The sequence below is a fragment of the Ursus americanus genome, chromosome 24 (genome assembly GCF_024610735.1).
Source record: "Ursus americanus isolate L20-20 chromosome 24, mUrsAme1.1.p, whole genome shotgun sequence".
NCBI lineage: Eukaryota > Metazoa > Chordata > Mammalia > Carnivora > Ursidae > Ursus > Ursus americanus.
In genome coordinates, this window is record NC_142150.1 from 36,325,479 (window position 1) to 36,608,589 (window position 283,111).

Sequence of the window (283,111 nt, forward strand, 5' to 3'; positions counted from 1 at the left end):
CACTTTTTGATTACTTGCACACTGAAGCTGTCAAAAGAGTTAATGGACGTATTACAGCCAACCGTTTCTGTCCTTTTAGAGCAGCTCTAAAAGGGTTTAACTGTCTCCCCCTCCCAAGCCAGTGTCAGATTCTACACAGCTCTTCCCTGGTCCCTTCCACCCAAAGTGGGAGAACTGAATGTGCTCAGGCATTTAAAAATCTCAAGCTGAATATTGTGTAATTTTGTTCTGGATGGAAAGTAAGTGTCAGTACAATCTCTCTCTGGTCACTAAATCTTTTCGTCCCCCCCACCCCCGCAACTTCCACCTCGTTGTTTATTTTAAAAGAACTAAAAAGTTGTTTATTTTAAAAGAGCTAAAAGTTTTGCATTTAAGTAGTAACTATGACAAATGATGTCTATTTTTCTTTGCAAGAGTTGTGCCAGGTACTATGAGGATACAAAGAGGAAAAACCAGTGATTCTATTCTTTAGGAATTTATATTTAGGTAGGGACAATATGATGAGCATACAATAGCTAATGTTGAGGCATCAGAAGTATGAATAAAGTGTTGTGAAAATGGTAGGAGGGACGTGAGGTCTTCCTTGGTCCCTAAAAATGATTTTCCTCCTTCCAGTTCTCACAGCTCTTTATTTATTTACACTCCTTTTCTGGTAGTTCCATGGTACTTATTTGTAAGAAACTGATGTTGTGGGATGAAATGTTTTGCCACACAGCTAGTATGATAAAAACCTTGCCGTTCTTACTTTTACTGGAACAGGTTTGCTAAAATCTCCCAGAAGTTGGTCTTCAGACCACCTGCATCAGATGTTACTGAGACCTTCATATAAATGTAAGTATCTGGTCCCTGCTTACTAAGTCAGAAACTCTAAAGGTGGGGTTCAGGAATTCCTATGGTGAACTAAGCCCCGTGGCTGATTGTAATGCCTAAGCCAGTGGAGAACCAGTCCTCTGGGAGCACTTGGAAAATCTAAAAAGCAGAGTATAGCTACCAGGCACTGTTTTTGGATCATCCAGCTCTATATCCACTGGGATTTGTGTATTTGGCCATGGGTATAAAAATTACCTGGCATCTCAGTTTTTAGTCTTTCTTATTTTAAAAATCACGAGATAACAGAAACCTGTAGCCTAGTTGCAGGTGTGGTTGTTGGTGTAAATGGCACCCACACACATGTTGTCTGTGTCCATGTATGCGTATGTGTGCACACCATCTCATTTTAATAAAAATGTTGGGTTTTTGCTTATCAGATTCTCATCATAATATCACAGTGTAATAAATCAGCATGGAACTTCCTCACCCCAGGAAGCTCATAGAACCTTCTCAAAGGGCTAGTTAGTATTAGCTTCTTCATCGGTTTAACTTCCGTATGGTGTATAGCATTTCTAAGAGAGCAATGATGCTGATGTGGTGTTTTCGAGTCCAGGAGCAAACAGTCAAGAAAGATTTCTTGAGATGTTTTCAGTGTTGAAAAGGTGGTTTTTGTTAAAGCACAGGGACAGGACCCATGGACAGAAAGAGCTGTACTGGGGTTGTGAGGAGTGACTTGCAAATTGGGTGAGGGGTTAGGGATAGTGTAAGTCTCTAAGGTTTCCAGGAGCTTGAGGGGTCGTTTACTACTGTCTAGTAAAACCTTAGTCAGGAGACCCTTTAGATGTAGATCAGTGGGCTAATGATGATTGCTAACATATATCTTGGGAGGGGGGTAGAGATAAAGGAAGTTTCCAAAGGGATTGATTTCGCCAACAGTGTATCAGAATGCCTCTCTGTCCACATCCTTGCTGAATTTCCTTGCCCACCTTTGTTTAGAGCTCTGCCAATATGAAAGAAGGGAAACGACATCCAATACTATGTTTATAACAGGCTGTTAAAACAGGATTGTGTCTGACTCAGCTTTGCCTGAGGTCCCAGCGTATGTGGTGATCCCCACATTCCAGAGTGAGATGCTGGGCCTTCTGGACAGGATTTATTTAGTTATTTATTTTAGAGTTTATTTATTTATTTATTTGAAAGAGAGAGAGAGAGAGAGAGAGAGCGAGCGTGAGTGACCAGGGGGAGGTGCAGAGGGGGGAAGGTCTCAAACAGACTCCACGAGCTGAGTGTGATCTTGATCTCAGGACCCTGAGATCGTGACCTGAGCCGCAACCAAGAGTTGGAACCTAACTGACTGAGCCACCCTGGTGCCCCCTGGGCCGGACTTACAAAGGAGGTGGTAGGAACTGGCTTTGTTATTCTTAGCTCTCCACTTTCTTCCAGCCTGTAAAATGCATTGGAAAAACCAAGAAAAGAAGTGGAGACTGGAGATCACATTAAAGATTTCTTTGGACAGATTTGTTGGTATATAGTGAGCCCCACTCTCCCTGTCTAGTGGCAAGGGATCGGGGTGCTCCATCAAGTTTAGTGAGAGTTCAGGACTCACCACTCAGCTTGATAGGGGACCTCCGTTTGAGGGGGACTGGTGTTCGACAAAAGTCTACGTTTGGAGGTTTGATGCCAAGTAGAGGCCTGCCTTTGGGAAGTAGTTAAATTTCCACTGATGGTGGGTCAAAGGTGTGCATACCTTGTTCGCCAGATGTGGACCCCCGTGCAGTGTGCCCGTTTAGGGTTTTCTTACTTCCTGTCTAACAGGACCCCACTGAGGAGCAAGGAGAAAGAAGCTGGAAGAGATGTAATGATGGATGTCCAGGGCCTGAGGGAAGGCTTGTATGCAACCAGCCAGTCATTTAGCAGAGATGAATTTGCATGCATCAAGGTATCCTCAGCAGTTAGGGTAGGGTGTGTGTGTGTGTGTGTGTGTGTGTGTGTGTGTGTTTCTCTGAAGAATCCATAAAGCACCCGTGAGAGAAAGAGTGTATGTTAAACTGTACCGGGAACTGAGTCAACTACTGTTGGCTCTTCTGTCAGTTGGCTAAGGCAGCTGTAACGAGTACCCCAAACCTAATGGCTTAAACAACAAAAGGTTATTGCCTCATAGCTCTGGAGGCCAGAAGTCTGAAATCAAGCTGTCAGCCAGGTTGGTTCCTTCTGAGGGCTGTGGGGAAGGGGCTGTCCCAGGCCTCTGTCCCAGGCTCGTGGATGGCTGTCTTCTCCCTTTCTTTCTTCCCATAGTCTTCCCTTTATGTGTGTCTTTGTGTCCAAATTTCCCCTTTTTAGAAGACAGTAGTCATATTGGATTAGGGCCCACCCTCTTGACCTCATTTTAACTTGATTACCTCTGTAAAGACCCTTTCTCCTAACAGTGTCACATTCTGAGGTACTGTGGATGGGGGGTGGAAGTGGGGAGTAGAGGGGTAAGGGGGTGACTGGGGGTCCAACACATATTGGTTAGTGGAGGGAGGCGGACATACTTCAACCCATATCAGGGGCTATGCCAGTCAGCATCCCAGAGGGGTCAGCAACAGAGGTGAGAGATGAGGAGCAGGAAAGATCCTACATGACTGGTGAAAGTGCAATGTGAGGAAATAGAGACCCCCCCCCCTTCCCATTTTGTTTCCACTGCAGTCATCCTATCCGGAGCAGGACTGAACTGCAGAGGGATGCAGCTTCACCTTTAGATGGAATTCAGAGTTGTGACTATTGCACAGTATTGGACATTTTAGTTACTAAAATCAGAATTTTTCTTTTTTCTTTCTTTTTCTTTTTTTTCTTTTTAAATCAGAGAAGTGAAAAAATGCAGAAAACCCCCAGCCTTACAGAGTTGGTTTGGAGTTTGGGTAAGCAGGAGCAGGGTAAACGAAAGTTGACTTTTTAAAAAAAGATTTTATTTTTAAATAATCTCTACCCCCAATGTAGGACTCGAACACACAACTGTGAGATCCAGGGCCACATGCTCCACCGACTGAGCCCTCCAGGCGCCCCCAAGGCTCATTTCCAGTAGCATTCTCTGAGTCCTACTTCATATAATTTACACACTCGTTATACATTAGTTTGCAGTTTTTCAGTGACTAGTGATGTTGAACTTTTCCTCCTACCTTTGTTCTCATATTTTTGTCTGTTTTTTCGTATGTGTGATTTGCTTGTGTACTTTCTCTATGTTTCAATCGTACTGTTTCTTTTTTTTTATCAATTCTAAATGCTTATTGTATATCAATTATATGAACTCCTGTTTGTGTATGATTCAGTGTTTTTTTACCATGTTCATTATGTCCTTTAATTTTTTTTGAGGTAGGACCATTCATAGTTTTCATGCAGTAAAATCTTTCCGTTATTTTCTTAAGAGTTTTTGACTTTGGTAATATGTTTCTAAGGCCAGAAGTAGGGATGCAATATAATCTTCTTGCCAAGTTGAAAATTCTCATTTAATATGTGGTTTTATGGGGTGCCTGGGTGGCTCCGTCAGTTAAGCGTTGGACTCCTGACTTCAGCAGAGGTCATGGTTTCAGGGTCATGAAATGGATCCCTGCATTGGGCTCCATGCTGAGCGTGGAGTCAGCTTGATTCTCTCTCTCTCCCTCTGCCCCTCCCCGTGCTAATGCGTGCTCTCTATAAATAAATAAATTAATTAATAAATAAATTCTTAAAAAAGATATGTGATTTTATAATACACTAAATACCCACGTAATTATTTTTTAACGTTTTATTCCATTCCCATGTTCTTGATCTGAAACCAGTGCTACACTGTTTTAATTATCATGACTTTGTTACATATTTTTATATGTTTGCTCAAATTCACTTTATTTTCCAAAAAACATCACGGCTGTTTTGCATGTTTGGTCTTCAAGATAAAATTTGGAACTATTTTATTCTATTCTCTCTCCCTTTCTATTTTTGTTTTCTTGGCCAGGATTTTTGTTGTTGTTCCTCTTCTTCTTAGAACTATCTCAATGCCATTTGTGCCTGTGAGCAAGATTCTTTGTCATTTCAAAGAATTATAGGATCTCAGTTGGGGAGGCTAGAGGAAGCTCTCTTTAATTCCACTTCCTTATCAGGGTATGATCTTCAACCGTGAACATGGTATAGGTCATTCATATATCCAGATAAGGAAAAGTGGAAGTGGATTTGGTAGCAATCTTCCCTCCTCTCCCCCACATCTTCACAAAAACAATCAAGAAGAAATTTCCCTAAAGGAAACTTAGGCTTTACCAGCCATGTCCAGTAGAGGTCGCAACAACGCTTATGATAGTCCCTGAAACCATACCCAAACCCATGCTTGGTCATTATACTTGAAGCAATAATGAGCACACGGAGACTCCCTTTTATTACAGCGCTTCCTCAAGGTGGAATTACGACCTGTCACAGATCCATTGTCAGTCTGCTCACCTGTCCCCTACCCTTGCCAATAAAAATGAACACACCCAGTTAATTGCTAAAGTTGGGGGGCAGTGTTCTTTCTCTCTCACACACCCCTTCCTTTCATTGCCCAATTTATTGCTAAATTAAAAAAGTCATCTTTGTTAAAAGTAATTTTCCCCATTTTCCAGTTGCTCAATTATTATATTGAATGGAGAAAATGTAGACAACAGAGAAGCAAACAAACAAAAGCAGTCACCAACAATCCATCACACAGTTAACCACTCTGTACTCTGGCACGGATGGCATCACAGTGCATCACGAATGTCTTTCTATGTCAGCAAGTATTTATCTTCAACACGAATTTTACTGACATAAAAAAAAAAATAAATTTAATAGAGGTACCTGGTTGGCTCAGTCGGTTGAGCATCTGACTCTTGATTTCAGCTCAGGTCATGATGTCAGGGTCATGGGATCAAGCCCCAGGTCCAGCTCTATGCTCAGTGTGGAGTCTGCTTGGGCTTTTGTCCCTCCCCCACTCTAAATAAATAAATAAAACTCTTTAAAAAATTAACTTTTATAGTATATCATACTTTAAAAAAATTAACTTTTAAAATCAAGTATAATTAACATAATACAGTGTTCCATTAGTGTCAGGTGTATAATATAGTGATTGAACACTTCATACATTACTCAGTGCTCATCACCATAAGTGTACCTTTTTTTTTTTAAAAAAGATTTTACTTATTTATTTATAGAGAGAGAGAGACTGAGCACAAGCAGGGGGAACAGCAGACAGAGGGAGAAGCAGGCTCCCTTCTGAGCAATGAGCCCAATGTGGAACTCGGTCCCAGGACCCTGGGATCATGACTTGAGCTGAAGGCAGACACTTAACTGACTGAGCTACCGAGGTGCCCCTCCATGAGTGTACTTTCAGTCCTCTCCACCTATTTCACCCATCCCCTCGCTCCTCTGGCAACACCAGTTTGTTCCCTGTAGTTAAGAGTCTGGTTTTTTGTTTGTCTCTTTTTTCTTTGTTCATCTGTTTGGTTTCCTTTTTTAAAAGATTTTTAAAAATTTGTTTATTTGAGAGAGAAGGAGAGAGCACCAGTGGAGGAGGATCAGAGGGAGATGGAGAAGCAGGCTCCCCACTGAGCAGGGAGGCTGAGGTAAAACCCTGGAATCATGACCTGAGTTGAAAGCAGATGCTTAAATGACTGAGCCACCCAGGCACTCTGTTTTGTTTCTTAAATTCCACATACGAACCAGTAATTCCTCTACTGGGTATTTACCCAAAGAAAATCAAAACACTAATTCGAAAAGCTATATGCACCCCTATGTTTATAGCAGCATTATTTACAATCACCAAAGTCTGGAAGCAGCCCTAGTGTTCATCCACAGATGACGGATAAAGAAGATGTGGCCTATGTATGCAATGGAATATTACCCAGCCATAAAAAGAATGAAATCGTGCCATTTGCATGAATGATCTAGAGGGTGGAATGCTAAGTGACGTCAGTCAGTCAGAGAAAGACGGATACTGTATGATCTCACTCATATGTGGAATTTCAGAATTTCGGTGACTTAACGTATCCCATCCTATGGATCCGCTAGGGTTTACCTATCCATTGCCCTGTTGTGGGACATGTAGTCTGTTTCCGTGTTTTCCGTATTATGGCTCTCAGGGCGTGTTATGAGAGATGCTTACTCACACCCCGGAGGGTGCCTTCCAGCACGGTACCAGCGCTGGCCTTCCTGGGGTACAGCGAGGTACCCAATAGGTATGTTCGGGATGAGAGCTTGGGCTGGTGGTTCACACCTGCTTCTCCCGGGAACCCCTGTTCCCAGAGGGCAGGCTCTTACTCTGAGCAGCTGGGAGGGGAGACGTGTGATGGGGCAGGTGAATCTGTCTGCTTCGGGGTCAGTATTAGGAAGTGTATTGAGGTTGCATCTCTAAGGTTTGCTCTCTAATTGCCTCGGCGCACATTGTGATTCTTGTGTATCTGCCCTATTATGATTCTCTCCTTTGTATAATTTCAGAATTGGGATTTTGGGGGTTGAAGTTGAGTGTATTCTAGGTCTTCTGATACAGTTTCGTTTCCTTCATGAGAAACTTGGTCCCAGTGTTGACTCCTGCCAGCAGAGATTAGAGTGATGATTGTCTTTGAAAGCTTAATTTTTCTTTCAATATATGTGTAGGGTGGGATTATGGATCTATCTATCTATATATTATATATGTGGGATGGGATTTTAAATATACATTTGTATTTAATATATACAATATATTAAATTTTATATTACATGCTATTAGTTTTCTTTATCTATTAAATATGTGTATCTGTAAATTTACATAAAAATATACATTTTAAACTTAATTTTACCCAGAATAAATATTAAAAATGGAAGGGGAGAGTATTAACATCATTTCCCTAGTTCTTTTTTTTTTTTTTTTAAGATTTTATTTATTTATTCGACAGAGATAGAGGCAGCCAGCGAGAGAGGGAACACAAGCAGGGGGAGTGGGAGAGAAAGAAGCAGGCTCATAGCGGAGGAGCCTGATGTGGGGCTCGATCCCAGAACGCCAGGATCATGCCCTGAGCCAAAGGCAGACACTTAACCGCTGTGCCACCCAGGCGCCCCATTTCCCTAGTTCTAAACCATCTGGGAGTCTCATACGAAATAATTTTAGTCATTTCATTAAGTGATTTGAAAAGTAGTACTTGGAATACGAAACAAAAATAGGAGGTTTTTTTTTAAGTTGGAGTTTTTAAAATACTTCATTTGTAGAAATAAAGAAATGTGTTCATTAGTTAAGAAGACTGGAATGAGCCCCAGAGATATCCGCTGGGCTCGCTCTTCTCCCCTCACCCGAGGTCTAAACAATGACCGGCAGTCATTGCCTTGAGAAGCTGGACTTTGTTTCATGGGTCACAGATGTGAAGACTCCAGGGGAGTTTGAATCATTTATTCTACATAGTGGTTTCCATGTTTTACCAGGAATATGGTAGCATTGTAGATATCCACTTTTTTTACATAGACTTGAAACGAAGTGAACAAAAATTCCACCGCCGTTCGGCGATGTTTGAGAGAATCTGAACCCACCTCGCCCTTAGTACCGGGTGAAATTGGCGGTGATGTGCTCATGCTTGTAGGGTTTGTAGTCGGCCACTCCTGGAAACAAGCAGAGAAGAACATGAGGCGACCGTGGTGCGTGTAACCACCCCCAGCTCCCAAAGGACCAGCCCCTTGCTAGAGGAGTAAAGTCATCCCAGGGTGAAATGGGCAGCTAGACTCGTGTGGAGGAGCATGGAACTGAGATGTAGGGGGTCTTTGTTTCCAGGCTCAGGGTTGCATGTGGAGCATGTCTTTGGACAAGGCCCTCAAGTTGTGAGAACCTCCTTTGCCCTATGTCTAAAATCACACTGATAATACTAACCCTGAAAAACGTTTTCAGGATTAAGAATAGTGACTGCCAGGTGCCAATTTAGTACCCGACACATAGTAAGTGTGCAATAAAATGACTTATTTAAGCCAAATTTAGAGCATTCAAGGTAGGAACTCATGTTCACTTTTGAAGATTTTGCAAAAAATAGGGAAGGGCAGCGGGTTGAGAATTCTTGTGTTTTGGGGCAGAAAAGTTAGATGATGGCAGTACTGATGATTAGCTTTCAAGTCACCGGGCAGTGGAAAGGTAATTCCAGGCCCAGATCTTTCTGGATGTCCGAGGCCTTTCTGTTTACCATTCTTTCGCCAGAGAAAAAAGGCAATTGGCAGACATGAGAATAAGCGTGATTTAGGCTCTCAGGCAATTCTTGAGATGAAGGTGGTAGGAGAACTAATAATACTAATATTTAGCATTTGTGAATGCATGCTATGCGGAAGACATTGTACTTATTCATTTTAAACATGTTATTTCCAATTTTCACACTACCCCAAGCAATGGTGTTTACTATTTCCATTTCCTAACACTGGAAACTGGTTCTGAGAAGATTGATGCCTTGCCTAATGCAGCTAGTAAGTAAGAGAAGGGGCTTCTGACTAAGCCTTAGGTAACCTTGAGATCGTTATTATGTGCTTTGCTGCAGTTGAACAAATTCTGACTGGCCAGATTTTGTTAAATACCTGACAGGCTCTGAGAAAACATCTGTCCCATCGTAATCTTGGATAGTGAAGCATCTTATAAAGCTGCAGCCTCAGCTCTGCTGTGACTCTGTGTGGCTTCACATCTCCCTGCACGGTGACAATGAACATCCCCTTGACTAGGGAACATCATCCTTAGATAAAACCTCACACATGACTCTTTACCTTGGAGGGTATTTTAGTATTTGTGCAGAATTTTAAAGAATGTTAAGGTTTTGCTGAAGTCTGAGTTTCATTCTTGCCTCTTTCCCCACACAAACGTGCATACACATTCTTCTCTTTGGAGATTTTGAAGAAACGTTAGAGCAAGAAGGTGAATGAATGTTGAGTGAAGCTGTGGGGGAAGGACAGTCATGCCACAGTTCGGAAGCATGGGCTCGATGATCAGTCCCACTCTAGATGCAGGACTTGTGCAAGTCCCTTTAACACCTCCAAGACTTAGTTTCTTTCTCTGTAGAAAAGAGAATCACCAATACCTACAGAGTTGACATGTGAAATACGATAACATCACTATGTGAAGAGCTATGTTTTCCGTCCCCCATATTTGTTTCCCACTGGCAATGAAATCACTGTGCTTTTGTTTTACACATTGATGTTTAATTTTTTTTAAGATTTCATTCATTTATTTGACAAAGAGAGACAGCCAGCGAGAGAGGGGACACAAGCAGGGGGAGTGGGAGAGGAAGAAGCAGGCTCATAGCGGAGGAGCCTGATGTGGGGCTTGATCCCAGAACGCTGGGATCACGCCCTGAGCCGAAGGCAGACGCTTAACCACTGCGCTACCCAGGCGCCCCGTGATGTTTAATTTTTAAATCCTAAAGTGGTCATCTTCTTAGATCACATACTACTTTTTCTACCTTTTTTTCTTTCTTTCTTTCTTTTTTTTTTTTGGTCTCTCACATTATCTGCTTTTCTCTTTTTCAGCTCTTATTGCTTTAAGTAGGTCAGTCCACTTTTCTTGGTCACTGAATATGTCCCCATTGGCTCAGAGTGGAGTCAAGGTTCTTGATTTTTGAAAAAGCTATTTTAGAAAGCCAGCCACCTGTTCTATCTATCATCCATCTATCTACCCATCATATATGTATCATTCAATTGAATCACTGTATATATATTCATAATATGTATGTGTACATACATATATGTGTCATCGTATGTATTCATACAATCTCACAGTTATTTGATTAAATGAATGAGTGAATGAAATAAGGAAATGAAAGAAAGTAGCCTGCAGACTATGGAAGAAATTCCCAGATTCCTTTCTTTTTCTCACCTTCATTCAAAGGTGTTTTGCCACTAAGGAATTGCCAGTATGTCCGCTCCTGAACATTTTCAGCAACATTGTTGATAGAGGAGACGACAAGGCCCCAGGATGTCATTGTGGTTTCAAATCTGTAAGAATAAAATCATATGTGATTAATGTGATCTAAGTCAGGCAATAAGGGGTTAAGGTGAAGGGGCAGAGACATTGTAAATGCTTTAGAGATCAGATAAAACCACATTCAAAGTATCATGTCATCCACATAAAGTATCCCCAAATTACTAGAACTCATACAGTAATTCAGCAATGTGGCAGGATACAAAATCAATGCACAGGAGTCAGTTGCTTTTCTACACACTAACAATGTAACTGTAGAAGGAGAAATTAAGGAATCAATTCCATTCACAATAGCACCAAAAACCATAAGATACCTAGAAATAAACCTAACCAAAGAGGCAAGGGATCTCTACTGTAGAAACTACAGAACACTTAGGAAAGAAATTGAGGAAGACACAAAAAGATGGAAAAACATTCCATGCTCATGGGTTGGAAGAATAAACATTGTTAAAATGTTTATCCTGCCCAGAACAATTTACACTTTCAATGCCATCCCTATTAAAATGCCATCGGCATTTTTCAAAGAGCTCGAACAAAGAATCCTAAAATTTGTATGGAACCAGAAAAGACCCTGGATCACCAAGGGAATGATAAAATGAAAACAAAGCTAGAGGCATCACATTGCCTGACTTCAAGCTATATTACAAGTGTGATCACCAAGACGGCATGGTATTGGCACAAAAACAGACACATAGACCAATGGAACTGAATAGAGACTCTAGTAATGGACCCTCAATTCTATAGTCCACTAATCTTTGACAAATCAGGAAAAAATATCCAATGGGAAAAAAGACAGTCTCTTCAATAAGTGGTGCTGGGAAAATTGGACAGCTGCATATAGAAGAATGAAACTAGACCATTTCCTTACACCATAGACAAAGATGAACTCAAAATGGATGAAAGACCTCAATGTGAGGCAGGAATCCATTGAAATCCTAGTGGAGAACATAGGCGGTAAACTCTTCGACATTGGCCACAGTAACTTCTTTCAAGACACGTCTCCAAAGGCAAGGGAAACAAAAGCAAAAATGAACTTTTGGGACTTCATCAAGATAAAAAACTTCTGCACAGCCAAGGAAACAGTCAACAAAACTAAGAGGCAGCCCACGGAATAGGAGAAGGTAATTGCAAATGACACTACAGATAAAGGGCTGATATCCAAGATCTATAAAGAACTTCTCAAACTCAACACTCAAAAAACAAATAATCCAGTCAAAAAATGGGCAGAAGACATGAACAGACACTTCTCCAGAGAAGACATACGAATGGCTAACAGACATATGAAAAAATGCTCAACATCATTAGCCATTAGGGAAATCCAAATCAAAACCAGAATGAGATACCACCTTACACCAATTAGAATGACAAAAATTAACAAAACAGGAAACAACAAATGTTGGCGAGGATGTGGAGAAAGGGGAATCCTCTTACGCTGTTGATAAGAATGCAGGCTGGTACAGCCACTCTGGAAAACAGTATGGAGGTTCCTCAAGATGTTAAATATAGAGCTACCCTATGACCCAGCAATTGCACTACTAGGCATTTACCCTGAAGATACAGATGTAGTGAAAAGAAGGGGCACCTGCACCCAGTGTTCATAGCAGCAATGTCCTCAGTAGCCAAACTGTGGAAGGAGCCAAGATGTCCTTCAACAGATGTATGGATAAAGAAGATATGGTCGATATATACAACGGAATATTATTCAGCCATCAGAAAGGATGAATACCCACCATTTGCATCAACTTGGATGGAACTGGAGGGGATAGTGAAGTAAGTCAAGCAGAGAAAGATAATTATCGTATGGTTTCACTTATATGTGGAACATAAGCAATAGCATGGAGGACCATGGGGTAAGGGAGGGAAATCTGAAGGGGGAGAAATCAGAGGAGGAGATGATCCATGAGAGACTATGGATCCTAGGAAACAAACTTAGAGTTTCATAGGAGAGGGGGCTGGGGGGAGGGGGTAACAGGGTGATGGGCATTAAGGAGGGCATGTGTAGTGATGAGCACTGGGTGTTATATGTAGCTAACGAATCACTGAGCACTATATCAAAAACTAACAGTGTACAATACAATGGCTAACTGAACATAATACAAAAATGTCTGCCTTTAGGTAGAAATGAAATTAATACAAATTAAAAATATGTTTATTTAAAGAAAAACATCCTCAAAAGAGAAATTGCAAATGACTAATGGATATGAAATTACTTCCCTTGGAATTAAATGAAATTTAAATGAATGGAGTTTTTAAAAAAACCTATCAGTAAGCAAATTTTTAAAAATGTAAATGCCCAACAATGGGTGAATACTTACATGAGTGATGGGATGAATATCCAAGATTGAATTTTTTTTGCAGTGACGAAATTGTATTTTTCAATAATTTTAAATGACATTAAAAATGCTCGTGCAATAATTGTGAACTGATAATGTGGGACACAAATTTTGCACGAAATAACTATCCCATCCATGTGAGGGATTACAACTATTTATAAGATGCATAGAAAAAAACACCTACAAAATTATAAAGAAATGTCAACAGCGATTATATTGTGGACGTACTGTAGATGCTTTGTTTTGCTCTTTTTAAAAAAATATTTAAATTCAATTAACATACAGTGTATCACTAGTTTCAGAGGTGCTTTGTTTTCTTTCTGTATCACCCCCCAACTGTCTACTGTATGTATTTATGACATTCACAGTCAGAAAAAGAAAAACCAGGCAAAATTAGAGCTAAGCTCAGAGAAGTAGTAAGGTATATTCAGAGGGTATTTGAAAACTAGGTATTCTGGAAATGCAACTTTTATCCTGACCTGTCTGTGGGAGTAGGGAAGTTACGGAGCTGGGCTGCGGACAGCAGGCACAGTGTATGGAACCTAACCCTGTGGAATGGATTCCACATACTACTCAGTTGTCACTTGGGCTTGGTCAGTCTTTCTTTCTGGCATCTCTCTGCAGAATTTGGGTCATGTCATCTTTCCTTTGAAAGGCTCTTCTCTTTTCCTTTCCGGGACTTGGCATTATTCCCTCTGCTCCTCCTGTGAGCTTAGTCTTCTCCATATTTCTCTACTGCTTTCTTTTCTTGCAAACTATAAAGACATCCCAAGGTTTAATTTTATTTCTTGGGATTTATTTCTGTATTCTGCCCTTTCCCAACAGTGCAGTGGAAGGAACGTGAGCTTCACAGTCAAGTCTGGGTTCAGATCTCAACTGTATTAGTTACACATCATGTGATCTCAGGAACGTTACTTAGCCTCTTTGGGCGTATGTGGTGCTATCTGTAAAATGGGCATTTAGATCATGGTGGTTGGTTGGTTTGTTTTTTAAAGTGGGCTCTACGCCCAGCATGGGGCTTGAAGTCACAATCGTGAGATCAAGAGTCGCATGCTCTGCTGACTGAGCCAGCCAGGCACCCTGGACTTGTGGCTTTGTTGGGAGCTTGTCCCTGCTACTTATTCCGCAACTTCAGCCATCACCTCTATCTGAGGACCATCCGACCTCTTTTGCCTGTCCTGACCTCTTTTTCTAGGCCTTCATCTAAACCTCCAAAAGCGCCCTAATGTTTCTGTTTTGAACTCCCACAATTAGACATGTCTAAAGGAATTAAGTCTTTTTCTCTGAAACACATTCTTTCCTCCTGCCAGTCCTATCAAAGTTTGGAAGCTTATCGCTCTTACCCACCCTCCTGCATCCAGTACTCACAGAGCCAAGTGGCATCTTCCTTGGGCTGAATCTGTTTATCCTAGATGGAGTCTTCATCACCTCACAGATTCATTACCTCAGGCAAGCCCCAGATCTCCTCCTTGTCTCCCATTCTCGAATCAATTAACATTTTACAACATGACTTTTCTTACTTAGAAACTTGCAGTGCTTTCTCTAATAGGAAGTCTGATCACCTTAGCCTGGTTTTTCAGACTTTTTCCAATACCACCCAGTCTATTCTTCCACGTTACTCGCTTGATTCAGTCCGGTATTCTCTTCTCTAGTCAAGCTGGCCTACTCACTGACCCTGAAGTCCTTGCTTATTCCTGTCTTGAATGCTTTGTTCTAGCCATTCCCTCTTCCTAGAATGCCCTCTTCTCCTATCTTCCTGACGGCACTTATTCCTCAAATGGGGTCCAAAGCCACAAGCCTTCCCGGACTGCTCTAACCCACGATTGACTCTCTCCCTTTGAATTCCTGTTCGTAAAACTCCATCATACGTTGACTTGTGTGATTGAATTTTTCCTCAGCGCCTTGCTTGTTACTAGATTTCAAGCTTCTCAAGGGGTCATGAGATGAAGATCTGTTAAATTATCAGAAGGGAAAAAAAGTAAGAAAAGGAAGGAGGGAGAGAATGGGAATTCAGGTGGAGCCTGGGGAGAATGGTGGATGCTGCTTGAAGCACGCACTTGAACATGGAGTTTCTGCGCTGTGCTTCCTCTAGGACGACAAGTAGCACGGATCCAGGTTTCACACTCACGTCCATGGTCTCATTGAAGAAGAGCTCCACCCCCCTCAGCTGGTTATTTATGGTGTATATGACGGTGATGTTGGGTGCTGTGGTGGGAACAGGGCTGGGTTGGTTGGGGAGAGTTGGTTGCACTTCATGACCTGTGAAGAGCGAAGAGGCCACATTTGTTAAAGGTTATGGGTTTGTATAACGGCGCAAAAATCTCTGTTATTGGCAACTCATCCTTAAAAACATTTCAAGAAATGGCAATGATTTTCTGTCCTTTGTGGGTTGTGCTGAGGAACTGGTGTGATCTATGAAGTCTCATTTCCATTCTAGAGAATTGTTCATAGCTGAAGAGCTGACGGCTAGTTTTATAGTGAACGTTAGTTTTGTTAAAAGAATTTATAACCAGAAGGGAGGATGGTAGCCCTAAGTCATATTTTACATGATTGAGTTCTGTTCAGGTGTGGGCTTTTTTGGCAACACTATGAATCTGGAAGCAAAGGTAGTGAATTTCAGACCCTTTAAAAAACATCTGGGCAACTGTAGTGTAGAGTCCTAGGAAAGACTCCATGGCCACCTTGTCAAGGTTGGGAAATCACTGGTAAGCAGCCTAAGGAGTTAGGTGAACGTGGCCATGTTTGCGTGGTTGAGATCAGGTTGCTTGTTTGTAGTCTCTATAAACTCTGTACTGAGATAGGCAAGGAGTTTAGTAATCGCTGCTTATCTCAACAAATCCATGCAACATAAGACAAACAGTACTTTATACTAGTATTTGATTAGAAAGAAGAGCTGGAGGTATCTTTGCAAAGACTCGTTATCTCTGGAGTGATAAAATTTTTGTGCAGGACTCCCACTTTCTTCATGCATATTTCTACAAAGTTTGAATTTTAAGTATCTCTGTATTACATTTTTAATTGGATAAAATAGATATATGTAAAATAAAAAGATAATGTGCCATGTTTCCATCCCATTCCTTTCCTGTGCCAGGAGCACCAAGGCTTCCTATTTAGATCTCCGAGTCTGGGCTTACATGCAACTCCGTTCTTCTCATAAGTCTCTCAGACCAGGTCAATGATTGGTCACACTTTCTTTGCTATGCACTACATGTGGCTTCTATTCCTATTTAATACTTATTTCATTCTTCCAAATGTAGTTTTTGTCTGCATATCCATCTCCTGACCTTGTAAAGAGCAGATATCATAAGATAGTGTATAATGTTTGGTGCATTTGTCAAATGAATGAAGGAAGTTATATATCATCTGATTGCTAAGAGGATGGACCTCCCCTCTTCACCAGCATCTCACAAAATGCTATGCCTACAGAAAGTACTCACTTAATGTGTACTGAATGACGTAGACATGGGGGCTGAATTTTGAGGGCAGGCTGCACACAGCACTTGGGGATTGGATATCAGATATGGTTCTGCCTACATAACAACCCTATATGCCACTGAAAATAGATCCACATATAATTACTGGCATAAGTTGCAACTTTATGACATAAGGAAAGGCAGATGGTAAGAGTTCTTACCCGGGCTGCAGGACACATGGGGCACATCCAGGTATGTCTTGCCTTTCAGCGAAGGGAGAATTTGGGCAATGGACATGGGATTGTGGAATTTCCCATGCTCAATCTCCGTAAGTATGGTGTCCATGGTCTTCTGGCAGTTCCACTCCTTGTTAGGTTGCTTAGGTGTCACAGAGAGAGCCTGGGACAGGAGAGAGAATGAGAGATTGATTAGGCATGGCTGGGAGTTGGCCTCTATAAACTTTATAAGAGATATACTTGATCACTGATCTTGGGGATCACCAGAGTCCAAAAGTTTGGGACATTGTCTGTCTTGTTCACTGCTGCACCCCCACCTCTTAGCTCAGGGTCTGTCACATAGCAGTCACACAGCAAGTATCTGTGCACCAATCAGATTTGGGGAACACTATTAGGGCTGCTGTATTTATAGCATGTGTATATAAAACAGTTCTTGGATGTAGAATGAAGGTGAGAGCCAGGCAAAGCAAGTTCAGGGACACTGTTTGTCTGGGCCATCTGGCCATCTGAACATAGCAGTGCTCTTTTGTGTTGTTCTGCACACCCTTTGGTGCACTCCTCCCATACTTTGTGATCATGTCAGGACAGTCAGCCAGAGGCTTCACAACCCTGGACACAGGGGCAGACTCATGGCCTGGGCTGGGCTAATCATAGAGTGCCATCCTTTTGGTGACAGTGATTAGTGGACACACACACTAGCCAGTGTCGTTCCCTGACATACAAACATTCAGAGAGAGAAGCATGTCTTTCTCTCCAGGTAAGCATTGGGCTGCTAATGACCATCTTCCTCAGCCACTTTGAAGCTGTGCGGTAGGAGACAGTGAGGAAACCCAGGGCTGAGCGATGAAAACAGAGTGGTGCCTGAAAGCGCAATTGAGTCCTTTATTCCGGTTAATCCTGAAACTGTTTAATCTAGCCCTGGACATTCTAGTTTATAATGTGAAATAGCAAATCCCCCATTTTTTTCTTAAGCAAAAATGATTTGGGTTTCTGTTATTTGCAAAATGATTCTTGATGGATGCACCAAGCAATTCATTCTACTTTGCTGAGATTTATATCACATGAGTAAAATAGAAATCATAATTTCTGCCTACCTTTGTGGGTTCACTTGAGGTTCAGATGTGGAACAATAAGCAAAAGCATTTTGTAACGTGTGGTATATAAGCTGTCATCACCACCTCCCTCCCTTTAGTGGTGTGCTGACCATGACCTTCATAGTACGTCAGGGGTTTGACATACTGTGAGATAGTATGAGATTGCCGGTGACCGAGTCACCTGAAGCTCGGAATAGGAAATGGGAGAAGAGAGAGTCGAGTCAGAAATGGCTTTGTGAGCCAAAGGCAGCTGATGAGCAACCAGACAGTTTTGACAGGTGTGACCGTCACTATGAGCTTTGGCAATCATGGACCTCGGCTCTTGCCAGAGGTCACCTTACAGGGCAGCTTGGCTGAAGAAGCATCAGGTGGGTACTCCTCAGCAGCCAGATCTTGTTCTCTTGCCATATTCACCTCTCAGATCCCAAAAGCAAGATGTATCCCCTTGGGATAAGACATGACCAATGCCAACACTCTAGAGAGGAATAACACATTACCCTGTGAGAAGTCATTATAACTTTGCATGAAGATGTTTATCAGATCTTTTCCAAGTTAAATCCCCATCAGAGGAATTTTGAAAGCTTTGGAATACTGATGGAGGTAAGAGAAGAAATTCTGCAACAGAGGACGTGCCTCATGAGTGCCTAGGGAAGCCATGTGGGTGGCCCGGGCCACTTGAAGGGCGCTGACATCCTGGAAGAGGGTGAATAAAGGTTGAAGAGGAAGCTTCACACCCCGCTATTCTGCTGGGAGAGATCATGGACAATTACTGAGCACCACATGGTGCTTGTGATTTTTTAAAAAATTCCTTCGTGGGGCGCCTGGGTGGCTCAGTCGTTAAGCGTCTGCCTTCGGCCCAGGGCGTGATCCCAGCGTCCCGGGATCGAGCCCCACATCAGGCTCCTCCGCTGGGAGCCTGCTTCTTCCTCTCCCACTCCCCCTGCTGTGTTCCCTCTCTCGCTGGCTGCCTGTCTCTCTATCAAATAAATAAAATCTTAAAACAAACCTTCGCAACACTGTTTTTATGGGGAAAGTGAAATTCAGAGAAATTCAATATTTGCCCACAATGGTGGCAGATCTGGGATTCAAACTCAAGTTGTGACATCTTGAGAGCCATTTGCTTTTCCACACCAGCACATTTAAAATTAGAAAAAAAGTTGCGTATTAGATATCTGGTGATTTCAGACTTCAGGCTGTTTGGGTAAACTCTAGATATGTGCCATAACTCGAGTAGGGAGAGGTTATGTATCCTAACTGGTTAGAAATCCATATGACCTGTGATATCTGGATAAAGATGAGGTCTTGCCTTTTCATAAATAAAGCTTTAATTCTTAGGTACAGCTTATCAGAGTGTACCCTGTGGGTGATAAAATCCCAAACAGAATTCAAAAACCAAACTAGCAAAAGCAAAAAGCAAACATTTCTCTGGCACTAAGGGGAAGCAAGTTTATTTTAAGTGAGTCATAGATAAAACCCATCTTATATCCCTTCCAGACTGCCTCTGATATTTCACAAAACTTTCTAGACCGGAGCCCTGGGATTGTTCTCGGATGATTCAGCCATGGTAACAGTCTTTTTTTTCCATGGCCAATCTTCATTCACCTTAACGTGACCTGGAAGCTGATGTTGTTCTCATTAGTTGCTCCTATACATGGCACATTGGAGTGGGGATTTTGTATTTACTTTTATGTTTAACATGAGCTAATTTCTAGTCTGTTTATGTCCTTTGCTAATTTCTAATGTGTAGAACATCAGGGTCAGTCTCTGCTCCTCTCCTCAAAGGGTTTTTTTCTACCACCAGTCCGGAGGTATATTAGGTTTAGGGCTGGCATTGTAATTCCATGGTTCTCTGTTTCCTGGGCTTTCTGAGTTGAGAGGGTCGTGATATAGTTTTTCTATGAATTACATTAGGCATTTTGGGACTTTGGAGCACAGACTTCTCAGTTTGGACTAGAGGATTTGGCCACAGATGACCCTTTAATTTCTGAGTCTAGTTGTTATCTGTCCCCACTCTCATGAGTATGTCTTCCATGGGAGGGTGCTGCCCTAATCAACCCTAATCAGTAGGGGTTGGCATGTGGAGATATATCAAGCAGCGTCTTATGGAATCCAAGCCTGGGATCTATACTAGGGAAACATAGGATTGAGTATGGACACGGTACCAGACACACCTGGTTCTGCCATTTAGACCACTGTGTGAGGTTGAAATGAGATCGAGATTATAAAAGAGCTTGACAAGTCAGCTCTAGGTTGGTTTCACTAGTCAGTTTGAACACAAGCCCACATTTTCTGGATCAAGATAAAGGGCTGGAAAAAGCACACTTGACTGGCAAGATGGAATCAGAAAATTCCATTTTTTTGAGGACCTATTTTAATATCCGTATTTTTTATACATCAAATTTTCATCAATCTATAATTATTGTGAACAAACATCATTATCAGTAATAACCTGATATGTTTCTGGGATTTATTTCTTTTTCCAAGGAAGAGAAAAGAATTCATATAGTTTTATTTTCACACTTTACCTATGAGGTAGGGAGGAATTAACACCAGCATTTTTCCAGTAGAGAAACTGGGACAAACACCACAAGGAATGTACCTCAGGTCATACTAGCTGGTCTTTCCCAGAGATATTACAAGAAGCCTGGTCTCTTGATCCTACAATCCAATAATCTTATCCAACACAGCCTAGTATTGGCATGGACCCAACAAAGAGCATGGGTGATATGTTTACCTGCATGGCAAGGCCAGTACTGTAGATGTCTCCAATGATGCCATTATCTTTGATCCTCATGCTGATATTCTTCACGGCTTCCTCTAGTACCTGACTGAACAGGATTCTGTAACCCTCCTCTGAACCTTCTGGGATCTTGTTGTACATACAAGTCAGAGCCAAGGTCGCCATCGCTCCTGTGTCTGTGAAGCACAGTTGGAGGGGGGTGGGTAAGACAACCATCACCACAACAGTGTGAACAACTAACATTTACTGTGTGCTTATTGTCTTCCAGCTACATTAGCTCCTTTATTCTTCAGGACAACCTGTGAAATAGGACCTATAATTAACTCCACTGAAGAGATAAGGAAATGGAGGCTCATAGAGGCCAAGGATGGCCCAAGGCCACACAGCTGGTAAGTAGCAGTGCCAAGACCTGAACCCAGATCTATATGACTCCACAGCTCATGCTTTTAATTTATGTAGGCCAGTGCTTTATTCAATCTCATTTTTCTTGTCCCAGTGTTTCTCTCTAAAAATGTCACCAGTTCTTGAAGGCCCAGCCATCACCACCTCTCAGTGAAGCCTTCTTTGGTCTGCCCAGTGCCACAGGTGCAGTCTCTCTTCTGAACTTTTTTTTTAAAGTAGGCTCCATGCCCAGTGTGGAGCCCAATGTGGGCTTAAACTCACAACCCTGAGATCAAGACCCAAGCTGAGGTCAACAGTCAGACACTTAACTGACTCAGCCACCCAGGCACCCCACTTTTCTGAACGTTTTTAGCCTGTGTTGTTTGGACCTGTTTTGCAGTCTCAGTACTCTCTGCTCTGTTTTGTTGTTACTGTGCTCCATGAGCTCCTGGATGGTGGGAACTTTGCACCCCCCAGACCACCCGGCACAGGGTCATTTTCATTATTTGCATGGGAAAGTGTATGTGGACTGAATGAACAAGCCCTGGCAGGACAAGACAGAACAAATGAAAGACTTGCCAGATGACTTCTTTCTCTGATCTTCTTCTCCCTACTGTAATCTCCACCTGAATTTCTATAAGCTAATTAAGGATGACAGTGTTGTTGAAACCAATGTTGGCCAGGAAGTCAAATCTCCTGAACTGACAGACACCCTAGCAATGCATGAGGTCCCAGATGGAAAACAGAGGCCCGTCTGCCCTTGAGCCACAGGGAGGGTACTAGAGTACTTGACTGTTGGTCTGAAAGAGCTTGAAATGAGAGAGTTTGCCTGAAACGAGAGAGGCTGTAGAGGCAGGGTGGATAATGGGGTGAAAACCTGAGATGCGCTATTGCTTGAGAGTGGTGAAGGAGAAAAGGTGACCATGAGTGAAGGGCACATGATAATGTCCTCAAAGCGGGTGTTATTCAGGGCAGGTTTCGTGGTTTGCCGAAGGGTGGACAGAAAAGGACTTGGTGTTGTAGGGGAAAAAGCTTCTCATCACAAGCAGCCGTAAGGTTGCAGAATGAAGAAATAGCGTGATTCCAGTGTATCCTTGAGGGGAGGAGCATCATGGGTTTAGGGTTCAGAGAGTATCTTTTTACTAGAAAGAGAATATCAGGATGTTACAAGGAGAAACTTCAAGAACAGAGAGTGGAATCATCAGTAGTGATAAAAGAGAGGGTTCAGGGTGCCTGGGTGGCTCAGTCAGTTAAGCATCCGAGTCTTGGTTTCAGCTCAGGTCATGATCTCAGGTCATGAGATGGAGCCCCGTGTCCGGGTTTGCGGTAAGTGTGAAGTCAGCTCGAGATTCTCTTTCTCCCTCTTCTTCTACCCCTCTCCCTGCTCTCTTTCTCTCTCTCTAAAATAAATAAATGAATCTTTAAAAAGGTTTCGGGGTAAGACTGAGTCTAGACATTGATTTAATCATTTAAGAATTTGCCTGGGAATAACCGCTGACTTGGGTGACTTGTTTATTGTTCCCAGTAGACATTCTGTCATTGTCAGACATTTCAAGTATTGTCCTGGTTTGTTTTACTGTCTCCCTTTCATTTATTCCTTAATTCACATGTCCAACAAATATTTGTTAAGTGCCTTCCATCTGCAGACATTTTCATGATCCTCGGCTCCTCCTCCATGGAAAGCTGTGCCCCCCCCCCCCCATTGAGTGCCCTTGATGTTCCCAGCTGAGGGCAGTGTTTGGAAGTGGCAACCAACTTACCCATATTGAAGGGGGAGGAACTGAACCTCAGGATCTTGGCAAAGCGGGCTGCTATGGGTAAGGCCGTCTTTGGGTTCTCCTGGCACAGTGCCAGGACTGCCAGACTGGGCCCATAGAAGGTTGGAGCTGGGGCATCGGGGCCTGGGAAGGGGACAGAGGGTCTCTGTGAGATTAACATTCACCATAATGAGGACATTTGTGAAAAAGGTAAAAGTCAAACATTTTAAGTAAAAATTTCTAGAGAACTTGTCCAAAAAGAAAGACTCCATATTGGCAAAAACTAGCTTTAACATTTCTCAGAATAAGAATGTCACCCAGCAGGACAAGAGAATAAAAGGAATGACTGTCTTCAGGTGGTGGCATAAGTCTGTGTCCCCGGGATAGTGGTCTTCTCTAGTTCATTGGAATAGAAATGAATATCTCACGGCCGGATTATCTGAGGGATCCTGAGTGGAGGTAGCTTCTGTCTCTTCCCTCACTTGCCACACACCCATCTTTTTCTTTCTAGGTTTAATATTCTCAGGAAGGACCATTTGCCTCACTCTCCCCTCCCTTCTGATGAGGTCTTACTTGAAGGTGGCCAGGTTTCCATTTGTCTCTGTAGAATTGATACTTTATTCCCAGGGTCTCGACAGGAGGAGTTGAGGGCCATGATGGTAAGGGCGAGCTGACCAATGGTTAGGTCTGTGGAGGAGAGAACAAGATAGTCACAGAGGTATTCTCAGGGGAGAGTGTGCCAGGGGCCAGGGCTGAGCTCTCTGCTTCTTGTCCAGATCATGTTGATTTTTAATAATGCGATTGGATATTTTTTTTAAAATTTATTTTTAAGTAATCTCTACACCCAGTGTGGGACTCGAGCTCACAACCTGGAGATCAAGAGCCACGTGTTACCCCCACCGAGCCAGCCACGTGCCTCTAGATAGTTTTTTGATCTTGTTTTTCTTAAGCAAAGAAGTATGGAAAAATGCTCAAGGAGTGTTTAACCTGGTGACCACTGTGTGACTTGGCAACTTCATCAGGAATCCCCTGTATCTATTTTAGAAAAGCAGCAAGAGCACCCATACAGATTCATACCTGAAAATAACTTTATTATCTAACTTGATCCTCAAGACAACTCCTGTGAGGTGGGCAGAACTGAGATTTGATTATTATTATCATTGCTATCATTACTGTTGATGTCCTTGTTATTAGAATCATCTGTATTTTGCAGGTGAAGCAGTGAGGTTGGTGCAGCTCTGCTTAGGGTCACAGAGTTAGTAAGTGGCGGGGCCAGAGCTGCAAGCCTGCTCTTTTCACATCTGGTCTAGGGCTTGTTCTGCTTTCCTGTCCAGCTCTACAAATGCTCTGACTTCACACACCTTTCTTTCCAGGTGCATAGGGAAAGGTGTTTGGGTGATTCAGGTACAATCACAGGTGGTATTGGGGTGGGGGCGGGGCTGGGATCTGGGGCAGGAGAATCAGGGAGCACGTGGAGGGGCTCTGACTTCTCACCGGCTGTGTCACTGGCCATGAGCTTGTCAGTCAGGAGCTTCTGGGCCTCCACGTTGTAGGCTCCGGCCAGGTTCATGGCAATCAGGACGCTGGGATTTGGGTGGGCGGAGCTGGTCACAGAGTTCTCCATGAGCACTTGTATGCCATCAACCAAGGACTGCTTTGCCAGGGGAACCGCTGAGAGGAGAAAAGTCATTTAGTAAACCCCTAATCCTCTCTCTCTCATCTCAGAAACATGTTTCCTGAGTGTCTGTCTGTTAGAAGATGGGATTAGTTAGCATTAGTATTCTCAGGGACACCCTCGGTGGGGGTGATTATTATTATTATTTTTGGAGGGGGGTGCTTATTAAAGAGAGATGGAGAAAACGTTGAGATTTTCTTTTGAGGCCAGTTAGACCCAACATCTTCTCAAATAACCCTTATATTTATCAAAATGGTTTCTCACTTAGGAAGTTCAAGCAATATGGCTCATGGCCATTTCATATTATTTCTAGCATATTCCTAGAAATCACTAATTTCCTTGCAGTTTTTTCTCACTCTTTTTTTAAAGTTAATTTTTTTGGGGTGCCTGGGTGGTATAGTTGGTTAAGTGTCCGACTCTTGATTTTGGCTCAGGACCTGAACTTAGGGTCCTGGGATCGAGCCCCATGTCCAGCTCTCTGCTAACCATGGAGTCGGCTTGGGATTCTCTCTCTCCCTCTCCCTCTGCCCTTCCCCACCCTTCTCTCTCTTTCTCTCAAATAAATAAAATCCTGAAAAAATATAAAGTTATTTATTTATTTGAGAGAGAGAGAGAGAGAGAGTGTGTGTGTGTGTGTGTGTGTGTGTGTGTGTGAGCCTGTGGGCCAGCAGGGAGAGGAGCAGAGGAAAAGGGACAAGCTGACTCCTTGCTGAGAGCAGCACCCAATGCAGGGCTCAATCCCACGACCCTAAGGTCATGACCTGAGCTGAAATCAAGAGTTGGACACTCAACTGACTGAGCCTCCCAGGTGACTCCCCCCCTTAAAGATTTTATTTTATTTTATTTTATTTTATTTTATTTTATTTTATTTTATTTATTTTTTTTTTTTAAAGATTTTATTTCTTTATTTGACAGAGACAGCCAGCGAGAGAGGGAACACAAGCAGGGGAAGTGGGAGAGGAAGAAGCAGGCTTCCAGCGGAAGAGCCTGACGTGGGGCTCGATCCCAGAACTCTGGGATCACGCCCTGAGCCGAAGGCAGACGCTTAACGACTGCGCCACCCAGGCGCCCCTAAAGATTTTATTTTTAAGTAATCTCTGCACCCTACATGAGGCTCGAATTTACAACCCTAAGATCAAGAGGTCCATGTTCTTCCAAATGAGCCAGCCAGGCACCCCCTTTTTTTCTCAGTCTTACGTGAAACATACGGAAGACTTGGGATATGACCTGTCCTTGGCGAGTACCAACCCCCCCCCCCCAGCAGTGGCACTTACTCAGAACAGCTCTGAGTGTCTCTCTTTGTGCCACCAGCCATCATTCCTGCACCAGTATGTCCACCTCTTAAGGTCAAATGCATAGACTTGCCTCTCCAAGAACGTAGGCTGTTTGGCCAGGAAAGATGAAGCAGGCACTCACCCTGACTCACCCACTTTGAACTCCTGCAGCGATTGCTGTTTTCAGTCACTTTCTCCTCAGCAGACCTCCATGTGTGAGGTTTCCCCTGTCCCCGGGGGAACTGCTTCCCTGACCTTTCCGGAAGGAACACCATACTCACAGCATGAGCTTCGGGTCCAGGTGCTGGTCCCAGCCGCAGCCCAGAGAAGGGGCAGGATGTGGAGGGTGAACCAGGTCATCCCACTCTCTTGTCCAGTATATGTCCCGTCCACAGATCCCTGTGTTGGAGAGTGGGGTGTTTCTCTACTTTCTCTTATATATGCTGCTTTTTGTAAAACAGTTTGCCGTCCTCCCACTTCTGGCCACTCCTAACCACTTACATTGACCTCTCTTTCTCTGATAGAACTAATTTGCATATGCTTATCTAAGTTCCGTCCTATCAATCCAACAAGGTGTGTGGAAGTGACTTCTAGGTGGCAGAGTCAGAGGAGACACTTGGGGCCACTGAGTTTGCAGTGATGGTGATAATGACAAAATGTCCTTCACTGCAGTCCTAGGTCATTACATCAGGAGCATGGCTGGTGTGTGAGTGAGCAGAAACAGGCCTTCCTCCTGGGCCTTCCTACACCTGCCCGACAACCTCCTGGCTGTTTATCAGCAACCACTTCACTGAAGGTTAGGCTGTTCCTAAGCCACCACCTTACTTACCGTTTGAGGCACTTGTTTCAAAGTGTATCCTTTTATGCCCTCAGTGAGGATCTGCCCAGTGAAGTTGGCCTTTATGCAGTTAATAAGTTGCTGTGACCTGGGTCCCAGCCTAGGCTCTTTAAGGTTGTTTGACTTCAGGCAAGCAATGGACTTGAGTTTCCCAGAAATTGTATGTTCATTTTTTTTTTTTTTCTTAAGTAGGCTTCATGCCCAGCATGGAGCACAATGCAGGGCTCCAACTCATGACCCCGAGATCAAGACCGGAGCTGAGATCAAGAGTCGCGGCTTAACGGACCTGAACCACCCAGGTGCCCCACCAAGAGGTTGTTTCATTTGATTTCTTTTTCCTTATCTGGGGACAAAGCAGTTTCAAACACCCACGGCTTCCGATATTAGCATGTGAAGTAACTAATTAGAAAATGTGGCTCGATGAACTATAGTAAATGTTCTGTGCAGTTCTAGCAAAGCAAAGTATACCTCCTATAACACACAACTAGAAATGGTATCCTGAGATTGTGAAGGGAGGGGCTGATGTGTCGGTAACTACTGGATCTTAAGTGGCTTCTTTTGGGGGGCAATTCTGTAGTGGCTCCCGTCTTAGAATAAAATTCAGAGTTCTTTTTAATGACAAGGCCCTGTCAGTCCTGGCTCCTGGTTGCCTTTTGGGCCTCCCCTCCAACCGCTTTCTCCCTTGCTCCCTCTGCTCCAGTAGCTCTGAGCTTCTTGTTGCTCCCTGAGCCCATCACCCGCCTTTGCATTTGCTGTCTCCACTGCCCAGGACATTCCTCCTCCAAATATTCTGACGGTGGCTCCCGCACTTCCTTCACGTCTTTGCTCAAAGGCCAGTTTTCAGAGGGTCATCCCAGACCATCTCTCTCATGTAGAAGACAGGCTCACCCCCATGGACACCCACTGCACCCCTTACCTGCTATGACTCCTCACCCTGTGTCACACTGTGCTTTGTTTAGTGTCTGTCTCCCTCTCCACTAGAATGTCCACTCCGAGGGGGAAGGGACTTTGTCTCTTGTCCATTGTTCTATCGCCAGCTCTCAAGCCACTACCTAGTTCACGGTAGGAACAGAATAAATACTTTCTGGATGAGCAAATTAATGAACAAATATAAGGCATGGGTTATAAAGCATTTTTTTTTCTTTCTCAGGGGAGTGTTGGTGGTTTTGTGAGGTGAAAGCACAGTATACATATGGGAGTGCATTTGACAGCTTCTAACATGGCTCCATGTTCCCACCTCCTGGTGTTCACACTCTTGTGAAATCCCCTTCTCCAGAGTGTGGGCTGGCCTCACTTCTCATGAATACAATACAGCAAAAGTTATAAGATGAAGTGGCAAAAGTCCAACTTCCCTCTTGCTTGCAGTCTCTCTTTGGCTCTTCTTGCTTCTTGCTCTGAGAAGGCCAGCTGCCAGGCTATGAGCAGCCTGATGGAGAAGCCTGTATGGCAAAGAACTGGGAGCAGCTTCCAGTCAACAGCCAGGGAGGGAGGAATCCAGCCAACAGCCATGTGAATGAGCTCGAAAGCTTATTCTTTCCCAGTTGAGCTTTCAGATGAAGCCTCAGTCAACATCTTGATTGTGGCCTCATTGAGAGACCCTGACCCACAGAAACTGTGAGATAATACATCCTGTTGTGTTAAGCCAATAAGTTTTAGGATGACTTGTATTATTAACTAATATGTGGTGTATGGTGGGAGATGAGGCCAGAAAGACAGTTTGAGGGCTTTGCATGCCATGTGAAGGAGTGGTAGGCACAGTAGTGCCCTCTGTGCTCCCTCCGCCCCAAATATCCACATCCTGATCACTGGAACCTGTGATATGTTAGGTCACATGACAGGGAGGAACTAAGGTTGCTAATGAGCTGATTCTAACATAAGAATATTATTTTGGATGATCTCGGTGAACCCATGTAATCAGAGGTCCTTATAAGTGGAAGAGGGAGGCAGGAGAGTGAGTCAGAGAAGGGGATGTGGTGATGGGAACAGAGGTTGGAGTGATCTAAGCACGGCTTTGAAGGTGGAGAACGCTGACTTCCCCCAGAAGTTGTGAAAGGTGAGGAAACGGAGTCTCCCCTAGAACCTCTAGAAGGAACTCAGCCCTTTCAACACCTTGGTTTTATCCCAGTGAGGTCCATTTCCGACTTCGGAACGCCAGAACCGTACAATGATGTGTTTGTCTTAAGCCAATAAATTAGTGGTAATTTGTTACAGCAGCGATAAGAATCTGATACAGGCTTAGGATCCCAGCATGGCACTGACCTTGGGTTCCAGAGCCTGCTCGTGACCGTCCTGACATGCGCCATGCACCCTTGGTGTGCCTGCTCTTTAAGTGCACATTTCCTTATAAATTGCCACTTACAGCCATGGTTGCTGCAAGACCAGTTATGATACAATCATCGCACTTAGCAAATAACTTCCAGAACAGGAACCACACAGGCCATACATTTCTTAACTCATATATTTCGACAGTCCTTGGCTAACTATTGACTGAACTTTTTTTTTTTCCCCAAGAGACAGCGAGGTGGGAGGGGGAGGGGCAGAGGGAGAGAGAGAGAGAGAGAGAGAGAGGGAGAGAGGATCTCAAGCAGGCTCCATGCTGAGCACAGAGCCTGATATGGGCCTTGATCTCATGACCCTGAGATCATGACCTGAGCCAAAATCAAAAGTCAGATGCTCAGCTGACTGAGCCACCCAGGCATCTCTTGACTGAAACTTATTAATTTATTTGCCTGTTTTCTCCTCTGCCTAATTTTCTGGTATCTACGCACCCAGACTCTCAGTGGACATCTGAGAGGTTTATTTGTGTTGATTATTCTCTGCTGTGGCAGCAGAGGGAAGTGTCTCCCCTCACACTCGGTCTCGGTTCTGTCATAGTGCGAAGCCTTAGAGCTTCTCGTGAGGCAGGTGTGGCCAGAGCTGGGATTCCTTGGGCAATGTCAGTAGAACTCGAAGGGAATGTTACTCCGTTTCTGTGCATGTCTGTCTCTGAGATTAAATGCATTCCTATCAGATGGCAGTGTTACTATATTCTACTGTGGGACCGCTGGTTGGGAGGAACTCAGCTCCGTTAAGAATGGAGGCTTGAGGTGCTACAGGGAAGTGTTAGAAACACAGGGGCAGAAAGTGAGATTTTACGTTTGATCCAACGAGAGGAATTAAATGAGAATTGCGAAGGAAGTGACTTTTTCATGCTGTGATTGCATGTTATTTGATCCGTGTCAGTGTGCCAACTGGAATATCCTTATACCACATTTGGGAGAACAGGTCTAATTCAAATTGTGTGCTTTACTGGTGTTGACTGGTTATTATGAAAGTGAGCTAGAATCATTGAGAGAGAGTCCGCAATCTCAAAGGGACCTATTCCAAATTTGTTATTTTGAGATTCAATTTCATTGGTCCGTCGCAGGGTCAATACTTCCTGTTATTTTTTGCTTGAGCTTACTTATTTTTCCTGATGGACAAAACCAACCATATGTACTGTTTTTTCCAGGGCACTACCAGTTTTTAATCTGTCTTTTTGAGTATAATTACTAATAGTGTTCGCTTTCACTCTTTACAGTTGTGGTTGGATGATAAGTCATGCTGTGTTTGATAGACAGGAATGGCACTTATAACCATTACCCCTCAATTTCCCATTGCTCGTAGAGTCTACAAACAGGTCTGACAGCTGCTGCCCCACGTGAACAGCACCCGGAGGTCTCCTGTCTCTAAATGAGCTTTCAAGATGAGACACAGACCCAAGTGGATAGGATCCATTGCTGTCTAGTTATGAGGGCATCTGTCATATCCAGTTAATGAAGAATCGGGTGGAGTTGACCCTGAGGGTTGAGGACCAGTACCAGAAAGGAATGGTCAAACCCTAATAGTAAAGCAGGGCTGCTGGTGGAGGGGAGGAAGCTAAGAGTATCATGAAGGAAACACAGGAAGAATGAGGGAGACATTGATAAAATAACTAATTCTGCCTGAAGACATCTTCCTTTTGGGGGTTGCTTTATTTAAAGATTTTATTTATTTATTTATTTATTTATTTATTTATTTATTTATTTATTTATTTGAGTGGGGGAGAGAGAGAGGGAGGGAGAGAGAGAGAGGAGAGGTAAGGAGCAGGGGGGGAAGGAGCGGGAGGAGGGGAAAGAATCTCAAGCGGGCTTGGTACTCAGCATGGAGCTCGCCGTGGGGCTCAATCTCACTGAGATCATGACCTGAGCTGAAATCAAGAGTGGGACACTTAACTGAGCCACCCAGGCACCCCTGATTTAATTTTAATTTTTTATTTTGATTGATTTATTTATTTTAGAGAGAGAGAAAAAGAGAGAGTGTGAGCTGGGGGAGGTACACAGGGAGAGGGAATGAGAGAATCTTCAGACTCTCCTCTGAACAGGGAGCCCAACACCACTGATCCCGGGATGCTAAGGTCAATGACCTGAGCCAAAACCAAGAGTCAGCTGCTGAAACGACTGAGACACCCAGGCACCTGTAGGGGCACCCTGATTTAATTTTTTTTTTTAAATGTGAATTCTACCGAAATGAACATCAAAGGTGATTTTTTCTGCATGTATATTTTTGATGATATGAGTATTAGAGTGTTTTTATGGTGAAGTAAAGGGAAAATACATGTGGGAGAGGAACAAATGAACCCAAGGGAGATAGCTGGAGGAGGGGATATTATTCCTGAGACTTTATGGACTGGTCTTTTATGTAGAAATCTCACCTTTCCCTCTTTCTCCAGAGCAGAATTTTTCTCTCTACCCACTGTCTTTCTGAGGTCAATATATCCACTCAGTTTGTCCCTTACATCTGGGCCTCGGAGAGCTGTCTCCCTAGAGATTTTCTACCTGATCTCCTAGGCTGCTGCTTCAACACTCGCTCTAGAACCTTATCTCCATTCCCACCTGCTACCTGAGGTCACCCACACGCTCAGCAGTGGAACTCTGAGTAGAACTCAGCTTAGACATGTGGTCTCATCTCTCTTCCCTTCCCTCTTCCTGTGGTGGTCTTCCCTCTATCAGTAATCCTTTACAATGAAATAATTAGAACATGCTCTTTTTGTATCGCGGTTGATATTTTATTGAAGACACGTAGAAGGGGAGGTTATTGACCCTCCTATTGAAATTGAGATGAGAGAAAAGGAAGGCATAAGGCCAATCTCCGCCTGCAAGTCTACTGCAAAAGGATTTGATCCAGCTGAGGAAGGTTTGAATTTATTAGTATGTGCTCCAGCGAACCGCCAAATCATCTCCTGCGTGGACAACGTAACCACCGGCTCCTGAAAAGGAGGAATGAGAAGTGGATCAAGTGATTTTTTTTTTTTTAAAGATTATTTGTTTCAGAGAGAAGGAGAGCACGAACAGGGGGAGGGGCAGAGGAAGAGGGAGAGATTCTTAAGCAGACTCCCCACTGAGCATGGAGCCCTATACAGGGCTTGATCTCACAACCCTGAGATCACGGCCTGAGCTGAAACCAAGAGTTGGATGCTTAACTGACTGAACCACACAGGCACCCAATTGGTCAAATGATTTCATCACCAAATCACCAAATAATGGATCTCACTTTCCCCATGCCTTGACACATTCCCCACCAAAGCTCACACACTCACATCTGGGTGTTTGGGGCATTGTCACTCTGTGGGGCTTTTTGGCACTCTCTCTCTCTTACCTTGGCTCAGGGGTTTGCCATTGCTCAGGAGCTCCCAGTAGGTCCTGTCATTGGTGTTGGCCTTTATGCCCCGAACACAGGTGATGTAGGGGCCCCATGAGCTCTCCTCTGCTGTGAAACTGTGGGGACAATTAATGGGTTTCAGGAATTTAGAATTTTCAAGGGCAACTTTAATGGGCATTTCTCAAACTTTGACGTACCTAAGCGTCATTTGAAGCCGTTATCGAGAAAAACAGATTTCCTGGCGCTATCCTCAGATGCTTTGATTCTGTAGGTGAGGTGGGGACTAGGAATCTGCATGTGTTGTTAACTCTCCAGGTGATTCTGCTGCAGGCACTCCACAATCTACGCTAAATAGAGGAGTGATGCCTGTTTCTGCCCCTGCCTCCCTTCCTGGTAGACCCTCTGTAGTCAACAACTGCTAACCTTCTACCCCAAGGTAGTAACTGTTGAAGATATATGTATGTATATGGACATATAATTTTCTCTATAGCGTCTTACAGCATGTTACTAGACAAAGTAAATAATTGCTGATTGGATTTAGGGAGTCAAATGAACCATACCTTTCAGAGGCAAAGTCAATATCTTAATTTTAATATTTGGCCTTCTTAGGCCAGGGAACCTTAATCTAGGGGTCCATGAATCTGAAAGAGGGGAGCATGGAGAGACTCAGGGCATTTGTGAAACCTCTGATTTAAGGACGAGTTTCGTGTGTATGTTCACCTGTCTGGGATCAGCAGCCACTGCACTCATCTGATTTTTATTTATTTTTTACTTATTTATTTTGTTTTTTAATTAATTTTTTGTTATGTTCAGTTAGCCAGCATATATAGTACATCATAAGTTCTTGTTGTATGTAGTGTTCGACTGAACACTCATCTGATTTTTAAAGGGGTCAGTGATTCAAAAATAATGACCCAGTGTTCTGAACACCAAATGACTGACCTAAGAGGTTCTATTTGTTGAAGGAATTTTGCAGACAGAGGAGAGATCCCTGGGTCTTATTCACCCATTAAGTGAACATTAATTTAGTACCTACTGTGTGCTAGAAGATGACAAGTATCACCTTTTTTTTTAACCCCTGCCATGAGATGTAGATGGCCAGCAAAGTACTGATGAAGACGTGTTTCAAATGTACTTTGTTCAGGTGCGTATGTATTCTTACTGAGTCTTTCAAAATCACTAAATAGCTTCACCTTAGGTTGCGTACAGACATACCTAAATCGAGTTGCATTTTCTTTCTGAGCTTGTTCCATCACATCTAGGAAGACAGAACCATTTGGCACAGAGACTGTGGTGTTATCTATTTGGTTATTGATTACCACAGAGTAATATACTTCGATTTCAGAGGGTGAGACAGCGGGTGTCACTGATACAGGCTCCTGAGTGGAGATGTTGAAGGAATCTGGCAAAGACAAAAAAGCAGAGAAGAATTACTATTCAGAATAATAAAAAAAGATGTTAGAGTTTACCGACCCATCCAGCCCCTCGCCCATCCCTACTTTCCTTTACCAAGAGAAGGATTTGCTACAAGGAGCAAGAATCATCAGCCAAGGGGCAGATCTCTTGTGTGACTCAACCAGATAGGCACCAGCTGGTAAATGTGATTCGGCTCCACTCCCAGCTGTTTTAGCACTTCAGTTGCTCTATCTCCTTTTCTCACAGAGGCTCCTGAGTTTTCGCAGTTTTGTTGCTGTTGTTTCGTTCTTGTTTTTGTTTTGCTTTGGTACAGCATACAATAATGCTTCCCTTTTTTCTTGGGTGCCTTTTTATTTCTTAACATTTATTGAAAAGACATTAAATGCCATGCACTGTACTGATCATTTTACTTGGCTTATCTTATTCAGTCCTTACAAAAACCAACATTAGATACTATTATCATTTGCATTTTTTATACTAGTAAACTAGAGTTTGATATTAAACATTTTGTCTGAGGTCCCTAAACCTACCTATAAGTGGCTGAACCAGGAATGATCAGAGATAAAAGTCAAGTCTTTCATCCCTTCTTGAAAAATCAGTTGTTTGAATATACGATTCGTGCTCTAATTTTCTTGTAATACTGCCATATTCCTCCCATATTCCTCTGAGCTCCCTGAGGGCTCACTCATTGTGCATAACAGAGAGTCAGGGACACCATAATAGTTTAGAATGGGAATGATGCTCAGAACATCTAACTGGCCATCAGAAAACATCCCTATGGAGATGGACACCATTGAATCAAATCTACCTTGTTGATCAGTGTTTGAACCAAGAACAACATCTACTACCCTGTTAAGAACAAATCCTCAGGTGGTTATAATCACTGGTGACACATGGAGGACTGAGTTCTATCTGGGAACCATTATGCTTTAGTGGTTTATCTGGTCACTTCCGGTCCCTTAGGACACCTTAGTCTCACATTGCTTTGGGTATTATGCTCTTTAGTACCTGAGCCATAGACACAAGAAGAGTCTTTGTTAACATCCAGGTAGGTCTTTCCCATCAGAGCCGGTAAGATTTGAGCTGCAGCAGTTGGCATACGGAATGCTCCTTGAGAAATTTCTGCGAGCACTCTATCCCGTGTTTTTTGGCAGTCCCATTGATTTTTGTTGTAATAGGTTGGTGAAACAAAGAGAGCCTAACGTGTGAGAGAAAGAATGAGAGGGAATGAGAATGAATGAGAGAAACATCAAATAAGGGGAAAGCCTATATCTAACGAATTCAGTAAATATTTGCTAGACATACAGGGGAAGCACCTTGGACAACTAGGATACCTTCCTGTCGCCAAGAAATTTATAAACTAGTTTGGGGGGAGGTGGGAAATTGCTTAATAACAGAACCAGTAATGGCATCAATGAGAACAGACTTTCTCTAATGAGAGAGAAATATTCACTCTTGTATTCATATCCACTCGTGTAGCCTTGACGCTGGAACAGTACCTGTCACATAGGAGACCCTTGATAAATGCTGTTAACAGACAATCATAAAGGAGCCCCTAAGGTGAATGCCTTAAGAGAAGCAGCTAGTGCCATGGCGTTCCAGAAGAGGAAGAGCACATAAACATTTGGTGACCCTGAAGAAAGGCTTGGTGGAGAAGGCAGTACTTGAGGTAGGCCTTGACGGTATGACAGCATTTCATTAGGAGACAGCAGAGGAGCACTGCAGCCAGGGGGACCGCATGAGCAAGGACGCTAGAGTAGTTGCGGCCAGGGCATGGCCTGTCTGTGATGACACTGTCTGCATCTTAGCAAGATCCCCAGGGGATTCCTCCTGGCCTGGCAGGACTGGTGTACAGGGGAGACTCAGGGTGATTGTGGAAGAACAGGCTGGAGAGTGAGGTGGGGGCCACATCGGTGGACCCCTGAGCCTCAGGGTGAGGTGCCTGACGTGATTTCCTTAACAATGGGGAATCCAATAGCTTCTTGAATAGAAACTATCGAAGCAGCAGATGTAAACTGGATCGAGGGGACAGCATGAGGGGGTAGGAAAACTCAGGAAGGTATCAGAGTGAGTAAGACGGGGACCAAAATGGGTTGGTCCTGCAGACATCACTCTGTAGTTTCTCAGGGAAGGACAGTTTCTCTTTTCATTTTCTTCCGAAGACCCTTTAAGTTAACCAAGAAGTCAACAAGCATTTGTGGGATATTAAAAGAAAGGATCATATTTCCTCTTAACAACTGTCTTGTAGGCAAGCAGCTCTCAAGCCTGCTGTGAATGAACATCACCTGTAGGGTTTTAAACCCGCCCAAGGCCCATGCTCCCCCTCTAAGTTTCTGTATTAACTGGCTGGTGTGGAGCCTAAACATGAGTGTTTTCCAGCAGCTCCTGCAGGTGGTTCAGATGTGCAGCCGGAACGGGCAAGCACTGTTTTATCAAGTCCAAACTCAGCAAGGCACACAACAGCCACACCAGCACCAACAGTCAAAATAACCTGTGTGACTGGACACCTGTTACACCCCCAGCTGCTCCTTGTAGTTTTGCCCAAGGACCCTGCCCTGGCCACGTCGAACACCTTGATCTTCCTAAGATACGTTACGTTCTTTCGTTCCTCTGGTCTTTGTCCTTGCTGTCCTCTCTCCCTTGGAAAGCCCTTCTATCCTGGGGTGGCCTGGCAGACCCCTACTCATACCAAAGACCCAGTGACATTTTTTCTGTAAATCTTCCTTCATCTCTTCTTGTATGTACCTGTTAAGGTTGAGTAAATCAGTCAGTGAGTGCAGCAATGAAGCCCCAAACTTCAAGGAACATATACAGGACAGAGTAGGTGCTGAGTGTGAATTTTGAAACCAGCTATTCAGATTCCATCCACGTCTGAATTACTCTTTGGCTTTGTAATGTTAGGCAAGGTACTGATACTCCGTGACTCATGCACTTCTTCTGAGAAATGGAGGTGATAATATTTTCCTCATTGAGTTGTTGTGTGCATCAATGAGCATGGCAATAAAGACTAGCTGGTATTACTGGCACTGCCTCTTATGACTTGGACAACAATAATCTAATCTGGGAGGTAAGCTCCAAACGCTGATATATGGCAAAGGGTGAAATTGCATTTGATAGAACAACATAGTAGGTTGGAGTAGACTCTAGAATGACAAAAAAGTTGTAGTCAAGAAAAGCTTCATGGTCGCATTGGACATGGAAAGATAAGGATCTAAGGTGAAGAGAATACATTTCCATCAGGGGCAAGAATCACGTAAAATCAGTTAGTATAGGAAACAGAATGGGTCATATCTTAGAGGTCCAAGAAGAAAGGCTACAGATATTTCTTTCCTTCATGACTCCCTTCTCTGTCTTCTGTTTTGCCCTGTGACTTACCTGCATAGCTTCTCCTATACTATATATGTTTCCGAGGAGACCATTTTCTGTTTTTTGAGACAGAATCTCATTTACCAGTGACTTCGTATGATTAACAATATTCTTTATAGCCTTTCTATCTGTTTGCTTCTGCCTTCTTGTTATTTTCTCCTTCACACAGGTCAGAGCCAGGACAGCCATCGCACCAGTATCTGCCAGGAAACAAAACAGTGGTGATAGGGTGTCTGACCATTCCTTGGACTGAGGGTCTCCTGGTATGTACAATTTCCATTGCTAAAAGAGGGAGAGATCTAGACAAACTGGGAAGATTGGTCATGCTGGTTGATGATGGAGAGAAGGATTTGAAGACATAGCAATCATCCCTCCAGCTCTCACCACTCAGATATTTCCAGATTTTGAGTAACCCTGTACCTTGTACTCAGTAACTCACCCGTTGGTCATAGAAACACATATGGATTTGCAGGTTCATACACGTGAACAGTCTCTCGCTTCTATATCTTGGTTGTTCTCATTTTTTTCACCTATCAGCCATATTGGCAAAGGAATTGAGAGAATTCATGATGATACCCCAAACAAGATATGTCTTTGCAATGTTTCAATGTTTCCATTAGGCCGATTAGGAAATAGCACTTCAGAGAATTGTTTTCCAAGAAAGCTTCTTAAGGGGGAGGATGAGGCAAGAGTTTGGAAGAAGGGAGGATAAGATCTTTTTTCTGGCTTGTTACTTGGTCCTGCCTGGATCCTTTTTTTTTTTCCTTTCAGTGTCATTTTTTTTATAATAATGTTTTTTTATTATATTATGTTAGTCACCATACAGTACATCCCTAGTTTTTGATGTAAAGTTCCTGCCTGGATTCTTTAGGTGTGGTACCTTCCATCTCCCATTGAAAGAAATCTCACAATCTTCTTACTATCCAGAGATACAGAGTGGTGATTTTCTTTGGGCTTCTTGGCGAAAGATGAGCTTGTGTATCTGGATCCATAGGGGCTGAGCTACAATACTAGCTGTCTACAGGGGGAATCTTTTTGGATGTGTAAGCTGACCTAGGAGAAAATTTCTAGTCCTTCTCTGGTGGATATACAGACCTCATTGTTCAAAATATTGGGCCTTGTCTATGTAGAGGTTGTGTTGTCCACGTAAGCCCACACATCTGAATGGTCCCAATAAATTAGAGAAACAGCCAAAGTTAAGATAAATAAATTCTACTGTTCTCTTTTCTCTAATACTTCCTAAAATGTGTTATATGAAGATTCTCACAATATATCCTTATTTTACAGAGGGGAAAATTAAGGTCAGAGTTAACATCCATTGGTTATGTAATTCAAAGAAGGGGTAGGGTAGGAACTAGATCTTTCTACTGTATTACACATCTGGGAAGATGCTTAAATGCCCCCCAACATCCATTCTTCTCAAAAAGAAAATTCTCTTCCCTGATCACTAGGGTAAAGAGGATTAAAAACATCCAAGTACTTACTGGCAGAAAAACTCAAAGGAAAAGACTTACCAGTGACTGTGTCCTCTATGCCAAGGGAATTGGGTTTAATGACTCACCTACTGAGAACTGTTCATGGAAATAGTAATTTTTATTTCCAGGTTTGAAGATTTCAGCAACTTTACGAATCGAGTACTTCCCTCTGAACAGACACAAGGCCAAAACATCCAGGCTGAGCTGGTAGTAGTTAGTCAGTGGATTACCATCATGTTCTTCTGTCAGAGAGGAAAGAAATACCTTACTCATGGAAATAATACTGGAGTAATAAATTTTCAATCTATTCCTAATCTATCTATTTATTAGAATTTCTTTACATTTAAGGAGAGGTGAATAATAGAGGGGGGAAGATCGCCCATAGAATCAGCAAGCCTGAGAAATGGAAAGGCTGTTAAGAACCACCAAATTCAACTCAACTCCTTTCATTTCTTAACTGTGGAGACTCAGCACTAAAGAGATTAAAATACCATCCTGATACTCAGGTGGTTACAGAACTAGGACCAGAACACAGATTTCCCGCAGCTAAGCCTCTTGCACTTTCAATGCAAATGTGTTCAAACTATAAGTAGAAGTAGAAGTGGGGGCCATCTCAAAATGAGATGGGATCAGAGCAGCTTAACGAATAATAGGATAAGTACTGGGTGGGTGTTGAAATAAAAACAATGCACTTCAGTAACAACCATCATGGTCAGCCTGTTTGTCCCAGTGATAAAGTACTTTGGGCCATCTTTAGCCCTTCTACTAGTATCATATGCCATGGAACTTCTGACATAGTGTCTTGTGTTGCTCAGCTATTTCTGGTGTATTTCATTATTTACCTAAAAGCCAAGCTTCTGGAGAACAAGAGAGCTGTGTTCTATGAGTTTGTGTGTGCGTGTGCGTGTGTGTGTGTGTGCACGTGTGTGTTCATCATCACATGTAAGGTTGACGTACAGTTGATGCGTATTTGAACCTATTTGAAAAGAAAATTGAAGATGCATGTTGAAAGAGGGAAGAAGGAAAAGTGAACTGCAAAGATATGTGGGATGAATAGAATGAAGAGGAGAAAGAAAGATTGAAGGGAAAGTTTGTCAGTTCTGAACCAGTGGAGGAGAAGACAAGGTTGTCCAGGGTCTCTGAAAGTTTGATTCTTACCCATATTTTTAATTTCTGCTTGGAATTTTTTTTGTAGATTTCTGACCAGTTCAGAATAATTTATAGAAATTCCATCAGGCCCTTTACATGCTCCAACAGCCAGGATAGCCAAGGCAAGCTGTCCCGAGGTTAACGATGGCTCTGAAAAGAAAAGTATTCAAGTTTAACAAGGTACATGCTTGTGATTTTTTTGGCCTCCTGTCTTGCTTGTGACTTACATCGCCTGTCAATTCTCTCTTTTTTCCCACTCTATACAAATACTTTACTGTCCTCTTCTTTATTCCCAAAGCAGAAACTTTTCCAGCAGTGCTGTATAAATGCAAGCTACATTTTAGTCTTCCCCATGAAATCATGGGAGGTTTTTGGAATCATGCAATCCTTATAAAAATTTTAAAAGAAGAAAAATAGATAATAAAACCTTGGGATTTACTCTCTTTGTGGGTGCCATCTTGCCAAGATAGTAATAATTGACCTAGTTTTTCTGCCTATAAAATGTCAAAATTCTCAGGCTTCTCATAATTCTTGCAATAATATTGTGAAGTAGGTAGGCGTGGCTTCATTTCCCCATTATCTCAATTAGAAAGCTAAGGCTCAGTATTGACATGAAGGACTCAGGGGGGAGCCTGTACTCAAAGCCAGTCCTCATCTGGGGTGCCTAGGTGGCTCAGTTGGTTAAATGTCTGACTCTTGATTTTGGCTCAGGTCATGGTATCAGGGTTGTGGGATTGAGCCCCGTGTTGGGTTCTGCACTGAGTGCTGAGATACTCTCTCTCTCTCTCCCTCTCCCTCGGTCCCTCCCCATCTCTCTGAAAACAAAAACAAAAACACCTGTCCTCATCTCTATTTCACTGTGGTTCCCTTGCTATTGTCAGCTTCTCATGTGTTTGTTATATCCCTGTCTGGTTGTGAACTCAGCTAGCTTACAGAACGGTATTAGTGGGTAAGAGTCTTTAATTTCTTTTGCTTTTCCTTGTGTCCTTTTGAAGGAAAATGTTTCTCAGGACTGAAAGAAGTCAGGCCTAGCTGTAGAATAAATGGCAGAGATGTGATGATGTGAGGTCCCTTTCTGTCCCCTCAAGTTTTATACAGCTAGGATAGATGTAGCAGGGAGACTTTGGACACAGAATTTTGTCCAAGTTCTGTTGCTGGAGATAATCTTTATGGATAGGTAAGTCTTTTCCTAAATCTTCCAGAGAATATAGGTACTCGCCTGTACTTCTTGTAGCGAGAAGGACTTTTTCAGTCAGCTGTTGATCTTGGCTTTGGCTCAGGAACCCACCAAGTCTGAGGGACAGCAGTACATTGGCGGCTTGGATTCCTTTGTTATATTTTGAATTGATCATTGTGCTTATCAGAGGGTTTAGAGCAGTATAGTTTTCTTTGCTTACCTCTGTGGTAGAGGAGGGAGGAAATAAGAAATACACACTAAGAAAGTATTAAGGAACAAGAACCCTAGGAACATGGTTTGTCTTAAAACGTTCAGTAACGATGTGGCACAGATAGAGAGATCCAGTGGTCACTGGCTATGTTGCTGGAACAGTACGAAGGTGGATCTGGAATCTCTGCTACATCAGGTATTACTCCTTTACCAACCAGCATGGAAGTGTTTCCGTGTTCTAACAGCTATTTCAATCTTACTGTTGTGTACTGGCAGAGTATCAGTCCTGCCTGGGAGATCTAGTATCATTCCCTGATTTTGATGATGAGGCCTGGGTGTCATTGGAGGTTAAAGAAGCCTCCGTAATTGAAGGCTTAATGGAGACTTGAATACATGTCTACCAACTCCCAATCTGTAGTCATTTCTACTTGCTGGATTGAGTTCCTTCCCTTCTCTATTTTCTTCTAACTCAATTAGTTTATTAATACTGAGGGAAAGAAGACAACTCGTCTATGTTATGGTGGAGATTGACCCCAGAGCTGAATTGTCTGGTTGCTCAACTGACCTGGCATCAAGATCATTCTTTGGCAGCATGCACCTTTCAGAAAACCCTCAACTCTTATCCTACAACATGCCCAAATCTCAAGGGACAGGATGGTGGAGTCACATTCTACTGTGGAAGTAAAAAGAGAGTCCAGAGGCCTCAAAAACTGGAGGAAAATAAGAAGAGTTAGTTACCACTTAAAACATTTTTAAATGAACTTTGTTCAGGGGTGTCCGAGTTGCTCCGTTGGTGAAGCAGCCGATTCTTGATTTCTGCTCAGATCATGATCTCACGGTTGTGGGATCGAGCCTCGAGTTGGGCTCCACGCTCAGCTCAGAGTCTGTTTGAGATTCTCTCTCTCCCTTTCCTTCTGCCTTTCCCTCAACTTTCTCTGTCACTCTCTCTCTCTCTCTGTCCGTCTCTAAAATAAATAAATACAATTTTAAAAAAATATACGTGGTTGACACTCCCAAGAAAAATCCCTACCGATCACCAGATTATCTCTTGGGTTAGTGGGATACTGAGAAGAGCATGAGCCCTGTGTTCAGTCAGACCTTAGCTGGATTCTCTGGTCCTTAACTTATGACTACGGGTGACTTACATAACTTTCCTGACCTTCAATTTCTTCATTTTAAAATTGTGGATATTAACCTCTATTTTATAGATATTAGACAAGAAATCACTTAATAAACTGTAAAATACCATACATATTATCACTTTTAGCTCAACTGGACTTTCTTTCCTTTTTTTTAAATAATTTTTTTATTATATTATGTTAGTCGCCATACAGTACATCCCTAGTTTTTGATGTAAAGTTCCATGATTCATTATTTGTGTATAACGTGCCCTCCTTAATACCCGTCACCAGCCTATCCCATTCCCCCACCCCCCTCCCCTCTGAAGCCGGATTTTCTATCACTATTTTTAGAGAACTGAGGCAATGTGATTTCTCTACCCCCAATGTGGGGCTCAGAATCATGACCCCAGGATCAAGAGTTGCAACAGTGGTTTTAGAAAAGTCCTGGTTTGTTACAAGAACAATTGGATCATTGATGAATCATGGCTGAGATTTTGTGGAAATTCCAGTTCAGCAGATTTTCTCGTACTGAACAGAGTTTTCAGTTCCTGGTCAACCACTCATCAGTTTCCTTGACCACTAAAGATGAAGTTAATTATTTTGTACAATGAATTGAACTTCAAAACCTCCACACATACCCCCTACTCTTAGGATACGACAAAATAAATGACAGGCCAGGAAGAAAAACTAGAGTTGGCAGAGTTTGTGTTTTAGCTTGTGTGAACGTAAGACTTTCTGTGGTGTTGACCTCCTCTTGTAGGCTACAGAATACCAGGAGCATGTAGTCACCGATGGCAACATGAGTCATCTTTGGACTGGGTTTAAGTTCAATTTAAGGTTAAAGACATAAAAAAGAGAAATCATGGCCCTGAGAGCTACACCAGGCTTCATGACAGCACTTGCTTCAACACGTTTCCCCAATTATCCTCAATCTATGGATGAAGCTAAAAAAAATTCAGAAACATTGGATCATTCAGCTAGTAAGGGGTCAGACTACACCTGAACCAGTTTTTATTTCTCCTACTTAGTGCTTTTTAATAGAATCACACGATCTTGGGATCCTATACCTGGAGGAGAGATGATGAGCTTGTACCCATATCCTGTGGGGATGAGTTGAGGGAGGGAGATATGTACCTTGGAACATCTAAACTCAATAATGACAAGAGAGAAGTCTTTGTTATTTGAATGGGATTATTAACATTATTTTTTATCTGTCTCGTTATAAGGGGTTAACCTAAAACCCATGGGTTGAACTTCAAAAAAATAGATTACATCTCAAATTCAAAATATAACTTTCTATGATTTTGAAAAATTCCTGGGATCCTGAATATTCTATCATTGAAAAGGAAGAAGAATAGACACTTGCTTGGTAGGGTTGCTATGGTGAAGAAAATCTGAATATAGGAAGAAGAGTTAGGCAAGTTAGCATTGAATCTATGACTGCTCTTAAAAAAATATAAATTATGGAACATTCCTCACCATGGCCTGTCACGTTTTACATTACTCATAGAGTATAATCACATATAGAACTGGAATAGGGTCTTCTCTCAGGTCACTCTACACAAGTCCCCTGCCAGTAGACTTTAGAAGACTATCACACTAGGAGTAATTTTAGCTCAATGCATACTCACCACAGATCTCACATTGTTGCCTTGGAATAAGAGAAAATAATAGGAGCCCCATTAGGGGCAGCTGGTGGGATTGTCTCATCTCTCCAAGTGTTCTGGAATGGTGAGGGCTTGTCTGGCTATATATTGGGTGATGGCAGAGATGAGAGCTCCTCCTTTAGCTTGCCTCAGCCTCTTTCACTTATGCAAATATTGAGCAATGTCATGGGGTGTGGTCAAGTGTATTTGTCCAAGAATTGTGATAAACCAGGAAGAAGACTTGAAAGGTATGGTTAAAGAGGAAGAGGAAATAATGTTCTTTGTTTCCTATCCCAAACTTTAGGATTCCCATTCCTTACTTACCTTCAGCCCAATGAGAATAAATTAAATTGCCCTCTTTTCCATTCCACCTTTGGTTGTGTTTTATTTATTTTTCTTGAAACATTAGATTTGATGGGGCGAGGCCTTAACACATATAAAAACGGAAGTAGAAGTTGTAAGACTGAAATTGAACTAGGCAAGATGGGGGAGCCTGGCATGTGAGGATCTTTGGCATAGTGGTTTTTGATGTATGATTTTCTTCTAAGATAGGTGCCCTTAGGGTTTCATAACCCAGCAGGAACACCACAGAGATATACATCAAATGTGAATTTTTGCTGTGCCAGGAAAGATGCTACAAGCTGCATGTGAGAAGTGTTGTCTATTATAGGTCTTCCAAGAACTATCAGAGAATACTATCAGTTTGGTCTTAAAATGTTTGCTGTGCATCAGCAAGATGGCAGAATAGGAGGTCCCCTGCTCATACTCCCCACAACAGCAATCATTTTTGCAGCCATGTGTGGACACAAGTTTCTATGTGGGAGCTGTGGCTTGGTGGAACCACCACGGAGAGCTTACTGAAAAGGCACACCAAAGAAGAAAGACCTATATTCACAAATGCTAAAGCACAGAATTTGCCAACTCTAATTTTTCTTCTTGGCCTTTTTCCCTGTTGCACCCTGAGGAGCCAGGCTCACTGACCATGATCCTGGATAGAGACCAGAAAAGATCCCCATCCGCTTGTGGACTGGGCTCTTGCCTTCTTTGCCATTGGTCCTGGGAGTAGTACCATCACCTAAGGGACCTGAAAAGAATCATGCCCACCTGAAACTTGGGAATAGGTCTGCTGACTGTGGTTAGGGTTGCAGACCCTGAAGCACCTGTGACCTGGCTTCAACATCAGCCATGGTCTGGGAACGGTCCTGCTCACCCAGGGACCTAGGAGGAGACACACCCATCAGTGCCTAGGAGGCAGGCCAGCTGACCTTGGTCTTACTATAGATCCTGAAGTGGCCCCGTGACCTGGCTCCGTCCCCTCTCAGCTGTGGTTCAGGGACAGTCCTACTAATGCAGAGACCTGTCCAGTGACCCAGCAGGAGCCAGGAACATCATGCAACTGAAGATAGGCTTGTGGTTTGCAGGCCCAACTGAGCACCCAGCAGCAGCCAGGTGACCCAGTTCCAACCTTGCATGACTGTGACTGTGATCCCAGAGGCAATCCCATCAGTCCAGACAGGAAAAGGTCTTTACATGTCAAAAACAGGCTGTAAAGATGGAGAAGAGTTTGCTCCTTGAAACACACAGACACAAATGTAAGGCAGACAGATCACAAAGCAGGCAAACATGATGCCTCTAAAGAAAACTCATAAATAGACCTAACAGACCTGCAGAAAAGGCAAAGCAAAGAAGCTCCTTTTTTTTTTTTTAAAGATTTTATTTATTTATTTGACAGAGACAGTCTGCGGGAGAGGGAACACAGAGGAAGAAGCAGGCTCCCAGCGGACGAGTCTGATGTGGGACTCGATCCCAGGACTCTGGGATCACGCCCTGAGCCAAAGGCAGACGCTTAACGACTGCACCACCCAGGCGCCCCAGCAAAGAAGCTCCTTGACATAGCTCTTGGCAATGATTTGTTTTGGCTCCGACACCAAAGCACAAAAAACAAAAGCAAAAACCAGCCAGTGGGCCTACTTCAAACTGGAAAGCTTTTGCATAGCCAGGAAACAATAAACAGCATGAAGAGGCAACCTGTAGAATGTAAAAAATATATTTCTCAGATACCGTATATTTAATAAGGCATTCATATCGAAAATCTATAAGGAACTCCCACAACTTAATCACAAAAAACCCCCCAAATAATCCCATCGGAAAATGGGCAAAGGACCCAAGTGGACATTTTTCCATGGAAGACACACCAGTGGCCAACAGGTACGTGAAAGGGTGCTCAGCACCACAAATCATCAGGCAAATGCATAGCAAAACCACAGTGAGATATCACCACCCACCTGTTGGAATGGCTGGTATTAAAGCGATAAGTGTTGGCAGGGCTGTGGGGAAAAGGGAACCCTTGTGCAATGTTGGTGGAATGTAAATTGATAGTCATTGTGGAAAACAGTATGGAGGTTCCTCAAAATTAAAAGTGGAACTACCATATGATCCAGTAATCCTGCATATATATCCAAAGAGATAGCTGCACTCTCGTGTTCTCTGCAGCATTATTCCTAATAGCCGAGACATGGAATCGGCCTGCTTGTCAGCTGATGAATGGATAAGGACAATGTGGAATGTGTATGTACAGTGCAATATTATTCAGCCATGAGAAAGAAGGAAATCCTGTCATTTGCAACAGCATGGATGGACCTCGAGGGTGTTTTGCTAAATGAAATAAATCAAAGACAAATACTATATGATATCATTTATATGCATCATCTTAAAAAAGTCAAAGTCATGAAGCAGACGGTAGAATGGTGGTTGCCAGGGGCTACGGGCCGGGGGAATCAGGGAGATGTTGGTCAAAGGGTACAAACTCTGAGCTATAGGATGAATAAATTCTGGGGATCTAATGTACAGTATCATAGTTATGTTTTATATATGTCTCCTGAGAGATTATTTTTGATGGGACAAAGGCTTAAAATATATAAAAATGGAAGTAGAAGTTGTAAGCCTGATATTGGACCCCTCCACTAAAACTAATCTTTTCAGGATCAAAAGCCGCTTCCACACCACTGGTTTCAATGTTGATTTAAAATTCTCATTTATCTCACCTGACATTGTTTATTGTTTTCTCCTTACTTACTTTACTTGGCTAGAAGTTCATCCTTCTCTATGGAGTTTTTTTTTCTCTTTCTTTCTACTGTCCTGTTGGATCCTTTTTGGTATTCTCCTGCTGGTTCCTCCTAAATTTTCTAAAAGTTGTAATATTCTAGGGTTCAATTCCTAAAAATCTTCTTTTTCCTTTAGTAATCTCACTAAATCTCAAGGCTTTAAATGATACCTACATGCTGATGTTTTAAAAATTTCTATCTCCATGATTTGCTTCCCTCTCTGATTTCTTCCCATTCATTTTTCCCTCCCTTCCCCTGTGGTCCTCCATGCTATTGACTCTGGGCTCTGGGAAACAAACTGAGGGTTACAGTAGGGAGGGGGGTGGGGAGATAGGGTAGCTGGGTGGTGGATATTAAGGAGGGCACGTGTTGTGATGAGCACTGGGTGTTATATGCAACTAATGAATCGTTGAACACTACATCAGAAAATTATGATGTACTGTATGTTGGCTAACTGAGCATAATAAAAAAAATTCAGGAGTATATTTAATTTTAGACTCGAATTTGGCCTTGGTCATGTCCTGTACTTGAGTCAATAGGAAGTTACCAAACATGATGGAAGAGGAAGTTTGAAAATTGCTTTTGCTTTGAATTCTGTGGTTTGAATCTTGAGACCCCCTCCCCCTCCATGTGTATGAAGGTGAGCTTGCCTGGTGGAAACACAGAGGAGAACTCAAGCATTCTAGTTGTCAGTCTGCCAACTGCCTGATGTTGTGTGAGGGGATTTTAGATCATTTAGCATTGGTTGAACTACCAGATGAATAAAATAATGTGAATAACCCTGGTCAAGATTAATAGAGTATCTAGCTAAACCTAGCTCAAATTGCTGACCCCAAAATTTGTGAGAAAATGATTGTGTTAAACCACTAGGTATCGGAGTGGTGAGTTCTGCAGCAGTAGATACCGATACGCGATATTTAGAATTTTTTCCAGTAATATAGTTTAGGCAATAGTTTAGTAAGCTGATCACCTATTTCATTCCTAGGTACCTCCTGATTCATTAGCTGATGTCATAGATCTCTGTGGGTTAAAGTACTCCTATTGTTATTCTGGTTCTGTTGCCAACTACAGTAATTGCTCCAACCTTGTCTTGGATGATTAAGTACTGTCATCTAATCTGGATAATTTAGGATGACATACCAACTAATCATTGGAATGGCCAAACCTCTCACAATTATTCCCAACTATTTCCTCTTGCTAATTCATTCCCATGTCATCATGAAGAGAGTATTTTCTGGACTCTCTCCCGAGGAAGAAAGAGTCAAGGTGAATGGGTTGCCCATCATAAAGTCCTCTTCAGAATTGCCATCTCCTTAAGCCTTCGATGGTGCATTTTGGGCATCACATTCCTACTCATGTAGGTCACTACTGAGTCCAGCTTCCATACTATCAACCAAGAAAAACGGTAGAGTCAATTGCTGTTGCTCATGTTCGCACATTTTGTAGTCTCGGATAACTGCATCTATCTTGATAAGTTTGACATCATCCAACATTACACTCTGTTTTCTTTGGTGTAATACATCAAGAATCCAATGCCACACATGTTTTTTAGGTTTCTGCAAATGTTGATTGGGAAGATCTTGTAATTACTTTTGTGTTTAAACTATCGTCTCTTGGGTATAACTTGGCCCCTGTCTTCTTGGGTCACACTGACAACAGTGATGGTTCTTGAGGCAAGATCCCAAGCACAGGCTTTAAGGAGAACAGGCATGTCCTTGCAAGAAAACTGCATCAAGTGAGATTATTACAGGATCTACAAGCAAGGGAAGGCTAGTCCTTTCAGTTGTGATAGGAAAATATAATTCTGTGAAAAAGGAAGTTTCAAAGTGATTCAAGATTTTCAATTCTTTGAAGTATATTCAAAACACTCACCTTGAGTCTCAGAATCCCACCTCTTCCTAGTCAATGGCCACATCTTTACCATGGAGTTTTGGTGGGCTATATGCTAAACTTTCATTCTGCAAGCTGTACAATTAGATTGTAGCTCTAATTCTCCAAGTCCCCTGGCCTGTGGATAGAAGAAATAACTGCATCTTGTCAGGCTCATATAGTAGCTGTCTGGTTTTCTGTCCATAGCTTGAACAGAGAGGGTAAGATCTTAAATTTATAATTTTATTCCTGTAAGCTGACCCGTGCTGTCAGAGCAGCATCTCACCACATATTCCTCTTCATCATGGTTACTGCAATCACAGCCAACTGCAGAAGCTAACTGATCTCCAAGAATCTTGCCTTCAATAGGCTCATCACTCTAAGAAATACTAGATGAAAGATAAACTAGTGTGATGCCACAGGTTATGATTTTTTTTAGAAGATTTTAGTTTTTGAGAGATAGAGCATGAGTGGGGAGTGGCAGGTGGGGAGGGGCAGAGGGAGAGGGAGAAAGCAGACTCCCCGCTGAATAGGGCCTCGATCCCAGGACTCTGGAGTCATGACCTGAGTGGAAGGCAGATGCTTAGCTAACTGAGCCACGCAGGCAGCCCTGCCATAGGTTTTAATGTGTCATTTTCTACTAACAATGAGGTGATACGGCATTCCTACCAAAATAAATAAGCATTCAATTCCAAAATTCTCACTTCAGGCTCTTTTTTGTAAGACTGCTCCTGCTTTGAACTGTGTTGGTCGGGGTCCAGTTAGGAGAGCAGAAAACATACCATGTAATTCAATAGAGTACTTTAATATGGGGGTTTAGTTTCTGAGGTTTGTGGGAACTGGAAGAGGAAGTAGGAGAAGATGGGGCAATTCAGTCTAGCAACTGCAGAGAGACACCATCCCAGCCCTGGAGGGGCTGAGGGTTGCATTGGAACCTGGAAAGTAGGGTGTGTGGCTGGATGTAGACCCACCGCAGATGCTTCAGGAGAAGAGATTCAAGGGAGAAACACCCTAAACCCTCCTCTTCTCCCACCCTCCACTCTCCTGGCAGTGCCTCGGCAATGTCTGCTCTGGTCTTCCAGCAGCAGTGAGGTGGATGCAAATTGACAACCCAACTCATGAGGCAGAACAGGCTTCACCCAGGATCAAGTTTACTTAGCCATAATGAGGCTTCAGGACATGAAACTCCTCAGCGTGCAGGGTATCAACACAGAGGAGATGTTATGACTCCCAGGCACCGCTTCCGATGTTCCAGTCATTCTGCACTTGAGATGGGCATGGCCATGAGACATGAGGCTTGAGCATATGTGGACAACCCTCGCTTAAGGAAACCATCAGTGCTGGGGTCTCTTCACCTTTTATACCTACCTAGTTAGTTACACAGCCCCTCAGGTGTCTGTGACTGGCTCCCCTTCTCTGGGACAGCAGCAACAAAACAGTAAATAGCCTTCTTCTAGATTGTCACTTATTTTGCATCTTCTGTAGGTAAATTCATAACAATTCCCTGAGTTAACGTTAGGAGAGTTAACCAAGGGTCAAATCCCCAGGCGTCCCTGGATGGCACATGACAGGCCATGGAACCAGCTGTAAATCCCTACCACCCAGCTCCCTTCCATTACTCCTACAAAGGAGACAGTAGAGGGCTCTGGGGAAGGCGTTTGCAGGGATCAGTCCTCTGATTCAGAGCTGAGCAGAGGATGGGCAGGGAACAGTCAAATGGCTGGCAGAGTCTTCTGAGCGTCTACTGTTGTCTTCTGTCTCCACTGTTGTATCGAACTCCTCAGCCAACATTGCCAACAAGCTGTTTCCAAATGTAATGTACAGCTTCCGGTTTTTTCCTTCCCTTTTGAAGAAACAGCTTTTGTGAGAAATAATTCACATCCTCTACAATTCAGCCATAGAAAGTCGTTTCAGTGGTTTTTGTTTCAATGGACTTTTGTGTGTCCACAGATATGAGCATTCACAGAGGGGTGCCTGGGTGGCTTAGTTGTTAAGTGTCTGCCTTAGGCTCAGGTCATGATTCCAGGGTCCTGGGATCGAGCCCAGCATCGGGCTCCCTGCCCAGCGGGAAGCCTGCTTCTCCCTCTCCCACTCCCCCTGCTTGTGTTCCCTCTCTCACTGTGTCTCTCTCTGTCAAATAAATAAAATCTTAAAAAAAAAAAAAAAAAAGCATTCACAGGTATGTGCAACCAGCACCACAATCAGTTATGGCACGTTTTCATCACTCCAAAAAGTTGTTTTGGCTGTTTAAACAGGGTCATTTCTCTTTAATTATTGAGTTGTAAGAGTTTTTTTTTTTAATATTCTGCAGTCAACTCCCTTATTAGATACGTGATTTGCATATATCTTCTGCATTCTGTGGGTTGTCTTTTCTACCTCAACTCTTAGGAGCTCTAAGTGTAGTTGACTCACTAATTTGAGACACATTCTTCCCTTCTGTGACAATAGCATCAAACTCCACACCCTGATTACATTCCCAGCTTTATTGACTGCTTCTTTGTACTCATTACCAATATATTTTTTTAAACTTTGAATGTTATATGTCTTCAGGACTTTGTATCAAACTATTGTGTCTTATGCTACACACTCTAGGTGTTCTAACATCCAGTTTGAAGTCTACAAATATACTAATATTTCCCACATTTTTATTTCTATCTTGGATTCCCTTCTGAGTCCCAAATTATAGGGAAATTCTTTCTCTACATTTCTGCTTGGATGTCTCATAGGAATCTCAAAACTAGCATATCCCCAAATCAAAGCTCTTTCTTCACTTGCCAACTTGCTTCTTCATTGGTGATTATTTGCTCATTAAGAGCTGTGTGACCTTAGGCAAGTCACTTAACCTCTCTGAATCTCAGTTTATCAGTAAAATGCTAAGTTTTAGCATTTTAATTTTTAGATGCTAATAATTCTATCCCCTAAGTTTTGTGAGAGTTTGATGAGTCACCACAAGATTCCTTAGAATAGTACCTAGTCCATAATAGGCATCACACAATTGTTAACTCTTATTATCTAATAACCATGAATTTAGCTGTATCTACCTGAAATCTGGTTGTCAAGCGTGATACCCCTGTCTCCTTCCATCACTGAGCTAACCACTCACAGGGTCAAATATTCTACCTTCTGGAACCAGTCTGCTTTTTTTCTGCCTCTACTGCTAGTACTCAGTCTAGATTACAAGGAGTTTTGCACCCCCCCCATAACTTCCAGATTTTTGTCTTAGCCACTTGTACCTCCTCCAAGCCGTTCTCCATCCAACTCCTAGTGCAGCATTTCTCAAGCTTGATTAATACATAATCCCTATTTAAAGAAAAGGAATTCTCAAGGAATAGAGTTTGACTACCTAAGACTAGCCTAGGACTTTTAATCTATGAAAGGGTCAGTTTGCATTTTGCTTGCACTAGGGGTATTTTACTGTTTCGTTGGTAATGTTTTTAAAAAGTTATTGAAATCCTCATAGAATTGAAGCTATGTCTGTGACTCTTTGGGCTCTGAGTATTCAGTTTCACTCCTACAGTGATCTTCAAAAACATGCTTCTGATTATTTGCTTCCTGGTGAGAAACCTGAAGATTTCCATTGTACTTGGAAGGAGACTCCGTATTTTATTTTTATTTTTTTAAAGATTTTATTTATTTATTTGACAGAGAGAGAGACAGCCAGCGAGAGAGGGAACACAAGCAGGGGGAGTGGGAGAGGAAGAAGCAGGCTGCCAGAGGAGGAGCTTGATGTGGGGCTGGATCTCAGAACGCCGGGGTCAAGCTCTGAGCCGAAGGCAGACGCTTAATGACTGCGCCACCCAGGTGCCCTGAGACTCCGTATTTTAAACGTGAATCTCTCAGAACCTGTACCTTCTGACCCTTACCTGTGTGTCCAGCGTTACCTCATTACCTTCTAAGTTATGCTCCAGCCGCACTCATTCCTGTTCTTCCATTGTGCCAGCTTCCTTCCCTTCTCAAGTCTGACTGGCACTTGGTTTTCCTCTTGAAGTCTTGCTTTCGGGTGGTGCCACTTCATGTCCCTCAGCTTAAGTGTTAGCTCCTCAGGGATGCTCTATCTGCACCCCCAGACCCAGTTCTGTTCCCCTGTTATCTACTCTCTTGGCACTTCATACTTTCCTTTGTATCACTTGTGAGAATTCCAATATGTTACTTGCAGAGTTATTTCTTAACTGTGTTTGTTTAATGTGCTTGTCTCCACCAGATTGTGAGTTCCTCAGTGGTAAAGATAAGCCTTTCTTGTTCACTGTTGTATTTCCTGCTGTATCCTGAGGTTTGTCAAATATTTGCTGAAAGGAACCACCTAAGATCCTTAAGGCAAATGATAAATTAGTAACATGTGTTGCTAGACAATCTCAGAATAAATATTAGATGTTTATACAGGAGAAAACTGGAAGCTAAAAGTAAATGATGGGTGAAGAGTCCAAGATAGCAGGGGAGTAGGAGACCTTAGTTTTGTCTGTCCCAGGAACTCAGCTAGATAGCTATCAAATCATGCCGGACATCTGCAAACTTAACTGGCAATCTAAGAAAAGAACAGCTACAATTCTACAACTAGAAAAGCAACCACTTTCTGTAAGGTAGGAGGTGCAGAGAAGGGAATCTGAGGCCATATATGGGAATATAAACCGCGGGGTAGGGAGCCTCCAAAAGCCTGTGCTGGAAAGTGTTACAGCAATGGAGCACAAAGTCAGAACTTTCAGAAGGCTGCTCCAGGGAGGGATGTCCCTGTGTGACAGCTGCTCAGGTGGTGAAGCAGGGTAGAAACCTAGTTGGGACAGTGTGGTCTCAGGAAACCTGGTGTCACAGGAAGACCGGGGGGTGGGGGTGGGGGGGGGTGCCCGAGTGTGGCAGGGTTCCCAGGCATCGGGGCAGGGAAGCCAGCTGCAATCAGCGATCCCAGGGTTGGGCTCTCAGCTTGGGGTTGCCATATACTGCAAACTGCTGTGGGGTGTCAGGTGCTCTCTGAGCAGAGACCCAGCAAGCAGCAGAACCACGGTAAAACCCGCCTTTCTCTCCCAGGAGGAGGGCGCAGATATGTGCCAGAGTGGTTTGCAGGTTCAGGGACTTGAAATCGGGTTGCATGCCTGAGAGAGAAATGCTCAGTCGGAGGCTGGGTGAGCATGGAGTTGGACAGAGGCCGGGGAGACAGGAGTGATGGACAGCTTTCCCCTGAGGTTGTACTAAGGAGCGGGGAGGGGGGGGGGGGCTGCTTTCAGCTCCAGGGCTGAGGACTGGGAGGCTGCCATTCTCATTCTCATCCTCTAAAGTGGCACAGAAAGCCTGCAAGGAACAAAAGCCACGTAGAGCAAACTGGAGCAGCTTACTCAGCCAGGCCCCAGGCAAGGGCAGTGCAACTCCGCCCAGGGCAAAGACACCGGACAATCAGCTTAACAGGCCCCTCCCCCAGAAGATCGGCAGGAACATCTGGCTAAGACCCAGTTTACTGATCACACAGAACTGAGGAATTTCAGCCCTAGGGGAAAATAGCGTATAGAATTCATGATTTTCCCCCGCAATTCTTTTAGTGTTTCAATTTAAAATTTTTTTCTTTCCTTTTTCAACGAATTTCCTATTTTAGCAACTCTTTTTAAAACCTTTTTAATTTTCATTTTTACAGTTACATTCTGTCTTTTCATTGTATTTAATTTTATTTTTGTATATATATATTTTTCTTTCCTTACAATTTTTGGAATGCTGTTTCTTCTAACGAACAGACCAAATTATACCCAGAATCTAGGGTACTGCTCTGTTCTCTTCACCTGTCTGATCATATTCTCCCTCTTTTCTTCTCCTTTTCCTCTTCCTCCTCCTCCTTCCTCTTCAAGTCTTTTTTAATCCTGATGGACTGAGGTTACAGGACATTGATCTCCCAGGAACACTTCATCAGAGGCCATAGGTAAATTGTTATGAAATGCAGTTGGCTTACTCCTGGCTAAGAACAAAGAGGGGCTACATTGTGTATACACTACTGAGAGGTAGAAAAGAAAAATTGTCAGAGAATATAGTGGTACCATGGAACGTCAGGGAAGCTCAGAGCTAGTTAACAATACAAGGCATCCTCCCCCCCCCCCCGCCTTGGTAGGGGAGAATATATTTTAGAGGTGATGTTCATAGTCTTACTTTGCCCCTTGAAACGTAACATGCCCTCCTACCGCCAAGAAGAATCCAGGAGATGGTATCCGTGGATGAAAATTAACCCAAACAAGACGGTAGATGCCCTGTTTTACGGTTCTAAATAGAAGGTCATCTCCACTTTGGCATTTATAATGGTAAATTATGGGCAATAGTCTGCCTACCCTCATTCCCAATTTAAACTTCTGGAAAGCAAAACCTACCTTCTAAGCTTAATATCTATATTTAATCTTGTTATTTTCTTAACCAATACAGTTATTTGACCAAACTGAAACAAAGTTGGTATAGAGATTTAGTGATCATGGCTTAACCTAGTGTACCTTTGCTATACGACTTTTCTCTTACTACTAACTGGACCTAGTAATTATATTCTCTTAAACATTGTTCTTTGTACGAGAATGTAAGGTCCATAAGAATGAAGCTTTGGTCTGTTTTGTTCATTGCTGTTTTTTTTTTTTAGAGCCAAGAAAAGCCCACAATAAATGCTCAATACGTATTTGTTAAAAGAGTACATGAACAATATTACCTATTGCGGAGAAAGAGGGAAACATGTGCAGACTCTCCCTGATCACAAGGGGCTGTTTTTAGGAGAACTAGAATAGAAGTAAAACTTGAGACTTGTGATGAAAAGGGGTCCCTAGGATGAAGCCAATCGAATGTTGCTGATAAAAGATTGGAAAGAGCTGGTGGCTTGAAGAGGTATTATACCCAACCAGCCAAGAGACAACTGAAGCTATAATATTTTTGGTTGAAGCATTCACGGTTGCCAACAGTCAAGAAGTTGGGTGGTGAAATATAAGATCCGGCAGTTAAATCCCAGAATAATTTGACACTGCTGATAATTTAGAAGATGAATTGGAAAATCTGAGAAAGAAATTATCTGCTTTCTTAAGGAGGCAGGTATAGAACAACTGGAAGGTTAACCTCTAGTGGGATTGATTAGCTTTTAGGGGTAAACTGTTCATAGTCTTAAAGCCATTTTTATGGACCCCAGTGTTCATAGCAGCAATGTCCAGAATAGCCAAACTGTGGAAGGAGCCAAAATGTCCTTCAACAGATGAATGGATAAAGAAGATGTGGCTCAGTGGAATACTACTCAGCCGTCAGAAAGGATGAAAACCTACCATTTATATTGACATGGATGGAACTGGAGGGTATTATGTTGAGTGCAATAAGTCAATCAGAGAAACACAATTATCATACGGTTTCACTCATATGTGCAATATAAGGAATACTGCAGAGGACAATAGGGGTAAGGAGGGAAAACTGAATGGGAAGAAATCAGAGAGGGAGACAAACCATATGAGACTCTTGACTCCAGGAAATAAACTGAGTGATGTGGAAAGGGAGGTGGATGGGGCAATGGGGTAACTGGGTAATGGGCATTAAATAGGGCATGTGATATCATGAACACTGGGTGTTATATTGAACTAATGAATCATTGAACATTATATCAAAAACCAATGATATACTATACCTTGGTTAATTGAAATTAAATTTAAAAAAGCCATCTTTTGCTGCTGGCAATTTCCATCTACTGGAGAATCTAGTATCACAATCATTAATGTGAGTTCACGTAAAATGATTGGGCTGTCCACTCTCCCTTTTTGGCTCATGTTCGGTAGGTAGACGAGATATTCTCCCTTTACACAGAGGATGACTCAGGCATTAAGTCACCTGTCATTCTAGGCAGTGAGATTAAGAAATGCAAAGACTCTGGTTGGTGACTTCCAAGAACAGATAGTTCAGTGTAACCACATTCTAACCAGAATGTAATGAACCACAGTGAGCATGATATGGGGTAAGGAGGATCTGATCGATAATTTTAAAATTTCATTCTAGTGGGTAGAAGGAGAGTGGGTTGTTGGCCTGGAGTGGAATCAGGGAGAACACTTACAGGGAAATTCATATAGACAGGACCTGCTGTTGGCAGCTTGGACTTGAGTTTCTGTAGAAGAGATGGAAAGAACCAGTGGGATTCTAGAAACACTTTGGACGCATAGGCATGTGGGGCTGGGGGAGGAAAAGTGATAATTCTAAGGGAATCTGAATTACAAAATTCTAAGGGAATCTGAAGTACAAAATTAACTGAGATGAAGAAAACTGGAAAGAGGCAAGTTTGAGATTTAAGAAAATGCATGCATCTTGTTTTAGACCTAATAGTTTAAAGATACATGTTCTCCATCCAGTTAATATGTTATATAGATAGTTGGAAGAGTTCCAGGATAGTAGTGGTAAGATCTCAGAGAAATTAGCATCCGGAAGATAGTAACATGAACTCATAATGTGGCGGGAAAGAATGGAAAGATCTTGCCAAATTTTCTGAGAGTTAATTTTCTCTACTATGAACATAAGGTGACTTCAAGGGCGCCTGGGTGGCTCAGTTGGTTAAGTGTCTGCCTTCAGCTCAGGTGATGATCTCAGGGTCTTGGGATGGAGCCCATGTTGGGCCCCATGCTGAGGGGGAGTCTGCTTCTCCCTCTGCCTCTCCCCCTGGCTCATGCTCTCTCTCTGTCTCTCAAATAAATAAATAAAATCTTTTTTAAAAAGTGACTTCATGTTGAGCCCCAATTGTGGTTAGAATCAAGAAGTGATAAAGTCACTGGCTCTTTATTAAAATTGTATTGTGGAGTCAACGTTAGTGCTTGTTAAAAATCAAATTCCTTGGCCAAATTCTCAGAATTCCAGTTCTTTTTAAAGATTTTATTTATTTGAGAGAGAGAGGGAGAGATAGAGAGAGAAAGCTCAAGTAGGGGCAGGAGCAGAGGGAGAGGGAAAAGCAGATTCTGAGCTGAGCACAGAGCCCAACGTGGGGCTCGATCCCACAACCCTGAGATCATGAACTGAGTTGAAATCAGGAGTTGGACCTTAACCACCTGAGCCACCCAGGTGATCCTAGAATTCCAATTCCTTGAATGTGGAGTGGGCCCCAGATGTCTACATTCTTATGTCCCCCAGATCTTCCCTATATAAGACATCTTAAAGAAAAAAACCCCGTGGGATATAGGACCTGTGTCTATCAGAATTTTGAGTTGGTCTGTCCAGCTGTAAGAGATCATTTAGCTTTTCTCTAGAAATAGCATTAGGAATCTCCATCCTGAAGTCCTTATGTGTGTATTTCAAATAACTGGATTCTGGAGGTGGACCAGACTCTGTATCTTGAAAATCTATTAGGATATAACTCTCTTGGGCTCATGATTAAAATTTCTGCTACACATAATTCCAGTTACTGGCATCTTGATTTACCAAACTGAAAAAGGAAAGGTCCCTCTGAAATAGCTGAGAATCCAGAGACAAGCATTTGACACATATACAGTGAATGTGTCTTTTCAAGGTTTCTGTCCAGGCCTCATTCTCCACAGCTAAAGCCAAGATAACCCTTGCATCTCAGATATATTGGAAACTTCTATCTAAGTGACCAGCCCCAATTTCCTTCTAGTATGATAAGCTATCCTTAAAGGGGGAAAGGTTATTGCTGGACAAAGGACGCTACCTGTGGTGAAGCCAGGTGGGAAACAAGGCAGGTCACTTAGTGCCGACCCTTAGTTATTAGCAATGTAGCGGCAGATGGAAACATTCTGATTTGGAAAGCCAAAGAAGCAGCCTCATTATTGATCATCAGTTACCCACCATCTCTCCTGTTACCCTGTAAATACCTGGCTGTTCTCCAGAGCAAGTCCAAATCAGAGAAAAAAGGAGGTGCAGACCGCCTACTGCCAGAAAAACCTTCATCTGGCCAGCGTTCAAGGCAACGTGCATTCAGGGAATAGGGTGTTATACGCAGACAATGAATCATGGAACACTACATCAAAGACTAATGAAGTACTGTATGGTGACTAACCTAATAAATTAAAAAAGGAAAATGTGAGAGGATCAACTGCTTGTGTTAGTATAACTGAAGCCTGTCAGTTGTTTGCAATAATCCATCATTTAAGGCAGCTTGAAGAGAGCCTTTATTCATTATAAACAAAACCTCCAAAATTTAGTGTTTTGTTATTACTTAAAGGCAATGGGGTAGGAGGAGTTCCCTCTTAGCCTCTTTTTTCTATTCAGGCTTCAGTTGACTTGGATGAGGCTTACCCACACTAGGCAGGGCGATCTGCTTTATTCATTCTACAGTCAAATATTAATCTCATCCAGAAACACCCTCACAGACATACCCAGAATAGTGTTAAACCAAATATCTTCATATTCTGTGGCCCTGTCAAGATAGAAGTAACCACCACGAGCTGCATGGTACCTTCTCTGAAGGTACCAAAGTGATGATAGGACCCTGAAGGTCCTTCTGAGTCAGGTACCTTTTCTCCAGAACCTGTATGGTCTGCATAAGGTACTGGAGACATATTATGCAAACAGGATTAAAAGGTCCTAGATGTTTTTAGGTCTGAAGTCTTTAGACGAGCCGCTGTTAGATGGGGGTGGGTGTCTTTGGGTGAGGTTGTTGTGGGAGGTAGAATAGAGTTTGAGTCTGTTTCACCAGGATGGCTGTAGGGAAGCTCTGGAATTTTGAAGACAGAATTGAACTAAGGAGTAGCTAAGAAAACTTACCTAGCAGTATTGTGAGAGGAGGAGATACGATCAGATAAGGGACAATAGTTGATAACCTGTTGCAATGTGGTTTCATGTGAAGTTGTAAAAGAACAGCTGGGGTACCCATCTGGAAGAGCAGATGGGCCATATGACTTAATGGGAGGCAGTGAGAGATAAGAGGAAAACCAGTTAACTTGGAGAACCATCAAAGTATACTTTTGAGAGAGAAGATAATGATTCACACAAATTGGGAAAGAAGAAGTCAAACTCTTTGCGTATGACATGATACTTTATGTGGAAAACCCAAAAGACTCACCCCAGAATTGCTAGTACTCATATAGAAATTCAGCAACGAGTCAGGATACAAAATCAATGCACAGAAATCAGTTGCATTTCTATACATTAACAATGAGGCAGAAGAAAAAGAAATTAAGGAATTGATTCCATTTACAATAGCACCAAAAACCATAAGATACCTAGGAATAAACCTAACCGAAGGGGTGAAGAATCTCTACTCTAGAAACTACAGAACACTTACGAAAGAAATTGAGGAAGACACAAAGAGATGGTAAAACTTTCCATGCTCATGGATTGGAAGAATAAATATTGTTAAAGTGTCTATGCTGCCCAGAGCAATCTACACTTTCAATGCAATTCCTATCAAACTACCATCGACATTTTTCAGAGCTGGAACAAACAGTCCTAAAATTTGTATGGAACCAGAAAAGACCCACAGGGGAATGTTGAAAAAGAAAACCAAAGCTAGGGGCATCACAATGCCTGACTTCAAGCTATATTACAAAGCTGTGATCATCAAGACAACATGGTACTGGCACAAAAACAGACACACAGATCAATGGAACAGTATAGAGAACCCAGAAATGGACCCTCAGCTCTATGGCTAACCAAACTTTGACAAAGCAGGAAAGAATGTCTAATGGAAAAAAGACAGTCTTTTCAATAAATGGTGCTGGGAAAATTGGACAGCTACATGAAGAAGAATGAAACTGGACCATTCTTTTACACCATACACAACGATAAATTCAAAATGGGTGAAAGACTTTAATGTGAAATCAAAACAGGAGAACATAGGCAGTAACCTCTTCAACATCAGCCATAGCATCTTCTTTCAAGGTAAGTCCTAAAGGCAAGGGAAACAAAAGCAAAAATGAAATTTTGGGACTTCATCAAGATAAAAAGCTTCTGTGCGGCAAAGAAAACAGTCAGCAAAACTAAAGGCAACCTGCGGAATGGGAGAAGATATTTGCAAATGACATTACAGATAAAGGGCTAATATCCAAGATCTGTAAAGAACTTCTCAAACTCAACACCCAAAAAACAAATAATCAGGTCAAAAAATGGGCAGAAGGCATGAACAGACACTTCTCCAAAGAAGACATACAGATGGCCAACAGACACATGAAAAACTGCTCCACCTCACTTGCCATCAAGGAAGTGCAAATGAAAACCACAATGAGATTCCGCCTTAACACCAGTCAGAATGGCCATAATTAACAAGACAGGAAACAACAAATGTTGGCTAGAATGTGCAGAAAGGGGAACCCTCTTACACTCTTGTTGGGAATGCAAGCTGGTATAGCTACTTTGGAAAACAGTATAGAGGTTCCTCAAGATCTTAAAAATAGAGCTACCCTATGACCCAGCAGTTGCACTACTGGGTATCCCAAAGATACAGATGTAGTGAAAAGAAGGGGCACATGCACCCCAGTGTTCATAGCAACAATGTCCACAATAGCCAAACTGTGGAAGGAGCCGATATGTCCTTCAACAGATGACTGGATAAAGAAGGTGTGGTTCCTGTACACAATGGAATAGTGCTCAGCCATCAGAAAGGATGAATACCCACCATTTGCATCGACATGGATGGAACTGGAGGGGATTATGCTGAGTGAAATAAGTCAAGCAGAGAAAGACAATTATCATATGGTTTCACTCATATGTGGAACAAAAGGAATAGGGCAGGGGACCATAGGGAAAGGGAAGGAAACCTGAATGGGAAGAAATCAGAGAGGGAGACAAACCATGAGAGACTCTTGACTCTGGGAAACAAATAGACGGTTGCAGAAGGGAGGGGGATGCGGGTAAGGGGTAACTGGCGATGGGCACTAAGGAGTGCCTGTGATCTGATGAGCACTGGGTGTTCTGTGCAACTAATGAATCATTCAACACTTTATCAAAAATTAATGTTGTACTATACGTTGGCTAATTGAACTTAATAAAAAAATTTGTTTTGGATGAAAAATAAAGTGTCAATACAATCTCTCTTTGATTGGTCTCTAAGTTTTTTGGTGCCCCCCCCAACTTCCCCCTCATTGTTTATTTTAAAAGAACTAAAAAATAAACGCAGAGTTTTACATTTAAATAGTAACTATGACAAATGATGTCTGTTTTTCTTTGTAAGAGTCGTGCCAGGTACTATGAGGATACAAAGAGGAAAAGCCACTGCTCCTGTTCTTTAGGAATTTATATTTAGGTAGGGACAATATGATGAGCATACAATAGCTAATGTTGAGGTATCAGAAGTATGAATAAAGTGTTGTGAAAATGGTAGGAGGGACGTGAGGTCTTCCTTGGTCCCTAAAAATGATTTTCCTCCTTCCAGTTCTCACAGCTCTTTATTTATTTACACTCCTTTTCTGGTAGTTCCATGGTACTTATTTGTAAGAAACTGATGTTGTGGGATGAAATGTTTTGCCACACAGCTAGTATGATAAAAACCTTGCCATTCTTACTTTTACTGGAACAGGTTTGCTAAAATCTCCCAGAAGTTGGTCTTCAGACCACCTGCATCAGATGTTACTGAGACCTTCGTATAAATGTAAGTATCTGGTCCCTGCTTACTAAGTCAGAAACTCTAAAGGTGGGGTTCAGGAATTCCTATGGTGAACTAAGCCCTGTGGCTGATTGTAATGCCTGAGCCAGTGGAGAACCAGTCCTCTGGGAGCACTTGGAAAATCTAAAAAGCAGAGTATAGCTACCAGGCACTGTTTTTGTATCATCCAGCTCTATATCCACTGGGATTTGTGTATTTTGCCATGGGTATAAAAATTACCTGGCATCTCAGTTTTTAGTCTTCTTATTTTAAAAATCACGAGATAACAGAAACCTGTAGCCTAGTTGCAGGTCTGGGTGTTGGTGTAAATGGCACCCACACACATGTTGTCTGTGTCCGTGTATGCGTATGTGTGCACACCATCTCATTTTAATAAAAATGTTGGGTTTTTGCTTATCAGATTCTCATCATAATATCATAGTGTAATAAATCAGCATGGAACTTCCTCACCCCAGGAAGCTCATAGAACCTTCTCAAAGGGCTAGTTAGTATTAGCTTCTTCATCGGTTTAACTTCCGTATGGTGTATAGCATTTCTAAGAGAGCAATGATGCTGATGTGCTGTTTTCGAGTCTGGGAGCAAACGGTTAAGAAAGAGTTCTTAAGATGTTTTCAGTTCCGAAAAGGTGGTTTTTGTTAAAGCACAGGGACAGGACCCGTGGGCAGAAAGAGCTGTACTGGGGTTGTGAGGAGTGACTGATTATATATACCTGCAAGTTGGGAGGGAGGTGTGGGATAGTGTAAGTCTCTAAGGTTTCCAGGACCTTGAGGGGTCGTTTACCACTGTCTAGTAAAACCTCAGTCAGGAGACCCTTCAGATATAGATCAGTGGGCTGTAGGAGGGTGATTGCTGACATATACCTTGGTGGGGTAGAGATAATGGAAATTTCTGAAGGGATTGATCTTCACCAATAATGTATCAGAGTACCTATTTATCTACATCCTTGCTGAGCTTTCTTGCACACCTTTCATTTTTTTTTTGAAATTTATTTGTTTTTTTATTTAAATTCAATTAATTTACATAGTGTGTGTTATTCGTTCCAGAGGTAGAGTTCAGTGATGCCTCAGTCTTACATAATACCAGTGCTCATTACAACCCGTGCCCTTCTTAATGTCCATCATTCAGTTGCCCCATCCCCCACCGTCTGCCCCTCCTGCAGCCCTCAGTTTGTTTCCTATGAAGTACAAGTGGATTTGGTAGCAATCTTCCTTCCTCTCCCCGGCATCTTCACAAAAACGATCATGCAGAAATTTGACCACTTCCCTAAAGGAAGTTTAGGCTTTACCAGCCATGTCCAGTAGAGGTCGCAACAACGCTTATGATAGTCCCTGAAACCATACCCAAACCCATGCTTGGTCATTCTACTTTAAGCAATAATGAGCACACGGAGACTCCCTTTTATTACAGCACTTCCTCAAAATGCAATTGCAACTTGTCACAGATCCATTGTCAGCCTGCTTGCCTGTGCCCTAGCCTGGCTGGGAGAAAAACAAATGAACACACCCAGTTAATTGCAAAAGTTGGGAGGCAGTATTCTCTCTCTCTCTCTCTCACACACACACACACACACACTCTCTCTCTCTCTCCTTCCTTTTATTGCCCAATTTATTGTAAAATACAAAAGGTCATCTTTGTTAAAAGTAATTTTTCCCATTTTCCAGTTGCTCAATTATTATACTGAATGGAGAAAATGTAGACAACAGAGAAGCAGACAAACAAAAGCAGTCACCAACAATCCATCACACAGGTAACCACTCTGTACTCTGGCACGGATGGCATCACAGTGCATCACGAATGTCTCTATGTCAGCAAGTATTTATCTTCAACACGAATTTTACTGACAGTTAAAAAAATTAATTTAATACAGGTGTTTGGGTGGCTCAGTCGGTTGAGCATCTGACTCTTGATTTCAGCTCAGGTCATGATCTCAGGGTCATAGGATCAAGCCCCGGGTCCAGCTCCATGCTCACTGTGGAGTTTGCTTGGGCTTCTGTCCTTCCCTCTCTCTCTCTCTGCCTCTCACCCCTCTAAATAAATAAATAAAAATCTTTAAAAAACTAATTTTTATAGTATATCATACTTCTTTTTAAAAAATTAATTTTAGGCTGGTGATGGGTAGTAAGGAGGGCACGTATTGCATGGTGTGCTGGGTGTTATACACAACTAATGAATCATTGAACTTTACATCAAAAACCAGGGATGTACTGTATGGTGACTAACATATAATAAAAAATATTATTATAATAAAAAAATAAACAAAAATTAATTAACATTAAAAATCAAGTATAATTCACATATAAGTAATATAATGATATCAGGTATACAATGTAGTGATTCAACACTTCCATACATTATCAGTGCTCATCACCAAAAGTGTACTTTCAATCCTCTCCATCTATTTCACCCATCCCCACCCCCCAGCTCTTCTCTGGCAACACCAGTTTGTTCCCTGTAGTTAAGAGTCTCGTTTTTTGTTTGTCTCTTTTTTCTTTGTTCATCTGTTTGGTTTCCTTTTTTAAAAGATTTTTAAAAATTTGTTTATTTGAGAGAGAAGGAGAGAGCACCGGTGGAGGAGGATCAGAGGGAGATGGAGAAGCAGGCTCCCCACTGAGTAGGGAGGCTGAGGTAAAACCCTGGAATCATGACCTGAGTTGAAAGCAGATGCTTAAATGACTGAGCCACCCAGGCACTCTGTTTTGTTTCTTAAATTCCACATACGAACCAGTAATTCCTCTACTGGGTATTTACCCAAAGAAAATCAAAACACTAATTCAAAAAGCTATATGCACCCCTATGTTTATAGCAGCATTATTTACAATTGCCAAAGTCTGGAAGCAGCCCTAGTGTTCATCCACAGATGACGGATAAAGAAGATGTGGCCTATGTATGCAATGGAATATTACCCAGCCATAAAAAGAATGAAATCGTGCCATTTGCATGAATGATCTAGAGGGTGGAATGCTAAGTGACGTCAGTCAGTCAGAGAAAGACGGATACTGTGTGATCTCACTCATATGTGGAATTTCAGAATTTCGGTGACTTAACGTATCCCATCCTATGGGTCCGCTAGGGTTTACCTATCCATTGCCCTGTTGTGGGACATGTAGTCTGTTTCCGTGTTTTCCGTATTATGGCTCTCAGGGCGTGTTATGAGAGATGCTTACTCACACCCCGGAGGGTGCCTTCCAGCACGGTACCAGCGCTCGCCTTCCTGGGGTACAGCGAAGTACCCAACAGGTATGTTTGGAATGAGGGCTTGGGCTGGTGGTTCACACCTGCTTCTCCCGGGAACCCCTGTTCCCAGAGGGCAGGCTCTTACTCTGAGCAGCTGGGAGGGGAGACGTGTGATGGGGCAGGTGAATCTGTCTGCCTCGGGGTCAGTATTAGGAAGTGTGCTGAGGCTGCATCTCTAAGGTTTGCTCTCTGATCGCCTCGGCGCACATTGTGATTCTTCGTGTATCTGCCCTATTATGATTCTCTCCTTTGTATAATTTCAGAATTGGGATTTTGGGGGTTGAAGTTGAGTGTATTCTAGGTCTTTTGATACAATTTCATATCCTTCATGAGAAACTTGGTCCCAGTGTTGACTCCTGCCAGCAGAGATTAGAGTTAAGATTGTCTTTGAAAGTTTAATTTTTCTTTCATATATATATATAGGGTGTGATTATGGATCTATCTGTATATTATATATGTGGGATGGGATTTTAAATATACATTTATATTTAATATATACAATATATTAAATTTTAAATTACATACTATGAGTTATATTTATCTATTATATATGTGTATCTGTAAAGTATATAAAAATATACTTGGAATAAGAAAAAAATTGGGTTTTTTTAAATATATCATTTCATTTGTAGAAATAAAGGAATGTGTTCATTAACTAATCAAGAAGATCGGGATAAACTCCAAAGATATCAGCTGGGCTCTCTCTTCTCCCCTCACTCGAGGTCTTTTTTTTTTTTAATTTTTATTTTTTATTAATAATAGTATTTTTTATTATATTATGTTAATCACAATACAGTACATCCCTAGTTTTTGATGTAAAGTTCCATGATTCATTACTTGCATATAACACCCAGTGCTCCATGCAATACGTGCCCTCCTTACTACCCATCACCAGCCTATCCCATTCTGCACCCCCTCCCCTCCGAAGCCCTCAGTTTGTTTCCCAGAGTCCATAGTCTCTCATGCTTCATTCCCCCTTCTGATTACCCCCCCTTTCTTTATCGATGACCAGCAGTCATTGCCTTGAGAAGCTGGACTTTGTTTCATGGGTCACAGATGTGAAGACTCCAGGGGAGTTTGAATCATTTATTCTACATAGTGGTTTCCATGTTTTACCAGGAATATGGTAGCATTGTAGATATCCACTTTTTTTTACATAGACTTGAAACGAAGTGAACAAAAATTCCACTGTCGTTCGGTGATGTTGAGAGAACCTGAACCCACCTTGCCCTTAGTACCGGGTGAAATTGGCGGTGATGTGCTCATGGTCGGAGGGTTTGTAATCGGCCACTCCTGGAAACAAGCAGAGAAGAACATGAGGCGACCGTGGTGCGTGTAACGACCCCCAGCTCGCAAAGGACCAGCCCCTTGCTAGAGGAGTAAAGTCATCCCAGGGTGAAATGGGCAGCTAGACTCATGTGGAGGAGCACAGAACTGAGATGTAGGGGGTCTTTGTTTCCAGGCTCAGGGTTGCATGTGGAGCATGTCTTTGGACAAGCCCCTCAAGTTGTGAGAACCTCCTTTGCCCTATGTCTAAAATCACACTGATAATACTAACCCTGAAAAACGTTTTCAGGGTTAAGAATAGTGACTGCCAGATGCCAATATAGTACCCGACACATAGTAAGTGTGCAATAAAATGGCTTATTTAAGCCAAATTTAGAGCATTCAAGGTAGGAACTCATGTTCACTTTTGAAGATTTTGCAAAAAATAGGGAAGGGCAGTGGGTTGAGAATTCTTGTGTTTCGGGGCAGAGAAGTTAGATGATGGCAGTACTGATGATTAGCTTTCAAGTCACCGGGCAGTGGAAAGGTAATTCCAGGCCCAGATCTTTCTGGATGTCCGAGGCCTTTCTGTTTACCATTCTTTCGCCAGAGAAAAAAGGCAATTGGCAGACATGAGAATAAGCATGATTTAGGCTCTCATGCAATTCTTGAAATGAAGGTGGTAGGAAAACTAATAATACTAATATTTAGCATTTGTGAATGCATGCTATGCGGAAGACATTGTACTTATTCATTTTAAACATGTTATTTCCAATTTTCACACTACGCCAAGCAATGGTGTTTACTATTTCCATTTCCTAACACTGGAAACTGGTTCTGAGAAGATTGATGCCTTGCCTAATGCAGCTAGTAAGTAAGAGAAGGGGCTTCTGACCAAGCCTTAGGTAACCTTGAGATCGTTATTATGTGCTTTGCTGCAGTTGAACAAATTCTGACTGGCCAGATTTTGTTAAATACCTGACAGGCTCTGAGAAAACATCTGTCCCATCGTAATCTTGGATAGTGAAGCATCTTATAAAGCTGCAGCCTCAGCTCTGCTGTGACTCTGTGTGGCTTCACATCTCCCTGCACGGTGACAATGAACATCCCCTTGACTAGGGAACATCATCCGTAGATAAAACCTCACACATGGCTCTTTACCTTGGAGGGTATTTTAGTATTTGTGCAGAATTTTAAAGAATGTTAAGGTTTTGCTGAAGTCTGAGTTTCATTCTTGCCTCTTTCCCCACACAAACGTGCATAAACATTCTTCTCTTTGGAGATTTTGAAGAATCGTTAGAGCAAGAAGGTGAATGAATGTTGAGTGAAGCTGTGGGGGAAGGACAGTCATGCCACAGTTCGGAAGCATGGGCTCGATGATCACTCAGTCCCACTCTAGATGCAGGACTTGTGCAAGTCCCTTTAACGCCTCCAAGACTTAGTTTCTTTCTCTGTAGAAAAGAGAATCACCAATACCTACAGAGTTGACGTGTGAAATACGATAACATCACTGTGTGAAGAGCTATGTTTTCCATCCCCCATATTTGTTTCCCTCTGGCGATGAAGTCACTGTGCTTTTGTTTTACACATTGATGTTTAATTTTTAAATCCTAACGTGGTCATCTTCTTAGATCACATACTACTTTTTCTACTTGTTTATTTATTTATTTATCTGTCTCTCACTTTATCTGCTTTTTTCTTTTTTCAGCTCTTATTGCTTTAAGTAGGTCAATTTACTTTTCTTGGTCACTGGATATGTCCCCATTGGCTCAGAGTGGAGTCAGGATTCTTGATTTTTGAAAAAGCTATTGTAGAAAGCCAGCCACCTGTTCTATCTATCATCCATCTATCTACCCATCATTTATGTATCATTCAGTCGAATCACTGTATATATATTCATAATATGTATGTGTACGTACATACACACGTAATATATATGTGTCATCAGTGTATACACGAGTATCGTATGTATTCATACAATCTCATGGTTACTTGATTAAATGAATGAATAAATGAAATAAGGAAATGAAAGAAAGTAGCCTGCAGACTATGGAAGAAATTCCCAGATTCCCTTCTTTTTCTCACCTTCATTCAAAGGTGTTTTGCCACTAAGGAATTGCCAGTATGTCCGCTCCTGAACACTTTCAGTAACATTGTTGATAGAGGATACGACAAGTCCCCAGGATGTCATCGTGGTTTCAAATCTGTAAGAATAAAATCATATGTGATTAACCTGATTTAGGTCAAGCAATAAGGGGTTAAGGTGAAGGGACAGAGACATTCTAAATGCTTTAGAGATCAGATAAAACCATGCTCAAAGTATCATGTCATCCACATAAAGTATCCCCAAATTACTAGAACTCATACAGCAATTCAGCAATGTGGCAGGATACAAAATCAATGCACAGGAATCAGTTGCTTTTCTACACACTAACAATGTAACTGTAGAAAGAGAAATTAAGGAATCAATTCCATTCACAATAGCACCAAAAACCATATACCTAGGAATAAACCTAACCAAAGAGGTGAAGGATCTCTACTGTAGAAACTACAGAACACTTAGAAAAGAAATTGAGGAAGACACAAAAAGATGGAAAAACATTCCATGCTCATGGATCAGAAGAATAAACATTGTTAAAATGTCTATCCTGCCCAGAACAATTTACACTTTCAGTGCCATCCCTATTAAAATGCCATTGGCGTTTTTCAAAGAGCTGGAAAAAACAATACTAAAATTAGTATGGAACCAGAAAAGACCCTGGATTACCAAGGGAATGATGAAAAGAAAACAAAACTGGGGGCATCACGTTGCCTGACTTCAAGCTATATTACAAAGCTGTGATCAAATAATGAATCATGGAACACTACATCAAAAACTAAGGATGTACTGTGTGGTGACTAACATAACATAATAAAAAATTATTATTAAAAAAACAAAACAGGGGCGCCTGGGTGGCACAGCGGTTAAAGCGTCTGCCTTCGGCTCAGGGCGTGATCCCGGCGTTCCGGGATTGAGCCCCACATCAGGCTCCTCCGCTATGAGCCTGCTTCTTCCTCTCCCACTCCCCCTGCTTGTGTTCCCTCTCTCGCTGGCTGTCTCTGTCTCTGTCGAATAAACAAATAAAATCTTTAAAAAAAAAAAAAAAAAAAAAAAAAAAACAAAAAAAAACACCAAAGCTGGCATGGTATTGGCACAAAAACAGACACATGGACCAATGGAACTGAATAGAGACTCCAGTAATGGACCCTCAATTCTATAGTCCACTAATTTTTGACAAATCAGGAAAAAATATCCAATGGGAAAAAAGACAGTCTCTTCAATAAGTGGTGCTGGGAAAATTGGACAGCTGCATGTAGAGTAATGAAACTGGACCATTTCCTTACACCATAGACAAAGATGAACTCAAAATGGATGAAAGACCTCAATGTGAGGCAGGAATCCATCGAAATCCTAGTGGAGAACGTAGGCAGTAACCTCTTTGACATTGGCCACAGTAACTTCCTTCAAGACACGTCTCCAAAGGCAAGGGAAACAAAAGCAAAAATGAACTTTTGGGACTTCATCAAGATAAAAAGCTTCTGCACAGCAAAGGAAACAGTCAACAAAACTAAGAGGCAACCTACAGAATGGGAAAAGATATTTGCAAATGACATTACAGATAAAGGGGTGATATCCAAGATCTATAAAGAACTTATCAAACTCAACATCCAAAAAACAAATAATCCAGTAAAAAAATGGGCAGAAGACATGAACAGACACTTCTCCAAAGAAGAGATATGAATGACTAACAGACACATGAAGAAATGCTCAACATCATTAGCCATCAGGGAAATTGAAATCAAAACCACATTCTGATACCACCTTACACCACTTAGAATGGCAAAAATTGACAAGGCAAGAAACAACAAATGTTGGAGAGGATGTGGAGAAAGGGGATCCCTCTTACACTGTTGGTGGGAATGCACGTTGGTACAGCCACTTTGGAAAACACTATGAAGGTTCCTCAAAAAGTTGAAAATAGAGTTACCCTATGACTGAGCAATTGCTCTACTGGATATTTACCCCAAAGATACAGATGTAGTGAAAAGAAGGGACACATGCACCCCAATTTCCATAGCAGCAATGTCCACAATAGCCAACTGTGGAGGGAGCTGAGATGCTCTTCAATAGACCAATGGATAAAGAAGATGTGGTTCATATATACAATGGAATATTACTCAGCCATCAGAAAGGATGAATACCCACCATTTGCATCGACGTGGATGGAACTAGAGGGGATTATGCTAAATGAAATAAGTCAAGCAGAGAAAGACAATTATCATACAGTTTCACTTATATGTGGAACATAAGGAATAGCATGGAGAACATTAGGAGAAGGTAGGGAAAAATGAAGCAGAGGAAATCAGAGGGAGAGATGAACCATGAGAGACTATGGACTCTGGGAAACAAACTGAGGGTTTCAGAGGGGAGGGGTGTGGGGGAATGGGTTAGCCTGGCAATGGGTATTAAGGAGGGCATATACTGCAATGAGCACTGGGTGTTATATGCAAATAATTAATCATGGAACACTACATCACAATCTAATGAGGTACTGTATGGTGATTAACATAACATTATAAAAAAATATAAAAAAGAAAAATAGGTCTGACAGCTGCTGCCCCATGTGAATAGCACCATGGAGGTCTCCTGTCTCTAAATGAGCTTTCAAGATGAGACACAGACTAAAGGGGATAGGATCCATTGCTGTCTAGTTATGAGGGCATCTGTCATATCCAGTTAATGAAGAATCGGGTGGAGTTGATCCAGAGGTTTGAGGACCAGTACCAGAAAGCAGTGGTCAAATCCTAACTATAAAGCAGGGCTGCCGGTGGAGGGGAGGAAGCTAAGAGTATTATGAAGGAAACAGGAGGAATGAGGGAGACATTGATAAAATAACTAATTCTGCGTGAAGGCATCTTCCTTTTGGGGGTTGCTTTATTTAATGATTTTATTTATTTATTTATTTATTTATTTATTTATTTATTTATTTGAGAGAGAGAGGGAGAGGGAGGTAAGGAGCAGAGTGGGAGGGAGAGGGAGAAGGGGAAAGAATCTCAAGCTGACTTGGTGCTTAGCGTGGAGCTCGCTGTGGGGCTCAATCTCACTGAGATCATGACCTGAGCTGAAATCAAGAGTGGGACACTTAACTGACTGAGCTACCCAGGCACCCCTGATTTGTTTTTATTATTAGATTTATTTATTTTAGAGAGAGAGGGAGAGAGAGAGAGCAAGAGAGCACACGAGCGAGCTGCGGGATGGGCAGAGGGAGAGAGAGAGACAGTCTTCAAACAGACTGCCCTATGAGCAAGGAACCCAACACTGCTGATCCCAGGACCCTAAGGTCAATGACCTGAGCCAAAATGAAGAGTCAGCCACTGAACCGACTGAGCCACCCAGGCATCTGTAGGTGCCCCTGATTTAATTTTTTTTCAAATGTGAATTCTACTGAAATGAACATCAAAAGTGTTGTTTTTTCATGTGTATTTTGATGATATGACTATCAGAGTGATTTTTATGAGGAGGTAAAAGGAAAAAAAATGTGGGAGAAGAACAAATGGGACCCAAGGGAGATAGCTGGAGGAGGGGATGATATTATTCCTGAGACTTTATGGACTGGTCTTTTATGTAGAAGTCTCACCTTTCCTCTTTCTCCAGAGCAGAATTTTTCTCTCTGCCCACTGCCTTTCTGGGGTCCATATGTCCTCTCAGTTTGTCCGTTACAACTGGGCCTCGGAGAGCTGTCTCCCTACAGATTTTCTACATGATCTCATTGGTTTGTGCTTCAACATTAGATCTAGAACCTTATCTGGATTCCCACCCACTGCCCATGGTCCCCAACACAGTTAGCAGTGGAACCTTGAGTAGAACTCAGTGTAGACATGTGGTCTAATCTCTTTTCTCTTTCCTCTTACCGTGGTGGTCTTCCCTCTATCAATAATCCCACTTTAAAATGAAATGATTAGAAAATGCTCTTTTTATATTGCTGTTGATCTTTTATTGAACACACAAAGAAAGAAGGGGAGGTTTTTGACCCTCCTATTGAAATTGAGATGAGTGAAAAGGAAGGCATGAGGCCAATGTCTGCCTGCAAGTCTACTGCAAAAGAATTCGATCCAGCTAAGGAAGGTCTGAATTTATTAGTATGTGCTCCAGCGAACCTCCAAATGATCTTTCTGATGGACAACGTAACTACCAACTCCTGAAAAGGAAGAATGAGAAGTGGATCAATGATTTTATTTTATTTAATTAATTAATTAATTAATTAATTAATTTATTTAAAGTTCAGTTAGCCAACATATAGTACATCATTGGTTTGTGATGTAGTGTTCAATGATTTGTTAGTTGCATATAACACCCAGTGCTCATCACATCACGTGTCCTCCTTAATAACCATTACCCGTTGTTGTTTTTTTTTTTTTTTTGATTTATTTATTTTAGAGAAAAAGAGAGCACAAGCAGGGGGAGGGGCAGAGGGATGGGGAGAGAATCTCAGGCAGACTCCGCACTGAGTGTGGAGCCCTACTCAGGGCTTGATCTCACAACCCTGAGATCATGGCCTGAGCTGAAACCAAGAGTTGGATGCTTAACTGACTGAACCACACAGGCATCCATTGGATCAAATGATTTCATCACCAAATCACCAAATAATGGATCTCAATTTCCCAACGCCTTGGCACATTCCCCACGAAAGCTCACACACTCACATCTGGGTGTTTGGGGCATTGTCACTCTGTGGGGCTTTTTGGCACTCTCTCTCTTACCTTGGCTCAGGGGTTCGCCATTGCTCAGGAGCTCCCAGTAGGTCCTGTCATTGGTGTTGGCCTTTATGCCCTGAACGCTAGTGATGTAGGGGCCCCATGAGCTCTCCTCTGCTGTGAAACTGTGGGGACAATAAATGGGTTTCAGGAATTCAGAATTTTCAAGGGTAACCTTAATGGGCATTTCTCAAACTTCAACGTACCTAAGCGTCATTTGAAGCCGTTATCGAGAAAAACCGATTTCCTGGCCCTATCCTCAGATACTTTGATTCTGTAGGTGAGGTGGGGACTAGGAATCTGCATGTGTCGTTAACACTCCAGGTGATTCTGCTGCAGGCACTCCACAATCTATGCTAAATTAGAGGAGTGATGCCTGTTTCTGCCCCTGCCTCCCTTCCTGGTAGACCCTCTGTAGTCAACAACTGCTAACATTCTACCCCAAGATAGTAACTGTTGAAGATACTAAAGTAGCAGAAGAAAATGTTAACCTCACATCCTAGGTCATCATAAATAAGTAGGTTTTCTCTTAGGAAAGAAGAACAGGAAAGAGCAATTTAATATTTCATATTGTGTTTATTAAAAAGTGACATGGCCAATGTCTGTTTCACATTCCCTGGTCACATTTCTCTGCCTTCCTGGGAGCCCTTGAAAGCAACCTTTATAATATTTACATTACATATATATCATATTTCCATTACTCAGTACATATATATGATATATATATAATTTTCTCTATGGCATCTTACCTCATGTTACTAGAAAAGTAAATGCTGATTAGATTTAGGGAGTCAAATGAACCATACCTTTCAGAGGCAAAGTCAATATCTTAATTTTAATATTTGACCTTCTTAGGCCAGGGAACCTTAATCTAGGGGTCCATGAATCTGAAAGAGGGGAGCATGGAGAGACTCAGGGCATTTGTGAAACCTCTGATTTAAGGACGAGTTTCGTGTGTATGTTCACCTGTCTGGGATCAGCAGCCACTGCACTCATCTGATTTTTATTTATTTTTTACTTATTTATTTTGTTTTTTAATTAATTTTTTATTATGTTCAGTTAGCCAGCATATATAGTACATCATAAATTCTTGTTGTATGTAGTGTTCGACTGAACACTCATCTGATTTTTAAAGGGGTCAGTGATTCAAAAATAATGACCCAGTGTTCTGAACACCAAATGACTGACCTAAGAGGTTCTATTTGTTGAAGGAATTTTGCAGACAGAAGAGAGATCCCTGGGACTTATTTACCCATTAAATGAACATTAATTTAGTACCTACTGTGTGCTAGAAGATGACAAGTATCACCTTTTTTTTTAACCCCTGTCATGAGATGTAGATGGCCAGCAAAGTACTGATGAAGACGTGTTTCAAATATACTTTGTTCAGGTGCGTATGTATTCTTACTGAGTCTTTCAAAATCACTAAATAGCTTCACCTTAGGTTGCGTACAGACATACCTAAATCGAGTTGCATTTTCTTTCTGAGCTTGTTCCATCACATCTAGGAAGACAGAACCATTTGGCACAGAGACTGTGGTGTTATCTATTTGGTTATTGATTACCACAGAGTAATATACTTCGATTTCAGAGGGTGAGACAGCGGGTGTCACTGATACAGGCTCCTGAGTGGAGATGTTGAAGGAATCTGGCAAAGACAAAAAAGCAGAGAAGAATTACTATTCAGAATAATAAAAAAGATGTTAGAGTTTACCTACCCATCCAGCCCCTCGCCCATCCCTACTTTCCTTTACCAAGAGAAGGATTTGCTACAAGGAGCAAGAATCATCAGCCAAGGGGCAGATCTCTTGTGTGACTCAACCAGATAGGCACCAGCTTGTAAATGTGATTCGGCTCCACTCCCAGCTGTTTTAGCACTTCAGTTGCTCTATCTCCTTTTCTCACAGAGGCTCCTGAGTTTTCGCAGTTTTGTTGCTGTTGTTTCGTTCTTGTTTTTGTTTTGCTTTGGTACAGCATACAATAATGCTTCCCTTTTTTCTTGGGTGCCTTTTTATTTCTTAACATTTATTGAAAAGACATTAAATGCCATGCACTGTACTGATCATTTTACTTGGCTTATCTTATTCAGTCCTTACAAAAACCAACATTAGATACTATTATCATTTGCATTTTTTATACTAGTAAACTAGAGTTTGATATTAAACATTTTGTCTGAGGTCCCTAAACCTACCTATAAGTGGCTGAACCAGGAATGATCAGAGATAAAAGTCAAGTCTTTCATCCCTTCTTGAAAAATCAGTTGTTTGAATATACGATTCGTGCTCTAATTTTCTTGTAATACTGCCATATTCCTCCCATATTCCTCTGAGCTCCCTGAGGGCTCACTCATTGTGCATAACAGAGAGTCAGGGACACCATAATAGTTTAGAATGGGAATGATGCTCAGAACATCTAACTGGCCATCAGAAAACATCCCTATGGAGATGGACACCATTGAATCAAATCTACCTTGTTGATCAGTGTTTGAACCAAGAACAACATCTACTACCCTGTTAAGAACAAATCCTCAGGTGGTTATAATCACTGGTGACACATGGAGGACTGAGTTCTATCTGGGAACCATTATGCTTTAGTGGTTTATCTGGTCACTTCCGGTCCCTTAGGACACCTTAGTCTCACATTGCTTTGGGTATTATGCTCTTTAGTACCTGAGCCATAGACACAAGAAGAGTCTTTGTTAACATCCAGGTAGGTCTTTCCCATCAGAGCCGGTAAGATTTGAGCTGCAGCAGTTGGCATACGGAATGCTCCTTGAGAAATTTCTGCGAGCACTCTATCCCGTGTTTTTTGGCAGTCCCATTGATTTTTGTTGTAATAGGTTGGTGAAACAAAGAGAGCCTAACGTGTGAGAGAAAGAATGAGAGGGAATGAGAATGAATGAGAGAAACATCAAATAAGGGGAAAGCCTATATCTAACGAATTCAGTAAGTATTTGCTAGACATACAGGGGAAGCACCTTGGACAACTAGGATACCTTCCTGTCACCAAGAAATTTATAAACTAGTTTGGGGAGAGGTGGGAAATTGCTTAATAACACAACCAGTAATGGCATCAATGAGAACAGACTTTCTCTAATGAGAGAGAAATATTCACTCTTGTATTCATACCCACTCGTGTAGCCTTGACACTGGAACAGTACCTGTCACATAGGAGACCCTTGATAAATGCTGTTAACAGACAATCATAAAGTAGCCCCTAAGGTGAATGCCTTAAGAGAAGCAGCTAGTGCCATGGCGTTCCAGAAGAGGAAGAGCACATAAACATTTGGTGACCCTGAAGAAAGGCTTGGTGGAGAAGGCAGTACTTGAGGTAGGCCTTGACGGCATGATAGCATTTCATTAGGAGACAGGAGAGGAGCACTGCAGCCAGGGGACCGCATGAGCAAGGACGCTAGAGTAGTTGCGGCCAGGGCATGGCCTGTCTGTGATGACACTGTCTGCATCTTAGCAAGATCCCCAGGGGATTCCTCCTGGCCTGGCAGGACTGGTGTACAGGGGAGACTCAGGGTGATTGTGGAAGAACAGGCTGGAGAGTGAGGTGGGGGCCGCATCAGTGGACCCCTGAGCCTCAGGGTGAGGTGCCTGACGTGATTTCCTTAACAATGGGGAATCCAATAGCTTCTTGAATAGGAACTATCGAAGCAGCAGATGTAAACTGGATCGAGGGGACAGCATGAGGGGGTAGGAAAACTCAGGAAGGTATCAGAGTGAGTAAGACGGGGACCAAAATGGGTTGGTTCTGCAGACATCACTCTGTAGTTTCTCAGGGAAGGACAGTTTCTCTTTTCATTTTCTCCCGAAGACCCTTTAAGTTAACCAAGAAGTCAACAAGCATTTGTGGGATATTAAAAGAAAGGATCATATTTCCTCTTAACAACTGTCTTGTAGGCAAGCAGCTCTCAAGCCTGCTGTGAATGAACATCACCTGTAGGGTTTTAAACCCGCCCAAGGCCCATGCTCCCCCTCTAAGTTTCTGTATTAACTGGCTGGTGTGGAGCCTAAACATGAGTGTTTTCCAGCAGCAATTGCAGGTGGTTCAGATGTGCAGCCGGAACGGGCAAGCACTGTTTTATCAAGTCCAAACTCAGCAAGGCACACAACAGCCACACCAGCACCAACAGTCAAAATAACCTGTGTGACTGGACACCTGTTACACCCCCAGCTGCTCCTTGTAGTTTTGCCCAAGGACCCTGCCCTGGCCACGTCGAACACCTTGATCTTCCTAAGATACGTTACGTTCCTTCGTTCCTCTAGTCTTTGTCCTTGCTGTCCTCTCTCCCTTGGAAAGCCCTCCTATCCTGGGGTGGCCTGGCAGACCCCTACTCATACCAAAGACCCAGTGACATTTTTTCTGTAAATCTTCCTTCATCTCTTCTTGTATGTACCTGTTAAGGTTGAGTAAATCAGTCAGTGAGTGCAGCAATGAAGCCCCAAACTTCAAGGAACATATACAGGACAGAGTAGGTGCTGAGTGTGAGTTTTGAAACCAACTATTCAGGTTCCATCCACGTCTGAATTACTCTTTGGCTTTGTAATGTTAGGCAAGGTACTGATACTCCGTGACTCATGCACTTCTTCTGAGAAATGGAGGTGATAATATTTTCCTCATTGAGTTGTTGTGTGCATCAATGAGCATGGCAATAAAGACTAGCTGGTATTACTGGCACTGCCTCTTATGACTTGGACAACAATAATCTAATCTGGGAGGTAAGCTCCAAACGCTGGTATATGGCAAAGGGTGAAATTGCATTTGATAGAACAACATAGTAGGTTGGAGTAGACTCTAGAATGACAAAAAAGTTGTAGTCAAGAAAAGCTTCATGGTCGCATTGGACATGGAAAGATAAGGATCTAAGGTGAAGAGAATACATTTCCATCAGGGGCAAGAATCACGTAAAATCAGTTAGTATAGGAAACAGAATGGGTCATATCTTAGAGGTCCGAGAAGAAAGGCTACAGATATTTCTTTCCTTCATGACTCCCTTCTCTGTCTTCTGTTTTACCCTGTGACTTACCTGCATAGCTTCTCCTGTACTATATATGTTTCCGAGGAGACCATTTTCTGTTTTTTGAGATAGAATCTCATTTACCAGTGACCTCGTATGATTAACAATGTTCTCTGTATCCTTGCTATCTGTTTGGTTCTGCCTTCTTGTTATGTTCTCCTTCACACAGGTCAGAGCCAGGACAGCCATCGCACCAGTATCTGCCAGGAAACAAAACAGTGGTGATAGGGTGTCTGACCATTCCTTGGACTGAGGGTCTCCTGGTATGTACAATTTCCATTGCTAAAAGAGGGAGAGATCTAGACAAACTGGGAAGATTGGTCATGCTGGTTGATGATGGAGAGAAGGATTTGAAGACATAGCAATCATCCCTCCAGCTCTCACCACTCAGATATTTCCAGATTTTGAGTAACCCTGTACCTTGTACTCAGTAACTCACCCGTTGGTCATAGAAACACATATGGATTTGCAGGTTCATACACGTGAACAGTCTCTCGCTTCTATATCTTGGTTGTTCTCATTTTTTTCACCTATCAGCCATATTGGCAAAGGAATTGAGAGAATTCATGATGATACCCCAAACAAGATATGTCTTTGCAATGTTTCAATGTTTCCATTAGGCCGATTAGAAAATAGCACTTCAGAGAATTGTTTTCCAGTAAAGCTTCTTAAGAGTAGGATGAGACAAGAGTTTGCACGAAGGGAGGAAAAAGTCTTCTTCTGGCTTGTTATTTAGTTCCCCCTGTACATTCCCTCTGCCTCAGAAAGAGAGTATGAAAAATCTCACATTCTCCTTATTATCTCGAGATACCGAGCAGTGATTGTCTTTGGGTTCTTTGGAGAAAGATGAGCTTGTGTATCTGGATCCACTGGGGCTGAGCAGCAATACTTGCTGTTTACATGGGGAATCTTTTTGGATGTGTAAGTTGACCCAGGGGAAAATTTCTGGTTCTTCTCTGTTGGGGATACAGACTTTATTGATCAAAATATTGGACCTTATCCCTGGAGAGGTGATGTTGTCCAAGTAAGCCCACACATCCAAATGGTCCCAATAAATTAGAGAAACAGGCAAAGTTAAGATAAATGAATTCCACTGTTCTCTTTTCTCTAATACTTATACTTTCTAAAATGTCTTGTATGAAGATTCTCGCAATATAGCTTTATTTTACGGAGGGGAAAATTAAGGTCAGAGTTAACATCCATTGGTTATGTCATTCAAAGACGGGGTAGCGTAGGAACTGGATCTTTCTACTATATTGCACATCTAGAAAGATGCTTAAATGCCCCCCAATATCCATTCTTCTCAAAAAGAAAATTCTCTTCCCTGATCACTAGGGTGAAGAGGATAAAAAAAAGTCCAAGTACTTACTGGCAGAAAAACTCAAAGGAAAAGACTTACCGGTGACTGTGTCCTCTATGCCAAGGGAATTGGGTTTAATGACTCACCTACTGAGAACTGTTCATGGAAATAGTAATTTTTATTTCCAGGTTTGAAGATTTCAGCAACTTCAGGAATTGAGTATTTCCCGCTGAATAGACACAAGGCCAAAACATCCAGGCTGAGCTGGTAGTAGTTAGTCAGTGGATTACCATCATGTTCTTCTGTCAGAGAGGAAAGAAATACCTTACTCATGGAAATAATACTGGAGTAATAAATTTTCAATCTATTCCTAATAAATCTATTTATTAGAATTTCTTTACATTTAAGGAGAGGTGAATAATAGAGGGGGGAAGATCACCCATAGAATCAGCAAGCCTGAGAAATGGAAAGGCTGTTAAGAACCACCAAATTCAACTCAACTCCTTTCATTTCTTAACTGTGGAGACTCAGCACTAAAGAGATTAAAATACCATCGTGATACTCAGGTGGTTACAGAACTAGGACCAGAACACAGATTTCCTGCAGCTAAGCCTCTTGCACTTTCAATGCAAATGTGTTCAAACTATAAGTAGAAGTAGAAGAAGTGGGGGCCATCTCAAAATGAGATGGGATCAGAGCAACTTAACGAATAATAGTACTGGGTGGGTGTTGAAATAAAAACAATGCACTTCAGTAACAACCATCATGGTCAGCCTATTTGTCCCAGTGATAAAGTACTTTGGGCCATCTTTAGCCCTTCTACTAGTATCATATGCCATGGAACTTCTGACATAGTGTCTTGTGTTGCTCAGCTATTTCTGGTGTATTTCATTATTTGTCTAAAAGCCAAGCTTCTAGAGAACAAGAGAGCTGTGTTCTATGAGTTTGTGTGTGTGTGTGTGTGTGTGTGCACGTGTGTGTGTGTGCGTGTGTGTGTGCGTGTGTGTGTGTGTGTGCGCACATGTGTGTTCATCATCACATGTAAGGTTGATGTGAGTCGATACGCATTTGAACCTATTTGAAAAGAAAATTCAAGATGCATGTTGAAAGGGAAGAAGGGGGGCGCCTGGGTGGCACCTGGGTGGCACAGCGGTTAAGCGTCTGCCTTCGGCTCAGAGTGTGATCCCGGCGTTCTGGGATCGAGCCCCACATCAGACTCCTCCGCTATGAGCCGCTTCTTCCTCTCCCACTCCCCCTGCTTGTGTTCCCTCTCTCACTGGCTGTCTCTATCTCTGTTGAATAAATAAATAAAATCTTAAAAAAAAAAAAGAGGGAAGAAGGAAAAGTGATCTATGAAGATATATGGGATGAATAGAATAAAGAGGAGAAGGAGAGACTGAAGGGAAACTTGTTCAGTTCTGAACCAGTGGAGGAGAAGACAAGGTTGTCCAGGGTCTCTGAAATTTTGATTCTCACCCATATTTTTAATTTCTGCTTGGAATTTATTTTCTAGATTTCTGACCAGTTCAAAAGTGTTGGAAATTCCATCAGGCCCTTTACATGCTCCCACAGCCAGGATAGCCAAGGCAAGCTGTCCCGAGGTTAACGAGGGCTCTGAAAAGAAAAGTATTCAAGTTTAACAAGGTACATGCTTGTGATTTTTTTTGGTCTCCTGTCTTACTTGTGACTTACATTGCCTGTCAGTTCTTTCTTTTTTCCCCCAGTCTATACCAGTATTTTACTGTCCTCTTCTTCATCCCCAAAGCGGAGACTTTTCTAGCCGTGCTGTATAAATGCAAGCTAGATCTTAGTCTTCCCTGTGAAATCATGGGAGGTTTAAGGAAACATGCAATCCTTATAAAATTTTTAAAAGAAGAAAAAGGTAATAAAACCTTGGGATTTACTCTCATTGTGGATGCTATCTTACCAAAATAGTAATAATTGACTTGGGTGTTTTGCCTTATAGAGTATCAAAGTTCCCAGGCTTCTTGTAATTCTTAGAATAATATTGTGAGGTAGGTAGGGGTTTCTTCATTTCCCCCCATCTCAATTAGAAATCTAAGCCCCGGGGCGCCTGGGTGGCGCAGTCATTAAGCGTCTGCCTTTGGCTCAGGGCGTGATCCCTGTGTTCTGGGATCGAGCCCCACATCAGGCTCCTCTGCTAGGAGCCTGCTTCTTCCTCTCCCACTCCCCCTGCTTGTGTTCCCTCTCTCGCTGGCTGTCTCTATCTCTGTCAAATAAATAAATAAAATCTTAAAAAAAAAAAAGAAATCTAAGCCCTGTATTGACATGAAGGACTCAGCATCTAGCCTGCATTCAACCCCAGTCCTCATCTGGGGTGCCTGGGTGGCTCAGTTGACTGACTCTTGATTTTGGCTAAGTGTCTGACTCTTGATTTTGGCTCAGGTCGTGGTCTCACGGTTGTGGGATTGAGCCCTGTATTGGGCTCTGCACTGAGTGCTGAGGGTGGAACCTGCTTAAGATTCTGTCTTTCCCTCTCCCTCTGTACCTCCCTCCCTCTCTCTAAACAAAGCAAATCAAAATAAAAAACAAAAACAAAAAAACCCAGTCCTCATCTCTGTTTCCTTGTGTTTACATTGCTACTGTCTGCTTTCTCACTTGTGGGCCATATCCCTGTCTGGTTGTGAACTCAGCTAGCTTACAGAGCAGTATTCGTGGATAAGGGTCTTTAATTTCTTTTGCTTTTCCTTGTGTCCTTTTGAAGGAAAATGTTTTTCAGGACTCAAAGAAGTAAGGCCTAGCTGTAGAATAAATGGCAGAGGATTGGTGATGTGAGGTACCTTTCTGTCCCCTCAAGTTTTATACAGCTAGGATAGATGTAGCAGGGAGACTTTGGACACAGAATTTTGTCCAAGTTCTGTTGCTGGAGATAATCTTTATGGATAGGTAAGTCTTTTCCTAAATCTTCCAGAGAATATAGGTACTCACCTGTACTTCTTGTAGCAAGAAGGACTTTTTCAGTCAGCTGTTGATCTTGGCTTTGGCTCAGGAATCCACCAAGTCTGAGGGACAGCAGTACATTGGCGGCTTGGATTCCTTTGTTATATTTTGAATTGATCATTGTGCTTATCAGAGGGTTTAGAGCAGTATAGTTTTCTTTGCTTACCTCTGTGGTAGAGGAAGGAGGAAATAAGAAATACACACTAAGAATGTATTAAGGAACAGGAACCCTAGGAACAGGGTTTGTCTTAAAACGTTTAGTAACGATGTGGCACAGACAGAGCGATCCAGTGGTCACTGGCTATGTTGCTGGAACAGTACGAAGGTGGGTCTGGAATCTCTGCTACATCAGGTATTACTCCTTTACCAACCAGCATGGAAGTGTTTCCATGTACTAACAGTTGTTTCAATCTTACTATTGTGTACTGGCAGAGTATCAGTCCTGCCCGGGAGATCTAGTATCATTCTGATTTTGAGGATCAGGCCTGGCCATCATGTCCTTAAAGAAACCTCCGTAATTGAAGGCTTAATGGAGACTTGAATACATGTCTTCTGACTCCCAATCTGTAGTCCTTTCTACTTGCTGGATTGAGTTTCTTCCCTTCTCCATTTTCTTCGAACTCAATCAGGTTATTAATACTGAGGGAAAGAAGAAAACACTTCTATGTTATGGTGGAGATTGACCCCCCCCAGAGCTGAATTGTCTGGTTGCCCAACTGGCCTGGCATCAAGATCATTATTCGGCAGCATGCACCCTTCAGAAAACCCTCTAGTCAGCTTACAACATGCCCAAATCTCAGGGGAAGGTTAGGGGGGAGTCACATTCTACTGTGGAAGTAAAAAGAGTCCAGAGATCCCAAGAACTAGAGGAAAATTAGATGAGTTAGTTACCATTTAAAATAATTTTAGATGTGGGGTGCCTGGGTGGCTCAGTCGGTTGAACATCTGCCTTGGCTCAGGTCATGATCCCAGGGTCTTGGGATTGAGCCCTGCATTGGGCTCCCTGCTCAGTGGGGAGCTTGCTTCTCTCTCTCTCTCTGCCTCTCCCTCAGCTTGTGCATGCACTCTCTCTCTCTCTCTCTCACTCTCTCAAATAAATAAAATAAAATCTTAAAAAAATTTTTTTAGATGTACTTTGTTCAGGGGCGCCTGGGTGGCTCAATTGGTTAAGTGGCTGGCTCTTGATTTCAGCTCAGGTCATGATCTTACGTTGGTAGGATCGAGCCCCGGGTCAGGCTCTGTGCTCAGCGTTGAGTCATCTTGTGATTCTCTCTCCCCTTCTCACTCTGTCCCTCCCCCTCATGGACTCTCTCTCTAAAATAAATGAATTAAAATTTTAGAAAATGTACTTTGTTCACACTCCCAAGAAAAATCCTACCCATCTCCAGATTATCTCTTGAGTTAGTGGGATACTTTGTTCAGCCAGAACTTGGCTGGATTCTCTGGTCCTTAACTTATGACTATGGGCAACTTAGGTAACATAACCCACCTGACCTTCAGTTTCCTCATTTTCAAATTGTGGATATTAACCTCTATTTTATAGATATTGGACAAGAAATCACTTAATAAACTGTAAAATACCATACATATTATCACTTTTAGCTCAACTGGAGTTTCTGTCACTATATTTAGAGAACTGAGGAATGTGAGTTCTCTACCCCCAATGTGGGGCTCACAATTATGACCCCAAGATCAAGAGTTGCATGCTCTACTGACTAAGCCAATCAGGCGCCCCTCCATCATTCTTCTCTTTAAAAGAGAGTCAAGGAGATCTGAACCAGTGGTTGTAGAAAAGTCCTGGTTTGTTACAAGAATACTTGGACCATTGATGAGTCATGGCTGAGATTTTTTGGAAGCATCCACTTGAGCAGATTTTCTGGTACTGAAACAGACTTTTCAGTTCCTGGTCAACCACTCATCATTTTCCTTGATCACTAAAGATGAAGTTAATTATTTTGTACAATGAATTGAATTTCAAAGCCTCCTCAGAGACCCCCTATTCTTAGGATACAACAAAAGAAATGACAGGCCAGGAAGAAAAATTAGAGTTGGCAGAGTTTGTGCTTTAGCTTGTGTGAACACAAGACTTTCTGTGGTGTTGACCTCCTCTTGTAGGCTACAGAGTACCAGGAGCATGTAGCCACCAATGGCAACACGAGTCATCTTTGGACTGGGTTTAAGTTCAATTCCAGGTTAAAGATGTAAAGAAGAGAAATCATGCACCTAGAAGCTACATCAGGCTTCATGACAGCACTTGCTTCAACACGTTTCCCCAATTATCCTTAATTTATGGATGAAGCTAAAAAAATTTTCAGAAAAATTGGATCATTCAACTAGTAGGGGGTCAGACTACACCTGAACCAGATTTTCTTTCTCCTACGTAGTACTTTTTAATAGAATCACACAATCTTGGGATTCTATACCCAGAGGAGAGATGATGGGCTTGTACCCATGTCCTGTGGTGAAGAGTTGGAGGGAGGGAGATGTATAGCTTAAAACATCTAAACCCAATAGTGACAGGAGAGGTCTTCATTGTTTAAAAGGGATTATTATTATTATTTTTAAAGATTTAATTTATTTATTTGTCAGAGAGAGAGAGAGAGCCTGAGCAGGGGGAGGGGCAGAGGGAGAAAGAGAAGCAGACCCCCCTGATGAGCAGGAAGCCCAACGAGGGGGCTCAATCCCAGGACCCCAGGATCAAGACCTGAACCAAAGGCAGACACTTAATCAACTAGCCACCTAGGTGTCCCTGAAAGAGATTATTAACATTATTTTTTATCTGTCTCGTTGTAAGGGGTTAACCCAAAACCCATGGGTTGAACTTCAAAAAAATAGATTGCATCTCAAATTCAAAAGAAAGCTTTCTATGATCTTGAAAAATTCCTGGGATCCTGAATATTCTATCATTGAAAATGAAGAAGAACAGACAGTTGTTTGATAGGGTTGTTATGGTGGAGACAATCTGAATATAAGAAGAAGAGTTAGGCAAGTTAGCATTAAATCTGTGACCCGTCTTAAAACAACATACATTATGGAACTTTCCTCACCATGTCTTGTCACGTTTTACATTACTTGTAGAATCCAATCACATATAGAACTGGAATAGGGTCTTTTCTCAGGTCACTCTACACCAGTCCCCTGCCAGTAGACTTTAGAAGACTATCACACTAGGAGTAATTTTAGCTCAATGCATACTCACCACAGATCTCACATTGTTGCCTTGGAATAAGAGAAAATAATAGGAGCCCCATTAGGGGCAGCTGGTGGGATTGTCTCATCTCTCCAAGTGTTCTGGAATGGTGAGGGCTTGTCTGGCTATTTATTGGGTGATGGCAGAGGGTAATGAGAGCTCCTCCTTTAGCTTGCCTCAGCCTCTTTCACTTAAACAAATATTGAACAACGTCAGGGGTGTGGTCAAATATATTTGTCCAAAAATTGTGATAAACCAGGAAGGAGGCTTGAAAGGTACGGTCAAAGAGGAAGAGGAAATAATGTTCTTTGTTTCCCATCCCAAATTTTTGGATTCATATTCCTTACTTGCCTTCAGCCCAATGAGAATAAATTAAATTTCCCTCTTTTCCATTCCACTTTGGTTGTGTTTTATTTTAGTCTTTTGAAACATTAGTTTTGATGGGGCAAAAATGGAGGTAGAAGTTGTAAGACTGAAATTGACCAGGCAAGATGGGGGAGCCTGGCACTGAGGATCTTCGGCATAGTGGTTTTTGATGTATGATTTTTCTTCTAAGATAAGTACCCTGAGACTTTCATAGCCCAGGAGGAAAACCACAGAGATATACATCAAATATGGATTTTTGCTGTGCCAGAAAAGATGCTATAAGCTCCATGTGAGAAGTGTCTATCATAGGTCTTCCAGGAACTATCAGAGAATACTATCAGTTTGGCCTTAAAATGTTTGCTATGGCTCAGGAAGATGGCAGAATAGGAGGTCCCCTGCTCATATTCGCCAACAGCAACAGTCATTTTAGCAGCCATCCATGGACACAAGCTTCTATGTGGGAGCTGTGGGTTCCAAGTAGGAGGTTGTGAAACCTCAGTGGAGCACTCAGGGAGAGCTTACTGAAAAGGCACACCAAAGAAGACTTATATTCACTAATGCTAAAGCACAGAATTGCCAACTCTAATTTTTCTTCCCGGCCTTTTTCCCTGTTGCAGCCTGAAGAGTCAGGCTCACTGACCGTGGTCCCGGATAGTGACCAGAAAACAGACTCATCCCCTTGTGGACTTGGCTATAGTCCTGTTTTGCATTGGTCCTGTGAATAGCACCATCAGCCAAGGGACCTGGAAGGAATCATGCCCACCTGAGCCTTTGGTGATAGGACTCCTGACCTTGGTTAGGGCTGTGGAGCCTGAAGCACTGTGACCTGGCTCCAACATCAGTCATGGTCTGGGAGCAGGCTTACCCAGCTAGGGACCTGGGAGGAGACACACCCATCAGTGCCTAGGAGGCAGGCCAGCTGACCTTGGTCTTACTACAGATCCTGAAGTGGCCCCGTGACCTGGCTCCATCCCCTCTCAGCTGTGGTTCAGGGACAGTCCTACTAATGCAGAGACCTGTCCAGTGACCCAGCAGGAGCCAGGAACATCATGCACCTGAAGATAGGCTTGTGGTTTGCAGGCCCAGCTGAGCACCCAGCAGCAGCCAGGTGACCCAGTTCCAACCTTGCACGACTGTGACTGTGATCCCAGAGGCAATCTCATCAGTCCAGACAGGAGAAGGTCTTTACATGTCAAAAACAGGCTGTAAAGATGGAGAGGAGTTTGCTCCTTGAAACACACAGACACAAATGTAAGGCAGGCAGATCACAAAGCAGGCGAACATGATGCCTCTAAAGAAAACTCATAAATAGACCTAACAGACCTGCAGAAAAGGCAAAGCAAAGAAGCTCCTTAACATAGATCTTGGCAATGATTTGTTTGGGCTCTGACACCAAAAGCACAAAAAAACAAAAGCAAAAACCAGCCAGTGGGCCTACTTCAAACTGGAAAGCTTTTGCATAGCCAGGAAACAATAAACAGCATGAAGAGGCAACCTGTAGAATGTAAAAAATATATTTCTCAGATACCGTATATTTAATAAGGCATTCATATCGAAAATCTATAGGGAACTCCTACAACTTAATCACAAAAAAAAAAAAACCCCAAATAATCCCATCAGAAAATGGGCAAAGGACCTAAGAGGACATTTTTCCATGGAAGACACACCAGTGGCCAACAGGTACGTGAAAAGGTGCTCAGCACCACAAATCATCAGGCAAATGCATAGCAAAACCACAGTGAGATATCACCACCCACCTGTTGGAATGGCTGGTATTAAAGCGATAACAAGTGTTGGCAGGGCTGTGGGGAAAAGGGAACCCTTGTGCAATGTTGGTGGAATGTAAATTGATAGTCATTGTGGAAAACAGTATGGAGGTTCCTCAAAATTAAAAGTGGAACTACCATATGATCCAGTAATCCTGCATATGTATCCAAAGAGATAGCTGCACTCTCGTGTTCGCTGCAGCATTATTCCTAGTAGCCGAGACATGGAATCGGCCTGCTTGTCAGCTGATGAATGGATAAGGACAATGTGAATGTATGTACAGTGCAATATTATTCAGCCATGAGAAAGAAGGAAATCCTGTCATTTGCAACAGCATGGATGGACCTCGAGGGTGTTTTGCTAAATGAAATAAATCAAAGACAAATACTATATGATATCATTTATATGCATCATCTTAAAAAAGTCAAAGTCATAGAAGCAGATGGTAGAATGGTGGTTGCCAGGGGCTACGGGCCGGGGGAATCAGGGAGATGTTGGTCAAAGGGTACAAACTCTGAGCTATAGGATGAATAAATTCTGGGGATCTAATGTACAGTATCATAGTTATGTTTTATTTATGTCTCCTGAGAGATTATTTTTGATGGGACAAAGGCTTAAAATATATAAAAATGGAAGTAGAAGTTGTAAGCCTGATACTGGACTCCTGCACTAAAACTGATCTTTTAGGACCAGAAGTCACTTCCACACCACTGCTTTCAATGTTGATTTAAAATTCTCATTTATCTCTCCTGAGACTGATTATTGTTTTCTCCTTACTTACGTTACTTGGCTAGAAGTTCATCCTTCTATGGAGTTTTTTTCTCTTTCTTTCTACTGTCCTGATGAATCCTCCTTGGTGTTCTCTTGCTGGTTCCTCCTAATGCCCCTTAATTTTCTAGAAGTTGTAATCTTCTAAGGTTCAATTTATAAAATTCTTCTTTCTCCTTTGTAATCTCATTAAATCTCAGGTGTTTAAATAATACCTACATGCTAATGTTTTAAACAATTTCCATCTCCCTACAGGACATATCTTTAATATTAGACTTGAATTTGGCCTTGGTCATGTCATTTACTTGGGTCAATAAGAAGTTAGCAAATGTGCTGTAAGAGGAAGTTTGAAAATTGCTTTTGCTTTGAATTCTGTGTTTGAGTCCTGAGACCTACCATGTGTATGAACAAGAGCTAGCCTGCTGGAAACATAGAGGAGAACATTCTAGTTGTCAGCCTGCCAACTGCCCAATGTTGTGTGAGGAGATTTTAGATCATTTAGCATTGGCTGAACCACTAGATGAATAAAATAATGTGAATAACCCTGGTCAAGATTAATAGAGTATCTAGCTAAACCTAGCTCAAATTTTTGACCCCAAAATTTATGAGAAAATGATTGTGTTAAACCACTAGGTATCGGAGTGGTGAGTTCTGCAGCAGTAGATACCGATATGCGATATTTAGAATTTTTTCCAGTAATATAGTTTAAGTAATACTTTAGTAAGCTGATCACCTATTTCATTCTTAGATACTTCCTGATTCATTAGCTGATGTCATAGATCTCTGTGAGTTAAAATATTCCTATTGTTATTCTGGTTCTGTTGCCAACTACAGTAATTGCTCCAACCTTGTCTTGGATGATTAAGTACTGTCATCTAATCTGGATAATTTAGGATGACACTATACCAACTGAGATCATTGGAATGGCCAAATCTCTCACCATTATTCCCAGCCATTTCCTCTCACTAATTCATATCCTAATGTCATCATGTCATTCTCTGCACGGTCCTCTGAGGAAGAAAGAGTCAACATGAATGGGTTGCCCTTCATAAAATCCTCTTCAATATTGCCATCTCCATAAGCCTTTGATGGTGCATTTTGGTCATCACATTCTTACTCATGTAGGTCACTACTGAGTCCAGCTTCCATACTACCAACCAAGAAAAATGGTGGAGCCACTTGCTGTTGCTCATGTTCGCACATTTCATAGTCTCTGGTAACTGCATCTATATTGATACATTTGGCATCGTCCAACATTATACTCTTTTTGCTTTGGTCCAACATGCCAAGATGTTAGGCCAATTCCACACATGTTTTTTAGGTTTTTGCAAATGTTAATTAGGAAGACCTTGTAATTAGTTTTGTGTTTAAACTTGCTTCTCTTGGGTCTAACTTTGCCTCTGTCTTCTTGGGTCACACTGGGATCTGACAAGAGTGGTGGTTCTCAAGGCAATGAGTGATCACACGTGCAGGCTTTAAGGAGACACGTTCTTGCAAGAAAACTGCATCAAATGAGATTATTACAGGGTCTCCAAGCAAAGAAAAGCTAGTCTTCTCAGTCCGGATGGGAAAATCTAATTCTGTAAGAAAGGAAGTTTCAAAGTGATTGGGTGATTCGAGATTCTCAGATTCTTTGAAGTATATTCAAAACACTCACATTGAGTCTCAGAATCCCACTTCTTTCTAGTCAATGACTACGTCTTTACCGCGGGGACTTTCGGGGGCTATATGTTTAACTTTCATTCTGCAAGCTGTACAATTAGATTGTGGCTTTAATTCTCCAAGTCCCCTGGCATGTGGGTATAAGAAATAACTGCATCTTATCAGTCTCGTGTAGAAGCTGTCTGGTTTTCTGCCCATAAGTTGAACAGAGAGGTTAAGATCTTGAATTTATAATTTTATTCCTGTAAGCTGACCTGTGATGTCAGAAACAGCATCTCACCACATATCTCCTTAATCATGGTTACTGCAATCACAGCCAACTGCAGAAGCTAACTGATTTCCAAAAATCTTGCCTTCAGTGGTCCCTTCACCCTAAGAAACACTAGAAGACAGATAAACTAGTATGATGCCACCATATGCCACAGGTTATTTTTTTAAAGATTTTATTTATTTATTTGAGAGAGAGAGAACATAAGTGTGGAAGGTGGGGGGAGAAGGGTCAGAGGGCGAGGGAGAAGCAGACTCCCTGCTGAAAAGCGGTTCAATCCCGGGACTCCAGGGTCATGACCTGAGCAGAAGGCATGGCATAACCAACTGAGCCAACCAGGCAGCCCTGCCACAGTTTATTATTGTGTCATTTTCTACTAACAATGAGGTGATAACTGCATTCCTACCAAAATAAATAAGCATTCAATTTCAAAATTCTAACTTAAGGCTCTATTTTGTAAGACCGTTCCTGCTTTGAACTGTGTTGGTCGGGGTCCAGTTAGGAGAGCAGAAAAGACGCCAGGTAGTTCAATAGAGTACTTTAATATGGGGGTTTAGTTTCTGAGGTTTGTGCAAGCTGAAAGAGGAAATAGGAGAAGATGGGGCAACTCAGGTTAGTTAGCAACTGCAGAGAGACACCATCCCAGCCCTGGAGGGGCTGATGGATGCAATGGAACCATGGAAAGTAGGGCTGGGTGGCCGGATATAGACCGACTGGGGATGTCTCAGGAGAAGAGAAACACCTTAGACCCTCCTCTTCTCCCACCCTCCACTCTCCTGGCAGTGCCTCGGCAATGTCTGCTCTGGTCTTCCAGCAGCAGTGAGGTGGATGCAAATTGACAACCCAACTCATGAGGCAGAACAGGCTTCACCCAGGATCAAGTTTACTTAGCCATAATGAGGCTTCAGGACATGAAACTCCTCAGCGTGCAGGGTATCAACACAGAGGAGATGTTATGACTCCCAGGCACCGCTTCCGATGTTCCAGTCATTCTGCACTTGAGATGGGCATGGCCATGAGACATGAGGCTTGAGCATATGTGGACAACCCTCGCTTAAGGAAACCATCAGTGCTGGGGTCTCTTCACCTTTAACACCTACCTAGTTAGTTACACAGCCCCTCAGGTGTCTGTGACTGGCTCCCCTTCTCTGGGACAGCAGCAACAAAACAGTAAATAGCCTTCTTCTAGATTGTCACTTATTTTGCATCTTCTGTAGTTAAATTCGTAACAATTCCCTGAGTTAACGTTAGGAGAGTTAACCAAGGGTCAAATCCCCAGGCGTCCCTGGATGGCACATGACAGGCCATGGAACCAGCTGTAAATCCCTACCACCCAGCTCCCTTCCATTACTCCTACAAAGGAGACAGTAGAGGGCTCTGGGGAAGGCGTTTGCAGGGATCAGTCCTCTGATTCAGAGCTGAGCAGAGGATGGGCAGGGAACAGTCAAATGGCTGGCAGAGTCTTCTGAGCGTCTACTGTTGTCTTCTGCCTCCACTGTTGTATCGAACTACTCAGCCAACACTGCCAACAAGCTGTTTCCAGATGTAAGGGATAGCTTCCAGTTTTTCCTTCACTTTTGAAGAAACAGCTTTTGTGAGAAGTAATTCACATCCTCTATAATTCAGCCATAGAAAGTGGTTTCAGTGGTTTTTATTTCAATGAACTTTAGAGTGTCCACAGATTCAGAGCACTCACAGGTATGTGCAACCAGCACCACAATCAGTTATGGCACATTTTCATCACTCCAAAAAGTTGTTTTGCCTGTTTATACAGGGTCATTTCTCTTTAATTATTGAGTTGTAAGAGGTTTTGTGTATATATATATATATATGACATTTATATATATATAACATTTATATATATATATATATATATATATATATATATATATATATATATATATTCTGGAGTCAAATCCATTTTTAGATAGGTTATTTGCAGATATCTTCTCCATTCTGTGGGTTGTCTTTTCCTACTGAACTCTTCGGAGCATTGAGTGTAGTTGACTCACTAATTTGAGACACATTCTTCCCTTCTGTGACAATAGCATCAAACTCCACACCTGATTATCTTCCCAGCTTTATTGACTGCTTCTTTGTACTCATTACCAATATTTTTTTTAAACTTTGAATGTTATATGTCTTCAGGACTTTGTATCAAACTATTGTGTCTTATGCTACACACTCTAGGTGTTCTAACATCCAGTTTGAAGTCTACAAATATACTAATATTTCCCACATTTTTATTTCTATCTTGGATTCCCTTCTGAGTCCCAAATTATAGTGAAAGTCTTTCTCTACATTTCTGCTTGGATGTCTCATAGGAATCTCAAACTAGCATATCCCCAAATCCAAGCTCTTTCTTCTCTTGCCAACTTACTTCTTCATTGGTGATTCTTTGCTCATTAAGAGCTGTGTGACCTTAGGCAAGTCACTTAACCTCTCTGAATCTCCGTTTATCAGTAAAATGTAGATGCTAATAATTCTTATCCCTATGTTTTGTGAGAGTTTGATGAGTTACCACAAGATTGCTTAGAATAGTACCTAGTCCATAATAGGCATCACACAATTGTTAACTCTTATTATCTAATAACCATGAATTTAGCTGTATCTACCTGCAATCTGGTTGTCAAGCGTGATACCCCTGTCTCCTTCCATCACTGAGCTAACCAATCACAGGGTCAAATATTCTACCTTCTGGAACCAGTCTGCTTTTTTTCTGCCTCTACTGCTAGTACTCAGTCTAGATTACAAGGAGTTTTGCACCCCCACCATAACTTCCAGATTTTTGTCTTAGCCACTTGTACCTCCTCCAAGCCGTTCTCCATCCAACTCCTAGTGCAGCATTTCTCAAGCTTGATTAATACATAATCCCTATTTAAAGAAAAGGAATTCTCAAGGAATAGAGTTTGACTACCTAAGACTAGCCTAGGACTTTTAATCTATGAAAGGGTCAGTTGGCATTTTGCTTGCACTAGGGGTATTTTACTGTTACGCTGGTAATGTTTTTAAAAAGTTATTGAAATCCTCGTAGAATGGAAGCTATGTCTGTGACTCTTTGGGCTCTGAGTATTCAGTTTCACTCCTACAGTGAACTTCAAAAACATGCTTCTGATTATTTGCTTCCTGGTCAGAAACCTTGAAGACTTCCATTGCACTTGGAAGGAGACTCCGTATTTTAAACGTGAATCTCTCAGAACCTGTACCCTCTGACCCTTACCCGTGTGTCCAGCGTTACCTCATTACCTTCTACGTTATGCTCCACCCTCACTCATTCCTGTTCTTCCATCGTGCCAGCTTCCTTCCCTTCTCAAGTCTGACTGGCACTTGGTTTTCCTCTTGAAGTCTTGCTTTCGGGTGGTGCCACTTCATGTCCCTCAGCTTAAGTGTTAGCTCCTCAGGGATGCTCTGTCTGCACCCCCAGACCCAGTTCTGTTCCCCTGTTATCTACTCTCTTGGCACTTCATACTTTCCTTTGTATCACTTGTGAGAATTCTGATTTACTTGCAGAATTATTTCTTAACTGTGTTTGTTTAAAGAGCTTGTCCTTGCCAGATTGTGAGTTCCTCAAAGGTAAACATAAGTCTTTCTTGTTCAGTGTTGTATTTCCTGCTGTATCCTGTGGTCTTCAAATATTTGCTGAAAGGAACCACCTAAGATCCTTAAGGCAAATGATAAATTAGTAACATGTGTTGGTAGATAATCTCAGAATAAATATTAGACATTTATACAGGAGAAAACTGGAAAATGAAAGTAAATGGTTGGTGTGGCTTCCATCAGGATTGAGAGTGAATTCAGAATTTAAGCATTTGGGTTTTGAGTCAAGGTCATCCAACTATTAACTATGCTAGAGTTGTCTATTTAGAGATTCTTTATCTAACCAAGGAGATCCACTTTGAGATAATCTCTACTTCTTTTGTTTCACCTCTTTCTGAGCTCACAGGCAAGAGTTATGTAATTCTGGTTATCTTGACTTGCTGAAGGTAAATATTGAATGAGCCAAGAACCATGATGTCTCATAAAAACCAGTTCCTTCAAGGCTTATCAGCAGAACAAGACTAGGTCCTAAGAGCTCCCAGAGAGATCAGAAGATACCCAGCACAAGCCACTGTGAGCTGAGTGCCAAGGGCTGCAGGTCTGTTCTCCCTAGCATGTTTGGAGACTGGAGCAAGGGTACAGGTGGAGGCATATCCGCCGTAACTGTAAAAGTTATAAGGTGAAGAAGCTTAATTAAGATAGGTTCTGCCCTCCTGTTTTGGCAAACTAGCTTTCATAATGAGATAGATAGATTTCATTTAGCACTCTTAGCCCTCAGAGTTCTATGCTGGAGCACTACAGTGTGGTTCAAGCCGCTACCCATCACTAATCTACCCCCCTTCCAGTGGCCCGTGGTCCCGTTTCTCCTCTCTTCCCAGCCCTTTTCTGACCTGCATTGTAAAGGGCCTCCCACTCATGGACTGCATATGTGTGAATACTACAGATGACATGTCTAAACTCTATGCATTTTCCCAATACACAGCTGCCCCTTGGCCACCCACTGGGCCCAGCAGTATATACACCTGGGAGGGTAGACTCAGGAAGGGACTCATGCAGGCCTTGGATATATGAGCTCAGGGCCATTTGGGCAGGTAATTCTGGGAGGCTTGTCCTCTTGGTCCCACACATCTTTTGCCCCAAGGGAGAGGCAACAGTGGAGAAGCCTAGAGTGAGGCCCTTCCCTGGGCAGAAGTTCCTCTTGGCAGATCTGGGGGTGATGCAAAATGCCATGGTGGCAAATGAATTTATCCCATATTTTCTCTCCTGTTGTAATGTGACGTCTAGAAGGAGCTAAAGCTGAAAAGGAGGTGTGAAATTGGATGGTTTTCTCGTTAAGACTGCTGATTCTGGAACCAGGCCCAATGCTATGCTAGTTGGACTGGTCTCTGTTTTCTTTTAGGTCATTCCTGAGCTTCAAAAGACCACAACTAGCAGCACCAATGCCATAAGAGTTTTACAATGTTTCTATTATACAGATGCTGGGAATAGCAGGAGATTATATGAAGAGAAGCAGGATTTGGATTCATTTTTGCATTCCTCATTGATTTGTCAAAGATGACATTGAGTAGCTGCTAAGCACATCTGATTTATTACTTAGAATCATGATCTTGCACTTGAAATCAAAGGGCACAGAGGATTTATAATATTAGTGATTTAAAAAAAAGGTGCCAGTGTAAAACAGATGAAAATGAAGTGGAGGTAACTGAAGGAGAATTGGAGGCCTGCTTCACTCTCTCCTCATCAGCGGTCCTAAGGACCTGTTCAAGGTTTTCCAAAGTGTGGGTTTCCGTGATTCACCTGGGGACAACTGTTAAAATTGGGATAGACCCTGGGAATTTACATTTCCTGCAGTGACACATATGTATTCTAAAGCTTCCAGCTATGACTGATCCCATTGGACTGCAGTGGGGTCAGGGCATCTGTATTTTTAAATAGCATTTCAGTTAATTTTGATAAACTTTGGGGGCCATTGAACAGCGTGCTCCTTGATGTGATATTAGCTGAGTCGGTGGTCCTCAAAGTGTAGTCCTGGAACAGCAGCATCAGCATCACCTGAGAACATTCAGAAATGCAAATTCTTGGGCAAATGCAAATTTGCCCGGAAATGCAAATTCTTAAAATCTGAAGAAGAATGTCCTGGAGCACAGCCCAGCAATCTGTAGTGCAAGAAGCCCTGCAAGTGGTTCTGAAAGTTCTGATGCTTCTAAAGTTTGCAAAACACCCTAAATGCCTTTCCCCAACAATTCAATAAACACCTGTTGACACTCCCTGAACATTTTGTTCTCCCAGGAATGTGAGAGGGCCTGGAGAAGTTGTAGTTTTCAAAGACTTGGTAGTGGCACTTTATTTGCACCCCTGATTTCAGTACCGGAGTGGTCAGTGGAAAGTCAAGGTTCAGGAGGGAGAAAGAAGTATTTCTTTGAATATAAAAATAGTGGCTTTTTAGAAAAGTAGGCTCCACACCCATTGGGGAGCCCAACTCAGGGCCTGAACTCACAACCCTGAGATCAAGACCCAAGCTGAGATTGAGAGCTGGACACCCAACTGACTGAGCCACCCAGGAGCCCCAAAATAGTGGTTTTCATAAAGAGTTTTTATTTTCTTCTTTGTGCTTTCCACAGTTTTCAGATATTAAGCAATTTGGATCAGTGAGAACACAATGCATATATTCCCAAAAAGTGAAAGCAATCATCAGAGTGATAAGTGCCATCAGCTGGGGGTTGGTGGTATTGGCTATGAAATGACCTGCAGCAACCAGGCCAGGTATCTCCAATATCCCATGTTTTGGTCATTGGTTGTGAGCTGACATCATGAAGGATTTTGTGGGGTTACAATCATTTTTACTTTTGTACCTGATTTCTAGCTTTTTCTGAGCAAGATCCAGGTACAAGAGTGCCCTCATGCTTTGTCGATTGAAGGTATAGTTTCTAAGAGGTTGCTGGGCCTTTTATGCTTTGCTATTTTGAGTGGAAGTGACTTGCCATTCTATTTTTCTGACTTCTGTAGTGATACTGCTTTCTGTCTTTTGCTTTCCACCATGCCCCAAAGCAAGTGATTTACCTAGTTTAGCCTTATGCTTGGAAAAGAGCTATTTTTATTCTTCCTTTTAGATATAGGTATTTCCTGTTGTGAAACTCCCCCCATGCCCATCCACCCTGTGTAAGGAAAACGTTCCCTTTTTTTTCTGCCATGTCCCACCCTGATCTCTGATCTACTCCTAAGCCAGCCACCTGCCTCCAGTCATCTCCTGTCCCCTCCCTGAGTGACCGTGTGTTAACTCTAAATCAGATTGTGGAAAACAAAGCCCTTCATTTTTCCTCTTCTCACTTCTTATTTTTCCTGAGTCATAAAGTTATCTTTTAACATCTGTTGTTTTATTTGCCTTGTCTGTGTGTCCTACCTGTGGCTTATCTTACAGCAATATTTTCTCACCTAAACTATATATATTTTTCCTTATCCAAAAACTCCTGGATACTGCATAGAAAGTAAACAACACTTGGTTATTTCTAGTTTTTCCTTATGAAAATCTAGTGGTGGGTAGCTTTATCTGCATAACCTATCTTTGCATATCTCTCTAAAAATTCCCTTAGGATCTAATCGTGGTAAAAGCACTAACGGGGAGCCACAACTGTGGATAATGAATGAAGTTGGCAGACATATTGGACACAAACGGGCTTTAATCTACGACCTCTTCACTTTGCTTTATAGAAGGACACAGGGCAGAAGACAGCAGGCACAGCTCTTCATCTCCTTGGCCGACCCAGCAGCTGCTTAAATATGTGGTTTCCTTCGTCCCTTCACCCACAAAAGATGGGTGTTTGGCTACCATGGAGGAGGGCCAGGAGCTACAGAGAAGCGGCAGCTTCTGTGTTCCACTGATTATTTACATTGGCCTGGCCATGCAGACCAAAGGGTGTGTACCAGCTGGAGGCTCCCCCGATCCAGCGGATGTCCCACGCAGGAAGCAAAGCAGAGACGACATCCCACATGTAGCTTAACTCTGTAGTTGTAAGGGAATGCTGCTGGGTGGAGGAAACGATGGGGATTGTCAGCCTCCATGAGCCTGACCTGATGTTAGTTTTTCACTCACAACTGCATGACTTCATATGAATGATCCCGTTGCACCTCTCAAGGATGTTCTGGTGTGTGTGTGTGTGTGTGTGTGTGTGTGTTTATATATAAGACACTGTGCTCAAATTTTCTCTGTCCTCTGGGACAAAAATTTCTATCTGAATCTTTCCTTGTTTGGTTCTTTTGACAGTGTCAGTAGGATATATTTCTTTTGCTTTCTGGGCTGTGGTGGAACCAACTGTACTTGGTCAAGATGACGTTTTGCCTTCTGGTGGTGTCCCTGGGAATTGGCTGTCCTGTAACCAACATACCTGAGAAGGGATATGAGTTTAGTTACCTTGTCACTGAATGTGGGATTCAGAAAGACCATTTGAAATCATTAACCCCCAGACCTTAACTTGCAGTGGTACAGTGCCAGATAGGTGCAGTCAAGGCCAAAGATGAAGAACCTGCTCATTTTTATGACACTTGAGTTTTGTACTTCTAGGAGAGAAGGACCACTGGAACTCCAGAATTGGCCCTAAAGAAGTCATGGCCTTTTAGGGGGGAATGCATTGACGTATATATTATTAGGACTTTTCAAGTACTCTTAAGTCTTCTTTAGTCCTTCTATCTCCTAAAATCTAGAAACACTGTAAAGACATGGTTTCCAGTTTTCATAGTAAATAACAGGCTAAACGGGCTAACAGTTGACCACAGGTCATGCAGCTGTCCAACAGAGGAAGGACTGAAATTTAGACACTGGTCAGTTGGGATTTACATTCTGCCTTTGGAGAAGGAGGGAATGAGAGACTGTAGACCATAATGTAGCCCAGAGATAGAGAGCACCGTGGGGATTCAGAGGAAGGGACGACTGGGGAAAGTGTGAGTAGAGGTCGATTTGCCTGTACCGTGTTTATGATTTTTACATTGATGTCCCTGAATGAGTTTGGTCTATAATTGCCCTTTTTAATATACTCCGCATGTTTTGGAGAAGTTTGGGTGAAACTAGCATTTTTAGATCCCTAGATGTTCTATAGAACTTGGTGGCAAAACCTCTTGTATCTTTCATTTTTCTTTGTGGTTATGTAATTAGAGTGAAGTCAAGGCCAGGGGACTCGGGTAAGGTAGCAGGACTAGGGAGCAGGAAAGCCAGAGAATGAACTTGGGTTTTCTGACAGTAACTTTGAAACGATTCAACATCGACCTTTGGTGGAAGATGAAAAAGTAGACTGCATTTAACAGGCAGTGGTTTTACAGCGTGAACTCAAGAGAAACAGAGGCATAGGTAAATTAAGTGCAGAATAACTCAGCTATCCATTTAGAGGTGTGTATGTGTTGTATACAAACAATTCTAATTTCCTTCGACATACTGCTTCATATCCCTAAATCTTACTAATTCGACTTCTCTGTGGAGGTTCACATATTTCTAATTTCTTTGGCCTTTATGTTCCTTTCCTATATTTCAAAGCATGCCTTTATTATGGATATAAGGGGGGAAGTGACAAAGGCTAAAGGATTAATAGCCTGACTGTACAAAGCTGATACCACTGAAGAAGAGATGCAGACAGATCAACCACAATGTTATTACAGGGACAATAAACCAGAAAGTGCAACAACCAATCAGAGCTACAGATTTCTTTTGTAAATTATTTTCCCAGGGCATGAAAACCATTTTTAAAGTTTTCAGAGCCTTACAACACCCCTTTGAGATTATACTTCCAAAAGCACATTGGTATTTATGGAACAACTTGCTTAACAAATAGAAAAGTCTCCAGTTTCCATAGCACACAAAAACCAGTGGTGATATTCTTATGAGTATTTTGGTTTGATATTGTATCAAATCGAATTTTTTGAATGAGTTTTATGATACAAAGGATCTCTCTTTTGGTGGCTTCATTTCTTTCACAGATTTATTTTTATTTATAATGAGGATTTTCCATTTAAAGGGCAGGACCTATAATTTCATTAGTTAGCATTAAAAACGAAACACAGGCCTATAGCATTTAGTTTAACCAGTAGTCATGGAATAGGGAAAAAAAATTTCTTTTAAAAATTTTATGTGTACAATATAGTGATTTTAGTGTATTCAGAAAGTGTGGGGCGCCCGGCTGGCTCAGTTGGTAGAGCATGCAATGTTTGATCTCGGGGTTGTGAGTTTGAGCCGTAGGTTGGGGTAGAGTTTACTTTTTAAAAAAAGGTTGTGCAAACATCTCCATTATGTAATTCCAGGGTGTTTTAGTCACACCCCAAAAGGCACCCCATACCTATTAGCATCACCTCATAGTCTCCCCTTCCCCTTACCTGTGGCAGCCACTAATCTAATTTCTCCTTCTATAGATTTCCATATTCAGGACATTTCATAAAAATGGAATCATGTAATATGTGGCCTTTTGTGACTGATTTCCTTCACTTGGCATATTTTAAAAGCTTATCCATGTTGTAGCATGTATCAATCCTTCGTGCCTTTTTATGGCTGAGTAATATTTTATTGTATGGACATACGCACTTGGGTTATTTCCAATCTTTGGCTATTACATTCATGAATAGTGCTGCTATGAACAATTGTGCACAAGATTCTGTGTTTCCAGCTGTCTTGGGCAAATACGTAGTAGTAAAATGGCCACGTCCTACAGTAACTCTGTATTTAGAGTTTTTGAGGAATTGTCAAACTGTTTTCCAAAGTGACTGTCTCATTTTGCATGCAATACCTGTGATTTTCTTCCTCTTTGATGCTAGTAATCATAGTGCATGTGCTTTGTATATCTCTCTGGCCATTTGTATATCTCTCTGGAAAATGACCATTCAGATCTTTTACCTATTTTTTAATTGGGTTATTTGTCTTATTATTGACTCGTAAGAGTTCTAGATCTGTCTGGATACAAGTCCCTTATCAGATAAATATTTTCTCCCATTATATGGGTTGTCTTTCACTTTTTTGACAGTGTTTTCTGAAGCACAGAATTTTAAAATTTCGAAGTGCAGTTCATCTCCTCCCCTCCCCCTTTTTTGGTTGTATGTGCTTTCGGTGTCCTATTTAAGAAACAATCACCTAATCCAAGATCAAGAAGTTTTGTGACTATGCTTTCTTCTAAGAGTTTTATGGTTGTAGGCTTTTGAGTTAACAGTTTGAGAGAATTTTTTTTGTTGTTAATTTCTTAGGGTTATAATTGACATACAATATTCTATTAGTTTTCAGCATACAACAAAATGATTTCAAATTTGTCTATGTTGTGAAATGCTCACCAGAAGTCTAGTTAATATCCATCACCATATAGGGTTACAATTTTTTTCTTGTGATTAGAACTTTTACAATTGATGCTTAGCAACTTTCCAACATACAATACAGTATCATTAACTATAGTCACCATACTGTGTATTACAGTCCCATGGCTTACTTATTTTATAACTGGAATTTTGTGGCTTTTGACCACTTTCACCCATTTCACTCTCCTCACCCCTGCTTCTTGCAACCACCAACCTGTTCTCTGTATCTATGATTTCACTGTTGTTTTAGGTTCCATGAGAACATGAGATCATACAGGATTTGTCTTTCTCTGACTTAGTTTACTTAATATTATACTAAGTCCTCGAAGTCCAGCCATATTGTGAATGGCAAGATTTCCTTCTTTTTATGACTGAATAACATTCCTCTGTGTGTGTGTGTGTGTGTGTGTGTGTGTGTGTGTGTGTGTTACATCTTCTTTATGCATCCCTGGATGGATACCCTAAATCTTGGCTATTGTGAATAATACTGCAACAAACAGGAGTGGAGCCATCTCTTCAAGATACTGTGTCCATTTCCTTTGGGTAAATACCCAGATGTGGGATTGCTGGATCATATGGTAGTTTTGTTTTTAATTTTTTGAGGAGTCACCATATGTTCATTCCATAGTGGCTGTACCAACTAACATTCCTACCAAGGGAGGGGAGGAGTTTCCTTTTCTCCTTGCCAACACTTGTTATCTTTTGTTTTTCTAATGGCCATCCTATCCCCTTGAGGTGCTATCTCATTGTGGTTTTGATATGCATGTCCCTGGTAATTAGTGAGGTTGAGCGCCTTTTCATATGCCTGGTGGCCATCTGTTTGTCTTCTGAGAAATGTCTATTTAGGTCCTCTGCCCATTTTTTTAATCAGGTTTTTTGTTTTCTTGCTATTGAATTGTTTGAGTTCCTTAGATAGTTTGGATATTAACCTTGGTCAGATGTATGGTTTGAAAATATTTTCTCCCATTCCATATATTTTCTCTGCACTCTGTTGTTGACGGTTTCCCTTGCTGTACAGAACCTTTTTAGTTTGATGTAGTCCTGCTTGCCTGTTTTTGCTTTTGTTGCTTTGTGCTTTTGGGGTCCTATCCAAAAGATCATTGCCCAGACCAAAGTCAAGGAGTTTTTCCCCGTTTTCTTCTAATGGCTTTATTGTTCAGGTTTTACATTTAAGTCTTGATTCTTAATCCATTTTGAGTTGATTTTTAAAAAACATTTTATTTATTCATTTGAGAGAGAGAGAGCATGAGCAGGGAGGAGTAGAGTGGAAGGGAGAGAGAATCTGATGCAGACTCCGTGCTGAGCAGGGAACCTGATGTGGGGCTGGATTCCATGACCCTGAGATCTTGATCTGAGTCAAAATCAAGGGGCAGATGCTCAACTCACTGAGCCACCCAGGTGCCCTTAAATGTGTTTTTTTTTAAAACAGAGTGGCCATGTAGCCCTTGTATATTCTCTTATGATAAGATGTCTGGATATACTTTTTGTGTGGAAGTGATTTTACAAATAAAACATGCTGTGTCTTTGTGGCAACCCATCTTGATGTCTGAGTGATAACCTCAAAATAGGGCCTGAGCAGGGAGGCTGGTCATGGAAGGGTCGTTGTCATCCACCCTGCTGTTAGTAGCTGCTTAATAAACTACTTACAGAGGGATTGCTAGTTTATGCCTGGTAATGTGTTAGAATTTTTCCAGTTTAACTTCTTACAGTGAGTGGAGAGGAGATTGGGGGAAAAAAGTGGATATGGAATTTTCAGAAAGGTGAGCAAGTGGTTCACACCTGCCACTGAATTAAGCACATCTTCATACCAGGAGCCCTCCTCAATATTAACGATTACCTTAATCTACTCCTTTCAGACCCATCTTGAGCTGTGAACTCTCAGAACCTATTCCATTCACCTGACACGCCACTTGCTAGCTGTGCCTTGGGGCAGGTTATCTAGCTTCTCCATGTATTGCTTGATCACCTGTAGAATGGGAATAAAATAATACCTACCTCCCAGAACTGTTGTGTGATTAAATGAGTTAACTTATAGAAGATTTTTAAAACAACATATGTTCAAATATTAACTCCTGTGTAGCAGGTGCAGTGAACAAGCCACAGGTCTGTCAATTAAACAGTGTCAGGGAAGAGTTACAGAATGCTGCATCACTAAGACATCATTTGTGACATTAAAACAATGGACAAATGTGCTCTATTTGTAAAACAGATGCTATCTACATATATGCATTTAGGAAAAGTATAAAACGATGCATGAGAATGATAGTTATTATCTCAGGAGAAGGAGGAATTAGATGAAGGAGGGACACATGAGCGGTCTCCACTGTAACATTTTGTTTCTAAAATATAACTGAAACAAACACATAAAATGTTGAAATCTGTTAAAGCTGAGTGGGGCGCATATGAATGTTGTATTTTTTAATCTTATGGTTTGAAATATTCTTTTTCTTGTAAATTACAGCTTGGATAGAGAACCTGAATAATACTGACTTCTCTAAGTCTACAGTTTTACAAAGTGTTCTCTATCAAGTTCATATTCCAAACAAGAGGACAAAGCCAAAGTGGTCGAATTGCTGTGTTTACTTTGCTAGCAAGAAGTGAAGCCATAACTGAATTGGAGTCTTCTCTCTTCTCATCTCCCATGGATGTTAGTAAGATTGGCAAATCCAGGCAATAATGTTCATGTCTTGGCAGTTTTCTGAATTGTGCACAAGTCACATTTTCCATTCAGAAGAAACAGAGCAATCTTGTGTTGGTAGCCTGATTCCTTTCAGATAGCTTTAGTAGCCATGGTGGAAATGAACACCATTGGGTCAATGAGGACATAGAGTATAAAGTCTGACTACACTGCAGGCCTATAGCTATGCGAAAAGCTGTAGTAGAGCATTCCCATACCTTCCTCCAAGATCAAGTATGTAATTAAATGATATATGATTATTAATTAAGATTAATTAAAATCAGGATGTAGAGGGTTTATCTAATAAGTGATGTTAATATAATTGTGTTGGCATTCAGGGAGAAAAATTAGATTTCACTTTATTATTTCATTTTTTAGAGAGAGCAGGGGGAAGGGCAGAGGGAGAAGGAGAGAGAGAATTTTAGGTAGGCTCCACTCCATTCCCAGCACAGAGCCTGACTCGGGGCTCAATCTCATCAGTTTGAGATCATGACCTGAGCTGAAATCAAGAGTTGGATGCTTAACTGACTGAGCCCCCAGACATCCCTGCTCATTATTTTTAAAAAAGTTTCCAAATGGATCAAAGATTAGTGCTAAGAATTAATTCATAAAACATTAGAAGAAAATGTTGGTGAATACTTTTAAAATCTTGGGTTGGAGAAGCATAAGAGAAAACCAGAGACTGTGAAAGAAAAGTCTAATAAATTGCAGTACATAAAAACTACTGCTGTTTGTTATAAAAAGATTAAGGTGCTAGTGCTGATAAAAAATGTAAAGGTAATTTGCAGTATAGTATCTGGAGAACCATATACCGTGTGTGTGTGCATGCACACATGCTCGTGCACCCACACTTTCCTAGGAACACTCACACGTGCAGGAGGAGTACCGTGCAAGGGAGTAAATAGCAACGTTATGAAACTCGCTGGTGTCGCAGCTTAAATGTCCTTCAGCAAGGAATGGGTAAATAATTTATGGCACAGTCACACAAAAAACATCAAAAGCAATAATAAACAAAGATGTAGAAGACAATAGTATATAATATTTATTGATACATGATGCTTATGGATCCAGAAATATGGAGTAAAATGGTAAAACTTGTAGAGAGACAACGATAAACCCAAAATTTGCCTCACAGATGACCACTGGTCATGGGGGAGGGAGAAGGTCACTTTGTTATACCTGTCTGGTGCACAGAGCTAGTCCCCAGGGTGGAAACAAGGAGGAGCAGCCATCCTAACCGGGGGCGTGGGGATGTCTTTCATTTGGTCCAACCCTGAGCCAAAGCCCACCCAGGAGACAGGGACGTTGTGGTGGGTGGGCTGCCTCCTGTGTTGTAACAGTTGAAGTCGTGCTCTGGTGTTGGTAGTTAACCACATTTTGGACAGGATTAGAGAATATCCTATTAGCTTGACTTCCTAAAACTTGGTATTTTATGCTGCAAATTGCAGATTAGTGGGACGTGTAAGCAAAACACGCTATTTGAGGGTTTTCTAGAACTGTGTCTTCTGTGGGCCTATGAAAGTACCTATTAAATTGTAATACAGCTCTTGGTTCAGGGTTAGTGAGTTGTGGAGGCTCTTCTTTAAGGAAGGGTTTGAGGATCACTGAGACACCCCCCCCCCCCCGCCCCACTGACCAGTACCAATCATCCATTAAGTCATTATTTTTGATTTATTGCTTATTACTTACTTATGACTTGTGCCTGATGGCAGTCTTTCTAACCCCAGGTCTGGGTGGTGAAGAAAACCCCTGGGGGCAGAAGGCAGAGTTCTAGAAAAACATAACTGTCTTGTACACCTGAGAAGGCAAACCCTGAGAGGATGTGGAGTTCGGAAGACTGGTTTTACCTGCTTTCACATCATCCCCCCAAACACTCCCTACAGCGGTGGTTCTCAAAGTGAGGTCATGGCTAGTAGTACCAGCTTCACCAGGGGACTTGATAAATGTGCACATTCTCACGCCCACCTGCAGGGATGGAATCGGAAACTGCGGGGGTGTTTTGCAGTGTGTGTTCTCTGAGGCTCACTAGGCTGTGAAACTGGAGGGGGAGCTAGGAAGAAGTAGTGTGGTAGGCTGTTTCCACCTGTCCTACCTGCTGGTTGCCTTTCATTTAGCACTTAGGTGTTTCAGAAATACACACAGACCTATCTTATCATGCTCGACCCATCTGCCCCTTGATTTGATTCACCCAGACCTGAGGGGAGAGTGTTGACCAGGTGGAAATGCTGCTGCCTGCCTCCAGTGCTCATCGGTCAGAGTAGGGGGACCCATTAGTAGAACGTCCCATCAAAATTCGTAAAACTCATTCTAAGATTGTAGACTGGTCCCTGGTAGAGTATCTTGAAGTATCAATTTGTGGAGCCTGGGGAATTAAAGTTCAATGATCTGCGGATCTTTTGGTTGATAAAGAATGGTTTATTAATCATTTTTTCATCAAATAGATATTGGGCATCTCCTATGTTCCAGGTGACAGTCCAGCTGCTGGGCATAGTGGTGAACAAACCAGCAATGTTACCTCCCTCACGGGGCAGATTTTGTTGTGGGGCAAAACCATTAAACAAGCAATTACACGAGCATGACATATAATGATAAGAGCATTAAAAAAATAAAACAGCTAATGGGACTGAACATTGATGAGGGGCTGTTTTCAGGGAAGAGTGCTCTAAGGTGGTGATTAAGTGGAAGTCTGAATAGAGAGAGGGAGGGAACGGTTACAAACATTGGGGAGAGATTGCCAAGGAGAGGGATCAAAAAGTATAAATGTCATGTGGTGGGAAGGTATGGCAAGGACGATAAGAATGACCCCAATGCCACTGTCTTGCGTCACTCCTTCTCTGTTAGTGTGAGTGGAATCTGTGATTATACGGAAACATTACTCCTGTGATTATATTACCTCACATGGAAAAGTGGATTGTTCAGTTGATTTTGAGTTAATCAGAAGGGAGATTATCTGAGTGGGCCTAATCTAACCACAGGAGCCCTTAACAGGCAGAGTTTTCTCTCGCTGGTGGCGTTAGTCATTGACAGGATTTGGGAGTGGGAGAAGGACCCTTTGCTGATTCTAAGATGGCGGGGGCCCTCTGAGGGAAGTGTGGACAGCCTTCAGGAGCTGGAGGTCTCTGGCTGAAATCCAGCAAGGTCGCAGGGCCTTTAGGCCTTTAACCCCAAGGAACTGAATTCAACCAACAATTCGAGTGCACTTGGAAGCAGTTTCTTTTCCAGAGACTGCAGGTAAGATCCCAGCCTGTCTGACATTTTGATGTTGGCCTGATGGGACCCTCAGCAGACAGCCCAGTTGAGCTCGTGTGGACTTCTGATGTACAGAACTGTAACATAATAAGTAGTGTTGCTTTAAGCGACCAAATCTGTGGTGATTTGGTATGGAGCAATAGAAAACCATACAAACGACGTTTGGAGTGCTTGAGAGAATTAGCTCAGAGCCGCTGGAGCCCAGGGAAGCAGGAAAGAACAGTAGGGAACACAATGCAAGGTGAAGAGGAGTCGATTAGATTTCACTTCGAAACATGGAGTTAGCTCAAACACAGAAAAGTGAATAAACAATGCAAGGAAAAACCCTAGAAGGTATAGCACCAAACTGTTTATAAACATACATTAACATAGATTTTTCACATGCGTACATATATGTAAGACAACACTGGGAAAATAGTGTGGAAGGGTATACATTAAATACTTTTCTTTTTAAATAGCAATGCCAGAATTTTATTTATTTATATGAGAGAGAGCATGAGCAATGGAGCAAGGGGGAGGGGGAAGAGGGAGAGGGAGAGGGAGACTCCCTGCTAAGAGCAGAGCCAGATAGATGTGGGGCTCACTCCCAGGACCCTGAGATCATGACCTGAGCCCAAGTCAAATGCTTGACGGACTGAGCCAACCACACATCTCAACTTTAAATACTTTTAAGGATGACCATTTAAGATCAGGACGTGGACTTAAGAGAAACATAAGATGAGTCTTTCCATGGATCAATAATGCTAGTTAGCCGTGCTAGCCTATGATCAACAGAGTTCTGGCTCCTGAGAGTCACAACTACAAAACATCCTAAAACAAAATAATAGGCAAGGAAAAAAAAAACCAGGAATAATTTCATTTGTGAATTTGGCTAACATTTATTAAGAATTTACCGTGTGTCAAGCACTTCTTAAAACATGTGGTTGCATTAACACATTAAGTGCTCCCACGGAGCCTGTGGGGTTGTACTATTATAGTCCCATTTTACAGATGAAGACACTGACGTTCAGGCAGTTTAGGGAGCCTGCATAAGTCACATAGATATTAGGAGTCTATAAAAATGAAAATCCAATCAGTCTGTCTCCAGAATCTATTTTCTCATCACTGTGCTAACTTAGGTCATGAAGTCTCATTTCCACCAACGGATTTTGTCTAGGCTAGTGGTCTTCATATCGGAATATTTATACTTTTGGAAGTTCACAAAGACTTTCCAGGGGGAGTTCATGAATTGATAATTTAATGCCTTTAACTTCCAGAGACTCAACTTCTATGGGTACTTTTTCTAAATACCGATCTGCCAGATATTAAACATGAGTGCCCAGTGTCCTTTTTTAAAAAAAAATTGTTTAAATTCAATTAATTAACATATAGTATATTATTAGTTTCAGAGGTAGAGTTTAGTGATTCATCAGCTGAAAACTATAGAACACTTATGAAAGAGATTTGAGGAAGACACAAAGAAATGGAGAAACATTCCATGCTCATGGTTGGAAGAACAAGTGTTATTAAAATGTCTGTGCTACCCAGACCAATCTACACATCCAGTGTCCTTTTATAGGCATATTTCTCCCCCATCCCAAGTGAGACTGGATGATGCCATGGTAATAAAAACCAAAATGTCAAATAAAGTAATACATTGAAATATGGGTTTAGCAGGGCTTCCTTAATGAAGACCAGGGGCCAGCAAACTTTCAGGAAAGAGCCAGCTAGTAAATATTAGGTGCTTTGTGGTTTCTTTTGCAGCTCAAGTGTGCTGTTACGTTACAAAAGCATAAGGAAATGAATGGGCAAGGCTATGTTGGATAAAATTTTACTTATGGGCTGTGGTTTGCCAACCCTTGATTTCTGTCTTTCCTTATTGTATCTGTATTCCTGTTAAGGGTGAAGCTTGGCATCACAAAAGGAGAAATTAGGCCAAAATAGAATGCTCTGGATTCAGAAGTCAAAGAAGTATTGGTTCCTGATGCTGATTATTTATTTAATGTTTAAATTGCAAATTACTAAAAAAATGTTTTAGAGAATTAAATTCTCAAGACACATATTTTTTTATATAAAATCCAATGAATTATGGCCTTGTTGGGTGTTGGACTAGTAGTCGATGACCTAGCCAACACCACCTGTGTTGGTAGTGTAGGACTAAACCTTTCTCCATGTTGGCCACCGGTAATGCCATTAGTAAAATGAGAACATTTCCAGTTGTCTTTCCTCTCTTTTCTGTCTTTGGAACTGAGTCATGTGAGCTGAAATAGGAAACTTTAAACACACACCACTAACTTCTTTTGTTTCTAGCAGTTCTTCGATTTCCTCTAGCCAGTCCCAAACAGGTGGAAATTCTAGGCTATATTATTCAGCATAACCAACATTAACCTTTGACTACAGGCACTGAACAACCAATGAAAACATAAGCTTGCATATAACAAGTTTTACATATGATGAATTACCACAGCACTGTGCATTAAGAAATAATACAGAACTGATTAAAAGAGAACACATTTTATTATTATTCCTTATGAAGTTAAAAACAGGGGCAGACCCTTCTAAATAAAAGATCATGAAACTACAAAGGGCCATTCCATTAAAAATCACGGCTTCTAAAACATTTAAAAATGTAAGATAACACACAGGATCCACAGTATTCTCGCTGCTAACATGCAGTTCAACTGTCACAGCTATAGGGGTTTATATCCACCTTCCAAATTCGCAGGTGGAGAAAGACGAGCCGTGTGATTTTTTTTTAAGTAGCAGAACTGTGCATCAACATAGTTGTTCTGCAAAGAGAAAAGGAACCAGAATCTGCTCCAGTTTTGTTCTCAAATGTTTGCCCCCAAAAGCCTACCATTCCCAAGTCCCAGGGAGGGATGGTGAGGATAGAAAGAAAAGAGGTAATGTTTGGGGTCTTGTCCAAAAAAGTTAATATAGGAGTTATACATGTCTAAGGATGTAAATATTTTTGCTTCTTTTAACCTTGACTGTATCAGAGATATGTAATATATATCTTTTTAAAAATAGCATCTGTCACATATCCCAAGTTTTAAAAAGAGCTTACCATCTCCAGCATACAGCTCTTTCTGTTCAGGGAGAGCAATATCCTGGTGTGTAACACATATGATTGTATATATTCAGAATTTCCTTCTTAGCTGTCTGGGAAGGAAAATCCAAATAATTTAGGAAATGTACTCCCTGACAGGCATTTAATCCTTTCAAGACAGAATCTAAGATATTTCTTTTTTTTTCTTTTTTTTTTTAAAGATTTTATTTATTTATTCGACAGAGATAGAGACAGCCAGCGAGAGAGGGAACACAAGCAGGGGGAGTGGGAGAGGAAGAAGCAGGCTCATAGCAGAGGAGCCTGACGTGGGGCTCAATCCTGTAATGCCGGGATCACGCCCTGAGCCGAAGGCAGATGCTTAACCGCTGTGCCACCCAGGCGCCCCAGAATCTAAGATATTTCTGAGGGTACATTCTCATGGATTATCTACCTTATTGAAGTCTACATTCTATGATTTTAGTATTAATTTTAACACATTTATATTTAATATTCTATTGATATTGATTTTGGTAAGAATGTGCCACCTATTGCCTCATCCTCCATGGCTCCCAAGAGACACTCTGAGTCACGTGGTTAATATGCCCGTTCCTGCCAGACAGATAAGGGGCTACCAGAAAGACTGACATCTCTAGTAAGCAAGGACGCATTAACCAGCCTTTCCTGAATTGGAAGCACAGGTGTTTATACAATTTCCGTGTAAAAATCTTACTGTTTGCTGTTACAAAATATCCAGGGACAGCATTAATCTATGTACTTTCAGTGACCTCACCTTCTCTTTCCTGTTGACAGTCTCCCCACTGTATAAATTTGCTATTCCTGGGCTTCGCTTGAGGCCACCTTGTTTATTTGCATCATTTCCTGTGGTTATTCTTATGGGAGCTGGATGCCTATAGAAGGGAGAAGCAGATAGAGAGAGAGAGAGGGATGGAATTAAGATCCATATGAGCCCTGGTGATTGAGGTTCAGAACCTGAAACCAAGCCCTTGACCCTTACTTTTCCTGCTTTGGCATCAGAGGTTTCCACTGGTGGGAGAAACAGTATGAGATGTTGTCATCCTGTCCTCATTTTAGAAAATGGGTTTATTAGTTTAAGAACTGGGCTTTGTAAGCTTAATGCAAAAGAAGGCCCTCCCAAATATACCACCAGATTTGCTTTTAGCTGGTGAGAAGTCGTTATGATCTTGGACCATCTGTAAAAAGTAGAGTCCAAATAAGCCAATAGGAGTCCTATCCCATGGGTCACAGAGACAGTTAAAATATTTAACATTTTACTAGTTAAAAGGAGGATTCTAGTAAGCTTCTCTTTTCTCCCCAGCCCACAAATTCACAGTGGTCAGTGCACAGCACTCCCATCCCCTATAGGTGAACCTCTAATATTCCCAGTTGGTCTTGGCTAAGAGATCATAGAATTTGTCATATGGACAGTAACTATAATTAGAACAAACCAAATTCTCAGTCCAAGATTTTCTGGGTAGATGGTGAAGTCAGACGTAGTCGTCCTACATGCAGCTCTATACACATTGAAGAGGATGGACTGCAGCAGTGCTGACAGCAGCCACTGTGTCCTGCGTGCCTCTTAGGAGCAAGAGTTGTTCCAGTCTCTTGATGTACATCATCTCATTTAATCCTCACTACATATCAGTGAAATAGGCACTATTATCTCCACTTTTAAGATGGGGAGGCTGAGGCACAGAGTTATGAAGTAACTTCCCCAATGACACACTGGTAATAAGTAGCAAAGCTGGGAGCCCAAGAACACAGAACAATAGGGCATCAAGGGGTAAGAGTCTCAGGAGGGTCTGGTCGACCCTGTCATAATCACGTGGTCTCCTGGCTTCAGTGCTCTCTGCCTCCCCAACCAGTTAAAGGCAGTTGAAGAATGTAAAACTGCTTGGGTGTTCTAGACTCACCGGGGGACAACACAGGCCACAGGTATGGAAGCTTCAAGATCTGAGAACTTTGACATAAAGATGATTTCAGATACAAAAAGGATACGATCCCCTGGGAGGACCTGAGGAGACAGAGAGTGTAAGCCGACTTAAGGATTTTGTTAGGAATTAGTGGTTTAGTCAACAGCTCTCAAAAGCAGGCACATGTGCACTGAAAGCTGTCTTCCCACTGGGAAAGGGGGCCTTTTTCTAAGTGGCCAGAAGAGGTAACACCTGTATAGGTTTTGGCTCATAGGGGATGGGAGCACCCGCCCCTGGAGTTTGAACCATATTGCCTCAAAGCTATTACTTATCATTATCAAGAAAGGGTTTATGACCTCTTCTTGAGAAACTTTTCTCTAGTTTCTAGGAGGCTTTGAGTTGCTGAGCATGACCCTTGAATAGTAGATGAATAAGAGATACATCTAATTATAAAGAATACTTCAAATAGGTTTATATATTTTTGAGAAATAACTTTTTCTTACAAGGAAATGTGAAAAATGCAGTATGGACAATATAAAGATTTAATCTCATCATCTGGGGACTGCCGCAGTATTTGTACATTTTTTAAGAATGTATTCTCAATATTCACTTAACGTAACTGAAACTCCTCCATTAGCTTACCTGGCCCCGCCCCTCACTTCCATCAGCATCGTTACATATTTATAGGAACGTGAACATAATGTCAAAATTTGTTTTAAAAACACGCTAAGTCTTTGTTTCTTGGTTTTTGAATGGAGAAAAAAACTAAAGGAAAGGACCTTCCCTCAGGGTTTCTCATGGAGGTTGGGTGGAATGAGGTAGGTTGTTTTGGAAGGCAAGGCGTCAAAGCTTCCTATGAGGCTCTCCAACTATCTGCAGCCCCCCTCGGACTGGTGCCTTTGTTCTACCATCACCGGATTCTTTGAGGGGGGTTGCTGAGAGGCCAGGATGTGGTTTGGGCAGTCTTTCAAAGGTCAGAGGTGTCAACCACTCACACTCCTCCTCCGTTTGCCTAAGCCAGCAAGGACTGGCTGCTTCTTCAGGCTATGAAAATTTAGAGAGAGATGAGGCCTCTTGGTTAGCTTTTATACTACTGAGCAGGGATGGGCAAACTTCTGTAAAGAGCCAGATGGTAAATCCCTTTGGCTTTGTGGGTTTGGTGACCACTGTCCCCGTGATTCACCTCTGCTCTTATTATAGTTTGAGAGTAGCCAGAGACAGTATGTAAATTAATGAGCAAATGAGATGGTTTTGTTCTAATAAAACTGAATTTATGGACACTGAAATTTGAATTTCATATGCTTTTTCCTTATCACAAAACGTTATTCTTCTTTTATTATTTTTTCAATCATTTAAACTTATATCTATTCTTAACTCATGGACCACATAAAAGTAGCTGGTGGGCCAGATAGGGCCTTCAGGCTGGAATTTGCTAATCCCTGATATAAAAAAGAAGAAGAAGAAAAGCCTGCTTTCTAGACTTAGGACAAGTTCCATGTCTTGTTTAGTTTTGCATTCTCTAGAGAGGGGTGCCACTAATTGAAAGGTGAAAACTGTTTCTTTTTGCTTTCTTTTACCTCCCAGGGCCTATGTGACATTTGGCAAAATCAGCTTAACTTAGTAGTAGGGAAAAACTAAGAAAAACCCCATGGCATGCAATTTGTTAGGCAGAAAGTCTTTAAGAAGATTTAATTAATTGAGCAGATACCTAATTACCTCAATCCTGATGTTACAGTCCCTGGGATGGTATTGAAATTCATAAAATCCTTGATGGACTGAGGTTACAGGACATTGATCTCCCAGGAACACTTCATCAGAGGCCATAGGTAAATCGTTCTGAAATGCAGTTGGCTTAATCCTGGCCAAGAACAAAGAGGGGCTACATCATATATACACTATTGAGAGGTAGAAAAGAAAAATTGTCAGAGAATATAGTGGTACCATGGAATGTCAGGGAAGTTCAGAGCTAGTTAACAATACAAGGCATCCTCCCCCACCTCGGTAGGGGAGAAGTATTTTAGAGGTGATGTTCATAGTCTTATTTTGTCCCTTGAAATGTAACATGCCCTCCTACCGCCAAGAAGAATCCAGGAGATGGTATCCATGGATGAAAATTAACCCAAACAAGACAATAGATGCCCTATTTTACAGTTCTAAATGGAAGGTCATCTCCGCTTTGGCATTTATATTAGTAATTATGGGCAACAATGTGCTTACCCCCATTCCCAATTTAAACTTCTGGAAAGCAAAAACTACGTTCTAATCTTAATATCTCTATTTAATCTTATTATTTTCTTAACCAATACAGTTATTTGACCAAACTAAAACGAATAAAGTTGGTATTGAAATTTAGTGATCATAGCTTAACTTAATGTTCCTTTTCAATATTATTTTCTCTTACTACTAATTTGACCTAGTAATTATATTATTTCAAACATTGTCGTCTTTGCATGAGAATGTAAGCTCCATAAGAATGAAACTGTGGTCTGTTTTGTTCATTGCTGTATTATTTAGAGCCAAGAACAAGCCCACAATAAATGATCAATACATATTTGTTGAATGAATACATGAGCAATACTACCTATTGCTGAGAAAGAGGGAAGCATGAGCATACCCTTCCGGATCACAAGCGGCTGTGTTTAAGGAGAACTAGAATAATAATAAAACTGAGACTTGTGATGAAAAGGCATCCCCACGGATGAAGCAGCCCAAATGGTGCTGATAAAGGATTGGAAAGAGCTGGTATCATACCCAATCAGTCAAGAGACAACTGAAGCTATAATATTTTTGGTTGAAGCATTCAAGGTTGCTAACAGTCAAGAAATTGGGTGGTAAAATATAAGATCTGGCAGTTAAATCCCAGAATAATTTGACACTGATGATAATTTAGTAGGTGAATTGGAGAATCCGAGAAAGGAATTATGTGCTTTCGAAAGGAGGCAAGCGTAGAACCACTGGAAGAATCATTCCCCCTAGTGGGATTGATTAGATTTTAGGGGTAAACTGTTCATAGTCTTAAAACCATCTTCTGCTGCTGGCAATTTCCAACTACTGGGGAATCTCAGTATCACAATCATAGATGTAAAGCTCACAGAAAATGATTGACCTGACCGCTCTCCCTTTTGGCTCATGTTCGATAGGTAGACGAGATATTCTCCCTTTACACAGAGGATGACTCAGGCATTAAGTCACCTGTCATTCTAGGCAGTGAGATTAAGAAATGCAAAGACTCTGGTTGGTGCCTTCCAAGAACAGATAGTTCAGTGTAACCACATTCTAACCAGAATGTAATGAACCACAGTGAGCATGATATGGGGTAAGGAGGATCTGACTGATAATTTTAAAAGTTCATCCTAGTGGGTAGAAGGAGAGTGGGTTGTTGGCCTGGAGTGGAATCAGGGAGAACACTTACAGGGAAATTCATATAGACCAGGACCTGCTGTTGGCAGCTTGGACTTGAGTTTCTGTAGAAGAGATGGAAAGAACCAGTGGGATTCTAGAAACACTTTGGACGCATAGGCATGTGGGGCTGGGGAAGGAAAAGTGATAATTCTAAGGGAATCTGAATAGATGGTACTACAATTAACTGAGATGAAGAAACCTGGAGAGAGACAAGTTTGAGATTTTTAGAAAACACACCCCTTTCCTTTTAGACGTAATAGTTTAAAAATACATGTTCTCCATCCAGTTAATATGTTATATAGATAGTTGGAAGAGTTCAAGGGAGATAGTGGTAGTAGTGGTAAGATCTCAGAGAACTTAGCATCTGGAAGATACTAAAATGAACTCATATGTGGCAGGAAAGAATAAAAGAATCTCGCCAAATTTTCTGCGAGTTAATTTTGTCCACTATGAACATGAACATAAAGTGACTTCAGGGGTGCCTGGTGGCTCAGTCGGTTAAGTGTCTGTCTTCACCTCAGGTCATGATCTCAGAATCTTGGGATGGAGCCCACGTTGGGCTCCCTGCTGAGGAGAAGTCTGCGTCTCCCTCTCCCTCTGCCTCTCCCCCTGGCTCATGCTCTTTCTCTCTCTTTCTCAAATAAATAAACAAAATCTTTAAAAAAATGACTTCATGTTGAGTCCCAATTGTGGTTAGAATCAAGAAATGATAAAGTCACTGGCTCTTCATTAAAATTTTATTGTGGAGTCAACATTAGTGCTTGTTAAAAATCAAATTCCTTGGCCAAATTCTCAGAACTCCATTTCTTTATTTTCTTTATTTATTTTTAAAAATTTTATTTATTTAAGAGAGAGAGAGAGTGAGAGAAAGAGAGAGAAAGCACAAGTAGGGGCAGGAGCAGAGGGAGAGGGAAAAGCAGATTCTGAGCAGAGCACCGAGCCCAACGTGGGGCTCGATCCCACAACCCTGAGATCATGAACTGAGTTGAAATCAGGAGTTGGACCTTAACCACCTGAGCCACCCAGGTGATCCTAGAATTCCAATTCTTTGAATGTGGATTGGGCCCCAGATGTCTACATTCTTATGTCCCCCAGATCTTCCCTATATAGGACATCTTAAAGAAAAAAACACTGTGGATATAGGACCTGTGTCTATCAGAATTTTGAGTTGGTCTCCCCAGCTGTAAGAGATCATTTAGCTTTTCTCTAGAAATAGCATTAGGAATCTCCATCCTGAAGTCCTTATGTGTGTATTTCAAATAACTGGATTCTGGAGGTGGACCAGACTCTGTATCTTGAAAATCTATTAGGATATAACTCTCTTGGGCTCATGATTAAAATTTCTGCTACACATAATTCCAGTTACTGGCATCTTGATTTACCAAACTGAAAAAGGAAAGGTCCCTCTGAAATAGCTGAGAATCCAGAGACAAGCATTTGACACATATACAGTGAATGTGTCTTTTCAAGGTTTCTGTCCAGGCCTCATTCTCCACAGCTAAAGCCAAGATAACCCTTGCATCTCAGATATATTGGAAACTTCTATCTAAGTGACCAGCCCCAATTTCCTTCTAGTATGATAAGCTATCCTTAAAGGGGGAAAGGATATTGCTGGACAAAGGAAGCTACCTGTGGTGAAGCCAGGTGGGAAACAAGGCAGGTCATTTAGTGCCGACCCTTAGTTATTAGCAATGTAGCGGCAGATGGAAACATTCCGATTTGGAAAGCCAAAGAAGCAGCCTCATTATTGATCATCAGTTACCCACCATCTCTCCTGTTACCCTGTAAATACCTGGCTGTTCTCCAGAGCAAGTCCAGATCAGAGAAAAAAGGAGGTGCAGACCGCCTACTGCCAGAAAAACCTTCATCTGGCCAGCGCTCAAGGCAACGTGCATTCAGGGAATAGGAAGTTGTGAGAGGACCAACTGACTTGTGTTCGTATAACTGAAGCCTGTCAGGTGTCTGCAATAATCCATCATTTGGGGCAGCTTGAAGAGAGCCTTTATTCATTATAAACAAAACCTCCTAAGATTTAGTGTTTTATTATTATTACAGGTACTAAAGATTCATAAGGTGAGTAAAGTGTATCCTTTCAATGTTAACACTGAGGAAAACTTAAATAGCTGTGTATTAGGTTCTCCAGTGGAACAGAACCAAATAGTATGTTGTATGTATGTTGTATGTATGTATGTTGTATGTATGTATGTTGTATGTATGTATGTATGATAAGGAATTGTCTCATGTGATTATGGAGGCTAATAAGTCGTCAGATGTGTAGTTAGCAAGCTGGAGACTCAGGAGTACTAACAGTGTGGTTTCTAGTCCAAAAGCTTGAGACCTAGAAGAGTCAGTTTCAGCTTGAGTCTGAACACAGGAAAAAACCAATATCCCCGCTTAAAGGCAATGGGGTAGGAGGAGTTCCCTCTTAGCCTCTCTGTTCTATTCAGGCTTCAATTGACTTGGATGAGGCTTACCCACACTAGGCAGGGCGATCTGCTTTACTCATTCTACAGTCAAATATTAATCTCATCCAGAAACACCCTCAAAGACATCCCCAGAATAGTGTTAAACCAAATATCTTCATATTCTGTGGCCCCGTCAAGATAGAAATAACCACCACGAGCTGCATAGTACCTTCTCTGAAGTACCAGTGTTATGATAGGACTCTGAAGGTCCTTCTGAGTCAGGTACCTTTTGTCCAGAACCTGTATGGTCTGCATAAGGTACTGGAGACATATTATGCAAATAGAATAAAAAGGTCCTAAATTTTTTTTCCTGAAGTCTTTAGATGAGCAGCATTGGGGTGGGGCGGGGCTCTGGGTGAGGTTGATGTGAGGGGTAGAATACAATTTGAGTCTGTTTCACCAGGGTGGCTGTAGGGAAGCTCTGGAATTTTGAAGACAGAATTGAACTAGGGAGTAGCTAAGAAAACTTACCTAGCAGTATTGTGAGGGGAGGAGATAAAATCAGTAAGGGACAATAGTTGATAATGTGCCACAATGTGGTTTCATGTGAAGTCGTAAAAGAATAGCTGGGGTACCCATCTGGAAGAGCAGATGGGCCATGGATGACTTAATGGGAGGAAATGAGAGAGAAGAGGAAAACAAGTTAACTCTGAAAACCATCAACGTATATTTTTGAGAGAGAAGATAATGATGGGAGTTCATCAATTGTTCAATACTATTAATTGGACCCAAGGAGAAGACTATAGCTAGGGCTAATTGGAACCATCCATTCTCAGCTTTTAGGAAAGAACCTAAGCAACTAGCCTAGAAGTCCCATTGTGACTGGGGCACAGGGGGGCAAGAGCGCCTGGCTCCGGGGGTCCAAAACAGACCAGGTTCGGCCACTTACAGCTGACAAAATCCAAAGGCAGAGAGACGAGTGGTGGTCAAACAAGAGAGGGATTTATTTCAGTGAGGCCAGCACTGGGGAGAAAGCGAACTAATGTCTCAGAGACTATCTCCAAAGGGCAAAAAATACTTTCAGGTTTATGTAAGGAAAATGCGGGACAAAGGTGTGTGGGTACGTGCAGATAGGCGGTGAAGGTCAAATGGATTGCTGTCTTGGCGTCCATCATTGGGGGGTTCTTGGTGGCTCAGGGAAGTCCTTGTTACTGAGGGGGTAGTTTTGGTTCCCATCAGGGGATGATTTGCCCTAGGGTCTTCTGCCTGAGCCAAGAGACAAGCCAGAATGAAGAACTAAACTAGAAAATTTGAGGTCAAAATGGAGGCAGTGAAGCCCTCTTTCACCATGACTCATGGTCATCAAGGAACCACCCTTTCAAACTTCAGTCAAAGTGTACTCTTAAACCTGAATCTTGCTGAGAACACATCCAAATCAAGGAAAAAAGCAGAAGGGAGCTCCACAAAGGCCTTCCTCATGCTAGATCACAGGTTAAGAACTAACCCCTCAAGCAACTGGAAGTTGGGAGAAGCTGAGAAGCCTGAAGTGTGTCCATGCATCAGGCCACAGTGAATGTATAGGATTACTTGACTAATCTGGAGAACAGAGAGAAAGCTCTCAACATACTTGATACTCCACAGTCCTGAGGTCTGAAGTATAGGATATTCTCATGTCAAATCAAGTGAAAGCATTTTGAGTCATCTTTAGAATATCTTGAGGATTTTCGAAGTGCCTGGGCAGGCGTTGTTCATAGGCTAGCCTTCATTACTATTCTGTAGGATTCCCAAAGTGTGGGCCCCAGAGTAGAAGAATCAACATCATCTAGGATCTTGTTACAAATGCAAATTCTTGCTCCCACGCCTGGGAGTGGGAGCCCAACAATCTGTGTTTAATGGGGCTCCCCGGGTTATCGTGATGCATGATGCAGTTTACTTTGTTGGGTGCTATCCTTGTGGGATGATTTTAGGAATGTTGATCATTCTGACTGAGCTGCTGAGGGACTAATTATTTACTTTTTTGTTTCAAGTTTTTATTTAAATTCTAGCTAGTGAACACATATGGTAATATTGGTTTCAGGTGTAGGATTTAGTGATTCATCACTTGCGTAAAACACCCAGTGCTCATCACAGCAAGTACCTCCTTTATACCCATCACCTAGTTAGCCCATTTCCTGCCCACCTGTGCCCCAGCACCCCTCAGTTTGTTCTCTACAGTTAAGAGTCTCTTATGGTTTGCTTCCCTCATTTTCTTTTCCCCCTCCCGTTCTGTTCATCTGTTTTGTTTCTTAAATTCCACATATGAGTGAATATGAATGAAATAATATGATATTTGTCTTTCTCTGACTGACTTATTTTTCTTAATATACCCTAGCTCCACCCACCGTTATCTCTATCCACCTGGGAAAGCCAAGAGGACTAGCTTCACCTATTTCTAATTTTAAAGAAAATCGAACTTGGTAGTTACACTTTTTAAAGAGATTTCAAGGGTTGAGTTAATCACACATTGTTATCATTGGCCAATGCAAGACCTCTCTCTTGATTTCATTGATTTAATCAATCTATCCTTCCTCCATCATAGCTAACTGTTCTAATGTATTTGATGAATATCTTTTGAGTCCAAAGTGAAATGTGTGCTGTTTTGTGTACATGAATCCTTAATTATTTTAAATGGCATTATTTACCCTTCCTGTTCTCTGTCTAGATATCCATATGGCTACTTGCTTAGTCTCTTTATTCAAAACTCTCTATTCTTTGAGTCCTTTTCTCCCCACTCTACCTAAAATTTCAGCCACATCAACATTTTACATCCCCCTTCCCTATTTTTCCCTCTAGGCACTAAACACATACTATATATTTTACTCATTTTGTTTTTCTTATGTATTAGGATGTAAGGTCAAGAAGGGAAGATCCTTGTCTGTTTGCTTTTTTTTTTTTTTAAAGATTTTTTTATTTATTTATTCGACAGAGATAGAGACAGCCAGCGAGAGAGGGAACACAAGCAGGGGGAGTGGGAGAGGAAGAAGCAGGCTCATAGCGGAGGAGCCTGATGTGGGGCTCGATCCCAGAATGCCGGGATCACGCCCTGAGCCGAAGGCAGACGCTTAACCGCTGTGCCACCCAGGCGCCCCTGTCTGTTTGCTTTTTAATTAATGTATTAATGTTTGCTTTTTAATTAATTTATCCTTAGGGATAAAACAATATTTTACTCCCAGTATTCTCTCAATATATACGGGTTAACTGAATGAATGGCATTGTAGCACTGTAACTAGAGTGCCGAATCACTGATGTTTCTTATTCAAATATAATTTTGTATAGCAAAATACCCATTTTCTGGACTAAAGTCAACTGACAGTATGGGATATAGTCTTGTAGTGCACCTGGCCTGGGCCTCCTCAAATGTACAAGTCCTAGAAAATACGCATTCTTGGATTTGTCTGTCTACCTTTTCATCCACACACGTGTATTTTGGTGGGAGGAGGTTTATTTTAGAATCTTGGCCTGTGTACCTGATTTGTGCAGATTTTGGGGGGTTTGGATTCCTCCTTGAAAGGCTCTTGTTTACACACATTGGGAAGAGCAGAATAAAGGATCATTCTAAGAGAAGGTGTTAAGGGTGGGGAGATAATAGGTACATAATATTAGGCAGTGGAGTTTCACATTAGCTGGTCAAGTATCAGGAACTCCAGAACTGCAAATATAGGGAGGGATTTGCAGGGGCATATCTTTATATGGGTTGCTGATATTGCACAGCCCAGGAAAGCACATGACCCTGACACTGTGGTCCCCAATCCTATACATGCGTAGCCTGAGAGAGACAATCAGAGTGATGGGTCAGAGGCAGTGGAAAAAAAGCAAAACAAAACCTTTGAAATGCAAGCAGCTCTCTTTACTTGCAAGGCAAAAAGGTGGTGAAAAGAAATAATAAGAGGATGCAGGCTCAAAGGGCCAACTTCTTAATACCTGAGCTCTGCCTAGGGAGGTTTGCAGTCTTGGTCTTGCCCTAGCAGACTGAGATGAAGGTGTCCTTTACCTTCACTGAGAAATGCACATGTTCCTTGTGAAAACGACAGTGGAAGGGGCTGGGACCATGATAGCTTCAGAAAATGGATTTCTCTTGCTTGAATTCATGCTAATGGGACGTGCAAATGGAAAATAGTATTAGCAATGCCTGAACAGAAAATACGTGGAACTAGGGATGTACTGTATGGTGACTAACATAATATAATAAAAAATTATTATAAAAAAAAAAGAAAAGATAATACGTGGAGATTCCTGGAGGTGACTAGGCAGTTAAGAGCTCATCCAGGTCCAAGACAGAAACTCAGTAGCCAGTTTGGACTTTGGGAACACCTCTGGCCTGTACTGGGATCTTATTTCACCTGATCCACCGGCTATCCACAAGTAAGTGGCCATGCTTGAGTCATTGCCATAGAGCGCACCGCTGAGATTCCTTTGATGGTAAGTAACACGGCTTCTAAATTTTAAAACGTGATACCATCTTCATGAAAGTAAAATCTGAAAAGGTATTGGTAGACATGATCATAACTTTCAGAGTTTGCTCTGTGTTAAATCTCTGGGGGGGGGTCTAAATCAACATCCTGTTCGCTCACCCTTCTGAGAGCTCTATGCTTGTAGCGGGTCTCAGTTTCTATTCACTCCTTTAGTGAACTTAATAGCCACGTTACTGCACACAATTAGCACGCATTTGCAATCGTTGAGTTTTAAATAGCTACTGACAACAATATTGGTCATAACCTTCCTCCAGCTCCCACCTTCCTGGTCACTCAACCTGGCCCCTTGGAATGCTGTTAGAAATGCAATAAACACAGATATGCAATAAAACATGTCAAATTTTATTCATGGATTTGTGGCCACGTTGAAAGTTAAAAACACAAGTGGCCTCTTCTCAAAGGCATCATGAAAGGAATTAAGCTAGATTATAGTGAATTAAAAACATGTAACTATATAAAAACAAAATGCCACATGACTAAACTGGGTCATTCCTTTTTTTTAAATAATATTTTTAAATTATATTATGTTAGCCACCATACAGTACATCCCTAGTTTTTGATGTAAAGTTCCATGATTCATTGTGCTGCCGCTGAGTGTCCAAGGGCACAAGATTCTAAAATTCATGGATGAAAGGACGGAACAAATCTTCTTGAAGCGAATAATTGCGTGGTCCATAAAAAGGTGTTGACTGTGGAAAAACCAAGTCCGTAACTAGCTGATATGTGGTATTTACGAGTCTCAAGTTTCAGGGATATTGTCAGAGGAGGGGGAGGACTCTCTCTGAGCTCATACCCATGGGCTAAAATGGGAATGGAAAAAGTTAAAATACATAAGATTACCTTTAGGATATGATTTTCTTATAACTTCCAGATATGAGTTATATCCCAGATGGTCTTGGGATAGTATAGAGTTTTTTTATTATGTTCGGTTAGCCACCATACAATACATCATTAGTTTTTGATGAAGTGTTCAATGATTCGTTAGTTGTGTATAACACCCAGTGCTCATCATAACACCTGCCCTCCTATAATTTTAAGAATGGGAGCACCATAGGGGCACCTGGGTGGCTCAGTTGGTTGAGAATCTGACTCTTGATTTTGGCTCTGGTCATGATCTCAGGGTCGTGGATTGAGCCCTGTGTGGGTCTCCCCACTCAGCAGGCAGTCTGATTGTTTCTCTCCCTCCCCCTGCTTGTGCTTTCTCTCTCTAAAATAAATAAATAAATAAAATCTTAAAAAAAAAAAAAAAGAATGGGAGCAACATTGATCCTGCATCTTGAAGATGATATTTAAAAAAAGAAGACAAATTTACAGGGAGTCTTGTACATGTTTACAATTTTGTTTGAACTGGACCCAGTGGGAAAACCCAAATGACTGAGCTCGGTTGGTTCTTTTAAAGAGCCCTCTCCAGCCTTAAGACATTTAGTGTCTCCATGAAAGATAAGAAAGATGCTCTAATCCAGCAACCTGTGAACTTTTCAACTCCTTCTTCTCTTACAGTCATTGGTTTTGGACTCAAATATTCAGGTCTGAACTTCAGAGTGAAATCCTTACTGTTAAGGAAAAAAAAATCCTAGGGTGAGGAGAGATTTATAAGACTGGAAGGTATAGGGTCTTCCTCATATGAATACCAAGTATGGCGTGATAGAAGCACAGGAGAAAGAACCCAATATAACCCTACTTATATGTCTCTATACTGAATTAGATGCCATTTAGACTTCAGTGGGGATTTAAATGTTACCGATTGTTACTTACCCCAATGGGTTCCTTTTTTTTTTTTTAAGTCATAAAATATCTGATTGGGCACATTAAATGTTGGCTTTTGCAGGTATCCTTACCCGGTGTTCTCCGAAGTGGACATAACCACATCTCACACAGTATCTGGACTGTATCAAGAACCAGCGTTGAGCAGGTGGGAATGGGATGAAGTTCTTGCTTTCTTCAGTGTAGTAAAAGAACTCACCAGGTGAGACATAGGAACTTTCAAAGGAGGGGGAAAAGGGAATTAAAAATAATACAAAAACTTAAGATATCATTCCTGAATTTTGGGATTGAACTTTGAACCCAAGTTTTGCCAGACCTTGTTGTAACAATAATTTTTTACTTTGTATTAGGCATAACACATGATCATGTTCTTGTCCAACACTCTAGCAGCCCCTCACCGAATCCTTCATTGTGAGATAATAACTTATGGACACAGAAAAAGTCCTCTGTTAAATTAAGACAAATGATTTCAAGAATATATTCACTGTAATTTTTGCTGGAAACAGTACTAGGTTGAAGGCAAGATTTTCCTAGAATCTCTTGAAGTTTATTAATATGTTAATAAAGAGCTAATAACATCTATTTGTTTTGTTTGGAAGACTACATGAGTCAGGTTGGAAGCTGAGACGAGAGCCTGCTAACCAATCCGGAACTGCAGAGTCTAGGGCTACAACGAAATGGTTTTCTAGCCATCCTACCTAGAGTTAAATTTAGGACTTTCTGGCTGTGTGATGTTGGCAAATCATTTAATGTGTCTATGCCCAGGTTTCTCGAACATTAAATAGGTACAATACTAGTAACTCATGCATAGCATTGAGAATGATGATTAAAATGCCTGAAATTCTTCTTAACTTGTGGTTGGCGTATAGCAAGTGTTCAATAAACAAGGTTATCATTAGCAATTTAGGTAATTAAAGGTCTCTCTGGCAAAGCAGAGGCAGAAAACAGAGCAAAAAATATGGCAGAAGACTTGGAAAAGCAAACAGCATTTTTGCTCAAAAGCTGTTACCTGATAGAATCAGTGTCTAACGTTCTGATTCTTTTTCCGTATTCAATTCCAATTGGCTTGGAAGAAATTGTATGCTTACTGCTTAAAGTACAGAATTTTCTTTTTCTTTTTTAAATGGGCTGTTGGGTACTATTTTTCTTTTAATTTTTTGAAGTTTTCAGAGAAGACAGGTAGATTTTGGACCACTTTCCAGGAGAAGAACCTATGGGAGGAATAACTTTACCTTCTCTAGGTCCTGTCCCTTAATTTTCTAAGGCAATAGGAAAGTATTATCTGATGGAAAATTTGGGAGAAGGAACTGATCATGCTTAGTTCAGTCTGGAAACAGTTCTCCCTGTGGAGTCTGACTGTCTTCAGAGGGCCATGTTCTGGTCTGCTCCACAACCAAAAGTCTAGCCTATGGCAAAGCTCTTGGAAGGCAAGGGTGCCTGGGGGGCTCAGTCGGTTGAGTGTGGGACTCGATTCAGGCTCAGGGCTCAGGTTATGATCTAAGGGTCATGATCTTAGGCTGGTGAGATCAAGCCCTGTGTTGGGCACCACGCTGAGTGTGGAGCCTGCTTAAGATTCTCTTCCTCTCTCTCTCTGCCTCATTCCACACCCCCAACACATGTGCACACACACAGTCTCTCTCTCTCTCAAAAAAAAAAAAAATAAAGCTCTTGGCAGGGAAGAGGGAGACCTGAATTTTTCCAGTTCTTCCTTCCTCTGGGTCAGCAAACTTGTTTCATGGTGGACTTGCAGGAGGCTTTCCAGTGGCAGATCTAAAACCTCCTTTGCCAGTGGCTTTACTAGAAATAAAGCTACACATTCTGATTGACATCTTTCATATCCTATGATTTATTACTTAATTGATTTCAAATAGAAGGGGCAATGGATTATTATGTATTTGCCTTCCCAAACCTCAACTCTTCCACCAGCTCAGAGCCTCTTGAATCGTGGAAGAGTCAAAGCCAATCTGCATGCCTACGAAATCTCCGTAGACACTGTGTGTCAAGTGTTTGTGCTGTGAATTAGGTTTGGCACCATGTCTTCATCATTTGTAGAAGAGTAGATAGGAAGAACCAAGGGTCTAGTATTAAGAAGCAAGGTTCACTCCTGGTTTTGTAATTTTGTGTGACTCACTTGTCCTGAGTCTTGCCCTCTGAATAGTGAGCTTCTGTAGAGAGAAAATAACATTGGCAGAGCCCTGTGAAGCTGAGAAGCTACATAAGGACAGTCACAATGTCAGGGTTTCCAGGTACATAGCAGTGAATTTCAGCTACGAGCTCTCGGTGTCTTACGGGAGGAGCCAATGGATATTTTGGACTGACCTGGGAACTGTACATTCCAAACGAAGTTTAGCAGAAATTGATAGATTCTTTGGTGTATAGGCAAGCCAGGAATGAAAAACGACCCCATCAAAGAAAATCTGGTGAGAGAAGAGAACTTTGAACTACGTGTTCAGTTGTCACAACATTTTTTAATATATTCAAATAAAAAATCGGCCACTCAGTATCTCTAGAGATCATGATATTTACCCCAATCAAGATAATTAAATTCTCTTTGGCAAAGCAGAAGCACTTAACTTCATCAGAAAACAGAACACCAAGTGCATGGCAGAAGTTTTTGAATGGAACTGGCAGTTGAGGGTCAGTTGACCTTGAAAGTTTTATATTAGATTCCTCAAATCAGAATTCTAGGAAAGAAAAAATTTCATAGCTTCTTGGGAGAAAAATTGTTCCATGAGAAGGGGATTTTTAGAAAAGACCCTTATTGTGGGGTTCTGAAATGCTTTATATGATCTCTATATTAAAACATGACATTTTCTCTTTACTTCTGGTCTCCAAATCCTTGAAAACAGAGCAAAAAAGGAAGATAGCTAATAGAAAATTATGTATTTGTGCTAAGAAATTGAGTTTTCTGAACAGAAAACATGTAGTCTTTGTAGGAATCTTTTGAAACATATTTGGTGTTCAATAAATGAGATATAATTCCTATAAGCATATCAATCTGGGCTTTATTCTGTAGCTACTTGCATGTATTTCCACCTAACCTTTTTTTAATAGTCAAAGTATGCTATACACACAGTAAAAAAAAAAAAAGATGATCTCTTTATATCTCTATCTTTTTTCCCTACTTTAGTAGGGAGGTTCTCAAGCTGTTGGATTATTGTATAAATTTATTAGCTGCATGGTATCCTATAAGATGGATGAAGCATATATTTTCTGGGATCTCATGATCTGTCTGGTTCAGTGAGTCAAATGAAGGGGTGAGACAGAAAAAAAGCAGTTTTAAAAATATGAAATGTTCTCATCTGGATTGTGTATCAATGAGGCGAGAATTCAGGCTGTTTCTGGGGTCACTGTTCTATGCTCCTTTAGTGAAGAGCTGCTCAAGGTTGGCGAGAGGGCAAGTGTGATGATTTAGGCCTGGTTCCTCAACCTCGACACTACCGGCATTTCAGGCCAGATAATCCTTTGGGGGGGGGGATGTCCTGTGCACTGTAGGGTGTCTAGCATTGTGTCTGGCCTCTACTCACTAGATGTCAGGAGCACCCCAAAACCCTGCCCAGTTTTGACAACTAAAACTGTTGCTAGATGTTTCCAAATGACCATGATGGTGGGTGTGGGGAGTCATCCTTGCTTGATGACTACTGGTTTAGGCTGTTGCCAAGGATTCTATGAGTGGCAGATGTTTTAAACTGCTGAAAGTGTTTCAAATGCCTTTGGACCTCTCCATGGCAGGTGTAGTGGAGTACATCTGAGGGACTAGCGTGGCACTGTGGGGAGTAAGGGCTGGTGCCTTGGTATGTGCTGGACCAGCAAAAACAGTGCTTTCGGATCATGATAGTTGTGGGTCAGTGAAGAGGATCCAGTGAAAGCATTGCATGGCAACATGTCCAAGTTATCCCTTGCCTGTGACTTGAAGGCCAGCTTCTCAAAAGAAAATATTTAGCCCGATGTCTAAAGCAGTGCAAGTTAAGACAGATAAATTGGATATATTATACTTCCCTTTGGTGTGATAGAAAACTCCTATATAAAAACCTTCCTAGAACTTTCCTTACTTGGATGTTGATACAATCCAGGTGCATTTTCAATACTCTTTTGTGAGGTAGAGAAGAATAAGTAAAGTGTATTTCTAGTTCAGGACCCTCTCAGATCTCTCTTTCCTCCAAAATCCCATGGTATTTTTTTTAAAAAATCATAGTTATACATTCTATAATTTGTTTTATTTTATTATTATTATTTTTTTATGTAGTCTCCACACACAGTCTGGAGCCCAATGAGGGGCTTGAACTCAACCCCGAGATCGAGACCTGAACTAAGATCAAGAGTTGGATGCTTAATCAGCTAAGCCACCCAGGGACCCCTGCATTCTGTAATTAGAGTTTCTTATCCCAGAGCCATAATTGAAAACAAAACAAAGGGCTTATTAGCCTGGGCATCAAATAATCTGGTTTCTGGCCCTGACTTCTTGAGTTTGGTTACACCATTGGCCTTTGTGCCGTAATCCCTTAATCATCATAAGTGGAGATGAATCAACCTCATGGAATTCTGAGGATTAGAAACTGAGTGAAAATGCTGGATGATATATCATGCTATCCATGTAATGGGTGTTCTACCCTCATAGACTGTAAGCTTCCGAAGAGAAAGGTCTTTGAGTTTCTCATTCGCTGTCAGTATCCTACACATAGTAGGTCTCTGGTGGATAAATGAAAACAGAAAAGGTTCTTCGAGTTCTTTCTATGCATCTGCTCAGTCTATGGTACCAATTATCAAGACCAGTAGCATACTATAATAAGAACAAACATAAAACAATGCTTCCAAAGATTTTACAGACGGTACTAAGGAAGACAATTCCTTCTCTTACCTGCGTCACGATCCCACAGAGACTAACAGGATAATCAAATTCAAGTTCGTCTGGCCGCACTCGAATTGCCTGACAGCCAGTCCCCAGGAATAATTCATCAGGGCCTCCCAATTCATCTCTATAAAACAGTGCTCTTTTAGCTACAGTGAGAAAATTGAAATGGCTACATTCCACCAACACAGTTAAAGGAGGCAAAGAAAAAAGAAGACCGTCTGCAAGTCTGTTTCAGGCAACAGCTCCAAGAATTTTGAACAGCATTGGGTACCAAGAAGGAAGATCATCTTCAGCTATAAGAAATGGAACTTTGAGATCTGGGTAAAACACGATTGCCTTCATAGCTCTACGGGTGCCCTCTACCTCTCTCAAACGGGCGCTCCCCAGATGGCCAGAGTGAACCTGCACAGCACTCAAGAGTTTTTTACCAGAGAAAGAGCTGCTGTGGCATGTCCATGGCCTCCCCCATTTGGTGGAGGGGCAGAGGGCTGCATCCTTATTAGGGCATGCTAGGAGCAAGTTCCCCAACACCGAGCATTCTGGGAAAACTTGAACTTGGTGAAAATAGATCCCATGTTTCAACTTTTGCCCATGGCTGTGTGCCACACAGTAGCAGGTGTGCAGTAACTATGGAGAACGGAGTGACTTTCTCAGGGTCCCAGAATACAGAGCTGGGGATGAAAATCACACTCAGTCCTGGCTCTTTGGACAACATCGCGTTACCTTGGGGGATCTGATCATTATGCCTGATCTAGACTTCTCTCTTGAGTTTGAGCCATCTCTCCAATTAGCTACTAACCATCCGAGTGGAAATTTGAAATACTCCTCTGAAAGGTACAGAAGCCCCGATTTACCCCACTCCCTGTTTGCCCTCCACCTCATTCCATAGCAGCATACTCCATCCAACTGCCAAGCCATGAAACACTAGGATCTCTTCAAACTCCTTCTTTTCCTTCATACCTGCATCTAGTCTGCCCTGAGTCCTCTCACTTTTACCTTCAAAATATATCTCATGTAGACTCACTTCTCCATGATCAATACCCTGGCCCAGATTACCACGTGTCTCTGCTGGGCTGTCTCAGGAGCCTTGTGAAGGATGAAGGGAAGGAACAATTCTTCCTTTACCCTCAAGATCTTCCAGCTGGACTAAGAAGTCAATTGACATGAGACAGATCAACAGGAGAATAAAACCCAAAGTTTTACTACATTAATGTGGAGGCCCAAGTAATGAAATTGAAACCTAAAGAAATGACCAAGGCAGGCAGTTTTTATACTTTTCAGACAAACAGATAATAAGTCTGTGAGGGATTAACAGGACAAAGAAAACTTTACTTTGCAAGCTTCAATTAGTAAGAAATTCTCAACAGAATTTGGGCTGGGTAGCAAATTAGTAAAAGGAAAAGAGTTGTTTATATAGCCTTCTTGGCTCTAAATTTCCTGTCACCGACGATAAGGATGTCTCTGTCCATCTTGGTATGAGAGGGTACCTTTCACAAGGGAGATTTATTTCTTGCTTTCTGGAGGACAGAGGAGGGCCTGAGTGTCCTTCTTGCATAGGTTGACTCTTAAGTAACTTTATTTTTAAATAATCAGTTATGCAAAGTGGCACATTTGGGGGTGGTCTGCCCACGGAAGCAACTGCTTCCGGTCCTATTTTCCTTGTAGAGCAGCTGCCCAAAGGAATGCAGATGAGATGATTTTCCCAGCTTGTGTACAAATCTCTCAGTGCTTCCTCCTGCATTTAGTAGAAAAGCAGAAATGCCAATGGCCTACAACACCTTCATCACCCTGATCCCTGCATCTCTCACCATCTAACCTTCCTGGATTCACTAAGCTCAAGCCCAGTGAGCCTCAACCTGTCAAACCCACGAGGACAAGATTCAGTGTTAAAGGTGAACGTAGGGTACAGTGGTCCCCACTTATCCATGGTTCCCCTTTCAGTTCTCCCGCAGTCCACCATGGTCAGGAAGAGGATGATTCTCTTTCTGACATATGGTCAGAAGTAGCCTAATGTTGTGTCACCACGCCTACGTGATTCCCCTCACTTCATCTCAGCACATGGACATTTTATCATCTCACATCATGGCAAGAAGGTGGCTAAGGACAGTACAATGAGATATTTGAGAGAGAGAAAGAGAGATGCCACATGCACATAACTTTCATTATGGTATATTGTTATAATTGTTCTATTTTATTATTGTTATTGTTAATCTCCTACTGTGCTTAATTTGTAAATAGGACTTTATCGTAAGCCTATATATATGGGAAAAACATGGTATATGTAGGGTTCCACAGTACCCATGGTTTCAGGCATTGCTGTGGGTCTTGGAATGTATCCCCCAGAGAGAAGAGGGGATGGATGACTCTAGAAATTGCACGAAGTTACTCATTGTCAGCTCTGAAGTACAAGGGACACTTGACAATGACAATAGGCCCTAGAAGACTCATCTGCCTCTTTTGCCACCAGGAATTTCCTACCACTGGGCAATACACACACACACACACACTCCTACCACTGGGCAATACACACACACACACACACACACACTCCTACCACTGGGCAATACACACACACACACACACACACACACACACTCCTACCACTGGGCAATACACACACACACACACACACACACACACACACTCCTACCACTGGGAAATACACACACACACACACAGAGGCACGTGTGCACGCACAGTTTCAATTTCATTGTCTAAAACTTTGAGAGTGATTTATATTTACAGAGCACCCACATATTCATTGTTTCCTTGGACCATCCCATTTTTAGTATCGTTTTAAGTTTGAACTTCTTAATATCCTTGAGAAATTGAATAAGCATCTCTGCATTTGGCAGATGTGGAAAATAGGGACCCAAGGCCTGAGTGGCCAAGTTTACAATCTGGTCAGGGGTCATCTTGAGAAGCTAGCAGCCGGGTCAGTCCATGGCTCCACCACCTCAGACAACTTGTTTACAAGGGATTATTTGTTGAGGATTCATTCTGCCTTCCACAATCCTTCATCTATCCGATGTGGTTTTGTGAATGCTGATGGCAGCGTGGGGGAGGACAACAGGCAAGGCTGGGGGAAGGGCATTGTAGGGTGGTTGAAACCCCAAGTCAACTGAAAGCAACAGACACTCAACACATTATTCTCATCTTGTGGACCACTACTGTGGTTTCCTGGTTGGGGTTCCCATGGGGAGTAGAAAAAGACCTTAACATGAGCTGCAAGGCCCTGCTTCATCTAGCACTTGCCCTGAAATAAGCCAGGCCCTGTTTTTCAGGTTATAGGGCCAGAAGGGGTGGGGGCAGAGCCAGTGCTGCGCTTTGTGGGGTGTCTGCACAAAAGGGGGGAATGGCCTGTTTGATTTCTTTTTCTACCTGCCTCACTTCTGAGTACCGATGTTTCCATCACAAATCTTCCACCCCTAACTTTCCCACAACCTGGACATTCTCCGTCAGCTCCCTAATAACCGTTGGGACCCCACATCGCCCCAAGTCTGCAGAAGGCTTGTTTTTAGAGAATGCCCTGGGCAGAGGGGATGGTCTTCTTGCTTAAGATCCCCCTTCATCTCAAAATCCCTCACTGCCCTTTCTACCCTCCCTTGTCTACTCAAATCACTGTTTTCAACTTCTCTGCATTCCATTCCCATGGGTCACATTTCAGCAGCCGTGACACAGAGCACCACTTCTGAAATAGAGGTATTTTGCACAACATATTTTTTTAACGTAAGGCAAAAAGCAGAGAGTTGTTCCCTGTTCCCCAACACCCCAACCCTACCCTAAGTGAAGACATGTCATCCCCAAGGTCCTACTTTCCATAGGACTTCTTCAAGAAGGTTCTCCTGTCCCCCTAGAACCATATCAATTCTGCCTATGACATACATTCATAATCCACCCAACTTTTCCTTCTAAGCATTTAGGACAATTTATGGATCTGTAAGATTTTTCAGTTAACACCTGCTTCCTTTGATATGACCAAGTGTCTGTGATCCACATGGCCCTGAATGTGTTCTAAAGCCTTCTGTACCAGATTCTCTCCAGGTGCCAGAGTGAGGCCATGCGATGCTAGTGGGGAAGCAAGCAGTCTGGAAGTCCCTGTTTGGGGATCAAACAGACACATGGGATGTGAGGGTAGCCTGAGGTCAGTCTTTCTGGCATGCTGAAGGCCAGTCTATGCTTTCTCTACGTGGCTGCAGAGAAGCACTAGAGTTTTTAAGGAGGGGTTTGGTCAGAAGTCTCATCTTAAGAAATGTGCCCTTGCCTCACATCTTGTGCAGGGATGTTCTAGAGGGGAAGAGAGACAGCTAGACAAGGGAGGCCAGTTAATGTCTGTTTAAAGAATTCAGGTGCAAAGTCAAAGAGCAGAGGAGGTGCTGGCAAATGGGAAGAAAAAGTCACGTAAAAGAGAAGGGGGTCCAAGGATGGCTTGGTGGGAATTTCCAGTCGTGGACCCATGGAAGAAGTGGAGAGAAGAGGAGAGGCTAATTCTAAGAATTGGCAGAGAAAACAACACCTTGAGTGCAATACTCCTTCTCATTCAGCAGTATCGGCTGGACCCCAGGGGAAGAAAAAGCATGGAGCTAGAAGAGTTACTGAGGAGGGCAATCAAGTCCAAGCCACCAGAAGCCCCATGGTTCATGTTGATGAGAAACTCCCCCTTCAAGGCACCATCCCTCAGGGTCACCTCTGATACCTGGCCCTTGCCCAGAACACGTCCACATCAAGGAAACAAGTAAGAGCAGCCATAAATCCACACAGGCTTTCATTATGCTGGATGCCAGGCTCAGGGCTCCTTGGACAACAAGAAGTTGAGAGGAGCTGGGGAGCCTAAAGTGGTTTTATACCCAATGCCACACTCAGATGTGATCAATTAACCCAGTTCAGAGAATAGGGAGAAGGCCTTTAACAACACAGTGTCAGCCCCAGCTCCTGAATCTGACCCTCTCTTGATCACTTGGGTATGGAAAACCATAGTGTCATGTAAAGTGTGCACAACAGGGGTGCCTGGCTCAGTCGGTTAAGTGTCTGCCTTTGGCACAGGTCATGATCTCAGAGTCCTGGGATCGAGCCCCATATGGGGCTCCCTGGTCAGCAGGGAGCCTGCTTCTCCCTCTCCCTCTGCCTGCTGCTCCCCCTGCTTGTGCTCTCTCTCTCTCTGTCAAATAAATAAACAAAATCTCAATAAAAAAGTGCGTACAACAAAGCACTATGCAGTGCCCAGAGAACTGACTTTTCTAGGACCTTTGAAGTGCTCCAATAGATGGCATCTGCAGGCCGATTTCTGGTACTTGCGTGGGATGATCTAGGGATGCCACAAAGCTCTGACCTGAGGGTGCATTTCATTACCCACTGTTGGAGCCATGCCCCTACCTTCCCAGTTTATGGTATGGGTTTTTTTTTTCTTCCCTCTTTTTCTCTTTCTTTCTTCTGTTTTGTCTTTCCTTTTTAAAATTTATTTGGGTGCTAATAGGGGCTGCCCCAGTAACTGCAGGGCTTGCCTGATTTATCAGCCTGGGAAGGAGAAGTCAACAGGGCCAGGAGGTCCAACCTTGACGACTACTACGTACTGTAAAAAAAAAAATCAACCTTGATGGATTCCCATTCTGTTGTGATTTACAGTTCTCCTTAGTGGTCAGTCTAACCTATGGTCAAACCAGGTTTTACATATTTCCAGAGAGACGCTGTGGTGTACAAGCACCAATGGGCACTCATGGGTGAGCCATGTCTATCTCCTGCAGAGTCTGTTTAATCAGAAGATTTTCAAAATTCCTGTGGTCTGTAAGAAGCTCTGTGTGAGTGTGTGTGTGTATACAATAGGTAAATATATACCTACTATATATAGCTATGGACATATACACACCATGTATAGATACAGGTATATATCATAGTGTGTATATATATGCTGCATGTATATAGATTTACTTTATTCTTTTTTCTAAAGATTTCATTTATTTATTTGAGAGAGAGAGAGAGCAAGAGAGAGCATGAGCGGGGAAGGGGTAGAGGGAGAGGGAGAAGCAAGCTTCCCCCTGAGCAGGGAGCCTGAACTGGGGCTCGATCCCAGGACCCTGAGATCATGACCTGAGCCAAAGGCAGACGCTTAACCAACTGAGCCACACAGACGCCCCCATAATCAATTCTTTTATTAGTTCTAACAGTATTTTAGGTATAGTTGCAGCTTCCCTGGATTCTTCAGTGAGATCTTGAACTATAGAATTAAGCTTTCACTTGTTCAATCAACAAGCGGGACTATAGCAAACTAAAAAGCTTCTGCACAAGAAACGAGCAACAAAATGAAAAAGGTGACCTATGGAGTGGTAGAAATATTTGCAAAATAAGTGTCTGATAAGGAGTCAATATCTAAAATATGTAAAGAATACATACAACTTAATAGCAAAAGAACGAACAATCTGATTTAAAAAATGGGCAGAGGAACCGAAGAGACATTTATCCGAAGAAGACATATAATTGTCCAACAAGTACATGAAAAGATGCTCAACATCACTCATCATCAGGAAAATGCACATCAAAACCGCAATGAAGTATCACCTCATACCTGTTAGGATGGCCATCAAAGAAGACAAGAGATAGCAAGTGTTGATGAGGATGCGGAAAAGGGGAGACCTCACGCGCTGTTGGCAGGAATGTACGTTGGTACAGTCACTATGGAAAACTATGGAGGTTCCTCGAAAAGTTAGAGCTAGAGCAACCAGAGATCCAGCAATCCCACTTCTGGGTTTATATCCAGAGGAAATGAAATCAGGACCTTTAAGAGGTATCTGTACTCCCACATTCGGCATTATTCACAGTAGTCAAGATATGGAAACAACCTAAGTGCCCATCAATGGATAAATGGATAAAGAAAATGTGGTTTCTATATGCATGCACGTGTGTGCACACACACGCACACAGTGAATACTATTCAGCCCTAAAAAAGAAGGAAATTCTGCCATTTGTGACAACACGGATGGACTGTGGAGGCGTTATGTCAAGTGAAATAAGTCAGATAGAAAAAGACAAATACTGTATGATTTCATTTAGATGTAGAATCTAAAAAATCAGAACTCATAGAAACAGTTGGTAGAATGGTGGTTGGCAGGGGCTGAGGGATGGGGGAAATGGGGAGGTGCCGGGTAAAGGGTACAAACCTCCAGTTGTAAGGTGAATACGTTCTGGGCATCTAATGTACAGATGGCGACTCTAGCTAGCAATACTGTATTATGTATTTGAAAGTTACTGAGAGAGTAAATCTTAAATATTCTCCCCCCACACACAAAAATGGTGATTTTGTGAGTTGATGGAAATATTAACTAACCCTACGGTGGTGATCATTTTGCAGTATATAAGTGTATCAAACCCACAAGTTGTACACCTTAAACTTACACAATGTTATATGTCAATTTTATCTTGATAAACCTGAGCTAAAATTACAATATGTTCACTTTTTGAATAATTAAGAAAACTGAAAAATATTATTCTGAAAAGTAATAAAATGCATTGATATTGTTCTTGTAAATGTAAATCTATTGCAAACTAATTTCCACTTATACATTAAAGAATAGATATCTTAAAATAAGAAATTGTTGATTAAAAATACATAATAAAATATATATTTAGTGGGAAAAACTTTCCCTTGAAGTTTGTGATGATCACAGATGTATATTTTTGTTTGATTTTTGCTACATCAATGTATAATCCTGGAGATTTCCTATACCTATTTTATGATAATCACCAAAAATTATCCTACACTTGAAAGCTGGGGCAATCTATATGACATGATTTCTGAAGGTAATTTATTAAACTCTTGCTTTGCGGATGGTGTGTTTTGTAAGGTTGGTTTTTGCCAAAGCAGGGACCCAGTTCAAACTTTACTTTCTTCCATAGTCCCTTTTTCTCGAGATTTTACATTGCCAGTCTTTACTGGGAAAAAATGCTCTTGGAAACATTTTTTTGGTTTGAGTTCAAAGGAGATGTACACATTCATGACAAGATACTTTTTGGAAAAGCATAACTAAATTGGAGTGCAGTATTTTTCAAAAGCTTACCCCACAGTTCTGTGAATTTTTTCCCTCTGAATCAGAATCTCCTGGAGCTGGTTAGAGAGACCAGATAACTAGGTCTCAACCCAGCCCCCTGGATCAGAATTGTTGGCCTTGTGGCCAGGGACTGGGTGCTTTTTATCAGACCCCAACGTGTTTATGATACACAATATTATCAATCAATTTATAAATCATTCTTCCATCTCACCCACTTGAAGATCCTCAAATCATCTAGCCAAGTCCTGCTTTCACAGCCCAATAGACATATATCCTATATACGACAGTTTCAGACACCTCCTTATGCTTGGGGAAGACACCATTTGGGTGAATACAGTTTCAAGCCACTTTATACATTTCCTCTTGCTTTTCTGAATTGTCATGATTATAGTAATATAGTAATTTCATCCTTGGGGCAGAAAAGCCAATCATGCTGAGGGTTTTGGCATTGCTTCCAGAATGAGGGATCAGCACCTGCAGCTGAGGAGACAAGAGGCTTATAAACACCTGTGGAGACCACATCACTCAGTCTCCTGTTTCCTCTGGCATCTTGGGTTGAGATCTGCAATGATGAGGGTTGTTGGCTTGTTTGGAGGGCTTCTCATGTGTTTTGTGTTGATTCGTGGTTTTGAGGATGGTAAGGAACAGGGAATTCTGGAGGGTGGCGTTTCAAGTAGTGGGTACGCTTTCTTTCTTTTCTTTTTTTGAAAACTATAGTTCTTTCTTTTTTCTTATAATAATATTTTTTTAATTATAGTATGTTAGTCACCATATAGTACATCCCTGGTTTTTGATGTAAAGTTCGATGATTCATTAGTTGCGAATAACACCCAGTGCACCATGCAATACGTGCCCTCCTTACTACCCATCACCAGCCTATCCCATTCTGAAGCCCTCCCCTCTGAAGCCCTCAGTTTGTTTCTCAGAGTCCATAGTCTCTCATGCTTCATTCCCCCTTCTGATTACCCCCCCTTTCTTTATCCCTTTCTTCTCCTACCGATCTTCCTAGTTCTTATGTTCCATAGATGAGAGAAACCATATGATAATTGTCTTTCTCTGCTTGACTTATTTCACTCCAGTGCCATCCATGTTGCAGCAAATGTTGAGAAACCGTTCTTTTTGATAGCTGAGTAATATTCCATTGCATATATGGACCACATCTTAATCCTGAGTAATAGCTAAATCCTGAAAGGAGCCGAGATGCCCTTCAACAGATGACTGGGTATGCTTTCTTACACACTGTTGACTTTGCGGGGTTGCATTTTTCCTTTGGAGTCGGGACAAAGCAGGAGGGGCTGCCAGGTGTCTAGAGAGGAGGTTGCTCTGAACGGATTCTGCATACCTTTCGGTCCTTCTCTGCCATTTAACAGATATCAGAGCTTAAGTTTATTCATCCATAAGTGTGGATTAATAATAAAATTGACTTCATGCAGATATAATGGAAAATAGACACCTCCCCAAATGACAAAGTTAGCAATCCATAAAGAAAACTTACTGTGGAGTGCAGTATGCTTTTGTTTATTCCAGTGAAAGTATTTGGATTAACTGGCTCAAGCATTTTCAAAATGAAAGCAGCTGATGAATTTTTCTAGGTCTGTACAACCAAGTATTGAAACATATCCATCCCTGTTTTAGACCTATATCAGTAATGCTTGGAAATATTTCAAAAGTGTATTTGATATTCAATTATAGATGAAATTTGTATTATCTCCAAGGAGCCCCTAAGATATTGATAGTTGGTTTATAATCGCCCAGGAAGTAGCTCTTAGGATATCCTTCACATTCAGATGAAGCATTTGAGCCACATAGACTTTAAGTAATGTATCCAAGATCTTACAATGGAACACACAGGAATAGAATCAGGCCATTTTCCCTCTCGAGCTGAGATTCAGGTTGACTATGAAGTTAAAAGTTTTCTAGGCTGTTATTTGGGGACAGATACGGGATCTAATATTTTCCATTCTTTTTCTTTCATCAGTGTCTGTAATCTGTAACCAGCGCTGGCTTCAGGTCAGAATTAAACAAAAGCTTTATCTGTATTATGAGAAACCCCAGCATTATGAAATCTGTTTGGGAACTGGCTATCCTGTAACTGGAGGGATGTTGGATTTCTTTGAGTTCCTTTACCCTCTCTCTTCTTGTGGAATCAGAGTTGAAGTAAGAGCAGTTATTGTTTCAACGAACAATACGTTCTTTGTGACTGTGCTATTAAAATTAATTGTAAATTGATTTTATATCTCATGTAATATTGACTACTCTCTATCTTACGTTTTGTGATTATTCCACAGTAAAAGATAGCAGGTAAGATGTGGGACTTTAAACACCATGCACTCTTTCTCTCCCCCAGCTTTATCGAGCTATCCTTGACATATAACATTGTGTGAGTTTAAGGTGTCCACTGTGAGGATCCGGTATGTGTATATATTGTGAAATGATTACCATGGTAGAGTTGGTTAACACCTCCATCAACTTCCAAAATTACCATTTCTTTTTTTTTTTTCGTGGTGCGAATATTTAAGATTTATGTTCTCAGCAACTTTCGGTATGTAACAGTATTGTGAACTGTCGTCACCACGCTGTATGTTAGAGCCTCAGAATGGATTCATCTTCTGCCTCGCAGTTTGTACCATTTGGACCCTTCGATCAGTGCCTTCTGAATTTTCCCAGTCCCCAGCCCCTGGCAACCGCGATTCTGTTCTCTTTCTCTAGGAGTTTGGCTGTTTGGCTTTTTTAGATTCCACATATAAGTGAGATCATACAGTATTTGCCTTTTGCTGGTTTATTTCACGTGGCATAATGCCTTTAAGGGCCACCCACGTTGCAAATAGTGTGCTTTCTTTTCCTGTGGCTGAATAGCGTTCCACTGTACGTATGTACCACACTTGTTTTCTCCATTCACCTGTCCAGGGGCACTTAGGTTGTTTCCATACGTTGGCTAAGGTGAATAACGCTATAGTGAACACACCGTGCATTTAAACAAAATTCTACCAATACATCTCTCTTGCCTGTGATGAAATCTAACTTGAGGACAACATTTTATCTTGAAACAGACTGACAAGTCCCCCACCCTTCTGTTTTTGTCGTTCAGCCATTTCAACTAAAATAGGTTACGGAGCTGCTGTATAACTAAAGGGGGATTCGATCTTTTCTGAAGCCAGAAAACTTAAATTCTGTGAACAATCCTGAATAAAATGGATCCTGATGAGAGAGAGGCTGGTAGGAAACCAGTAGGAGAGGAATAACACTTATTTAGTCTATTGTGTGCCTGTTGTGCTGGTGAATATTAGACACTTGAGTTCTTTAGAGCTGCTCAATCCCTAGTACAGGCTATATTTATTTACTAAATTGACCTAACTTAGTGTCAGGTGATTTATTTCACCTTCACAGCAGCCCTGTTTGCTAGAGATGAAGACACTGAGGCAGAGGGCACACAAGGAGCTCTCCCAGTGTCTCACAGTGAGTGGAGCAGCTGGGTCTGAAAGGGGGAGTCCGGGCGAAGCTCTGAGGTCTCGCACACCTGCTGCTTTGGCTTGAAGTTAGCTTTTGCTGTGTTTGGTAATGGCAGCCTGGTTTTCCTGTTGGGTCCAACACCGCCCCCACTTGTAGCACATATGATTTAGGTAAACTGATTCTACCCCTGGATCCGGCTGTGTGACCCGCACCTGTGAATACTAATGTATCCGCAGTACCTAAAACCATTCCCAGCATATGGTAAGCACGAACAAGTAATGGTTACGTACAGTCAACATCTGTGAAAGAAACAAAAAGACTATGTCGATTGTCAGTTCAGGGAATACCACCAGGTCGAATGGAACCTTACGAGGACATTTGCAGGTTTTTCTAGGGAAGAGGTCCAGTCTTCTTCACTGGAACTATAAGCAAGTCATCGGTAAGGAAAGAGGTGCTGAGGTTTCAATTTGCCAGCCCTGGAAGAAGAATCTACCAGGGGTGGGGGGGAGGACCAACCTAGAGAAAGGAAAAGATATGAGATTTTGGGGGAAGGGGAAGCAGGAAGGAAAGAAACTGATACTTGATTATGTGATGGAATTCTTTTATCAAGCTATTCCTAATGTTTAATTACCCTGGGCCTCAGGAACATGGGCTAGTATATTCCTATTTTTGCAAAATGCAGATCAAATTGAATGTCTTTAATATGTAATATGTTTCTGTACAATGCTCAACCCTACAGATTCTTACCAGGTTCATTTTTTTTTTAAAGACTTATTTTATTTGAGAGAGAGCGTGTGAGAGCGAGTAAGCAGCGGGGAGGGGTGGAGGAAGAGGGAGAGAGTGAGTTCCAGTCAGACTCTGAGCTGAGCTCAGAGCCTGACTCGGGACTCGATCTCACAACCCTGAGATCACAACCTGAGCCCAAACCAAGAGTTGGATGCCTAACTGACTACGCCACCCAGATATCCCTTACCAGGCTCATTTTACAGATCAAAAAGCTTAGGTTTGTTTATTCCTTCCTGGCCCACAAGGAATCAGTGTTTAAGACCGTATTTGAGCCTTGACAGTCTGAGTACTGAGTACTACAATGTACTCTTGAATACCAGAGTTCTAAGCCGTGAAACGGTACACTTAAAGATGAGTTATATGAAATATGGACTCTACCTCACTGCATGGACAAGTTGGGTACTCTCATTTTGGATACCACTTTATATTTCATAATTCTAGACTTTAAATGCATTTAATCATAGCTTATAATTAGATGCATGTCTGTTGGCTTGCACTTTCCATGGAATCCAGTACTCTGGAGATACACAAATGGACAAAGGTCTTAGGTTAATTGTTTTTCTTTAGAAATATTTGTGTGTACTGCTCTTATGGTGAACATACTACATATCTTGTTTTAAAATAATAGCTGCTTGTTGGCTCAGCACCTATGGCCTTAGGGCCAAATCCCCAGCCATCTTCCCTGTGCTTGTAAATGGTGTTAATAGAATAAGCACATTCCTTTGGGTACTGCCTCTGACTGCTTTCCTGCTCCAGCGGCAGAATGAGAGTCGATATAACAGACACCATGGTTTTCGAAGATTCAAATATTTATTCTTTAGCCCATTCCAGAGAAAGGTTGCCGACTCCTGTTTGATGTTGTCTCCTGTTCGATGCTGTCCCCTGCTCTGAAGGTGCCAAATATTTAAAGTTCACATGCAGAGTAACTTGCATAGATTGTCCTACCATCCAGGTCTGCCTCAATCAGACCCTTACTTGTAAACAGGTGCGGTGACTCAAAATCGTCTGTTCAGACTCAGCTGCCAAGTCAATAGAGTGTCAGGAGCTATTCATGGGGTCTTCTCTAAAAACAGGCATTTCGTCACGTAGCTCTGGTGTTCTGCTTTGCATATCCTACTTACATCTACCCTATATATTAATGTAAAAATGGTGATTCCTATATTTTTGGATTCCTCAACTGTTTGTAGCCCTCAGACATAGTCAAAATAACGCGTTTTATACTCTTTATCTCATTAGGGGCGCCCATGGGGTACTCTCATCGAAAGTTCAATCACTTACGCGCCGGCAAATCTAAATAGGACTGGTTACCTCCCGATATCCTGCTATATTCGAAGGTGAGTGACCCCTGGGATTCAGGTTAGCTAACATGATCCTTGGCTGCCAGGTGTTCTGCTATCCGACGGCTGAGGTGGAGCTTTGGGTCCACTTTGATCGATAGTGTTCTGTTCAGCCACGTGAGTAGGTCTAACAAAAGAAATGCAGTCATTTCTGTCCATTATTTTCTCAATGAGTGGACTAGGCTCACTTGGTTAAGCCTTAGTTGGTAGCTGATAGTATTTTTGAGCCGGACGTCAGCTTTCTTGTTCCAGATCCTGTTTTCTCAATTCTGTTGGAAGTTCCCTCTACAAACATCACGAGATGTTGGTAATTGTCAGATGAACGGGTCCACTGGTATACATGTGAGTAGATCGTGATTCACAATTGCTCATCAAAGTCAGCTGACAGGAAAACAAGTGGTTCCGAGTGTGATATGCCACACAGTTCAGTGGTGTCTGCTGCTTATTCCCTTTAGCCAAGACTCTGTAAGAGTTGAAGAAGAGTCACGAAAGAGAATATGCAGGAGGATTTTTAATGGTAAATTTCCCTTCTTTCACTTAGGTGTTCCTTTCCTGCACCAGCCATCCCCGACCTGCCCCGTCACAACACTATTAAAGGAGCTGTGAGACCCTTTTCTGAACCGTACCATTCTTCTGCAGGTGATGGCGTCAAAGTTGGGGATGACCCAAGAGATTAAAAATCAGACTGTTTCTCCCAAATTTTCAAACTAGGACTGTGTCGCTCTGGTGATATACTGTGATATAAAAATCAGGACTTGCTGGAGGCCCGTACTCTCTTCTTATTTGTGAGAATTCCCCTCTGCAGAGAGAGAATGGCACAGAGGAGTTTTCTGAGCTCTTTGGAGACACAGGGATTAAATGGCTGTATTTATTTCACGATCATTGCCTTCTGTTGTGCTACGAGCAATCTCCTTTCTCCATTCCTTAAAAACCTCTTTGGTCCTTCTCATATGTGAAAACATAATTAAGTCCAGCGGGCAAATTAACTTTTATATGAAATCCAGTGTTTCTGTACTTCCAACTCTGTGCGCAAAGGATCTGGAGAAAGAGAGGGCTCGGTAGGCTCTACAGATGCTTTCTGCCTGCTTCTCCTACTGGGATGCTGTGTTCAGATACGACAGGGGATGAAGGAGGGTGAGGGGCATGTGCATCTGAGTTACACGGTATAATTGTGGCCCATTTTTAGTAACAGGCTAGGTGATTATGCCCTATGCTCTGAAATCCAAGTATATTTAAAATTATGAATGAATGAATCTTTGGGTGGACCCTGTAGGGGGGAATATCATCCCAACTGCAGAATTCCTGATGGAAAATTCTATGTGAGCCTTTATCTATTGCACACAACTGTCACTCAGCCCTGCTCCCTGCCCTTTCTATTCTCCATCTTAGTTGTTCATTCTAGAATCTTTGTTTTTGGGGGGTTCCTTCTCCAGTCGATGACTATTCTAGGGTGGTATCGTGGATAAATATTTCGAAGACTACTTGTGGGAAAACCACCTAGCATGGTCAAGTGGAGTGCTCTTCTGCCCTTTCCCACTTTTCTAATTTCTGCCTTTGTGCGTCTCTCCTGTGCTAATTCTGCATAAGCACAAAGCCGTTTGGGAGAAAGAGGTCAGTCTACTGTAGGCACCCTCAGTATTTGAAGAGCTGGTTTAAAACACTCTTACTTGGCTTCATAAGAGGCAGGAGAACATTCATGGCCACTTCATCCTTCTGACATAAGCCAAAGACTCAAAATGGCATGTCTCTAGTTATCCTCTGTAGACGTGTGATTGGCAGGACTGGAGAGAACAGAGCCTCAGCCCCTTACTAAGAGTTTCTGGTATTTGACATGTCTATGAAATCACCTTAGGGCCTCAAGAGCAAATTCTGGGCTAATGAGCTTTATTGAATCTTCCCTTTAAGAATGTTTTTCTTCTGTGAAGTACAAATTTCCATTTTTGTCTAAGGTACTTGATTTGGCATTCTGTCCTTTACAACCTAGATTTATCTAATTTAGTTTTTTTCCCTACGTTGCAATCTTTTTCATTCCCCAAAGAGTATATATGCCAGCCTGAACTCTGTGTATTTCTCTTTTCTCTTTTTTAGAAAGTCTGTATTCACCTTTGTGCAAAAAGAGAAAAAGAATAATGGTAGTAAATGTGGGGCAACAGCCCAAGGACTAGAGGGACAGGAAAAGTCAACAGCACCTCAAATGGAAAATGTGGGGACTCATCCACAAGTGTCTTTTGGGCAAGTGTTTTGACTTAGGACTACACACGTTTCCCCAAACACTCATCAAAAAAGGCAAGTGTTTAGTAAAGTGCTGACAGACGTCACACGCAGTGCCCGATGTGGTCACATAGTTTGAGTTCAGGACCATCATAGCCACGAGCTTTATGGTGATTGGAGTTATACCTGGCCTGAGCATTTCTCTTTATTCTTTCAGGTAAAGCAGTGGTTTTGTGACTGTAACCTCAAGAGCTGGTTTGTTTTATCATTTTTTTCATCAATTTTATTGATCTTAGTTCAGCCGGAGAAAAATCTTTGACTCTAACCTACATATGGATGGGACAGGAAATTTCCATGAAGGTGGTAATTCAAATGTATGCTCTCACATCAGCTTTTTGTTCTACAAGAACTAATTGCCTACGAGAGGGAACGCTTCTTCATTAAGTCATTCAAGTTGTCTCTATGGCCTTTGGGCTTCTGCATTGTAGAAGGGAAAGCTCTTTTATTTTTTTCTACATATCAATGGACGGTTTAAATCAAAACTTGAGAGATTGTTCTGTAAAATTTATAAACACTTATTAATTATATATAATGTCATATGTCTGCTATACTTCCTCATTAAAATATTGTAGTGGGATCTGGGATTTAAAATTGATGCCTTCTCCCCTCATGTTCCTGCCTTGCTGAGCCGCAGTGACTTTTTAGCTATGACTAGTTTCCCATCAGTGCGACAACACGACTGTGCTTTCTTCCTTCCCCTCCCTCTTCATTGCAGGTATAGTTTTCCCCCTTTTGACCACATGAATTTTATCTTTCCCTCTTAAGGGTGGGACTTAACCTATAAATTCTGGATGGTGAGGCAACCTTGCTGACCTTGGCATGGTGACTGTTTAAGGATTGCCCTGCCTAGCAGAAGCTGGACTGGTGCGGTTAAGCGTCTGCCTTCGGCTCAGGGCGTGATCCCGGAGTTCTGGGATCGAGCCCCACATCGGGCTCCTCCGCTGTGAGCCTGCTTCTTCCTCTCCCACTCCCCCTGCTTGTGTTCCCTCTCTCGCTGGCTGTCTCTCTCTCTGTCAAATAAATAAATAAAATCTTAAAAAAAAAAAAAAAAGAAGCTGGACTGGTGCCCGTGGATATCCTCTTTCACCAATTCATAAATGATATTTTTAAATGTCTGTATTAATGAACTCTTTGGGTAGGGGGGAAAGGAGCTTCCATAGATTTTTAATTTGTAATAAAGGCATTTTAAAAAGAAAATGTCTTACAATTATAATTAAAAAAAAAATAAGTCCAGAGTCACAAGGAATCACAGACCACTATGGAATGAATGTAGTTCTCATCCCCATACCACTGCTGCTAGTGGCAGGTACGAAATAAGATGAAATTGGACGATGGATAGTCAGGGCAGTGGTGCGCTCTCTTGTCTTTTCTTTTTCTGTTTTTTTAATATTTTATTTATTTGACAGAGAGAGTGCAAGCACAAGCAGGGAGAGTGGCAGGCAGAGGGAGAAGCAGGCTCCCCACTGAACAGGGAGACCGATGTGGGACTTGATCCCAGGATCCTGGAATCGTGACCTGAGCTGAAGGCAGACACGTAACCAACAGAGCCACCCAGGCGCTCCTTTTCTTATGAGGCCTCTACTCCCATCACCAGAATCCCACTCTGACCTCATTTAAACCTAATTGCCTCCTGAAGCAAATGCTATCTCATTGAAGGTTAGGGCATCAACATATGAATTTGGGTGGGGCTGGGGGACACCATTCAGTCCAAAGAAGCCATCAATCTCAGGAAGGAGATTCCCACTTCATAGAGTTTCTGTGATGCAAGAGACCTGGCTAAGAGACCAACAAAAATCTAGGTGAATGTCCAGTGGCTCCCTTCCTCATCGCCAGTGGGCTGAGGATTGAATTTTCTCATAAGAAAAATCCAGAGGAAGATGAAGTCCCTAAATATGTCTCAAATGTTGCCGCTTCTTGGGGGGTGCAGTACGTAAATACGCTCCCCCAATACTACCCTGCTCTATCACCCTGCTCCCATTTCTCTTTCCTTCCTGCTTGTCTTGCCTTCCTAGTAAAACACTGAGGCACTTTACTGACACAATAGGGAACAACCTTATACTTGAATGTAAGAACATGATTTTTATTTCAGTAAAGAAATCCTTTTTATGTACCTTCTCTGGAAAGTGAAGAAAAACAACAGCTATTTTGTCTAAATTTCAGGATAATTTGTTTTAGCTGTTTGAGTTCTTTTTTTAAAAAATATTTTATTTATTTATGTGACAGAGAGACAGCCATCGAGAGAGGGAACACAGCAGGGGAGTGGGAGAGGAAGAAGCAGGCTCATAGCAGGACCCCGATGTGGGACTCGATGTGGGACTCGATGGGGGATCTCGATGTGGGACTCGATGTGGGACTCGATGTGGGACTCGATCCCAGAACGCCGGGATCACGCCCTGAGTCGAAGGCAGACGCTTAACGACTGCGCTACCCAGGCGCCCCAGCTGTTTGAGTTCTTATACTTCCTCAGGTCAGGGACTCTCCGATACATGTGAGGTATGTGTCCTCTCTCTCAATTATTTCAACCCAGGTCTTTGTTAGACATATTTATATTAGTGACATTTCAGAAAACCAAGAACAAAGAGAAATCTTACAAAATAGCTTTAGAAATAAAATAGATTTTCTACAAAGAAAGCTGTTGTGTGGGGAAATACTGGACTGCAATACCTACTGCTTGATCTCGCCCACAAGTCTGGAAAAAACCCGGAGGACAATGTTCAAATCACACAGTGATTTGTGTATATAATCAACTTAATATTTACAGTGTATATAATCAACTTAATATTTACAGCAAAAAGCCAGGGTCATAGTCCACAACAGCCCTCATAGTGGATCCTGCATTCCTTTCTCAAAGTGTTCTGAAGTGTATTCCTTTCTCAAGGTGTCCCATCTTTGACATGAGTGAGTTGACTTTTAAGAAGGCATTTTGCTCCTGGGCTGTTAGATTCCAGCTACGGAGATGGGTCCAGATTAAAAAGGTTGGGATACTTTTGGTACCAGAAACATCCGTGGTTAGAGAGATGTCTGTTTGTGGTATTCAGTGGCATGGCAACTGGATGTATACTTGTGGGACTGAACAGTATGTGGTTTAGCTAATAGTTTGTCAAATTCGGGGCAATGGCAACTTCCCAAGACTGGCATACTAGTGACATCAACAAGGCAAGAGTCACATGGGCTACCCTGCAGGAGGGAGAGAAGATAGGTTGGATCCCTTCCCCCTCTCATCCCTGTAGCCGTGCTCTCAGGCCCAAAGGAGGTCATGTCCTGTCGGTTGAGGGAATTCCTCCCCATGACTGAGACAGATAGTTTATCCTGCACCACAGGCAAGGATAGGGCCCTTGATCCCACACCCAGAGTAGTGAGTGAAAATTTTCTGGCTTGGGTACTTTTGTGGTTTATTACAAATTTCTATTTAATATATTGATATCCAGATTATGGGGATACAAAGGCAAAGTGGCAGGGCTACATTAAGGAAAATGTTGAACTTTAGACTTTCAACTGATGGCCATTATTTTTGAGGTCCTTGTAGGCAAAAACCCATGATCTGTACTGGGGGGGCATGGAGAAGGAGGGTAGTGTCTCCCTGCCCACTGCTGTCTAGTAGGGATCGCGATCTGCCACTGATTTGAGTTTTCAGAAAAGGATGAGAAGAGATGGAGGTGCTTTGTGGGCACCCCCTTGGAAACTGAGGTGTAAATAATTGTAAAGAGTGGTCTACAATCGAAGGAAGGAAGTGAATAGCCTGCTCAAACATGTAGTGCAAATGAATACTGCCCTTTGTGGGAATCGCTGTATCAAGACCAGAGATGTGTAGTATGGGCTGGGGTTATCTTGTCTCTTCCCCATCACCCACTTAAGCGTGTTTTTACACTGTCAGTTAAAATGCTCGACCATCCCTGTGCCTTAGGAGTCAGATGGAAATGGAGAGTGGGCCCACTGCTGTGTAGCTTGGACGGCAAATTTGGGGCCATTATCAGATGCCATATGCTTGAGGAACATAAATAGCAAACAAATGTGGCCTTGTAGGGCCTGGGTAGCGTGGCCCAAGTCAGTGGAATGTATGTGGATGGTTAGGCCAAACCTGGAGAAAGTGTCCGTGTAGTCAGGATCCAACTGAATGCTCTGGACAGGACTAGAGGCCCAGCAGGATCTATTTGTTAAGAATATCCTGGCTTTTGGCTGGAAGCATTTGTCCCTGGACAGTATTTTTAGCTTTGGTTGGAGTCTGGCAGGTAGAACTGCTTTTCCATGTCCCTTCGGCATCTTTCATGAGAGTGGCCGTCCCATGCATGTAGTTCCAATCCAAGATGGTGTCTGAGGTTTCATAAGCCACCCTCTTGTGGATCCCGGAGGCACTTGGTTGCCCATCTGCTTGCTCTGAGGCAGAGAAGAATTCAGTCTCTGCATTTAGCGGACGAGCACAGACTGCTTGTTGATTGTGTTCCCCTTTGTTAATGTCGAGGCCTTTTGGTGAGCATCCCCATGGGTAGCAGAAACTTATTAGCAGCAGAGTCCATTTTTATCCGACTATCTTATCCCTACAGGAGGCCTTATTTTGTATGCTGGTCTGAGCCTTGCTACTGGTCTGACCAAGCAACCAGGCCATTAGCCACCTCCCTTTAGTCAGTGAAAATGTAGTATGGCTCAATGGCTAGGGTGGCCCTGATAGCCATCCGTATTGCAGGAAGCTCTGCCCATTGTGCCACATGTTCCTTACCATAGTAGGCAAGGGAGAGGTCCCTTTCAGGTTGGAACGTAGCCCCTCTCCAGTGCATGCTTGTAGGAGGTAACTGGGAGGAGCCATCAGGGAACCAGGCCCATGCATCATCTGGGAGGTCTCTCTATCTGGCTCTTCATTAGGCCAGTAGAGTCAAGGCTCTAAGGGTGATACGTCTGGGAGACAGAGAGGCACTCTTGAGATATTTTTCTGGGGTTGAAGACCCTAATTTGGGCATATTTCACCTTCTCCTGTATGTATTTCTGTTTCACTTCAGAGGATTTCTGAGCCACCCCAACCTGGTAACTTGGTTCCTCTGTTCATATCTACAACACGATTGGGATTTCTGGTCCTAAGACTATTTTACAGCCACAGGTCACGTGCTCAGTGTCTACCAAGACCCTAATACAGGCTAATGTATTTCTACTAAACATTTAAGAAGAAAATAATTCAATCTTAAATAAATTATTTGAGAGAATTAATAAATTGGTAATAATTTCCACCTCATTTTATGAAAGTAAAATAATCTTGATAACAAAATCTGATAAGGATAATAAAAAGAGAAAATAATAGGTCATCACTCTAGCTGATATTACATAGGTATAAAAGTTCTTAACAAAAAAAAAGAAAAACCAAGTCTAGAAATACACAAATAAAGATAATACATGATGGCTAATTGGGTTTGCATCAATAATGAAATTTGGACTTGATATTAGAGAAAATTATCCATGTATTCTACCTCAATACCAGATTAATGGATGATATAGTTATATCAATAGATGTGGTAAAAATATTTGGTAAAATTAAGCAACCATAGGTGATGAAGGAGCAAAATATTGATATAAAGAAACTTTAATTTGATTAAATTTGATTAACTTTATCAAATTAAAGACCTTGAATAATTTTAAGACCTTTAATTTGATAACGTTTAACTCAAATATCCTACATCAAATATCACATTTTGTGGGGCGCCTGGGTAGTGCAGTCGTTAAGCGTCTGCCTTCGGCTCAGGGCGTGATCCCGGCGTTATGGGATCGAGTCCCACATCGGGCTCCTCCGCTGGGAGCCTGCTTCTTCCTCGCCCACTCCCCTGCTGTATTCCCTCTCTCGCTGGCTGTCTCTCTGTCACATAAATAAATAAATTTTTTTTTTAAATCACATTTTTTAATGAAATGTGATAACTTTTCCTCTGAGATGAAGAATCAGGTGAAGGTAACCACTATGACCACATTTGTCCGCTCTGTGTTGGAGGTTCTGGGTAGAGTACATGGCAGCATTAAGGAGTGAAAGATAAAACAGCTATCAAGAAAAAAGTTGGGGCGCCTGGGTGGCACAGTGGTTAAGCGTCTGCCTTCGGCTCAGGGCGTGATCCCGGCGTTGTGGGATCGAGCCCCACATCAGGCTTCTCCGCTATGAGCCTGCTTCTTCCTCTCCCACTCCCCCTGCTTGTGTTCCCTCTCTTGCTGGCTGTCTCTATCTCTGTCAAATAAACAAATAAAATCTTTAAAAAAAAAAGAAAAAAGAAACCTACCATCGTTTATAGGTGAATAGGGGCAAATGTAGAAAACACCAAGACTCTACGGACAAATTATACAGTTAATATATTAAAAGCAACTAAAATTTAGTATACCAGCACCAGTTAGAAAAATAATATAATTACGATAGCATGAAAATATCAAATACCTATGAATAAACCTGAAAAAATTATGCAAGGACTCCAAAGAGAAAATTATCAAACTTTCTGCTAGACCAGAAAGACCTAAAAAAGGATGAGTATTATGTTCATGAACAAGGACGTGGATTATAGATTCATTCCAATACTAATCAAATCAGATTTTTTTAAAGTAGGCTCCACATGCAGCATGGAGCCCAACGCAGGGCTTGAACTCACAACCCCATGATTAAGACCTGAGCTGAGATCAAGAGTCAGACACCTAGGCAACGGAGCCGCCCCGGTGCCCCCAAATCAGATTTTCTTTTTTAAACTGAAACTTGAAAGGCAGCTTTTGAAAATTAGGGAATGGCAGATGAAAGAGTTCTAGAGATTTATTGTAGAACATTGGCCATATTGTTGAACATCCTGTACTGAAAAATTTGTTTAAAAGGTAAAAATAAAATAAAAGATGGAAAAATATCAGGAAGTGCAAATTTTAAGAAAATATGGGCTTGCAATTGATCGAATATAGTCAGAGCCTCTCAGAGTATATGTAGAAGGAGTTGCAGTATCAAATATCAAGACCAACTGTAAATGGATTATCATCAAGATTGTGTGATATTGGTGTAGGAATAGACAAGGAAACCAACTCGAAACTACAAAACACCGCCGAAAGAAATGAAAGACCAAATAAATGTAGAGACATCCTGTGTTCATGGATTGGAATATTTATATTATTAAGATGACAGTAGTCCCCCAAAGCGATCTACAGATTGAATATAATCCCTATCAAGATTTCAGTGGCATTTTTAAAAACAGAAATGGAAAAAACTGATCCTAAAACTCATATGGAAATTCAACATGGCCAAAACGGTCCTGAAAAAGGATAAAGTTGGATGATTCACAGTCCCAATTTCAAAACCTACCACAAAGGTATAGTAATCAAAACTGTGTTACTGGCATAAAGATGAACATATAGACTAATGGAATAGAATTGAGAATCCAAAAATAAAACCATTACATCTATGATCAATTGATTTGCAGCAAGGATGCCAAGATCACTAAATGGAGAAAGAATAATCTATTGAGAAATTGTGCTGGGCAACTGGGTAACTACATGCATAAGAATGAAGCTGGAATCCTACTGCTCGCCATATACAAAAGTTAATTCAAAGTGTAGCAAACACCTAGATGTGAGAGCTAAAAATATAAAATTCTTCAAAGAAAACATAGTGGTAAGTTTTCATAACCTTGGATATGACCAAAAATTTCTATTTTGTTCTGTTAATAGGTATTGTAAATGAGATTGTTTTCTTGATTTCCTTTCCAGATGGTTAGTGCCACTGATTCTTGTAATGTTGGTTTTGTATTTTGCCACTTTTTAAAATTATTCCTGGTGTGTCCGTAGAGTTGGTTTAAGTTCCAGCCTCATCAATCACTAGGTGTAAAAGACCTTGGTAAAACTATTAACCAAATTACTTAATTGTATGGATTAGGAAATTGGAGCCTGAAGAGAGTGAACAAAGTCTAACAGCTCATTATTGTTAAAACAAGGGCAAAATTTTGAAGCTCCCAACTCAGGTGATCCTTCTGTCTGCCATATCATTCTCTCTGCGCTGGGCTGAGAGAGCAGGAGGCTATGTATTTCGTGCAAAGAAGTTTGGCTTATGATTGCGTGAGAGACGTATAAATGCAATGAGATAGCCTGAAGCTTTTTGAGGAAAGCAGTATCACGATCAGATCTTTGCTAGTGGAAAGAGGCTCTCCTCCTTGACTTCTTTTTCCTGTGGTACCTTGGTTTGAGATCTGAAGCAAGGAAGATTTCTGACGTGTTGGGAGGGCTCCTCATGCTTTTTGTGTTGATTTATAGTCTTCTTGATTGTAAGAGAAGCGAAATTTTGGAGGGTGATAATTTCAAGCAGTGGGGATGATTTTTTTTTAACATATTAATATGGCTGTTGACTTTGGGGGTTTGTCTTTTAATAACCTGGTATGAAAATTCATGCAAGGAAATCTCACTAAGATGAAGTTGGGAGCTTCAGCGGGGGGGGGGGGGGGGGGGAGGGTCTCCGGCCCTACCACTCCTTGTCAGTTACAGATCCAACAGGAAGAGAGAGACCTTGCAACCTTGCATTGGGTACTTCACCTACTAGGCATTACTTTCCCAGCAGGGGGGCAGAAAGACCTTTCTCCTCCCCAGCAATAGTCCTGCCAATAAGACAGTCACAACTCAGCCAGTGAAAACTCACTATACTTGGAACTCCCAGGTTATTCCAGCGGACTTGGTTATAGCAGCCTTCCCAACTGCCCCTCTTCCTCTGTAAAAGAGGTTCCTCTCCTTTGTTCTCCAGACTTGCGAATAGTTTTTCATTCTTTCTCATCCTGGATTGCAATCTCTGCTATTTCTGAATAAGCCCATCTTTTGCTGGTAAAATAACTGGCAGTTTTATTTTTAAAGTTAACACTGGTGATCAATAGCCTGCTAATAGCTAATGAATGTTAGGTTCATTCTTTGATGTTCCACTGCATTTTCTGTTTATTCTATTGGTCCTTGTCATGCCTCTGTGCCTCTCCCCCAGGCAGACTCTAAGCCAACAGTGGGTGATGGTCCAGTGAGGGTGAAGAAAAGGTCTGGAGACAGAGACCAAGGTTTATCGGGAGAACTTAGAAGGTTCTAGGAGCAGTGGGCTGAACAAAGCATCTGCTGCTGAGATCTATGTAGCAACTTAGCCTAGAAACTCCTTGTAGGCTTTCCCCTCCTTGCATGGCCAGCATTCCAAGGAGGTCAAGTCCTGCCATCTGGACAGTTCCTTACAAGGGAGACACTCTGGGTTGGCCACCCCGGGAGTCCCTGACCTTGAACGCTGAACATGTTTTTCTGCACATTCTGCTTAATGGTATATAGAGGGAAGACAGGATCTCTACATTCTCAAGACAGTGATTGACAAGGGCATTCAGGATGTGATTGTACAAACCAGCCATCTGCACGTACCATAGCATACAACCTCTGATTAGTTAACTCATCCTATTAATTCCCACTATGTTTCACAAACTTCTTACTTTCTCATATCTTATGGATTTTGATCACTTTCTTGTTTTCTTGCATTTATAGACAAACTGAATATTCTCGAATATGCAGCAAACACACATTATAAAATGTTGTTAAATTGTATCAGAATTATCTGCAAACTTGGGTGCTAGAGCTGTATGGAATAATAGTATTAAAACTCTGATAAAATTTTATTTTAATCATTTCGTTCCTATATTCAGGCTAACTAGAATTCATCTATGAAGGACAAAAAAGGAGATAAAGAAAAATATATGATCTTAAAGCATTTTTGATCTTAAACATCCTCTAAACATGTGAGAATGATCAACAAAACAAAATAAGGATTACAATAAATAACATGTAGATCCCCTCGAAAGAATTATTAAAATATGTGCTCGAAAAAGGTAAATGCAAATACATGTTAGAAGGTCAAGAGATCCGCAAAATTTATTCTTTGGCCTAAATTTCATACCGGAATACAAAATCTGGAAATAAAATCCCAAATTATCAGAAAACATTGGAAGAGTGTGGTAGATTCCCTGTAGGAGAATACAGATTGTGTATTAGTTTATTGCTGCAGTTGTAACTAATTGCCACAAACTTAGCACCTGAAGATAACCCGCATTTATTGTCCCGTACTTAGTATGGTTGGAGTCTAGGCACCACGTGGTTCGCCTGGGTTCTCTGCTTGGAGTCTCACCAAGTTCAAACCAAGTTGTCAGCAGGGCTGTTTCTTCTGGAGGCTCTTGGGGAGACCCTTTATGCAGGCTAATCTAGGATGTTGGCAGCATTTGATTTCATGTAGTTGTAGGACTACGGGCTGTTTCTTTTGCTAGCTGTTGGCTGGAGGTCACTAGAGACCTCCCACATTCCTTCCTTCATGGACCCTTTCAAAGACAATGATGGCAGGTTGAATTCCTCACAGTCCTCAGATCTTACTGACATCCCCTTCTGAGGTGATCTTTTACTTCCAGCCAGAGAAAGTTCTCTGCTTTAAGGATTTGTGTAGTTAGATTGGGTCACTCAGAAAATCCAGGTTACTCTCCCTGTTTTATTTTATATTACTTATTTATTTTTAAGAATTTATTTATTTATTTGACAGAGAGAGAGACAGCGAGAGAGGGAACACAAGCAGGGGGAGTGGGAGAGGAAGAAGCAGGCTCCCAGTGGAGGAGCCTGATGTGGGGCTCGATCCCATAACGCCGGGATCACGCCCTGAGCCGAAGGCAGACGCTTAACCGCTGTGCCACCCAGGCGCCCCTAATCTCCCTATTTGAAAGTCCTTGATCTTAATTATATCTGTAAAGTCCCTCACAGCAGTACCTAGATTAGTGTTTGATGGAATCAATTATGGAAAGCATCTTTAGAATTCTGCCTGTGACAGGTACAAATTAACTCCAGATGATAGAAAAACATAGGACTCCCCATGTTTACTGTAATAAAAATATATTACAGATACACAGCATAGATTTAAAAAGAGCAGACTTGAGCCTGCTATACTAAGAAAGGCCTGCTTGCAAGGCTGGCATCTGGGAATTTGGATTTGGGGAGAGTTCCCGCCACTCTGATGACAGAGGCTCCTTGTGCCTGAACTATTTGTGCAAACTATATTTTTGACACTTGTTTTCTTTCGGAGAATGTGGAATTTTGGTATGTGCTAGGCAGAGGATGCTTATGTGATTGACCCCGGATTAACACCCTGAACACTGAGTCTCTATTGACCTTCCTTGACAGACAACATTTCGCGTGTTGCCACAACTCACTGCAGGAGGAATTAAGCACATCCTGTGTGCCTCCAGTGGGAGACAACGCTTGGAAGCTTGCACCTTTGGACTTTACGCCATGCCCCTCTCCTTTGCTCTGTATATTTTGCTCTACTAATATGACTATGCTATGCTATGACCATATGCCGAGTCCTCCTAGCAAATCCTCAAAACTGGGGATAGTTTTGGAGACCCTGACACAGAGGTAATCTTGTAAACTTTAAAACAAATAAAAATAAAATAAAACTTCCAAAGAATTAAATATATAGGAGCTTCCACCTTGCTAGAGAGTGAACTGCATAGAAAAAAGGAAACAAATCAATTAAATGGAACTCAGGTTTGAAAGAAAAAGAAGCCTTGATAAATAAGAACATAAATTAAAAGAGAGGAAATTAAAAACTCTTTTTTTTTAGGTTTCGATGAAACACTTTTTAAGTAAAATGTTAGCAGGTGCATTCAAAAGACAGAAAGTCTAAAGAGACAGAGAACTTAGAAGTCATCACATATTGACCAGTAAAATGGTGTTGGAATAGGATATATTCAAGCAAGTTTTTCTAAGTGTAAACAAATGGAAATTCTCCCATTTCATAAGCAATCCTAAAGTCTTAAAAAAAAAAAAAGGTGGGGGCGCCTGGGTGGCACAGCGGTTGGGCGTCTGCCTTCGGCTCAGGGCGTGATCCCGGCGTTATGGGATCGAGCCCCACATCAGGCTCTTCTGCTACGAGCCTGCTTCTTTCTCTCCCACTCCCCCTGCTTGTGTTCCCTCTCTCGCTGGCTGTCTCTATCTCTGTCGAATAAATAAATAAAATCTTAAAAAAAAAAAAAAAAGGTGGCAGGGATCTTTTCAATTCACAGTAGCTGGCCACAATAGCAGATTCCAAAACTGTTGTCCATGTATGAATATATATGTATAAAAATATTGTCTATGGAACAGTTTCGGAAATCTGTAGTACTGAAACACTATGGTATTGAATCCAGCGTCTTTAAAAATTATAATTCAGCATAATAATTTGAGAAGTCCTTTGGGAGTAACAAATGCAGCAAATCTTCAGTTTTTGTCTTTCATCCATCCCACTCTCCTCCTGCCTGTCACGTGTCCTTGGGAAACTGCATAAAACCTGAGCTCACTGTGATTAAGTCTGAGAAGACCTTATGTACGTTTGTACACTATTTACATTAGTTGTGTGTGTGTGTGTGTTTGAGAGAGAGAGAGAGTGCAGGAGCTGGGGGGCGGGGAGGGCCGAGGGAGGGAGAAAGAGAATCTGAGTTCTCAAGAACTGAACCGGGCTCAATCCCGTGACCTGAGCCGGAATGGAGAGTAGAACGGTCAATCCGCGGAGCCGCCCAGGTGCCCCTGCTTTGTTTTTATATGTATTTCTTGTACACTATTAACTTTGGCTAGACTGCTTACATTTGTGATCCCTTGTAATAGTCACAATAAACTTACAAGGGAAATAGTATTATTACCTCCTTTTTACAGAGTATGAATGTGAGCCTTAACTTGTTTAACTTTCCCAAACTCGCATAAAATGAAAGTGGAGAAACTGGTCTATGATTCCAGAGGTTAAGCTCTTCACCAGTGGACTCTGATGCCTTCTGGAACAATGCTAGATGCTTATATTGGAATGATTTAAAAAATTTTTTAAAGATTTCATTTATTTATTTGAGAGAGAGAGCATAAGCAGGGGGAGGGGCAGAGGGAGAAGCAGACTCCCTGCTGAGCAAGGAGCCCGATGGGGTCTAGATCCCAGGACCCTGGGATCATGACCTGAGCAGAATAACCGACTGAGCCACCCAGGCAGCCCTGCAATGATTTAAAAGATAAATGTAAAGCTTATGAACTTTAGATCATAGAAACATTAACATCAGGAGAAAGTTTAAAAAAAATGAAAATGAAAGACAAAAAACAACACTTGGACTTGTCTTTGTCTTTCTTCAACACTCTCCTCCCTCTTTGTAGCTGGCGACTGGGTTCTCCAGGTTTCCAGATGCAGACAGAACACCCTGTGGGTCTCAGCTTGAGGGATCTCCTTGTCCCTGAGAGAATGGGATGTTGGGAACAAAAGTCCCTTTCATGACACAGAAGGAAGCCCTGTGCATATGTATTTATTTGACAGCAGATGGTAACATTGAGACTATAATTCCGCGGTTACGAAAACCAATAATAGGCCCTCAAGTCAGATGCTTGGAATTTTACTTACTGTGAGCCTTGGTTTCCAAGTTCACTTAAAATTACACAGTCACATTCTTGTCACAACTGACATTTTTAGAAAATGCAATAAAAATACTTAGCTGGCACTTTTATTCCAACTGAGTACTAGAATGAATATATCTCTTATGCATAAATAATTATATATACATATGCATATATAGATATAAACACATATGCATAGATATACATATGCATATATAGATATAAACACAAGGGGACAAACTATATATATATATATATATATATATATATATATATATATATATATATATGTTTCTCTCCTGAGAAATCTTCCCAGCATGAAAAAATTATTGTTCTCTTGTGTTATAAGCAAATACTTCTAAGTCTTGACCTCACTAACGTAACTAAACATTAATTTATGGAAGAATCAACAAAGATGGATTTGTGGATTTACTTGATGCCAAGAAAGATGGTTTTCTTTAGGTCCCTGTCTCCTCCTGGGGAATGGCTGTTTCTGGGCAAATCACTTTAGTATCTCAGCTGCCGATTCTTCCAGCCAAACCCGGAGGAAAGAAGAAATAAACATCTTTTGATTTCAAATATATAGGATTTAGGCTGTTCTGCTTATTAGATGGACACCTGAAAAAAAATCACCACGTGGAAACAGGTTCCTACAATTTAGCATTTATTGGAAGTGAGGTGGGCCGTGCCAGCCTCCCAGGCCATCTCAACGGGCCTCATGCAGACACACTCATGAAACAGCACTTTTTGCCTGAAAAGCTTCTTGGAGATTCAGCGTTTGGGGAATCTGGAGAGTTGCAGATTTTAGGCGGTTGACACTGTAAGAGCACCCCGAGCGCTCTCTAAATCAGTAGGAAAATGAAGGCAGCTGAGAGTGGGATGCCATATAAATTCAGTAAGGCTGGCCCCACTTCCTGTTTCCTGAGACGAGCTGGCTGGGGGTCTGCCCTGATGAAGGTCTCTGTGGCGTTAGGGGTCTGGACGCTCCTTGCTGCCTCAATTTGGCCTTGTGCCGAGAGCATGTATGGTAAATGGCCAGCTCTGGAGGACACTTCCTTGGAAGGGTCGTGATCACTTTCCATGCCGGGACGCTCTCGAAGAGATCGGATCTTACAGTTAGATAGAAGACCAATGCTTTGGGGCCAAGAAGACTTGAGTCAATATACTGAGGCCATCTGTGGTGGGAGAGCAGGGTGCCGGGACCATCTGGGGTGGGGGACTGAAGTCACTGGGACCATCTGGGGTTGGGGGGTGCAGGGCTCCGGGACCATCTGGGGTCAGTGTAGGAGGGCATTGACGCCTGGCTGTGATCCATGGTGCTGGGGAGCAAGGAAGAGTCTACCTCAGCCAATTCGTGTAGCAGTTATTTATGCTCCTCAGGCTTTCCCTCAATTTCTCAGCCACTTGAGACATGACCTCATGTCGGACTGAAACGACTCTAGTGTAGTAGGGAAAAAAAATGAAGCCAGAAGCCCAGACTTCCTATATGTCCATGTCCATGTACCTTTTGAATCCATCTTTAAATTGTCAGAGCTCTTTTTTTCCCTTGGGAAGGATCTTCCTGACAATCCTATCTAGGTGACGCTAAGATAATATTTCAAACACGTGGAGCAATTTGGAGCTTACTTTCACTGGTGCAGAACACCTGCCTTCTCCAATGCCACTTTCCCCCAAAACATCTCCCTGAATTTTCTTACTTTCTTGACAATCTGTCTGTAAAGACTGAGAATTTACAGGCTTAAATAATGTTGGAATCTCTCACTCGTGACATACGAATATTTTTTCACGCTGGGAAGATTTAGATCCTCCAAAGTGTTTAAGAATATCCTCAATGTATTCCAGGGTCTACTGGTTCTATTACTATTTTGGGAGCTTTTTTATGAAGGTTTGAACCTCCAGCTACTCTTTTCATTGTGTGTTCTGTCTATTTTTAATTTGTAATGGACCTATAAGTGAGCGCCAGTCCTACAGGAAAGAAGATAACAGACAATTAGTCCCTCTGACACATGACTGGCTTTGCTCAGAGCCATGTTAGACTTATTTGTGAGAAGTAGGAGATACTACAATATTGATGGCAGATGGTCATTTTTAAAGACACTTGTTTGACTATTTCACTGTCGGCCATCAACTCTTAAATTGCTGCAAGAGTCATCTCCTGGGAGATTATCTAATGAGCTTTTGCTGTGAGAAAATCATCCTCCAGCTCCTAGAATTTCTAAAGTTACCATAGGGGGGCACTTTACTGAGTAAATCTGTGAAGAGAATAGGGTCAAAGCCAATCACGTGTATAGTTTTGTGCTAAATGGCATAGGAAATTGAATTTTTAGATGATATGCAAACTCCAGTTATCATGTTTGGCATGTGGTGTATTATTGCGATTGGCATGAATCACGGAAAACATCCGTGACAAGTTATCCTAATGGCTTTAGGAAGGAACTCTTGCTTCCTAATAATTTTTCTGACCGCAGATCTGTTCACGTATGTCTTCCAATGGCAGCCTTTAAGAAGGCTTTCGACTTGGAGCCCCTTACCCATTTACTCATCACTCTATGTGCTTTCTGCAGGGGACAATGGCTAGTTATCATCATACCTGAGTAGTACTGAATGTACTGCTACTGTTGCTTTGTGTGTTTTTTTCCTTCTGTTTTTAAAGACGTGCTGCTGGAGGACAGGAGGCATTGATCAGACTTCAGCAGTGACTGAATTACTTATTTGTGGAATAAGAGGATACTGTTTTATTTACTTCCAGGTTTTGTTGGACTCCAAGGAGGGAGCTGACATGTAAATGCTCTGGTTGTGGCTGTATTTGGGACCCATACAGCAACTAGGAGACCTCTGAGAGTATAGGAAATTCATCTTAAACGTCATCCCAAACCACTGTAGCTGAACTTCCCAGTTACGGGCTAGAATTGCCACCTTGGGTGCACGTTCACTTGAACCAGTTCGGACCAGTCCTCATAGTGATCTGAGGTTCTGAGCCCACTCAGTCAAATTGCCAGAACTTATATTCAACCTGACTGTGAGTCTTCACTGTTGGTGGCCTTCGCTGACTCATGGATAAATTGCATTGCAGTTTTAACCAGTTTTAAAAAAAAATCTAATAATTGCGTATCTACAGAATTCAAGCCCTGTCCAGCCAGCTGTAGGAAGGCTGCCTTCCGAAAGGTGGGATGGCCTTTAGCAAGTGAACGTGCTGTGTGCAGGTGGTACAATCAACAAGGACGACAGTTCAAATTGTATATATTCAACACTTCCTGGGTTCTGTGCAGCTGTGAATATAAAGATAATTAAGAAATGAAATCCACGTTCAAAGTATTTATCTTAGCTTGGAGGACCGGTTGTGTTTGAGTTACTTCTATGAAGGTCCAAATAGGAAGATAAGGCTTAAACCCTGTGACTCTCACTTTTGCAGAACACGAGGAGGCTGTATTGGCTGAGATATAGAATCATGCTTTGGGTTTTGATTCTCACGCCTTTGTAAGTGTAGGGCAGCTCCTGGCTATCTAAGAGCAGGCTCCGTTTGGAAAAAGTCTTTTAAAAATGCTTATCTCTCATTGGAACTTTGTATCAATACGTATATCAATAGAAACATAAGGTTTGTTTGTAACTCACTTCTTTCTCACAGTTGTTTTCTATTGATCACTTTATGTGTATAACTGTATTTTCCATGTTATATAGAAGTTGATTGTATAAATACATTATAATTTATTCCTTCCTTTGGCTGTTGGTCATTTGGCCTGGAGTATTTTCGTTCATTTACATTTGTTTTTATTGTTGATATATACTTGATATATATATTGTTGATATGTATGCAATCCATTTATTGCAACCATTTGTTGCTTTTTGTCCTTTTTGTTTGTTTGCTTTGGTGTTTTGTCTCTCTCCCCTCCTGCTTTTTTACCTTCACCTAAATTGTTTGAAATGTGTTTTTCTCCTTCATTCTGTTTTGTTCTCCAATTTGGAAGTTTCATAATCTAATTTTTTAGTCCCCCCCCCCCGATGACTAATCACGCCTCTTTAAATACTAAAGCGAATAAATCTGTATTTTCTTTCCAAACAGTAGTAAGACCCATGCAGTTCAACTCTGATCATCCCCTAAGAAAATCTGGTTAATATCCGTCTGGCACACTTGCTCAGAATCCAGCACGATTTTACTTCCTCAGGATGCATTAATCTGTTAGAAATAGCGATTATTCTTAGCTGACTGAAGATTTCAATGTAGAGGGTAAGAATAGGTTTTACATAAAAACTTTCACAGGACTTCAGTGGATTTTCTCTCTTCAGATTCTTTCCTCTCTGGCTCTGGTCCTCTCCGGTTCCGGTTGCTCCAGATACAGATCGTACTCACCCACTCCTTTTCCTTCTTCCTCTCCAAAAAGCCTTCCTGGGAATATATCGCTTCTATTCGAATGCATTGCAATTTACTTCTGTCCCTGATGGGTAGCCCCAGATACATCACCCTCTTTGGAATCTAACTTCTTTCAGAGGAGGCAGGGGGCTAGAAGATTGTGATTTTCTTATGTGTCGATTTTCTTCCCTGTGAAATAATTGAAGTCTAGTTATTTGAGGAGACAATGATGCAGATATTTTGGAAACTAACGGTGATGTGAAAACTTTTTATATGCTGTTCTTTAAGCCTTGATGATCTTTGCCGGAGAAAGAAATACCTTTTATTTAATCACAAAGGGCATAGCTAAATATTCGTTGAGCTCTTCCCTGAGATGAGATGTGTCTGACACTTTGTCCTATGATTCTTTCTGCAGTGAAAGTAAGTTGTTCTATGGACTGGGTGATGATCTCGGTTAGCCCGTGTGGGTACAGCAGCAATCTGTATATATTTGCTGATGAATTATATCTGGGATCGGGTTGCCCTGTGACTCGGATACAAACATATGCCTATGATTTTATATATCCTGTACGTGACTGTGGGATCAGGATAAAGGTGAGAATAGTGATTATTTATAAAAATAACTTCCAAATAGTTTTTAGACTTTTATAGGTGACACTAAAATTTTTGTCTTTTTTGTTTTGTTTGAAAGAACAAATTTTGCTTCTAGTTATCATAATTTATGGGTAGATGACAACACAGTTCCTTACTTATCATTCACTGGACATTGGGCCATTTGTGTGGACAGGACCTGAGAATACACATTTCCAGACTGGTTAGGAAACCGATTTTAAGTTGTCCCTAGGCTACGCTTGTATTTCACTAAAGCTTAGCAGGCAATTTTAAATTCCATTCGATGCTCCTAATGGGGAAGGTCGCAGCTCCTGGAAAGGCATTTCCTGTTCGTTGGATCATTTGAGCTGCGCGTGCTCTGAGAATGTGTGTGTCCATATAGCAAGTAGATTTTCACCGGGATAAAATCTCTGTCACTTATCCTCCTAGGTGTCATCTTCAACTGTATTCTTTCCCCGGAATGTTATCTTTTCACAGATTCCCATATTTCAACAAGTTATATTCATACTACAAAGATATTTTGGGCCAATGACTAATTGTAATAGTCACCTACAAATAAGGTGTCGGCTTTATTAGAAATGAGGGAACAGAATGAAGCTCTGTAGTCACTTTTACAATTTGTCCCGGGCACACAGCTGGTTGATGGTAGTGCAGATGCCAAGCCAGGATGATCGCCTCCAAAGCTTGGGCTTTAAACCATTCTGTTATTTGACCTCCAAATCCTCCTTTTCGAGAGAACTGTTGAAAATCTTTCCATTAATGAATCATAAAGATGGCTCTCATGGGCAGTTCGGGTTTGCTCCTACGTACTATGAAGATTTTTTTCCAGGCACTTTAACTGCACTCTTAGGGATAACACTCCTCTTTTGTCCCAGTGGGTTGTCAGACCTTCGTATCTACATAGAAGTGACAGTAGCCAACTTTGAGATCTTAAATGTTTTCTACTTCCTACTCAAACGTGTATATGTGTCCCCTGTTACTAGAAGTAACTTTTATTTAAACTTTTTGCTCCCCTAGGTTGTTTCAGAGGATACTCTCCTTTTTCAAACAGAGATGTACTTTAACCCTAGGAATATACATTGTGACCGTCAGAAGATCCCTTTGGAGTGTTCTGCCTCCAGGTGAGTCCAATAGACCAGACTTCTTTGGAATGGATCTGCTTCACCTGTACTTAAAGATGCTTCTGTGGAAGTATGGACTTCAGACTTGATTCACTCATAAGCACACAGCCAAACATGAAATTAGCATTTCTAAAAATACCGAATACTTTTATTTTTAAATGTGATGTTCATTTTAGAATCAAAACTTACGCAATCTAGTGTCAGTAGGTTATTTTGCAGCAGCTGGACCACAAAGCAGAATCATTAGATACTCAGTCACCTTAATAAGTGGGAGAATCAAGCCTGATGCTATTTTTCAATGTCTCCTCCTTCATAATACTCTAATACATCTCATGGTTTAATTCCATGTTAATAGAGTAAATGACTAAAAAGAGAACATGAATTCTTCATTTTAATACTAACTCATGGAGATGCATAACAGGAAAGGTTTATTAACCTAATCATTAAATGCACTTTGCTTGTGGGACTGAGCCATTGAAACCCAAAGGGACCCCACATGAAACTTTGAGAACAAGTGGAGTGGTATATGCTGAAACACTTTGATATTTACACTGAATGTTATGAGTTACAAATCTTGTCACTGTAATATTTACATTGAGTGTTGTTAGTTACAAATCTTGGAAAAAATTTTATCCTTGTTTAATGTATGGAAAGAGTTGACATCAAAAAAGAAGGTAGAGCTCAGAGCAAACGTGCAGTATTTTTTGCAGGGGAGAATTTTTTTTTTTTTTTTTTTTTTTTTTTTTTTTTTTTTTTTACATAGGCTCCATGCCCAGTGTGGAGCCCAGGGCCAGGCTTGAACTCATGACCCTGAGATCAAGACCCGAGCTGAAATCAAGAGTTGGACGCTCAACAGACTGAGCCACCCAGGCACCCCTGGTATTTTTTTATTGTGGTAAAATGTATGTAAGATGAAATTTATCATTTTCACCATCTTTTGGTGTAAAGTTCAGTGACATTATGTAAACTCATGTTGTTAAACACTCGTGATATTCTTTAAACTTATTTTCGTAAGGCACATCTAAGGCTGAGGAATTTGGTGATACTCTGGGAAGTAGCTACACGAACACTTGATTTTGGAGACACATGTGCTCACACACATTTTCATTCCTATGTATTAGCCACTGCTTAGAGTAATATAAAATGTTCTGGAAATCGGCTCTGGAGCTATTTCCTCTCCGTAGGCTACCTGGTCAATAATGACAACTCCAGCGTTGTCTGCTTCAATAGTGATTTTAATGTTGTTTGCAGCTCATCTTCTTTAGGAAAAAAAAAGAAAACTTGGCCAACAAAGACACACAGTTAGGTTACTGGTGCATGAATTTCACTGTTGTGCGCGCGCGCACACACACACACACACACACACACACACACCCTTTGCCACCACTATATTGGGTCAGATTAAGATTTGACAGCTTTTACTTACTGTCCTTAGGATCCACTTGCTGAATCCATTTTACTGGGCACTTCAGTACCTTACAAAGCAAGCATCTCAAATCACCTGTTATCCAGAGGGTATAGGCACTGAGCCACATCCCTAAATCACTATACTGAAAACGGATACAGTGGTAAAAATAACTTGGACCCAAGTGTAGACCCAGAGAGACCAGGTACAAAGTATGCCAACAATATCTGTTCTTGTTTTTTGTTTTGTTTTGTTTTGTTTTAGGAAATCAGTGTGGCTTACACCAGTTTCTACAGAAAATGAAATAAAATTGGACCCCAGTCCCTTTATTGCTGACTTTGAGACAACACCGGAAGAAGTAGGCTTGCTAAGTTTAAGTCAGATGGGTTTCCTCCTCAAGGAGGAGTAGAGACTTGGAATTGGTGTCATGAATTTTGTTGGGAAAAAACTGTTTTTTTTGTATTAAAAAAGTTAGTATAATCTTTTCTTAAATATCTTATCCCTAAAAATCCCTAATTCAATGAAGGTCCTGATTCAGAGAAGGTATATTTGTCATTTTTTTATTCATTAGGGGTATAGCTTATTAATTTAATGTTAACTATTAGGTCATTTCTACTACCCATTTAAATTTTATTTTCTGTTCTATATGGTAGAACAAAATGTCCTCAATGACAATAATTTGATCTAATTGATAGGAACCTTCAAGAAATATGTTATAAATATTTTTTAGTAAAAATAAAGAATAGCGATAGATAGGTATATAAATGTTCCAGAGACTAAATTTGTGCAGAGTCTAAAATTCAACATACTAACTCTCAGGACAGACAAAGTCCTTTTGTGTGAAGACACTTTAACTTGTGTGGCTTTCCTAATTAATCAGTAAAGTCGATTCCTAAAAATAATTCAATGTGTATCATATTTAATTACTGCAGAAGGAAATGAGAGTCATATTCTAGAATTTAAATAACCACTTTCTTAACTGAAATTTGATGTCAGGTTTTCTGTTCTCTCCCTGATATGATTTTTCCACACTTGAAATAATTGATGGATTGAGGTGGTCATGTGTCGTATCTTCCCATCATAGTATCATCTTCATATAATCATTTATCACCAGCTGCTTGGATGTCTTTTCCCTAAAGAGGGAGTCTTCCCATGTGATATACAAAAAAGTCACTCCTGACTTTTGGGATATTTCTTATATCAATTAGGAGACTGGAGCTGTGCCTTTTGTTATTTAATTGCTTTGTAAATGTATATTTCGGATGTCACATGAGCCTGGAACCTGATTTTGCAAGGACATTTTTCATTAAGGTATTTTCATTAATTTTTTAAAAAATTTAAAGTGCTGCTCTTCTATCATTTTCAATAAAATGCAGCTTATAGTATACTTGTCAAAGAATTTAAACATTGTCACAATAGGTATCTACCTTCGACAGTTAATATAAAGCTAAGAGGTAGCACTTCTGTGAGGCTTAACATGTGTCAGGCGATGTTACCAGCACGTAATGACAACTTACTTAATTCTAATAGCCCCAAAGTTATGTATGAATATCACATCAATTTTACAGGTAAGAAAACAAACGTAGGTTAAATCATTTGCCAACTGCTCTTAAAATTGGTGATCTTCTCCTATTCTTAGAGGAAAAGCTTTGAGCTTTTTCCCATTGGGTACGGCGTTCACTGTGGGCTCGCTTTATGCAGGCTTTCCTATGTGAAGGTGCATTCCCTCTACACCTAACCAGCTGACAGTTTTTTATCATGAAAAGGTGTTGAATTATTTTGGTTAAGGTGTCCCTTAAATAATTGCCAGTCCTTTTTGGAAATCAAAGATGGAAATAAAATCACAAGAATGTCTCTGTTGTTAAATGTTGCTGTTGCAAGTTTGTAGCAGGTGGCTGGCCCTGACTCAGCAGTGCATGGTAAGTTTTCGTGGATGTGCTCATTCTCCGTTTCATTGTATGTAACTGATCGAGGGGTGGATTCATCCGGAACATTTACAAAGCCCAGATAGTGATAGTTACTTTGTTTTTCAGTTTCGTGGGAAGCAAAGCTGGACTTGGCATAATTACAGCACATCAAAGACTTGGTATTGATTAGTTCATATGCTTAAACGCTGCCTATTTTCTTTTTGAAAATACGTTTCTGCCGTCCTTGGGATGTGCAGAGGGATGCAAGGGACAGTAGGAATCTTTTCCTTGAGAAGTAGGTTTTAGCGACACAATGGAGTTCCAGATCAATTGTAGATAAAAAGAAAAAAAGTTCAACATGCTAAGAATTAGATGCATAGATGTTTTAGCTTGATTATGGTAGTGTTTTCACTTCCATGTACGTTAGCTAAATGTATAGGACTATACACCTGAAAAAGGAAATTTATTGTATATAAATTATATTTCAATGAAAGTGACATAAAAAAATATGCTGGTCTGGCTACAAGACGCAAGAGCTCATCCCATATGAACCTAACTGCCCAGAGATACATTTAATAGTAGATCGGTTAGACTTTTCAACTGGAATTTATTGTTCTATTAGAAAATGAAGGTTCTGTGAAATAGATGCTCTTAAAACGAAAAGTTTTGAGAGGCCAATAGGGATTTTGGTGGAGAGATGGAAAGGAGATGGAATCACAAAGTGTGTGTGTGTGTGTGTGTGTGTGTGTGTGTGTGTGTGAAGCAGTAAGGACCGAAAGACATTTGGACTGAGGCACCCAGGCATCTTCTACTTGAGTAGCTCAAACACTGCCCAGCCAGCAGCCAGTCCCCCAAATAGCTCATTAAAAGGCCCCCAAACTAGCGGGTAAAAACCTGTAGACTGCCTCTAAAAGGAGGCAAGAGTGACTTGGTGGCTCGCTCAGAGAACGACTTACCAAGAAGCCACTGGAAGATGCTCGGAAGGGCACTTGGCCAGTAGTTGGGGCAGATCCATCAGGGTGGGGTCCCTGTAGATGCGCTTCGCCAGGGGCTTGCTATGAACTCTGTCACTCTTTCCTGATGAGCCCCATGGCCACTTAGAAATCAGGAGTCTAATATCACGGTGGGCTGAGGGGCAGAGGGGTAGCACAGAGCTGACAACGTGTCTGGCAGTGGTCAGAAACCATCCAAGGGAATAGAGTGGAATTTGTGCCCTGAGTAAGGTTTATGAAATTTGGCAGATGAAAATACAAGATTCCCAGCTAAACTTGGATTTCTCATAGCATTATTTTTATTATAACTATATTCCACACAATATTTGGGACTTTATTTAAATAATCAAATATCATATGGGACATACTTATATATTTTTTAAATTGTTGTTTTCCTGAAATTTAAATTTAACTGGGACTTCTGAATTTTGTCTGGCAACCTTAGTCCCAAGGAGTCCAGCCAGAGCAAAGCAGTGTTCTAGCAGCAGAAAACAGAGGGGAGAAGGTCTGGAAGGAAGATGCTCGCCAAGGCTGTATCTACTCTAGGGCATTTTCACAGTAGAAAAAAAACCACTGGAGATGAATTAAGAACTTGTTCAAGGGCCAAAGGGCTGGCTTGATCAATGTCCAGGGCAGCCGTAAAGAACCGTGTGCTGCTGACTGAGGGATCGAAGTGGTGCCCCTGAATTAGCCCTGGCAGGCTTCTGGCATGAATTTGGCAGCTTCTCGAGTGTTGTACCCCATGTGGACGCTAGAGGGAGCAGCCTGGTCGGAAGGAGCCCTGATCTCTGTATTTCAGGCCCCAAGGAAGAGTAAAGGTCTAATTTCCATGCCAGTTGATGAGAGAGGGGACTCTAGGAGATACAAATGAGGGGGGCATTGAAGAAAAGATGCAGGTTTATGAGCCTCCTAAGACAAAGGGAAGAGCAATCCTTGCCCAGACGAGGGGGTTAGAAGAAAACCATGTGAGCAAGAACCCCTAGTCCTGTAACAGAAGAGGTAGTCTCCTCTGAAGAATACTGTGGGTAGGAGATGAAGCACTTTATACAGTGGCTCCATCCCAGGAAACAAGGCAAGGACAGGACGGTCTGCTGCAAAAAGCCAAGTGAGTGAGCATCAGTCCCTGCACAGAAACCAGGCACACTGGAAACCAGCCCTGTCTGCACGAGCAGTGGGGACACTGAGAAGCAGGAGGACAGGCCAGCTGGGAGCCTTGTCTTGAACAAGAACCTGGGTCTTAGAATGGGCCTCTTACGTGGGAAAGAAGTAGCAGAAGGAGCTCCAGGCCTGGGTAAGACCCACGAGTGAGTGACTCAGGGCTTGGTGCACCCTACTACATCAGCGGACATGTGTTCAGTCAATATTCAGAACTAATTAGAATATGCATGGGCTTACCACCAGATGCAAGGGCAATAACCTTCCATGGATTTCTACCCCAGTTCCCAAAACTTGTTATTGATGACAAATATTCTACCAATATCATGCATCTTGCTTCTGCTCCCCTGATTGAACCCTAACTGTCATAAGGTATGAGCGATATAGCATTACTTTTTGGGTTCTCATTTCTCTGTTAGCTTTGGACTTTCTTTCCTATGAGTTGTCAGTAGAATTATCTGATTGGAATAGCAGAGAGTCTGTTTCCTTCAGATAGCTTTCAATCCTAAATGCCTTTTCAATCTTCTCCAAAGAAGAAAAGCAGTAGACAGTAAGGAACTCTAATGTTTATATACAATACAGAATCCTCTTCCTTGTAGGTAGTTCAGGGTCACCCCTTATTTACGGGGAAACCTTATAAATATCACTATTTTTCATTCTATTTCATTCAGCGTGATCCTTGGATATTTTGGCTCCAATTTTAGAAGAATAGGAGGAATACAGGCTCTATAATCAAAATGGTTAAGTTCTTTTTTCATGTGACCCCTTTGCTAACACTACATCTTGCCAAATTCATGTCCTGAGTAGCAATAGAAGTGGGTGCCCATGCATATTCTAATTAGGTCTGAATACTGACTGAACACATGACCTCCGATGTAGAAGGGTGCACCAAAGCCCTGAGTCACTCTCTCATGGGTCCTACCCAGGCCCGGAGTTCCTTCCGCTACTCTTTTCTCATGTAAATGGTCCACTTCTAAGACCCAGCAGGGTTGGGAACAGACTGGAACCTGCATCCTTCTCACATTGTCTCCAACCTTGACCATGTGGGTGACCCGTAGGAGAAGCCGGCACTGTCGCCGTGGAGTTGCTTGAGTACCTGGTCCAGGACTCAGAGAGGCTGAGTGAGGATCTGGCGTGAGTGGGAGAAGCTGCAGCCCCAGTCTGGTCCTGGGCGCTGCAAGCCAGCACATCAGTGACAGCAGGTGCCTGCCACAGACGCACCTGGTACCGCACATCCCCTGGAATCAGGGGATACGGTGCCAGTGGAAGACAGCTCTGAATCTTCTCTTGATAGCAGCTTCTCATAATTATTCTTTCTCTAAATAATTGAAGAGGCTTCCCATTTTTATTCATTTATTTTGAATGCATATAAAGACCTTACTTGCTAAGATGTCTACATGTATCCTGTCATGTAATCTTTTTATGTACTGTTCTCTGCGGTGGGCAGTATGGTCTTATATTTACAAACGAGACAACTGAAGTCTTGGAGTTTAAGGAAGTTCCTTTCAGAGCTTTCCCCCCCCTACAGTTCTACATTTAAAACAAGTATGTTAAAAGGAACTACTTTTTTCCCTTCCCCCTCCTCTTCTTTTTCTTCTTCTTCCTCTCCTCCTCCTCCTCTTCCTCCTCCCTTCCCTCCCCCCTTCTCAACCTTTATCTCCTCTCCTTCTCTCCCCTCCCCTCCCCCCTCCTCCTGCTCCTCTCTTCCTCTTCTTCTTGGTCTTCTTTTTCTTTCTCTCCTCCTCTTCTTCCTCTTCTTAGCCTCCTCCTCCCCGTCCCTACCCCACTCCTCTTCGTCCTCCTCTTCTCTAGTCCTTCTCCCTTCCCCTTCCCCCGCTCCCCCTCCTCCTACTTTTTCTTCGTCAGTATTCCATTTGCGATGGCTCTATCCATTAGCTATTTCCTCATGATTTATGGTTAGAGTTTCTCTGTCATCCCTCGCTCCACAGCCTCGGCTCCAGGCTCAGGTGCCAGCCCCGGTGGCAGAGCTCCTGCATTTGCTACGTTTTCCCGGCTGCTGGACCTCGGCTCCCTTTATAGTCAGTGCCCAAGTTCACAGTCTCCCAGAGCTCTCCTTGGGTCATCGTATCTGGCCGTCTTTTGCTCTTTTCTGTGACCAAGCTCCCATTTCTACTCCAATTTCTAGAACTAGAACCTCACCCACTTTGCTGGGAACTTTCTCCTCTTTCCCGCAGACTTCCTTCCCTTTCCAGGCCTTCCTCACAGCCCTGCCCTGTGACCTTCCTAAAGATTGCATTTGAATCTTCGCATGTTACTTATTTCCTTACTGTCTCTTGGCTCTGATCTTTTCATCACCTACTTAAAGACACTTATTTAGGATGATTGTGTCATGTTCAGCTTAAAAATGAAACTGCCAGTTTCATTTTACCAGCAGAAATGGGTTTATTTGGGAAGAGTAGAGAATTACAATTTGAGCAAAGCAAACTACAGCAAACCACAGCGATGTCAGGGTCTTCCCGGGAGAACTGCTCTTTTATAGAGGAAGGTGGCCGGAGGTTGGGGCGGGGGGAGCTGGGGAGGGCTGTTATAAACACAAAGTCCACTGGACTAAACAGGGAGTTCCAAGTATAGGGGCTCCTCATTGGCTGAGTTGTGACTGCCTCTCATTGGCTGGGCCGTTGCTAGAGAAACACCTTCCTCGCACTGAGCAGTAAAGGACGTAAAGCAGCTTGAGAAAGTAGGTCTCTTCCTGTGGGGTCTGCAGTCCCTGAGAAGTGGTACAGCGTGAGAGCTCCCTACTTTGACCTCCCAACACCATTTTATTTCATTTTAGAGATTTTATTTATTTATTTATTTATTTATTTATTTATTTATTTATTTATTTATTTACTTATTTGAGGGAGAGAGACAGAGAGAATGAGAGGGAGTGAGCACAGCAGGAGTGAAGGGCAGAAGGAGAGGGAGAAGCAGGCTCTCCTTTCAGCGGGGAGCCAGACTGGGGGGCTCGATCCCACGAACCCGGAGATCATGACCTCAACCGAAGGCAGACACTTAACCAACGGAGCCACCCAGGCGCCCCTTCCCAACACCATTTTAAACGGGGTTTCTTTTTATTAATTTTCACAATAATTCATCTTCTAAGCCGGGACACCTCTGAAAGCGAAGGGAGGTGTTATTAAAATCCCACTGGGGAAAACGGGCACCACTCTGACCTCACCCTACCGAGAGCCTGAGGTTTGCACCCAGCTTGGCTGGGTACTGGCTGATGTGAGGAACGCTGGTTAATATTCCCATGCCATAGTCGTCTTTTCTGTGAAAGTGGGCTAACAGTTGTCCTAGTCTGGAGTCAGTGTGAGGTGGAGGGGGTGGGTCAACGCGTGTAAAACATTTAGAGCGATGACCGCTACGTGGCAATCCTTCAATGCATTAAAACTACACTTTGCAAAAGTTTTGTATCTATAATGTTGGCAAATTAACTAGCCTTTCTGTGCCTGTGCGAATTGAATGTGATGATGCCTGTGACCACTCCCCCTCGTCCAGACACTGCTCTTAGTATCTGAGTTTGTTCTTTGTTCTTCCAAATAACTGTTCAATCCCCATCCTGCAGTGCTTTGCCACCCGTCTACCTATAGTTCCTGCTTGTATTTCTTGTTCCAACAATGCGTTGGGCAATGTCTCAAAGCCAGAAGACAGTTACTCCTGCTGCCAGTTTGCTAATCAGCAGTAAGCCTTCGGGAAGCTCAGTGATATCAGAGTGGTCTCAGAGGCAGATGCGGTTAGCACGCCCTACCGCCGGCACATTTCCACCGACTCCTCCAGAGTGTTGCGCAAGGCAAAGGTACGTTAAGCTCGAGTCAGAAGAGGCTGCAGTTTTCCAGAAAAGACACTATAGCAGTCATTATTGAGTGTCTCCTCCTCGGCTTCAGAGGCAAGACGTCTTCCAAGGCCTGAAGCCTGCAAGGTAAACCCTCTGGATCCCCTCTTCCGAGAAAGTCCTTTGTTATTATCTGTTCGAGGTGCCCCGCGTGGGCCATGAGGATGTCTGCAGAGTTTTCTGTATGGTTGCTACGTAGAGATTTAGAACTTCAGCTCAGAGCATGGCTTCCCTTTAGAATTTGATTGTTATCCTGGTGCCAAAATGTTAGACATAATTATATCATTATAATATGTTAGGTAAAAAATGGTAGGCATAATCATGTGGTTATTTTGGGGGGAAGATGTGGGCATGGAAGTGCACACACACACACACACACACACACACACCTTAGATGTATTCAATCCAAGGGACTGTCTCCAAATTTGGCTGCCAGCTGTGGGAGTGGGGTGGTCTGGACACACCTGAAGTGTGGGATTTAGTGAGTGAGGGAGTTTCTGCATAAGCTCAGAGGGTAGTAATGATACCCTGGAACCAGACGACTAGGTTCTGAGCCCTATCTCCTCAATGGTGGCTGTGTGGTTTTTTGGGGAAGTGACTTAACTCTGCTGATGCTCCACTCACCTGTCTGTGAAATGGAAAGGATCATAAGAGCGGTACCTATTCATACGGACGTGGGAGAGATAAATTGGTTCTAAATGAGTGAAACGCTTAGAACAGTGCCTGACACACAGTAAAAGCTGGGTGGGTGAACTTACCTGCGGTTCTCAGGAAATCTCCCATTGAGAAAAAAAAAAAAAAAAAGCTACACTGAGAAAATTGTTGAACATTATTTTGCCTGAAGGCTGAAAATTCTCCCTGATATTTATAGTTATTTTAAAAAGTCAAATGAAATGATGTGGTTAAAATAGATTTCCTCACTCCAGAAGTACTCTGGAGTTTCTCTGTATGAGAGGCCCCAATCCTTGCAGACGTATTTTCGACGAGGCATGGCTCCATCAGGCTGGACCAAAAATTCATTTATTTATCAAGCATGTGTTCACTGAGTGCCCAGCGTGTGACAGACATGGACCCAGGTACTGGAGTTACCACGTTAGGAAGACAGCTGAATATCCAGTCAGTTGAGGCTCAGACGGGTAGATAGTAGGAAAAGGGAAGCAGAGGACATTCTTTTTTTTTTTTTTTAAAGATTTTATTTATTTATTTGACATAGAGACAGCCAGCGAGAGAGGGAACACAAGCAGGGGGAGTGGGAGAGGAAGAAGCAGGCTCATAGTGGAAGAGCCTGATGTGGGGCTCGATCCCGTAACGCCGGGATCACACCCTGAGCCGAAGGCAGACGCTCAACTGCTGTGCCACCCAGGCGCCCCAGCAGAGGACATTCTTAATAACGGGGAGCTTCCTCCAGACTTGGCCGGGACTGAGAAGGGCTTCCTTCGTGAAACATGGGGAAGTGGGCAGAGAGTCAGTCTGGAAGAAGAGCAGAAATTATCTAGGGGGAGCTTGAGGGGTAAGCTGTTCAAGAAGGGAGGTATAATCCTGAGAAGGAGGGTTCGAGACTTTTGAGAGCTTGACGCTTGGGGGATTAAATGAAATAAACCATGGCTGGATGGAGCTATGAGATCGGAAGAGGGGGGCACGAAGTTGGCGTAACAGCAGGCAGCTGTCTGATCATGAAGGAGCACCACTCCCCACGTCACATACATTTTAGCACAGTAGATATCTTATCTTAAATATATGCATAGTTCCGGGGTGCCTGGTTGGCTCAGTCAGTGGAGCATGTGACTCTTGATCTTTGGGTTGTGAGTTCAAGCCCCACATTGGGTGTAGAGATCACTTAAAAATATGAGATCTTTAAATATATATACACACACACGTATCCCAATGGATAAATTTTATTTTCTTTCATTTCATTTTATTTTTTAAAAGATTTTATTTGTTTATTAGAGAGAGAGAGAGAGCACAAGCAGGGAGAGCGGCAGGCAGAAGGGAGAGGGAGAAGCAGGCTCCTCTTTGAGCAGAGAGCCCCATGTGGGGCTAGATCCCAGGACCCTGGAGATCATAATCTGAGCTGAAGGCAGATGCTTAACTGACTGAACTACCCAGGTGCCCCCCGATGGATAAATCTTAAGTCTGAGCTCTGCAAGGTGATTTCCCAAATAGATAAGAGAGGGATTTAGAGAAGATTATTCTATGTTTGGCCATTCTTATTGCACATCCTGACGAGGATTACGTTAGGCATTCATTAAAATAGAGTTTGCCGTAAACTTTTTGATCTTTTCTCATTCTTGGATTCCATGCATAGTATTGAGCATGGAAGTAAGGGCTCCTTGTCATTTTGCATTTATCGGTGTTTAAACAGAGCGTGTACCTGAACGCTAGCATGAAAATCAGTTTTGGCAGGAACCTTTGGTGAGAGGTAAAATACAATTACCCCTGTGATAAAGAGAAAGTTCGAATGTGCTCTGACCTTCACCTTCTTTGTGCCTTAGTGATTAAATTAGCGTGACATACACCTGCTATCACGGGGAATTGGAAACGTACACATTATCCTGAAAGGAGGCAGCGTGGATTTACTTTGCCAAACATGAGTGAAATTATTAGAAAAACAGATCGGCTATACAACTTTCAACAAAAAGGAGAAATTAAGATACTATTCTAAACTCAAAGCCAGTAGTCTTGGCAGAACCCAACAGTACGCAATAGATTTGCAGTTAATCCCCTACATTCCACCGCATCAGCTGTAAAAGCCGATAAGCGTTTTGCAGTCACGTTGTGTTGGAGGACACGGTTGTTAACCTTCAAGATCAAACGCGGTTCTGTTACTAGCAAAAATGGATTTATTCGGGAGGAGCAGAGAATTGTCATTTGGGACAGCTGCAATGAAATCATAGGCAAGTCCAGAGAACAAAAAGGAGGAACTGCCTTTTTTTTTTTTTTATAGAGGGAGAGATAGGATTTGGGAATTACTGTTATGAACAAAAAGTCCATTGCAGCCAACTGAGAGCTCAAAGTCAGGTAGGTTTTCATGGGTGAGTCGTGACAGTCTCTCATTGGCTGACTGATCCTCGCTGGGAAAGAGTGTCGACTTGGAAGATGCCAGGTGCTTTTCTTCCTGTTGGGTCTACAACTCAAGAGGAGTGGTAGGGCATGAGAGCCCCCCATTTCGGCCTCCTGACTCCATTCGAAATAAGGTTTCCCTGTATCAGTTTTTATACTGTGAAGTTACATTGTCCGAGATTGAACATACTGTGTATATTTTAATGACACGTATTTTTTAGGTGTAATGATTGAGGTGGTGGTTTGGTGACCTTTATATACAATATTTTAAGTCCTTTTTGACGCAAGGCAGAATATAAGTTAAAGTCAACGTTTACCAACTGTTTGTTAGGTTAGGGACTTCATACCTTATCAAAGTTGCCCCTTGCAATGTTAATATGAAATTAAAATTATTTCCACTTACATATGTGAACACTGAGGTTCCCATTACTAGATCACTCAGCTAGTAAGTGGCCAAATTCAGACTTCAACTTGGCTCTCCCACGGTGAGTGAACTCTCTCCACCGCTATATGGCTGCCCAGAAGGGCATCTTCCATATATTACCATCCAACCTAATGAATTAAAAAAAAAAGTTGGACCTTAAAGTAGAATGTCTCTAGTAGAGCTGAATTCACTTATGAGCTGTGTAAGTTTGGGTAAGTTGTTTCACCTCTCTATGCCTCAATTTCCTCATCTTTAAAGTGGGAATAATATTGCAACATAGACTGTCGGGAGCCTTAAATATGTTCACCCATTTGCAGCAACAAGACAGCGTTTGGCACGTAGCAGTAAGTATTCAATAAATTATACCTACTGTTATCATAGGAATATGACCGAAGTCATGTTCCTCACCCGAGTTCACCGCTCAGTGAAACCATCTGTCCGGTTGTCTAAGATTGATTTGAAGAGAAAAGCGGGCTATGTAATAATGTATATGTGCGTATAAAAATGAGAAGGGAATCACTCTTCACTGTTTCAAAGTTAAATGAGGCACCCAGACTTCCTACAATTGTCTGATGATTACTACTCCGAGACAAAATGAAACTCAACAATGTACATTGTTGCTGCATTTGTGAGGTCGTTCTGATGTATGGACAGAATCAAAGCCTTGTGTTGCACTCAGAAAATATTAGCTAGTGGTAAAGGGGAAAACGTCAAACCTTTGGACTTCTTTTCTGTGACAGCCATCAGTAACCCCAGATGGCCTCTCAAGAAGTTGGTAATGCAGAGCCTGGGACGGCCTCAGCCGGTGGTCCCCCAGCAAGGCAGGCGGAACCAGAGGTGGTAAACTCCGTCTACCAGCGCAACGACGAATTGCAAAATCACCAGAAGGAGAAACTACAAGCCCTTGGGGTATGTCAACTTTAGTTTAAAAATTGGTTTAACTGGGGATGTACTGTATGGTGACTAATATAACAAAATAAAAATTATAAAAAAAAAATAAAAATAAAAATTGGTTTAAGATGGAAGAAAATAAATATCATGTGGAAAACCTTGTTTATCCACATCAGGAGGAATTTGAGGTATTCATCCCTGAGTCAATAATGTGCTTCTTTAAGAAAAGACTGGGGCCTATTTTAGACCCGGGGAGTAGGAAACGTCCTGTCCATGTTGGAGAATGGACTCCAGTCTGACCACCACATCAGGAGGCTGAGTCCTTATGAACTCGTATTCTGTATTTCAAATTTAAAAATTGGGTTGAAGAAAGGCTCACTGAACTGCTGTTTAATGTCTGAGCGCCTTCATCATGTGCTAGGAAGAGACTTGACCCCATCTATGTTACCAGCCACGTTGCCTCTACCCTTCTGCCACTTTCTGGAAGGAGTTTGTGAGAATGAACGGGAGCAGGGGGAGAGGGGGAGGGAGCTGAAGGGCTGCCACTGGGATTGGTGGGGACAGCAGGGGATGAAAACCTCCCAGGCCAAGCCCTTGCCCAGTTAACTTAGGCTTGATTTTATAATCGTTTCAAGCACAGCTATCTCCTTTCTGAAGAAAATTAACATGGTCTCTGATGTATACAAGTATATGACCATTATGCTTTTTTTCCCCCCTTCTTACAGGCTGTCCAGATTCTGAATGGAGCCACAGTTCTGGTTCTGGGTATTTTTCTAGCTTCCTTACAAAACATATTCCATCCCTTCAGTCAGTTTTTCTTTATCTCCTACACAGCCTATCCACTGTGGGGTCCTATATTTGTGAGTATTCATTCTCCCTGACCAGAGATCACTGCTAGATACCACTGCTAGAAATGTGTTTGATTATTATAGTGTCGTTCTTAGGTGATTTGAAGATTGTCTGCTATGGGGTTGATTTGTAATTCTTTACCCATGTCTTAAAAACAAAGTGCCTTTCTGATTTAGAGAAATCATATTTGCTGAGTACAACTTAAGCCCCAAACATGAAGTTAATGTATTCATGTATTAAACCCAGGTATCATGTTTGTGGATACTAAGAAGATCAAATGAGGGGACGCCTGGGTGGCTCAGATGGTTAAGCATCTGCCTTCAGCTCAGGTCATGATCCCAGGGTCCTGGGATCGAGTCCCGCATCGGGCTCCTTGCTCAGCGTGGAGCTTGCTTCTCCCTCTCCCTGCTCTGCCTGCTGCTCCCCCTGCTTGTGCTCTCTGATGAATAAATAAAATCTTAAAAAAAAAAAAAGAAAAGGAAAATCAAATGACAATTGAGTATTGGTGAATTGTCTTGTGTAGCCAAGAGAGTCCTGGTTTGGGACATAAACGATTTGCCTATTGATCACAGTCTGGGAATCAGAAGACTGATTTCCCCTATCTGGGTCAAAATATAATCAATAAAATAGGCTTTGGTCCTAGGTGATCTTAAAGTTTATTTATTTAACTTTGTTATTTGATTATCACCTACCTGACGGTTTGTTTTTTGAAAGGTGATGCGTAGGAAGTAATTAACCAGGAATTGTTTTATTTGTAGATTGTGGTGTTAGAACTTTGAGAATTTATTTGTGTTCGGCCTCAGACTAAACATGAAAATAAAGATGTTACCATGGCGTGTCAAAGATGGGAAAGTTTAGCTGAAAATAGTACATGGCGCATGTAATTGGCAAATGAAGAAGAAAGAAATTTACAGCAAATCTTGAGCTCTGATTTATTCATGCTTTGACTTTTTTCAAAACCTTTGCCCTTCAGATGTCCTTTAAAACAAAATCGCTCATCATCTGGCCAAAATTTCTTGACCCGAATCAGATCTCCCATTCTGACAAAAGATTATATTCAGTTTCTGAATATAGTCTAATGCACGTAATTTGGATTTAACATTTCTGAAATGTTTAGGTAATTAATATGATCATTTAGATGACCTAGTTAGAATCTGGATTTTTTTCCTAGCAAACCTGGAGTACACATTTTCTCTGCATTGTGAATCCCGACTATCTAAATGGGAAATTTCCATATTGTAGAAAAGAGAGTAAGGAAGGGTTTCGATTATTCAATCGGAAAAGAATATTCTTTTCTCAGAAAGCTGAGGTCCGTTTGTTGAAAAGAAGTGATCAGGGAACCAGAGCTCACTCTTTTAAGCCATCCTCAAGACTAAGATTCAAATCTGACTGTTGGATTCCCATTGCCGGAAGCTTTTCTCTGGCTCTGTATCAGCCATGGGGCAAAGTCTAAGATCCCTGACGTGGAACAAAGCCTTTCCTATCTGGCCTTACCTGCAACATACCCTCGTCTCCCTCCCCTTCCCTCTGTATCCCTGCCCTGCTATATGTGGACGCACTGTGTGATCCCCTCTACTCCCCAGTCTTCCTCTTACTAATCCTTATCAAACCGTGTGACTTTGGAAAAGATATTAAGCTCATGCCCTTCAGTTTCCTAAGATAGTAGAAATAATATGAGGACCTTCTCTTTCGGTCACTATGAAATCAAATGAAAAAAAAAATAGAAATCTTAGCTCTTGTTAATGATATGAGTGCTTTATGTGTGCTGGGCCCCTATCTAGGACCTTACTGTGTATTATTTCATTTTATCCCCATATAGCTCTAAGGTCAGTGACCTTCACATGGGGATATTCACATCTCTATTTTATAGAAAAAGAAACACAGGCAAAGGAGGGCTTGACACTTTGCTTCAGGTGCAGAATGAATACAAGTTACAGATGGCATCAGGATGCAGAGCGTATGCTCTTGACCGTGGAGCTCTAGCGAGCCTGCAGTTGCTTGTGATAACCACTTTGTTGTTTGAAGGGGAATTCAAACCTGTTCCTTTGCGTTCAGTCAGAATTCAAGAATTGAATTTATGTAGCAAGCTTTTGCGCTCCACGATTTTGGCAACTTTGCCTTCAAACCATAGGAGTGACTTTAAATGGTCGTAGGATTTATGAGGTATAAAACCAAAGGAAGTTTTAAGAAGACCATGAACTTGTAAAAAATTCAATTTCTCAAATTAGAGTCATGCAAACAATAGCTTATCCAAAATAGTCATGTAAAACTTAGTGGGTGTACCAATATAGGCAGTTTTGCAGAAGTTCTTTTAGGACATCTAATGCAATCAATCAAACCCTTGTCTGAAGCCTGGGTAAGAGCATGAGAGTAATGTTACATGTGCGTGTGTATGTAAATAAATGTTATTTACATTTACTATAAATAGAAGCATAAAGACAATTATGTTACATTAAATATTTGTATGTATTATGTTTTTAAAGTATGCATGCTCGTATAACCTATAAAAAGCCAGACATAAAACATATGAAAATATGGGGCACCTGGGTGGCGCAGTCGTTAAGCGTCTGCCTTCGGCTCAGGGCGTGATCCCGGCATTCTGGGATCGAGCCCCACATCGGGCTCCTCTGCTGGGAGCCTGCTTCTTCCTCTGCCACTCCCCCTGCTTGTGTTCCCTCTCTCGCTGGCTGTCTCTATCTCTGTCAAATAAATAAATAAAATCTTTAAAAAAAAAACATATGAAAATATTATATGTTTGCTCAAATTTTTAACTAATTTAAAATTTTATTGCTATAAAATGATGAACAACAAGTATAATTCCATGTGGTAGAATGTGAATGTAAAACAGAAGTTTTGTGCAACCATTGCTAGATAGCCACTAATCAAAGGAGTACAAAGAAAAAATAGTTGAGACTTAGTATTCTCTTATCTGCTTCATGTCCTGTGTTCGAACAGTTCATTGTTTCAGGATCCCTATCTGTTGCAGCTGGGAGAAAACCCACAAGAACGCTGGTAAGTGGCAGTTGTTCTTGTCTTCCTATGATCGTAGGACTAGAAATAAGTTATCCATTAATAAGAGGAGAGTAGAGGTTGGTGAATTCAACAGAGACATCGAGTCTCATGTAATGTGCAAGAAAATTCTCTTTTCTTCAGGTGTTCAGGTGGTAAATTATCAGAAAATCATAGAGATTCCGAATGATTATTGGGATGGTAACCTTGAATATTGGATGACTTTGAAGCTCAGAAAAAAGCTTCTTGATTTTTGTGGGTCGTGAAACTTGACCCATTCTAATTACTTCCACCGTACACTTTCCACCCTTAATTCCGCAACTGAAAGCCAAAAGATCTATTCCTTTAGTGATTCATTACACACTTACTACGCCTTTGTTATGTGTTCCGTCTGAATCCTCTCTCCAGTTACACAACTTCCCTAGTTCGTTCACTCTGCCCCCTCCCTGCATGGCCACCTCAAACACCAGTCCCTTTTCTCTCACCTTTATCGTCCATTGATGACCTTGCCTCCTATTCTGAGAACTTCAAGCCATTAGAGAACATTCGGGCCCCCACTCTAATATCCACTTCATGGACCAGGTCTGTACCATTTCTCTTTTCATTCTAACCTCTTACAGCAAGTGACCTCTCTATGATTTTCTTCAAAGCCAGGATCCCTACTTGAATACTAGATTCCATTCTGGTTTTGTTTTGTTTTGTTTTTCAGCCCAAGTGCACCGCTCCAAATATCTTTTTGCTAGATCTTTCTAATCAGCCTATAAGCATCCAGTTAGTGCTCTAAACAGAAAAAAAACATTTTGACCTTATTTTCTCCTGATGGCTAAGGGCACAATTTGCTTTTCCTTCTGTAGCTAAACCATTTAAAGGGATTATCTATACTGTCTCCAATTCAGATCTGCCTAGTTTCAACTAAAGCCATTCCAATAAGGCTTTATTTTCTTCCCTATCCCCTTTCCATAACTGTTCTCCTTAAGATTACTGGAGACTTCTATGTGGGCAACACAAAGACCAATTCCCAGTCCTTACCTAACTTGACTCATGAGCCACTTTAACACATAGTTTGTCACTCCTCCTTCCAATAATTTCTTCACTTGGCCTCTTGATCACTTCAATTAGCTGGTTTTCCTCCTGTCTTCTCGGTGTCTCCTCCTCAATGTCCTTTCTTTTCTTCTCTCTGACCTTTGAAGGCTGGGGTGCCCCAGAGTTCAATCCTTTGTCACCTGCCCTAGTCATTCCATTGGTGACCTCATCCATGCTCATGGCTTCAAGTGACATCTGTACGCCCACAACAGTGAATAAATACCTCCAGCCTAGATCTCCCTCCTGGGCAATAGGCTGGTGGATCTCATTGCTTCCACTTAGAGTTCTAAAAGCCCCCAAACTCTACTCCACATCTTCCTCCTCAAATCTTCCCCCTCCACTGTCCTCCCCGTGTCCACCGATAAGAACTCCCTCCTTCCAGATTCCCAGGCTAAAAACCTGAGAACTAGCCTCGATTTTTCATTCTTTGACAATCTTGAATCAAATTTGTCAGCAAAACCTGTTGGCCCTACGTTCAAGCTAAATCCAAAGTTTGACTGTTTCTCATCCAGTCCACCACCATCTTTCTTAATTGGTCTCCTTGCTTCTACCCTTGGCCCTCTCTAAACCAGTCCCTCTTGAGACATCAGTGTTCCCTTTGATACATTAATCTAATTGTGTTGCCCCTTTGCTCAAAGTCCTCCAGGGGCTCTATATGTTCCTCAGAGTAAGAACCAAAGTCCTTTTGGAGACCTGCAGGGCCGGGTGTGATCAGCTCTCCCCTCTCTCTCCATCTTCAGTTCCTCATATAGTTGACTTTGGCCACTCCCCTCCAACCATCCACCTTGTCCTCTTGCTTCCCCCAAACATGGCTGCAATACTCTGGCTGAAGGGCTTTCAGTTGTTTCCTTGCCTGAAAGGACTCTCCTCCAGTTGTCCTCCTGCGTATCCTACTTGGCTCCTCACTGCCTCTTCCAGGGCAGCATTTCTATTAATACCACCACCTCCACTCCTCTCTGGATGTCCAGGTCCTCCTCACTCCATTCCATTTGCCCATAATACTTACTCCCTTTAAAAAATACTATGTAATTTATCTGTTCGTATGCTTAGTTGTTTTCTTTCTTTGCTGCTAGAATGTAAGCTCCACGGGGGTATGGATCTTTGTTCATTGATGCGTCCTGGAATCTAGGATGATGCTGGGCGTGTAAGCAACCTTGAATTGATATTAACTGAAATGAATCGCCACCAAAGGAAGGAAGGGTGTGCTTCCTATATTAATGGAAATTTCTTATTCTTTTTTTTAGGTGCAAAACGCTTTTGGAATGTGTATTGCCAGCTCTGCTGTGGCTCTAGTTGGGTTTGTTTTTCTCTCAGTAAATTTAGCAGTTAATAAGCACTCTTTCAAGAATTGTGAGTCTTCACAGTCACAGGACTTATGCGTTTACGTGGGCATCTTTTCAAACGTATGTTTTCAAAAATTATGTTTAATTATAAAGTAATTCACACAGTCTAAAATGTACAGAAGAATAGTGTATCAGGTATCATGCAACCTTGTTTGAATCTGGGCTTTGCCACTTATTAGCTCTGTAATGAAGGTCAAGTTCGACAATCTTTCTGTGCTTCAATTTGCTCATCTTTCAAATGAGGATAGTAATGGTATCAGTCTCACAGAGCTGGTGTAAGGATTAAACAAGTTAATATTTGATTAACAGTTAAAACAGTGCACATTGTGTTGTCTTATTAATATTTATTACTACTACTGTTACACTCTCCAGAGAGATCAAATGGAAAAAAAAATTATCTCGGATCTTACTAATAAAACTGACTTGGGAGATTTGCAGTATTCTCTGTGGTCTGGGATTTTCAAATCATGACTCACTTTTGAATTTCGGGGGGCATTTTATTTTTAAGGCGAAGTTCCTTAAGAGCCTTTCCAAATGATTTTGTTGTTTGTGTTAGATATTCTCCCTCATCTGAGGTCCACTTAGAATTAAGATTTTTCCTTCCAATTTGCCTATTTTCTCCATGATGACCGATTTTATGATCTATTTTTACTGACTGACTCCCAGTCCTCCTGTATGCTAGCATAGAAGTTTGTGCCTCCTTTTTTTCTACGTTGTATTTTTAATAAGCCAAGTTTATATTTATATGGGTCTGATTTTTCCCCCCCATGTGGATTTCATAGTATTTTCCTTCTGGAGCAATTTTGTATTTGCTTCGTCGAGGTGTCTTAGTGATAATAGAGGGCTCGCTAGTCTAGTAATTTTTTGTTTAATATTTGAGTTTAGTGTTTAGTTTCTAGCGATGGTGTAAATGCATAAACCCTCTAATGAGGTTCCATTAATGAAATGGCAGAGGGGTTGTTTTTGTCTGTTTTCCTGAACTGCCTCCTCGTCTCCCTGGTTTGCTATGACTCAAATTAGGAGATGTTAGCGACAGTATCAGCATTTGCCTCTACGGTTTCTTCACCCCTGATTACTTCACGTAGGTTCATAAAGAAATTCAATGTGTCTCTCCAGGGAAAATGTTTCCATGTTTTTAGGTTGACAAAATCTCTCTTAAAGAGTGTTGGTGTGTGTCTGTGTCTTAAACCTAATCTATGGTTCACTTTGTTCTGTTTTAAGGGTGGGAGATGTTATATTTGGTTTCCTGATGGCATTGTTTCCCCTCTGAATGTTTGTACTGGGTTTGATATGAGGCATCGTATCCCCTAGGGCCTGATGTCCCTAATGCTGATCCTTACCTTGCTGGAATTGTGCATCAGCACCTCTGTCTCAGTCATGTGGTGCATAGAAAGCTCATGTAATTCGATTGAGGTGGGTTTGTTTCCATGACTAATAATTCACATGGTCTGCTAGGGTTTGAGGTTCTCTCTGACTCCCAGAATTGGAAAGACACATTTATACAGTAATGATTTGTGGGGTACCTGGAGTTAGAGATGGTAGGAACATGAGGGATGGAATGAAGGCTGGAAAATGAGGAAACAGTGTATTTAATATAATATTCAATGTATGTTTAACATCATAGTATAATGTAATAGTAATATAATTAGGATAATAATAAATTAAAATATCAATAATAATACAACTACTACACTATAATAAATGTTATAATAACATTTAGTACATTTTTATATAGATATAATTAAGTTCAATGATCTCCTTGTAACTTGTCAGTTTCTAGTTGTATAGCCAGGAAAAAATTATGAATTCTTTCCAGATTTTAGGTAACTCAACTATTAGATGAAAGCATTTTCATTCTCTTCTGATGTTTGTTGTGAGGACCGTGTACAGAAAACCTCAGCACAGTAATAATCAGCAATCATGTGTAATTGACAATGGTCATGGTGATTGAGGAAGGGATGGAAGGAGAGGGAGGCGATGATCCTGTTCTTGGACGTTGATGTTTTATTTTCCAGGTGATTTCCTTTCCTTCCAATTCCGTGTAAGCAGGGATGCCTCCTGATGAAAATAAGTTTGAGAGCAAGGAAATTCAAGCTTAAATCTCCAGTGGGTCAGAGCTTCATCCAAGAACTCAGGAGGATGGGAGCCTGCAAAACGCAATCCTACTCTCTTATGGCACCAATCATGAGAAACTTGAACATTTGATTCAAATTTTTCTGTTCTACTTATAAACCCCATTAGTATGTTTGGATATGGAAGGAAAAATACACTTCTTTAGACATTCTTGGTTTCGTACCTTCTGTGATCACCATCCAACGTTGTTCCCAGAATCGGTGCTCTTTCTTCTTACCCACCTACTCCACTGCCTTATAAGGTTCAAAGAAGGCAAGTAGAAGAATCCCTGTTTTATGTGTTCTCTCTAAACCCGACTCCCAACCACCCACTGAAAAAGAAAATGAGTCCGATTTTGTTCATCGCAGAAAAACACTTCCTGACTTTAGCTGACATCAGCATTGTAAAAACTCAAATAAAAATCCATCATTATCATGAAGATACATTTTTACTATATTTGAGATGGGAGGGTCAAGCCTCAGAGATTTTATTTCAGTCAGCTGCTGAGATTCCCCCATGCCCTGATACATAAATGATGGTGTAGACTGGGGACTTTGAGAGCAGTATCAACATTTGTTCTTCAAAGGATGGTGAGAAACTGTAAAACAGAGAAGTAAAAAATAAGGCTTTGGAATCTCATAGATCGGGCATTAAATTTTGATACTGTCACTTATTACCTGTGTGAATTTGAGCAAGTTACTTGATCTCCCTGTCCTGTTTTTTCTCACCTATAAAATAGGTATGATAATATCAACAACCTCCAGGTGCCTGGGTGGCTCACTTGGTTAAGCAACCTACTCTTGCTTTCAGCTCAAGATCTCAGGGTTCTGAGATCAAGCCCCACATTGGGCTCCATGCTCAGCACAGCATCTGCTTGAGATTCTCTCTCTCCCTCTCCCTTTGCTCCTTCCACTGCTTGTGCTCTCCCTCTAAGTAAATAAGTAAGTAAATAAAATATTTAAAAAATATCAACGACCTTATCAGTTGTTATAAGGGTTGAACGAAGTATAGCAAAGGTGAAATTGACCCACAAGTACTAAATAATTCTGTTGTTGCTCTTGGTGCTGCTGCTGTTAAGGCTGAGGCAAGACGGTGGTTAGATGTGCAGGGAAGATGGCAGAAAACCTCACTTCTGTTGTGGCTCCTCCTATCCCCCCCGGTGATATTAATGGCTATCTTTTCAAGGTGGCAGTTTGATGTTAAAGCTCCTTCTGATGTACCTGGTTCCTGATTTATCTATTGCTGAAGTGCTTATGTTTCATATTTATAAATAAGTTTCCTTCTCTTAATGCTAAACTGAGTCATTCATAATGTCTATAAGTTCATACCCATAGGCTACTCTTAGCTCCTTGTTTACCATATGTGCAAAAATTCTTTCACACTCTTCTCTACTAATTGTTGCCTCTCTTCTTCAGAGCACACACACACACACACACACACACACACACATATATATATATATCTGCTTTTTAATCAATTCAACAATGTCTAGGGAGTATCTACTAGGTGCATGTGCTGTGCTCTAAGTTCAGCATACAATAGAGAATTATGGATAGTTTCTGCTCTCAAGTTGCTCACAGTGGGAGATATAGACCCATGGAAATATGTAATTACAACATGGAGTAATAAAGGCTATGATAGAAAGAGTATAGGAATCTGGGAAGATGTAGGAAGGGTTCCTAACTCAGAGGGGATAACATTTTTTTATAGAAGAATTTTCTTCTAAACTGAGGTCTTAAAGATAACTAGAATTGGCATGATGAAGGGGGATCCATGCAAAAGTCTTTAAGATGGGGAGAATTGAGGCTATTCAGGGAACTAACAAGAGAGTTTAGTGTATCTATGTTGTGTGAAAGCAGATGGCAAGATAAAACTTTGGAAAGAGAAAAAGTACACACATCACGGAGACCATAAGACAGAGCAAATCTCTGAGTCTTCAGAAGCAATTGAAAATGTACGTAGTGGTGTTGAGCTGGCTTATATTGACTTGTGAGAGCTGACTTTAAATTTTCAGGGATCACAAATTAACATATTTTTGGTGGCTTGAAATTGGCTGCGGTGGTAGTATTTATACATCAGAGATTGGTTAAAGCCACAAGTCCCATTAGCACCCCCATCCTCCAACTCTGGAAAGCCAGTTGTTCAATATTTGTAGCATACCACTGGATAAATATGGACAGGCCACACACCTATTTGAAATTTAGAGATATCCTCTTAGTTGCAATGTAGAGTGTACTGGAAGGAATCGGTGGAGAAAAGGCTGATTAGGAGTCTGATGCCGTACACAAAACAAATGATGGGTGCATCTAGACCAGCAGAAGAAAAAAGTTATTTATAGTAACAATTGTATTATCATTTTTCATTATTTCTACTTTTCTTCTCCAGTATGTTATAATCAAATAAATAATTTCTTTGTATTTTTCCAAAGATATCTGCTAACAAATTTTGATCAAAACATATTGACATCCTGGAGTGGACATTGCGGTTGCCTATCTGGCAGCCATTCTAGCTATCCTCGGCTTCATGGCAACCTTGAGATTTTGGTGGTTAACCTCACCCTGGGCTGCAGGGCTACACCACGGTAGATCTGAACCCATCAAAACACTTTCATGCTTGATTGTCTCAGCCCATGAAATGTCCCTGGGCCAGGGCTTGATCCAGTTGGGGAACATCAACATTAAGTTGGAGGCTTTTTTACAAATGTAAAATACGACCTTCCCTTTCATCATATTTGTGAATTAAGCGACGGCTAGAACTAGTAGCTGTTAGTGGCTATGGCAAAAATGAACCTCTGTGCTAAGCTGAAGGCAATGTGAGAGAATTTCAGAAAATAGAAATCAAACCCTAACCTAACCCCACCTGAAATTTAACCTATATCTGGAGTTAGAAGTTTCATGAACACATACATTTTGTTTTTATTGTTGAACAAGATTTGTTGCAAATATCTTCTCTCCTTCTGATTTTGCTTTATTTTGATGTTTTTGTTACTTCTTGTTTTGCTTCCACCCCAAGTTGTTGTAGTTTTATTTACTCACTTTTCATCATGATTTATGCATTTTTGTGTTTTGTGCAAGAAACCCTTCCTTAGCTCAAGTCCATGGAGATTTTCTTTTTATATTATGATCGTTAATATAGCTGTAATTTACTTTTTCTATAGACAGTGATGTCATCATCATCATCATTATTGTCATCATCCTCCTCCTTTTGGAAAGCTAATAATTCTAAAACTTTTTGGTTGAATATCTCCTTATTTGCCATATTGGAGGTCACACACATGCAGGCCTCTACCCAGAGCCTCCTATTTCAGAGACTTTGTTGTTGTTTTGAAAATACCACATTGTTTTAGTTGCCTGGCATAATTATTTTTGGGTAGTATGGACATTTAACAATATCAAATCTTCCAATCCATGAGCGTGGAATATATTTCTATTTATTTGTGTCATCTTCAATTTCTTTCATGAATATCTTATGGTTTTCAGTTATTCTCTTTAATTATGGGACTTTTCCTTTCAAGATCTTGCTCATCTTTTATTACATTTACACCTACAAATGGGAGCAAATTTCTTTATTTTTTAAAGATCAATATATATCCTTAGTCTTTTCTCATCTGAGACAGTTTCTCAGACTATCCTTGTTTTTCATGACTTTGACATTTTTGAAAAGCACCATCCTGGTATTATGTAGAATGTCTTCTCGGTGTGGGTCAGTCTGATATTATGCCATGATTCAGCTAGATTTATGGTTTCTAGGGAAGACTTTCATACAGTTGAAGTACCCTTCTCATCACATTATGTAAGGACATCAGTATACTCATGATATCAACATGGCATCATTGATGTAGTTACCATGATTACTTGGTTAAGGTGGTGTCTGTGAAGGGGTTCAGAACAAAATCTCCCCAAGATGTGCCTCATTAGCTTGTAGACTGTTTTGAGTTGAAGGCAAGACCCTGTGGGCTCAAGAGAAATTTTGTCCCTCCCTTAACTAGCTAGAAGGATCTAAATTGGAGATCTTTCCAAGAATAAGAGTTATTGCCAGAGATAAAAATCTTTTTTAAAGGCCTATTTATTTATTTATTTATTTATTTATTTATTTATTTATTTATTTGAAAGAGAGAGAGAGTGCACGAGCAGGGTGAGGGGCAGAAGGAGCGGGAGAGAGATAATCTCTGCAGACTCTCCACTGAGTGTGGATCCCAACATGGGGCTCAATCTCATGACCCTGAGATCATGATGGGAGCCAAAATCAAGAGGCAGACATTCAACTGACTGAACCACCCAGGCATTCCACCAAAGATAAGTTGTACATGAGTGACCTATCTGTATGGCAGGGCAAACATCTAATTACCAAACATCTACTCTTCTTCTTATTGCACTGTGATTTTTGCTCCCCCTCTTTGAAGCCCCAGATCCCTATCCCATTCCTTAGCTCAGGATGGCTTATATACTTCATTTTACTTTTTTGTCTTTGTACCGCTCATATATGTGGAACACTTGTGCATATGAAATTATATTTGATTTTCTCCTGCTAATCTGTCTCATGTCAATTTAATTCTTGGACCAGCTGGAAGAAACTTTGAATGGTAGAAGAAAATGTTTCCTCCCCAACATCTTTTAGATGTCTTCACTGAAAAGTTACTATTTTTTTCTTTTACATCCTCTATTCATTAGAAGTGAATTAATGTGTAGTTTACATTCAAGGGGAAGAGAAATGAGCTCCACCTCCTGGAGAAAGGACTATCAAAACAAATGTGGACATTTGTTAAAACCACCATAGTAATAAATATTTTAGAAAAGATAGTTTGAGGCTATGTAAATATCCTATTTCTCCTTAAAGTTTCACTCACTAATTTTAGCATTCACATATAGAATTTTCTTGCAGCAATTACTACTGTGTCATTCAAAAGGTGATTTTCTATTTCCCTCATTTCTTCTTCATTTATTATTTGAATTTTATAAAGGAAATTTGTCCCTTCTCTCTCATTTCTTTATTCATTAAATCATTTATTTATATCAGTACAGACTCATGGATATTTATATTATTCTTTGGCTTATGACAAATTTTTTTTAATTGCTCAAATTGTTCCAGCCTTGGCTGTTGAGAGCTGAGATGGCTTGCTTCTGTGTAGTTTGACATGCTCCCAATGTTCCCTTCCTTTTTTAGCATTTTGCTGTTTTCTAGAGCCACAGGAAGAAACTTTGACCTTTTTGCTAATGGACTAAAAGAATTTTAATAGAGGGCATGCTCCAGAAGGAGAGCTATCATCATAGATAACTACAGTATAATGTGAACTAGGTTCAGGAAACCGGGAGAGACTAGCAAAGTCTGTTAAAATTCCTATGTTCCATTGTTTCTGCATGTCCCAACAAATACTTGCTTACCAAACATGTACTCTTTATCATCTTCCTGTGAATTGTTTGCCTTCCCTTTGAGTCCCAGATACCTATCCCTTCTCCTTAATCCAGGCTGACATATATGCCCCATTTTACTTGCCTTTAGAATCTCACATGTTTATGTGGGTTCCCCATAGTATGTAATAAAATTAATTTTTTCCTGTAATTCATTTTAATTATCAGACCAGCCCAAAGAACTAAGAGGAAAAGGGAGAAATGACCCTCTCCCTAACAGTTGATTCATTCATTCATTCATTCATTCACTCCTTCAATATTGAGTTTCTACCACATGCTTTGTCATTGTGTTAAAAATTCAGAGATAAAACTGCAACTTGTAGAATCATTTTGTCCCTATTTTCATGGAACAATAATAAATGAAGTCAAAAGTTTAACATAAAACCCCAACCAAATAAAGGGTTATATAAATAGTCACAATTTGATACTGATTAAAGATGAATTTGAGTCATCTGTATAAGCATTCGCCTCTGGATGAATTGCTCACCCATATCTGATGCAGGTGATACTTAGATGAGACTCGGGACTTAGACTTTTGAGTTGAGGCTGGAATGAGTTAGGGCCATTGGGCTGGAACAAGTGTATTCCGTATGTGAGAAAGACATGAAAATAGAGACAAATTTTGGATGTCTGCCATCTCCCTAGTAAGAGGTCCACAAAGATAAAAGAAACAGTTTTTTTTTTTTTTAAACGAGGAAGTTATCAATAAGAATATATGGACAATTTTTTTAGAACATAGTACATGGGTGGGTCTCTAGTTTGCAAACCCTGACTATCCAGTAGAATTAATGCATAAGATTTACATTAAATCTAAAGATCATGTATTTTTACATTAATGGATTAAGAGAAATTATAAAGATCTCCAGAAAGAAAATACATGACACCATACAAATATTTGTAATTTTGTAAATAATTGTAACATTACATTGGAATTGCCAAAATGAACTCTAGATGCTAGAAGAAAATAGAGTGAATGATTCTGAGGAAAATAATATTTTCCAGTTCAAACGCTATACTTCTCTAGAATTCAATCAAGTATGGGGGTGTAAAAAGGGAAATGTTCAGGCCAGCAAAGCCCAAAAACTCCATCTCCCAGATACCCTTTCTCAGCATGTAACTGGAGAGTGTTCTACCAGGACCACCAGTAAATAGCAATGGAACTAGGGAGCCCTATAGGGGGCGCTCTTGCACACGTACCTCTCTCCGCAGCCCGCATTGCCCACGGGAAGGAAGATGATTAGTTTAGCAAGGGAGGATATTTTTACATAAGAATTCTATCTCCTGCTTTTAAGAAAAAGAATAAAGGTCTCTCCCTGCCCCTGCAGCAACGCACTAACCACCGCTTGCAGCCAGTGAAAAATGGCCACAACCGCAAATCCTCGTTCTTCTCCAATGAACTTTTGTGCAAAACAACCCTCCCCAGTTTCCTTCTAAAACCTGGTAAAAGCTGACTTCCCCTTGTTTTTCGGGCTCACCTACAGTTTGCCATACTTTGCTTGCCCCCCACTGCAATGCTTCCGCTATTACTGAATGAACTCGTTTGGCTGGTAAAATAACTGGCCATTTTATTTTTCAGGTTAACACTACCGATGTGCAAGAGTACGCTAAGCGAGAGAAAAAAGTGGAATCAGGGAAATCGAGAATCCAATTTAAGACAGGGTAATGGGAAGTCCTGCAAGGACAGCAGTGTGCCGTGCTAAGAGGCAACCAGTCCAGACTGGAACAAGGTTCAGACAGGTGTTCAGGAAAAGCCTGTGCTACCTCGTTCTCCAGGTTTAGCAATGGGAAAAAGAGGGTTGACGGGCAATTGATACAACACTCGGCAAGTATTGGAAGATAAAATTTCGTTTTCAAAAATCTGCTCATAAAGAATAGGAAATTATGCCAAGTTTTGGAATAATACTGAAAACAGCAAAAAGTGATTTTGACCAAATACAGTTGTATTAGGAGGGCAGGGAGAAAGGCAGAGGGTTTAGGAAAGCTAACAAGCTCATCGTTCGTAGCAGAAATAGGAGTTAATGTCTGCCCTTTGCCTGTGATTCTAAGTGTCTCTTATTCTCCCCACTAAGCAGATGTTTTTGGTCACAAGAGAACACATATATTACACGCTTATAATCTTCCCTGTGAAAGTGCCGTTTTGGGGAGCTAGAAGGGGTGTGAGCAGACAGAACAAACACGGACAGGACCTTGGCAGAGTGGCCCAGGAGCAACAATGGCAGATGAGCTCCAATTTCAGGAAAGGTTCAGGGAGATTTTAAGTACCTGGGTTGTCTGTGTAAATCTTTCTCTCTGCATTTCTGAAGCCATGTAAATGAAGAGACAAAGGCTTTCGCTTTTAGAACCACCTGTCCTGTTTTGTGAACAATATTTTCTTATTTCCTTCCTTTTTATAACCCAATTTCCGGTGGAACCTTGGTGTTTGCTGTCAGTTTCAGCCTTTCTGAGCCTCTTAAAGAGAGAGGCAAAGGGACACTGAGAGAGAGAGAGAACGAGGCTGTAATGATTCCTTTGGGAGTAGCAGAAAATACCTCCTAAGAGATAGCATCTTTCCATTTGTTTTTTTGTTTTTTTAAAGATATTTATTTATTTATTTATTTATTTATTTATTTATTTATTTGACGGAGAGAGAGACAGCCAGCAAGAGAGAGAACACAAGCAGAGAGAGTGGGAGAGGAAGAAGCAGGCTCCCAGTGGAGGAGCCTGATGTGGGGCTCAATCCCAGGACTCCGGGATCACGCCCTGAGCCGAAGGCAGACGCTTAAGGACTGAGCCACCCACGCGCCCCAGCATCTTTCCATTTGCAACACGAAAATTGGTGGATATTTATTTTAAGTAAATTGAGCATTCAGTCGGAGAAAACAATTGTTCAGATGGGATCTGAAAGCAAATCTCTGAGTTTGGAAGAACAAGTCCAGTGTGGACTGAGAAAAGAAACTGCTTGTGGAAAGAAGGTGTGCCGATGGAAAACATATGCGAATGCCCTGCCGGGTGGACACAGACGTCCTCAGTGCAGGAAATGATCACTCTATTATCTCTTTCTTTCAGGCAGAGGCACGATGAAAACTCATCTTGATAATCTTGCCTCCACCAAAAAAAAAGTCATGTTGGCCTATGTTTCCATGTTCACAGTTGTGAGAGTCAACACCGCATGTCCTAAGGACTCGAATGGGTACAGGATTGGGTAAGCACCTCAAGAGGGGTAGAAGAAGGTGCTGGTGAAACCAGGGTATGAAGCAAGTTGGGGGCCACAAGATATGTCTCAGTTTCTGGTTTGCATTTTGCAAGTTTCTATTGAAAAATCTCACAAAATGGTATCATGTCCAAACACCAAAGCTCCATTGGTTTCCTGTCTAAACCTCAAGCCTAATTTCTGATTATTTGCTACACACATAACGCACTCTTCCATGCTCCCAGACAACACCCCCGACGGGCCTTTCCTCGGGACTTTGGCCAGCAGACGTGGTCTCGTTCTGCAGATGAAGACTCCTGAGGGGATGAATTTGAGTCCTGGCTCACATGATGCTTTCCCAGGGAATCTCTTCCTTGAATTCTGCACACCCCTGAGAGTGTTACTGTCCTGTGTGTTCCAGCAGCGTCTGACACATCGGTAACATGATCTCATTTATCTCTGACCTACTCTTCTAGCTGGTGACAGTGAGCAGGACAAGGAGGGTCCCGTGGTACCCACGTCTGCATGACAGAGCAGTGCATGACCTAGAGCCGGAAGTCCTTTTCGGATGAATGTGTACATTAAGAAGTTTTATTTCTTAATTCCGATAACATATTGGTTCGGTCCACAGGCTCCAAAAGACACAGTGGGAAAATGGCACATGGCTTAATAAATTTTTGTCGTGAAAGGTGTGCTCATAGATCTTTTAATGTCCTCTGTTCACACACATACCTTAGTTTCCTGGAGAATGTGGAGAAGTTTCATCACATCCGGGCAATTTGTAGTATCTTACAGTTTAAGGAAGGGCCACTCAAGGTTATGTCTGTAATTCAACTGAAATAAAAGAATCCCAAATCTGTGAATCTCACCTGTGTATTCATTTTACCACGTATTCATTTCTTCTTAGCTAGTTATGCTATTAAGATGAGAACATCAGTGAAGCTCTGACCTTTATTTAGATACAATGCTCCGTCCAATGCTGCTTACATCTACTCACAGGATTTGCTATCCAGTTCACGCCCCTCAGTGCTTCGAGGCTGCATCCTTTCCATCTCAAAAATCAAAGCAGCAGAGAGTCAGTCTTGTGTTTAGCAGCCCAGGGAGTGTTTTGTGTGAACACTCAGCTCCCACATGCTCTCAGGAGCGGCTCAGAGCATTCTTCGTGCCCGGTCTCAGAGCCCATCTGCTGCAGAGAGCCATATACATCATGTCCAAAAGACAGGAGGAGAGAGAAAGACAATAAACATTGAAGTCAGAGACAAATCCAGAGATTCAGAGGCTAAGACACTCGCTAGCAGTGTTTCCGCCTTACATTATGTGTGAAGCCACCTGTGTCTTAAACAGAGAAGACAGGCTTTTTAGAGGTGCCTTTGGAAGCTTCTGGCACAGAAATGGCCAAGGACAGAAAGCTCCAGAAGGGAAGAACATCTTTTTCTGTTGTGCAATTCTCTCTCACCTTCTCAATCTCCACTAAACTGTTTCATTTGTTGGTTCTGTAAGCTGCGTTGGTCTCAGGGAGATCCATTCTCCAGGAGCCTCCAATGTCTTCATTTCATACCACTCCCTGGTCAGTCCCTCCATTTTGTTCTTCATTCGAACAAACAAATGAAAAACCCTATTGCTCTTAATCAGCTGGGAAACTTATCTGACAAATGTCTTAAGTACGAAGATAGTCATCAATGTCATGAGCCAACCCATCTTAACTGCTCGTCAGGAGCACACTGGAGGAGGAAGCCCACCAAGGCTCACTGTAACAGCATCCTTCACCAGCGCACAGCTCGGCTCATGAACAAATGGACCCAGAAAATAGTAGGGCGGGTCTTGCTCTCCCAAACCCACAAGGGCCCTCCAGGTAAGTACAAGCTACTATTTTTTCCTATTCCCAGTGGGCCAGAGATAGTCACAGTGTTGGGGAGATGCCAGTTCATGGACTTAGGCAAAGACCCATCTGGTTTCATTTATATATTGAGTATAAAGAAGCTCTTGGCTGTACTTTGCCAGTAGTTCTCTCTGGGTGATGGGGAAGAAGGTTTTACTCAGCTTGTGACCTGGAAAGAACTTAAGTTTTCTCGCGGCAGGGGCTCATATTCTGGGATTGAGGTCCTATCAATTGAGTTTTCTTGCCTCTGCATCTGATATATGTGAAGGGAAGCTTTTCAACATGACCTGGGGCTCCTTGTTGGTTTCTCTTCGTGAACCTCAAGCTATGGGACCCTGCCCCCCTGTTTAGAGGGGAAACATTCACGGGTGAGGCTGGCAGAGGTGCGTGATTCAGTTTTCCTTTGCATACTGAAAGCTAACGTTAGTAAGACTTTCCTTTTAAGGTTTTTAGGAGAGGCTGGTGACAGCGCTTTGGGAATCAATATTGGATTGAATATCATTGCAAAATATTAAGTATATTCCAAAGTTTAGAAGGGACAGTATTTCCAGTTAGCCTCCTCTGAGGATGAGAGCAGGAATAGAGATCGTACTAACCCTTCGGAGCCGTTCCTTTGTGCACGTGAAGTTGAGCGTGTCATTGACAAAATATATTCAGGTACATTTCTGTGTTAAAAAGACTGAGAGACGCATGGGTAAATGTGCCTGTTTTTATTTTCACTCATCAGCATAGATCACTGGGAAAGAACTTGGTGTAATAACCCTATATTAAGACTTGGTTCATTTTTTGTTCCATTCTTTTCATCTCATCACTAGCTAGACAGTGACCTTGGCCACCAACTTGGACCCTCTGAGCCTCCGCTGCTTAAACATTTCAATGAAGATTTTAATTGCAAGATTGTTTTTGAAAAAATAAGCACTCAAAATCCCCCTTTCTGTCAGTTGAGAACTTTTCACAGAGAGAATTTTCTCATGGCTGAATTTCTGTTTAAATTTCACAGTGCACCTGAAATTGAACTTTCAGAAGTATCTCTCCATGAAAACCCTTTACTGGAGAAGGCGGCCTCATCCCCACCATGCCATACGTGGCTGATATTTTTGAAGAGGGAGCTGGAATTTCTGGGGGTGAGTGAGCATCTTCCAACCTCAACCAGAGTAGGACTGGCTCTAGGAAAGTGTACTTGGGTGCATGGACACAGTTTCCCCACTTGGATTCATGAGGCAGGAGAACCCTGGTAGATGAAGAAGTGACACTGGGCCTGGTTGAGTAGCGAGAAGCATTTCCTCACGAAGACTAGAATAAGAATGGCAAATAGGATCTGCCAACTCTGGTCAGCTGCCGGTGGATTAATATCATTAACATCCAATTAATAATTTTTGTCTGCACCTCGATGGAAAGAACAATTATTGATGTCCACCATGACTATGTACATAAAGGCACATGAGAAATATATTGGGGGGCGCCTGGGTGGCTCAGTCGTTAAGCGTCTGCCTTCAGCTCAGGGCGTGATCCTGGCATTCTGGGATCGAGCCCCACATCAGGCTCCTCCGCTATGAGCCTGCTTCTTCCTCTCCCACTCCCCCTGCTTGTGTTCCCTCTCTCGCTGGCTGTCTATCTCTGTCAAATAAATAAATAAAATCTTTAAAAAAAAAAAAGAAATATATTGGCCATCCCTGCATTAGGTCATGCCTGTATCCATTCTTAGAGTGGCCTGATGATACTGGAAAATATTGTATTTGAATTCTGTCTCAGGATTGCCTACAAGACCAAAACAATTTCTCATGTTTGGCTTCAATCATAAGGAATTTGATGCCATCTTGGGAAAATACCTTCTTATTCTACAAAACGTATGAATTTTTTACAGGTAACTCAAATTCTGGTTGGCTTGATATGTCTTTGTTTTGGAATAATTGTCTGCTCCGTGATCAATATTTCAGAATTTAAGGAAGACGTTTTTTCATCATTTAAAGCAGGCTACCCATTCTGGGGAGCAGTGTTTGTAAGTAAATATCTACAATTGTTTCTGAAATAACACTGTGTATAGCTTTTCTCTTATCTAGGTCAGGTCTAACCAACTATTTATTCCAGTATTTAGAGTGTATAAACATACTGCAGTTTACAAAGCACTTGGGTTAAACATGTTAGCACGCTTTTATCAGACGAGAAACCGGAGATTGATAAAGGTTAAATGAATTGCCCAAGGGACATTTAGCTAATAGAAAGTGAATCTAAACTTTCAGAATCCAATTCCAGAAAAATATCCCTAACTCTATTCATCAATCAAATTATCTTCATGAAGGCAGGGAGAAGACCCTGAGGAGGTGGGGAGAACAAGGTCAAACGAGGTCAAAAGCATCTGATGAACTGCTACTCTGTCCTAGAAACTCTTCTAGGTGCTTTCTCGTTGTATCTCCTTTAATCATTGTACTGTTTCTAAACTAGATGACTGAATGAGGTCACAAAAATACATAGCTTTACTGATGTGTAATTGACATGCAATCAACTGCACATATTTAAAGTGTACAATTTGATTCATTTTGACAGGTGTGTACATATGTGAAAACATTACCAAATCAATATAATGAACATATCCATGACCTCCAAAAGCTTTCTTGCACCCCTTAGTAATCCCACCCTCTGTTCCCTGTCTTTCTGTCCTCAAGCAATCACTGATTGGCTTTCTGTCACTAGATTAGTTTGGATTTTCTAGGGTTTTATATAAAGAGAATTATACAGCATATTCTCTCTACACGCTGGCTTCCTTTATTCAGCATGATTATTTTTTATTAATCCATGCTGCTTTTTGTATCAACATTTCATTCATAAGGACATATTTTTTTTTAAAGATTTTATTTATTTATTTGACAAAGAGAGATTGACAGCCAGCAAAAGAGGGAACACAAGCAGGGGAGTGGGAGAGGAAGAAGCAGGCTCCCAGCGGAGCAGGGAGCCCGACGCGGGGCTCGATCCCAGGACCCTGGGATCACGCCCTAGCCGAAGGCAGAAGCTTAACGACTGAGCCACCCAGGCGCCCCCACAAGGACATATTTTAACTCTAAAATTATCGCATTGGCTTGGCACTCTGCTAAATACTTAGCACTTACCAGATTGCCTACCTGTTCACGACTCTCCTTGAACTTCTGCCATATATTATTTGACCCTTCTCTCTACTGTCCTTCATCCATACACTTAGCTTATTAGGTGTCTCTCAACCCATCCTCCACTCTGAAACTTTGAAATTGTTTTGAATTTGTGCTACTGATTTCTATTTTCAATAAATCTTTTCCCATGTGCATTTTCATAATTACTATATGTCTATGTGACATATGTCAGACTCGAGGTGTACATGCCACAAACACACGTTTCTTGCTCAAAGGAACTGACACCCTAACACACAGGATGCTCACACAAACAAATAATTACAACAAATTAGAGTCATTTTAAGGGGCGCCTGGGTGGCACAGCGGTTGAGCGTCTGCCTTTGGCTCAGGGCATGATCCCGGAGTCCTGGGATCGAGCCCCACATCAGGCTCCTCCGCTATGAGCCTGCTTCTTCCTCTCCCATTCCCCCTGCTTGTGTTCCCTCTCTCGCTGGCTTTCTCTCTCTCTGTCAAATAAATAAATAAAAAATCTTAAGAAAAAAATAGAGTCATTTTATAACAGTCATGTACCGGGTCTGCTGGACCTTGCTACTCTGAAAGTAACCCATGGGCTATCAGGGTCGGCATCACCTGGGAGGCTGCTGGAAATGAAGAATCACAATCCCCCTCCAGGACCAACTGAATAAAAGTCTGCATTCTGAAACAGACCCGTAAATACAGAGAACAAACTGGTGGTTGCCAGAGGGGAAGAGGTTGGGGGGATGGGCAAAATGGGTGAGGGGCAGTGGGAGATACAGGCTTCTAGTTACGGAATGAATATGTCACGATGATAAAAGGCACAGCACGGGGAATATAGTCAATGGTGTTGTTACACATTGTATGGCGATGGACGGTAGCTACACTGGCGGTGAGCACGGCGCAGTGGGTAGACTTGTGGAATCACTGTGCGGTCACCTGAAGCTAATGTAACATTGTGCCAACTACAATGAAAAGAATCTGTATTTTAACAAGACCGCCACATGATTCATACGCACATTTAATATCAAGAAGCACGCTATAGGAAATAAGAATAAGTAAATAGTGAGCTTCTGGGGGAATAATACATAGCGTTACAGAGTACCCACAACTTCACCTTATATTTGGAGAGTGGGGCTGAAGGGGAAATAAAGGTCCAAGACTCACTGTGCTTTTCCCCCCTTCCTTTTGTACAGTTCGCCATTTCTGGATTTTTGCCAATTATGTCTGAAAAGAAACACACTACATATCTGGTGAGTTGCCATGCTGTCCTTATCCGTCCTTGACAAGATAAGAAAGATGGAATTTTAGGAGTCTTGAGGGAGACGTGTCATCATCGCCCATATTATGAGTGAACGTGGATATGTGGGGTTTTTTACCAATCTATTTTGTGTTGGATATAACCATTAAAAATATAATCAGTAAAATATCAGTTGTCTTTTTTTAGAAAACAATAAAGTATGATTGCCTTGGCACTTGTTTAAAAAATATCCTCACACCGGGCCTTGCCCTTGTAAGTACAGTCATACGAGGCGCTAGATGATTTTTTTCTGATTAAGGAGATTGTTGAGGAGAGATGATGTGTGTCCATGTGGGTCTTCCTGATCATCGTCCTAGCAATCAAGCTATCGATGCTTATTAAACAATGAGTATGTTCCCAAGATTTCCTTTTTTATTTACATTTTGAACCCATGCCAAGTTTCCTGGGTGCAAGTAGCCCTAAAGATGCACACAGGTCTATGGAATGCACTGGCAAGTGGAGCGTCAGGTCTGAGTGTTGTCCTTCACCATCAGGTGTGGGGAACCCTGGGGGCCAACACTGTCAGCAGCATAGCTGCCGGAATAGGGATCTTCATCCTGACGGTCAACCTGAGGAGGAGCTCGGCTTATATCTACAACTGCCAGGACGCTTATGGAAAGGACTTCTGCTTTATGGCTTGTTTTTCCACTGTATGTATTTCTTGGGGGAGGGCTAAGATCTGAGTCCCGCTCTAAGTAAGAGCCCTCTTTTCCTTTTCCTTGAACATCCATCCTTTGCTGTAATCTCTGTCCCATAATGTAGTGTCCTGGGGGTTCATGCACAGAGATGCTGGCTGCCACCCCCTCCCCAGCTGAATTCTGCGAGGTTGGAGTCACCTGCCTTGAACCACTTTGTGGCTTTCGCATGTGTGTGTCTCTTCATTGGGACTGATCACGTGGGGGTTAATGAAATGGTGATGAAATCCGGGGCTGCTATAAAGGAACACACTTTCGGGGCACCTACCTTTTGACCCTACTTGTCTTGTTGGTTATTGTTTGACAGGAAATTGTGGCGATGATCCTGTTTCTCACCATTCTGGGATTTTGCAGCGCCGTGTCCCTCATCGTCTATGGGGTTGGAGAAGTAGTCCAAGGAAACAAGGTAAGTAGAGGCCTGACACTCAATCCTGAAGGACAAACTGAAGAATTTGAGCGTCATCACTTAAAAATATGGCTTGGATTTCCTGGGACATTTCTTCTAGAAAATTTTTTATCTATGTTTCAGTATTTTCATGTCCAAATCTCTTATTTTAAATCACATTTTCCACTCATAAGAGCACACATCTCATGCTAGAGCCCCATGACGGAGGGTTAGGAAAGTGGAATCTTCATAATTTTAGAAAACGCAGATATGCTTCTGAGCGTGGTGAGCGTGAGAGACGAATATGCCGGTAGCATGTGATGGAAATACTCAGGTATCTGGGCTTATTTCCTCTTCCAGAATAGCTCTCTTATATTTGTTCCTGATCTCTCCTTTTTCTTGGCTTTTACCGTTGTACTTGCTCTAAAGCCTCAATTTTCTTTCCTTTCCACGGCTACCAGCTGCATTTCCACTTGCCTTGCCCATCCATCATACCTTGGACGTGTGAAAAAGAATCACCAATACTCGATGAGCGTATGCTTACTCAGATCTTCCAGATGATACACACTCTCTCCATCTGTCCACTTGCCTGAAGCGTTCAAGTCTGGTGGCCTTGTTTGATCGCTTTCCTCCCAAGATACGTAAGGCAGCAGATATACCCAAGTTCAGACACATAATAGTCTCACCAACTTGTTATTGACAGACAGAGTTTCCTCTGGGCCGGCTTGCCAGCCTGGCTTGGTTTGTTGGAGCTGGAGGGAATAATTACGGTGTTAAGAGGGAGAGTATGAGACTCAGAAAGATGAAAAGAGATGATCTAGGTCTCACGAATGAGTTGTCTAGTGGTGGAAAATTCCCGGTGACTGATATTAAATCTTTTCCCTAATCAGATTGCAGAAGATCGTCTTTATGAAGAATTAAACATATATTCACCGATTTACAGTGAGTTGGAAGACAAAGTAGAAGCATCTTCTCCTGCTGATTCTTAAGAATCATGTCTTCAGGGGTGCCTGGGTGGCTCAGTTGTTAAGCGTCTGCCTTCGGCTCAGGGCGTGATCCCAGGGTCCTGGGATCGAGCCCCACATCGGGCTCTCTGCTCCGCTGGGAGTCTGCTTCTTCCTCTCCCATTCCCCCTGCTTGTGTTCCCTCTCTTGCTGGCTGTCTCTCTCTCTGTCAAATAACTAAATAAAATCTTAAAAAAAAAAAAAGAATCATGTCTTCAGAACATTCTGACTCACAGCAAAGGGTCTAGAATAAGCCAAGATCTTTGTTTAAGGGGCTACTGGCAAAATTTCGGTTCTATGATCTGCCAGTTTTACATTAGGATTCATTCTCCAGATGGTAATATTCGGTCTGTTGTTTCTGTTCACCTAAACTTCCCTCCACCCCACCCATTTGTGAATATGTGATAGACTCTTATCTTGTTTCCTATTCCTGTCTCGTACAGCAACTTTCACGGGAAGTCAACATGTAATCAGCAAGTATTTGCTGTCTACCTATAACTGTGCAAATAGAGGAAACAAGTGGAAAGTTGGTTGAGAGCTGAGTTAAACTTTGACAGTTTTGGAATTCCTGGGTGATTCAGTCAATGAAGTGTTGAACTCTTGATTTCAGCTCACGTCATGATCTCATGGGGTGTGAGATCGAGCCATACGTCGGGCTCCTCATGCAGTGGGAAGTCTGCTGTGATTCTCTCTCTTCCTCTCTCTCTGTTCCTTCTCCCACTCCTTCTCTTTCGCAGTCAAATAAATAAATAAATAAATAAATAAAATCTTAAAAAAAAAACCCCAAACTTTGACAGTTTGATCACATTTGGCTCTTAGCCCTTTTCCGGGTTCACAAGAGCTACACGTGTGCATGGACTATGTCCCCCTACTGGACTCTAAGCTGCTAGAGGGCAAAGCCCGTGCCGCGAACTCATGCTGAGGACCAACTTAGGTGTTTGAAATCCCACATTTGTCTCTTTCACATCGTGTTTCCCAGTTTCCCTCATCATGGGAACGCAAAGTGTATTTACGGAGTGAATGGGTGAACATTCTGGGAGGGTATCCCATGAGGTCAGGCGAGAGGTAGAGCAGACAAGGAGAAAGAAATTACTCTGAAGTGAATTGAAGGTGGAGGTGATAAGGAGACCAAATTGGCAGATAATTAGCATTAGGAGGATGGTCAGATGGAAGTGTGAATAGAATCCTGCAGGCTCGTATTAGTCATTTCGGTGGGTGTTTATCGTATCCGCTTAGCAATGGGTGCTTCCTGCTTCTCCATGCTCTTCTACGGAGAATCCAACGTGGAATGTTGAAGGATCACCGATCTTATGAAATGCATTAGAATCCTAGGCCTATTGCTTATTCGTTGAGTGAGCTGTGGCAGGTTATTTATTTTTTTTACTTGATCTGGCTTTTCTTATCTGTAAAATTAAGATATTAGGAGTAATTTATCTGCCAGGATATTGGAAATAATTTACTTGCCAGGATCTGTTGTGAAAACACACACACACACACACACACACACACACACACACACACACCTTACACTATATGTAACTTTTCAGCAAATATTTTATATCCTCTTAATGATAATACATTTCTTTCAAAGACACAAAGTCTCACGAAAATCTGTATATTTCCTGAATCACCAGCCCATTCAATGACATGATTTGTTCACTAATGTTTGCAGATTGATGAGTGGGAGTGGGGAGTTTTACCAAGTTACTCAGTATCTGGTGAGATGGGTGGGTGAAGACAGGAAACCATAACTGGGAAGATCATTTAATGAAGAATTTGAAATGAAAATAAATTCATGAAGACATGAGCTAAAATGGAGTCAGTGGGAATGGAAAGAAATGGTCATATCTAAAACATGGAGTGAAAGAGAAGTTGGTGTATCTTGTTAACAAGTTGAATTAAAAGATGAAGTTAGACAAGCAGCTGGTTGATGGATGCATGCTGTCATTGGGTCTCAGGTCAAAGGAGGACACCTGCTAAAGTTAAAAGAACTGATAAGAAATCAGAAATATGAAGTGATGAGGGAGGAGCACAGATAGACCTAAATTAAGCTCAGTCTCAGACTTCCATTTTTAGGAGACCAAAGAGAAATGCAACGAAGAGAGCCTGACAGTGTCCAATACAGAGTTTTGGGAAAGATGAAATTTGGTGTCATTATGAGAGAACTCATTATTAAATGAAGCAGTTGAACACTCTGAGAGAATTACTTTGTGGCAAAAGGGAAGCCAAATTAACCTTCACGTACCTATAATCACAGGGAAAAAAAGTAGGAAAAACAAATCTAGGGTAGAAATTACAAGAATTAGTCAGAAAAGTGCACTGTGAAACAGACAGCAGGCAGCTCAAAGTAAAGAGAGGTCCAATAAAGAGACAATAACTCACCACCAGAGACAGTATCTGCTGGCGTGGGCAAGAGAGAAGTCTGCGAGAGAAGTCTTGTCCCCGTGGGTGAGAGAGAAGTCTGCCTCCAGAGGAGGCACGGAGATGGGGCCGAGCCAATAGCAACGGCGAATGAATGCCGGAGGTGCAGAGAAATTCAAACCAGGGCCTGGAGGTAAGTAAGTGAATAAAACATTTGCAGAGGCATTTAGAAAGAGAGAATGCGATGTGAGAAGAAAATAGATGGCGAGTAGCAAGTCATGAAGAAAGATAAGCAAAATGTTTATGTCGCTGTTGCTGTTTTTGTTAGTAAGTGGAGGAAAAAGTAGTTCACACCTTAGGCTAAGCAGACGAGTCCTTGGAAAGCCTGAAAAATCATCTTGGGGTAATATTCTTAAGTCATTAATAAGATGATTATGTTTTATGTACTTAGAGCACCAAAATTAGAGAGCGACAGGTAGATATGAACTTCTCCAAACTGTGAAAGTGATCACATAATCACACACTTGATTCGCTTATCTAACCCAGTCCCTCGGGGGTTCTACTGCCATTTTTCCTTTCTTTTCTTTTTTCTTTTTTGATTTTTAAAAATTTATTTATTTGACAGAGAAGGAGAGAGAGAGCATAAGCAGGGTGAGCGGCAGGCAGAGGGAGAGGGAGAAGCAGGCTCCCCTGCTGAGAGAGCCCGACACACGGGGCTCCATCCCAGGACCCTGAGATCATGACCTGGGCCGAAGGCAGACACTTAACCAACTGAGCCACCCAAGCGCCCCTCTACATTCATCCTTCTGAAAGAAACTTATATTTCTCAAAATCTGATAGCAGCATAAAAAGATATCCTTTCACTGTGTTGCTTGCTGAGCGGTATTCCCATCCTGGATGACATCACTTCCGTGGCGTATATATTCCCATCCAAATGCCTAAGGCTGGTCTGCCAGGACCTCTAGAAATGCATCCAGTTCATCTTTACAACGGTACGGTACATTAGCACTCTCTCTCCCACTCAATTCGTATTTTAACCATATCGTTCACTATATCTTTCCTGGGTGCACAACACAATTTTTATCTTATTCTGAGAGCTGTCCCGCCCCTGCCTGCTATCACGTGCCCACTCAAGGCCGACTCTGAGCACAGAACTGGCCTGTTCTTCACACATACATTGCTTCAAATTATCTTTCTAAAAATTTCAACTTCAAGGTCATCTTCTCCACGAAGCCTGCCTGATAGCACTCCTCTTCCTCCAGCCTCCGTTTCTTGCTCTGTAGCCACGTTACCCCATGACGTAGAATCATTTACTGTTAGTGTACTTGTGATCTTGGTGTATCCTCAATTACCAGTATTCGTGAACAAACTGGAATACTTGAAGTTGGTTTCTTGTCTGTGTTTGTGTTTGTGTATGAGCGTAAGTGTCTGACCAAGAGTAACAGAGAATCAAAGCGTCAATTCAGTGATGTCTGCGGCCAAGAACAGTGTGTGATCGGTGTTTTATCAAATGGAACAATCTCTAAATAATCTTCTAGACAGAAAACAGTTGTAAGAGCAATTGCCAGCCATCTCTTGCCAATAAACGGTGGGGTGAAGTGTAAAAGAAATTGTGATCCCGGGGGGCGCGTGGGTGGCACAGCGGTTAAGCGTCTGCCTTCGGCTCAGGGCGTGATCCCGGCGTTCTGGGATCGAGCCCCACATCGGGCTCCTCCGCTATGAGCCTGCTTCTTCCTCTCCCACTCCCCCTGCTTGTGTTCCCTCTCTCGCTGGCTGTCTCTATCTCTGTCGAATAAATAAATAAAATCTTTAAAAAAAAAAAAAGAAACTGAATCTTATTTTACACGTTGGTTCTGACTTTATTTGCGTGATGGAAACTCAGGACAATCTTCTCGCTTTATGGGCCTCAGGTTCTCTGTCTGAAAATGAGCAGAAAGTTGTTGAAAATGCAACCGAAGATTTCCAGCTGATCTTTCTGTTTTCATATTCTGTGCTTTCGGTATCACCGTGATTAAGTCTGTGGTTGGGGGAGCGACAGCAATCAGAGCTCTTTGATGCTAGTTGATGTAAGGCGCCTGGGACGATAGTATTTGTTCTAAACTCCTCTGACAAAAGCTAACCAAAGGTTTCTTTCCGAAAATTGTCTTAGAGATAAAACTTCCCAAATAATTCCTATTCTATGAAGTTTGGGTCCACTTCTATAAAAACCACTGATCAGTCTACGGCCATACCGCCCTGAACGCACCCGATCTCGTCTGATCTCGGAAAAAGCACTAATCAAATAGGGTACTTTATTCATAATTTCAGCTTGATGTGGAGTGTTGAGGCGAATTTATATATGCAAGAGTGTGTAAATCCATTGACAGTCGCTGTGTTCCATGAGTATTTTCAACAATTAAATTTTTAAAAGCTGAACTGGAATTTGAACTCTTGTGGGAGAGTATGAAAGAGAATAAAGTTAAAGTTGATTGAATTTCCACTAGGTCTCTAACCTTCTGCTGGAAGCCTATCTTGTTCACTTTAATCCATAAAACAAACTTTGAAGGACCCAATATCTCTCTTTAAAATCTGTAAGTTTCTTTATATAACAAGAATAAAAACAATTCACCCAAGGTCCCTGAGTCAGTAGACGCCAGAGCTCGGATTTAAATCGAAGCCAGCTGGATTTAACATCTATGTTGTTTCCCCTTGGCTCTACTACCATTTCTGGTTATGAGGAGTGTGAAATAAATGAGTCCTGTTATCTTCCAAGCGATCGGTCATTTGTTCCTCATGTGGAAAACTTGGAGCCTTGGCGTGACATCAGCATCATAAAGCATAAGACATCACTGCTCTTTGTTCCATTTACGTATGAATGTATGTAAGCTCCATGCCCAGCATGGAGCCCGATGTGGGGCCTGAACTCACAACCCTGAGATCAAGACCTGAGCTGAGATCAAGAGTCGGACGCTTAACCCACTGAGCCACCCAGGTGCCCCTGTTCTCCCTTCTGAACAAATAATTCTGCATTTGGCTCTGAACGTAAGGACGTCTGCAGGAGCTGTGGGGTTCAGTGCCATACACCAAGGGACCCAGGAGGAGTCTTGCTGACCTGTCCCTCTGGTGTCAGGCCGACAGATCTGAGTAGGGGCTTCTTGCTAACTTCCCCCCTTGGCCTCAGTGGGGGAAAACCCGGAGAGGGCTCATGTGGGCGTTCATAGGCAAGAGAGACTTTGTAGAAGTCCCGGTCTCACCAAGGAGAGGTCCCAGCCCTCCATTTGAACAAAGCAAAACAAAACAAATGCCAAGTTTTGACACGTTGGAGAGGGTAATGAGAAACTTCCAGGGATGCCCCTTCCTTATGGAGGCAGAGCATAGGGCTGAAGTAGCTGATGGCGTCCTCTCCCTGTCTTGGAAAAGCGAGAGCAATGAGTGAGTTCCCATTTACCGCAGCTGTGCGGGTCACTGCTGGAGGAAACCGTTTCCCCCTGTAGCATCCTGAGTTTTGAGGCTCCAAGACTGGGGGTGTGGAGGAGATCAGGAAACAGACAGATAAGAGTATCAAAGGGCATGAAAGGGGCTTGGTTCCTGCTGACTGCTTTTAGGACTCCAGCAAGAAGCCCACCCTAGAAAGAAACCACCCTTCGGCTGATAGCAGACCCCCCAGCAGAAACCCTACCGACCGAGAGACAGTGGAATGACATAGTCAAAGTGTTGAAAGAAAAAACTTCCCCACCAAGAATACTGTATACAGCAAAGTTATCTTTCTGATATGAAGTTGAAATACAGATTTTTTTTCCAGAAAAACAAAAGCTGAGGGAGTTCATCACCACTAGGCCTGCCTGGCAAGAATCACTGAAAGCGGATCTTCAGGCTGAAATAAAAAAAAGTTAGTTAAGGACATGGAAGTATAACCCACACTGGTGACGGTCAATGTGCCATTGGTTTTGGGATCCCCGATTCTGTAACAGAACGGTGTGTTAGCCACCGGACCGTAGTATCAAGGTTAAGGGAAATCATATTAAAATAACCATAGCCACTATAATTTGTTAACAAATAAACCGTCTAAAAGAGGTAAATTGTGGCATCAAAAATATAAAGGAGAGTAAGTAGATGGAGCTTTTGAATGCTATTGAAGTTAGGCTGCTGTCAGCTTTAACTGACCTGTTTTATCTATGAGATGTTTCATGGAAGCCTCATTGTAGCCACAAAGCAAAAAACTATAGTAGATCAGGATGAGAGAGAGAGAGAAACCATGAGAGACTCCTGACTCCGGGAAACAAACTGAGGGTTGCTGGAGGGGAGGTGGGTGGGGGAATGGGGTAACCGGGTGATGGACATTAAGGAGGGCATGTGATGGGATGAGCACTGGGTGTTATACGCAACTAATAAATCATTGAACATTATATCAAACACTAATGATGTACTATATGTTGGCTAATTGAAGTTAAAAAAAAGGATGGCCACTTAAAAAAAAAACAAAGCCAAAAACAGTAAATAATGAGTGTTGGTAATGATGTGGCACAAACGGCACTCTTTTGCATTGTTGGTGGGAATGTAAACTGGTGCGGCCACTATGGAAAACAGTATGGACAATTCTCAAAAAAAATTAAAAAAAAAATAGAATTACCATTTGAGCCAGCAATTCCACTTCTGGGTATACACTGAAAGCAGGATATGGAAGAAATATTTGCACACCCATGCTTGTTGCAGCATTATTCACAATAGCCAAGGTGGAAACAATTCAAATGTTCATTAACAGATAAATGAATAAAGAAAACACGGTATATATACACAACGGAATATTATTAAGCCTTAAAAAAGAAAGAAATCCTGTCAAATGTATGCCATGGATGAACCTTGGGGACATTATGCTAAGTCACATGAGCCAATCACAAAAAGGACAAATGCTGTATGATTCCACTGTGATGAGGATCTAAAGTCAAATTCATAGAAACAGAAAGAAAGTAGGATGGTGGCTGCCAGGGGGCGGGGGTAGGAAATGAGATCTTCAGTGGGTATAGAATTTCGGTTTCGCAACAAGAAATAGTTGAAGTGCTATCACACATCCATGTGAACATATTTTACAGTGCTGAAGCTGTACTCACAACTGGTTAAAATAGTAAATTTTATGTTCTATTTTTTGTACCATAATTAAAAATTAAAAATAACTTTTGGGCATTGCTGGGGAGCCAGAGTCAGGAAGACACTGCCATTGCCTATCAGTCACAGCTGTTTCTAGGAGATCAAGGTTTGGTTGCTGCTGGTCCATGATGCGAAGTTGCAGAAATCCCCACCCGTGGCCCAAATCCCCTAAAACACTGAGCCAAGTGACCAGTAGGAAGAGCAATGTTGCCATTAACCCTCAAGCTTGCTGAAGCATGTGTTTATGTCTCTTCCTGCCAATGTCGGAAAAAGCTTATAACTTACATGTCTCTTTCCCCCACCAGGTCTTATTCTAGCACGTATCATGGGCAGAGTGTAAATTGCATCTAGGACACTAGCTCAGGGATCTGGAAAGTATTGGCCCCAGTTTTCTAGCCGCTTTCACACAAAGTAGGATATGGAATGAGAAGGACCCCCCTGGCTTCCATTAAAAAATCCAACATGCATATTCAAGATGGTTTTATGAAGTGCTTGGTGTTGACCTATATGCCTATTACATTCCTCTATGGATGAATTTATATTCTTTTCTACCAGGCACAGGGAAGTTCAGGATGGAACAGGATGCCAGCGTGGAAGCAGATGTCTGCTGCCACTGATGACTCATTACTGACTTTGAGGGTTTGGGCATGTGGGCAAGTGAAAACTGTAGGCTATAGGTTCAAGACAGTCTTTTTTCCACGCTCTCCGAAAGTGTTCAGCTGTGTTTGTGGGTCTATAGTACTATGCATAAGGTGTGGCCCAACCTTTGCATCTCGGAGAGTAGACTCACTCACTAAATATAAAATCTTTCCTTGTGGTTATTGTTACACATTGGTTCTAAATGTTCCCTCTGGTGGTGTTGAAGATAATTCTGTTTCCTGTGTGGGAAAAGGTGACCTCGTAGATTATTCCAGAAAGAGGAACCTCTCTGCAAAACAACTTTATCTTTCTCGCCTCTCTTCCTTTAGGCATGAAGATGTGTAATCTCTTTTGACAACCATGTGCTCTTTTCGTAGGGCTTCTTTCACTTAGCAAACTTACACTGGTGGTCATCCATGGTTTTGCATGTACCCAGTAGTATTTCGGCGTACGGATTTACCACATTTTTTTTTTTATCAATTTGTGTATTGATGGACATTCGGACTGTATCCAGATTTGATCTTTGACTAATTAAACTATTATGAACTTTTATGTTCAAGCGTTTATATGGACTCAAGCTTTAATTTCTCTTAGGTAAATACCTACAAGTGGCAAGGCACAGTCCTATGAAAGATGCTTTACGTTTAAGAGACCGCCAAGGAGCTTCCAAAGGGGTTATACCATTTTACATTCCTCCGAGGAGTATATGAAAGACCCAGCTTCCCCACCTCGATGCCAGCACTTGGTGTGGTTAGTCTTCTGCATTTTACCACGCTAACAGATGTGAAGTAGTCTCATTGTGATTTTTAACTTGTAGTTTGAGCTCTTTTCCTGCCATCACTTGTTTATTTGGTCAAGTGTTTATTCAAATATTTTGCCTCCTTTTAAACGGAACTGCTTGTTTTCTACTTATTGCGTTGTGAGGTCTTTGTACGGTCTTCATTCAAGTCCTTTATTGGAAACGTGATTCGAACCTCTTTACTCCTAGCCCTTTCTACATCAACATCTTTCAAAGGACAGATGTTTTAATTGGAAGTCCAAGTTACATTTTTTAAATTGGATCCTGCTTGCACTTCTCCAAGCTCATCAGCAAAAGGAAGAGAGAGATATTTCTCTAGCAAGTAAGAACGCCTCTGCCAGTTTACAGGATACAGGAAAATCTGGGAATTCAAGTTTTGTGGGCATTCTCATGACCATATCCCCATTCCAAGTCTCACCATCCCATTGTTTTTTCACTAAGGTCCCTGACAATGCAATGAAAGACTTATTAAAGCTGCATGTCGAGTGTCCTTTGTAGTTGTGTTACCTTCATACTTTAAAATTGGTGCTTGATTTTCAACATGGTCTGCTTTATGGCTGCAGAATATATGTGTTTGTAAGTGTTTTACGGGAAGCGTTGTGACTTCTATGGTGTGCTCCGGGTTGATATTTAACTAACCTAAGAGTTTTATTCATTTTCTTTAACGTTTCTAATGCGGTTAATATCACCAGCCAATGTAACAATCTTTATCATTACTATCTTCCCATATTGTTCAAAGCTAAAACTGCTTAACTCAAAGCTTTCTCTTCTACGTGGACCTCATTCCTACCCGCTTCTGGCTGGAGTCTCAATGACATCGCAGCATGCTAGAGATCGTCGTTATAATTTCTACTAATCTGGAAACTTTATGATTATCTGACTGTGTAGACGGTCACTTCCTAAAGCTGATAAAGAAGGTCTACTTTGTAGAGCCACTCCTGGTTCCATTCTCCTCACTTGCCTGAAAAGCAGCATGTGAGATAAGGATTCGCGTGCAGACGGTTTATCGGGTGGTCAGCTCAGAAAGCTGTGAGAGGGAGTGCGGAGAGTAGATGGGAAAGAAGGAAAGCCACAACAACATGGTTAAATCCACCATCTGGGGCAATTGGGATTCGATTACCCAAGTGCCTTCAAGAAGTGTGTAAAACACCTTCCAGAACTGTCAGCTTAAAGTGCAAGAGGCTGAGTCATTTAGCTGTCTTTGAGCGCATACGGACATTCAGTCTGCAGCGTGTGCTCATTCTGTGCAATTTATACATCTTGCAAATATTACCTCCAAGTTCATGGCCTTTATTTTCCATCTGAATGGTTCTTTTTAAGGTACTAAATGCTGTTTCAAAGCAAACATTTATTTATTTATTTGTTTGTTTGTTTATTTATTTAAATGAGAGCGAGAGAGAGCGCACGCGTGCCCCAGCAGGGGGAGGGGTGAGGGGAGAGGGGGAGAGAGAGAGAGAATCCCAAGAAGGCTCCACACTCAAGGCGGAGCCTGCTGTGGGGCTTGATCTCAAAACCCTGAGATTTTGACCTGAGCCAAAATCAAGAGTGGGTCACTTAACAGACTGGGCCACTCAGGTCCTCCTAAAAGAAACCCTTTTAAAGTAAGATACTAAAAACTCACAGGTGTATCTGACTTCTTTTACGTGGGGTAATACTTTCAAAGTTCATCCACTTTGATGCATATATCAGTTCCTAATTTCTTTTTATGGCCAACTAATGTTCCATTATATGGCTATACCTCATTCTGTTTATTCATTCAGCAGTTGATGGACACTTGACTTGTTTCCACCTGTTGGCTATTGTGAATAGCACTGCTATGGACATGTGTATACAAGCATTTGTTTGAATATTTGTTTGTAGTTCTCTTTGTCTGGAGGCAGCCAAAGAATAAAGACCTGGCACTGGGCTGTGCCTACCAGGGCCCTCTCCAGTGCTGTGGGTGACATACCCCGGGAGCCTCCTTGTGTTTTCAAACTTCTCTGTGTTTGTCACAGTCTGAATATCTGGGCCAAGAAATCTCTAGCAGGAACCCCTGTGGGTTTTTCCTTATCTTTGTTTTAGCTCCTGGTGCTCTCTGATAAACAGCTGTGATGTGTCCAGACTTCTAGGACAGCAGATAATTACTCATCCCTGTCACCTAGAATTAGACTGTGATAGCTTTACTGCACTCCCTCTTTCCCTTTTCACTCCTCTCTGTTTCCCTGGCTGAGATCCCACTCATTCTTGGAAGTTAGTGTTTTCCCACTGAAATAGGTAAATACTGAGAATAGTGCATTTCTTCTCTGCTTCTTCTTCTGTCTGTGCTTTAGATCTTTCTTAATTATACCCTACAGTAAAACCAAAGTATGGATGGATATTATCAGAGTTCATAAAAGTGGAGAATATATCTCTTTCCCTTGTTTTCATTGCCAATTTTACAGAACAACAATTTATAATCAGAATTTTATAAGCTCAAAAGGAAATAATTTTATATATAAAATACATATGTAATATAATATTTAAATAAAATATAATTATAAAAATATAGTTATATATAATTATATATGTAATCTATAATTTATCTATCTATATCTATCTCTCTATATGTCATCTCCGCAATGATCTCTTCAAATTCAAAACACAAACTAAGAAAAATACCATTGGCTTTCATTTAAGGACATCAAAGAAACTAAAGGTTAGAGAGGTTTTATTATTACCTCGGTTGCCGACCTAGTCACGGGTGTAATGTGAGTCTAACCCTGATATTTCTGTATTTGTGACTATAATCTTACAATCTTCTCTCCCTTTTCCCAGTTCCCAATGTTATTCACCAAGTCCAGGTCGCTGTTCGTCTGGCGGTGCTGGTGTGTTGGCGAGCAGCTGGAAAAGGCGGGCAGTAAACTGTGAGATTGAGAGAATTTGAGTTCATAGAGGGAAAATAGAATATTTTCACATCCTGGGAGACCAGAGATAATTCAGTTCATCTACTGCCTGGTTTCCTAAGTAGCGCCTTGCAGTAGACAATTGAAATTATTTGGAATTCTCCTGCACAGCAGGACTGGCTATCCCCCTTTATTTATTTATTCAATCATTTATTTACACCAGTATGGATAGTTATTTTAGATGTTGCATTCTAATCCAGCACTACTTTATTTATCTTTTTTTTGCTTAAAATGTTCCAGCTTTGGAATTATAAGTTCTTTCAACTGGCTCCTCTGTGCCTTAGATATATCCCTGTCGTTATGTTTCTTTTTGATTACTTTCTTGCTTTTTGGCATGAAATGATACTCCAGACTTTCCTTGTCTATTTCTCACCCAAGGCCTAGAATCTTCCATTTACCCGAGGTCTGGTTTCTTTTATTGGAGAATGGTATTTGAGGCAAAGGTCTGCGAGTTAGGTGTGCTTGTTGCTAGTGGGGTATTGTTTTTTAAGTTTCTCTCAATGGAAAAAGCAAGAAATACGTATGCATGTTGACCCTGTAAACACATGTATCTATAGTTATTCCTACACCTTTCACATGCATCAGTGTTAACCGAAATGTGAGTTCATACTGATTCTCCACCTGTAATAGGGTGCCATGTGGATCATTCTAGACTTCTCCCCTTGCTTGTCTGTAATCTCTCGTTTCAACAGCGAGAAACATTGCTCCACAATCCACCATCCACTTACTTAGTTCTTCAATTCCAGTATGTGTGTGTGGTAGTTTCATTCTTTTTTTTTTTAAATTTTATTTATTTATTCGACAGAGATAGAGACAGCCAGCGAGAGAGGGAACATAAGCAGGGGGAGTGGGAGAGGAAGAAGCAGGCTCATAGCGGAGGAGCCTGATATGGCGCTCGATCCCACAACGCTGGGATCACGCCCTGAGCCGAAGGCAGACGCTTAACCGCTGTGCCACCCAGGCGCCCCTTCATTCTTGACTGACAAGATTAATGCATGCTGTAGACTGAATGCTTCTGTCCCCTAAAAATTCATAAGTTGAAAACCTAATCTGCAACGTGATGGCATTTGGAGATGTGAGCTGTAGGAGGTGATGAAATCATGAGGGCACAGTCCTCATGAATAAAATGAGTGCCTTTTATGAAAGAGACCCCAGAGGGCCACCTTGTCTCCTTTTGCCATATGAGGGCTGGCTGTCTATGAGCCAGGAAGTGGGCCCCTACCAGACACCAAATCTGTCTACACCCTGATCTTAGATTCCCAAGGCTCCAGAACTGTGAGTGATAAATTTCTGTTGTGCATAAGCAACCCAGCGTGTCAGGTACTCTGTTACACAGAGCAGTCCAAACAGACTAAAACAACGCAGAATTATTTAAAGAAGATTTTAAAATCAGTACAACAAATTCAAACCAGCCAACAGAAGAACGGAAGACACCAACATTCAATTCCTGTAAGAGCTAATATAAATAGCAATAAACATATGAAAAGATGCTCACCACCATTTTAAGCCCATAGAATGGGTACAAACCGATCTCGCGTATACTATTTATTTTTACTATCTTATAAAACCAAGAATTGGACAGGATGTGAAGCAATAGTAACAGCAGTTGTCATATATTCCTTGGAGTAAGATAATTTGACATATGACTTTAGAGAGTAATTTAACAATATCCTATGGTAGGAGGTGTGCACAATTGAAGACATAGACCTTGCAAATTATTTCCCAGTATACAAAGAGACGCACCAGAACGTTCCGAGGTGGGTTTCTGCTGAAATAAAAATATTGCAGGAACTGCAGATTTTATCAACATGCAACAAAGAAAATGTTTGTATTTACATAGTTGAATATGGTAAAATAATGAAAATGAATGAATAAGTCACACATTATGATAGTGAGTGGAAAGTGCTCTTTGAAGAAGATGAAGTAAACATGATATATTTTTAAAACACAATCATAATATATTAGTGAACTTGATTGAAGACAATTCGACATTTGTCTGCCCACATCCTCATAGGATGCCCTCGTTTCACAGACTTTCAAGACCAATGAAAAATGTAAAGAGCAGAGCATTGAAAATCAATGCGGGAAAAATAGTTTTACTTAATGTTATATTTTGTAGAAAATAAGTGGGATCAGAAAAAAACAAACTTTTTTTTTTTTAAGATTTTATTTATTTATTCGACAGAGATAGAGACAGCCAGCGAGAGAGGGAACACAAGCAGGGGGAGTGGGAGAGGAAGAAGCAGGCTCATAGCGGAAGAGCCTGATATGGGGCTCAATCCCATAACGCCGGGATCACGCCCTGGGCCGAAGACAGACGCTTAACTGCTGTGCCACCCAGGCTCCCCCCAAAACAAACTTTTTTGGTCTGATTTCTATCTCTTGATCTTCTGAAGCAATTGGTTCTCTGATTTGAAAAAATTAAGTAATTAGCAAGCCATAAAATAAATGGAATATCTCCCCTGATTTTACAAACTGTTGGGACCCAGGGCTGTGGGTAAATATTTGAAAACAAGTCTTGGAAGACAGGGCAGAACATCCCGTGTTACATCTGAAGCAAAATCATAATCATAATCAATAAAGGTAGTGGCTGAAAGTTCTCCAGTGTAACCAAGAGAGAAGGGCTAGCAAAAGGGTGGGTTAATAACTTTTTAAAAAAGTTATTAGTGCGGGGCTTGAACTCGCGACCCTGAGAGCAACACCTGAGCTGAGATCAAGAGTAGGATGATTAACGTCCTGAGCCACCCAGGCGCCCCAGTGACTTTTTTTTTTAGCATACCCCGTTGTAGTGGTTAGTGACTTTCGTCCTGATGTTTGTTAACAAAATGTTAACTTGTGGAAATTCAAATTTATTCTTAGCTGCTGTTTGGCTTTTGGGATAAAAGTCCGAATCACTTGTCCTCATGTGACTGAGGTTTTGATATGAAAAGCCTTAAATACCGGTACTTAAGAAAACAGCCTGGGAGTGCAATCCGGATCGAAAAGCAAGTTTCTGCTGGTTGGTCCTTGACTTCACTATCTCACTCAAGTGCTGGTGTATTCACTGAAGTTCCCTTGCAGCTGCCCCGTGATAGGCGGGGTGGGGTGACCCACAGGAAGCAATGGTGACTACACAGAGCTAACGGTGATTGTCCCACTACTCTTCAGATCAGATCAGACTCTTCGGTGGAAATGATTTTAAGGAATGATGGTCAGGAGGAGCTCTCACCTCCCATCTGGTGCAGTTCTAGAGGGACGCAAAGGTAAGAAGAGTTCATTTTCTATTTTCAGCTTCTAGAAAGAGTTCTGGGTTGAGCTATTGGTGGGTGATATGTAGGAATGTGGGTCCAAAGGGTCTAGTAAAGCCTGAGGTGAGAATGAAATTTGGGATGAATTAGCCTGCTCCTGACCGGGCTTTTGAAGGACAGGTTCTCATCTATGTGGGGGTGAACGTTCAGGCTGTGGAATTGTTCCCCCTTCAACATTCATTAACTTTTGGAATAAATGGAATCTGAACCAGAGAAATTGAAGGAAAGGAGAGGGAAGAAGTGGCTGGCTAGAGGAATCATATAGAGTCCTCTTCTCCCGGTCAATGGCTCTGTTGTGTATGTTCATGTGCAGAAGGCATCTCCGCACACCCTGGCTTCACCCTGACCTGATTCGAGAAGGAAACTATAAAACTTGATGATGTAAGGAAAATTTCTGGTCCATCCTTTATCTCCTGTCTTATGATAGAAACACCACTCTTCAAGGTGCCTGGGTGGCTCAGTCAGTTAAGCGTCTGACTCTTGATCTCAGGTCAGGTCTTGATTTCAGGGTAGTGAGTTCAAGCCCCATGTTGGGCCCCATGCTGGGGGTGGAGTGTGCTTAAAGAAAAAAGAAAAAGAAATATTACACTTTCTTGAGACACATAAGATCATCTACTAACATGTTTTGACATTGCCCCGTATCTATGGGTCTTAAATACAAGCAAAAATTATCTGAGACCCAATGTAACCTAAGGTCACAAGTTTAGGTTTTATCTTCAGGATATTTTGCTTAGACCTGGATCCCGATCGCTGAACAGATGGTTGTCAAAGCTCTGTCAGTGTTGTTTTTCCCGGACAGAGGTAGCGATGTTATTGTTTGAGTCTATTTGTAATTATCTCTGTTCGTGTGGGCGAAAATGCAGGAATGACCACTTTTTTTCCCTAGAGGACTAACAAAGGAGACAGAAACCGGGAAATATAGAAAAACCAGACTCATTATAGGTCACATTAGAGCTAAGGCAGAGCATAAGAGACAGTATGAACAAGGGCGCATCAGTGATTTACTGCCACGGTAATGGTACATAACAAATAATCCCCTGAAACTTAATGGCTTAAAGCAATAAATATGCATATTGCTGACAAGTCTGCACATGGGTGTGCATGGTTCTCCTGAAATTTCCTGGGATCACTCCCATGTATGGGGGTCAATAATTGCTATCTGATTAGGGATGACTTCAGCTGAGATGAATGTTATGACTTTTCTCATTTCTGGTATCTTTTATCCTCAAACAAGTTGGCCCTGCTGTGTTTTGTCAGCCATGACATGATCTCAAGACCCTGTGCTTTTAAAACATTTGCTGATATCTCAGTGGCCAAACCGAGTCACAAGACCAAAATAAAAATTGAGGGGGGGAAGGAAATATATTCCACCTTTTAATGGGGGCAGTGTCAGTGTCATGTGGCACTGGTATGAATGCAGGGAAGGGGAAAGAGTAAAAGCTGTCATGCAACAAATCTATCGGCAAGGGTAGGATGCAACAATTAAAGAGAACTCTGAAAACCATTTTGAGTTGGTCTGGCACATCGAAGCTTTTAGTAAGTCATCACGGTGCTTGTGGTGTAGGGCAACATTAGCAAAGGCCAAGTAGCCAGAGAAATTGAATTCTCATTTGGTTCAACCATAGAAATGCTGACTGACATTGAAGAAGTGATAGAATCCCAGTAAAACCAAGTTTTCTTACATGGAAACTGAAGGTTCTCATTTTACATAGTTTCTATTCACATGCACTTATAAATTCATGATATAAACTAGAAATTTATTTTCTTTTACTGTGTCCAATGGACAGGAATCGTGCATGTTTTGTTCATTGCTATATTCCTAGCAACAAAACTTCTAACAAGGTCTGGCACTTAATAGACAATCAGTGTTTGTTGACTGAACGAATGAATGGATTGTATTCTTGTGAACAAGAACCATAACACATGGCACTTAGAGGACTTGCTATTATGATTTGTTCATTTTCCATCAGTCATTTTTTCCTAGACGATGTAAATGTAAGCATTCTGCATGCATATTTATCATATTAAATGTTAATAATAAAACAATAAAAATAATAATGATGCTAACTATTAACTACTTAGAATATACCAGGTACTCAGTTTCAAGTTTTACATGTATAAATCTGTTGAAATCACATAGACATTTGACAAGCAACAGGAAGCAAGTACCACAAGCACCCCCTTTTGTAATTTTATTGTTTATGTATTCACTAAAAGAGTTTATTTATTCATTTATTTTAGAGAAAGAGAGCGAGAGAATGGGGGAGGGGCAGAGGGAGAGAATCCCAAGCAGATTCTGCACTGAGTGTGGAACCCGACGTGGAGCTCCATCTCACGACCCTGAGATCATGACCTGAGCTGAAACCAGGAGTTGGATGCTCAACTGACTGAGCCACCCAGACCCCCCCACCCCACTTTTCATAATTTTAAAAACTGGGGCGTGGAGATAGTAAAAAAGACCTGCCCAAGTTTACACAGTGTGTGACTGGAATTACAACTCGGGCAATTTAATTTAATTTAATTAATTTAATTTCTTCCAAAGGCCATTTTTCATGTCTACAAGAAAGGGGTTGAAGAATGAATCTGTTCTCTGTAATATATTCACATTTACAGCCCTAAAGCCTGTGTTAATACACCGGAAGGAGCAACTGCATGGTTTGGCCCGAATCCTCCACAGAAACACATCATCCAAGTAGACCAAACAGACCCCCTGAAGACCTTCCTGAAGGGGGAGCCCCAAACCCTGGGGGTGAGTGAGCTTGACCTCCAAGCGTAGTATCTGGGGAGATAGCCATTTCCAGAGAGGAGGGCAGGTGTATGAGGTATGATTAACTGTATCATAAACTGACCTCCATAAACCTCACTGTGGCAGGGAATAGATATTTAAAAAATCAGAGGTGCTCTGATCTGAAAGGAAAATGCATTTCTCTAGTGAGAGGGGAAAAAAGAAAGTTATCATAAAAGCTTTCTAAGCAGTCTTGAACTTGAGAAAAGGCCATGGATTCCTAGGGGTTTCATCCTGGGAGCCCTTTCAAAACCCTTTCAAATAGCTCCGTGTAAAGACCACAAAATCATCTTCCTAGAAACCTGTGTGGTCATACCCTGAGCGTCCTCTTTTTCACTCCCCAGGTGGTGCAGATCCTGATTGGTCTGATGAAAGTGTGCCTATTTGCCATAGGTCTGTGTTTTTATTCTTCTGGCTTTTCCTATCAGTGTCATCCCCTAACCATGGTCTCAGGATATCTTATCTGGGGATCCTTATTTGTGAGTACATTGAAATATCTCAACTTCCTCAATGGTAGAATTCTGCGAATATTTCTTCCAGCCTTCTCTTTCAGAAACCAATGACTCGGTCTGGGATTTTTACTACTTAAAGCAAAATATGTGACCTAAATGCTGTGGGTTCTGATGATCTCTGGTTTGGGGGAAGTGCAGGTGAAGACTCACCAGGCTGAGTGGATTCTTCCATGTTTAGTTCTTCGTATCGGAAGCTGTGTCTATTGCTGCTGGGAGAAGGATGACATTAAACCTGGTAAGGATTTCCCGGGGCCCGAAGCAACAACCAAAATCAGAAGTGCTCTGTCTCAAGACAGAAGAAATAATCTCCAGTTCTCTGAATCAGCTGGGCTCTGCGGGGGTCATGGCAAATTCCTCCATGAGGAAACTGAGGTTCGACTTAATTTTTTCACCCCTGTTGTCTGACATTCCATCCCTGGGATTAATTTGTGAATACAGAATCCAATGCTTCAGCCCAAACTCCTCTTTCTTTCTTAGACCTGGGGGAATTATTTGAGAACGTGTCTTCAACCCCTTCAAAATAAATGAATGTTTGTGTGTTTTCCAAAGGGAGGAAGAGCATGAGACAGAGGGACGTAGGGGACACAGATCATTCTCTTCCAGATCAAAGGCAGCCTGGGAATGAACATACTCAGTGCCGTGGTTGGGGGAATAGGGGTAATCATCTTAACAGTAGAACTGGCTGTGGATCATGGATCGGAAAAAAGGTGTCTTATTCTTGTAAGTGTTCCTGAGCTGCTTTTATTTTCTGAAGTGATATTTATATCATCTAACTGTATGTTAGTCTGAGATGACTGTCTCTCAGTTGATCCTGGCTTATCACCACAAGCAGTAAGATCCGGGACTTTGATCTCACGGGGAGAAGTTTCAGCCCCTTTTTGCAAGGCCCTACCAGGACAGCTACCTTTTTTTCTCACATTCTTCACTGAACACAGCGATGTTAGGAAATTGATCATTGGGATCTTTCTTCAAAGTCTCCAGGTTTGAGTTCAGATGGCAGCGGGCTGCCGTGCTGGCTCAGCAAGCTTGGTGTCATTTGCGGGTGGGGTGAGGAGAGTCAGGGTTCCAAGCCGAGATCCTCAGAGCCTCGAGGTATATCTATGTCTAAGGAAAGAACAACGATATCACTTTCGTGGACCTGGAGGTTCTCCACTCTTTGGGTGAGAAAAAAGTATAAATTCATTTAGGGAGGTTATTATAAGGGAAATAACTTGAAGCGGACAACAGAGAACATTTCTAAGCCAAGAGAACTAAGGAAACACATCTGACTTAATCTGAATTTCCCTGCACTTACGAAGTTCCAGAGTAGAACTCCTCTCGGCCATTTTAGGATTTTCTTTTCAATTTTTCTTTTTTTGGTTTGTTATAGAGAGAACATGCCTGTTTCGATAGTGGAGAACGAGTCAGATTGGAATCAGAGAATACAGGGCCAGGGGAAGTATCCATCTATTAATTGTTTTCCTTTCCTTTTTCCTCTTCTCTCTCCTCGCGGCATCTGCTTCTCTTTAGAGGGTATTCGAGACTGTGATATTAGTCCTCTCCCTGCTGGAAGTCAGCATCACTATCTCTCTTTCTGTGTTTGGGTGCAAGGTGACCTGCTTTGTCACACAGGTAAGTGGTCAGGGCCCGAGGGAGGGTTCACATTTGTCATGTGATACTGAGTCTGTGTTCCCGTGCAGCCTCTCACTGTGTCTCTTCTCCCTGAACAATGAGAAGCCTAAAGCAGCAGCGTGAAGGAAAGATAGTTGAGCATGTGACTCCTTCCTGAACTTGGAGAGGACAGCGGAACACAGGGAGAGCTATGGCAGATGTTTCCGGAAGCCTCCTCGGTCTTGCTGGATATTGATGTTTATCTAGTGGGGCTGTAAGGACATGAAGGAAGGGATTTTAACTCTCAGGTCCCAGGACACAGAAAAGAAGTAGGGCCCCCCAGGATGAGTTGAATCCCTCTGGCTGGAAGAGTATGTGGATAACAATAATATTATTCCCAATCTTCACAGGTGGTGGTTATCCAGCCAACCAATGACCAGGTGCCTCCAGTAAAGGCCCCTTATGAACATGTCTATGAGGATCTGGAGTTTTAACAGAAGAGTTCCTGCTTTTAGAAAAAATTATTCATTGAGCGTCACTAGGTCAATAATAACCTGCCTGCCAGAAAGGGTTCACATCTGTGCGTGGGAACATAGTTATTACAAAACCAAATAAAATACATTTTCCCTCTATTGATGTTGATTGTGGTTTTGAATCCCCTCCTCCCACATCGTCTCATAACCAATCACATGCCTGGGGTGCACAGTATCATTTCTCATGATAACTTTTAATGGAACTATACCACACACGCAGGACAGTGAATAGATCATTGTAACAGCTGGCCAATTTTTTTAAAAGATTTTTATTTTTAAGTAATCTCTACGCCTAACGTGGGGCTTGAACGTACAACCCAGAGATCAAGAGTCACACGCTCCAGCAATCGAGCCAGTCAGGCGCCCCCAATTTTTAAGATGAATAGAAAGTGAACATCCTCATGTAACCAGTACTTGCATCAATGAGTAAATGTTCCCAAAGTTTCAGGAGACTGTGACCGTTTCATTCACTAAGATCCCCAGGGTAACGGCAATCTTGACTTTTACCGTGCATATGAGCTTTTTCTGTCTTTGAATTTTATGAAATGGAGTCTTGTGATAATGTATCACCGAGTATATATACTGGATATGTCTCCTTCCGCCTACCATGTTTGTGAACTTCGTTCATGCTATTGCCAGTGGCAATACTTCTTTATTCTTACTGCTGCAAGATATTCGAAGATGTATGGAGCAATCTATTGTCTATTTAAGTACCAATGAACATTTGGGATGCTTCTACTTGGGATGAATAGCGCAGTGCATGAAAAATGCATTTATATACTTTGGTACATGCATGTGTAAAATCCCATGGGGTACAGACTTAGTGGTGGAATTGCGAGGTCATATCCAAAGTTCACGTAACCTGCACATGCTTTCTAGCAGTGCCTGAGTTCCAGTCCTTGCACATTTTCACCTTGACATTGTGTGATTTTCATTTTAACCATTTTGATGTAGTTGTACCACATTATAATGTTTTTAATACTATTTATATTTATAACAGTTTTAGATTTATTTTAAAAATTGAGAAGCTAGTAAAGAGAGTTCCCATACACCCCAAATCAGTGGACATCTTGCATTAGTATAGAATGAACCATATTGATACGTTATCATTGACTTCAGCATTATTATTATTCAGATTTCTTTAGGTTTTAGCTAGTACCCTTTTCCTGTTCTAAGATCCCACCCAAGACATGGCATTTATTAGCTGTCACGTTTCCTCACGCTCCTCTTGGCTGTGACTATTTATGAGACTTCGTTCTTGATGACCTTGATAGTTTTGCGGAATACTGGTAAAGTATTTTGTAGAATGTCCCTCAACTGGAGTTTGTCTGATACTTTTCTCATGATTACACTAGTGTTTTCAGTTTTGGGGAGGAAGAACTCAGAAGTACAATATCATTCTTACCACATCCAATCAAGGGTACATACTGTCAACATGACTTACACTGTTCATGTTGACTTTAATCACCTCACTGAGTACAGTTTTTCCGTTTTTTCCACTCTAAAGTTAGTTTTTTACTAACTTTTATACTGTAGTCTTTGGAAGGATGTCCCTATACAGCCGCTGTGTGCAGCCCAGACTCAAGGAGTCAGGAGTTACGATCTACTGCTTTGAAAGTGCAGCAACTGCATAAGTTATTAGATACTCTGCACTGAGATTTTGTCTCTTTTCTCCCACTTATTTATGCATTCAATTATTCATGTGTATGGATTCCTGAATACTTATATACATTTTGGGTTATAATTGAATACTACTTTATTTTATTGCTCAAATTGTTTCTGTTTCCAACATGGCGGCTCCTGTGTCCCTTTTGCGTACCCCGTCATTGTGTCTCATTTTGAGCACTTCCTTCTTTTAGGCACTACCATATTCTCCGGCTCATCCTATGTGGTTCCTGCTCAAGTCTTGGAATCAGCTATTTCATCAGGCAGCCCCGTTTCCTTTTAGTGGGGAATGGTATTAGAAACCAAGATCTGGGCTCTAGGGGTGTTTGTTGCTATTGGGATGTCATTTCTTTCAGGTTGTCTCAGCTAACAGAGCAAAGAAATATACATATGTCTACTAACTCGTGTGTCTTAGTTGAGCTGCTAAAACAAAATACTATAGACTGGGTAGCTTAAACACATTTATTTCTCATGTTACTTGAGGCTGGATGTCTGAGATCAGGGTACCAGCATGGTCAGGTTTTTTCCTGGCTTCCAGATAGCCATTTTCTTTTTCTTTCTTTTTTTTTTTTTAAGGTTTTATTTATTTATTTGACAGAGAGAGACAGCCAGTGAGAGAGGGAACACAAGTAGGGGGAGTGGGAGAGGAAGAAGCAGGCTCCCAGTGGAGGAGCCCGACGTGGGGCTCAATCCCAGAACGCCAAGATCACGCCCTGAGCCGAAGGCAGACGCTCAACGACTGCGCCACCCGGGCGCCCCCAGATAGCCATTTTCTGATTGTATGCTCAAATACTAGAAAGCAAAGAGAGGAAGCAAGTTCTCTCATGTCTTTTCTTATAAGGTACTAATTCCATCATGACAGATCCACCCTTGTTACTGCATTCCCTCCCTAAGGCCCCAGCTCCAAAAACCATGACGTTGGGGTTTAGAGTTTCAACATATGAATTTGAGATGGGGGAACACAGACGCCCAGTCCATAGCACCGTGTTCATCCAAGTCTACAACAGTTTCTATCTGTAGCCATCTGTTGTGTTATATGATACGTCTGGTTTGGAAAAAAAATCACAAGAAGTGCTAAAAAAGGCAAAAGAAACCCCACAATTTTTACACATTTTAAAAACTATTCTGTGACCCTGTGGACTATGTAGAAATATGTTCTTTAATTTCCAAATATTTTGAATTTCCCCTTATCATAATTCTGTTATTATCTGAGAACATATTTTATATGATTTCTATTCTTTTAAATTTGTCGAGTTGTGTTTCAACACACGAAGTAACCAACTGGTTAATATCCCATGTACATTTGAGAAAAATGTACTGTTGTTGGATGGAAAAGTCTATAACTGTCAATTAGATCAACTGGTTGATACAGCTGCTGAGGTCACACCCTTACTGCTTCTCTGCCTGGTTGATATGTCAGTTGCTGTCAAAGAGGTGTTGAGGTCTCCAAATATAATAGTATATTTGCCTATTTTTCCTTTTAGTTTTCCCCATCTTTTCCCTTAAATATTTTGGACCAGCCACAAGTGGTCATTGACAACTTGGAATATGGTTCCTGAGACTAAGAAAAGAGTCTTTAATTTTTTTTAAATTTTAAATAATTTCAATTTAAATTGCCATATGTGTCTAGTGGTTATTGTGTTGTGTAGAACAGAAATGGAATTGTTTGATCTCATGGAACATAATATTAATTTTACTTTGAAAACTACTTTGAAAATTTTTGGCTGTATTATTCAAGAGGAACGGGCTAACATTTTGATTAGTTGTCAGTGGGCCAATTGAGCAGCACAAGCTTTTATATATGAGCTTATTTACATAAAATATCACCGGAAAAGCTTAATGTCCCTAGAATGATGCAGCATGATTAATTAACCTGACACTATATTAATGAAATGGTGTAACCTATAGGTTATATATATATACATATAAATAGTTGTCGGTTGCAGTGTTTCATATAGTTAAAAGTATTTTTGCCCTTTATTTCCTGTTTTCCTTGATGACTATCCCAATCTGAACTGAGTAAGCACAAGCTAGATCATTCAAGAGATAAAGAAACCGATGTTTAGTCACAGAAGAGACACATCAAAAGTCACAGAGTGTAAAAGTGATGGACCAAACATGCAAATTATTTTCACAATTAGTTCAGGAAACTCTAAGTTTACTTCACCGTTTTTCATTGAACATTAAACTTTGGAGGCACTTTATCTCACCCTACACTTCCTGTCTCCCACACAGTGCTGGGAAGATGACCATTTAATGGGCTGTGGCAAAAGGTGACATGCTTCTTCCAGACCAAAGTATCTAATTGCCAAAGGTCCAACTTCTAACTTTTTCTTTCCTTACGTTGGCAAAATCAAAGAACTTTTCCCAGAGATCATGCTATTTGATAGAACCCATATCAGCATGGGTCTAAAGCAAATAGCCAACTAATAATGAACACGTAAGGTAGGAAGTCAATGAACTTCTGGTGTGCTAAGCCATCAATATTTCTGGGTTAAGTTTTCTAACAGAGCATAAACCTAGCTTGTGATGACATCCAACCATAACAAAAAAAAAAAGTCGTGACAACCAAATTCTTAATGTTATAAATGCCAGTTCTATCTTTATGACTCTGAACCCCACAGTTGTATCCCCACATGGGTCTATTTATGCCTTGGTGGTCACAGGATGAGCTTCTTGCTGTCACTGTGGGTGGAAAATACAGAAGAGCAGTCTCATATTTGTTTGCTAGTATCTGTGGGATAACGTGAAGGTGTTTCTTTCTTACGTTCAAGTTCTTGATAGATTGAAGTTTGAGGAAACAAGTCTTGGTAAAGATCTTCAGAAGGTGTTTTCCAGCAAAACAATATAGAAATCTGTTAAAAAAAAACCAAAGAATAATCTGTAAAGACTGTACATAAGCCATTAAGAATAATATACTTCAAGTCCTCAATGATTTGTCTCCAAATACATCTTCTCTTACTCCAACGATAAATTGTGTGGACTTTGGGCCCTGGGGAGCCTACTGGCTGCTCTCCAGAAAAGGTAGAGGGGGGCGTGGGGTCAATTTCAGTTATGACTAATACTACCCAATGATTCAACAAATGGTGTTGGGAACACTGGACAGCAACATGCAAAAGAATGAAACTGGACCACTTTTTTATGCCACAGAGACAAATAAATTTGAAATGGATTTAAGACCTAAGTATGAAACATGAAACCGTAAAAATCCTAGAGGAGAACACAGGCAGCAACCTCTTTGACATTGACCATAGCAACTTCTTTCTAGATATGTCTCCTGAGGCAAGGGAAACAAAAGCAAAAATGAACTATTGGGACTTCATAAAAATAAAAAGCTTCTGCACAGTGAAGGAAATAATAAAACTAAATGTCAACCTATGGAATGGGAGAAGATATTTGCAAGTGACATATCTGATAAAGGGTTAGTATACAAAACATATAAAGAGCTTATAAAACTCAACACCCAAAAACCAAATAATCCAATTAAAAATGGGCAGAAGACAGAAATACACATTTTTGCAAAGAAGACATACAGATGGCCAACAGACACATGAAAAGATGCTCAACATCACTGCTCATCGGGGAAATGCAAACCAAAGTTACAATGAGCTCTCACCTCACACCTGTCAGAATGGTTAAAATCAACAACACAAGGAACAACATGTGTTGGAGAGGATGTGGAGAAAGGAGAACTCTCTTGCACTGTTGGTGGGAATGCAAACTGGGGCAGCCATAGTATGGAGGTTCCTCAAAAAGTTAGAAATAGAACTACCCAATGCTACTCAGCAATTACGGTACTAGGTATTCACCGAAAAGATACAAAAATACTAATTCAAAGGGATACATGCACCTCAAATGTTTATAGCAGCATTATCTACAATAGCCACGTTATGGAAACAGCCCAAGTGTCCATCAACTGACGAATGGATGAAGAAGATATGGTCCACATATACAAGGGAATATTACTCAGCCATAAAAAAGAATGATATGTTGCCATTCACAGCAATATGGATGGAGCTAGAGAGTATTATGCTAAGCAAAATAAGTCAGTAAGAGAAAGACAAAAACCATAGAATTCCATTCATATGTAGCATTTAAGTAGCAAAAAAATGAGCAGAGGGAAAAAAGAGAGAGACAGGCAAACTAAGAAGCAGACTCTTAACTATGATGGTTACCAGAGGGGAGGTGGGTGGGGGGCTGAGTGACACAGGTGATGGGGGTAAGGAGTGCATTTGTCGTGATGAGCACCGGGTGTTGCACGGGAGTGATGAATCACTGTCTTGTACACCTGAAGCTAATAGTTTTTAAATTTTATTTACATTTTATTTACAAACCCTTGTGTCGAGTGCTGACCTTCAACAGATCACAACAAAGGAGCCGCTCTGCTACGAATGAAAACCCCACCCAGAAGCAGGTCGTCTGAGAATGGTTTAGCACCAGGGTCCCCAAGAAGGTGCACTGTGCAATGGGCGGGGGTGGCCCCCTTTCCGGCCACACCCATTTCCCAGGATGAGTGTGTCTCCACACCCCGTGAAGCTAATATTACACTGTATGTTAACTAACTGTAACTTAAATAAAAAATTTTTAAAAACACAACTACTCAATGATCACTTTTTTCCAGATATTTAGCCAGCTGGGTATCAGTCTGCCTGGCTTATTACCGTTTAGTTTTTAGGAAGATAAAGGAAAATATAAGCATACCCACTAAAATAATTCTTGAACAACAGAAATAGGGAGATATAATAGAGCTTTTTGCCTTCTTTAGTCATTTCGGTATGAAGACTTTCAGCCCCGCTATTATTGGGACATTTGTCCCTATGGTGCATTGCTGATGGGCTGGAGAAAGATGAGCTGATAATAGAACGTAAATTTTTGAGTGTCTGAACATGTTATGTATGATTATGCATATACAATTTTAAGTATTTTTGCATTTTGTATTTGTGATTTGGTATCGGTCTCATAATTAATGATTATTTGATGACAGAAAGTAATGTGAGGTTTTTAAAACAGAGGATGATTATTGTATTTTCATAGATTTCAAGTAATACTTAACCTATAGAGCTGTTACTAACATTTCCCTTCTCTTAGCAATATGACTTGTTTTTAACCTGGATAATGGAGATAAAATTGTGACTATATTTCCTAGGCTCTCTTGCAGCTAAGCATGGGCAAATATTTAACTACTTACCAGCAAAACGTGCGAATAAATAGCATGTCTCACTTTGGAGTTACACACTTAAAAAGAAGGGTATGTATTCCCATTTCCCTTCTCCTTTCTGCTGGTTGGGATGTGGATGTGACAGTAGGAGCTGGAACTCCTTCGTTGATCCAGAAGTGAAAGCCATATTTTGAGACTAAAAGATTTACTTCTCCATTTCTGTTTCTGCTGAAAATATGTTGCCATAGAAAGCAAAGACCTGGCTTAAATAGCCAGGGAATATTTGAAATATAAAGCAATTCCAACACCACCGATACCATCAGAGAGAAGGACACCAATACTGAGAAATATCTAAGAAGAGTATACTCTCCAATGCAGACATGATGGACGTGAAAATTAGTGTCCAAAGAGCCAGAGAGGAAAACAGATAAGTTAATACCTCCCAGAGACATGAACTATGGTATAACTTAAATATTTTATGCCATTTTGGGGGGCAGAAAATCTCCATAATTCCTGCCTTCCAAAATTGTGTAATATTACAGATCAGTGATTTCACAATTCTCTTTTTCTCTCCAGGTTGAAGTTTGATCATTATCTTTCGTCCATTCCGCATATCTATCATGGGTGTGAGCAGAGATGGGGCAAATCATCTGTCTTTCCGCCCTCATTGCAACGAGCTATTTCTGGATTTGTGGGAGAGAAGTACATATACGCAAAGATTCCAGGGCAATAAATGGTTTGGGTTATCAACCTTTGTGAGTTGGTGAGTGTATCTTAGGTGTGAGGGGGAAGGTCGATGTTTATATTTGGGGCTATAGAGAAGAATGAGATCGAGAATGTTCCTCACCTTCCTTTAGTAACAGAAAGTCAGTCTACTTTAGCTAGATTTGAGCCTGACGGAATTCTGCAGCGTCTATGATAGTTCAGTGTGATCGTGTGACACATGTTGGTCTAGTGGGTACATTTCATTTCAAATCCATGACCTTGAAAGAATAAATATGTCTTCCCCTTCTCTATATCTTTTCTCACTGCACGCTGCGCAAGTATGAAGAAAGGAGCTGAGGTGGGCCAAATATCATGGTGTCATTACTGTAAGTATGTTATATCATATGACCAAAAAGACGTTATTTGGATGAGCCTAATATAATTACAGGAGTCTTTTAAAAACAGAATGTTCTCTGGATGGTAGAAGAGGAAGTCAGAGAGATTCAAAGCATGAGAAATGTTTGACAAGGAGGAAGTTCTCTGTTGCTGAAATGGAGGGAACCACTTGAAAAGATCCAAGAGGGCTTCTAGGAGCTGAGCGTAAGTGAATCCTGGCCAACCATCTCAGTCCCATAATCACAAGCAACCAAATTCTGCCAACAACAACAATGAGCTAGCAGACCATTCCAGAGTTTCCAGGAGTCTGGTGCCTCTAGTACATGGACTTCAGCCTTATGAGATTCTGAGTAGAGCACCCAGTCCGGTCCACCTAGACTTCTGATCTACAGAGCGTGAGGTAAGAAGTAGGTGGTAGGTATTGTTTTAAGCTGATATGCTTGTGGCAACTTGTCAGGCAACAACAAAAAATTATCATGTACTTTGGTACTGGAAATGGGTAACAATACAATATTATTACTATAAATATATCTAGGATATGTAAATAAATCCCTAGGATACAGGAGTGGCTTTGGAATTAGGCAGCGGGATGAAACAAGTTTGAGGAAAATTTTGAGGAGAAAAATTTTCAAGAACAAAACTTTGAGGAGAAAAATTTTGAGGAACAGTATAGAGAAAGCCTAAAATGTCTCAAACGGAGGTTAGTGGAAATAAAGACATTGAGAATGCTGTCAGTGTGGCTCAGAAAGAAGGGAGGAAGGAACACATGACTGGAAACTGGAGAGAGGGTCTTGTGGTGCAGCGGCAGAAGTCTAACAGAATGTTCTCTGACAGTTATGTGGAAAGCGTAACTGGTAAATGGCACAGTTGGATAACGAACTGAGGGGGTTTCCAAAGCAGTGAAGGTAAAGCCTGGCTTCTTCTGGCTTAAAATAAAACGTGGAAGAGAAGAAATTCTACCTTTTGCCATGCTCGTGGGTCCGTTCCACCCATGACTGACTGCCCTGAGGAATTCAGACTTGCTTAACGAGCCCTTAGAATCATGGAATCCAATGCTTGCGATAAATGTTATACACTTGAAATGAGGGGAGTTCGGATGCCATAAACCTTTCCATTTTCTGTTTGAATTAACTCTAACTGACACACAGCCGTGGCCATAATTTCAACACGCAAAAAGAACCAGGTGGGGGCGCCTGGGTGGCACAGTGGTTAAGCGTCTGCCTTCGGCTCAGGGCGTGATCCCAGCGTTATGGGATCGAGTCCCACATCAGGCTTCTCTGCTGTGGGCCTGCTTCTTCCTCTCCCACTCCCCCTGCTTGTGTTCCCTCTCTCGCTGGCTGTCTCTATCTCTGTCAAATAAATAAACAAAATCTTAAAAAAAAAAAAAAAAAAAAGAACCAGGTGATGAGGTTGGGGAAAGTATGCTACTAGTGCTGTATTACCTATATTTGTTAAGTGTGATAATAAAACATAAAATTCTAACTATATTTGTGTTTCTTAGTCTATTGTATTTTCAATTGTATATACCTGGAATCATATATTTCATCTCCTTCAGGTTTTTAAATCAATTATACCTTGATTTTATTATTTTTCGGATGATAGATACTTGGTATATTCATCACACTAGCGAGTATACTTCGTACAGTAAATTAATGGCTGGCCGGCTGGATGAAAGTTCGTGGATATATGCCCATGAGTGAGAGTTTCTGTACGGACTAGAGAAGTATACACCGTGTATTCCAAGTGTGCACAACACATAAGTAGCTCCCACGTTGTCCACCGAATCACTTAGAGTTTATGTTTTTGTTCATTTTACCAAAGGTAAAAAAAAAAAAAAAAGTCACTGACAACCTCATTTAATGAAATAGTTGAAATCATCCTCATTCTTCCAAGAATTGTACTTACCCAGTGAATATTCTTGTCATCCACTTTATAGTTGAGCATGGAGAGAGGAAGTGAAATTAAAATTTGCAGACAAGTTAGGATAATTAGGACAATCACAAGTCCCTGTTGAAGAAAATAAAATGTCATGCATTACCTTCCACCCTGATGATAGTTTGGAAAGTTTTATCTCAGAGCCCCACGCCAGGCCCTCAAAAGGCAGCACATTACATTATCCAAAATGGTGGCATGACGTTGGATCCGAACCCGGAAATATATGTGCTGCTATAGAAAAACAAGAGTTGGAGATGATAGTCGATATTCTTGAATATACTAATACAATGTGGGAAGTTAAACTTGATGACATTTCAGAATTCACAATGATTATTCCACTTATTATTATTAATATTATTGGTGGTAGTGGTGGTAGTGGTGGGTTATTAGTTATACTATTATTGAAGTTATTACTAGCCTGTCATAGATATCAGAAATGTTGCCAGTGCTTACAAAGCTGACCCTTCTCCATATTCCAGGCAGAAATGGCAGGGCTTCAGATCTCCCCAGTGAGATACTGAAATTTTCCAGTTTTCCATTAGACTCAATTCTAATGAAAACCAGAAAGTTTCCCAAATTTGGAATATACTTTAGGGTGTGAAACTTTTTGGTCATTTTCCTAATAAGGAAATGTGTCTTCCAACTAGTGTTCCTGGTTTCTTTTACTGGTTTCTTACTGATTTCTTTTTCCTCTTCCTCAGACCACTCTTTCCATCACTTTCCATTACTTTCACATGGCTTTATTGCAAAAAAAAGGTCTACTCTCAGGTAGAGGCAAGTCAGAATAACTATTCATTCTCCATGTAGCTTTGGGTAATACTTTTTAAAAATTCCTAGCAGTAATGAATATTATGATAGAAAATAATTTAAAAATAATAAAGTATAAAGTAAGAATTACCCCAATCTTTGACTCAGATTTTAATATCATTCCATCTCTTCACCATTTTTTCTTGAAAAATAAAATTTAGCTCACAGAACTTGGGGCTCTTTTCTATTGTGAAGAAATATTTTTTTTCTCTTTCGAAATATGACACCTGTAGAGATGGTTTGAAAGGAATCTGCAAGCAAGAATTTTTGTCGTGTTCTTGAAATATACCAACGACCATGTGTCATCTTCATCATGCTCAGATAAGCATTCAGTCTTCCCAGAGTTCAGGAGGATAATACTTACAGTTCCAACTGATTTGATGCCCAAACAGAGAGTTTCCTTCTTGCAATCATAGAGGCCATTTTTTGTGAAATTGTAGGACAGAATACAGATCCCAACAATCGAGACCAGGGTGCTGAGAGCGTTGGCACCTAGATTCCCTCTCAGCTGAAAAAAAAGGAAATAACTAGCTTATAAGTTAAGGACCAGGGGTTTCTAGACCCTACACACGGGGAGGAGAATTCTGACTTAACTTAGCCGTGGATCTCTAGGCATTCGTCATCCATTTATTGCTAATTCCGTTCAATGGCAAAGCACAATTGGGAGGAGAAAAGTTGGAGAGGATTGATCTTTCTTAAACACATACCATGGATAGGATAAAAACATTATGGGCATTTTAGCGTCTCTAGTTTCTGACCCTGTATTAGCTCCTCCCTCCGCCAAAGGTAAGTCTGCCTTGCTCAAGCCTAAGCCATGCTTTTATCTTTATTAACACCCCCCTACCCCACACCGTAAAAAGGCTTGAATAGCTAGATAAGTCTTTACACATTCTTCTTCTGGTGACGAGATATGGGGATCAGAATTTCTAAAATCCCAGGAGATCTAGCTTGTGTGTGTCTAGCCATAGGATGATCACATGATTCATTGGGCCAAATGGACAGTTACATGATGAAATGTACTACAAATGATGAATCCCCCGGGTGACTGGGCTTCACATGGGAAAGTCAGAGTGTTACAAGTTCTCATTTTCTGCCTGAACGACAAATGGAAAACGTGCTTACCAGTGATTTTGTTGGCTTCTTGGCAGACACAACAGTCAGAATTCCAGAAATGATAAACTGTTTGTAAGATAAGAAAGCTGTCTGCAGAGTAGCAACTTCTTCCAACTCAACCTCCCACCCCGTTGCCAGTTGCATGTCTCTGTCCCTATCTACTGACCCCCGCCTCCCAGGCCATCCCTTCAGATCTCAGAGGAAAGCAGGTCATTAAACTGTGTGCGCCGTACGATTAAAGTACCATCGTTATCCTTTTATTCTTATGAATAGTAAAATTCCTTGCACTAAATAAGAGAAGTGGACACAAAAACCACAGCAGAAATGACTTATACAATGTGGAGAAAATAAGTAAATATAATTCAAATTCACACTTTGGGGTGCAGAAAAAGGAAAATGTGAGCTCAGATTACATGGCATTTTTCTCAATGTATTTGGCCAAGAAGATTGATGACTTAAGAAAAGTAACACTTCCCTACCCCCAGCATCTTCTCCGATCCAAATATTATTACATTTCAGGGACACTTCTTCCCTGTGTCAAACCCAGGATTTTCTCCTCAAGCAAAACAGCAAGATTATACTGAATAGCTTCATACTATACAGTAATGAATAGAATTTAGGGGCATCGTTACATTATATATATTAAAGTTCAGGTTGGAAATTCAATCTTGACTAAGTATCTTTGCAAGTATTCTAGAATTGGCAAGATGCCATACAAGTTGTGTGTTGAGTTGATGAATGAATGAGTAAATGACTGAATAATTATAATTGGAGATGTAAGTGAGATACTCACAGACAACGCGCCCCAGAAAGAGAAGCCTGTGTAAATTGAGAAGAAAAAGATTCTGTACATTTCAGAATTAGGAGCAAGAAATCCAATTATCCCATAAAAGAAGCATTTCACACCAATCATAATCTGAGCCACCTGAATAAGAGACAAAACAAACCAAATTACCAACCATCGAAATTAACGAAACAAAAATACGTGCTTTAAAGACAATGGTGAGCATTTTTCAGGAGAGAGGATCACTTGGTCCAAACATCATGGTCATCCATAGGATGGATCCCCTTGAATATTATTAAAAGATATGCTAAGAGGAGTCAGATCCTGGAAAGTGCTTTTTTTTCAGAGGCCAGTCCATATGGGGCAGCTTTGCTATAATAAGATACGGTCACAGTGAGGCTCACCCAAGAGCTTAGGACTTTTATAGTCTCCTCTTACTGCACCCCTCCCCCATATAAACATGGTCCCTTGCTTTTAATCAACGTGGCTTTTTTTCCACTCCACACAATGGTTGACACAGGTCATCACCTGGTCCCCCTATGCCAACCACTTCATTAGCCAGAATTATCCTTCACCCTCAATAGATTCCCCGGTTTCTCCTGGTTCAGAATTCATTATTAGAGGTTTACTTACTTACCCCCAGTGCTTCTAGATTCCCCTTCGGGAATTTCTGCAGCTTGTCTAGTAGATGTTTCAGGGGACTAGATGTTTCTGTCGTTCCCAATGGGGTACTTTGGTTTTGGTTTGGAGGAATGTCCCCAGGCATCCTATCAGAACCCAAAGTTTTGTTCATTCTGTAACAGACGGTCATCTGTTAATAGCATCAGATATGCACCATCATAGGACCAATACTGTTAATCTTGTAACAGAAGTAGATACTGGGCTTCTTTTATCAACGTCTTTATCATATATGATAATATCACTGGCCAAGTGATATTCATGTGTCCCTGCTGCTGACTCTGGTATCACTCGTGTGATAAACAGCAGTGTAAAGTAAGGATAGAGAGGACAGAAGTTGAGGAATATCAAATCCTACGTGACTATAAGGTATCCTCCCAGGTTAAGGAATGCTGTAAATCTCAAGACTGCTTTTTGCTTGTTTGTTTCTTTTAAAGTTGCACGTGGCCACAGGCTTGTAAAAAAGTACCCACCATGGGAGTTGTGATATATCTATTTAGACTTATCCCGAGTGGAGTGAAAATAACCTGGGGCTTAAAGGCAAATAGAGGGACACCTGGGTGGCTCAGTTGTGGGGTGTTTGCCTTCTGCTCAGGTCATGATCCCAGGGTCCTGGGATCAAGTCCTGAGATGAACTCCTTGCTCAGCAGGGAGCCTGCTTCTCCCTCTGGCTGCTGCTCCCCCTGCTTGTGCTCTCTCTCTCTCACACAAATAAATAAAATCTTTAGCAAAATAAATAAAGGCAAATAGATTTGAATGAAAGAAATTTCCCTTTATTTTAATTAAATATATCAAATAATTTATCATCTAATCCAAGATAGTTTTGAGAATGAAAGAAATCGGAGTAGTGTCCATAATTATGCTAGGGAAATAGGAGAGACCTGGGAATACACTATATAAAAGCCACCTTACCTTTAATTTCTGTGTGACGATGAATGCTATATTTAGATGAAGCCCCAGGTTTGTCAACATAAAATATAATCATGCTTATGCCTCCTACGTGTGACACTGGAAATGATGTATCCAATTTTCCTAGTATCATCAGAGAGGTAATAAAAGTAGCATAAACTCTCAATTATCTTCTTAAGAAGTTGGGATGTGCTTTGGCACTTGTCAAAAACGATGATGGATTTCCATGGCAGAACAAACCCCACAAAGGCCACCCTTGAAAACTAACTCATTTTTAACCTTTCCCCCCCTAAATATTAGCTTTTTATTTCTTTACCATCTTCTATATCAATTTTATGAATATTTGCTAACATTAAATTAAGTTTGGAAAATAGGGGCAGACTTTATTCCTTATTGCATTGGTATTTATGAATTCTATTACTCTCCCTATAATGTTTTAACTAAGTCTTGATTATACTTTATACAATTTCTTTTTATGTTTTATCCTCCAATTATGCTGATTATATGGAATTAGGCCCTTTCTATAACTGCTTATGTATAAAATTCCTGGATCAAAGTGGAAACATAGTTTCTGACTCGAGATCCATGCCAAATTTCTTTAAAAAAAAAAAAAAAGAGGTAGCATTGTACACTGGTCCCAGTAATGTTTGTATGTGCAAATTTCTTAGCAGTTCTAATGAAAAGATTAAGCTATCATGACATGGAACTCTTACAGGACACTTAAGATAAATCCTAAGTATTCAATTTTTCGATTCCCAATAGCTGCTTTCAATTAAGGAGTTTAAACAAGGAATTGATCTTATGTGATCACACTGGAAGTGCTAACAAGAACATTTCTTTTTCTATTTCTTTAGTAGATGAGTCTTGACCACTAATACTTCGTAAATAAAGAGTATCTCATCAACCAGTTATTATATCTTTTTAAAATGTGACCCCTTATCCAAAGATGGTAAATAACTTGCCCAAATCCACAGACATATTTACAGATGTGGGACCAAAGAGTCATAGGTCTGATAAGTAAGAATCTGCTCTTGAGATAAAGCCAGGCTCAGACTAACACACCCCTTATTTAGCCTCCTGAAGCCCACACATAACATGTTTGAGTGTTTGAGGGAGCCATATCTTTCAGTATAATTTTGTCGGGGTGAAAATAAACTGTTGTGGGACACCCGGGTGGCTCAGTCGTTAAACGTCTGCCTTCGGCTCAGGGCGTGATCCCGGAGTTCTGGGATCGAGCCCCACATCAGGCTCCTCCGCTGAGAGCCTGCTTCTTCCTCTCCCACTCATCCTGCTTGTGTTCCCTCTCTCGCTGGCTGCCTCTCTGTCAAATACATAAATAAAAATCTTAAAAAAAAAAGAAAGAAAAGAAAAGAAACTGTTGACTCCAAAAAGTATCTCCTATCACTCCTCACTGTGAATGTCATTATTTACTCATCTATTCACTCAACAGATATGGATTTTAGGTTCAAAATATTGACCATAATATTTACTGAGCACATTTTTACACCCTAAAATTCACTTTAATGATTTTTATTGCACATATGTTATTAGATACTGTAATAGTCTATCAAATCTTAAGCCTGTGGTTCAGCCTTTGCTCCTTTAAGCCACCATCCAACTGTTCAATATTTTGAGTGGGATTTTCACATTTAAAGTCATCATCTTTCTAACAAATGTTGCTCTTTCACCTCTGTTGCCTATTTAGAAAGGACATTGCAGTATTTCTTGGTTACTCCACAATACAAAAATTAGCCTCGTTTACCACATGGTTCTCACCTTAAGTATTAACTTCAAAGCCCTATTATCCTTTATAAGTTAACATAACTTCCAAACCACCTAATCCTCCTCATTGTACGTCTGCAAGATCAGTTATGAAACTCTCATGATTCTCACTAAGAGAACTATTGTGAACTTAGCTGGCTCACCACGTCCAGTCTTGACGTTCCGAATTGCACTTGCATGTTGTAAACAAAAAAGTTTCAATGTCACAATTCTAACCGAATTATTCCCCCGTATCTTAAATTGGGTCTGCTAGAAAATAGGGCTGGAGACCAACTTCCTTTTTCATGCTAAGCCTTACTCTCTATCTGCCGATGCGTAAAGTGTGCTTGCATAATCAGAAAGTCAGAAAGCAGGAACGAAGACAAGATCAAATGTGTCTAAGTCACTGGAACTTTCTACATTATCTAAAAAAAATTCCTGAAATATTTGGCATTGAGTATCTACCAGTGGAAAGAAAGGAAGAGCTGTCTCTGCCTTGAGCCAACATTCTGCCCAGTCTGTCTGACAGGTCCTACATCTGTGCCTCTCAGAACATAGACAAAAGTGCTTTCTGGTGCTCTGGATAATGGGGGGAAAAAAAAGTTCTACCTACCTAGGTTTATTCCACTGCACAGATGTGAGAGCCTGTAGTCTGAAGCTTTCTGTCTCTTCTGTGTCTATCAAGGACTGTACCAACATGTGGGGGAGGAAAATCTATGTTTCGATCTCTGTGTTTCCTCATTTGCTGTATTTGCACACCTAGAACTCCAGATAAGCGGTTCTGATGTATTCAGACAAAGTTGATATACATCCTGTTTTGTTGCACGAAATTAGAAGCATTATAACCATAATCTCCAATACCAACCGAGTTTTATTTCCACACATTCTCTTTCCATTTCTTTCCATTAATCTGACAAAGACTGTATTTGTTCTTTTTTTTTTTAAGATTTTATTTATTTATTTTACAGAGAGAGAGACAGCCAGTGAGAGAGGGAACACAAGCAGGGGGAGTGGGAGAGGAAGAAGCAGGCTCATAGCGGAGGAGCCTGATGTGGGGCTCGATCCCATAACGCCGGGATCACGCCCTGAGCCGAAGGCAGACTCTTAACCGCTGTGCCACCCAGGCGCCCTGTATTTGTTCTGTTAACTTACTAAATAGAATTATTTCCTTTGGAGCAATTTCTAAGAAATTCATTTTTTCAACCAGCTTCTCTTGGTCTTTGCTTTAGCACCTCATTAACTATACCTTCACTAAAATAAAATAAACATAAACAAAACAAAAAATAAATATATTTCCAATAATACTTAAATTTCAGGAATATCTATCTATCTATCCTCTATCTATCTCAGATCAGGCTCAAGTATACCAAGCAAAGTATTAACATAGAACTGTATTAAGATGACATTACAATAAAAATCAACAAAATGGATTAAACTTTGTTCAGATTGACCAAAGAAAGAAGAGAGAAGACAAAAGTTATCAACGTAAGGAATAAAAGAAAGGATTTCACTGCAGAATGCAGAGATGTTAAAAGGAAAATAAAGAAATACTGTGAACAAATTTAACATCTTGAAGGAAGTAGAATTACTTGAAAGACATAAATTATGAATGACTCAAGAATAGATGGTCTCAATAGTATAATGTCTACTAAAGAAATTGAATGTATAGACAAAACCATTTCAACAACAACAACAAAACCAACTCCATCTTTTTAATCATATCACTGGCTAATTCCACCAAATATTTAAGGAAAAAAATAATTTGACATAATCCCTTCTATTTTACAAGGTCAGCATTACTCCAAAACCAAAATAAGACAAAGATGTCGTAAGAACTACATAGCAATAACTTTCAATATAGATGCAAAACTACTTAAAATTTTATCAAATCAAATCCAAACAAAGTATAATACACCACAACTAATGGGGCTTATTTCAAGAAAGCAACACTGGTTGAAGAAAAAAAAATCAATGTATACAATTCATCATATTATCAGAATAAATACAAAAGCCCATATGATCTTCTCAAGATACAGAAAATCTATTTGACAAAACTTATTTATTCATGATAAAGAAAAAACTCTCAAGAAACTAGGAATAGAGGGTAATTCCCATTATCTGGAAAAAGCCATATACAAAAACCTACAGTTACAACATACCCAATGGTGACCTACTAAATATACTCCCCTGTCTCCCAATACTAGTGTATCTTCCCTCCTCAGTCCTGTTCAACATCTACTGGAAGTCATAGCCAATGTAATATGGCAAGAAAAGAAAGAAAAGACCTACAGTTTGGAAATTAAGAAATATAAATATCCCTATTGAAGATACAATCTATATATAGAAAATCCTAAAGAATCTTTAAAAAAATCCAGTTGAGTAGTGTAGAGTAGACTTGGCTTTCTGAAAAAAATCATTTAAAAAAGATAAGAGATAAAGTTTAATTTGTTAGACCATAATTGGATGTTTTTTCTACATTTTTTTTGTCCCCATAGATCAGAGTCTACCGTCTAAGACAGTGTTAAGTGCCAATTACTGTATAGTAGTTGACAGCATGCTCTCAAACTGTGACAACAGTTAAGTCAGAATCATACCGTGATTGCCAGTGTCTCATCCTCTTGCAGGTGGTACAGGCAGGATTGTATTAAGCCATCTGCTAGCACCACCTTAAATTTTGGTTAGACATATCCTAAGAGAGGCCACCTATGACTTTGACTACAGCTTACAAACTTGATAGTGTTACAGGCCTTTCAAAAAAGTCAAAATGTGACGATGACTGTGCCCTTGTCAAGTAGTGTGTGGGTTATTTCAGGCTGTATCAGAATCCATGAAGCAAAGGAGACTAAGGACCTGCGGGGCATCAATCACGGAAAAAGCAGAACCTGTGTGCAGAAAGTGTGTGTACGTTCCTTTTTTTTAAAAAAAGATTTTACTCATTTATTTGAGAGAATGAGAGAGAGTGAAAGAGAGAGAGAGCACCAGTGGGGAGAGGGGAGAGGGCAGAGGAAGAGAGAAGCAGGCTCTCTGCTTAGAAGGGAGCTGGATGCAGGACTCCATCCCAGGATCCTGGGATCATGACCTGAGCCGAAGGCAGATGCTTAGCCGACTGAGCCACCAGGTGCCCCTGTATTTTCCCATTTAAAACGTCAGTCACACTTTACTCATTGGATTGGTTTTATAGGACCCCGAGGTTAAAAGACCGTAACTGACTTCATGATGTCGGTAACAACATGATCTCACAGCTGGCCTATGGTACAACTCCCTGTACAGCGCTAGCATTACAGTCCGAGATGAATGGCTTCTCAGAAATTATGTAAGTCAGTGGTTCTGGTACCTATCCTCCAAGGCCAGACCAGAGTCTCAAAATACCTACAACCTTTCTGGTATGTTCCCTTTTTTCATATTACGAAGGGTGTGAGATGACGCCAGTGGTGATGCTGATGAATCATAGGCTTTATTTATCATGTCCAAATGTAATCATAATTGGGGGTAGAGTAGGAGACCACAGCGGAGTCAACGTCAGCAAATCTGTGACTTTCTCTCCCCTTGAGAACGCTGAAGGCTGTTCACTGCCTGATTACTGATTTACTCCCAATAATACAATTAGAGTAAATCCAGGAATGGTTCGAAAGTTGACATATCAAACAACTAAGTGGGTTGGAAAGCCACCTCATCATAGTCATGAGAAAGAGTAGCCATGGGAAGTCCACGCTCATTGGAGGATAAGTCGACAACCACCTGTAGAGGAAGACCACCCAGTAGATGACATTTCATGATATGATACGACATTTCACTTGCCCATGGCCTTAGTTCTCTTAATGCACAGACCTTCCTTGGGGCCACCCTTCTCTCTCTTTCTTTCTTTCTTTCTTTCTTTCTTTCTTTCTTTCTTTCTTTCTTTCTTTCTTCTTTCTTTCTTTCTTTTTTTCTTTTTTTTTTAAAGATTTTATTTATTTATCTGCTAGAGGGAGAGAGAGAGAGAGCACAAGCAGGGGGAGCAGCAAGCAGAGGGAGAAGCAGACTCCCCGCTAAGAAAGGAGCCCGATGTAGGACTTGATCCCAGGACCCCGGGATCATGACCCAAGCCAAAAGCAGATGCTTAACTGACTGAGCCACCCAGGTGTTCCTACTCTTCTCTTTCTGACATAAACATCTACGTCCAGCCCAGCAACTTTCCTCTAGTGCCCAGTCTAATCTTACGCACGTGGCCACTAGTGGCAAAACAGAATGTGACGGGCTCCTCATGTGACGGAGGGTCTTGGATGTTTTGTACGCTTTGAACGGTTCAGTAAAACTTAAAGAGGTAAATGTGAAAGTGGCAAAGAATATCCTAGAACACAGTCGAAGTCCTCTGGATCACAGGTACTCACTGAGGTCATATCACAGCAGACAGCGCTGCATCCAAACGCAGACAGCAGCACTGAGGTGACGAGTCCCAGGAGGACGAGGATGAGCTTCAGAAACGTAATCCCCTGCAAAGTCAAAGCCCGCGGGGAGGAAAGAGGGAAGGACTGAGCAAGGGAACTCCGCCACGGGCCCTGCGTGCTCTCTCACAGACTGTCAATGGTAGTAAAGTATCCCACTCTGGCTTCACCTTCAGATAGAATCTGGGTGGAGATACACATAATTACTCTAATTTACAGACCCCCCAATTTGCAATTTCATTTATTTATAATTTTCACACAAATGAAGTGAGATCCTGTTGTGCACTTTTTTTCTCAACATAACCAACCAATCAAAAGCCTGCACATCTGCAAACCATGCCTTATTGAGGTGTCCAAAAATTAGAATGTTTTATTTATTTATTTTTTAAAGATTTTATTTATTTATTTGACAGAGATAGAGACAGCCAGCAAGAGAGGGAACACAAGCAGGGGGAGTGGGAGAGGAAGAAGCAGGTTCCTAGCGGAAGAGCCTGATGTGGGGCTCGATCCCATAACGCCGGGATCATGCCCTGAGCCGAAGGCAGACGCCCAACTGCTGTGCCACCCAGGCGCCCCCCCAAATTAGAATGTTTTAGGATCCCTTTATATCTCATAGTAATTTTCACCATATGATCAGTAGATCAGTGTTGCTTTTGTTAAATATATACTTTCTAGAAAGGATCCTGGACTTTGTCTATCATTGTGCTGAATGGACTGAACACCTAGACTTCTCTTTACCTTAGTGAAGACAGCAATTACAATCACTGAGTGAATTCGTTGGCACCCATTCTGATCTTACCTAAAACAAGGATTTTATTTGGCTTCACCTGATGTGCTTAAGTCCTAACATCACCAATAATTCATAGTTCAGAGATATTTATTCACTCAGGGTCAAGGCCCTGACCTTTTTCTTCAAGTTTTAAGTGGTGCCCTATTGCCCACCTATGATGAGAAAGACATCTGCAAGGAGTTTTGTATCTATGGATAAATATCAGGAGATTTTGTCACTGAATTTTTCAATACTTACAGTCATGAAATAACCAGCTGATACGCTTGATAAGAGGTGATAGGATATGGTCACTCTGATTGTAAGGATTATTAGTGACAGTCCTGTTAATATGGCAGCCACGGTGTTTGCCCCAATGCTGCCACAGATGTGAAATAGAATCAGAAACTGAGTCCCTGTTCTTGGACCTGGCAAGTGATTGTACATATGTGTGCATTTTATTTAAAATTCAAAGAAAATTGAAATTCGTAAAAATTATGCACAGGGTTGCTATCTGCGACGGGGTAATTTCTCATCTGAGCCAGATAGAGACAATGTGACCTGTGGGGAATAGGGAAGGAATCATTCTGGGATCTCAACTCAAGGCAAAGAAAAACCTGGGAATCGGAGACAGCTTGATCATTTTGGAGACGAAGGCTGGTCTACGCTATGCCTCTGAATTTTCTGAAACTGTAGATAAACGTACCATCTGTTTTGTCGTCTTCTTTCCAGACACAATGGACACAGTTCCAGATAAAAGTAACTGTACAAAGATAAAGTGTGAAGAGTTAGCCTGCAGATACATGATTCTGTCGTCCTTTTTCCTAACACTAAATACTTCTCAAAACTTCCCCCCAAATTTCGTGCTTCTAAATGATAACTATTAAGGATTTTACATAAATTCTAAGTAATACAGAAATCAAAGGGATACCAATTTACTTACAAAAATTGGTCCCAAAAGGAAAATGAAGGTATGTGCACTGTTTTCTAGTGCTAGATGTAGTTGGTGGAATGAAAGGAAGACCTTTATCATAATCCACAGGCAAATGTTCATTAGGCCGATCATGATTTGGCTCACCTAGAAAATGACAGAATGTCTCTGAGTTAGGAGGACTGAGGTTTACTTTTAGAATCATTTGCCGGGGCGCCTGGGTAGCGCAGTCGTTGAGCGTCTGCCTTCGGCTCAGGGTGTGATCCCAGCGTTCTGGGATGGAGCCCCACATCAGGCTCCTCTGCTAGGAGCCTGCTTCTTCCTCTCCCACTCCCCTGCTGTGTTCCCTCTCTCGCTGGCTGTCTCTCTGTCACATAAATAAAATCTTTAAAAAAAAAAAAATCATTTGCCCCACAGTTGGGGGTTGTAAATGACTCAAGCTTACTTTAATTTGGAGAAGTCCGTGATCAGTGCTTACGTTTTTATTCAGCGTTCCCAAATATAAAACAGTTTGGTGATTTGGCTACTTGGCCAACGTGGTTTCTTATTCAAAAGTCCTATTTTCCTCTTGATACGGGAATTCGTGGGACCACTCCGAACTCTTCTCTCAGGTAATCGTGTAGCTTTGATCCAGAGCAAATTCAGGGGAACACGAGCCACCTCAAAATCCTTAGCTGACCTTCACTGTACTTACCCCAAGAATAACTGGCTTCCCCTTGAGAAAATTCTGCAGGTTGTTCTGTGCCTCGTGAGGGAAAGGCATTGGCCCAGACCGGCCCTGGTGGATGGCTGGATCTCTTCGTTGAAGACCCATAGTCGTGTCCCTCGATGCCGTTGGTCTTCACAAGCGCTGCTCCCGTCACGGGCGGTGTGCAGTCACAACACGTGGGAAGCATGGGCTGCCCAGAAAGATCAGGTAAAAGGACTGGTCTCTTTGATTCCACGCAGTAGTTAGTGTTCACGCACATTTTAAAGTCAAAGGTAGGCACTGTGCTACATGTAAGGAACAGGCCATGCAATTGTTTCCATTTTGAAGGGTGGGAAATCTGACATTTATTAAGTAATTAGCAACGTACCTCGGCAGTTCCGAATGACATACTCTCCCTTATATTGAGATCCAGAAAGGCTATGTAAGCAGTGTAAACTTACGTTATAGGAAGCTGAAGATCTTAGCCTGAGTGCGTGTGTCTTACGGATCCTTTGGTCTTGACATAACGTTGACCATCTTGACCATGAAGCTGAAAATAAATATTGCCTGCTAGTCCTGGTATTCCCGCCCCACGGGGAGACAATGAAGGATTTGTTACTTTGTTTCTTTGTTTTGCTGGGTAGAATTCTTTCATTTACACCTCTGTTCCTAGGTCGTATCTGGTATAGTTATTTTTGTTTTGTCTCTGGGTTCAGGCTCTTGCTGGAGTTTAAGAACTCACAGCAGTTGACTCAACAAGCCACAAGGTAACAGGCACGCTCTTAGACCCAGCTTTTCCTTCCTCCTGATGCCCCTGATTAACTCACCACACCAACGACCACACCAACGACACACAACTAAGTTATCACACAAACTAGGCACAACTCACCATGTGTCTCTGCGCTGACAGAGCTGGGGAGGTGGCTTGGAACCACGTCTGCCTGAGCCTTCAAACCTTTGCTTTTCTACTTGTGATCTGCCTACAGAAATGTTATGCAAAACACCCACATATTAGGAATGCTTTCCTTCTCCGACAGCAAGAAATCTTCTTTTTTTATTTGAACACATGGACCATCCTGAGTATAAACAAAAAATAGTATCGCCTTTTCTGTCTTCATCGTGATGGCAAATGGATACTCCGCTTCGTGTATATTTCTCTTTCAAATGAAATCATGGGAAATTTGCTATGGTCCACAGAGCTACAATTTCACTTTTCCTCTCGAATTCAGTATAAAAATTTCTGGCTGTATGGTGTGCAGGTGTGTTCGGATTTATCGGGAAAATATATTAAAACAATAATGATGAAACAGGTATTTCTTCTACCTACCTTTATTAAGTTCTGTAAAATCTGATGGTTCTTTTACAGAAATTAATGTCTTTTATTCTGAGGAGATTGACCAAAAAGCCCCAACCAAACAAAAAAGGAAACACTGTATACACTTGAACCTTGAACAACATAGTTTTGAACCTTGCAGTTTCAATCCACGTATATGTGGATTTTTATAGTCCAATAGTACAGTACTAAAAATGTATTTTCTCTTCCTTATGACTTTCTTAGTAACATTTTCTTTTCTTTAGTTTACTTTATTGTAAGAATATAGTATATAATACATGTCACATAAAATGTATGTGTTAATTGACTGTTTATGTTATTGCTAAGTCAACACTGGGCTACTAGCAGTTAAGTTTTGGGGGAGTCCAAAGTTATAGTCGGTTTTCTACTGTGGGAAGGGTGTCCAAAGCCCCCTGTGTTGTTCAGGGTCCACTGTAATAACTTTCAAATGCAAAATGGGAGGGAAAAGTCACGCACATTTGAAAGCTAGTATTTAGATGTTGAATTTGCATTTGTGTTTAATGCAGGCCAGTGATCCTTTATATAGAATTGTTTCATGATATCCTGACTTTATTCCTACCTTCGTTTCAATGATAGTTACTGAACATTGTCTTCTCATGCTCAAAATCTCTGTTTTTGTTACCAAAAGAAGATCTACATTAGGTATGGAAACAAATGTGCATTTTTTTCTTATATCTTGATAACATTATTAGTATGATACTGCCCTTACTATCTTATTTACTTTTTAAAAAAATCTTTAATCCTGTCCCTTATTATTAATCATATCTGAAGCAAAAATATCATGTTTCTCTGAACAAACTATGACTCACTTTTCATGATGGTAAAGTCAACATCCTAAAAAATATTTTTTCATTGATACCTGATTACAAAGCAGTCTTTGGAACTGGGAGTCCACTCAATGTCATATACTTTTTCACAGTTAGAGTATTGACTATGCAGAGGATATAATTCCAGATCAAGAACATCCTCCTTTGGGATCAAAGTTCTTTCATTGACACACACTCAAAAAAATGTCAAAGTACTCATTCATTACATAAAATTTAAAAAAGCAGCACTAAAAAACCTAGCAAGCCAGACCTAAGGACCACTAGAAAAGTACTCTGCGTCGCAAGGTCTAGCTAGTATATGATTTTTTAGGCCAATTGTTTTCTGTCTTTTGAAAATGATTACATGGCTGAGATCGTTTCAAAGCACAATCTGGATGGTTCTATGGGCCTATAAAATTGTAACATTAAGTTTGTTACTAGCGACTCAAGCATTTTTGTTTTATGGAAAAAAATCCCCTGAGATGTCGATATCCTTCTCAAGTAACTAGTTTTATAAAAAGTAGTTTTTATAAGATTATTCCACTGCTGTGGTTTCCTCCCATGGAACAATTCCAGGAAAACTTGTATGAGTCTTAGGGACTGGCATGGAATTGACATGCCCTCTTACAGGCCAAAGGAATACCCATGTAAATACAAAGAAAAGAAAAATACATACCTCTGTCCTAAAACAATATTCAGTCTTAACTAGATATTCATACAGGACCGGGGAACATCAGTAGCTCAGAGTTGGTCTCAGAGTCTTTCCAAGGAAATTCCCCCAAAGCAGCAAGCAATTTATGCCCTGTGTCTCCAGCAGGCTCTGCAGGCTGCGGGAATTTGATATACGCAGGTTTTGCTCAATAAGACGGAACTCCCTGTTGTATGAAGAGATAATGATACATCACCCTAAAAGGCATCTTTCTGCTCTGTATTTCTTGCAGATGGGTTTCTATGATGGGGTAAAATGCATGATGTTGATGGAGATAACCACTTATCTCTGCTGTTCAGATAGCCACAGTCTCGAGTGCCAACCCTTTGCACACTCTTTTCTCAGTGTGAGGGCAAATCTTAATTCCTATTTACCCACCATTCCCCCAAAGACCTTGCTAATGAAGCCTGTGCTTTCTGTTTGGGGATATATTTTGATTTACAAATAAAACCTTAATTTGCCCATAGAAATCCTCACCTTTAATAGAAAATATGGGATTTTTCCATAAATATGGAGTTTTTACTCTCCTGGCTCCCAAATTATACTTTGTATGTTTTGCTAACAATGCCGGTTCCTCTGCGGTGACGTGAGCTTCCTTACTCCCATTTCTACTACTTGACAAATAATAATAGACAAATAGCACACAATATTTATAAAGCCCATGTCAGGAAATCCAAAGATGGGAGTAACGTGCTATTTGCCCACATCTCCGAAATTATATTCTCCAACAGTATAAGGGAGCTCTTGCATAATCTATAACCTTGGCTAAATTATCCTTTAACTTAGAAAGAACGTAGAAATCTGTCATCTTCTCCACTGTGTGATTCCTCTGGGTTCTTTCCTGGTACTTGCCCATGGTTACCATCATGAATGATGGAGAATCTCTGTACCACCACCCCGGCCTTCCTTCAAAGCATAATAATTTGAGGTAAAGCTTTTAATGGGGGAAAAGATGTTCTTTTCCTATCCTTGCGTCTGTCTACAACTGTGTAAAAGAAGGGTTAAATGTTCCTCTTCTTGTTAGTGTTTCAAATCCATCCAAAGGAACACTCTGCCTTTTCTTCACAAACTTGAGTGTCATCCTTGCTCAGAACCCATGCGAATCTTCTCTGTGTTGTTCCAATTTTGGTATCTGTGCTGCCGAAACGAGCCCTGCTCTGCCTTTTCTTAACTTGAGGAATTTTCAGAATATTCTTTAATTTGCTGAAAAGTTCTGTTACGAAAGGAGTTTGACCTCTTTCAACAGCTTTTTCTCCACCCATTGTAATGACCGTATGGTTTCTCTCCTTTATTCAAAGGTGTAAAACAACCTTGCACAGCTGGCATAAACCTGGGTGGTTATGACATACTTTTTATAGGTTGCTGGGTTTAATTTATTAATATTGGTAGGGATCTATGGGTCTAAGTTCACGTAAATATATCCATATTTTATTTTCTTATAATATTTTCATCTGTTTTGGGAGGTAAGAGCTGGTTACTGCTTGCCTCAAAAATAAACTTTGAAGTTTATCTTCCTCCTCAATTTTCAGAAAGTGTTTGCGTAATATTGGTATTATTTCTTCATTGAACGTTCGATAGAATTGACCAGCCAAGCTGTCTCCACCCAGTCTTCTCTGCATGACAAGCCTTTTAATTATGAATTCAATTTCTTTTAATGATACAGGTCTATTTGTATTAATCGGGGTCCTCCAGAGAAATAGAACCAATAAGATGCACTGATATGGACAATGACATTTATTATACGGATTTTGGCATATGTGATTATGGAGGCTGAGAAGTCCCAAGTTCCACAATCAGCAAGTTGGAGACCAGAGAGCCAATGGATAGTTTGGGTCCAAGTCCAAAGACCTAAGTAACAGGGGAGCCTACTACAAGGTGAGGTGTTAAGGATGGGGTTTATTTCTTGGTGACTAACATAACATAACAAAAAATTATTATAAAAATCCCCCCAAAAAAGGATGGGGTTTATTTTTAATTATTTCTATTTCATAGTTTTGTGGAGAGTGCATCAGAAAATTCACACTCTGACACAGATGGCCTAATCCCTAACTCCAAGTAGCATTCACAGTATGGTCTGAAATGAATGACTTTCCAGAAATTGTACAGATCAGTGTCCTGAGACATGCTCTGCAGGAGCAGACCAGTGTCCTAAATCTTCAACAGACTTCCTGATGTGTCTCTTTCTTCGTCTAAGAAGGCTGTAACATGATGACAGTCCTGACGGCATAAGCATTGTATGCTCGATTCATTATGTTCAAAGGTAATACATTGATGGAAAGCGTAAGTGACCCTAGCAAAGTCAACATTAACAGACCTATGACCTTCATATTGCTGAGGACACTTCAGCCCCTCTTTGGTAGACACTGATATATTTTCAAGAGCACAAACTAGAACAAAATAGGAGTTGCTCATTCAAGAGGTAGTTGAAGTGGGTTGGGAAGCCATGCCATCATAATCATGCTAATGGAGATGTTATGGGGAGTCCACACTTGTTGGGAGATAAGTCAACTACCAACTGTGGAGAAACCAGGACACACAACAGATGAGCATGTGGTGTTTCTCTTGCTCATGGCCTTAGATCTCCCAATATCTTACGGATCCTTCTTGGGGCTACTTTTGTCTTGTTCTGATCCAAACATCTACACCTATGTAGGCACCTCCTCAATTCGCGCCTAGTCCAATCTTCTGCACGTGGATCCTAGGGGCAAAACTGAGCACTAGGGTCTTCTCATATGGTTGTGTAACATGAAACGGGACTTTTATATGCTTTGTACTACCTAATAGCAATAAAGAGGTAAATATAAAAACGGCAGAGAATGTTCTAGAACACATGCCAAGTCCTTTGGATCACAGACACTCACTGAGATCACATCATAGCAGACAGCACTTGCATCTAAGTGCAGAGACACTGAGTTGACAAGTCCAAGCACAAAGAGAATGCGCCTCAAAATCATAATTCCCTGCCAATTAAATCATGTATAGAGAGGTGCCCGGCTGGCTCAGTCAGAAGAGTGTGTGACCCTTGATCTTGAGTTTGAGCCCCATGTTGGGTGTAGAGATTACTTAAATAAATACAACTTAAAAAAAATTTAAGTAACTCTTAAAAAAATAAAATAAAATCATATATAAAGAAAAAATTGAAGGATTGAGCAAAGTGAGTTTCTGCCGTTGACCCTGCTTGCTCTCCTTCATAAATGATTGACATTTCTCAATGGGGATGAAATATTCTACCCTGGCTTCCACTACAGATGAAATATAAGTCAATGGGCAGCATCATTAACCACTATATTATACAGATGCTCAAATTTGCAGTTGTATTCACACAACGACATGAGCTCCTGATTATCTGTGTCTTTCCTGATGTCACTAACACGAAAACTGAAACATGAAAACTGCTGATTAGCAAACATTGCTTTATTGACACTTATGTGATTTGGAACATCTTAACAACCCTTCTGCACTTCATAGCAATCTCGACTAGGTCCTCAGTGTATCAGTACAGGATAGGTCCCATGTGATGTCTGCAGAGAGAATCTTGGACTTTGTCATTGTTCTGAAAGGAAAAAACACCTAGACTTTTCATTTTTTACCTTTTGGAGACAGGGATCAAATTCATTGAATGAATTCATTGGCATCCATTCTTCTCTCACCTAAATAAAGGTTTTAGTTAGTTTCACCCGATATACATGTCTTCACATGACCAGTAACTTACAGCATAGAGAAATGTATCCAATCAGGGCCAAGGCCCTGGCCTTCTTCCTTCAAGTGGTCTTTCAGGGGTAACCTATGCATTTCTGCCACCTGCCTTGAGAATAAATTCTGGAAGTCATGTTGTATATGTGTAAGCATCGGGAGATCTTTTCACTAGATCCGGAAATCCTTACAACAATGAGCAAATCATCTAATATGTTTTGCATGTCATAAATGAATCTGTCTGAACTGACCACAGTGCTTATTAGCCATACTTCTGCTAATATGGCACTCACAGTATTCATCCTAGGCTGACATATATCTGCAAGAGATTCAGAAAATGTGTTCTTATTTCACATTCTTTAACTGACAAATGATTATACATGTGTGTGCACTACATTTAAAATAAAAGTATCATGAATTGAAATTTATGAAACGTTATGGAAGAATTTGCTATCCACTACTATGGAATTTTCCCATATAAGCCAGAAGAGAATTCTGGGGAATTCTGGGGAAAGAATCATTCTGGAACCTCAACTCAGTCTCAACTGAAGACACACCTGAGAAGTTGAAACAGCTTGGTCATTTTGAAACACAGGTTGGCCTATTCTGACTCTTAATTTTCTCAAAGCATAGAGAAACTAACCATCTTTTCTGTAATTTTATCTCCAGCCACAATAGACAGAGTTCCAGATAGAGCTAACTGGATATAAGAATAGAGTTAAGTGATTTAATCTATGAATATACCATCTGGAATCTTTTCTCCTAGAACTGAATGGTTCTCAATATGCTTCCCCAAATTCTGTGCTCAAAAACCATGTATGAAACAAGTCCTAGGAACACGTACATATTCTTTTTTTTTTTTTAAGATTTTATTTTATTTATTTGACAGAGAGAGAGACAGCCAGCGAGAGAGGGAACACAAGCAGGGGGAGTGGGAGAGGACGAAGCAGGCTCATAGCGGAGGAGCCTGACGTGGGGCTCGATCCCAGAATGCCGGGATCATGCTCTGAGCTGAAGGCAGACGCTTAACGACTGAGCCACCCAGGCGCCCCGGAACGTGTATATATTCTAACTACTAGAAAAATCAGAGTGATTCCAATTTACTTACAAAGATTGGTTCCCCAAGGAAAATGTAGGAATTTTCAATTGCAAGCAGAGAGGCAGAACACAGAAAGGAAGGCTTTGCCGTAATCCACATTCAAATATTCATCAAGCCAATCATGATTTGGCTCATCTAGAAAATGAGAGAATGCCTCTGAGTTAGAAGAATAAGCTCTTCTACTTGCAAATTAATTGCCTCATGTTTCGAGAATGCAAACAACTCACGGCTCCTGTAATTTGGAGAAATTTTTTTTTAAAAGATTTTATTTATTTGACAGAGAGAGAGACAGCCAGCGAGAGAGGGAACACAAGCAGGGGGAGTGGGAGAGGAAGAAGCAGGCTCATAGCAGAAGAGCCTGATGTGGGGCTCGATCCCATAATGCCGGGATCACGCCCTGAGCCGAAGGCAGGCGCTTAACCGCTGTGCCACCCAGGCACCCCGAGTCACTAGATTCTACACCTGGAACTCATACTACACTGCATGTAAATGAATTGGAATTTAAATAAAAACTTAAGAAAAGAATTATAAGATTAAAAGTTTCCGAGGATCTGGTATGCAGCGTGGTGACGATAGCTCATAAAACTGTATTGTTGCTTGAAATTTGCCAACAGAGTAGAGCTTAGGGATTCACACGGCAACTGTACAAGGTGATGGATGTGTTAACTTGATTGTGGAAGTCATTTCCTAGTATATACACATATCAACTCATCACATCGAATACTTTAAAAATACTATGCTTTGTCAATTACACCTCAGTAAAGCTGGGGAGGAGAAAGACTATCAGAATAAAAGGAATTCCAAAAATTATGTTGAGGAAGATTTTGTGAGGGAGGCTTGTGCTGATGCTCTGGCCTCTTTATTCCAAGGAAAGACAAGAAAAATAATCATCATAAACGTGTGATCGAAATAAGTTAATAGTCTTTTACATTTGAGAAGCTTCCTATGATATGGGTAATGGCTGTAATGTTTATCCAGATTTATCTACATGAAGAGAGAATGACAAATCCTTTATTGATTAGAAGCTTTATCGGTTAGACATGACGGAGATGATGGCACGTGGTATAAACTTGGCTTTCACCTGTACTCAAGCCCCTACTGAGTTGCAGCCTAATCCTTTAATCTGTTTTGGTTTCATATGATTTTAATTGGCAGGGGCACCTGTTGGCCTATTAGGCCCCAGGGAAAATGAACTAATATGATCAAATTATGAAAAGCCCAGGAAGTGTTTCAGGGATTAGATCTTATTATATGGAATCATCGTCTAGGCTGACTGATAGAACTGTGGTCAACAAAAGAGGATCTAAACAAGCTTTTGACCGTATATTTAATTTTTCCGTTTCCATCTCCATGACTGCAGGTTACAGAAGCATATTCTCACATCCGTACTTCTGTCTCAGGTGTTATAGTACAAGACTGCGTCCTTCTCAAGATTTTTGTAGAACGAAAGCGGAGGCAGCAAGCCTTGGTAAGGACCTTCTGAAGCCTATTTCAGGAAAAATAATGCAGAAAGCTGTAAATAAGCCGAAACATCATTCAGAATCATTTCACCTAAATCCTCGGAGTTTTAGTCCAGTCCTGTTCCTAAAGGTATATCCTGGCCTCCAAAGTCTATCCCACATTACCGAGTTGCTGTTATTTAGTACGTAGTCCCCAGAGCGGGCACGGTAGAGGTCAATGTCAGTCACGACACTGCCACATTTCCCCGTGATCCAGCCATGTGTCAGGGTGTGTGTGAACATTTTCCAGCCTCTTTTACCTGTGTCCACAGAATTTATAGAGGGTAAAGGAAGAAGAAAGTCTATACATTTAAAGATATCCAGGATGACACAAACAAAGGAAAGATACAAGATCACAGCCTTCCTTTTCTGTCATGAACATGGAAAAATCAGCCTGGCTATTTCTGGAAACCTTAGCTATTTATGAGGTCCTAGAAATTTAATCTGTGCCTGTTCGACGTTTAATATATATCTGTATGTGTGTGATTTTATGTCTGTCTGTACTTTAAAGTGTAAAGAAGATTTCACAAGAGACTATATGTAAGATTTTCTACATGTATGAGGGACGATCATTATGTTTTCCAAACATGTATTTAGCATTCTTTTTTAAGACACTTCTATGAAGTTAAGGTTACATTTTCTTACTCCTTTAAAAAAAAATCATTTGTATTTATCTGAGCAAACAGCTGTCCATTTGTGGCTTTCTTTTTTCTTTTTTTTTTTATTTAATTTTATTTAAATTCAATTAATTAGCATATAGTTGTGACTTTGTTTTTCAAGGCTATTTTCATCTCTGTGTGGCCAGATTCTAAGACCTGGCCAAGGGAATGTAAGAAAAATTACTGTGAACCACTCCTGAACCACTCACTTAAAATAAATGTGTGTGTGTGTTTCTTTGTTTCTTTTCCTGCAGGCTAGAATGCACATCCAAGAACTGGAACTGAAGCAGCTGGAATGGATACAGACATGAAATTCACAAGCAGAAGAGAACAAGGCGGTGAAACCATTCCTGACCTTTTTAAGATCTTGTCTTTTCATAAGCTCAAAGGCCAACACTGCAAAAACCTGCATTGATTGACATCTGAAACAATTCCCGGATCCCCCTGCACCACCAGAATGTGGGGTACAAAAATCGAGCAACCCCCAAAGAGGGAAACCTCCTTAATACCCAGAAGATAGTAAATGAAGTCCTGCTTAGTAAATGAGCAGAGGAGAAAACCACAACATTGCTTGGGCTTCTCAGAATCAGATAATTCCTATGGATGGGTAACATTAAGGTTATCAATGACTTGTTTTTCAAAGTGGGGATTGTTATTATTATTGCTGTTGTTGTTATTTGTTAGTGCAAAAAGGTGCTTTTATTTTAGCACGGGGACAGACCCCATGGACAGAAAGGGGGATTGTGAGGTACAACTGATTATGTACAAATGTTACTATTTTTAATCCTCCTACATTTTGGCGCTGAGTGGAAGCGAGTGCAGGTAACAGGCCTTCCACTTAGAAACTTCTTAAGTAACAAATAAATAGTTCCAGAATTATAGGGGAAAATAACAAATCACTCAAAAATCCTGGACTTTGAGCCAAGTGTAACAAATGTGTGAGACTTGTTTTTCTAAGGATTTTCCACCTTGATGAGTGGGGAAGTGCATTCAGTTTGGGGGAGGAAAGTTGAACCTGACATTGGGGTGGCCAGGAAACACAATGTGACCAGGAAATACTGGTTGTCTACCAATTTTCAATATCGTCTGCATCCTTGAACAGCAGAACTCCTAGGTTTAACTTACACAAACAACTGCCAAGCTAACGACGAAATTATGCAACTTCCCTTGCAGTTGTGTGTGGCCACAGGACGAAGATCTGGGCATAGGAGGCAGACAGAAAAGAAAGAGCTAGAGAAGTCATCGTACGCAGAAAGAGAAGCCACACCACGCAGGAGGTTAAAGTTACACTGCTCGGTGTGGGCTGCCCACTTCTGAGCTGTTACAGGAAAGGAAAATAAGATGACGACTTTAAGGCACTTTGGAGGTAGTCTGAGTTTACAGCACAAACCACAACAGTATCATCGATCTCTTCATAGGGTGATACTACTAATCACTCTGAGTTATTTAAAGGACAGACGAATTTTTGTCTCTTTGCCGTGTTACACAGTGCGTCACACAGGTAGGGATTCTGCATATGTTAAATATGCAAATCAATGAATCAATAAGCTAACCAAAAAATGGAATTACTTGGTGTCAACATGGGTGGACGTTTCTGATTCTCCTGGGCATTCGTCAGTGTGTTGGAAAATGTGATCAGCCTATGAAGCGTGGTTCTCAGAAGTTCTACACCACCTGGTTCGTCTTTGTTCCACTCCAAAATTATGCAAATACTCTCAGCCCAGATCACAAAATAATCAATTGCACCCTCATTCCCCCAAGAACTGCTACTTACCCGATCAATTTTCTCACCCTCTGTATTATAGCTGACTATGGACAGGGAAAGCGTAATTGAAAATTGCAGACAGTTTAGTATCATCAGTATAACCACGAGACCCTGTTAAAGAGAATAAAATTTCACTAGGTTGGATTTTACTCCCACTGCCTTATGAAAACCTCTCTCCCAGAGCTCCACCTCAGGCCTTTGGAGGCATTTCATAAAATGGGGACACCAGGTTGAATCTGAATTTAAAAATATAATGTGCTGCTTTTGAAGAAGAACTGGATTTCAGAAGAAAAAAAAAAAGCCAGTGTTCCCATGAATTTTAACACATCAGTGACTGCATTAAAAAAAAATAGCCTTGGTTAATTTCCTGTGTCCACAAAGATCATTTTATAAGTTGTTAATATTTTAATATTGTTCATTCTCAGATAGCAGAAAAGATACAATGTCTATAAGGGCAAATCTTTTCAATGGATAGGGGATTCAAGGAGAAATGGCAGGGGATCCAAATCTCCCTACTGAATCTGGTCTCCTAACTAAAACCAGAAGTCTCCTAGAAGTCGAGGGTTCTTTTATAACAATTCATCTGAAAGATGTGAAATTGTCTGCAGGGCCAAGTCAGCACTGGTTCTCAAAAGTGATGCCAGCCCTTTTTAGCAGATATGTGGTATCAGGCCATCGTGACCTTAATCTGCGTTTTCCTGATGACCACGGGCATCTTTCCATGTGCTTGTTTACCATCTGTCCTCTTGGTCGAAATGCCTTTTCAATCTTTTTCCCGTTTTTAAAACTTTTATACAGAAATAATTCAAGGAAGTTACAGGCAGTTGTTAAGAGAGCACGAGGTGGTCCCCTTAACCCTTATCCACTCTTTCCCGATGCTTGTATCCCATGTGTCTACGGAGCAATATCAAACCAGGAAATTAACATTGGTATGATGCGTGTGTGCGTGGTTCTGTGACATTTTATAGTATGTGCAGATTTGTGGCAACGAGCACCACGATTAAGGCACGGCATGATTCCATCTCCACAAAGATATCCCTCTTTTCTTCTGCCATCACGAAGCCCTGTTCACCACTGATCTGTTCTCTGTGTCTATAATATTGCCATTCTGAGAATGTCATGCAAATGGAATCATACAACAGGTGATATTTTGAGATTGGTTTTCCACTCAGCATCCTGCTCTTGAGATCCGAAGAAGCTGTTTTTAGGAATGAGTAGTTCGTTGCTTCTATTTGCTGAGTAGTGTTCTGCTGTCGGGTGTATCATGGTTAAATCATTTATCGCCAAGTGTCTGCGGAACACTTTGCTGTTGCTGGCCTTTGCGTATAGCTCTTAGGAGCATATGAAGCCGCTATGACTGACCAAGTACGGATCTTGTGTGGAATTCAGTTTTTATTTCTCTGAGATTCACGCCCAGGAGTGAGATTGCTGGGTTGCATGTTAAGTGTATCTTTCTTTTTTTAGAAAATTGACAACCTACTTTCCCGAGGGATATTTTCCAGGGATATTTACCATTTTCTCTATCCACCAGCAATGCCTAAAAGATCCAGTTTTTCTTCATCCTTGACCCCTTTCAGTATGGTCACTACTTTTTAAATTTTATATATTATGTGAGGGAGGGAATCACGCCTTGTCATGGTCTTAATGTACATTTACCTAAAGAATAGTCATGTTAAACGTCTTGTCGTGCCACTTTGACCCACGCACATATTTTCTTCAGCAAACCGTCTCTTCATATCGTTTGCCCACTTTTTCATTGGATTGTTGGTGTTTTATTCTTGTGAATTCTTTATATTTTCCACATGTATACTCCAGGTGCCAGTCCTTTGGCAGGTGTGTGTTTTGCAAACATTTTCTCCAGGTCCATTTCTCTTTTCATCCTTATTTTATGAATTCAATTCCTATTTGGTTCATTTTTTCCCCCAAAATCATCTTTATCATTATAAATGACTTTCTTTATCCCTAGTTGTATAATTCACTCTAAAATCTACTCTGATATTAGTTCACAGACCAACTTTCTTTTCATGATATGTCTTTGTTTCCTTCCCTTACTACAAACATACCTGTCTTTTTATATTTACAGTGTATTTCCTATAGGGAACATGGAGTTTGGTCTTTTTTTTTTTTTTAATCCAATCCGTCCATCTCTGGCTTTTATTTATGCTATTTATATTTATTGTGATCATTTATATGGTTAGCCTTAAGTCCTTTCACCTTATTATTTATTTTATATTTGTCCTATCTATTTTTGTTCACCTTCTCCACCTGCTGCCTTCTTTTGGACTAATTACATATTTTTGTGATCTCATGTTATTTCCTATTTTTGCTTATTAGATGTAATTCTTTGTGTGTTATTATCATGGTTGCTTTAGGATTTATATTATATATATTCAACAATCATATCTATATTCAACTGATATCATAAAACTTTATCTGTAATGTAAGATCCCTTTAATCATATATTTTCATTTCTACCCTCTTGGACTGGATGCTTTTGTTATTTTATACATGATTTATACATATTTTTAAGTCCCCCCCCAAATTGCTATCATTTTTGTTTAAAGGGTCAATTATCTTGGAAAGAGATTTAAATAACACAAAATTCTTATGTATTTACCCACGTTGTCACCATTTATGGTGTTCGTGCCTTGGGTAGATGCTCATTTTCCATCTGGATGCATTTTCTTCTTCCTGAGGAACTTAACACTTTTTTTTTTTTTTGTAATGTAAGGTTCTGATGATAAATTATTTTAGCCTTTGCATGTCTAAATACATGTTTGTTGGGTCTTCATGTTGAAAGATATTTTCACTAGACATGGAATTTGAGGGTGACAGATTTTTTTCTCTCCATATTTTAAAATTTTTCTTCACTCTCTTCTTTGTGTTGTTTCTGATATGAAATCTGCTGTCATTCTCCATATGATATGTTCCCCCCCCCCTGCTGCTTTTCAGATTTTCTTTCAATCACTGGTTTTGGGAAATTCCACTATGATGTGCCTTGATATAGTTTATTTGTTTATTTTCTTATGCTCAGAGTTCATTCAGCTTCTTGGATTCTGTGAGAATATAAGTTTTGAGAAATTTTGGAAAAATTTACCCAACACTTCTTCAAATATTTTCTTCTGTCTCACATTCTCTTTCTGTGGGGATGCCAATTATATGTCTCTTCAATAACTTGAGGTTATTTCATTGGTTATTGATGCTTTTTTAGTATTTTCACATTTATTTTGTGCCTCTTTTTTTCACTTTGGAGAGTTTTTAATATTATTTCTTCAAGGTCATTATTAGTATTTTATTAGTAGTATTTATTTTCTTGAATGTTTATTCTGTTATTAATCCTAACAGCCAGTTTTTCTTCTCAAACATCCAATAGTTTTCTTACTCTTTTTTTTTTTAAGTAGGCTCCATGCCCAGCACAGGGCCCAGTGTGGGTAAGAACATGGAAACAAGCAAACAATGAAAATCACCACAGTCATGGACCAAGAAATAAATATGATTGGTCCATTTGTTTGCCATTTTTCATGAAGGTATCCAATTGGGATAAAGGAATATTGGGCTCTCTGCCCTGGCAATGTTCGTATGGAATGGAAATATTTTGCCTCTTGTTAAAAGGACATCAAATTTAGCTAGAAATTATGAATAAACCTCAAGTGAAGGAACTTTTTGCAGGTACTACCTGATCTCCTGATCCTGGGTCTCATAAGTTTTTTCAGCATTCAGAAGAGAAATACTTACAGTTGCAACTGATTTGATATCAGAACATAAATCTCTGTCACAATCCAGGAAGACGATTTTTATTAGGTTGGTTGAGAGAATAAGAATTCCAACGCCGGAAACAATTGTGCTGAGAGTGTTAGCTCTCACATTTCCTCTCAGCTGAAATACAAAAAAAAGTTCATTCACTGAAACTATTCAAGACCCTTTACTTCCATTTTTTAAAAATATTTATTGATTTATTTTAGAGGGGGAGGCTGAGTGGAAGGAGGGGCAGAGGGAGAGGGAGAGAGAATCTCCAACAGGTTTTGTGCTGAGTGCGGAGCCCCATATGGGGCTCTATCCCACAACCCTGAGACCAGGGCCTGAGCCTAAATCAAGAGTCACACGGCTCACCGACTGAGCCACCCAGGTGCTCCATTTCCATGTTCTTATAGGCCTCCATAAGCCTTTCCCAGCAGAGATAGTCACAAAGCATTCATAATACCTCTTCCTGCCAATTACATTAGATGGAAACCCACAACCGAGCAAAGGAAAGCTGGAGGCATTTGACAACCGAATAAAATGTGCCATAGGCAAAGTCATCAGCTGTGGGCCTTTGCTATTTCCCTTTCCTGCTCTAGATACGCCCATAGACGTCTACCCCTATCAAGCCTACAGGCATTCATTCTCTATACCAACATCATTCATGACCGGAAAGTCGATCTCCAATTTTACTTATGCAGATTTGTATTCTGAAACTCCAGGGCAATATATCTTATCTAAACCTGAGAGAGCTTGTAGTTGCATCCAGACCTGGGGTGATCAGATGAATCAGTGGAAAGCAAAGACCTTTGTACTTGTCCTCAAAAGTACTGAAGAACATGGAACTTCTGGCTCACTGGGCTTTGTACAGGATATCAGAGTGTTAGATGGCCATACACTATCCATAAATGAAATAGGAATTAACTGATACTTTACCAGAGCTTTTGTTCGCTTCTTTGCAGACACAACTGTCACAGATCCAGAAATGATAAACTGCTCATGAGAGAGAAATGGGCGTATTAGCACTGCTTCCTGGACATTGACTGTCCATCTCTAAAGGACCAACTTTATCTTAGTGTGTATTTTTTTTCCTATGAAAATCCCTTCAAAACTTTGAGTAAAGCAGATTATTGAATTGTATATTGTACATGACTAAATTTTCCTGGCTATCTTCACATCCTTATGAATATAATTGACAATATTTAAAGGTAAAAAAATCTTTATCTAAAATATAGGGGTGATATCAAAGGAATCCTGTGAATGTTTTAATGGAAGGTGGAGAAGAATGAAAAAGAGAGCTATAGATAAAGTTATTTTGAGGTTCAGACAAGGGACTAAATGCACTCATACAACAAGATATTCATCTCAGTAATTTTGGCCAGGAAAACAGAGAAGTTGAAAGGAGTAGTTCACCCCCTCACCATCATCTTCCACACTCCAGTAGCCTTTGCACACGTGAAGATACGTCTGTGGATGAACCAGGGATTTTCTAATAACCCACCCAAGATAGTCTCCTAAAGCCAGTGAGCAGGATTTCACTGTATGGCTTTATGCTACACACCCAGAATTTAATAAGAATCCCCAACACATAGACCTTAAGGCTCATATTACAAAGGCAGATGTCGAATGGCTGAGATTGAATATCGAATCGGCATGTTTGAAAACTCCGCGGCATTTGCAGGAGGCTAATGCACAACTGGATGGATGACTGAATGAAGAGTTAATTGACTATTTTAGACATAAGTCAGATGTACTCACAGCTAAAGCTGCCCATAGGGGGAAGCCTATCTTAAATGAGTAGAAACTGATTTTGTGTATTGTGAAATGGAGAACCATAATTCCAATGAGCCCATAGAAGATGAATGTCACACCAATCATTATCCGAGCCACCTGGATGAAAGAACAGAATAAAATATAGACATCAGTGAATATTCCAAGAGAGAAGATTTCTTTGTTCAAACATGGATTTTTTTCTTTGTTCTTTTTTCTTTCTTTCTCTTTGTTCAAACATGGAGGTCACCCATGGATTGAACCCTCAGATGTCACTAATTCTACCCCTGAAACGAATAATACACTATATGTTAACTAAATCGAATGTAAATATTTTTTTTTTTTTTTAAATGAAGAGCTCCAAGTGAAGCCTGGTACAGCGGGATCTGCTCGCTCTAGTGGCAACAGCTAAAATAGCATCACTGCGACCCCTTGTCCTGTACGCTGGCATCACCTGGACAGGTGTTCACTGGCATCCATCAAGGCCTCCTCCATGGGTTTCCCAGCACCCCACTCTACCACCTCCCAGGCAACCCAACCACCACCACCACCACCACCCAAGATTAAACAAAACTTCTGGGGCGCCTGGGTGGCACAGTGGTTAAGTGTCTCCCTTCGGCTCAGGGCGTGATCCCGGCATTATGAGATCGAGCCCCACATCCAGGCTCCTCTGCCATGAGCCTGCTTCTTCCTCTCCCACTCCCTCTGCCTGTGTTCCCTCTCTCGCTGGCTGTCTCTATCTCTGTCGAATAAATAAATAAAATCTAAAAAAAAAAAAACAAAAACAAACTTCCAGTCTCTCCTCACCAACACTTCCACCTGGCTGAGGCTCACTTACCCCCAGCTGTTTGAGATTTTCCTTCAGGAATCTTTGCAGCTTGTTGGGTGGGTTTCCTGAGGTGTCAGATGTCACAGCCCTTCCTAACTGGGTACCTTGGTTTTCACTCGAGGAAACATCTGCAGTTATCTCAGTGGAATCCACAATTTCTCTCATTCTGTAAAGAAACCCACTGTTAGCAGCTTTGGGTTCACTAGTGACTACTCACGATTCACAATACTCTGTGCTCTTCTATGAGACATATCGGTAGGAAAGTAGACACGAGTGTTCCTCTTTGTGCAGACTTCACATCTCACAAATCAAAGGAGTCTCGAGCCAAGCCATGTTTGTCTATGATTACAGAGCCCAACACTATGCCCACTAGGCTCCTAGTAGCAAAAGTAAGAAAACTACAGGAGAAAGAAAATGATGGAGGCTTAGAAATGTCATTTATCGGGAGTCTGGAAAATTTTCTAGATTATAGAAACATGTCACTCTTGTGTCCGGGTTTGAAAAAGAGTTCTATGTGGATTAGGTGGCAAGATGGCCCAGAAAGAACTATTTCATGTTGCAGCATGTATCGTGCTGCCTTTTTTTTTTTTTAAATGACCAAAGACTATCGCATTTTAAGGATATATCACATTTTGTTTCTGCACAGCTGTCAATGGGCATTTTGGTTGTTTCCACTTTCGGATGACCACGATCATCATATACCATGTTGCTATAAACATTAAAGTGCAAATTTTTGTATGTACCTGTGCTTTTCATTCTCTCAGGCATAGATATGGACTGGAATTGCTGGATCATACGATAATTCTGTGTTTAACTATGTTTAACCATTTTGAGAGCTCAAGTGCACATAGATTAGTCTCCATGATAGACTATAAGCTAGGCCATAATGCAAACCTCAATACATTTAAAAAGGTAGAAATAATATAAAGTATGTTTTCTGACCACACTGGAATTAAATTAATAATCAATAATAGAACTGAACTTGGGAAACACACACACATGGAAACCAAGCAACACACTCCTAAAAGCGGGGGGTGGGGGGGTGGGGGGGTAGTGGTCCAGGAAAAAGCAAAAGGGAAATTAGGAAATGCATTCATGATAAATGACATATACTTATGGAATGCAGCTGTAGCAGTGTTTTCCAGAGTGGATCGACCATTTTCCATTCCCACCAGCCGTGTGTGACGGTTCCAGTTTCTCTGCAGCCTCACCAACACCTATTATTGGCTGACCTTTTGATTATAACCATTCTAGTGGGTAGAAAGTGGATCTGATCTTGGTGTTGAGTTGTATTTCCCTGTGACTAAGGATTTTGAACATCCTTTCATACGTTTATGGCCATTTGTATATCTTCTTTGGAGAAATGTCTGTTCTGATCCTTCGCACATTTAAAAATCGTGTCATTTATCTTTTTAGTATTGACTTGTAAGAGTTCCTTATATATTCTAGATACAAGCCCCTTATCTGATATATGATTTGCAAATATTTCTTTCCTATTCTGTGGGTGACTTTTTGCTTTCTTGATGGTCTCCTCTGAAGCCCAGCTTTGATTGTGATGAAGTCCACTTGATCTATTTTTCTTCTGTTTCTCATATTCTTTTGCTGTTCTTATTTCTAAGAACCCCTTGTTAAGTCCAAGGTCATGAAGATTTACTCTTTTTTCTAAGAGTTTGGTAACTTTAGCTCATAAATTTAGATTTTTAATCCTTTTTGGATTCATTTTTACTTATGGTATGAGCTAAGGGTCCAACTTCATTATTTTGCACACGGCTTGTCACACATCAGTTGACTGTAAACAGACACATGAACTTATTTCTGGACTCGCAACTTTATTCTATTGATATGTATGTCTACCCTTATGTCAATACTGTGCTTTCCTGATTATTATGGCTTTGTATTATTGCTTTGAAACTAAGCGTGAGTCTTAAACTTTATTCGTTTACAAAAACATTTGCTATTCTGGGTCTCTTGCAATTCCATATGAATTTTAGAATCAGTGTATCAACTTTTTAAAAAGTAGCCAGCTAAGGGCCTCCTGGGTGGCTCAGCCAGTTAAGCGTCTGCCTTTGGCTCAGGTCATGATGCCACGGGGTCCTGGGATGATTCTGCATCAGGCTCCTTGCTCAACGGGGAACCTGCTTGTCCCTCTGCCTGCTCTGCCTGCAGCTCCCCCTGCTTGTGCTCTCTCTCTGTCTCTCTCTGACAAATAAGTAAAATCTTAAAAAAATAAAACAAAAAGTAGCCAGCTGGGATTATAGGAGACAGAGTATTGAATCTCTATTGACCACTAGTGGCTATTGCCGTTCTAACAGTATTAAACATTATATTTCATGAACACAGCATTTGTTTCATTTAACTATACCTTACTTATTTGAATTATGTCTTTGTAGCATTGATTTTTATGCTTCTTTTATTAAATGTATTCCTAAATATTTTATTCTTTTGGATGCTATTATAAATAGCATTGTCTTATTAATTTCATTTTCAGCTTGGTTATTGCAAGTGTATAGAGTTACAGTGATTTTTGCATATTGATTTTGTATCCTGCACCTTGTTGAACTAGTTTATTAGCTCTAATAGATTTTTTAGTGGATTCCTTAGGATTTCCAATATACACAATGAGGTCATGTGCAAACAGAGACAATTTTGCTTCTTCCTTTCTAATTGGAATGTCTCTTATTTTCATTTCTCCTTCTTCTTTTTTTTTTTTTCATTTTCTAATTGCCTAACTAGAACTTCCAGTACAGTGTGGATAACAGAGGTGGTGATAACAGGCAACCTTATCTTATTCCTGCTGTTGAGGAGCAAGCATCCAATCTTTCACCATTAAGTATGGTATTAGCCATGGGATTCTCATAGATGCCCTTAAGAACGCTCCCGTCTATTCCTAGTTATTGAGTGCTTTTATAACGAAAGGGTATTGAATTTTGTCAAATGCTTTTCTGCATCATGTGAAGTTTCTTCTATCGATGGTGCATTTTTTTGTGTGTGGTTGTGCAGTACATTCATTGATTTTCAGACAGTAAATTTACCTTATATTCCTGGCATACAGACCATGTGGTCATGGTATATCATTCTGTTATATACTGCAGGATTTAGTTGGCTAGTGATTTGTTGAGGATTTTTGCATCTCTATACCTACGAGATATTAGTCTGTAGTTTTCCTTTACTGTGAGGTACTTTCTGGGTTGGGTATCAAGGTGAGACTGGCCATATAGAAAGAGTTTGAAAGTGTTCCTCCTTCTTCTACTTTTTGGAAGAGTTGGTGAAAATTTGGTAGTAGCTCTTCTTTAAATGCTTGGTAGAATTCACCCATGAGGCCATCTGGGCATGGGATTTTCTCTGAGGGCAATTATTTTTATTAGTAAACCAATCTCTTTTCTCGTTAGAGGTCTAATCAGATTGCTTATTCTTGAGGCTTTCAGTACTTTGTGTCTTTTAAAAATCAATCCATTTCGGCTAAGAAAGCTAGTTTATTTGCATACAGTTGCTTATTGTATACAGTTATAGTGCTGCTTTCTATAAGATAGTAGCAATGTTCCCTCTTTCTCTTTCTTTTCTAATTTCTAAATTGAGATTTTATCTTTTTTTCTTGTTCAAGGTAGCTGAGGATTTGTCAGTTTTGCTGGTCTATTCAAATAATCGGCTTTTAGTTTCACTGATTTTCTATATTTATTTTTGTTCTCTATTTCATTAATTTCTGCTCTGATATTTCCTTTCTCCTGCTTGCTTCAAGTGTAGTTTTTTTTCCTCCAGTGTCTTAAGGTGGAATATTAAGCTATTGATTTTTGAGATCTTTCTTCTTCTTTTTTTTTTTTTTTTAAGAAAGAGAGTGTGCACACATGCGTGTGCATGCAGGGGTGGGGAGGGGCAGAGGGAGAGGAAGAGAGAGAATCTTAAGCAGGTTCCACGCCCAGCATGGAGCTTGATTAGTGGCTTGATCTCATGACCCTGAGATCATGACCTGAGCCAAAATCAAGAGTTGGATGCTTAACTGACTGAGCCACCCAGGCGCCCCTCTTCTTTTTTAATATAGGTATTTTCAGGTACAAATTTGCCTCTAAACACTGCTATAGCTGCATTCCATAAGTATATGTCATTTATCATGAATGCATTTCCTAATTTCCCTTTTGCTTTTTCCTGGACCACTACCCCCCCACCCCCCACCCCCCGCTTTTAGGAGTGTGTTGCTTAGTTTCCATGTGTGTGTGTTTCCCAGGTTCATTTCTATTATTGATTATTAATTTCATTCCAGTGTGGTCAGAAAACATACTTTATATTATTTCTATCTTTTTAAATGTATTGAGGTTTGCTTTATGGCCTAGCTTATAGTCTATCATGGAGACTAATCTATGTGCCCTTGAGAAGAATGCCCATTCTGGGGTTGGATGGGTGTTGGATGGAATGTTCTCCTTAAGTCTATTAAGTCTGGTTGGTGTGTAGTGTGTTCAAGCCTTCTATATATTTTTTGATCTTATGCCTGGTTGTTCCATCCATTATTGGACTGAGGCATTGAGTCTCTATAATTGTTGCATTATCTATTTCTCCCTTAATTTCTGTTGGTTTTGCTACCTATATCTTAATGTTCTATTGTTAGGTGCATATATGTTAATGATTGTGTTTTCCTGGTGGACTGACCCTTTTATCACTATGAAATGTCCCACTTTATCTCTAGTAACATGTTCCTGCTTCTTTGCATGTCTCATATTTTTTGTTAGAAAGTGGACATTTTATACAATATTCTGTAGCATTTCTGGGAATGGTACTGCTCCCGGGCTTTCTATTTTTATTTCTTTGTTTACGTTTACATTCACTGGCTGGACTATTTTAGTAAGCCTACGTCTCCCCCTGTGGTGTGAAGCTTCCCGTTGCCTCCTGGGTAACACAGCCTTGGGTATGCACACAGTCACCCTGGGATGCCCGTGGTTTCCTTCTGACTTGCTTTCATTGTTTCTTTCCCTGCCCTCAACCAGCTATTAATCTCCACTAACTGCAGGCTGATCGCTCTGTTGTTTTCCACAGTGCCTTTCCCGCCTTTTGAATGGCTCCACACACACATGCAATCAGAATCACGCTCCTTTGAAGAGGTAGTTCCTGGTCAGTGTTTGAGATTTGTTCTGGCCCCAGGCGGACTTCTCTCTGTCTCCCTTTTTCCCTGCGAAGCTAGCCAGTGGATAGCTTAGCACCTACCTCCAGTTCATCTACTGATGCCTTTCCCTCCAACCTACGCTGTTTTTGAGAGAACCTTCAGGCTCCAACTTCTCCACACTCCGATTCAAAGGAAGTACCTTCCTTTGGATTTGGAGACCTCTGTCTAGGGTCAGCTACTCCCCATCCCCAGGCAAATAAAATACTAAATAAAATAAAATCCCCAAATCATAGCTCTGGTGCTGGGGTATTGGAACAATGACACATGTCTTTATGCGTGAGACGGCTGCTTCAGGAGCTAAGTGCTCCGTGGAGGAGAGGAACCACCCAGGCCCCTCAGCTTGCCTCTCATGGTGCGGAATCGAACCCAGGAGCTGGAGTGGGGCGGTCAGGACCCCAGTGTTCTCAGCAAGGCTGTGCCCAAGGAAGAGCCACAAGTGCGGGTGAGAAGAAAGAAGGAGCGCCATGCTTCAGGTCCGCTCACCTGGAACTTGGCCTCGCAGCAGGGTGGCCGGGGGCAGGGTGAGAAGTGTTGGTGTCCTGCCCGTCGCAGGAAGAGAGCCCTCTGAGTGGGAGCCCGGGGAAGGTGGGCGGAAGACGCAGGTCTGGATTTAAACATCACAGATTCTTGCTTTTCCCCCCGCGTTTTAGTTGATTTGCCTTCAATAAATATCATTCGTTGACTCTACACGCACTTATAGACACACGAAATACTTTTTAAGAATTTTTACCAGTTTGCCTGAGGATAGCTCTGTAAACCCCCTCACACTGGCGAGCTGGAAGTGGAACCTCTGAACCACTTTTTAGGTAGGATTTTCCTACCATGATGCGTTTTGTTAATCTTGTGTTTATGAAGCAGGAGAGCGAGATTCTTGTTTTACGGAGTCGAAGAATGAATTTTGTGAACAAAGGAGCGTGCGTAAAGTGAGAGAGTTTTGTTAAGCAAGGATGCAGGTTAGGCCCTCAGGAGTGAGAGGGGTCCCGAGCGGGCTGCCAACGTGGGCCTCCACTGACGGTCTTTTATGTAGAACTGACCGGGGAGCTTGTGGCCTTAACATTTTTGTGACATCTTGGTTTGGGGAAGGACTGGTGATAAGATCTTTTATGGCTTACTTCTTCTTTGGGGTCTGGTTACAATGTGACTGCTGTCAGAAGGCCCCACCTCTGACAGCCAGGGCAGGATGGTCTGGTTTATTCCCTTATCTCTGGTTTCCTTAGGCCTCAGCACGTCTGGGAGTTTCACTGAGCCTGGTGGTGTAGCACCCTATGTGAGCCTGGTCGTGTAGCCCCCGGTGTGAGCCTGGTCGTGTGGTCCCCTATCTAGCCCTCCCTATCTAGCCCTGCCTGTCTCTTACTCATGTATGCTATGGTAATATTTGCTAAATACTAGTAACATGCTATTACTCCAGGTATATTTTATATTAAATCATTAAATTCATTAACTGAATAATTCATTGGATCTCAACAATCCTACTTGGTAAATTTTAATCAAATTTTTGCTTGTTTTACTGAATAAACGTGCACACTGAGGTACAGACAAGTAACACGTTCCATGCCACAAAACTACTACGAGGTGAGCATAGCCGTCTGGCTCCAGCGTCCTCATCCTTAAGCATCGTTCTAAAAATAAACGTTGTCGTACACAGCTCTCCAGTTTTGTTGAGTGAAACTTGGAGGACACATTCCCAAGTAAGGAATTGATGAAATAAAGTAGAAGTATAATATTATGGGTCTTTAAACTTCTTGTCAATTTTTCTAAAGGAAAGGAGTAAAGAAAGATTAAGGAAAAATGAGGGAGGAAAGAAGGAAGGAAGGAAGGAAGGAAGGAAGGGAGGGAGGGAGGGAGGAAGGAAGGGAGGGAGGGAGGGAGGGAGGGAGGGAGGAAGGAAGGGAGGGAGGGAGGGAGGGAGGGAGGGAGGAAGGAAGGAAGGAAGGAAAGAAGGAAGGAAGGAAGGGAAGGAGGGAGGGAAGGAGGGAGGGAAGGGGGGAAGGGGGAGGGAGGACGCACTCTGCTCATTACTCTGGTGCCAGCATTGTCTGGTTCTACGTATTTCACTGCAGCCTCAGTGAAATTAAGGTGTGAAGACAATCTGAGACAGTCTATATTTTAACTAATCTAAAGCCAGCAAGACTGTCTACGTGCTGAATTAATTTTTGATAAAAAGAACAAAGTGGAGCAATTTGGCCCACTGAGGGGCTGGGGGCCCACTTCTTGCTGTTCGCTTGCTTGCTTCTGGATCTAATGGGAGAGTCTCATCACCTCCCAGGAGCACTTCTCTCTGCTAACTTCATTCATCATTCATTTGCTCCACATGTGCCCCAGGTTTCTAATAAGTGCCAGAATTGATCTTGGTCATTCTGTACACCACGGTAATTCAAACAACTCCTGAACATCGAAGGACTCGGAGTCTAGTTCTGTTCCCTCTTTCCCTTGCCTGAGAAAGGATGCTCGAATGATAAAAACACGAATTCTCCCCAGTTTGTGGTCCAAAAATATGTTACTGGGGCAATCCCACCTTCTTCTGCCAGCCCTGCGGAGTGCACAATTACACAAAGTCTGTTTCCTACTCAGTAGTCCGAAGAGATGAAAACTTTCCCATAGTCACTTTTATTACAAAGAGCCCTACTGGGGCACCTGGGTGGCTCAGTCGGTGAAGTGTCTGCCTTCAGCTCAGGTCATGATCCCAGGGTCCTGGGATTAAGACCCACATCTGGCTCCCTGCTCAGCGGGGAGCCTGCTTCTCCCTCTCCCTCTGCCATACCCCCCCCCCCCCCGCCGCACTCTCTGGCTCTCTCTCTGTCAAATAAAGAATTAAAGGATCCCTACTCCAAGGATCCCGTGGGAAACATAGCCTGAAGAAGGCTTATTTATGATAAAGGGCAATTCCCTCAGGAAAGCAGAAGTGAGGATACAGGGAAGGGAGGCAGGGGAGCAGGGAGAGGAGACACAGAGGCTCAGAGCACATCTCAGAGCTAGCCCCTGGCGCAGGAAGCAGACGTGGTTGCACCAGAGCCCCACCCTGCCCAGTGTCTATTTATCTCCAGAGTCAGGCTCTATCTCCACATCCCAGAATTTACCCAAGAACCCCCTCCGGGGGCCCAGATCATGAAGAGTGAGGAGCGGTGCGTACCTGGTTGTTCCAGCGTCCAGAGGTGGGGGTCCGGGGTCTCCTGAGGTCTTGCTTCTCTTCCGTGTCTGACACTGACTGAACCACCACGTGGGGGAACAGATCCTCACTCTGATCTTTCTGAGGCTCCTCATTTGCTGTACTTCCGCACCAAGGGGTTGTGATGTCTTTAGGCAAATGCGGCTAAGGGTTGATACTTATCAAATGTCACCACTCAGAATTAGGAGCATTGTAGCCTATTTCTTACTCTAGCTAATAGCTTTATTTGCCACTCCTTCTAATTCCATGTCCTTCCAGTTTGCTGACTAAAGCTGTCTTCATTGTCCCATCATCAGTCCATTCACGTGGGTCCCTCTTCCGTAATCTCAGCCTCTTTCTGGGCCTCGGGCGGGCAGAGCACTTCTCAGACGCACCTGAGAAGGACCAGGGTACAAGTCAGCGTTGACAGCAACAGTAGTCAACCTGGCCTCGTGTCTCCTTTCTGTGCTTCAGAAGGAATTTACGGCAATAAATATGGACAGATGGGTGGTAGAAACTCTTAGTGAAATAGGTTTTGAGCTGAGAACCTTAGGACCAATATCTCCTCAAATCCCTACAAGAAGACACTGGAGTACAGTTGACTTGAACATTACAGGTTTGAACCTCATGGGTCCACTTATACACAGATTTGTTTTTTACAAATACAGTGCAGTACTAAAAAAAATGCATTTTCTCTTCCTTATGATTTCTGAACATTTTCTTTTCTCAAGCTTACTTTACTATAAGAATACAGTGTATAATACACATAACATACAAAATATGTGTTAATCAACTGTTTACATTATCAGTAAGGCGTCTGGTCAACTGTAAGCTATTAGTAGTTAAGTTTTGGGGAAGTCAAAAGTTATACTTAGGTTTTTGACTGTGGCAGGGTGAGGGGAGTCAGTGCCCCTCACCTCTGTGTTGTCCAAGGGTCAACTGTGTTAGCTTCCTGATTTTATACCTGAGAGTGCTGGAATTTAGAGAAAAATGGTTTCCTTTACTGATGATTGGTCTTTGGGTTCAACTCAGTCTATGTTTATTGTCTTTTTAAATTTTTATTTTTTTTTTTTAAAGATTTTATTTATTTATTTGAGAGAGAGAGAGAGAGCAAGTGAGCAAGCAGGGGAGGGGCAGAGGGAGAGGAGAGAGAGAGTCCCAAGCAGACTCTGCACTGAGCAGAGGCCTGGACTTGGGGCTCAACCCCACGATCCTGAGATCATGACCTGAGCCAAAACCAAGCATCAGACGCTCAACCGACGGAGCCACCCAGGTGCCCCTGTCTTTTTTTATTTTTTAAACTAAGCATGAGTTACATCTTTCCTTCCTTCCTCCCTCCCTCCCTTCCTTCCTTCTTTCTCTCCTCCTCTTCCTTTTCTCCATCCCCCTCTCATTTTTGCATCCACAAGAAAGTATTTTTGCCCAGGGCATTTGTATTAGGTACAGATCAGCTTGATATTTTCAGTTTGTTTTTATGTTTAGTTAGTATGGGTCTCAAGTAGGCTTATGCTGGTAAACTTTATCCCCGAACTAAGGCATGATCTTTTTATGGTCCCCGCTGAATGTGCTGAGTGAGTACAAAGGACGTCTCCCGCAGCTCGAGTGTCCCTCCCTGCGTTAGATGAGCTCTAGGAATCACTGGGCTTTACTGGTTTCCATTTATCCTTTGCCCAGAATTGAGGAGTTTTGCACGGTTCTTCATGATTTATCGTAAAACAAAGACTCAGGGACTCCTAAGCAGATTTCTAGAGTGCATTTTCCATCTAGCTTCCTCTTCTCCTGAGCTTTTCCCTGCAATTTCTAAATCACACAGGCCTCCCTGAACTAAGGTCTCTGTCTTTTCAAGTCAATAAAGAAGCTAAGCTCTCATTTGATCTTGCTTTCTTCCCTGGGAACTGGCCTATTCCTCCAGACAGAAAGCCTGAGTGCAGGGCTCCTCTTCCTTGCTTTCATTCTCTGAGAAATGAAATCCCTGTGCTCCCTGTTATACGGTGTCTGGAAATAATTCTTTCATATAGTCCACCCATTTTCCTACTTGTTTATATTAGGAGAGCAATCCAGGTGTCTGTTAATCTATAAAGTGTGGTTTCATATTGGCTTTATTTTCTTATTTTCTAATGAGGTCAAATATCTATTTTTCAGATTGGATACTTACGCTTTTGCTAGTGTCTATTTAAGTCTTATCTGTTCTTCCCATTGTTTTGTCTCCCTGATTTACTGATTTGTAAGAGACGCTTATGCATGTGGAAATAAGTCTCTGTTGTTTATAACTGTGGCAAATATCTTCTGTCATATAGTAGCTTGCCCTTTACATAACTTCATGATAACTTTGATGAAGAAATTTATATCTAATCCAGGCAGTTCACATCGATACTGTGGTACTATCTAATTCCCTGAATGACTCAAATTTTATGAATAGTCAAATACTTTCCTTTATAGCAATGGAACCAGTAAGGACTCACACACTTATTCAGCTCCCTGTCTCTCTGATCTCCTCCGTCTGGAGTAGTTTTGCATTTTCTTTGCTATGATTTTGACGGTTTTGAAGATTCCAAGTTAGCTGTTTTATAGAAGGTTTCTCAGTGTGGAGTTGTCTGATATCTCATGGTGGTAGGATGAGGCAGGGATAGGACAGCAGGGTGGTGGGGTTTTTCCACTGCATCTTTGGGGTGGTTCCTGATTTTGATTCATCACTTTACTGATGATGCCCTGATATTTCCTTTAATGTTTACCTCTATATTTGCTTTGATGATGTTTATCAAAGGGCAGTAAATTTCACTTTGAAATGTGGTATGTAACCTTCTGTGAGTGGATGCTTTCAAATGTTATGACAGCTGATCTGTCACTGGGATTTAGAAGGGAAAACAGGTGGGTTTGGCAGACCTACTTAAAAACAGCAGATGTTCATGCCCAAATGAAATATTCCATCTGAAGCAACGTAATTTCCCTCATCTAGAAATCTTGTTGGGCTCTATTCACATAGTCACCAGCAAGAAATCTGAATTTGAGTGGGTTTTTGATCAGAAACAACCATGAGAATATTTATAAAAAGCAGTTGTGCGGGCATTCCTCCTCTGTCCTCGGCAACCAACTGCTCAGATAATACTAGAGGAAAGTCTGCAACCAGAACACAGACTGGGACCTAGAGAAAAAGTCAAATAGGTCCACCCAGAGAAAACCACCTGAGTTTGGGTCTTAAAAACTGCCTGAGGCAATTTCTCTTTGGAATCTATTTGAGAGACAACTGGCTTGTTACTGAGTTGATTAAAACTGCTTCTGCAAGAAAGGATAGAAATATTTGATGATTTCAGCGATGCCTGGGTGGCTCAGTTGGTTAAGCGTCTCGCTTCGGCTCAGGTCATGATCCCAGGGTCCTGGATCGAGTCCCAAGTCCCACATCGGGCTCCTTGCTCAGTGGGGAGCCTGCTTCTCCCTCTGCCTGCTGCTCCCCACGGCTTGTGCTCTCTCTCTCTCTCTGACAAATAAATAAATAAAATCTTAAAAAAAGAGGAATATTTGATGATTTCAGACAGACAGTCAAACAGAGAGGAAGCAGCACAGAGAATCTCATTCACAATGTGATCAGGTTCTTTGTAACATGGGCAAGGGAGGAGCCCTCTGAGAACCCCCTTGTCCCACTGTTGTGATCTGAATCCTAAGATTCTCTATTGATGGCAAAGCAGGTCATTGAGTTTACTAATGGGCATTCCTGGGTTAATGACCACACTGTTGTCTGGAGGACAATAAAATCTGGATGGAATTAGAGTATTTCAGAGGTGATAGTAACTTATTTAGCAGTAGAAGATGAGTCTGGGTCATGCCTCACAGGGGTGTGTGGGGTGGGGATGGGAGTTAGCAGGAAGGATTTCTAGGTGATCAGGAATATTGGCCCCAGATGGCTGGACAATAAAGGTCATTCCCACGTAAGGCACTCAGTTCTAGAAACTTGTAGAGATTTAGAGGAAGAATTGGTTTGGTTCATATAGGTGCAACCCCCCCCCCAAGAAAATATAACGAAACCACAAAAGCAGCTGCTGGCTCAGAAGATTAGAATACAGGGGTTGATGCCTTAGTCTGACGCAGAGATTCATAAAATGAAAAGGCTACAGGTGCTCAGTCATGTGCCAATAGTCAGAGATACATAGAAAGGCAAGTGTACTGCATTGACCCCTCCTGGTCTCCCTGAGATCTAGGAATGGGTGTTAACTAGGACGGACACCTATGCTACTCTTGACTCCCCTGTCTTATTAAAGGAGCAACCTGATAAGGTAGAATTAATGAGTGGGAGCAATGAACTCTGGATCAGTTTAGGTACTGTGGGTATATTGATGCTGGTCAGGTGTATATTTTAATGCTATCTACGGAAAATAATTGGCAAGGCGGTTTAGTGTTATACTGACCAACCGTGTTTCTCATCAACGTCAGAGCAGTGCTCTCCTGTGAAACTGGAATGAACGATGGAAACATCTGTTATGCAAAATATTTTCTTTCTTTTCCTACTTTTGCGGGGAGATTTTCATGGCTGGGAGAAGATCTTGTTTTCAACTGTATTTCTCCAACAGGAGTAAAATATGACATGCCCTTCTTAGAACATCAGCAAAGGGAAGGCCAGAGACAAATGACAGGTCATTGCCAGCCATGCTTTTCTCTCTCGGGTTCTTTGGGTGTGCCTTACCTGTAGGTTCTTCTCCAGAAGAATAATGGGGTTTTGAGAAGGTTGCCAGGGATTATGTCATTATTGATGAGGCCAAAATGGAGTTCTAAAAGACTGAGGGAGAATTCCTAAGACAATGTAACTTCTGCAAGGAACATTACCTATACTCTTCTCATGTCATGATTCTTCTGTGGACAAATTGGCTTCTGATTCTCAACATGCCAATTTTTCCAATACTGATATTTTCCCTCATGTAATCCATTACTGACTTCTTGGACGATTGGTAGACAGAGGGAGGAAACGTGGGTCAGGCTCTGTGGATCAACATTTGTAGGTCGTGATAAAGGTCTGCATGTTTCAAAATAAAAGATAAAAGACTATCTCAGAGAGAGTCCACATCTTAACCCATCTTAACACCTTATCGGGAGGAAGGAGAGGCTGGAGGGTGCCCGCGAGCACATTGCATAATTATTTCTTTACACAACAGGGGAACTCAATTTCGAAGAAAAAACCTAGTGTAAATGAGAGAAATATCCACTACCTCACCGAATAGTGCCCCAGAGAACCCAGTGCACTGCTTCCTAGGGTGAGCTCTGTGATGGAATCTGAACCAATGCCTTCCAGAGCCATCATCCGATGAGCCTGGTGGAATGGGATGGTGTTGATGGGCCAAGGCATGAATCCCTCTCCTGTCGCCCTACACATGGGGCAAATCTTCTCCGTTTGCTCCTGTTAGAAAATAAGTTTGGCCCCAGGCCAATTTCTGGGGCTTATCCAAATTATCTTTTTTGAGCTGCGATTTTGAAATTTTGTCCAATAGGGGATACATCTTAGGAACAGATTATTCCTTTAAGTAAAGATTACTGCATTGAGAGCATTAATTGAGAAGGCTAAGCCCCTTTCTGAAACATTTCTAATTTTGTAGGGAACACAAATGTTACTATCTTGCTGCAGATTTAATGTTGCAAGTTTAAAGCTACAAAGAATTCTTCTAGGCTGTGTTTTAAAAATATCTCAGTTACTTCTTTCCAATTAGCATTAGACCGTTTCCATAAAAATAATAGAAAACTGGCCAAGACAGTTGCCTCATAGCTGTTTAGGCAACCAATATAAGCATCCCAGCGGACTGTCCTGAGACAGGTATGAATCTCAGAGGTGCTTACATTGGTTAGCTAATGTGTGATTTTCCCTTTTACAGTCTTCTTCAACATTTGTAGAAAGATAATTAGTGTGGAATTCTTGTACTGATCTAAGACCTTTCATCTAAGAGAGAGGCCAAATTCAAGAATTAGTTTCTGTTTATTTTCACTACTTTTGGTATAGAGGAAGATTGTTCTAATAATTGTTTGGCAATTGTGGAATTAGTGCAGGAGAATGAAAAGGATACAAACTTTACACTCAGAAATCTGTGGGCGAGTTCTACAAGAGGGAATAGTGAAATCATGTTTGTTGCTTCATTGCTGAATCGTGAGGCGTTCTAAATACTAAGATCAAGGCAATTTGAAGGCTGCAAATAGGGGTGTTTTCAAGAGAGAATGGTGATGATCTGATACCGGAAAGTACATTTTCTTCAAACTGTTTTGTTTGAGAATACAAAAATAAAAGAATAATTTTATTTTATTTTATTTTATTTTAAAGACTTTATTTGAGAGAGAAAGAGAGCACAAGCTGGGGGACTGACAGACGGAGAGGGAGACGCAGGATCCCCACTGAGCGGGGATTCTGACGCAGGGCTCGATCCCAGGACCCTGGGATCATGACCTGAGCCAAAGGCAGATGCTTAACCGACTGAGCCACCCAGGCACCCTAAAGGAAGAATTTTAAAAAACTGAGCTCACAGGGGCGCCTGAGTGGCTCAGTCAGTTAAGCAAGCATCTGCCTTCAGTTCGGGTCATGATTTCAGGGTCCTGGGATCGAGGCCCACATCGGGCTCTCTGCTCAGCAGGAGTCTGCTTCTCCCTCCCCCCCCTTTCTCTTTCTCCTCTTCCTCACCCTCTCTCTCAAACAAATAAATAAAATCTTAAAAAAAAGAAAAAAGCAACAACTGAGCCCACAATTGGATGTGTAGCAGCTTACTAGCGAGGGTAGGAACAAAGACAGAATATCAGTATAGAAACCTCCTAATGGCCATTCTTGCAACCTGCTGAACATCCTAAGGAAACAGTAGGTAACGAAGAGGATTGTTCAAACAAAATGTGTAGCTTGCAGCTTTATCAGTGTAAGGAAGGAAAAATTCATCTTCTACCCTTCAGGTTCTTCCAGCTGGACTAAGAGCGCAATCTACGTGAGACAGATTAACAGGAGAAAAAACCCAAAGTTTCACTGTATGCACATGGAGGCCCGATACTAAATTGAGACCTAAAGAAATGACCAAGACAGGTAGTTTTTATACTTTTTAGACAGACAATAAATCTGTGAGGAATTGACAGGACAAAGAAAACTGAACTTTGCAAGCTTCAATTAGAAAGAAATTCTAAACAGAATTTGGGCTGGGTGGGAAATTAGTAAAAAGGAACAAGTGTTGTTTGTATAGCCTTCCTGGATCTAAATTTCCTATCTCCGGTGCTAAGGATGTCTCTGTCCCTCTTGGTATGAGAGGGTACCTTCCGCATGGGAGATTTATTTCCTTCTTTCAGGGGCAACAGAGGAGGGTCTGAGTGTCCTTCTTGCATGGGCTGTCTCTTAAGTAAATTGTATTTAAAATAATATATTGGGGCACTTGGGAGGCTCTGTTGGTTAAGCATCTGACTCTTGATTTCAGCTCAGGTCATGAGATCAAGTCCCATGTTGGGCTCCACACTGAGTGTGGAGCCTGCTTGGGATTCTCTCTCTCCCTCTGGCTCTGCCCCTCTTCTCTCCCCACCTCCGCTCATTCTCTCTCTCTCTCTTTCAAAATCAATCAGGGATGCCTGTGTGGCTCAGTCAGTTAAGTGTCTGCCTTCAGCTCAGGTCATGATCCCAGAGTCCTGGATCAAGTCCCGCACTGGGCTCCCTGCTCAGTAGGGAGCCTGCTTCTCCCTCTGCCTCTGCCTGCCACTCCCCCTCCTCCTGCTCTTTCTCTCTCTCTCTCTCTGACAAATAAATAAATAAAAATCTTTAAAAAATAAAAATAAAATAAAATAAATAAAAATCAATCAACAAAACAATATGTCAAAGTGGTGCGTTTTGGTGCGGCTCCCCTTGGTCCCCGTGTCAGCTGTGAGGTGGTACATACCAGATAAATTCACTGATGAGGTAAGAAAAAAGGACATTGGTAGAACAATTGTTATTGCCTTAGCTGGCAAGCAACAGCCTTAAGAACTTATGATCTTTGTTTATCAATCAGATTAATGAGAACTGTAAGGGTTCAGAACTAGTTACCTCAAGGCGTCGATCCTGGCATGCGGACGATTTCAAGCTGTGAACAAGCAAGGCCCAAACCACTCAGGAAGAAACTTTGACCTTCACCTTGACTACGTAAAAGAATTTAGATAGAAGATCTGCTCCAGGAAGAGAGCTAGCACCATACATAACCACAGTGTCATATGAGCTGGGGTGATGTACAGAGAGAAATTTAACAATGTCTGTTTGTTGAAATCCCTCTATGACCCATTGCTTCTGTGTGGCCCAGCAAACATTTTTTTTTTTTTAACCAGACTTTTACCCTTTTCATCTTCCTGTGAATTCCTTTCCTTTCCTTTGGAGTCTGAGACCCCAGACCCCTCTCCTAAAGTTTAGGACGGCATATTTACCTCATTCTGTCTGACTCTCTTTGGTGTTTCCATGTCTCTATGGACTTCCTGTACATATGTGATTAAATTCAATTTTCTCCTATTCATCTGTTTCACATCAATTTAATTCATAGACCAGCCAGAAGACTCTTGAAGGAAAGAGAAAAATCTTCCTCCCAACAGAACTTTGTATTTATATGTTTTGTTTCTCTTTCCTTTCATCATTAATGGAGAACTTTTCCTATTGCATCCGAGAGAAACTGCCACTTTCCTAGTTGACACAAAGGAGCTACATTATCTACTTCTTAGTCCTGTTATTTTGTCACTAGATCCTTGGAATACAGAGCTTTCTTTAGCAGGGTTCCTTCAAACCCATAGACCTTGCTGCTTTCCTAAACTCCTTCTGTCATTTAGGCCCCCTGAATCATCTTAATAACTCTACCCGTTAGGTCTTATTAGGCCAAGATGCTCTTTGTAAATGGAATATCACCCTTTTCCATGGCTCAGATGGATTATCTTTAGATATCCAGAATGTATATCAGGAAAAAGGGTATCTTTTTCTACCGGATCTCCCAGCTCTAGATTCTAAATTACTTATACTGGTTTTGTCTGATCTACTAGAAAAGTCCTTATTATATTATGCATTACAGGAAATACTGATACAGACCTTGAACCCTTAAAAAGTTGAACCCTTGTTGAACCTTAAACGTTACCACGAATCCTAAAAACCAACCAGCTAACAACAAAATTTGATTCCTTCAGCAACCCAAAACAAGAAGCCACATCTGGTTTAGAATGAATTGTAAAGGATCTAAAACAAAGAAGGTCGAATGTATTTCAGACAAGACTGTTGAATATCCCTGTCCACTAGCAAAGACACCTCATGAATAAAACCACTCTTGCTCAGGATCTCATAGCTGAATGAGATTATCTCTTGCATTTTAAGAAATGATTTCCAAGGAGAAAATTATTCTTGCCTCCTATTTCTTCAGATCCTATTTATTTCTTTGTGGTAGAGCTCCACTCTACTTCCATTAGAATTCCTGTACGTGAAAAGTTGCTTTCACTTGGGAAAAGCAAAACTCCACCGAGGCAGCCGTACCTCAGGGCACCTGCACACACCTCGCAGGTTGAAAATCAAGACTGGAACCATAATTTGAGGTAAATCCTACTCTTTTTCAATATATGGATGATTTAATCTTTTGCTCATTCTCTAGAAAATTGTGGTTCTCTTTATCTTCACCTAAAACTTGTCCCCAAAACTTACTCTGATTCTAAATATACAACTTTTCTAATATTAGACTTATTTGGGGCATGGCATCTCCAAGACAAGCAGATATCAACAGGCCATCAATGGGGCATGTACTTTTTCTCAACCAACTTTCAAAAAAGAGCATAGGGTTTTTTGAATGGTGGTAAGATATTGTCATCTGTAGG

General features: G+C 41.4%; 10 protein-coding genes, 1 long non-coding RNA gene and 1 other non-coding gene across 34 annotated transcripts; 5 read left to right on the forward strand and 7 right to left on the reverse strand.

Annotated features, from left to right (window-relative positions):
- Positions 1 to 7,704: 7,704 nt before the first annotated feature.
- On the reverse strand, positions 7,705 to 26,112 carry CBLIF (cobalamin binding intrinsic factor). 2 transcript variants are annotated; one of them, XM_045786756.2, is made up of 9 exons: positions 25,926 to 26,110; positions 24,190 to 24,366; positions 23,269 to 23,382; positions 22,699 to 22,839; positions 20,552 to 20,733; positions 16,709 to 16,886; positions 15,132 to 15,333; positions 10,637 to 10,755; positions 7,705 to 8,397 (listed from the first exon to the last, which is right to left on the reverse strand). In XM_045786756.2, the coding sequence occupies exons 1-9, from the start codon at positions 26,002 to 26,004 to the stop codon at positions 8,336 to 8,338; spliced, it is 1,254 nt and encodes a 417-aa protein (XP_045642712.2). In that variant the 5' UTR covers positions 26,005 to 26,110; the 3' UTR covers positions 7,705 to 8,335. The 2 variants fall into 2 exon arrangements, with proteins under 2 accessions (XP_045642712.2, XP_045642713.2); XM_045786757.2 differs by lacking the exon at positions 22,699 to 22,839 and having other exon boundaries at positions 25,926 to 26,112.
- Positions 26,113 to 31,610: 5,498 nt separating this feature from the next.
- Positions 31,611 to 43,818, reverse strand: LOC123785090 (transcobalamin-1-like). 4 transcript variants are annotated; one of them, XM_087854902.1, is made up of 9 exons: positions 43,686 to 43,809; positions 40,766 to 40,945; positions 39,556 to 39,696; positions 38,484 to 38,636; positions 36,932 to 37,122; positions 34,565 to 34,754; positions 33,356 to 33,542; positions 32,138 to 32,256; positions 31,611 to 31,748 (listed from the first exon to the last, which is right to left on the reverse strand). In XM_087854902.1, exons 1-9 carry the CDS (start codon positions 43,762 to 43,764, stop codon positions 31,687 to 31,689), a joined length of 1,302 nt encoding a protein of 433 aa, XP_087711028.1. In that variant the 5' UTR covers positions 43,765 to 43,809; the 3' UTR covers positions 31,611 to 31,686. The 4 variants fall into 4 exon arrangements, with proteins under 4 accessions (XP_087711028.1, XP_045642720.2, XP_087711029.1 ...); XM_045786764.2 differs by having other exon boundaries at positions 38,484 to 38,639; XM_087854903.1 differs by lacking the exon at positions 40,766 to 40,945 and having other exon boundaries at positions 38,484 to 38,639; positions 43,686 to 43,818.
- LOC123785092 (uncharacterized) lies at positions 39,610 to 146,351 on the forward strand. Its single transcript, XR_006777600.2, has 6 exons — positions 39,610 to 39,726; positions 45,433 to 45,908; positions 62,103 to 62,174; positions 63,851 to 63,936; positions 124,678 to 124,815; positions 142,977 to 146,351. It is a non-coding gene; the product is annotated as an uncharacterized LOC123785092 (long non-coding RNA).
- LOC123785091 (transcobalamin-1-like) lies at positions 72,718 to 86,090 on the reverse strand. Of its 3 annotated transcripts, none has more exons than XM_087854906.1 (9): positions 85,971 to 86,090; positions 82,760 to 82,939; positions 81,287 to 81,424; positions 79,957 to 80,109; positions 78,520 to 78,710; positions 76,154 to 76,343; positions 74,946 to 75,132; positions 73,491 to 73,609; positions 72,718 to 72,928 (listed from the first exon to the last, which is right to left on the reverse strand). In XM_087854906.1, exons 1-9 carry the CDS (start codon positions 86,047 to 86,049, stop codon positions 72,867 to 72,869), a joined length of 1,299 nt encoding a protein of 432 aa, XP_087711032.1. In that variant the 5' UTR covers positions 86,050 to 86,090; the 3' UTR covers positions 72,718 to 72,866. The 3 variants fall into 3 exon arrangements, with proteins under 3 accessions (XP_087711032.1, XP_045642721.1, XP_087711033.1); XM_045786765.2 differs by having other exon boundaries at positions 72,719 to 72,928; positions 79,957 to 80,112; XM_087854907.1 differs by lacking the exons at positions 72,718 to 72,928; positions 73,491 to 73,609; positions 74,946 to 75,132 and adding an exon at positions 75,268 to 75,501 and having other exon boundaries at positions 79,957 to 80,112.
- A 13,322-nt stretch (positions 146,352 to 159,673) lies between the features above and the next one.
- OOSP2 (oocyte secreted protein 2) lies at positions 159,674 to 167,879 on the forward strand. Its single transcript, XM_045786526.2, has 4 exons — positions 159,674 to 159,749; positions 163,486 to 163,664; positions 164,700 to 164,803; positions 166,473 to 167,879. The coding sequence occupies exons 1-4, from the start codon at positions 159,674 to 159,676 to the stop codon at positions 166,615 to 166,617; spliced, it is 504 nt and encodes a 167-aa protein (XP_045642482.2). The 3' UTR covers positions 166,618 to 167,879.
- Positions 167,880 to 173,804: 5,925 nt separating this feature from the next.
- On the forward strand, positions 173,805 to 187,541 carry LOC123785094 (membrane-spanning 4-domains subfamily A member 3-like). 7 transcript variants are annotated; one of them, XM_045786768.2, is made up of 8 exons: positions 173,805 to 174,184; positions 177,042 to 177,115; positions 178,322 to 178,490; positions 179,198 to 179,332; positions 182,277 to 182,333; positions 184,658 to 184,816; positions 186,068 to 186,169; positions 186,772 to 187,541. In XM_045786768.2, the coding sequence occupies exons 3-8, from the start codon at positions 178,338 to 178,340 to the stop codon at positions 186,799 to 186,801; spliced, it is 636 nt and encodes a 211-aa protein (XP_045642724.1). In that variant the 5' UTR covers positions 173,805 to 174,184; positions 177,042 to 177,115; positions 178,322 to 178,337; the 3' UTR covers positions 186,802 to 187,541. The 7 variants fall into 7 exon arrangements, 6 of the variants coding, with proteins under 6 accessions (XP_045642724.1, XP_045642726.1, XP_045642725.1 ...); XM_045786770.2 differs by having other exon boundaries at positions 173,805 to 174,061; XM_045786769.2 differs by lacking the exon at positions 177,042 to 177,115 and having other exon boundaries at positions 173,805 to 174,061.
- A 9,544-nt stretch (positions 187,542 to 197,085) lies between these two features.
- On the forward strand, positions 197,086 to 204,008 carry LOC123785349 (high affinity immunoglobulin epsilon receptor subunit beta-like). Its single transcript, XM_045787080.2, has 7 exons — positions 197,086 to 197,297; positions 198,325 to 198,448; positions 199,189 to 199,323; positions 201,637 to 201,693; positions 202,235 to 202,390; positions 202,743 to 202,841; positions 203,711 to 204,008. The coding sequence occupies exons 1-7, from the start codon at positions 197,239 to 197,241 to the stop codon at positions 203,807 to 203,809; spliced, it is 729 nt and encodes a 242-aa protein (XP_045643036.1). The 5' UTR covers positions 197,086 to 197,238; the 3' UTR covers positions 203,810 to 204,008.
- Positions 204,009 to 218,692: 14,684 nt separating this feature from the next.
- LOC123785350 (membrane-spanning 4-domains subfamily A member 4A-like) lies at positions 218,693 to 224,447 on the forward strand. 8 transcript variants are annotated; one of them, XM_087854917.1, is made up of 7 exons: positions 218,693 to 218,910; positions 221,569 to 221,704; positions 222,085 to 222,219; positions 222,431 to 222,487; positions 222,856 to 222,972; positions 223,762 to 223,863; positions 224,253 to 224,447. In XM_087854917.1, exons 1-7 carry the CDS (start codon positions 218,840 to 218,842, stop codon positions 224,334 to 224,336), a joined length of 702 nt encoding a protein of 233 aa, XP_087711043.1. In that variant the 5' UTR covers positions 218,693 to 218,839; the 3' UTR covers positions 224,337 to 224,447. The 8 variants fall into 8 exon arrangements, with proteins under 8 accessions (XP_087711043.1, XP_045643047.2, XP_045643037.2 ...); XM_087854918.1 differs by lacking the exon at positions 224,253 to 224,447 and adding an exon at positions 219,269 to 219,336 and having other exon boundaries at positions 218,707 to 218,910; positions 223,762 to 224,243; XM_045787091.2 differs by lacking the exon at positions 222,856 to 222,972.
- Positions 224,448 to 226,514: 2,067 nt separating this feature from the next.
- On the reverse strand, positions 226,515 to 240,977 carry LOC123785096 (membrane-spanning 4-domains subfamily A member 5-like). 2 transcript variants are annotated; one of them, XM_087854922.1, is made up of 8 exons: positions 240,900 to 240,977; positions 238,529 to 238,648; positions 237,576 to 237,732; positions 236,948 to 237,079; positions 236,164 to 236,220; positions 235,406 to 235,549; positions 234,205 to 234,306; positions 226,515 to 228,895 (listed from the first exon to the last, which is right to left on the reverse strand). In XM_087854922.1, exons 3-8 carry the CDS (start codon positions 237,729 to 237,731, stop codon positions 228,755 to 228,757), a joined length of 732 nt encoding a protein of 243 aa, XP_087711048.1. In that variant the 5' UTR covers position 237,732; positions 238,529 to 238,648; positions 240,900 to 240,977; the 3' UTR covers positions 226,515 to 228,754. The 2 variants fall into 2 exon arrangements, with proteins under 2 accessions (XP_087711048.1, XP_045642729.1); XM_045786773.2 differs by lacking the exon at positions 238,529 to 238,648 and having other exon boundaries at positions 240,900 to 240,962.
- Positions 240,978 to 241,298: 321 nt separating this feature from the next.
- LOC123785352 (membrane-spanning 4-domains subfamily A member 4D-like) lies at positions 241,299 to 250,095 on the reverse strand. Of its 3 annotated transcripts, XM_045787092.2 has the most exons (8): positions 249,932 to 250,095; positions 247,985 to 248,075; positions 247,557 to 247,645; positions 247,102 to 247,306; positions 246,420 to 246,554; positions 246,183 to 246,239; positions 244,657 to 244,758; positions 241,299 to 244,024 (listed from the first exon to the last, which is right to left on the reverse strand). In XM_045787092.2, exons 4-8 carry the CDS (start codon positions 247,219 to 247,221, stop codon positions 243,935 to 243,937), a joined length of 504 nt encoding a protein of 167 aa, XP_045643048.1. In that variant the 5' UTR covers positions 247,222 to 247,306; positions 247,557 to 247,645; positions 247,985 to 248,075; positions 249,932 to 250,095; the 3' UTR covers positions 241,299 to 243,934. The 3 variants fall into 3 exon arrangements, with proteins under 3 accessions (XP_045643048.1, XP_045643049.1, XP_087711375.1); XM_045787093.2 differs by lacking the exon at positions 247,985 to 248,075; XM_087855249.1 differs by lacking the exon at positions 241,299 to 244,024 and having other exon boundaries at positions 244,408 to 244,758.
- A 915-nt stretch (positions 250,096 to 251,010) lies between these two features.
- LOC123785372 (U6 spliceosomal RNA) lies at positions 251,011 to 251,117 on the reverse strand. The gene has a single exon (XR_006777621.1). It is a non-coding gene; the product is annotated as a U6 spliceosomal RNA (small nuclear RNA).
- A 4,634-nt stretch (positions 251,118 to 255,751) lies between these two features.
- LOC123785097 (membrane-spanning 4-domains subfamily A member 3-like) lies at positions 255,752 to 273,426 on the reverse strand. The gene is made up of 7 exons (XM_045786774.2): positions 273,296 to 273,426; positions 265,026 to 265,182; positions 264,176 to 264,307; positions 263,354 to 263,410; positions 262,415 to 262,555; positions 258,689 to 258,790; positions 255,752 to 256,242 (listed from the first exon to the last, which is right to left on the reverse strand). Exons 1-7 carry the CDS (start codon positions 273,424 to 273,426, stop codon positions 256,153 to 256,155), a joined length of 810 nt encoding a protein of 269 aa, XP_045642730.2. The 3' UTR covers positions 255,752 to 256,152.
- Positions 273,427 to 283,111: the final 9,685 nt, after the last annotated feature.

Coding starts and splice junctions, on each gene's coding strand:
- CBLIF (XM_045786756.2), bottom strand. CDS start 26,004: ATGACCTGGTTCACCCTCCACATCCTGCCCCTTCTCTGGGCTGCGGCT. Junction 20,734..22,698: donor TTCCTCCCCCTTCAATATGG/GTAAGTTGGTTG, acceptor TGTGCTTCACAG/ACACAGGAGCGATGGCGACC. Junction 15,334..16,708: donor CCATGTGTCCTGCAGCCCGG/GTAAGAACTCTT, acceptor CGCTCTTCACAG/GTCATGAAGTGCAACCAACT.
- LOC123785090 (XM_045786764.2), bottom strand. CDS start 43,764: ATGAGACAATCCCACCAGCTGCCCCTAATGGGGCTCCTATTATTTTCT. Junction 39,697..40,765: donor TCTCGCTACAAGAAGTACAG/GCGAGTACCTAT, acceptor TTTTCTTTTCAG/AGCCATCGTTAACCTCGGGA. Junction 37,123..38,483: donor CCATGAACAGTTCTCAGTAG/GTGAGTCATTAA, acceptor GTTTCCTGGCAG/ATACTGGTGCGATGGCTGTC.
- LOC123785091 (XM_045786765.2), bottom strand. CDS start 86,049: ATGAGACAATCCCACCAGCTGCCCCTAATGGGGCTCCTATTATTTTCT. Junction 81,425..82,759: donor TCTTGCTACAAGAAGTACAG/GTGAGTACCTAT, acceptor TTTTCTTTTCAG/AGCCCTCGTTAACCTCGGGA. Junction 80,113..81,286: donor AGCAGAAATTAAAAATATGG/GTGAGAATCAAA, acceptor CCTCTCTGACAG/AAGAACATGATGGTAATCCA.
- OOSP2 (XM_045786526.2), top strand. CDS start 159,674: ATGAAGGTCTCTGTGGCGTTAGGGGTCTGGACGCTCCTTGCTGCCTCA. Junction 163,665..164,699: donor ACTGTGGGATCAGGATAAAG/GTGAGAATAGTG, acceptor TTGCTCCCCTAG/GTTGTTTCAGAGGATACTCT. Junction 164,804..166,472: donor TTGGAGTGTTCTGCCTCCAG/GTGAGTCCAATA, acceptor GTTTTGTTTTAG/GAAATCAGTGTGGCTTACAC.
- LOC123785094 (XM_045786768.2), top strand. CDS start 178,338: ATGGCCTCTCAAGAAGTTGGTAATGCAGAGCCTGGGACGGCCTCAGCC. Junction 184,817..186,067: donor ACGTGGGCATCTTTTCAAAC/GTATGTTTTCAA, acceptor CGTATCCCCTAG/GGCCTGATGTCCCTAATGCT. Junction 186,170..186,771: donor GCTCATGTAATTCGATTGAG/GTGGGTTTGTTT, acceptor TTTATTTTCCAG/GTGATTTCCTTTCCTTCCAA.
- LOC123785349 (XM_045787080.2), top strand. CDS start 197,239: ATGGACCCAGAAAATAGTAGGGCGGGTCTTGCTCTCCCAAACCCACAA. Junction 197,298..198,324: donor AACCCACAAGGGCCCTCCAG/GTAAGTACAAGC, acceptor TAAATTTCACAG/TGCACCTGAAATTGAACTTT. Junction 199,324..201,636: donor CATTCTGGGGAGCAGTGTTT/GTAAGTAAATAT, acceptor CCTTTTGTACAG/TTCGCCATTTCTGGATTTTT.
- LOC123785350 (XM_045787089.2), top strand. CDS start 218,840: ATGATTTTAAGGAATGATGGTCAGGAGGAGCTCTCACCTCCCATCTGG. Junction 222,220..222,430: donor TTATCTGGGGATCCTTATTT/GTGAGTACATTG, acceptor TTCCATGTTTAG/TTCTTCGTATCGGAAGCTGT. Junction 222,488..222,855: donor GAAGGATGACATTAAACCTG/GTAAGGATTTCC, acceptor ATTCTCTTCCAG/ATCAAAGGCAGCCTGGGAAT.
- LOC123785096 (XM_087854922.1), bottom strand. CDS start 237,731: ATGAACAAAACTTTGGGTTCTGATAGGATGCCTGGGGACATTCCTCCA. Junction 237,080..237,575: donor GGAATCTAGAAGCACTGGGG/GTAAGTAAGTAA, acceptor TCTCTTATTCAG/GTGGCTCAGATTATGATTGG. Junction 234,307..235,405: donor GCATCAAATCAGTTGGAACT/GTAAGTATTATC, acceptor TTTCTTCAACAG/GGACTTGTGATTGTCCTAAT.
- LOC123785352 (XM_045787093.2), bottom strand. CDS start 247,221: ATGGGTCTTCAACGAAGAGATCCAGCCATCCACCAGGGCCGGTCTGGG. Junction 246,555..247,101: donor GGAAGCCAGTTATTCTTGGG/GTAAGTACAGTG, acceptor GTCATTTTCTAG/GTGAGCCAAATCATGATCGG. Junction 244,025..244,656: donor TCTGCTGTGATATGACCTCA/GTGAGTACCTGT, acceptor CTTCCTCTACAG/GTGGTTGTCGACTTATCCTC.
- LOC123785097 (XM_045786774.2), bottom strand. CDS start 273,426: ATGAGGAGCCTCAGAAAGATCAGAGTGAGGATCTGTTCCCCCACGTGG. Junction 262,556..263,353: donor AGAAGCGAACAAAAGCTCTG/GTAAAGTATCAG, acceptor TTTGTATTTCAG/CTGAGAGGAAATGTGAGAGC. Junction 258,791..262,414: donor ATATCAAATCAGTTGCAACT/GTAAGTATTTCT, acceptor TCTCTTTAACAG/GGTCTCGTGGTTATACTGAT.